Here is a 253,775-nt window from a genome sequence, read left to right as displayed (position 1 = left end):
AGTGGGGCACACAGGAAGTCCCTCTCCCACAGCTTTGGGAGCCTTCGGGGGCACCTTCTGTGATGGTAACTTCAGTAGCCAAGGAGATTTCTCCAAATAGCTTTGGGGCAGCGGAATGACTCATGGAAGGCAGAGGAAGCCAGGAAGGTGTAGGCAGATTAGTTACAGGGCATGATGGCTGGGAGAATGCACCTTGTCCAGGCTTCTAGGCAGCGAATGCAAATGGCTAAGGGCCCCAGCCACTGGCTTCGAGCTCTGTCCCCACAGGTGCACCAAAGCCACGCCTCCCAATGACGGTGTGGAGTGGGGAGATAAGACACCACAGCTGCTCCTGGGGGGAGCGTAGCTCCTCCACTGGCTGATGAGACCGTGGCTCAGGAACACTTTGAATCAAACAGGTATCTGCACCCCTGTGTCCACAGTGGTCTTGTTCACAATAGCCAGAACGTGGAAATGACCTGAGTGCCCACCGATGGATGAATGGATGAACCAAATGTGGCATATACACACAATGGAATAGTATTCAGCCACAAAAAGGAATGAAATTTTGGTATTTGCTGCAAAGTATATGAATCCTGGAAACATTATGCTAAGTGAAACAAGCCAGACACAGAAGGCAAATTTTGTATGGGAAAAGGCAAATTCATGGAGACAGAAAGTCGAATAAAGGTTACCAGGAGCAGAGAGGAGGGAGGAACAGGAGTTATTGTGTAATGGGCACACCGTGTATGCTGGGGATATGAAAAAGGTTTGGGTATAGATCGTGGTGATGACCTCACAACACCGTAAATGTATTTAATGCTACTGAATGCCACTTACAAATGGTCAAAATGAGTATTATATGTAGTTTACCACAATAAAAAATGGCAAAAATGGGACTATACGATTAAAAAAGCTTTTCTTCTGGGGGGTGGGTTGTTTTGGGTTTTAGGGTTTTTTTGTTTTTTTCCTTTCGCTCAAGCATTCCCTGACAAGCTCTGCTAGACTTGCCTGGACTACACAGCCATCTGGGGTGGGCCCCCTCCCGATTCCCTTCCACACAGGCCATTCCCCTGGAGCCATCTCTGCACGTCCCACCTCATCCTGGCATCAGCTTATCGAAGGTCCAGGATTCACACCCAGCGTGAGTGCAGCTCATCCACTGGTGCAAGGGCACAGGCAAGGCCCCTCCCTGGGCACTTCCAGAAGAATCACCAGGACAGACGGTGCTGCGGCAGGCTCACATACTTCCAAAAGCTTTTTATTGAATTCAATTTTCCAAAAGCACAGATAATTGAGACAATTTTCGCAAGGACCCTGAATTTTTACGTGGCTGTTTTTGGCTACAGTAAAAACACACTCACACACACCAGAGAGGCCCTGCTCGCTGTAAGGTCTCTGACGGATGGACTGTTAGGAAAGGCACTGAGCGGGGACAGGGGTGGGGTCTCTCCTTCAGGCTGCCAGTTCGGCCATGGCTCTGTCCAAGGGGTCCACAGACCAGTAGCTGTCATCCCAGCCGAGGAACCAGCCCACGAAGGAGGGAGGTTCAAAGCCTTGCTTCACGATGGTGATGGGGGTCCGCCGGTCGCGATTAGCTGGGTCCGTCTCGATATAACGCTTAGCTGTAGATACACACGTGCAGGAAAAGGAAACCCCAGAAATCCTTAGTGACTGCTTAACCAGGGAGAGGTGCTTCGGGGCAGGAGCTGCCTAGGCTTCTGGTCTTACTGTCTCCAATGCCCAGTCCCTGCACTAGACACCACCATCCCTGAAGGGCAATGACCCCACATGGCTCTTCCACCACCCTGCCCGCGAGCCCTGGAAGGGACAGGGGTCACAGTTCAACTTCCTGCTTCACAAAGTTTATATCATTTCTCACTCCTGCTCTCCCCTACTGGGAGTTAGTAAAGAACCAGCTTTAGAGTTCCAGCTCCCAAATCAGATCTGGTCAGCTACCATGGCTCTGGTCAGGAACTCCCCAGACCCATGCGGGAAGCTGCTCCCACCACACCACAGGACACAGACCCACAGGCACGCTCGGTCCTCACCAGAGCTCAACGCTTCTGTCTTCTCCTCTTCTTGAGAATCCTTTCCAACCCAGACAAAGACCTGGAGTGAGATGTGAAATGAGACGGGTAGGAAGGTCCCGGCCACAGGGAGGGTCCGGGTGCTGGATGTGGGACACAGCCCACAGCTGACAGAGCCCAGAGACCAGGACGGGAAGGATTTGGAACCAAGTCTACAAACTGGTGACCTACCAGCATTCTTTGTCGGTCCACCCGCCATCACATGTTGGTCTGCAATGTCTTTTTAGACAAGTTTCATTATCAGCTTACATTAACATCTAGAGTTCCCAGTTTTCTTGAAAACTTGGAGGATCTGGCAACCATGGGCCTTCACCTTTGTGTGGATGAAGCCGGGTGGCAGCAACGCCCCCCCCCCCACTTCAGACGAGCAGTGCCAGTTTGCCTCAAGCCCCAGCAGCTCGTGTCCGCCCCCCATCCCAGCCCCTCACTTACTAACATTGCTGACCAGGTGCATCAGGCACTGAGTTTGAGATCCCTCTCTAGAAGTGCATGAATGATCCCTCTATAGGGATCAGCAAGTGAGTGGCCAAACACATGCTCACAACAAATATGCCCTGAGCCTGCTACGTGCCATTTCTGTGTGTCTGGGCCGCATAAGTCTAAGGCTTGGAAAAAGTAGAAGTTTTGAGCTTGATGCAAGTTTTGTAATACAAACATTTTTATGCATCTCTAACATATTTTAAAAAGCACCTGTCACTGAACACTGATATTAGACAATAAAACACCAGACTTGACTTCTCTTATCTACAAATGTGTTCCCTGCTGAGCTAGAAGCCCCTTCGTGGCAGGTATTATGTCTATTTTGCTCATCATAGGACTCCAGCATGGTTCCTGATAGACAGTGGGGTATAGGAAATGCTGGCTGAGTGAATGAATAAGCAGATGAACGAACAGATTATGTAGCCAGGGGAGCAATTGGTGACGATAGCTGAAGGGCTCAAGCTGTGACCATTCTGGCACCGATCTTCCCACTGGGCATCCCAAGCAGAGATAGAGGGACTTATGCCTTTGGGGCTGCCATCTGTAACTGATAACTCTGATAAGAAGGGTTATTGACTGCCATCCCCATGAGAACGTAAGCCCCGCAAGGGCAGAGGAGTGTCTGCTCTATCCCCAGCATCTGGATCAGTGTCTGGCACGAAGCAGGTGCTCAGTTAATATTGGTCGACTGAATGGCTCCATCCCCATCCGGTCCTACACAATAGCCTTCCCTAGGAGAAGAAGCAGAGAGCTCAGAGCCCTCTAAAACAGAAGGAGATGCACTCCGAAACTTCCAGGTGTCACTCTGTGGACAGTTTATGCCTGCATATGACATGCTAAATTCAAGTTTCTTTATCAATAGATTTAAAGTAAGAGTTCACACCCCGCTAAGGCCTGGGAGAGAATGCTGGTCATCTGATTTGCATTTATATGGTACTTTGCAGTTTGTGATGTCATCTAATCTACATCTCATCTTAGTGAATGAGGCAAGGTAGGTACCATCGCTCCCATTTTGCAGAGGAGGAAATGGAGGCCCAGAAGGGGGAAGGGACTCAACTGCAGCACAGGGATCTTTCCAGTAACACCTGGCAACTGATCTTAGAGCTGGGTGTCTAGTTCCTCCCACTCCCTCAGCCCAGACAGCCTACACCTTCTGTCCTTCACCCACCTGGTCCCAGGTGTCCAGGAGCATGACGTCATCTGTGGCCAGGTCTTCCTGCATGAGCTCGCCAGGAACCTCTTCGATCTGGGAAGGAACAGAAGGGGTTAATGAAAGCTCACCAGCCCCCCCCCCCCCCTCCCAGGCTCCTTCCCCTGGCTGGGCTCACTGGGTTTACACCCAGGAAGGAGTTGCTCCAGCCGGCAGGGGATCCTTCCTCCTTCCTCCGTGCTGTCCGCCTCCCCGTGGGGGATCGGGGAGCAGAGGCAGAGGCCTCCGCGGGGGCTCACCACAAAACGTCCGATCTTATTGGAGCAGGCAAAGAGGCGAGGAGGGTGGGCGTCCATCTTCTTGTCCTTCAGCCGCGGGGACGTGCGGTAGGCAGCCTTGCCACCCAGGGCTTCCCAGAAGCTGTCTGTGAGGGGAGACCACAGCAGTTGGTCCCCTGACACCAACTCCCCCAGCACGCTCATCAGACCCCGTGGTAAAAACCCTGCCCTAGAACAACCCAATGCTCTCAAGCCCCCTCCACCCAGGGGACCAGAGAGGGACAGGGCCTGAGGGAATCTGAAGGTGATGAAACAGAGACCAGAGAGCCGACTTGGCAGTACGCACACAGGCAGGGCTACCTCTGGCTTCTGAATGACAGCACTGAGGGCTGGGGATGATTATCCCTGCTCAACAGACAGCGTGACGGAGGCTCAGAGATGGTAAGCAACTCACCCAACATCACACAGCTAGTAAGTGGGAAAGCCAGGGTACAAATCCTGTCTGACTCCAGCCCACCCCACCCCCACCCCCGATTCTTTCCACTACACCTGCTCTGTCCACATGTGCCTATTTAAGTTCATTAAAATTAAATACAATTAGACATTCAGTTCCTCATTCTTATTAATTCCCAGCAGCCATATTTCAAGTGCTCAGTAGCCACATGTGACTAGTGATCACCATATTGGACCTGGGCAGGTAGGAACATGTTCATCCTCTCAGAAAGTCCCCTGGACAGTGCAGCTGTAGACTGAGCTGCTCCTCCCCACGTCTACTGAGTGTCAGGCGGGAAGGAATGGGCTCATAGCAAGAGCAGAGAGACTGAGGGCTGGCAGGGAACAAAGAAGATGTTCCCACCTATGTTCGGGAAACAGAGCAGGCTTGTGGCAATTCTGTCCTTGGAGATTCTGAAGATTAGGAGAGACTGCTACTCCTGCCTGTCTTTCAAGGCTTCCTAGCAAGGGACCACCTCCTCCAGCAGCCCTCCTTGAATGCCCCAGCCCACACTGAACTCTCCTTTCTCTTAGCTCCTGAAGGCCTCCCTCTCACTGACCATAGCCCTCAACCTGCTTTTCTTGAACGCACCTTTGGGGACAGAGGATCCAGAGCCCCTCCCCCCCCAAGCAGAAAGAAGGGAGGGAACCTAAGAGCTGCAGTCCCGGGGGAGCAGCAGGCCCCTCTCCCCCCAGCTCCTACCTGGTTCGCTGCCTTCTGCCACCTGCACAGGTTGGGCCCGCAGGACCCTGAGCAGCTCCTGGGCCCCCGTCTTCTCTGCCTCACTGGCTCCGGCACCCACCCACAAGTAGGCGGCCGAGGGAGTTTTCAGGACAAAGGCATCATTGGAGTTCAGCGCACCAGCCTTAGGAATTATCTGGGAAGGCAGCGCTCAATTAATCAGAAACCAGACCAAAAGTCCTCAGCCCCCTCCTTACTGCCCAGGAGACCCTGCAGCAGGACCAGCTCTTGGATGGAGACTTGGAAGGGCACCCCCATCACAGCTGAGAGCACAGATTTTGGACAACGAGGGGCTTAGTTGATTCCCATGATTCACTAACGTGCTGTGGCTCAACATGGTCATTCTAGAATTCTGGGCTGCATTAACAGAAGTTGAGTGCCCAGAACAAAGGAGGTGGTAGTCCCATTCTCCTCTAGGCTGCTCTGAGCATCCTGTAGGATTATGTTCTAGTCTGCGCCTTCTGCCATAAAAGGGACAGAGACCACGTGGCATACAATCAGGAAGTGTCCAGATGGTGAAGAATGGACTACCTGTTAGGTAGTGAGCTCTCCATTATGGAAGGTATGCAAGAAGCCCCAGGCATCCTTGAGACAAGAGGAAGTCTAAGATGTACAATTCTGCTTGCCAGGCCAGGGAAGTTACAAAAAGCTCCTTCTTAACTCCTGACCCAACCGCCCCCTCCCCCAACCAGTCCTGTGCCCAGACATCTGCCCGTCGAGCATGGGAAGCTTCAAGTAGGCCAATCCCTCCTGGGGTCCAGGGCCTGGGCCTTACCTCAACGGCTCGGGTGGCTCCAGAGCTGCTGGCCCGGACCTGGAAGAGGCGGGTACTGGCAGGGGCCGTCTGCCCGCCCTCACGGGAGGTGCCACCCTTATAGATGATCATAGGTTTCCCGCCAAACAGGCTCATGAGGTGGGCTGGCTCCTTGCCTTGGACCACACGGCTCTGGCAGGGTGATAGGACAGCAAGTCAGGCAAGGAGAGTGGGGGCATTTGTCCTTCTGTGTGGCAGCAAGCTCATCCCCCCGCCCAGCCACAATGGCCTAGGCCCATCCTCCAAACAAGGCCAGCACGCCGGTGTCTGCACGCGGTGGGGCGCATGAGCCCACAGCACACGGGAGCTGGGCGGGGAAATGGGGAGTCCCCGGGAAGCTGGAGACAACGCCACTGCCTCACGTCCCCCGGGCACTGCCTCGGCTGCCCTCCCTTCCCATGAGGACCTGCCTTGCTGACCCTGAGTCTAGTCCAAGAACAAAGAGAACCCATGTTTGCAAATATTCCCTTAAATAGAAACACATGGGTTGTTCGTCGACATTCTTCCAGAATGGTGACGTCAGCTCAGGGCATGAAAGACGGCAGAGTGGTGAGAATAGAGCTTTCTAGACATGGAGAGACCCCTCTTGCACAGCCAGAGGAACCTCTTAAACCCATAAATCCCTTCACATCACATTTACCAGGGAGCAATATCCCCTTGTTCTCAGGGTTAAGGTCAATCCTCACCATGGCTTCTGGGTGGTCTGGTCCCTCTGCGCACATCTCGAGACTTTTCTCATGGCACTTGGTCCCTTGGTCTACTGCTCAATGCCCCCTCCCACCTCAGGGCCTTTGCATATACTCTTCCCTCTGCCTGAAATGTGCCTGCCCAACTCCTACTCCCCCATTAGGTCCCAGCAGAAAAGTATCTTCCTAAGGAGGTCCTTGTCTAATCCAGTTAGATCCTCCCTGGGATCTATATGTCCTTACTTAACACATATGTAACTGGGGACTATTATGGGCCAGGCATGGCTCTAAATGCTTTACTAATATTAACCCTTCATCTGCAAGGCAATGCTGGGGCAGAGAGAGGATTTGAGACTACACAGGCACAGAGCGGCTAAGTGACTCATTCGTGACGGCCCAGAGGTAAGACGGGATTCAACCTGCAGCAGGCGGCCTCCACATCCGCCCTCTGACTGAGCGGCCACACTGCCTCTCCTGAACATCTGAACATCTTTCTCCTCCCCACACTATAAACCGCATGAGCACAGGGACGCGACCTGTGCGTTCAGGGCTGCAGATGCTGTCGGGCACATGGGAGCCCTGCATAAATGTTTGTGGGGTGGGTGGACAGACAGTCAGCTAGAGGAGTGACCCGATGGATGAGGTGCAGGGTGGGGCCCAGCGGGGCACTGGGCTGGCCTCACCTGCACAGGGGACCCCCCGAGCTCCTCATCCAGCTGGGCGGTCAGGATGGCAGACGCAGCGACCTCATCTTGCGTGGACTGGGCACCCTGCCTGAGAGAGGAGGTGATACTCAGCACCGAGGTTTGCACAGAACCCAGAGTGTCTCCCTGGTTCCGGGCCTTGGGAAACCCGCACGCCACAATCCCAGCTCAGCCTTCTTCTGAGATCTGAGCAAAACCAGTCGTCTCTCTTATCCTAAATGCGCCCTGCGGGGGGCCGGCGAGCTCATCCCAGGCAGAGCAGCCACGAGGGAAGGTGCCCTGAGATGCCAAGACGAAGAAAGGCGGCCAGGACATTTCTCACGGGGGAGAGGCAGGTCAGAGAACAGCAAGTGGGGCATGAGCCCCTTTGCGGGGAAAAGACATCAGTACTTATAGCCTCATGTGAACCTGCTCCGAGAAGTCTGTGCAGATGTCCACCAAAAGGATCCAAGCTGCTCGCCCTGAGAGGGGAGACTGGGCAGGGGCTTTGCTTTCCACCCTACCTCTTCCTATACTGTGCAAATTTCCCATAACTAATGTGTGTTATCTATAGAAGCAAACAAAATCTGACAAATCGAGGTGAGGATGCAGCTACTGTTTTTTAAAAAAATGCCTTCTTCTGAATTTTGTACCATGTGTATGTATTACCTAGTCAAAAAAAAAAAAATTCTTTGAAGCTGCTTTTAAAAGTCTGACGTTGTCACATGGAGAGGCGTTCTACAAAATAACCCACCGGCACTCTTCCAGAGTACCAACGTCATGAGAGAAAAGACTGAGGAGCTGTCCCAGATTAGGACTCGGTGATAAATCACTGAGGAGGCATGATGACTAAGTGCCATGTGGGATCCTGGGTTAGATCCCAGGCCAGAAAGAGGACATGAGTGAGGCAACCGGTGAAATCCAAGGAAGGTCTACAGATTGGTAAACAGTATTGCGTCCAGTGTTAATTTCCTGGTTTTGATCATTGTACTTTGGTTAGGTAAGACACACACAGCGGGGGAGATGTGTAATGGGTACATGGAAACTGTACCATTTTTGCAACTTTTCAGGAAGCCTCAAGTTATGTCAAAACAAAAAATTTAAAGGGGAAGACATCCAACCAACATCAAAAAGTTCTGAGACGGTATAGTACGAGCAATACAAGTTAAAAATATACTGAGATACCGTCTTATCAGCGATAAGGTTGACAAACATCCAAAAGTTTGACAATATAGTCCACCAGAGAGGCCGTGGGGAAACAGACTCCCTCGTGCTGCTGGGAATGCAAAATGCTACAAAGCCCATCTAGGGAAACTGGGCACCGTCTATCAAAATGACAACTGCATTTAGTCTTTGACCCAGCAATCTCACTTCTGGGAATTTACCCTACAGACATTTCTCTACACATTCAAATGATATTTGTTTAAAGGTCACTAATCACAGCAATGCTTGTAATAGCAAAAGACTGGAATCAATCCAAGTATGCATTCACAGGGAATTTGTTAAACAAGCAACAGTGTAGCCCCACAGCAGAATATTATGGAGCTGTAAAAGGAAAAAAAAAAAAAAAAAAAAAAAGAACAAGGAAGTACCCTATGTACTGACATGGGTCCATCTCCAGGAAGTACTAAGTAAAAAAAGCAAAGTGCAGAACAATATACACAGTATGCTATCCTTTGAAAGATAGGGAAGGGAGGGAACTAGGAATATAGTCCTATTTGCAGGAAGACTTACTGGAAGAACATATATAAAAAACAAATGAAAGCCATTACAGAGGGGTGGGGATTGGAGAATGGGGTGAAAGTGGTTGGGATGGGAACAAGATTTCTCAACAGATACCTTTTTATTGTCTTGCCTTTTGAATTGTGTGACTGCATTGCCCATTTTAATGGAATTAAAAAAATTTTTTTAAAGAATTTTTTTAAATCATTATGTTATGTTAGTCACCATACCGTACATCATTAGTTTTTGACGTAGTGTTCCACGATTCATTGTTTGCGTTTAACACCCAGTGCTCCACGCAGAACGTGCCCTCCTCAATACCCATCACCGGGCTAACCCATCCCCCCACCCCCTCCCCTCTAGAACCCTCAGTTTGTGTCTCAGAGTCCATCGTCTCCCATGGTTCATCTCCCCCTTCATTTGGAATTAAAATTTTTAGATTAGAAAACACGTGGTAGAGTACAGTACTTGGTGTGGAATTGTGGGAGGGATCTTCTGTTTGCTTCTCCCTACTCACTGCATCTCCTACAACGGACATGTCATATTTTTGGAAGAACGGTTTGAACGTTGTTACGAGAAATAAGACAAGAGGCATTGCCCCGTGGATAGGAGCCCTCCCTCACAGTGTGGCCGTTCCACCGCAGGCCTCTCAGCCCCATGCCACGCTCAGGGCCCAGTCAGAGCCCCGCCCCCCCACATCCCATCCCCCAGTGCACGACCCCACAGCCTCACCAGTTGTAGATGATCTGTCCCTGACGGCCACCGTGACGGTAGTGGTACAGAATGATGTAACTGTCCCCACCGTAGAACTGCCCGTACGTGGAGGGGTCCACAGGCACTTTGTTGGAGCCTTCGATTCTCCAGATCTGCCAGGATAAGGCCAGGCTCAGACACGGTGCGGTTCCCCCCACCCAGACCCCCCCAACCCAGGCCACTGGGGAACCGCGGGGTGGTGGGTCAGGGTTACACAAAAGGACAAGCTCTTTATACATGGCTCCACTTGGGCTCAGGCTGAACCTAAAGAATTTGCCCCAATCGCTGAGCCACTAGGATTCAAACCCCGGATCCTTACATGACACCCCCACCCCACCCTGTAGTTCCTCCTCGGAGTGGTCAGCACAGGCATGGGGTGTTGCACGGTGGCATTTAGGACGTGCTTTCAGCGAGGGTAACACAGTGAGTGCCCACCTCCAAGTGTCGTGAGGATCAAGTGAGTTTACTCTCAAAAGTCCAGCACCGTGCCTGGCACAGGGAGATGACCGCCGTGTAGCTGGCAGCCACTCTCATTATTAGAATTATGATTGAGGTGATTATTAGCGATACGGTTATTGGCATCGTTAGGGAGTTATCTGGATTTTACAGATCACCTCCAGAAGCAGGGGCACCCCTAGGTGACCTCAGAATGACCCTGCTGGCACGTGTCTTCCCAGAGCTCCAGGGACAGTTTTCCAAGCGGTCATGAGGTCCTGCAGCGCCACCTGGTGGTACTTCGGAGACACTGCGCCCTCCAAGACCAAGAATCTCCAGACCTTGAAAATTCTAGGTGAGGGGTGGGATTAAACCCCATTTTATAGGTGAGAAGAGTGAGGGTCACTCAGCCAGGCTGCCAGAGCTCTTTCCACCTGTGCTACCCTGAACATTCTTACTGCATCCTTCCCTCCCACTGAAGTATGAATGTTAATTATACCAATGGCAAAAATAAGAATAAATAAAAACGAACGCTTTTGCTGTTTCTATCATGTAGAATAGAAACAAACAAGTAGACTCTACCTCACAAACATCTCTGAACCCCAGCCCTCACCTCTCCATCTTCACTGTGACCTTCCTGGGAGCCAGGCTGTTTTCTCTCACCTATAGTATTACAACCAACTCCTCACGGGCTCTCCACCTTCATTTTCCTGCCTCTAATCCATTTTCACAGCAAGTTTTGAAAGCAGAGAACTGAGCTTGTTGCGTGTCTGCTTTTAAAGCAAGAAAGAGAAAAAGCCCTCACTTGCACCCACTGGTTACGGGATCAAGTCCACGGCCCTGGACGCGGCATTCAAGGCCCTTCCTTGAGGATGCGGTCAGCCCTGGGCTCTTGGGACAGTTCCCTGCCTGGAATACCCACCATTCTTCCTCTCTGGCAGCAAACTTTGACTCACCCTCTGAGGCCCAACAGAAGGGTCCCCATCTCTGTGAAGACTGCTCCAACCACCCCACCCCTTTTGCCCTTCCTCTGTTCCCATAATCTGCGTGCTCGCCTCCAATCTTCCACTGACTGCACTCCTTGCGGGCAGGGTGAGGTCTGAGACACTTGGCCTGGGGCCTGGCAACCAGTAGGTGCTTGGGGTATATTGGCTGTAAAAATTAACTGAGGCAAAAGAATCCCAACCACCAAGACTGTGGTCAAAACCTCATAGACGAAGGGCCTCAGGGAAGCAGGAGGCAATGCGTGAGCCAGAGGTGCCTGGGGGGGAGCACGGGAGGAGCCTGGACACACCCACACAATCCCCCAGGCACCTGTTTCTGGCCCGAGCCGTTGTCATCCATGCCATGCTGGGCTGCCATGGCAGTGGACGTGTGCAGGGTGGCAGCGTCGAAGGGCACGCGCTCCACATTGGCGATGTGGCTGGAGAGGTAGGCCAAGCCTGGGCCGTCTGTCTGGTCTGGGTCCCGCCAGTTCTTGAAGAACTGCTTGAACAGCGGCGTCTCACCACCCTCAGGAAGGACGGAGACCTGGACAGGGGAGGGAAGAGCGGGATGGGGCCGGGCTCAGGTCCCCCTGAGGACAGGGTCTGCCAGGCAGAGGTCCTCGGGGGAGACTCAGACACCCAGTCCGCACGGAGCGGGGTTGGGGAGGCCCACCCCGTCCCAGCCCCACCCCACCCGCCCCGGACCTGTCCTCACTGTGTGGCTTGGCTCCAAGGCTCACCTGGGTCTGCCTGGGGTAGTCCATCTTGGAGATGAAGTCGGAGGCCGTTTTGAGGGCAGCCTTCCTTTCCTCCGTGTTGGCCTGCTTGCCTGTCGGCAGGTGGGGGGGTGAGGCACCCCAGGGTCAGTGCTATGTCCTAACGTCCAGTGGTCCAGGGGAAGCAGCAGCCGAACCTCCCTCCCTATTCTTCTGAGGCTGCAGACAGCCAAGACCAGACCCCTTCTCCCAGAGATGACTGCTCCTAGAGGCCCTGGAGGTCCAGCTGGGGGTCCTAACTGATGGTGGTAACCACAGGAACCATTGTGGTCCATTTACGGAGCATGTACTCTGTGCTCAGAACTGTCCATAGCTGATTTCATTTAATTCAAACAATGACCCTTTGTGATAAAGATCATTATTAACTTGTCCCACTGACATATAAGAAAACCAGGGTCTTAGAGAGGTTAGGTGACTTGTCCAAGGCCATACAGCAAGGGGGAAAGCTGTGACTTGACTCTGAAGCCCACACACCACACCCTCGGGCCCCCTTCCTGCTCCTAGGCCACCTGTCCACAGTGGAGGCCTCCTCCCACTCCCCAGTCTGAAGTTCACCCCAACCTGAGAGCCTCCCCGTGCCTGCACAGCTCCTGGCCAGCAGGTGCCAACCCGCAGTCCCCGACCTTCCTACTGCCAAGGCTGAGGGGTCCAAAGAATAATAATAATAATAATAATAATAATGGCCATAAGTGCTCAATCTCTCTCTTCCTCTCTGCCCTTCTCTGTGCACCCACTGCCTCCCTCCCCCTTCTGCCCTCGTCCCCGGGACTAATGGTAGAGCATCCAAGCAGGATGCCGATGGGTCCTCTCAGAAGCATCTGGGCCAACGCTTTCCAAGAGCCTTTCATAATCAATCCCACAGGACATTCCCCACAGATTCCATGGACCCCTAGCACAGCACTTCCCAAATAGAAACCAGATCACTTTCATGAAAAGCCCCAACATACATTAGCAAGTTAAAGGTTCTTAAAAGGCCTGCAGTAAACAAGCCTGTTAACAGTGTTGCCCATAAACTTATTTGACCACAGAAATATACACTTTTTTTTTTCCGTTACATGCTGCCAATTAGCCTCTGAGAGAACTGGTGTTACAACATACCTGGGAAACACTGGTTTTAGCCCAAATGGGAAATCTGAGGCCCAGAGAGGGTAAGTCAAGTGCCCAAGATCACATAGCGAGTCAATTGCAAAGACACTGGCTTCAGAACAAGACTCAATTTCTGTTCTGTAGCCTGCCGTGCCCCAGGGTGCCTGCAACACACACTCTACCCTCCCAGGGCTGTAGGAGCTCCCACGAGGGCCTGGGGGCTGTCAGAAACCATTCCCCTGCCCCCAGTACCTTTCCAGACAAAGATTTTCCCATCTCTGCCATGGTCCAGGATGAAGCAGTCCTCAGACCTCAAGGCCCCCTGGGCGAAGGGGTTCTCATCAGCCACGAGGGAGACCGACATGGTGCCCGCGCCATTGGAGACCTGAGGGAATGAGGGACAGGAGGTCCAGAACATGAGTGACCTCCACCACTTCGGCCTGCCCAGGTGGGACCCCCACGCTGACACAGGGGTTGGCCCATATCCCAGCTGCCACCCCAAAAACACGGAGAGTAACACCCAGACCCACGTCCCCAAGCTCTGAGGTACACTCAGGTTTTCTTTCCCCTTCTCTGCTTTGCCAAAACCACATCTGCAACCCACATACACGTGTAACGTGGAAACTGCACACAGAAAGGGAAGTAGGTGTGCAGGTGGCACAGGAGACTTGTACAGTTGGCCGAGGAGACAGTCAATGTCATTAGTTAGAAAAAACAAAAAAACAAAGGTAGAAAGACATAAATGCAGATGCAGTGTGGTATCCTGGATTGGAATCGGGAACGAGAAATTGGGAAAACCCGAATCAAGTCTGTTGTTTAGTTAACAGTGTTGAACCAGTGTCAGTTTCTCAGTGTTGACAAATGTCTCTGGTTATGGTAAGACGTTAAGGAAAAGCCAGATGAAGGATATGTGGAAACCTTCTGTCCGATCTTTGCAATTTTTCTGCAAACCTTCAAATTGTTCCAAAATGAAAAGCTTTCAGGAAATTAAAATGAAAGTGTGCCATGCTAGTCAAAATTCAAAACACTGACAGCCCCCAGTGTTGACAAGGTTCCAGATAATCTGGGAGCCCTTCCAGAGTGCAGTTTAATAATGTATCAGAACTTTAAGTAACAAACGCTCTACACTTACTGAGTACTTACTATGCACTGGGCACTGTTCTGAGCAATTTGTATAATTTAATAACTTACACCATTGTAGAACTCCTTTAATCCTTGCAGCAACCCTGCCATAGTCCTACTAGTATCCCCCATTTTATTCACAAGGAAACCAGGGCGCAGAGAGGTTTAAGTAACTGAACAGCTAGGAGGCCAGACCTGGGATTCGAAGCCAGGCAATCTGACTCCAAAACCGGTATTTTCAATCACTGACTTATTATTCAGGCTTTGACCCCAAAATCCACATCTGGGAACTTGCCCTAAGGCTTTACTCAGCACAAGTGCACAGAGAGGGACTATTTGCAATCAGAAAAGGTGGATAGATCCTAGTGTCCATCAATGTCTGTTGAGATTCTTACATTAATAAAGTAGAAAACAACAGAGCTACTACAAAGGGCCATCTAGATCGCTGTTGTAGAAAGATATTCCTGGCCACACTGAGAGGGAAAAAGAAGGTCACAGAAAAGCATGAATACTTTGGATCCATTTATACCAAACAGAGATGGAAAAGTATGTAATTAGATACAGAAAGATGTAATCTGGACCTTCTTTCACTAAAATGATAGCTGTGTAACCATGGTAACCCTTAAAAAGGGTACGGGAGAGGCTGGTTTTTTAAAAATTGAGTTTTGTTACTTTTATAATTAAAACATTTTAAATATGGTACTTGTTATCTTAAACTAGCGAAACTGCATTGACTTTAATTTTCTTTTTATGTTCTGGAGTATTGCTTACTATTTTCTTCAATGAACATACATTTCTTTATAATCAGAATAAAAATCAATGTGGTGTTTCTTTGGAAGTGATGGAAATCTGCACCCCATTTTGTTGTGATTTTACCACAAATAAGGCGAGAGCTCGACACGAGTATCATGGGCTAGGCCGGGCTTTCACCCAGAGCTCCTCAGCTCAAGCTCAGCCTGAGCTTTAAAAATCACAAGAAATAAATTATAAATAAAGTAACACACACACACACACATACACACGCGCCCATTTCTATAGTATTTCCCCAAGTATTTTCCTAAATATTTTCCCATGTTTTCTCTGTGGACTCCTAGAAATCCTGCAAAGTTGGCCTTACTGTCCTACCCCCCACCTACTTTACAGATGAGGAAACTGAGACCTAGAGAAAGACTACGTGCCGCCCAAGACCACACAGATGAGCATGATGTAAATGTGTCTACAGTCGATCAAATCCTCTTATTCCTGGTGCAGGAAGGCAAAGGAAGTAGCTGGATGTCCGCTGGAGACATGTGGGAGCCGAGCCCCCGCCCGACGGTGCTCTGCTCCGGGTCCCATGGCGGCAGAGATCGGGAAGACCAAGTCCCCCGCCTCCCTGTCCTGACCCCACACCCAGGGGACAGAGCAGCTGAGGCTCACCTTGTAGAGCTTGGCCAGCTTGCGGTTGGCGGCGTCCTCCTTGGCTGTGTCTTCTGCACCTGCAGGCAGAGCCGGCTTAGGGCCCAGCACCTGCAGGAAATGAGAGAGGGAAGAAAGTCTGGCCTTGACCGCAGGGAGGGGCCTGGACTCCTCAGAGAGCTCCCTCCCCAGGCAGGCAAGGACCCTCCGGGCATCCACCGTGACCCTCCACTAAGGGTAGGACCCCCTCCAGAGACATCCTGCATCTCTTCACATGCCTCCTGTGTGCGGGTCTCAACCAGAGCTGCCTGTCAAGTCCTTCCCTCCCTGTTGCCCTGTCCCCGGGAGCTCTGTGAGAACACCCAGCTCCTCCACTCCCAGCACAGGCCTTCAAATATTCACGCTCCCAGTTCCTCCCAGGCTTTCTCAGAATGATAAACACCTTCCCCCACAGGCCTTTAGGTGATCCTACTTAATGCTCACACCCACGAGGCACCGATGATCACTCTCATTTTAGAGGAGGAACCTGAAGTCCAGAGAGCTCAAGTAACTTGTACACACAGCTGTGAGGTAGCTAGGTCAGAATTTGAACCCAGATCCCTGTGATTTCACAGACTATTTTCAATCTTCCATTCTGGGCTACTCCAGAGTCAACAGCCCCCAGCTACTGCCCCTTCCAAGCCATGGTTGGTATCCAGGCTCCTCCCCATAATAACCTTCTGCTCTTCCTAAAAACTGGAACGCAACGCCCCCAGACAAGCAGGAGCCAAAGGGCACAGAGCAGAGCTTATGGTCTCCTCCTTTTCCTGGTGAATTCTGTCTCTATTGATATGTCCTCAAAGCACAACGGGGGGCAATGCCATCCTGCAGTTGCCTAAGTGGGCCATAAATCACTAGGAGTGATCAGAAGAGGAAAAGAGGGGCTCGGGTCAGTTGTCTCTTTCTGATCTGGCTCCAGTACCAGGATTGCTCTCAGAAGATGCCATAACCCTCCTCCTCAGCTCCTTGGGAGACCTGGCCCTCCCAGCTGGAGGGTGTGGCTCACAACCCCAGAAGGCACCAGGCCCTGGGATTCTAGCCCCACCTCTCAGCGGAGTCTGGGAATTGTCTGGGAAGTTGTTCTTCCCTACTCTCTGAGGAGTCCCAGCTTAGTGGAAAAATAACTTCGCCTCACGATTGCCCAACCGATGGAGGGACAAAATGGGCATCTGAGACCAATGCTTGGCCCCACCCTGCACCCCCGGGATGCGACCCTAGATACCTGGAGCATCGCCTCAGGCTCAGCGCCCTCCTCCGACACGTGCACCCGGGCCCGGCCACTCCGCTCATTGTCCCGGATGCCCTTGGACACCTGTGTGGCCTTCAGCCTCTCAAATCGGTTGCTTTTGGAGCCACACCACTGGTAGATGTCCTGTAAGACAGGGACCCTGTGTCAGGCAGCACCCCAGGCTTCCTATCAGCCCCGCCCAATGACACGGCCAGGAGGGGGTGTGTATGCCCACCTCATTCTCGGCCTGCCCACACGAGGCTGATGGAGCCCGCACATGCCCACACCCGAGCACAACGGGTGTGATCTGTGTGCGCCAGGGTGTGTGACTGTACAGCTTGGAATGTGCATAAAAATGTCTGCCGGCTGGTGGGAGCGGAAATGGGCACAACCGTTTTGGAAAACCATTTGGCTGTAGCTACTAGAGCTCCATGTACTGCTATCTTTGACAGCACCCCTCCCAGACACGCACTCCATGGAAGTGCACTTGCACATGCCCCGGAAGACCCATGCAAGAACATTCAGGGCGGCACGCCTGGAATCGCCTCGAACCAGAAACTCTTCTGAGTGCCCATGAACAATAAAAGCATAGATAAATAGGGGCACATCAGCCCAGTTCAGTGTGACATAGCAAGGAGAATGAACAATCTATAACTAAATGCCATATGGATAGATCTCAGAAACAGAATGTTGATCAAAAGTGGGCAGGCAGATCAGACAGAAGAATGATTCCATGTACATAAAGTTCAGAAATGGGTGGAACCCTGCTACGCTGCTCAGAGTTCAGGATGGTGGTTACCCATGGGCTTGAAGGGACTAGATGAGGACAGGAGAGGGCTTCTATGAGCTCATGACATCCTGTTTCTTGATCCGGGTGTTGGTTACACCAGTGTGTTCACTTTGAGAAATCCACTGAGCTATACACTCAGGATTCACACTCTCTTTTGTGTACCTATTATACTTTAACAAAAGGCTCACACTAAATATACTTGCCTGTGTTTGCATGGACATTACACCACATACATAGATGAGGTGGCGGTAGAATGTCTGGTCATGTCCATTTGCAGGGATGAGTGCACCTGGATGTCAGGAATGTGTACAAAGCATCACACATCTGTAAGCTGGGCCGGGGTAAGTGCATCCCACACACATTGCCATATACAAATGTGCATGCACAACTACATGCATGACACACACAGATGTGGGTCCTTGAACAGCACACCCAAGTCTATGGGTGTAGGCACTCATCATGGTATGCATGTCTGTGTCTCGTGGGCAAGAGCCGATAGTTTTCGCACATGCCTGCATTTGTGAGTGACTATATGCAAGGCACATGAGATGTGCATATGAACACAAGATGTCGGGGAATCTGTATGTCAGTCGACGTCTGAGTACACTGTGCACAAGGTCTCTGCACCTGTGTGTGATGGGCTTGAGTTTGCACACGTGGGAGTCTATGCACGCTGGGCACCTCTGTCCTCCAGTCTCTGCACGTGTGTCTGGCTCGTGCACAGAACACGTGTCTACACAGGGGCTGCTGTCCCTGGGGCTTGCCTGCCCACGTCTTTGCGTGTGTTCACATGGGTGTGTCCCCCTCCCCAGAGTCAGGCCCGGCCAGGCCAGAAGCACCTCAGGGGCCCCTGGGAAAAGGCAGGGAGGGACTCACGTTGCCCAGGTCCAAGATGAAGCAGTCACCATTGTTGAAGCTCTCCCAGGACACGGGCACCTCGGTGGCACGAACCACACGCCGCCCTTTGACCTGGAAGAGCCTCTGCACCACCACTTCATTGGGTACCACGTGCTTGAATCCTGATGCCACGCCTCCTTTCTGTTGGGTCAAGCAGACAGTGTCAGTCCAGGGCAAAGGGTCCAGGGAAGCAGATATGGGGGGAGAGGAGAGGGGAGAATTGAAGGAAATTCTGGCCTGTGGACCAGCGGCCTTCCAGCAGATTCCCTGGTCAGATTCTATCAGCTGCCACCCCTTTGAATCTCATACTCCACTAACAAAGACCCCTGGGGCCACTTGTCTGAAATGAAAAGCTACAGACATTCCTTTCTCAAAACCAGCATTTCCCAAGGAATGTTCTAAGGAACTCTGGTCCTCCAAGTTATTCTGCGAGGAAAGGGTTCCAGGCTCACAGAAGCATGGGGAATGCTTCTTACTGGCTCCCTGACCGTTACACAATGCATGTCAGCATAACACAGGCTCTGAGAAGTCCTGTGGCAAAGAAATGGTCTGTCTTTTGTTTTATACAGCATTTTCTGACCTTACTGAATCAAGAACTGCCTTCTCTACCACATCCTGCTTGCAGCTCAAGTGTTCTGCAAAGCCATTTTGAGACATGCTCATTCCAAGCTTTCCCATCCTTCCAGGCTCTCTAGGAAGATGGCTCCAACCCACAGCCCCCTTCTCCCTCCACCAAGCAAGTCCCATCCAAGTACAGAGCACCGACCTCAGGGTCAAGTCCCTGCCCTGCCACTACAGTGCTGGGTGACTCCGGGTAAGTCTCTTCCCCTCTCTGCGCCTCAGGCCTCTGTCTTCTGAAATGGGGACTGAAATCCCTGCTCTGCCATGCTCTGCAGTGGTCACCAAGTCCCAGGGAAGGGGCCTTCAGTAGGCCTACCCTGCAGTAGTCAAAACTGCGCTCGGCTCAGGAGAAGTCAAGTAAAGGGGGCTGGCTTTCTCCCCAGCAGTCCCCAGCCCCAGTATGACAAGTCAGAGATGACAAGGTCCTTACAGAGCTTCCCATTTTACTTGTGGTAAACTGAAGCCCAAAGATGTGAAGTGACTCGCTCAGCAAGTGTATGGCAAAGCTCAGGCTGGAAACTTCACCTCCTATTCCCAAGCTGGCTCCACGTGCCATCGGGGTGCAGGCAGAAGGGCTCCCACGAAGGCCAGAAGTGTGGCCACCCTGTCCAGGCCCCTCTTTGCCACCTCACTTTGCAGAGCAAAGCCAAGTCTGATTTGAGGAACAGATTCCATGAGAGCAAGGGGACCAAGGGAGCGAGTTTAAATTGGGCTCTTATTATGTCTACACACAGTAAGCAATATAAAAGCACTCGTGCAATGACAACGCCTACTGTGCTGGGCATGTTGCACGCAGCATCTATGAGGAAGGTGTCCTTATCTCCAACTTGGAGATGAGGAAAGTGGAGTCCAGAAACGAAGGGACTTACCCAAGAGCTCACAACTAGTCAATGATGGAGCTAGGATTCGAACCCAGGTGTGACTGAATCTATAAGGCTCACATTCTTCCCCCAACATCAGGTTTTCTTAGAGCAAAGGTAACTAGGGTCACCCAGGATGGAAGGCAGAAACAAGCCACTGCTCAGAGCAAAGTCGGTCCAATACAAGAGTGGTATCTCGGGTGCCTGGGTGGCTCAGATGGTTGGGCGTCTGCCTTTGGCTCAGGTCATGATCCCAGGGTCCTGGGATCGAGTCCCGCATTGGGCTCCCTGCTCAGCGGGGAGCCTGCTTCTCCCTCTGCCTCTCTCTCTCTCTCTTAATAAATAAAAATAAAATCTAAAAAAAAAAAAAAAAAAGAGTGGTTTCTCCTATTGTGAGTGAAGCGCCCCCTGGTGTCCTTTCTTGGTACCAGCATGAGGCCTTTCAAGAGCATCCCCTTAGGCTGAGCAGGGCTGCCCAAGGTGTTCACAGAGTCTTTCCTTCCACTCTACTTCAAGGGCCCTCCCACTGGGGAGCAGGTGAGGAAGGGCAGCTGAGGAAGAAGATGCAAAGCCCTGCGCTCACCTGGTAATGACCACAGAGGCTGCCACTTAGGGAGTCCATGCCTGGGAGCTGGGGCACCTGCTTTACAGACATGCAATCGGGTCCTCACAACAAGCCCCTAAGGGAAGGACTCTTGTTACCCCACTTCACAGACTAGAAAACTGAGGTCCAAAGAGGTTACACCCTAAGCCCAGGGTCCCAGCTAGTTGGTGGCAGTACTCCCAAGTTTGCCCTTCCAGGGATCTAGCCTTGCCCGTCTACCAGCCCGGGAACTCCTGAGTGTCCACAGACAGCCCTGATCCCAGCACTTCATTCTAAAAAGACAGTGGATCTGAAAAGCTTCTCCAAAAGGTGCTGGAATGACACACCAACCATTTCCATGGATTCCTCAGAGACGAGACAATGGGGCCATGGCGGAAAAGAAAGGCCCTTAACTCTTTTTTATGTTTCTGAACTATTTCACTTGTTCAAGCCTGCCTTTTATTTGTTATTTAAAAATAGAAACATTTTTTAAAAAGGAAAAGGGTTGTTTCATGTCATAAACCTCGGTTTCAATAAATTGTATGTGAATTTATAAAGTAAAAGGATGCTTGATATTTCATGATGGTGGACATGAATCTCCTGACTAATTAACTTACCAATCTAGGAAATTAGACTTGGAAACATGAACAGAAAGATAAAAGCAAGCTCTTGGAAGACATTAGTGGATCTAAAAGTGCAGGGGGTGGAAATTTTCACTGTAACCTTTAGAATTGGTTGTTGCTTTCTATGGTCTAATTATTAGGTCTAATTATTAGGCTGAGATTGGCATCACACTATTTGAACAAAATTCAATAGGATGGTTTTAAAAGTCACTTTCCAAATTAAAGTGATGATATATATATGATCAAATTGATTGATCATATCATATATATGATCAAATCCACAATGATCATATATATATGATATAGATAGATAGTTCCCTCTCTATACATGAATATACATAGCTATGTTTTCATAGAGAAACATTATCCATTTGATATATATAGACAGATCTATATATATAGATATAGATATATATAATTATGCATATATATATATCTGTAAAGTTGAATTTGGTGTCTATCTCTAAAAGTAGAATCATGGACAGCTTTCTAAAACCTGTATTTCTATAATGCTTGGCACTTTACTAAAAGCTTGTATTACTCTTGTAGTCGGAGAAAGAAAAAAAAGCTACAGAGATTTTTCATTTTTTAAAATGTTAAACTGTTTATAAAACAAAGAAAAATGTATTGACTGGGGCTGGTCCCCTCCAGCCCCCTGAACTCTGGGTTCCTTATCTCAGAAATGGGAGGGAGGCCCGGAAGGGCTCGGTGGGGCCAGGGGCTTCTCTGACTCAGCTCAGCCTGGATTCCGTTGGAACAAAGGGTTTCAAATAACCCAGCCACAAAGGGTCTCTAGGGTTCCGTCTGAGAGGTGGAGGAGGAGAGGGAAGAGGAGAGATGGACCGATTCTGGAAAGTGCAGTACTTTTAAGGATTGGGGGGCTGCAGAACAAGAGGGGCCGGGCCCTACGACAGCCCTTTCTAGTGGCTCCTGTCCCCTCCTTGCCCCTTCTCACACCCCGAGGACAGAATCGGTTCCAAGAAGCAGGCTTTCACGGCAACAAGTCTTGCGTAACAAGCTCTGCTCCTTGGGGATCTATAATTGATGAGGGCGCCAGGCCAACAACTTTAGGCCTGCCAAGTGCGGGGGCAGCTGGAGGACTTGCAGGAGGTGGAAAACAGGACCAGCTTTGGACCTCCCATTTCCACCAGAAGGAGCCTGGGCCTTTCAGGACTGAAGTCCCAAATCCAGTCCCAGATGCTCCCTGGAGCATTCCTCAGAGTATGGTCCAAGAACATCCTGGAAAAAGCGCCAAAGGGTAGAGGAGGCTTGCTACCCAAGCAGATTCTTGGGCCCCAGCTGCACGAAGATCAGAGACCAGGGAGGCTTGAAACATCCACTCTGAGCCAGCTCTGTGCTAGGCCCTTCACAATGAATCCCAGCTCCGTCATTTATCAGCTGTGTAAGCTGCTAACCTTGTCCAGAAGTGAAGTTGCTGTGTCTACACAGCAGCAACAATAAACAGGCACAGTTGTTACAGGGGCTCAATAAATATGTGAGAGCACACGGCCAGAGGCACCCGACTGGCTCAAAGCCTCAGAGCAGTTAGAGGGGGTAGCCTTGGGTGTTGAACCTCATTCTCCCTTAATCCTTATCAAGTGCTCTTTCCACTTCCTGCTCTAAGAACTGTAAAAAGGCCTGGTCCTTCTCCAGCTCTGGGGCCTGGTTCCCAACCACCTCACCTCTCCTTCTTAATACACCAAGGCCTCATAAAGGAAGAAGGTGGAGCTGGACAGCTCAGCAGGAGGAGCTGTGGGTATGGATAACCTGGCAGACAGGGGGCATTAGGTAGGCTCCAGGGCATCCAGCCCAGCCACCCAGCCCAGGCCTGAGTCCCTGTTCCCAGAACACACCCTACCCTTTGCTATCTGGATCCCAGAGTGTTTTCCCATTATCCAATCCCCTGTGCCTCACCTGAGCAGACTCCTGTTCAGACCCTGTTGGCACAGAGGACCATAAGGCCCAGAGAGGGACAATGACTTCTCTAAGGTCACACAGCACATCAACAGCACAGATGGGGCTTCACCCCTATATGAGAACCCCACTCATGAGAGGCATGTTGGTGTAGTGGAAAGAATGCTGGGAATCAGGAGATCTTGGTTCTAGTCCTGGCTCTGGGACCGACTTGCTGTGTGACCCTGTGCCAGTTGCTTAACCTCTCTGTGCCTCAGTTTCCCTCCCCACCTACAAATAAGATTTTTGGACTCTGACACTAAGGCCCATCTGGCTATCAAAGCTTGTGATCCCCTCCCTATCCTGACCAAAGAGAACTGCAGCTTTGTAAACCTCCAGCTTTCCCTGAGCCCTTCCAGGGTGCCAAGCCCTGGGCAAGGCATTTCCCAGCTACCCTTCATCAAACCCTCTCTCCAGGCCTGAAGGGAGGGTACAACAGGCTCTCATGTAACTAGAGAGGAAAGGGAGGCTCTCAGAGACACCAAGTGGCTGGCTTGTCATGCATATTAGGGCAGAGCCTCTCAGAGCTCCCAGCTTGGCTTTGCTCAGCCCCACCCGGCTGAGGGTTGCAGGGGAAGAGCTCTGTGTTGGCTCAGACTCCTCAGAGTTCACGTTCAAGGTGGATTCTGATGAACATAATGAGGAATGTGGTCAAGGGTACCCTTTCAAATACCTAACATGGGGCCTTCTGTTGGCAGGGCCTAAGCACCTGTGGGTGTAGGAACAGGACTATTGGGGAAGTGATAGGCTGGGTTCCCACCCCTCGCTGCTGGGGCTAGGAAGACAACCCTGTGAAGTGATGAATTTTCTTCTCTCCATTTTAAGATAAGAAATCTTATCTTAGGCTCAGGGGCGCCTGGGTGGCTCAGTAGGTTAAGCATCTGCCTTCCGCTCGGGTCATGATCCCAGGGTACTGGGATCGAGCCCTGCATCAGGCTCCCTGCTCCACGGGAAGCCTGCTTCTCCCTCTCCCACTCCCCTGCTTGTGTTCCTGCTCTTGCTGTCTCTCCCTCTGTCAAATAAATAAATAAAATCTTTAAAAAAAAGAAACCAGAAGCTCAGAGAGGCAGTGTGATTTGTCCAAGGTCACACAGCTAGGAAGGCCCAGGATTCAAACCCAGGGCTAGCCAGCTCCAAAAGCCGAGCTCTGACCCATCTGTCACATCACCCCACAAGGCTGAGAGATGGGTGGACCTGAGCGAGGCTCTGCCATTGGTGCCTCTGTCCCTGACACCTGGGACCTACCTTGTACTTGAGGCCAGACTTGAAGTAGCCCAGGAAGGTGGCCGACTCGAAGCCCTGGACCTCACGGTGCTGCACGGCCCGGCCATTCAGGTAGTCATCCAGCTGCACCGTGAAGATGGCGGCCGCCCCGCTCTCATCCTGGCTGCACTCATTGCCTAGGGGGCGTCGGAACAGCATGAGCCTGGCTTCCCGAAAGCGGTCCCAGCCTCCCATGGAAGAGGAGTCCAGAGCCCCCAGGGCTGCGCTGGCCTGGCTGTAGAAGCTGGGCAAGCCCCTGCCTTCTGTGGGCCTCAGTTGATCCATCTGTATAATGGGGCAGTAGGGGCTGGACTCCATGGTCTCTAAGAGTCCTCTCAGCTCTGACACGTCCCCCATACTCACCTCTCACTCGTTCCCCCCGCACTCACTCTCAGACCTCTAGACACGAAGTGGGGCCTAGGGGCAGTGGCTCAACTCACAGATTAGGAAAGGGAGGTGCAGAGAGCGGGCAGGATTTACGGAGTCACCCAGCAGAGCAGGGACTCCAGGCTCCTGACTCCGAAGGGCAAACTGGGGTGTGGCAGGAAGTGAGCCAGGGAAGTGTGGAGGGGGTCCAGGGGCCCCACGTCAGCCCAGCTCTGAGCACCATGGTAACCTCTCGAACCCTCAAACACTCCCGTGAGGTCGTATGGTGTCATCACCACGTCCCCTTTACAGAGGCACTGGGTGGCTTGCCAAAGGGCAGAGCCAGGGTCTGAACTGGGACAGGCTGGCTCTAAAGTCCCAGGACACCATTAGCCAAGGGGCTGGCACATATCTGACGCTCAACAGTCCCTTAGTTCCCGTGGGTGCTTCCTGGGGACCATGCCTCCAGGGGCCACGCTTTACAGGGGAGGGGGCGGCCTCACCGAGCCAGTAGTGGAGGTCATACTGCAGGTTCCCATTCCTCAACTGCACCGTCTTCAGGATGACATAGGCGTCGCCTGTGAAGAAGTCTCCATAGAGGTTGGGGGGCACAGGCACCAGGTCAAACTTCTCCACGCGCCAGATCTGCAGGCCAGGCTCCTTCCCTGCCTTGAGGAACTCGGGGTGTTCCACCACCATGCTGCTAGGCTGGAAGAGACAGGAGGAGCCTGAGCAGAGGCAGGAGCCTTGGTGAGAAGAGACCCCAGGACACGAGGGAGGGTGGTTTCCAGCCCCAAGAGCATCTCACTTGAGCCTCTGACTCTCCCCACCCCTGAGGCGAGTCTACCCCTATCTCTGGGAGCGAGCAAACAGGGCAGAGTTTAGGCTCCAAACCCTGTCCATGACCAGAGTCTGTCTTGCCTACTCAGCTCACTCATGATGGAGGGACAGAAGGCTCTACCTTCCTTCTCCCTCTCCTTCTTAGTGCCAATTGGATGGGGCAGCTGAGGCATGGAGAGGTGGAAGTGATTCTGCCAAGGACCCCCAGCTAGGAAGTGGCATAGCAGGCATTGCCTGCAAGCTCCAAGAGCAGAAGCTCTGGAACTATAGGGAGAACCCCTCACATGGCAAAGGTAAATCTGGGGCCTCCAGGGGTTCAGCGTGTTCCCTCCCAGCATCCTCAGCGACTCTTAGAACTAGAAGGGTCCTCAGAGAGCTCATTATCCAACCCCATTCTGCAGATAGGGAAATCGAGGCCCAAACAGGGGAGGAGACTGGCCCAAGGTCACACAGCCTGTTTGCTTTTGCTCTTTGGAAGATTTCCCATGTCCCATCCATATCCCCATCACACTCCCAAGAAGGACCTAGATGGCTGAGCCCAAGTGGCCTCCTGAGCTGTCTGCCTCCTCCCTCCTGCCCCCCGCACCAACATCCCACCCCCAGTTCCATTTCTTGGAAAAGGTGGAGAGGACGCAGCCAGAGTCTGTAGGAGCCTGTTGGAGATGAGGTGGTCAAGGATGCGGAAAAGGCCATCAGACATGCACAGGGTCTAGAGATGGAGCAGAGCAGGATGGTTAGCCTGGAGCCGGAGGGCAGAAATCAGCAGGCACGGGTCACCTCGGGCCGGAGGACGGATCTAAGGGAAACCAGGTGGGGAGAACCAGGCAGAGCGGTGGAGAAATACAAAAGGAAAACAGGAGAGAGAAGGAGAAACCAGACAGAGCAGACATATCAGGGAAGGGAGAATAAATAATAGTAATGAAGGTAAGCAGACAGAGGTGAGATCATACAAGAAAGAGGAGGGAAATACCAGAGAGGCAAAAGAGAAATCAGATAAGAAAGAAGAATCTGAAATGAAAGAAAAAAAATCAGAAGAGGGGTCCAAGGACAGCACACATCCCTGTAACTAAAACTCTCAGCTGACTGGGAGCGGGAGAGCTCCGGGTGACCTGAGGAGGCAGGGTAAGTGACCACCCAGCATGCTCCTGCTGAGGAGGATCCCGGCCCGTAGGCCTGACAAATTTATCATCGCTAACTGTGCAGTGGTCCCTGACTCTGCTATTCCTAATCTGCTGCCTACCTCAGCCCGCACAGGACTGACCCCAGGGCTGGGCCAACGCACGAGCTGGGAGTCTAAGCCCTGAGGCTTTGGAAATATCGAAGAACTATTTGAGGCCTTTGTCTCGGCTACTGGCTACTGCATGTAGTTTTGTCCGTTTCCTTGGGAAGGCAACTCAGTACATTCTCTGCCAGTTATTCACAGAATATCAGAGCTGGGAGGAATCTTAGAGCGAGACCCTCATGTCCCACACTGTTGGGGAAGGGAAGCGACTTATCCGTGGTCACTCTGCCGTCCAGTAACAGAGCAGGGCCCTGGCTTCTCATTCCCTGTTGCGTGCCGCCTCCCTCACGCGGCATCCTCAGGATCAGCAGTGACTGTCAAAGCCTCAACCCTCAGGCCCTTCAAGATCCTAAAGTGTCTCCTGAAACATCAGAGATTAAATGTGTTAAGACCAAAAAAAAAAAAAAAAAAAAAAAATCAGAAGAGGGGAGAGAAATCAGGCAGAGGGAAAAGGAGAAATCAGGAGGTGGAGATGGGTAAGAAATCAAAAGGCAGAGGCTAGGGAACAAGAAATCCGGCCAAGGTGAGGTTAGCCTCTAGGGAGGGAAACAGCCAGGCGCCCTGAGGCTCCCACCCTCAATCCACGGGAGCCCCGGAAGCAGCAAGAGATACTTACAAAGCAACAAAACAGTTTTTCCATTCTAGACCTGAATTACTCCCCTTTTCCTAGCGCTGTATCTGCAAGAACTTACAATAGAGAGTTACTCCGGAAGCCCCCGGGCCCCCCGGGCACTCACCCGCGCCTGGGACACCCGCCCCTGGGCCGCCCCCCGCGAAGCGGTGGCCGCGAGAGCCGGCGGCGACAACGCGCACAGCGCCAGGACCAGCGCGCTGAGCAGCGCGGGCGCAGAGTGGTGCAGAGCCATGGCAGACCCCATGGTAAATCTGGGGCCTCCAGGGGTTCAGCGAAGACCCCAGTCCGCAGCTTCGATCTCCGGGTCACCGAGCCTATATAGCTGCCGGCCCTTCCCACTCAAGCCGGGGACCGCCCCTCAGGGAGGGCGCGGGCCCGGGAGGGGCGGGGATCAGTCCTGGAGGTTGGAGACGTCGGGGATCCAGCCCGGACAGACCCGACTGGGCGTGGCTGTTCCTTCACCCCGGCTCTGGGGGCGAGACCAAGCAAAGGGCCTGACGGGCGTCAGGCGTCAACGCAGTGCACACTAAAGGGGTGCGTGCAGGTACGAAATGCAGAAAGCCCAGCTCAGTCTCCTGGTGTGCCCCAGCGAGCCCCCTCCCCTCTCTGCACCTAACGTCTCCAGCAAAAACATAAAAAAGTTTTTGAAGGCTTTCCACACATCATATAAAGGCTGGCATCTCCTAACATCCTTTACAGAGTAGGTACTATGGACAGCCCCATTTTACAAAGGGGAAAACTGAGTGCAGAATGGTCAAGCAACTTGCACACAACTAGGAAATGGTGCAGCCAAGATCTGAACTCAGGCAGTCTGGGTGGAAGGCCCACCTAGGCAGCATGCAGCTGCCCCCAGCTAGGGGCTGGCAAGGAGGGGGCTTGCCTTCATTGCTCCAGTGAGCAAGCAAGACTCCAGAGGGACAGGCCGACCTCTCAACTGAGATTGTAGGTTCTACTTTACTTGAGACCACCCTTCTTTCCTTCTTTTTAAAAAGTTTGTTTTTATTTTTTTAAGACCTTATTTATTTATTTATTTGAGAAAGAAAGAGAGAGGGAGGGAGCGTGCATGAATAGGGGGGCAGAGGGACAAGCAGACTCCCCACTGAGCCTGGACCCAACACAGGCAGGACCCTAAGATCAAGACTTGAGCTGAAGTCAGACGCTTAACTGATTGAGCCATCCAGGAGCCCCAACAGGTTTTGTTTTTAAAAAGTTTATTTTTATCACAACTTAAAGTCACCTATTTGTACAAAGTTGTTCCCTCTCAACCCCACTCAGTTTTCCCCAGGAGCAACCTATTCTATCTGCCTCCTTTAGTTGATGCTTCTGGGCTTGCCCTCATATCTGAAATAACAAGCCCTTGTTGGTTCTTGTAGTTGGTGGTGGTGGTTCTGTGGGTTTATTTTTTCTTTTTTCCAGAGGAGGGTTGGTTTTTTGTTTTGTTTTGTTTTGTTTTGTTTTTTTTCAGTTCCAGATCTTATCTATCGGCTCCCCCTGGGGAAGACAAGGATTTAAGTCTCTTCCCTATTCTAAGGCTCCCTTCCCACCCTCCCCACTGTCCCACTAGAGGCACCCAGTCATTGTGTTAGAACAAATAATATTCCGAGTCAAGGAGGCCTGCTTTCCACCTCCACCAACTCCTCCCTCATCCCTCCCACCACTCTGCGGGACCCACTTCTCTGTTTCCAAGTTCTCTTCCCATCCTCTCTCCCAACAAACAGCCTAGTGCAATGAGAGGAAGTGAACTGGGAGCTGGAGATCTGGTTTGACACCCGCCTCCACTGTGTGTAAAGTACTTTATGCCTCAGTCTCCTCATCTACTAAATGGGTAGAGTAGTGCTGAAGATTAAATCAGTCTGTATGTATGAAAATGGCCTGGCCTGCGACTAGGTAAATGGGTTCCTGTCCCCATTCCCCCCAAGCTATGGTCACCTAACCCAGCTCCCCTGGAGCCCAGCTTCTATCAAATCAGGCTGAAGTTTGCCTTGCACCACCCACAACTTCCTCCCACTTAAGGCGGTCTGTGGGTCAGATAAAGAGCTAAGGGAACACAGAGAGAAGGCGATTCAGACTGTAGGGATTACAAGAAGGCTTCGTGATAGAAAGGACTTGTGACCTAAGCCTCAAAGGACAAGGAAGAGGGAGATTGAGCAAAAAAGACATTCTAAGAGAGGGGGGACAGCATGGGCAAAGGGCAAGCAAACACAGGCCACATCCAGTGGATAAGGAGGGGTCCAGCCTAAAACACAGGGAGCAAGAAGAGATGAGATGGTGGCAGGAGTCACAGGGGCCCATGTGCCCCGCTGGAGTCTGAACTTTATCCTGGGGTCTGTGGGGAGTCCCAGGGAGGTGCCTGAGGCCTGGGCCTGCAGAGTCTGCATTCAGAGCTCTTCCCTCTCGCTGGGGATTTGGAGGATTATAAAAACCCCAGAGTTCCCATATGCTCTTGCTGTAAGCATAAACCGGTTTCACCTCTCTGGATAGCAATTTAGCTCCCCGAATTCTAGAAAGACATAAGGCAACAAAAGTTCTGCTTCCTTCAGTATTACTTACAGAGAAACACCAAAATATATGTGCAAGGATGTTCACTGAAGCATTGTTTGAAGAAAACTGGAAAGGACCCAAATGTCCTGATTCAATAAATTAGGGAGCCACCATACAATGGACTACTTTGCAGCTGTGAAGAAAGAATGAGCTAGATCTGATTGTGCCTGGCACATAGTAGGGACGCAGGAAGTAAAGAGAAACCTCTAAGTGCAAAAGGCAAATTGTACAAAGACTATAGTATGGCTCCTCTCCTCTTTTTTATAAGGGTTCCATTTCTGCACACATCCTTAAAAAAAGTCAAGGAGGGTAAACGCCAAACCGTCCAGGCAGTTTGCTTGAAAGGGACGAAGGGGGAGAGTTGTGGCTGCCCAAGGCTGGAGTAAGCGCCCAGATCACCATCATCAGCCTGCAAGGACACCCAAGGGTAATGAGAACATTCTAACAGTGGAAAATGGTGATGATTACACTCCCGAAAAATCTACCAAAAATCAGAGTACTGAACGCATACAGTGGGCAAATCGTTATGGTCGATAACTTACACCTCAACATAGTTGCCTGGAAATTAAATGAGCTGTAGGGTTTGAAACTATTTACAAGCATGCATCCATCCATTGTCGTTGGTTTTTTTTTTTTTTCCTTTTAAAAAGAAATAATACCATTAAAAATATACTTCAGATGATGCCTGCTCATTAGACAGTTCGGAAAATACAAACAAAGAAGGAAGAAGAAATTTCCTCATCATCCCAGCCCCCGGAGTGAAAGTGAGTTGGCAGCTGGCCTAGCTGAGCAGTCCCTTCTGGAGCAGTGTGGCCCTGACCTGGCCGGTTGGTAATTCACAGAAGACTGCTGCGGCTTTGGCCTTGGCCCCAAGGGTCACTGACCACCAGCCCAGGGTTCCCGGCCCCCAGGTTACTGATTACAAAGGCCCTGCAGCTTTGCCCATCACATAGCTCTGGAGCCTGGGTCCTCAGCCCTGGAGACCTGGTGAAGAGACCCCGGCTCCTTACCCACCCCCGCCCCCTGCTGCTGGGGGAGCCCACAGCCTGGAAATTCTTGCTACAGGGCAGTGACATGTGTGTGGGCTGCGATGGGGCAACGTAGCCTTATGCTGCTCCCTGCCTGGGGTAGGATGTGTGAGTTCAAGACAGCAGGGGGATTTGGGTGCAAAAGAAAGACCCCTAGGTAAAAAGGAAGAGGCTTAAGTGCTAGGCCTACCTCTGCCACTGACTTCTTCGTTGTCTTTGGACAAGTCCCTGTCCTCGTCTGAGCCTCAAGTCTCCATATGCCCCATGTATTGGGGCAGCATGCTCTGACTCTAAGATGCATTCCCAGACACTGGCTATGCAACCATATCTAGGACCTATGTATCTGTGAGTCTCAGGGTTCCCATCTGTAAAACAGGGGCACTGGAGTGGGTCACCTCTATAGAACCCTCTGATTCAGACAGTCCAGGGCCCTGACCTGTAGAAGGAGACACTACCATCACCAATGGCAGCATGCCACCTCACCTCCGGGCCCAGACATCTCTGGGAGAAGAAAGAGAGGAAAATGGGGGGGGGGGGTGTCCAATACCGAGTCTCCTCACAGTGACCAGGGGAAACAGGCATTCAAGTCCCCATGTTACAGATGGGGACCCAGACTCAGGGAGCTTCAGTCACTGGCTCAGGGCCACTCAGCTGGAAAGAGGCATTGCTTAGATTCAAACACAAGCCTGGCCACTTCTAGTCCCCAAGCACTGTCTGGGGAGATCAAGCAGGACCTCCTGCCACCATCCAGCCTGGGCAGGGAGCAACAGTGATGTTTCCAGATAAAGGGCTGCAGTCCCTAAACCAGTCAAGCCCAGGCCAAGCCTGGCAGCCAGGAGTCTCTGAGACAGCCAACACCCCCGCCCCGCCCCTCCACACATAAACCTCCCAGGCTAGGGCAGGAGATCACAGGAAGGCCCTCTGGACCTCCACATACCTGTGTGAGTACAAAGGCATGTCCTAGGAAGACCCCCAGGCTGTGGCCACTGAGCAGAAGAGAGACCGAGGCACCTGGACTCTGGGCCACTCATGGGCGCTCAGGCCAGGCACGGTTTCTTTGAGTCGGGGGGCCAGGCTGGCTCTGCCACCACCTGCCCTGGGAGCATATGCCTTAGTCCCTGTCCTCCTCTGGAACTCAGACATCCCCTTGAACCTCGATCCTGGCTGCTCCTGGCTCCTGCCCACTGCCTTGCACCTGCTAGGCAGCTTTTCAGTGTCTGCCACAGGTAGGGGCCCATGTCCCTCCCCTGCAGTTTGACCCCCTCAACCAGCTCTGCCCCTGCTCCCTCTCCCTCTGTGACCTTAGGCTTGTCTTCATGTCTCTCTGGGTGTCCCAGGGCAGCTACCAGAGACTGGAGGAGGCGGCCTCACCTTCCGCCCCCGGCCACTACGTACAAAAGGCCCTTGGCTGGGCCTGGAAGACACCACCCTGTTCTTTTCTCTTCACCCCGAACACTGCTGTTCATTTCTCAGGCAGCCGGCCACTCATGGGAAGCCCTCTCTCTCGGAGCTTGTTTGCTTTCTGGCTCACTGCTGTTCTCTGGGCCCTCCTGGGAACACCCGCCCCTCTTGCCCTGGATTGTGCTAACATAGTCAGTAAACAGAGAAGCCAGTTACGAAACCCAGCGAAACTGGACAGGGCCTCAGTGCGGTGTGGGGAGGCTGTGGAATGGAAAACACACGTGTTTCAGAACCTGGGAAACTCCACTCCTGGGATCAGGGCCTCAGTCTCCTTATCTCTAGAATGGGAGAATGATACCTATCTCACAGAGAAGGGAGGAGGGCCAAAGGCCCAACACACAGGAGGGGCTCTGCAAAAGTCAGCATCCTTCTTCCTGAAACTGCCTCGTTTCTTTGCACAGAGGCCTTTGCTCAGCACGTACACACCCCACGAGAGGAACGTGGCAGGGCAAGAGAAAGGTTACAGATTCCACAGTGAGATCCTTGAGTTGAGGTGGGAGCTGTGTGACCCGGAGCAAGTTACCCTCCCTCCGAGCCTCGGGTCAGCCAGCTGTAAGCAGGGATAGTGAGGCCCAGTCAAAGGAGAGTTGGGAGCTCTGGACTGTGGGTGGGAGTTACCCAGAGGAGGATTCGTTAGCCGCAATGTTCATTAGTCCATCCTCTTTGTAGACGATGACACCAAGAACAAGAGTGTCATTTCTCGGAGTCACACAGCAAGTACCTGGCAGGGTACCCTTAGAACCCAGGTCTCGGGCTCCCAGATCAGAGCTGAGGCCTGAGCCCGTGACAGGACAGGGTCCCCTGGAAAAGCCAGCTGGACCTCTGCCTTGGCCCCGTCTACCCTGGGTGTGGACAGCTGTTGGGGAGATGGCCAGTAGAGCTTGGCTGACGCCACATCCAAGAGGCCAACTATCCCAGGGACTGAAGCCACTGGCCCTTTCCCAGTTTCCAGAGGCAACCCCACCTAGCGCTGAGAGCCAGGACAGGGCATTGAGAGGGGGCCTGGCCCCACCACTTCCTGACCCCATGCCCTGGAAGCAGCCAGATTTGGCCATGGCTGCGAGCCCAGCACCCTTCCTGCCAGGGTCCACTTTGTAGTCTGTCTCCCCTTCTCTGGTTGGGAGGAGCTGGTCCTCGGAGGCTTGGCAGGTCAGCAGCTGGGGCTGTAAACAGCGACAAAAGCCGTGTCCTAGCCCCTCCAGCACCCCACAACCCAGCAACAGGGGACGCAGGGCACAAACACAAGTCAGCAGCAGGACAAAGAGGCCCAACTACAGGCATTGTAGCCGCGGGACCAGTAGAAGATGGGGACACAGTCTCCAGCTGCAAACACCTGGGGAGGCAGGGCCTCTGATGCCCAAACCAGAGCCAGAATGAGCAGAAGCCATGGGAGGCAGCTCTCTGCTCCACAGAGGAAAGGCTTTCCAAGAAGGAGAAAAACAACGGGCATGATTGTGGCAAGAGCTCCTGCCAGGAAAATCTGGGTGTAAAGCCCTGACCTAGCACTGCCGAGCTGTGTGGCTTTCAGTGAGTCGCTTCTGCTCTCTGGGCCTCAATCTCCTCATCTGTAAAATGGGGATTATAATACCTTCTTCCTAGGGTTGCTGTGAGAATTCAGTAAGGTAAAACACACGTGGGGCTTAGCAAAGTGTTTGGCATAGAGTATGCAACTATAAAGCAAGCTTTGGTTATTGTTTGCTGGGGGTTCAGTAAGTATCTCTGAGACTGAAGTTCCTTATGCATAAAACTGGGGAAAACTATCTTTCTTAAAGGCAAGTGGAGGGGACTGAATGAGACCATAAATGTGGAAGATCCTAGGACTATGGCTGGCATAAAATAAATGTTCAAAAATGCCACTTTCTTTCTCCCTCTTCTGGAGAGGTAATGAGCTGCCCAGTGGTGACCAGCCAAGAGGACTCAGGTGACGAGCAAACCAGCTCATCTCTAAGGACCCTTTGGGCCCTGGGGCTCTAGGATTCTGAAAGAAACAGGAAAGGCAAATAATGTTTGTGCATTTGGCCAAGGTCCCTCCTGCCTGTCTGGGGATCAAGTTTATCCTTCAGGATCTACCAGGCATGTTAGAAGCTCCCTAGGCCAACAGTCGTCATGGTGGGAACAATGACAACAGGACATCAGAAGACAGTGACATGTCCCTCCTGCCGGGGACCCTAAACGAAGCCCTTCTTGGTCCCTGAGCCTTGCACAGCCAACTATGGCCAACACCCCTGTGCTGAGCTCTGGCAAGAAGCTTGAGTCCATCCACCTGGGTATCAGTCTGCAACCTGCAGGCAGAACTCTGGAGAAACACAAAGGGGGCAGGTGTGGGACAGAGGAGAGATGACAGGGTCCATGAGCAGGGGCCAAGCCCCCACGAGCTCAGGATACCAAGAGTGACCAACGGTGAAGGATGCACAACCTTCTATCAAAGGGAACACAAGGTAATGTCCAGTGTGAGTTTGAACACAGCCTAAATCCCTACTGCAAGGGGACTTGGGCAAGGGGCCTTTCTGCAATGCTTCAATTTCCTCCTCTAGAAAATGGGGTGATGATTCCTACCCTGTAGGTGTCTTGGAGGATTGAAGGAGCCCCTGGCACTGTGCTCGGCATGCAGCAGGTACTCAATAGCCATAATATCCAAAGACAAACTCCCAGCACATATCTAGACCCTATACACATACAGCTCACTGGTGCCCATATCTACCCTTGACCTCTATCTCTTGACCTCTGAGGTCTCTTGACTTCTATCTTGCATGCAGAACGGTGAGGGCTGGGGGGCCCAGCCAAGGCCCAGAGACCCAGAACGGTTGCTGGTGCCAGAGATGGGGAGGCATCTCAGGAGAGCGCCTCCAGCCAGCACCTAAAGAGCTCGCCCTGCCTTCCAGCCCCTCACGAGTTTCTCCTCATGACACCCTGCTCTCTTCTCTGGTCTGCCCCCACCGCAAAGAACGAGGGCTCCGGAGTCACCATCTGATCCCAGTCCTATCACTCAGTACCCAGTGACCCTGAGAAAGTGACTCAACCTCTCTGAGCCTGCGTCCTTGGGTATAAAGTGGCCAGGTGATCTCATAGGCTTGCCAATACTCCATACTAGTAAAAGTCACTTAGGGAAAAACTCCAAAGCCTATGGCATGATTAGAGAGTCTTTGCAATGTATCTCAAACTTTTACCCACAATAGAACTACCAGAGATTCAAAGATATTTTTTATTGTTACTAATCCTTTTAATTTTAATAGTTTTTTTTTAAAAGTTCTTTTCCCTCTTAAACATAAACAGAGGTAGAATAGTGGAATGCTTTTGTTCCTTTCCCAGCTCAGAAAATAATCACAACCAGCTGGAAGAATGAAACAAGATCCAGCACACCATAAAACCCAGTGCCTGGCCCAAGGTCGGGCTCTGAAATGGGGACCATCTTCTCTCCCTGGGGGTGTTCCCAGCTTCACCTCTGCCCAGGCACCTGCCCTGTGACCAGCATCCTCCTGCAGGTGTCCGGCCCTCTGGGGGCTTCTGGAACCTTCTGTGACACTGAGCCTAACCAGAGTCATTCCACCAGGACATTTTACAGAAGGGCTGAGGCCAGAGCGGAAGTCTCAACGCCCCCCACTCCCCTCCTGCTTCACACTCACTTCCCATCCCCCACCTCCCCCCCCCAACACACACATCCCAGGACTGTCCTGGTTCAGGGTCTCCATCTTTCCCCTGCAACCACTGCAGCAGCTTTCCCACTGCCTTCAACTCTCCCATGATCCATAGAGATTGTATCATCGCTTACTCAAGACCCTTCCACAGCCCCCAGTGCAGAATGAAAGTCAGGACCCCCAATGTGGCATTCAAGGCCCTCCTTGCTCTTTCAGCCTCGTCACCCACTGACACCCCCAAAAACACTCTCTGGGCCACCTAACTTTGCCTCCTTATGTCACTCTTCTGCCTCCAGAAGAGCTGGGGGTCTAGCCTCAGCTTTGCCTCTGCCTCTGTGTGACCTTGGGCAAGCTCCTGCCTTTCTGAGCCTCAGTCTCCTCATCAGGCTATTGGGGCTCACGTGCAGACCAGACAAGATAAGGCCATGCGCACCAGGTGCCAGAGGGCTCAGGAAATGCTAGCCTGGAGCCGCTGACTCCTCCAGGCACCCCGCACCCCCCTCCATTCCTCCTGCAGCAGCTGGCGGCTATCTGCTTCTCAACCCCAGCAGCTGTGCGTGCTCTCTCCCCTAAGCCCCCCGGAATGCAGACGTGCTTGCAGCCAGCAGCGGCAGCCAGGGAAGGGAGCAGGAGAGAGGAAGGCTTAGAGGAAAATTACTCGGCTCTGGCCCAGCCAACGTTGGCGCTCACAGCTCCCTCCCAGAGAAGGGATCTGGGGGCCTGGCAGGCTCTTTCTGAGCCATGGTCTTGGCTCCAAGCCCTGACCCCCGTCTGAGCTCGTAGGGTGGTAGGGGGTACCCTGGGCCCCACTCGTCCAGGACACTCCCACTCTTTGGCATCAAAAGAGACAGGGAGGAGGAGGCAAAAAAAAAAAAAAAAAAAAAAAAACAGACAGGCCTTTGTGAGAGGAGAAAATTGGCACACTGATATGGAAAGGGTCCTTCTGTGGCCAGGGAGCCTGTCCCATTGCTGTATCTGAAGCCCTGTATCCTGGCTCCCATGTCCCAGCATCATATACACCATGTTCTCTATGCCCCATACCAGGCCCGTGTTCCTCATGCCTTGTCCTGCATGTGTACCCTGATGCGTGGTGCACGCACTGGGGCCCATATCACTTAGACCATACATCACGCCCCATGTACATCTGTGTTTGATGCACTCTCTTGTACATACCATCTTTTGAAATACCAGGTCCTGCCCCTTGAAAGTGTGTGCCACAAACTCTGCTAGACGAACAGGGTCCCTCACTCCCTGCTGTGATTCCAGTCTGTAGTGTAAGGATGGAGGACAGATTCCCAGCCCTTTCAACTGTTACCTATGCAACTGGAGAGAAGTTACCTCCACTCTTGGTGCCTCAGTATCTTTGGCTATGAAATAGAAATGATATTAACACTCACCGCATAAGAATTGTTATGGGCATTAAAGGAGATCACGCATTTAAAATGCTTAGCCCAGTGCATGGCACAGAGTCAATACAATGTTTGCTAACATTGTTACAAGCACACCCAGGTATCTGTACTACCTCCTATACTCCCTGCCAGTATCCCACATCCCTGGCTCCCACTAAGCATCAGACCTTCCACCACATTAGTGAAATTCAAACAATAAGCTACAAGAAGGATATGATTTTCCCCTCTGCTATGGAGGAGAAACCCAAGGCTCAGAGAGGGGCAATAATGTGCATGCAGTCACACAGTCAGAAGGAGTGAAGCTGGGAGGGGCACACAGGTCTGGGCACTTGAAGAGACAGAAAGTAGATTAGTGGTGGACCAGGGAGGGGTGGGCGTGGAGACTGCCAGCAAGCAGGCAAAGGCATCATTTAGGGAGGATTCGGGGTGATGGAAATATTCTCAAACTGGATTGTGGTAATGGTGGCATGATTCTGTAAATTTACTAAAAATCATTGAATTAATGAAAATAGGTGAATTATGTGTATGTAAATTATGTATAAATTTACTTTGACAACTTATGTACATTAGACTTCCAAAAAACTGTTTTTTCTTTGTTTGTTTGTTTTGTTTTGTTTTTAAAGCCCATGCCCTTCCCATGCACCATTCTGCCCAAGCATGCAGCGAGAAAAGTGACTCCCCGTGAGTTAGGAGCGATGGTCAAGCAGAGGCTTAGCAACCAACCGCTCCGAGGCCCAGCCAGGAAGAGCCTTGCACTGTGAGGTTCCCAAACACCTCTGCAGCCCAGGTGTGCAGCACAATCACCCAGGGAGCTCCAGAAAACCTGGGTTCCCAGGCCCCACGCCCAGCCTCTGAATCTATAGGTCAGGGTACGGCCCAGGCACCTGGGATTCTGAGGCTCAGCCTGGACTGGGAGCCCTCATCAAAGCTCAGCAACTCCTTTCACACTTGGGGAAACAGAGGCCAGGCAGGACTGGGGACTTATCAGACCTAGTGGATCAAGCAGTGGGAAAGCCCGGGCTGGAATTGGGGGCCCCCTTTCTTGTCCTTTCTCTCATTTCCCTCCTCCTCCCTGGCCCTCAGCCTCCTGGTGACTCAGGGCTCTGAGTCATCCCGTGGCACCACAGAGGAAACTTCTCAGGAAAAACAATCCCCAAACAAAGCCTCCCCTGATCTGGGGAACAGAATAGGCCCAGGAGGCTAAGAGAGGGAGGGGAGAAGAATATAGGCTGGAGGTGGAGGGCAGGACCCCAAGACCTGGTCTCTCCTATTGGCCACTGACTTGCGTGGGGCCCTAGAGACGGCATTTCCCTGCTCTGAGCCTCAGTTTCCCCATCTGTAAATAACACCTACTATTGCACAAAGAGGCTTGTTACGGACCACTCAACATGATAAGTACTTATAAGCTTTTTCTTGTTGATAATGCTTCCCCCAAACCCATGGCTAGCATCATGCCCATTTTATAGGCAGGGAAACTAAGGTTCAGAGGCGTTCACCCAAGGTAGCACAGTTAGGAAGTGCAGAGCAGGGTCTGAATCTAGGCCTATGTACGTCTGAGGTCTTCCTCTCGTGCCTATATACCTTTAAAACATACCTACTGCATGCATTGGCATGCAGGTCGTAGCTCATCAGACATACGGTGGATGGCCACAGTCGGTGCTCAACTACAGATGCCCCTCCCCTTCCGCCTTTCCTCCCAGGCCCGTAAGGGAGCACACATGAACTCAGGGTCATCACTCAGTGGGAGCACAAGGCAGGGAGCACCCAGGGCCTAAAGAGCCATAGAGGAGGAAGATCTGAGGCAGAGCCTGAAGAACGAAGAGAGGTTTTTCTCTGGGGAACGGGGAACCGGTCAAGTCAGGAGGAGGGAGCAGCAAAGGCAAAGGCTCAGAGGTGTGACCCACATAGAGCAATGCAAACACTGTAGAGGCATGGCTGGGGAAGGGGTCTGACTGCCAGGAGTGCTGGCCTGGTCCCGGGCAGTAGGGAGAACAGGATCAGAGCTGGTTTCTGCTCTGCAGAGGGCCTGGCTGGCAGCTGACCTGGGAGAGTTGGACTCCCCCTGGAGGCCCTCCTCTGAGCAGGCTTCAGGGACCACCGCAGATCCCTACTCACCCATGGGTCAGAATCTCCTCCAAGGGCCTCTTCCTCGGCCATAGCTGGGCTGGGCAGAGAGCAGGCGAGCCTCTCCTTCCCACATCAACCTAATCACACAGGCCTATAAATAGGACCCTGTGGCTTAGTCTGAAATAGCTTTGCCAGGCCCAACTCCGAAGCCATCACATGGGCACACATGGTTCCGGAAATGGTCCTTGACACATTGGCACATTAAAAACCAAAACTTCCTCAGGAAACTATTGTTCATGCTCTAATTCACTTTCTTAAACATGAAGCAGTAGGCTGGGGAGCAGAGCCCACCCAACTCCTGCTGATGACTGGAGACGGGCCTTGTGAGCCCTTCTCTGCTTCGTACTCTCTGGGGACCCCGAGCAAGCCAATACCTCTCTCTGGGCCTCAATTTCCCCAAATGTAATGACGGTGGTTGCATGATTTTCTCAGGGCCTGTCTAGCCAGGATACTCCCTGGAAATGTCCAGGAGAGCTTCTAGCCCCAAAATGCTCATTCCATTGTTACCCCTCCCCCCATCAACTTGGGAATTTTTTTTTTTTTTTTTAATTATCAGTGTTTGAAAAGTGAGAATTGCAAGTGGGAGAAATTAACAGGTCCGAGCCCTGCCACTGAAGGGCTGGGTGACCTTAGATGAGTCACTGTCTCTCTCTGGGCCCCAGATTCCTCAGCCAAAAGATAGAGGTTGGTGGGATGATTACAGATTTGAGGCCACAGAGGACTCCCCAAGGGGTAGGCTGGAACACAATGGGGCTGTTACCAACCGACAGGGAAATAAACATAATTGAGCTGTCTACACCAGGCCCATGCTTAGGACTTTATTTTCCCATTGGTGATCCTCAGCAATCCTCTATCACCCCCATTTTCACAGGTGAGTAAACTGAGGCTAAGGGATTAAGGGATGTGACAGGCAAGTCAGGGCCAGAGTGACGTTTCAGGCTCAGACCATTGCCTCTGGTGCCCAGGATGTAACCGCACTTGGTACTGCATTGAAATGGTGTTGGTGGCTCAGGAGTGCCGACCAACGGGGACATAACCCAATAAGGGCAGGGGACAGAAAGGGGAAGAGTATTTTACTGTGTGTGTGTGTGTGTGTGTGTGTGTGTGTGTGTGTGTGTGTGTGCGTGTGCAGGTGGGTGGGAGTGACCAGGCTTCACCCAGTGACACTCATTCTCTCCAACCAGTTGACCCTCCCACTTCTCTCCCCTCCGCCTCCCACCTGTTCTCAAATTGCATTGTGCAAATCACTCCTTAGCTCAAAGCCTGTCCATGGCTCCCTGGCACCCAGAGGATTGAGACCCAGCATCTCGGGCCACTCCCCACCTCGGCCCCACATTCCTGCTTTAGCCACACTGCTCACTAGTCCCTAAGCACAGCGGCTCTGGGTGGCCTTTGCACACGTGACTCCCTTGGCTGGAATGTCCCGGTGCCCCCTTAGCCCAGCGCTTGACGTAGAGTAGGAAATGCCCTCCTGGCTCCTGGAGACAGTGCACTCTGGGCCTCAGCCCCCACAAATCTGGATTTCCAAGGGCAGGGTGGGATCTAACTCACCTCCCCTCTGCAGTGCAGAAGCTCAGCAAGGGTTGGCCAGGTAAATGAAAAGATGCAAAGAGCAGAGAATGCTGGAAAGTGCACATTTCCCAGGACTGACCAACACCAAGCCCGGAAGCCTCTACTGAGGCATAGCGTCAGGACACCACGCTGTGGCAGAGCCAAAAATTACACCCTCAGAACGGGTCAGAGTCAGGGACCTGCGCTAGCTCTCTCAAGGGCTCCCCCTAATAAGGCAATCTGTGCAGGTCTCTCTCCTGCTTTAAAACTTCCAGTGGTGCCCCAGTGGTTTAGGATAAAAATCCAAACTCTGACCAACGCCCCCAAGGGCCTGCATGCCTTGGGTGCTGCCTGGTCTCCAGGGCCTTCCATGGTCATGATCATGCTCCTCTCTTCCAGTTCCTCCCATGGTCATGTTCCTCTCTTCCTCTTACTCAACGACTCCGCATGCAACATCCTGCCTCACAACCACATGTCCGTGCTGTTCCCCGAGCCTGGGGGCTCCCTTCCCTGCTCACACAGCCACCTGCCGTCCCCTCTCCAGGTCTGGGCTTTCTCAGGGAGGCCTCAGTCCTGTGTCGGGTCAATATGCCACCACACCCACCCACGTGCTCTTATAACCCTAGTCATCTCCTTCTCAGCTGGGTCTGTTATGTGTATCATGGCTGAGTGCTGTAAGCCCCAACACCGCACGGCCCATGAGGGATGGGAAAATCTTGTTCTTTGCTGATGCTCTAACACCGGTTCCGGGCCCAGGTATCTGGTGAGGCACACATGATTGAATGAATGAGCAAAGGAGCAAATGAACCTATATGTGTAATTCAAGACCAGAAGGTGGTGAGAATCCTGGTGAACATCGGAGGCAGGAAGACAAGGCCCTAAGAAGATCAGAGAAATGGCAGATCAACTGAGAGGGGGCAGCTTCCCAGGAGCAACAAGGAGAGCGCTTCCGGAAGGAAAGGTATCCAGTGCTGCAGCAGGTGGTACGTGGAGACCTGAGGAAGTGCCATCGGATTTTGACAAGTAGGAGGTCCCTGGGGCCCCCTGGTCGAACCCCAGTTCAGCAGAGGTAGGCTTGAGGCGGGGCGCACTGCAAGGGGGCAGCACTTGAAGGGGGTGGGGTAGCAAAGCTCTTATTAACAGGTACTCAGCTGGGCCTGAGCCAGCCTGGCCTGGCAGGGTCTGCAGAAGTGGTGAAGACAGAAGACAGGTCCCTGTGTCCTTGCTGTCAAAAGCATTGGCAGAGCGTAACACTCTTTGGTGACAGATCACTTTGAGGCAATTCAGCTCTGGGAACTGTCAGTGCTCAGGCCCCAAAGCAGGAGCATCAGAACAAAGACTGGCCCCAGCTCCCTCCCTTCTGGGCAGCCATCAAGGCTGGCCCTTTGGCTACAGAACCCTTAGGGCGCAGCTGAAGTGGGCCAAGTCACATCTCTATGCCTAGCCAGCCTTCTAGGAATCCCTGGGTTTGTTGACAAAGCATTCCGGAGACCATCAGAAGGCCCCTGCATCTAAGCTCTAGGAAAGAGGAACAGCTCCGAGGAGTGTCACCACCCGAAAGCCAGCCGGGCCACAGCAAATGAGTAAACCCTGGAGTCATTCGGCCCCCTTCTCCTTTTGGCCCCCAAGGGTGATGTCATGAGCTGGGGGGTGCTTTCCAGGCTCTCCGCACAGTTGCTATTAGAAATTCACTTCTGTTCCGGCACTGGAGGCTGGGTTTTTCCCCTGGTAGGGATCCTTCCCACTTTGCAGCTCACAAAGCTCTTGAGCATCTACAAGCTTGTACAGTCCTCACAACCTTGTTAGGTGGGTGAGTGGGAGACCAATACACCCATTTTACAGGCGGGGAAACTGAGGCCTAAACTGGGTCATGAAGTGGGTCCCTTGCTTCCAGCCCAGAGCGCTGCATGCCCACCCACTGCGCGTCAGCCTCCTACAGCAGGTCACCTGTGAATCGGATAGTCATGTTGGCCCTCTCCTGCCTCTTGTCCCAGGTGGGTATGACTCATCCACCTCCCTGTGACTCACACAGCTTGGGTACTCCTCCTACGGTCAACAAGCCTGGAGACTTGGCAGCCAGGGCCCAGCTTTTTCTCACCTCTCCAAAGCCTCGGGGGAGAATTCCTGGACCTCCAGGGAATTCACCCTCTTACAGAAGAGCTAACAGAGGCCTTGAGAGGGAAAGCAACTTTCCTACAGCCACACAGTGAGAACATGGCACAGCGAGGATAGGGGCCCAGGGCGCCCTGGCACCCAGCCCAGCCCTTGTGTCTTCCCCACACGATCACCCTTGCCCGGCCTCCCTCACAAGGGAGAGCAAGGAACAAATGAGGCAATGGGCAGGAACGCACTCTGGGCTTTACTAGAGAAACCTCAGGGACTCCCTTTGAATCCACGGCAGTGACCAGCAGCTGTTTCCACTGTCCCTTCCAGACTCCCCTGGGCAGCCAGAACTGGGTTTAGGAGGATGTAGGGGTGTCTGCTCTGCTCCACCTACCTTGCAGGGCTGTGAGGGGGAAGAGGACTGCTCCGTGCAGAGGTGCCGGGACCACGTCAGAGGCACGGTACAAGGGAGTTATCAGCACCACCTGTAAATAAAGGGCCAAGAATCTCAACATCAGGCACTCGAGATCATCTGGTCAAATCCCCGTTTGATACTTCCACTCGTCCCCAGCACCCACCACCACAGTCACACAGCCTCTACTTGCACACTTCAAGCAATGGAGCACTCACTTCCTGCCAGGGCTGTAAGACCTTCTGTTGAAGAGTTTAGCTGGTTGAAAGAACTGTCCTGAGGATGGGCTAAAATCTCTCCCCCTATGCTGGTTCTTGCTCTATCTGCTCAGATCACCCAGAATAGGTCTGTCACCCTATTTCCCAATGGCTCCTTAGAGAAAAAGACAGTGATCTTGGGCCCCTCAAGTCTTCTACAAGTTGTATGCCCTCTTTCCTCCAGCTTTTCCTGAGACCAGACCAGGTGTCTGGTTCCCTCCCTCACCCCCTTCCCTGATCAGCTCCAAATGAACCTTGTCCCTATTGACAGCACAAGACCCAAAATTTGACATTCAGGCGAGCTCTATCCAGGGCAGGGCAAGCAGAACTCTCACCTCCATCATTCTAGATATCATGCCTCTATTAATCCAACCTAAAATCCCATTTGCATGTAAGGCAACCCCAGGGCATGTCTGAATTCAGCTTATGGTCAACTTCAGAGCTATGGTTCAGGATTCTGGAGTTAGACAAAATGACGCCTCATTTAACTAACTGCATAACTTGATCAGGTTACTTCACCCTGAGTCTCAGATTCCTTCTCTGTAAAAGAAGGATTATGTCAGAACTTATTCCATAGGCTATTATAAGGATTAAATGAGATAAGATATGTCAAGGGTTTTGAACAGCATATGTTTACTCTGATTGTTAATTAAATCTCTAAACCTTTTTCTAAAAATTGTATTTTTCTCATTCTGTGCTTGTGCAGTCTGGGGACCCAAGCTGTTTACATGCTGTATCCCCACTTCTACACCTAAGCCTTGCTCTACCATTGTAAGACCCTGTGATCGTTATCTGGCAACAGGTCTTTCTCTCCCATCAGGCTGGGAGCCCTGCCAGTTTGCTTTGCCTCTGAAATTCTGGTCCTGGCCCATGAGCTGGCAAACAGCAGGACCAGTGGATTTATATGCTAAAGGAGTGAAAGAAGGAGCAGCCAACACTGGCCCCACAGTGACTTGTGCCTCCCAGCCCTTTGGCCCCCTGCCTTTCAGGGACAAACTAGATCTGCACCCTTCCTCATTCCCCAGAGCCCCAGTTATCCACATTCAGGGGGGCAGCTAAGCAAGCTGGCTCCTGCCTACATTGGAAAATTTCTCTGCCCAAACCAGCTTCTCCAAGCTGAGGAGAGAGTCCAAGATCCCAAATGCTGTGGGGCCCTGCAGGCTGCCGGGATTAAGACACCAGTGAGCCCTGTTCTCAGCTGACAGTCAATGGCCTAGGCATTCCCGGTGTATTTCTGCATTGTGAGTGGCGTACATAGCAAAGCAGGGGATCTGAAAAAGAGGCTGACTGCTTATCTGGCACTGGTGTCCATCCCAGCTCTGTGGGCCTTCCTCAGAGAGTTCCACCTGGAACTTCTTGGTTCCAAGGATAGATCAAAGCAGAGTTGGGTTGTATTGTGTTCCTGCAAGTGACTAAAGACCTCTCACTTTCTGTTAACTCTGTGTGAGGACAAGCCTTTGAAATCCAGCCCGCTTTTCCTCTACACACCTCCAAATCACCCTCTCATCCTCACTGGTGGTGCTACATTTCTTCCCAAATGTAATCTGTTCCTCCCCTGATGTTCCCCATCTCAGCAACAGCACCACCAGCCACCATCCACAGCCTGGGCCAGACTAGACACCAGGGCACCACCCTCCTCAACCTCCCCTGCTCTGTCACTCAGGCCTCCAACACCACCTCCCCCCGCCATGCCCTGCCCTGCCCTGCCCTGCCGTTCTGCTCAAACGCATCTTCTTGTCTCCACCCCCACTACCAACAGCCAGGTTCAGGTACCACCACCTGTCATCTGGGTGACTGCAGTGGTCCCCCCACCTCCTCTCTCCCCTATGGTGCAAGCCCAGACCATGTCACTCCTCTGCTCAGACTCCACCATGGTTCCCCTAGAGCCCCAGAGATAAAGTCCAAGACCCTCAGTGAACTTTTCAGTGTCCTTCATGATCTGCTGCTGCTGGTCCCATGAGCTTCAGCCTCTTCAGTTCCTGTCTTCCACCCACACCCCTCCAAGCTCCAGCCAGGCGAAGCTGCACTCTCTGCCCTCTGAGTCCGCATGTAATCTTCACAGAGTCTCCTGTCTTCCATCCCTGTTCTTCATTTCTCCTTCCACTCATGATCAAGCCCAGTTTCCTCCAGGAAGTTTGCTCTAACCTCTCCTCCTCCGTGAGGGTGAGCTCCTCTGGGCTCCCCCACGGCCTCTAGTCTTCCCTGTCACACTGGACTATGGTCCGTTTCCTGGTTAGCCTCCCCAGTTAGACTAAGATCTGTTCCCATGGATCCCAGCGCCAGCGCTGGGGTCACCACAGCTCAAGATTCACCAAAGGAAGAAGCTAGGAAATCACACGCATGCACACATGCATATACACATGCATATATGTATATGAGTAAACATACACTCATGCACATGTGCATTTACAGACAGCTAAGAGCACAGGTGCTGCCACCTATGGGCAAAATGAGCATTATACTCTTCCCCAGGCTCTGGACGGGAGAAGCCCCAGAGACGCCAATTCAGCTGTGTTTAGCATTAACTCCAGCTAACACCAAGTTGGTCTGTTTCCCATTCTGGACCTTAAGGCTGCAACAACTTAAAAACAAGATCCACAAACCACTCACTCTAGTCCACCACCCACATGCTCCAGAGGGAGTCATAAAGAGAGATGTTTCCTTCCAGGACTCACCATCCCAGTCTGGGGCCTGTGGGGGCGCCTGTTTACTGAATTATATCTTAGAAAGGGGGAGAAGGCACAGTCTGTTAGTGCTGCCCACCAGTGGAGGGGCTGGCCTTTGGGTGGAGAGCTCACTGTTAGTGACATTGTGCAAGTCACCAGGAACCCCATATGTCTAGCTGGCTGAAGAGGAGCTTCCTGCCCTGGGGGTGGGGTGGGGGGAGGCCCGAAGCCGGAGGTGTTTTTTCTAAAAGACTGCTCCCAGCATAATGGGAGGACTTTCAGATTTCGTGGGAGAAACATGATCTCTGCCTCGCAATCCCTGAAGGGTTCAAATAGCCACCACAATGACAACCCTGCTTTTCTGAGCACCTACCAAGTATTAAACTCTTGACATACATCATGTCTCATCGTCATGATACTCTGCCAAGCAGATATCATGGTTCCTGTTTTGTGAAGGAAGGGTACAAGCTCAGAGAGGTGAAGTAATGTGCTCAGTCACACAACTAAGATGTCTACACAGTTCCCACCAAGGCAGGCTGCCTCGCGGACTTCTTGGTCTCGCTAAGTTTCAGGCATTAAGGCTCGCTCTCTTGCACAGAGAAAAACACAAAGCTTTGGTTACTCTAGATCAGGGGTTAGCAAACTTTTCCTGTAAAGGGCCAGTTAGTAAATATGTTAGGCTTTACAGGCCCCATACCTTGTCTGTTGCATATTCTTTCTTGTTTGGTTTTAGGTTTGGGTTTTTTGGGTTTTGTTTGTTTGTTTTTACAGCCTTTTAAAACAATGTAAAAACCATTCTTAGCTCAAAGGCATACAATCACAGGCTGAGGCCTCCCCAGAGCTGTAGTTTGCAGCCTACAGACTCAAGAGAAGAATGTCTATAATCTTAAGTATACAACTTCTGGTGGAAATAGTTATAAGACGAATGCTAGGTCCTTCAGCTGTGTTTCTCCTGCTTCAGATGGTTTCCTGCTGAGTCGCACTCTCCTAAAAAAGGGCTCTACCTGGCTCTGCAATTAGCAACAAAATATTTCAAGGGCTGTTCAGATTCTAGAAACTCAGCTGTGGACTAAACAGTTTGACTCCACATAGAGAACAAAAGCGAGAGGCAAATTTGATGGGTAGAAAGAACCTCTACCGTAAGACACTAAGAGATCTAGGCTCTGGTCTGGGCCCTGAACAAGGGATTTAGAATCTTACTATGCAAAGTGTGGTCCCTGGACCAGCAACTTCTGCATTACCTGGGATCTCATTAGAAACGCAGAGCCTCAGGCCCCACCCCAGAGCTAGTGAACCAGAATCTGAGTTTTCACAAAATGCCCAAGTGATCCATGTTCACAATAAGTTTGAGATCTGCCAAAACATCTTTCATGTCCAACTTCAATATTGTTACCACAACCCTTTCCCTGAGGAAAGAGTTTAAAGACATCTTTCTTTATGTCATTCTATTTATTAAGTCTCTGACCTATCATCTGCACTAGGCACCCCATTTTGATGCACAATCAACAGACCAAGACCTGCTGTTGGATCTTGAAATCAAACCTTTGACTGGCAGAAAAGTAGAGGGAGGAGAACCAGAGAAGGTGCCACTCCCCATTTCACAGTTGGGGGGAAATCAGGCATGACTTTCCCAAGACTATGCTGCCAAGGAAAACGAGGGGCCTAACCATTGCTTCATCTTCCCAGGCCTTGGGTTTAATAATTGAACTCGTTTTGGTTTAGATGATAACTTACAAAATCTCACAAGTGGTGGAGTAGCAACCAAGGGGCTCGCTGTGTGCTTTACGATAATTAATTGCTGTCTCTGGGCCTAAGTATCCCTGGTCGTGAAGTAAGAGGCGGGGCCAGGCAAGTCCCAAGGTCTAACTGTAAAAGCTGGAATCTGAAAGAACGATTTCGAGGCAAAAAGGCAGTCAGGAGAGGAGCCTTCTGCTGGTGGTCACCACAGTCCCACCAAATTCTCAGGGCTGATAACACAAAGGCAAGCCCATCATCCTAAGCGTGGAGGCAGAGCAGTGACCTGGCTTAAGCTCAAGGTCTTACTGCAAATCCCAAGCAGAAACTGGAAATGAGAACAGGCTTCTCTCTCTGCTTCCTCAGCTTGGGACCATAATTGTTATCCTTACCGATGCTGAACTGTGCAAATGTATTTGCTAAATAAAAGAATGAAGTACGATGTTTTGGGGGAAATGGTCCCTGAGCCTTCTAGTAAGACAGCTAGAACTTTGATAACCAGCTTTTGACGTTCCACCAAGAAGGCTGCCACCCTCATAAATGGCTGCTGGGAATAAGAGCTGCTGGGGCCTTCTGGGCAGCAATTTGGTAAAATGCAGCAAAGGTTGTAAAATGCACCATTTTGACCCAGTAACTCCATTTCTTGGGCTCTCTTTTAGGAAATAATGAAAGAAGACTAACTTATACACTAGGATGTTCATTGCAGCATTGTTTATAAGCAGCCAAAATGCCTGATAATAGAGGAAAGTGAACCATGGTATAGTCCCACTTAGATACAACAAGAGAGGGATGAAAAAGCAGGTTGGCATATATCATTTTCATAATAAAAAAAATAAAACTTGGGGTTTTTTTTTTTACAAATAAAATGCATTATTTCATTTCTTTAATCCCCCAGACTATCAGAATGAAAGATTTTAAATAGAAATAGACATGCATTTATCTACTTAGGTAGAGAATACTTCTCAAATTCTTCTAAAAATTAAATTTACAGTCCATAACAACATGAGAAAATATTTATGTCATCATGTTGAAAAAAAAAGTCAGCATAGAAAAATTATAAATGTGGTATGACCATAATTATATAGGGGTAAAAAAAATGTGCTGCAAATATCAGGAAGGAAATGCCTCCAAATGTTAGCAGCGATTATCTCCCGTTGGCAGATTTATGGACAGTTCTTATTTTTTTATTTGCTAAATTTCCTTATCATAAGCATTCATTATAATTAGAAAAGGAAGGCAGGGGGGAAAGTCCTTGGAGGAAAGGAGGAAAAAGCACCCCATTTCTTTGGCTGGGTGATAGACGTTGGGGAGGGTATGTGCTATGGTGAGCGCTGTGAATTGTGCAAGACTGTTGAATCACAGATCTGTACCTCTGAAACAAATAATGCAATATATGTTAAGGAAAAAAAAAAGATAGCAGGAGGGGAAGAATGAAGGGGAGTAAATCGGAGGGGGAGACGAACCATGAGAGACGATGGACTCTGAAAAACAAACTGAGGGTTCTAGAGGGGAGAGGGGTGGGCAGATGGGTTAGCCTGGTGATGGGTATTAAAGAGGGCACATTCTGCGTGGAGCACTGGGTGTTATGCGCAAACAATGAATCATGGAACACTACATCAAAAACTAATGATGTAATGTATGGTGATTAACATAATAAAAAAATTTTAAAAAGCACCTCATTTCCCATGAGGATACCACCCATACCACTTTGCCACTCCCCAAAAATTAACTAGTATTTACTGTGTCCACTGAGGGCCCAGCCTCGCCACATCGCTTACACAAAGGAGGTTAAGGGCCAGGCCCCACCCTGAAGGCTCATATATACCATCTATCCTTTGCTTGGCAAATAAGCCAGACCCACATGATATCCTTGTTGAGGTTGGAACGTAATAACACTATTTGTTTAATCAGTTTAGCAAGATAAATGAAACTACTCCCACTGGTGTGGCTCCTTCACTGAGTTCCCTGAGATGCTATGGCTGAAACCATTTCTGGAGCCCCCTGGGGAAGAACAGGTTTCAGGGATCCTGTTATCCCTTAGTCTAAGCATTGAATGCAAGAGGTACAAGAGGCTCCCTCTGAGGCAGAACAAGCAAGGCCCCATTAGGGACCAGGATGGGGAGCCAGGCAGGAACCTAAATGGCCGTGAGGTTATTGGGAGCTCACATCTCCAAACTTGACCTTCCTCATCGACAAATTAGGGCCCATCATGACAACCTCAGGGCTATTGTGAGGCTCAAAGAAAAGAAGGTAAATCATTTCACCTCTCTAGGCTGAGCCTCAGTTTCCCTGTCTGTGAAATGGAGGCAATATCTCCTCCCTCACAGGGCTGTGAAAAGACCAGACAAGACGGAGAACACACACAGCAAGCATGCTCCCCATGGCGGCCATGATTCTTATTGCTTGCAGAACAGGGAATAAGATACATAAATGAATCTTGGGCCTCAACTTCCTTATCTGCACTATGGGGTAAACAATTAAAAAAATCCACAAAGACCAAAGTCATGAACAGCAGCTGCATCTCCAGCTGGTGCTGGTGCAGGTTAAACATAATGACTGCTGTGGGCTCACTTTGAGGTCCACGTTCATGCACTGAGCACAAAACCCTCTGACTCTGAGACCATCAGAGCCAGGAAAGCCTAATATTATCCTGCCCACCCCTCTAGTGCAGGGTGCGCCCTGAAGCCCAGAGAAAGACACACATTAGCACAAGTCACCCAGTACTTTGTCAGTGGCAAAACCAGGACCCAAGTCCAGGCCTTCTGCTGCCCAGCCTTGCCCACTGTGCCTACTGCTTTTCTCTGCTCTGCCCTCAAATTACTGATGTGGTCCCAGGCCAGGGCAGGGGAGAGCAAGCATATGATGGGGGAGTGCAGCGGGGAGCGGGGCAGGGAGGGCGAAGCCCGCGAGCAGCAGGAACCCAGCCTGCCTGTGGGCTACAAACTCACAAACCACATCAGGCTGAAATATGACACACGCTCACTCAGTTGAAAGGGAGGAGACAGTTTTATTTAACATACCCTGGCTGCCTAAACACTGCTCTCTCCCTTTCCCTCCCCAGAAAAATGCATACCTCCCAGGACCTGCTTTTCCCTGCTTCTGCCAAAGGGCAGGGAGATGGTCCTGGCTGGGACCCCAACTCACAGAGTGACCTAGGACAAGGGATCTTGTGTTCTCTCAGCCTTGATTCCCTGAAACAGAGGGGAGACTGACCTACACTTTGGAATCCTGTTGATAGTATAGGATGAGTTTCCCAACGGTGGTCCTGGGAGGCCCTTCAGACCTCTCTGCAGCAGAGCTGAGCTCCCCAAGCTGTGCACACAGCCACCGTGAAAACCCCAGCAGTTCTCATCATGTCAGGACTACAAGGAAACTTCAGGATAACATTTAGTGCAGGGATTAAGAGTCAGGGCTCTGTAGTCAGAATTCCAGAATCCGGGTGCCAGCATCTGGAAAAGGGGAAAGAGTAGTGCCGACAAAACCGGAGGCACATTATTTAGACTCAGGTACCTCATCTGGAAAAGGGGAAACAGTAGTGCCTACCTCAGAGGAACACTGGTGAGGAATCAAGGAAATAATTAACGTCCCTGTGGTTGATACACTAAAAGGCAGCTCTTTGTTATAATCATGCCAGCCAACATCACCCCCATTTCACAGATGAGGAAACTGAGGCCCAGAGAGCCAGGACTTGCCAAAGGTCACTCAGAAGAATGAAGGCTGCAGCTTCGCTCCCAAATCATTGCTTCTAATTCCTCTCAGTCCTGTGGTTTCTAATAAGTAAATATATACACTCAGAGGCTGTAGATACAGACTGTAAAGTTTGCTTGAAGAAAACCAGAGATCAATGCCTCAGCAAAGGACTACAGATCATGCAGAGATCATCTCAATGACCTACCCAGCAAATTCTTCTTTTTTTTTTTTTTAAGGAGTCCAACATGGGGCTTGAACTCATGACCCTGAGATCAAGACCTGAGCTGAGATCAAGACCTGAGCTGAGATGAAGAGTCAGACGCTTAACTGACTGAGCCACCCAGGCGTCCCTGCCTGGCAACTTCTCAAGAAAGACCCAAACTCCCCCTAGGAGTAGGAAGAAAGTGACCTATGGCACCGGATGGCTGAGAAGTGTAAGGCATCCAATCAACAGCTCTTGCCCATCATAGATTGGTAAAGTGCACACAAGGCTGCTAACCATAGCTACCTCTGGGGAAAGAAGGAGATCTGGAGGGATGAAGTTTACACTACACTCTTCTCTACGTTAGAATCTTTAGCAATATTTTTTCCCACTTTAAAAAAAAAAAAACCTGCAAAACTCGAAATAATTTAGCAGCCTTATCCAGTAGCTATCAGCCTGTTGTTTGCTTTTCAATGAAATTTAGAGCAGGTTCTAAGACCTTTGGCTGGGCTTCCTGAATCTGCAACTCTGATCCATCCTGGTGGCCACTGCTCTGGTTCAGACCTGCACTCTCTTTAACTTGGACCACGTAACACCCTCCTCCTGGTCCCCCTGCCTCCAGTTTGCCCCTTCTGATGCATGCCCTACATCAACCACCAGATTAGGGAAAGTTTTTATCGTCGTCTGCTCAAAACCTTTCTCAGCTTCTCATTGCCTTCAGGATAAAGTCCAAACCCTTAGTTTACAATCTTTATTTACGGTCTCAACTCTCACAACTGCACCGTTCCCTCATGGCCATTCTAGCCATGGACTGCTCAAGAAACCTCAGTACCTTTGTACAAACTGTTTCTGTTTCTTAGAATGTCTTTTCCCTCAACTCCTTTAACTTCTGGGAACCTAATACTTATTTTTGAGGCCTGGGTTGCCCTGACAGACTTAGTCACCCCTTTATGGGTTGAAATAACTCTCGGGATTGAATGAATGTTTCAATCACTATGGATGGGAAGTATCTTGAGGACAGAGAGCTTTGTCCTCCTGGAGGCTTTTGGGCCCTCACAGGGCAAGGCACAGAACACAGGCCCAGGCAAGTGTTGAATCGAGGAAGGAGGGAAGGAAGGAAATGTCATGAGAGGCAAACCCTACAGCCTCCCCACTCACCCCCAGCTGCCTGCTTTCCTAGGTTTATATTAGTCCATAATAAAAAAAGTCTATGGAAAATTCTGGAGTAAAGTTTCCTTCCCTGATTCACAAGGAAACCTTCTTTGCTGTTGTGTAACTCCCCCCCCCCCCCCGCCCCCCGTGCCAACACAAGCTCCCCGGCTGTTTACAATTTCCCTACATTTATAGATAGCAAGGCCTCAGAAAGGAAAATGGAATTTCAAAGGAGCTGGATGCTGCCCGACCTCCCATCCCATCCTTCCTCCTCTGCTCCAAGCCCCTTCCCATCCCCAAGAAACACCAAACAGCACCCCCAAGTGTGTGGGAGGGGAGGGGCAGGGATGTCTCAATGAATGGAACACTCAAGAAAGAGTAAAAAGCCCCACCAGCTAGAAGGACTCTGCCAACGGCCAACTGGAACTGGGTCCCAGCCCTGCCCCTTTGTCACAGTGTGACTGTGAGCCCATCGCAAGCTCTCGGGGCCCTGCAGTTCTCTCAGCTGCGGAATGGGGTTGCGGTGCGACTCCAGCAGGCCATGGTCACTGCAAGGTGCGGTGCAGCCAGCGGTCCCAGTGCGCTGGTCAGAAATGTCGTCCTGGGAGAACAGGCCATGCAGGATTTAGTCTGAAAAGTGTCTAGGAGCCGAACTAAAGCAGAGCCTCCTCCCAAGAGGCCCCGCCTTCCACAAAGCCCAGTTACCCGCCCCCCCCCCCCCCCCGGGAGATCCCTGAATGCCTTTCGCTCTTCAGAGTTCTGGGTGTTTTAAAGATACCCTCTCTGCTCTGTGGAAGGTGTAAGGGTGGGATAAAGGGTGTGTGTCTGGACAGATAAAGGGCTGCAAAAGAAGCCAATGTCCCCTGCCCACCCAAAGGCGCCCCCGCCTTCCAAAAACGTGGGCTTACCCTTGGCCACCGCCCAGAGTAGCCGGCCTGCACTGGAGCAGGGGGGACACGGCTGTGACCAGATCCGGGGGGTGATTAGCCCCCAGAAGAGATAGGGGCCCAAGGAGAATGGGAGACTCCAATCACTGTCGTCAACTCTGAGAGAAGTTTCCGTGTGAGTCAGAGAAAGGAACGTACACTGCAGGGCCGAGGAGGAGAAGGCACCTTCAGGTAACAAATGCAAGCAGATGTCAGACGAGTACAAGGAAGAAGTTTCTAACAGTCCTGGGCCCAAAAAGAGGAAGGAGGTGGAGGGTTCCTCATCGCCCGCGGAGAGCAGGCAAAGGCATTATTACCTTGGAGTCAAGGATCCGCTGAGGAGACTCCCCGGCGGAGCCACCGCCCAAACCGCGGACGCGCGGCTACCTGCAAGCCCGGGTGGGATACACCGAGTTGCCGTGGTGACTCCGAACCCAGTTCCCCAACCCGCGGGGGCGGGGTCAAGGTTAGCTCAGGTGCTTGCAGCCGAGCCCAGCGGGGCCTGTAGGTGGAGGCCCGGCCCCCTTCCTCCCCGGCCCTAGCCCCCCAGTCCAACCCTTCTTGGTCCCCTCAAAGACCAGCAAGGTGAGGGAGGAAGCCCCTCTCCAGCGATGCCCGGCGGCTGCCGGGACGAGCTCCAGACGCGGGCTAGCTCGGACCGGGAGGGGAGGGAGAAGAAGGACCCAGATGCCCGGGATCCCCAAGATGTCCGGGGCCGTGGCCGCCCCCCTCCCCTACCTGCTGCTGAGGCGCTGCGGACGGCTGCTGCGGGGTCCAGCTGCGCTCAGCTGGTTCCGGGCGGCGGGGCGGGGGCTTTGCGCTCGTTCGGCCGCGGTGGGCAGGGCGCGGGCGGGAGCCGCCCTCGGGGCGGGGCGGCCGGGCCGTGGGGCGGGGGAGGAGCGCCGGCCCCTGCCCGCAGGCAGCTGGGAGGGTGGCCACTCGGGCTCCAGGCTGGCGTGCGTCGAGTGCACTCTGTGTCACTTTAGCAGACCCCTCGCTACCTCCCCGCAAGGAAGGCATCCGGCCCCTCCTAGGAATAAACTGAGTCTCAGAGCACGGAGGGGTGATCTGCAGGAGGGAGGGGAGAGTGGGGGGAAGGAGACCCAGGGGAGCGGCCGGGCTGGCTGGGCTGGGGCCAAAGAGCTCAGTTGGGGTGGGCAGCGTGCCATGCTCCGCTGGGATCCACGGAGGCAGATTTCAGCTTTAGAGAGTTCCGACTTCAGGAGGCAAAGCCCTCCTCAGGAGAGGGCGAAATGGGCTACCAACAAAAGCAGGGGAGGTGTGCAAGCAGCAGCTAGGCCCACTGGACCAAATAAAGGAGAATGTTTCCCAACTTTATTCAGAATGAAAGAACAAGAAATGCCAAGTGCATCCCTGTCCTTAAAACAGAACCTTAAAAAAAGAATCTAAAGAGGCTTTGGAGTCAAACGGCCTTGGCTGGAACTCCTGATGCTTACCAGTCCAGTAACTTTGGGCAAGTGGCTTAACATTGGCAAAGTGTCATTTCCTCATTTGTAAAGTGGATATAATAATTGCCTCTTCATGGGGCTCTTGGGAAGAGGCAGAGAAAGACTCTCAGCACAGTGGCAGTGATTCTCCATAAATGGAAGTTCTTACCAGTGTGATGGCGGATATTTTAGGTGACAGAGAAAATCCACGTTGTCAAAAAGGTCACTTTTTGTGCAAGGTCACAAAAGAGTGCAAGGTCACTTTTAAACAAATGTGATATTTTCTTCATCTCAACAGCATCTCACATGCGTTGGAGAAACAGCCCCGTATGATGGCACAGGGCACAGGACGGCCTGCAGCAGTCCTGCTGCGAAGATGGGTTCCCAGGCCTCTTGCAGTGGCTCTGTGGCTCCCTCCACGTGAGGAGGACTCCCACAGCAGGAAACTGGACCAGACGACCACGGTGTCCATTCCCAGCCTGGGTGCGAGCAGCAACCCCATGTTCAGCTGGGTATATCTCCCTCTCACACAAGGTAAAATGTACCAAGTCAGTAATTGCCAGGTTCTGGGGATCCAAGCAGGAAAAGCTGGTGTTCAAGGAGCAGAGGAGCTAAGAGCACCATACTCACTTCCTGGTCTTTCCCTTGTTTGTTTGTTTGTTTGTTTTTCCATTGGGTAGCAGCCAGGGAAGCCACACAGCCTGGGGAATCCCAGCTCAGTTCTTCCACCTGCCCTCCCCCTCTCTTTCTGCAACTCAAGTAATTTCAGGAACCATTTCTTGAACACCTCATGCCATGCTCTGGGCTTCCCATGTGCTACGGACTTTCATCCACCCCTCCCCACCCAGGTAGGTGTTACCATGTACAATTTTCAGATGAGGAGGCCAAGGCACAGAGGTGGTTAAGTAGCTCTCCCAAGTTCACGCAGGTAACAACATACACACCTGAGTCGTTGGCCTCTCTCCTTTGCCCAGTGTCTGACGTCATACATCACTACCTTTCCTGGCTTGGGAAACTCTACTCAGTTCCACTTTCCCTAAGAACTGAAGCAGGGTGCTCACCCCAAAGAAAGGCTCATACCCTCCCTCTGCCACTCTCTGCTTTTTTCAGAGGCTGCTTGTGGCCCCCTGGGGGGCGGGTGGGGAGAAAGGCAAAAACACATGATTCGGCTCCGAGCTCTTTGATTATAAGACCTGGCATACACATGCCCCGGATTTGCCTAGCATATCATTTTCAAGGCCAGCAGCTTCTCTCCGGCAAAGAAAGGTAAACCTCTGAATCTCTGTCTCCCTAGAACTGGAGAATATCAGTTAGAGATGGAGGAAATTTTAGAGAGCATCTGGTCCAAGCCCTCACTATAGACATGGGGAAACTGAGGCCAGCGGAGCACAGGTTTGCCCATACAACCCTCTGATTGCTCCACTTGGTGCTGGAGAAGCACGTGAGCACCGGCTGCCCCCAGAAATAATGAAAAATTCCAATGAAGATAAGCAATACTTCTATTCAAGGGCCATGCAAATTCCTAGCCCTTTGCTTCGCAGACATTAACACATGTATTTCACGGCTGGCCAGGATGGATCTTGGCCTGACCTTTTAGTCAGGGCCAAGTCGGCCTTGCGTGGATGCTAAGAAGTCTCCTCTGCCTTGGTATCTTATTCTCATTTCTTTCTAGACTCCTACTTGTACCCCTGTCCCGGCTGGCCCTAGGCATCAGTAAGGCCTTTTTTGCTCTAGACCCTCACCTCCAGAGTGAATGTCTTCTTGTTCTTGATAATATGGATCCCCTCTCATGGAAGAACTTGGATGTATCCTTTTGCCAGAAGACCACCTCCAGACCACTCCCTCGTCCTCCAGGAGTGAGGATGGGGAAAACAAAGGCTACAACCCAGGCTACACAGCACATAACTTGGAGCTGTTGCTCCCCTTGTGAGAATGCCTCTCCCCACTCACAGGAGTGACCCTCACTTGGCACCTATGTCTCTACTACCCACCCCACCCCAAACACAGTTGACAGTAATAGGAGTAGACACCAAAACCAAGCAGGACTATCAGAATTTGGAAATAAAGTTTGGGGTACAGCAATTATGGTTAATTAAGTGGGCCTGTGAAGACTGGCCATCTCTGAAGGCTGAGGCCACCATTTTGAGGTGACCATCTTCCACAGAGAAAGCCAATGAGACCCCCATTAAATGGCGTGATGGATGTGGGTAAATCAGTGTGGGGAAACTCAGAGAGGAGAAGGCCGGGTTGGCCAGGGAAGAATTTGGGATCCATGAGCGCTCTTTTGGATGCAGAGCTCTCCTGATGCTAACCTCAGAAAAGTAAGTTATTAGGCAAGCATTTATTGAGCATTGAATGCCTTCTAGCGGGTTCCTGGAAGCAGAGCACAAGATCAGGATTCTGTGCAAGTGATTAATTGAAGAGGTGCTCTTTGGGGATCCTGCAGTAACCCAAGGAGCCCTTAGGGCAGGATGCAGCTGGGTCTCAGGGTCAGCCCGGATGCAGGCCTGAGCATACAGGGTACCTGGAAAGTGCTTTGACTCCATCGCCCGTCTCAGCTCATCTGCTTCCTTGTGCTGCCTCAAATCAGACAAGCATCTCTGCTTTCCACAAAACAGCTTTTACCAGCAGGGAGGTGGAATCTTTGTCTGTGGCCACAGGCTAACTTGGGTCAGATGCCTACCCTTTATCCAGTGACTCTAGCCAGAGAGGCAGGGTCATATTACACAAACCTGGCTGCTCCCACTGTAACCTGTAGATGGAGAGAAAGGGGGAGGGAGAGCCAAGCTGAGAAGACAGTGTCACTAGGCGAGAGGACTCAGCCGGGCTTGAAAGGCTGGAAAGAGTTAAGATTGGAGGTAAGGAATGGGACAGAATCTTCTGCTGGGGTACAGAATCAGCAAAGGTGTGGAGGTTGGAGGAAGACAAGCCTGGAAGAAGGGGAGGAGTCTGAGTCCCTTCAGTGATGTGCTAGAGCACCAGAGCTGGCTATTAAATCTCCAGGAATTTTGACAGCTGGTTGTTAAACGCAGCCTGTCCGCAGCTACACACAGCTGACCTGGTGACAGTGGCATAACAAGAATTAAAACTCAAATTATAGGGGTGCCTCCTGGTCACCTTATTATGCCAATTTATTATGTCAATTAAGCCTTATAACTACCTCCAAGTTAGGTATAATCTTCAGTTTTTCAAATACATTAAACAGGCTCAGAAAAGATAAGCAACCTGCTTACGTTTCCACAGCTGGGTAAGTAGAACTGGAATCTGAATCCGGGTGTGTCCCCAAAGCCCAGGTTCTTTCTACAGCCAAAGTGAAGAAAGTCAGGGGGAAGGTGAGGCTTCTTCCAGGCCTCCCATTCAGGATCAGGAATTATTGAATTTCGTCTTGATAATGTTAGGGCCCTTCCCTGCAACGCTTCATAAATGCTTTATGACAACTCACTATTTATTTATATGGAAGGTATCTGGAGTTGTTTAAGAAATGTAGATCTATTTTAAGAAAGATTATAAACTGCTGTGCTTGAGAAATAAGTAATTCATAAAACCCTTTACATACATACACACACGCACCCCCCCAAAAAATCTTTGAGGCAGAAGTTCATGTTCTGTGTTTTTTCCTTACTTATTATTTACTTACTGCTCTTCTGAGTGTGAGTTATGGGCCAAGCCTTGTGCTTACGGCTAAGGGCATAGAGATGAATCAGACATAGACTCAACCCTTGCAGGGCCTGTGGCCAAGGACACAGACAATTACAATAAGGTATTATAGGAACCATAACAGAGGAAGCTCGGGTGGGGTTGGAAGGAGGCTGGGGGACACAGACAGGGTCCAAGAAGACTACAAATAAGGAGATGAGCCAGGCCTTAAAGGACACCTCCCTGGGCCTCAGCTTCTTCATCTGATAACTGTGTCCACCTCCAAGAGTTGTGGAAAAATGGAAATGAAATTATCCATGTCCACCATTTGCTGCACTGAAAGGGCTCTGTAAACAGTAGCTGGTCTCATTAGGGGAACCCCATAGTCAAAAGGCACGGAGGTGCTCAAGATGAGTTAGCACGTGCTAGCATGTCTGGAATACACGGTACATGATCTGAGTTCTAGAAGATGAAACCAGGCAGCAAGAAGACAGCAGCATTCATAGGTGCCTGCTCCAGGCATTCCCTCCTTTGAAACTGATTGAAAATTCCTCAGATTGAAACTATGCTCCCTCCCAGTTCGGAGATGGGGAGATTGAGGCTCAGAGAGGTGAAGTTACTTGTTTACGTCGCACAGCTGAGAAATGGCAGAGGTAGGATGAGAACCGAGGTTTCACTTCAAAGCCAGTCTCCCGGGTGGGACTGACAGCAGGCCAGGCTGAAGGGATGGGGCACTGGGAAGCCGTCAGAGGCTCTCACGCAGGAGACTGACACTGTTGGAGCCAGCTCAAGAAGAAGTTTCCACGGAAGGGGACAGGGGCCCACTGGCCCCACAGCCTGGGCCTGCCAGGGATTTAGCAGAAGAGCTGGCTTTTGTTCTAGATGAATCAGCCCAGCTGTTTCTGAAAGCCCAGCCCCACTCTTCTGGGCTCAGCGGACCAGAAGGCATTCAGCTGTCCCCGCGGGTCACCAGTGGGGTGGGAGGGGGCAGCACTTTGTCCACTGGACTGCACCATTTACAGAGAGTTATATTATCACAACATGGAACAATGGGCTTCTTTTTTTTTTTTTAAATCTTGTGCTGCATCTCCGGCTGCAAGTTGTAGTAGAAACACAGTCAGGACAGCAAAGCATTACCTTCTTGTGGAGAAACTAAAAAAAATAAAATAAAATAAAAAATAAATAAAAACCACCCATAATAGCTGATTGGATTAAGTTTTAGTTGAAGTTTGGTCTGGGTCCTCCACTCTGCCCCTCCTCCTTTCTCTTCTCCCTATTTTGTTGTGCTTCTCTTTTTCTCCCCAGGGCCTGCTCTTCCTCCCTCTCTTCTCCTTTCTTACCACCACTACTGCACTAGCAGCCCTTTGCTGGAGTCCAGAGAGCCTTGCCTGGGGAATTCGGACACCTGAGTTCACTCCCTGTCCTGCCTCTTTCTTGCAGAATGATCCAGGGCAAGTCACTCACTCATCTGGGCCCCCATGATCCCATCTGCAAACTGGGAAGGTAGAAGCAACCACCCCCCAGGAGGGGTCAGACCTGGCTCACAAAACTGGGGATTTTTCAGCCCCTGCTTCTGCTGCACTGGCCCCAAGGAGAGCCAGGGGGCATTTGTCTCCTAAGATCTAGTAAACTGTCCATCACAACGTTAGACTTTAGGTCAAGTCACTCTAGCTTTTCTTTATCTCACATCTGCAATTTCTACGAATGCACAGCGCAAATGCAATCGTTTCACTTCTTTGTTTTTCAAATCAAAGGCACAGACTTGAGTAACCCAATGCCTGATTAACAAGAAGCTCAGTGTTTCCCCGGTGGAGTTTTTCTCTCTTCCCGAATGTTCCCAAACCCCAAGGCTGAAGCACCCCAGCAGGGAGAGGGTCAGCCCACACCCTCAGCAAGCAGCAATCTGGAGTTCTGCTTGCCCCCTGGTGCACAGTTTTGCCGTTTTACCGCAACCTCAGACAGATGACCTGGCAGATCCAGGTCCCTGGGCAGGTGCCAGGGGCCTCCGTGAGCTGCCTCACTGCTTAGCCTAGACGCACGCTCAAGCTTCTCCCACAGCCATCCTGCAAGGTCCTGGCCGGCCAGAGGCTCCATATCACAGTTTGTCTGCAGACCCGCCCTTAGGGACTACCAACTTTCCTCTTTTTGTGTCTCCAAATGCCCTACATGTCTCCCTTCAAGGATGAGGGAGCAACCTTCAGGCAGCTAAAGGTGAATTACCCCAAGAGGACTTTTAAATTCCTCTTTCTCTAGATATGAAAAAAGAAAAATAGGTAAATCTTCAGCAAGCAATTTATGACACCTCTTTTACAGTATACAACGGAATCATGGCATAAAATACAATTGGTTTGGTTTTATGGAACCCATGAAAAGCTACAGGAATCTTATGTGCCAAGGGCCATGGCTTGGTAAGCTTTACATTTTATCACCATCCAGACAAATACCCAGCTTCTTTAGCCCGGCAGTGGCGGCCACGCATGATCTGGCCTTACTTTGTCTCTCCAGCTTCATCTCGTCCCCTCCCACCTCTGCCACCTAATCACCTGCTGATCTCCCAGCGAGTGGATCCTACTTTCTGTCACCTTGACACCTCCAGGACTTTGTGTCCCAGTTCTTTCTTGGGACTGCCCATCTCGACATTCCCCACCGTTTAATTGTTCCCTACATGTGCAGACTCAGTTTGGGGGGAACCTCCTTGGCAAAGCCTTCCCTGACTGCTCTGGGCCATGTCATATTAGCTGACCCTCCCTGCTCCCACAGTACCCTGCGATGTGTCCCTCAGAGACTGGAAAAATCTGCCCTGCTATTCTACATCCCAGAACACTGCTTAATCTCCTTATAAATGATGGTTATTTTTAATGGTGTAATTACCAGTTAGTTTACTGTCTCCCCCACTAGATGGTGAGCTCCTTGAGCACAGGGCTAGATAGCTCATTTCTCTTCTTGCCTATGAAAGTACCCAGGACAGCAACCTGGACAGAGAGACCCTCAATACACACTTACTGGATTGAAGTGAAATGGCACTTATCACTGTGTTAGAATCATCTGTTTATGTTTCTAGCTCTACCAGCGAACCCCTCATGGGCAGGGACCAAGTCTTGTTGGCCATTTGCTCTTTGTGCCCAGCACAGAACTTGGCACATGACAGGTTAGTAAATGTGGAATGAATGAGTGAGTGAAATGAGTTAAACAGACTAACATGAAGGCAGGATGAACAAATGATCAAATAAAGGAATTCCAAATAACCTTTCTGAAACAACCAATTGAGAGCTGTTACTTTCACTGTTTGAAATAAATATAAGCCTCCTCTCTTGATTCTGTTCACTGGTACCGTTGGAAAAAAAATCATAATGGAGTCAGTCAAGGCTAACCTTTATAAAAACAATCACCACAGAAATCCAATGACTGGAGTAGCCTCTTAATGAATAGGTAAGACATTGATATCAATTTACATTAATTAGTTAGGCTAAGATACCCTCTTAAAATGTCTGCTTCCTTAACCCTCTGGATTTGTATCAAATATCACCCCTTAATTTTTCCAAGTTTCATATTTAAAAAAAAAATTTATTCCCGGTGTAACAACACTAATGTGTGTGTGTGTGAGAGAGAGAGAGAGAGAGAAAGGGGAAACTACTATTTCTTCTCTACTACTCACACAGACCTTCACTTCCTAAACCCAATCTGAGGGGTTTTCCCCACACTGACCAATTCTGCGTTGGATGTCCTACAATTCAGTTTAGTTCTGACACTGTCTATCTGGAGATAGGATCAGAGCCCACCCACAGGTTCGGGTGTGGTTCCACAAAACTGTCCCTACCCCACTTCGGATGCCAATTGCAAGCGTAGGCCTCTAGGCTATAAACCAAAGCTTCCTACCACCCCCTTCTCAAGTTCGATAACTTACTAGAAAGGCTCACAGAACTCAGGAAAACGGTTAACTTACGAGGTTACCAGTTTATTATAAAGGATACAACTCAGGGGCAGCCAGATAAAGGCATGCATAGAGCCAAGTGTGGAAGAAGGAGCAAGGAACATCCATGCCCTCCAGAGGCACTAACCTCTCAGCACCTCTGTATATTCAGCAAACTGTAAGCACCCCGAACCCCACAGTGCAGGGATTTTTATGGAGGCTTTATCATGTGGGCACGATCAATTATTAACTCAGTCTCTAGTCCTTCTCCCCCCCTTCAGGGGCTGGTGGAATGGGCCTGAAAGTTCCAAGTTTCTACTCATGGCTTGGTCTTTCTGGTGACCAGCCCCCACCTGAAGCTCTCCAGGAGCCCACCAAGAATCTCCTCATTAGAACAATAGATGCTCCTATTGACCGGGAAATTCCAAGGGATTTAGGAGCCCTGTGTCAGAAACTAGGGTCAAAGAACAAATATTAGAACAAAAGATGTTCTTAGCACTTAGCACCTTTATCACTTAGGAAATTACAAAGGTTTTCTGATCTCTGGCCAGAAGCCAGGAACAACGACCAAAATTTATATTACTTATTATGTCCCAATATCACACTGTTTGTTCCATAATATATGTATATTTAAATGCTCATGGTATTAAAAATACAGTAACTACTTAAAATGTCTTCAATATAGTCTTTAGTTTTGGGGCGCCTGGGTGGCTCAGTCGGTGAAGTGGCCAGCTCATGATTTCGGCTCAGGTCATGATCTCAGGGTGGTGGGATCAGGCTCTGTGCTCAGCACAGTGTCTGCTTGTCCCTCTCTCTCCCCCTTCCCCCTCCACGCCCCCCCCCCCGGCCCCGCATGCACACACTCTCTCTCTCCTTTCTAAAATGAATAAATAGGGGTGCCTGCGTGGCTCAGTTGGCTCAGTTGGTTAAGCATCTGCCTTGGGCTCAGGTCGTGATCCCGGGGTCCTGGAAGTGAGCCCTGTGTAGGGCTCCTTGATCAACAGGGAGCCAGCTCTCTCTCTCCCTCTGCCCCTCCCCTCCACTTGTTCTCTTTCTCTCTCTTTCAAATAAATAAAATCTTTTAAAAAATAAATAAAATCTTAAAAATATATACATAGTCTTTAGTTTCAAGTAAAGTAGCCATATTTCCCCAACTTTCCTAAAGTCAGAACACAGCAACCAATATAGGACTGACAACAATCAGAAACTTAAACTCAGGACATCCTAGAATTTTCTGGATGGGAAGTCAGCACACCCACAGTTATTTCTATTTTTACATAGCTCTGACCACCACATCTAAACGATCACACGCACAGCTTTTATCCCCTCATTAGATTATTTAGCAAACATTTTTCCCTGTTGTGATATATTCTTTACATCTCTTCTGAAAAAAATCATCTAACCTCCTCACCCTCACCTGTAATCAACTGTAATCACTTCCTCTCCCATGACACCTCCCCAGGGCTCTGGAGAGTTCAGCCAATGGGAGGAGCCTCTCTAGCAGGTGAGAGGGAACGCTCTGGAGTCACACACCTTCACTGAACCCTGGCTCTGCCACTTCCTTGTCATGCCACCTTTGGCAGGCTACTTGTCACCTTGGATCCTCAGTGTTTTCATCTGTAAATTGGAAATAATAGTGCCTTATGCAGAGAGGTGGTATAAGGATTCAATGGGTTTTTAAAAATGCATGTGCGATATGTAATCCAGTGCCTGGCACATAATGGCTCTTAATAAGCAAGAGCTGCTACTATTATTGTTATCATGATTCCTCTACTTTGCTTTTCCATGGAATTCATATACCATCATTACTGAACTCTCACCAAATGGTTTCCTGTTCTTTTCTCTTATAGGTAAGTCTACAAGGTACATCCTCAGGTAGACAACCTTTTTCTCCCCCACCCCCAAAATGATCTCTTTGGATTACAATGCCAGGAAGAGCCAGTGTGGCCCACCCAGGCTCTTCCTTGCTCTGCTTGGTGAGCTCCTGATTCTGTATGAGCCTCACCTTCACTAGGCCTTCTCTGACCCCCAGAGAGTGAATCTCCCCCCACCCCACTTTACCTAGAACATACCACCTCCCTCACAGGGCTTCTCCCTCCAAGCCAATTTCCACACGGCCCCAGAGGACTTTCCTAGGAAGACATGTCCAGCACTGCATAGGAAAAGAGTCTCTTACTGGCTAGTGAGAGTGTAAATTGGCACAAGCCCACAGATGGGCGATTGGAATATTTATCATTCTCTTTGAGCCGGTGGTTCTACCTCCAGGAATTTCTTTTAACAGGTGTGCTCCAAAAATGTGCGAAATGGCGTATGTACAAGGTTATCAGGGCAGTGTTGCCTATAGCAGCAAAAATATGGGAAATCAGCGACATGTCCATCAGTTGAGGATTATTTAAGTAAATTATGTAATATGCATTCACTGGAATATCATTCCCAAACTATATCTTTAAGTGAAAAAAAAAAACAAGGTACAAGTCAACATGTATGGAACGCCAGCATGTGTGTGAAGAATAATAAGGAAGAGAGAGAACAAATACATGTGTTTGCTTGCACTTGTATAAAATACTTTGTAATATACGTAAGAAACTGGTGACGTGGATCAACTCTGGGGAGAGTTCTGGTGGTTGATAGATGGGGCAGAGAGGAGATTTTTCTGCATATACCCTTTGTTCCCTTTCAATTTTTAAACCATGTAAATGTATCATCTATTCAAAATAGTAACAATAATAGAAAGAAAACACAGGTTGTGAGACACAAGAGTATTGCTATGTGTGCTTGTTACTAAAGATATAATAGAAGAATTCACCTCCTGCAGAAAATTGCTCTCAATGTTGGGGAACTTCTAAGGACCTTCTGGTTGTGCAAAGCCAAAGCCCAGAGCCCGGTCTGGAGGGGAAAGGTTAAAACCATCAGATAGTAAAGGATGACCTCTTCACCCGAAGTTCTGGTTCAAAGCAATTCTTTTTTTTTTTTTTAAAGATTTTATTTATTTATTTGACAGAGAGCGATAGCGAGAGCAGGAACACAAGCAGGGGGAGAGGGAAAGGGAGAAGCAGGCTCCCTGCTGAGCAGGGAGCCCGATGCCGGGCTCGATCCCAGCACCCTGGGATCTGACCTGAGCCGAAGGCAGACGCTTAACGACTAAGCCACCCAGGCACCCCTTGAAGCAATTCTTGACCTAAGAAAACTGGAATTTGGGGCACTGGGAACTGGGGGAGAGAAAAGGAAAGAAAAGGGTCTAAATAAGAATAAGAAATAAGAACAAACCCTCCAGGGCTGAGATGGCTCCCTGTAATGGTGTAAAGTTGAAAGCCTTTATTTAGGGCTAGTGACTTGTTTTAGGGGGAGCCAAATCCTGCTCTTGTGTGAGTGGCAGGATGTGAAAGCTCAGACTGGGTTAAAACCAAGACAGCGTGTAGCTGACTCCCTTTGTCTACAACTATTTTCTTTCACCTATTATGCAGCTTCTATGTTGAGTCCTCCCGAACCTTAAGAAGAGGGAAATCTTTTTCTTTTTTGGTCTGTTTGTATGAATTGCTGATGATCCAGGCTCTAGATTTAATAGATCATCAAGTCTTCTGTTAAAGAACTAGAGAACAGGAACTGGGATAGAGAAAGAAGGAAGTACTGTGGAGGAGACCAAAGGGAGAAAGAAAGATTTTTTCTCAAAACTAGGATATCAGAGGATTGGAGGAGGGGAAGAAAGTGATGGGGGAGTTTGCCACAAGTTCCCCACTGGCCTGGCTGCTGATCTGGGCCAGTTTACCAAAAAGGAGGAAGATCCAAAGCTCAGTTGAGGCAGGTGAATGGAACTAGCAAAGGAGGCTTCAAGGGACGTTGTCTGAACATCAAGGAGCAGGGCGAGAACGGAGGTGTTGTCACAAATCGCTCACCTATGACCAAAGAGAGAACCTCCTGTTGCCCACACCAACCTAGCCTACACACATTGTTCCCGTGTGGGCAGCCGCTGAATGGATCACTCCATTAGCACTGGTAACTCACTGGATGCTTGCCCACCCATACCATACGATTTCAGCATGAACCTGCTCCCTTACTCCAGGTGACAGATACCTACATCATGCTCCAGGACAAAATCTATAAGCCCAAAGCAAGGAATGAGACCCTGGACTCAGTGATGGGGTAATAAGAAAGCTCTGGTCATCTGTACTCAGTGGTAGAAGGAGAATAAGAAAAGTGGGAGCTGAACTGAACGAGCTCAAATCCTCCTGAGATGGGACAGTGGGTAACGACACTGTGGGTTGCGCATGGATGGGGCGATCTGGATAGCAGGGTCTGGCAGATCTGACAATGCCACTCACTAGCCTATAACCTTTTAAGGGCTACTCTCTCCCGCTAGGGTAAATTCCAAATTTCTCAGCCTGGTATATCAGGATAGGCTAACTTCTGCTGCAGTAACAAATGAACCCCCAAATCCTAATGGCTTCACACAACAAAAGTTGATTTCTTTGTCATGGTACATATCCCGTGAATGTGCTCCATATAGTCACTCAAGAACCTAGACTGATTGAGAAGCCACCATCCTGGACCGCACCACTTGGAACATGTGGCCTCCCCAGTTACTGTGGCAAGGCAGGAAGGCTAAGGGAGAACTTGCTTTTTGAAAAAATTTTTTAAAGATACTATTTATTTATTTGACAGAGAGAGAGCACAAGTAGGCAGAGCGGCAGGCAGAGGGAGAGGGAGAAGCAGGCTCCCCGCTGAGCAGGAAGCCCGATGTGGGGCTCCATCCCAGGACCCTGGGAATCATGACCCGAGCCGAAGGCAGTCGCTTAACCAACTGAGCCACCCAGGCACCCCAGAACTTGCTTTTTAAAAAATACTTTAGCCCAGAACTGCCATGTGTGACTTCCGTTTATAGCCCACTGGTAAACCTAGTCATGTGGTTCCCTCCAAGTGCAAGAAGACAGGGAGATGTTGGGGCACCTGGGTGGCTCAGTCAGTTAAGCGTCTGCCTTTGGCTCAGGTCATGATCCCAGGGTCCTGGGATGATGATCCCTGCTGAGCAGGGAGCCTGCTTCTCCCTCTTCCTCTGCCTGCCACTCCCCCTGCTTGTGCTCTCTCTCTCTCTGTCAAATAAATAAATAATGGAAAAAAAAAAGAAGACCGGGAGATGTGGGGAGGAAATGAATATGTGGTGAGTGATAAATATCTCTGTCATACATAGCATTCAAGACCCTTTGTGATCTATTCCCAGGACCCCCTCCAGGTCCCCTGCTATCTCTCTTCCCAACTCATAATCCACCTGTGGTCACAGAAATTTTCTCTCAGTTCCCCAGGCATGTCTTTGACCATGTACCCCCATACCTTTGCTTATTGTGCTGGTTCCTGAACATAAAATGCCCTTTCCTACCTTCCCCATCTGTCAATATTCTACTTCTCCTTTTCAGCCCAGTTCAAATGCTACCTTCTCCATTCCTGATCCCTCAAGAATACAGTTAATTGACCCTTTTCAGTTCTGCCGTATCTATTTTTATATACTTCCCTTAGCACTTAGGGTCTGTGGGACTGACTTCCTGGCATGTTTCACAGTGCCTGGTACATTATGGGTGCTAGAAAAATATTGATTGAATAAATGCTTTGTGTTTAGAATTTTTCAGACAACAATTTAATTGTATGTTTTTCTCCACACCCATCCACCCACTCACAATAGGTTGTGAACGCTGGTTGATACAGACTAAACTTTCTTATATATTTTTTAAAGATTTTATTTATTTCAGAGAGAGAGAGAGAGAGAGAGAGAGAGCGCGCGCACTAGAGAGAGAGAGCAAGCACGAGTGGCGCCCCACAGACTAAACTTAATTTATCTCCACTCCTCCATTACCTTCCAACACTGGGAAAATTTTCAGCAAATGTTTTGGAGAGAATTGACCAATTTGTCCTATACTTAATTTTGAATAATGAATTAAAAAATAATTGCAAATAGGTGTTTTAAAAATTAGCATCTACTATGCTATCCTTCAAATAAAAACTTTAGTCTAAAAACAAACAACAGGGGTGCCTGGGTGGCTCAGTCGGTTGAGGGTCTGACTCTTGGTTTTGGCTCAGGTCATGAAGGATCTCATGGTTGTGGGATGGAGCCCTGAGTCAGGCTCTGAGCTCCAGTGCGGAGTAGGCTTCAGATTCTTTCTGCCCCCACCCTCCCCCTCTGCCCCTCCCCGTGATCTCTCTCTCTAAAAGAAATAAATAAAATCTTTAAAAAATAAAAAACAACAGTGATGAGCAAAAAAAAAGGAAATATTTAGAGAGTAAATTGCACAAAAGCAAAGACACTTCCAGAAGTTTCAATCATTGTAATAGCATCTGTAGACAACAGTCCTGAAGTTCCTTTGGGGACAGTAACATTGCCTGGAGCTAGCTAAAGCAAAAGGGAACCCAAGGGTAGAAACATGCTGGCCTCAGGGTCAGGTGGAATTAGGTACCTTAGTACTGAGGGACCCCACACAGCCCTCTTTACTTCTTTCGTCTCTGCTTCTCTTTGAGCATATACTTCATTATTCTCACTCCCTAAAAATCAGCTTTTTCTCCTTCTCAGAACAGCCACTTGAACCATCAACCAACAGCTAGCTACCTAGTTGCCAACTCCTTTCCGGAACGCAGCTGCTAGCTTCTTTGGCCCAATTTCAAGACCCCGGAGAAGGGGTCTGATTGGCTTAGCGTGATCACGTGCCCACCTGGCCCAATAGCGCAGGGGATCAGGGTGGAAAGTTCCCCGGCATTCGCGGGGCTATTTCTCACCCTGACCTTCACTGAGGAACCAGGCACCGGAAGACAGGGCCTGGGAAGAAAAACCCACTGCTGCCTGCCTAAAACCAGGAAAAGGGAGAAGCATTCTTGAGAAATAACACAATAACATAATAAATATATAGTCTGAAAAGAGATAACATAATAAATATAAATATATAGTCTGAAAAGAACAAATGGGAAGGACACATGATTTCGGAAGGAACTAAAATGGCAGGAATCACAGACCTGTACCTCTGAAACAAATAATACATTACATGTTAAAAAAAAAAAAAAAAAGAAGAAGAAGATGGCAGGAAGGGAAGAATGACGGGGAGCGGAATCAGAGCGGGGAGACGAACCATGAGAGACTATGGACTCTGAGAAACAAACTGAGGGTTCTGGAGGGGAGGAGGTGGGGGGATGGGTTAGCCTGGTGATGGGTATTAAAGAGGGCACGTACTGAATGGAGCACTGGGTGTTATCCGCAAACAATGAATCATGGAACACTACATCAAAAACTAATGATGTAATGTACGGGGATTAACATAACATAATAAAAAAATAAAAAAAATAAAATGGCAGGAACCACTTATAGTTACTGTATCTCCCAAATCTCTTGTGAAATAGCTCTCCCTCCCACAGCTCCATTGCCTCGGGTCTTACCTTATCATCTTTGGTCTGAACTGTTGCAACAGTTCCTTAACTATTCTCAGCGCCTCCAGTCTCACTTCACCCTGATCATCCACCAGACCAGCGCTGCCAAATGATCTTTCTTTAAATGACAGGTGATCCTGTCATTTCCCTGCTTAAAACACTTCAGTGGCCCCCATCACCTTCCAAACCTCCTAGCACAGCCTTCAAGGCCCTCCTTGGTCTAGCTCCAGCTTCACCTGCTCTCCTTCTCTAGACACCAGGACTCCTCCCCACCCCTCCTCCCCAGCTCAGTGCTTTCCTACCTTCTCAAACATTTACTCTCTCTGTTCCCTCTGCCCAGGGTGCCCTTCCCATCTCCATTCCTTCTGCCTGCTGATGCAACTTACCATTAATGTCCAGTTAAATGTCTTCCCTCCCTCTGTGATGACTCCACATTGTGTCTATTTTTAGCTCTGGAGACATCTGTCTCCTCCACTCTGTTCTCTCAAAGCACTAACCATGTCTCATTTATCTTCAGATCCCCAGTTCCAAGCCTAGCGCCTGAGTCATAGTAGGAATTAACACATGCTCATAGAAAGATGTAAGGAGAGAGGGAGGGAGAAGGGAAGAGAAGGGCTGGAGGAAGGGAGGGGGGAAGGAAGGATGGATGGAAGGAAAGGAGGGAGGAAGGAGAGAAGGAGGAAGGAAGGATTAAGGAAAGACGAAGGACCTTGTTTTCTCCTCTATCAACCAACTTGGACAGGTTATGGCACTTCTCTGAGACTCCATTTCCTCCTTTATAAAATAACATCTATCCTACCTAACTCATGGGCTTATTGGAGATCAAATAAAGAAAAGAATGTGGAAGCACTTTAGATCTATGCAAACATTCATTATTATTAATTGGCTGTTGTATAGTATTTATCCTCCTAGCTACCTAAAGACCGCAGTCTTAGTGGACCACCTTTGTTGGTCAGGGTTCCCTTGCAGGGGTAGGAGTCAGGGGGCAGTGAGGTAGATTTGGTTTGTGTTTTCTCAGTGACTCATTGCCAGAAGTTTGTGAATCAAGTGGTGCTGACGCTGTGATTCGTTAGGATCACAGTGTAACAAGTGAGTTAATTTGATAACGTTATTCTATTTGGGGTCCCTTTTGTACTTATTAAGTCTTGGGTCCTGATTTTAATGAAAAACAAGGAATATCCACAAGCACCGACCATTATTAATGATTTGACTCAAATCAAAAAATCTCTACTTACTTCTCACTCCAGGTTCTGGATCAGTTTAATTGAAAAGTGGCTTGAGCTGGATGCTGCAATGGGAGATGAGGAGAAACTGCTTCAGTTTGCAACTACTTATCGATGGGAATCAGGATTTTCTCAATACTGTGCAACCAGAATAGAAGGCAGGAGGAAATTAGAAGCTGCACAGATGGAAGGCTCCAGCTGTCATGCTACAGTTGTCTAGTAGACCAGGTGGGGCCTGTTTAGGCCCGATGGTGTGGTAGGAAATAGAACAATGTGGGACAAATGTTGGGTGGTGGTGCGGCAAGGGTTCTCTTAGGTGGGACTAAATGGATACTTGAGTGCTGGCACAGCCACCCCCGCCCCCACTCAGGGTCATGGCCTGAGCACCTCTGGCCTGGCTGGTTCCTAACTTCTTGGGGACCATACTGACCACTGAACTTGAGCTTGCCTCTGTGAGGACCCAGGAGCAGCAGAGAGCCAAGTCTCCTCACTTGTATGTCAACCAAAGTAAGGCCTGTCCAAGTCATCCTTCTCACCAATCTCTGTACCCACGCTAAACCTCAGGATCTGGCCTGACTCAACTAGATATCTTTCGTCCGTCTGCCCAGTTGCTTCCCACCCCCGCATCTCTGGGAATTGTTCTTGCCACCCCCTCCATTCACACAAACACCACAGAAACCACAGGATCCGCCATTTTGCACACACCCTGGACCCTGGCCATGACTGACCTTGAATTAGGCTTGTCCTCTTGGATAGGACAAGCTCAGCTTCTGGACCAGTCAATCCCTTCCTCCAGAATTTTTGGAACAGGGTCCGGGGGGAGGGGGGAGAATCAGCCTCTGCCTGGGTAATTGAACTTGGATGTATAAAACCAGACACTACAAATGTGCATATGTTCTATGGTGTTGACTGGAAAATGAAGAAAGCTGGTCTGCAATGAGATAGAGCAGTGAGATTCGAGATGGAGAAAGAATACTGCCAGACTTTGCATTTTGAACTATGTTTCTCTGCGGCATTTCTGTACTAGAATTCCATGAGACTGCCCTGAATGCCCAAAATAAATCTCCAAATCTTGCCTAAGCTAAGCCAAGGTTTCTGTTAGTTGCAGACAAAGAAGTCTCATGTATATACATTGAGAAACTCCAATTTCAGTTTTTACCAGTCAAAAACTACTTCATTTTCTCACTAACTAGCTTTATAATTAGCCAGTTTAACAAATTTGAATTTACGCAAATGAAATATCTATCAATTTGGTTGCTTCTGACTTCAGGCTTGCACGCTTATGGTCACAAGGTGACCCTTTTTTAGTATGAAAAAAATTTTTTAAACCACTTAAAAATAGAAAGAGTAGTATAATGACTCCAACCTATTCATCACCCAGGTCTCACAGCTATCACTACACAGTCACCCTGAATCACCTACACATTCACATGCCTCTCCCCTCCCCTCAGATTACCTTGAGGCAAGTCCTAGACGTGGCATTATTTCTTCTGTAAATATTTCAGCATATATCTCTAAAAGATACAAATTCTTTTTTAAAACGTAGTCTCCACAATATCATGATCACAACCGAAAATATTGACAATCATTTCCTAGGGCCATCCAATCTGCAAAAGGGTCCCCTTTCCCTGATTGTCTTAAAAATGTGTTATTTTGCTAATTTACATTCATTTTAGTGATTATGGCAAGGAAATATATATTATTTTCTAAAGATAAAAGGTATAACATATTCATACTGATAGTTCCAATTGAAATGGAGAACTATGGTTTTCACTCAACCTCACCAATCCTAATCTGTATTTCTATGTCAAGCATCTCAGTTCTCAAGGACACCAACATAACTACTTATTTTTAATCCCATAACATGCATGTCTTTCCATCTTTGGATATATACCTTTAGGGATACAGAGTGAAATGATAGTGATTTAAAGTCACTCAAAGTCATTCTGTGTGGTTATGTCATCCACTGAATGCACAAGTAGGATCACTTTTATTTCATTTCACTTTCGATTTATAAGGATTTTTTAAATTTAATTTTGTTGTAATTATATAAAATACTTACATGGCTCCCAAGTTAGACCTACAAAACAAGATATATTTATTTTAAAGTCTGGATTCTACTTTATCCTTTCCTCTCTAATCACTCTCTCTGCTGTAATAGGTGTTGTATTAAATTTTTATAGCTTCTTCTTTTATTTGTGGTTAAATGACTACACACTCTATACATGATTTTCTTACATTTCTCTTTTTACTTAAAAATATATCCTGGACATCACATGGTAGTCGTAGAGAATTTTCTTATTCCTTGGTACAGCTCCATAATACTCCATTTGGGGGATTGTACCATAGTTTATTCAATTAGTCTTCTTTTCTTTCTTTTTAAGATTTTTTTTTTTAATTCTTAAGTAATCTCTACACCCAACATGGGGCTCAAACTAACAACCCTGACATCAAGAGTCGCATGTTCCTCCAACTGAGCCAGCTAGGTGCCCTCAATTAGTCTTCTATCGATGGGCATTTGGGTTGTTTCCAGTCTCTTGCAATTACAAACAGAGCTGCATGGATAGCCTTGTCTGAACATCTTTTTGCATTTTTGCCAGGGCATCTCTGTGATAGATTTCTAGAAGCGGGATTGCTATATCACTGCACACCTGTCAGAATGACTAAAATTAAGAGAGAGAAAATGCAATACTGAATACTGATGAGGATGTGAAGCAACTGGAACTTTCCTACATTACTAATAGGTAGTACAAAATGGTACAGCCACTCTGAAAAACAGTTTGGCAGTCCCTTATGAAGTTTAATATACATATAATATGACCTAGCAATTCCTTTCTTATATATTTACCCGAGAGAAATGAAAACTTATATTCACACAAAACTTGTCAGTACCTGAACATTGATAGAGGCTTTTTTCATAATTGCCAAAGACTGGAAACAACTCAAGTGTCTTTCACCTGATGGGTAAATTGGGATACATCTCTACATTCAAATGCCACCCAGCAATAAAAGGAACAGACTACCGGTACACCACAACGTTGATGAATTTCAAATGCATTATTTTAAGAGAAGGAAGCCAGATTTAAAAAGCTACAAATTCCATGATTCCATTTATATGACATTCTCTAAAAGGCAATACTAGAGGGACAGAATAAACCAATCACTGGCAAGAATGATCAAAGTTCCTCCTACCCCTTGACCTGAGGCTGCCGCGTTCTTTCTTGAGCCACACAGTTGCCTAATTCTGACCAATACCAGGGTTCTGCCCTCAAGGGAGGAGAGGGCTATAGCTTTGGGTTGGCCGCCAAAGGTACGTACCTCAAAAATTATTTGCAGAAGGGCACCTGGCTGGCTCAGTCAGTAGTGAATGCAACTCTTGATCTCAGGGTTGTGAGTTCCAGCTTAATGTTGGGTGTAGAGATTACTTAAAAATAAAATCTTAATTTTTTTTTTTTTTTGCAGAGAAAGAAAACCCCTCAGTTCAATATACATTTTACAAGAATTTATTTTTCTAAAGATTTTATTTATTTATTTATTTATTTATTTGAGAGAGAGTGTGGTCACACACAAGGTGGGTAGGGGCGGAGGGGAAGAGAGAGAGAATCTTGAGCAGAATCCACATGGAGCACGAGCCCAATGCAGGGCTTGATCCCATGACCCTGAGATCACAACCTGAGCTGAAACCAAAAGTCAGATGCTTAACCAACTGAGCCACCCAGGCACCCCCATTTTATAAGAATTTAAAAATCTAGTTGGGGTAGACTCTCTGAGGGGCCATTAACTGCACCTGATGCCCTGGCTCAACCAGGTTTTCCTCTGTCTGACTCCGTATGGCTTTGCCTTTTTTTCAGAGGAGGCAAGACCCAGCTGAACTCTGGTTGTGAGTCACCAAGGTTATATAAGGTCCTGTGAACACAGCCTGTCTTCCAGACAAATGTCCCACTTGCAATACTAACTCAAGTCCTATTAAGGGAATCTTCTGTTTTCTTCCTGTTTTAGCTTTTCTCTGACATAGTATCCTAGACTTTCAGAGCTGCAAATGCCCTTAGAGGTAGTAGTCGTAATAACTATAATAATAATTGTAATTACAACAGCTACCAGTTATCAGGCATTTATTATGTTTCAGGCACTTTGTATTTATTATCACATTTAATCATCAAGTCTTCTTGGTGAAATAGATATTATCCCCATCTGACAGATTTTGAAACCCAGGAAGAGAAAGAGTGAGTTATCCAAGGCTAATGCTGGCATCGTTCAAACTGAGATCTGTAAAGACTCCAAAGTTTTTCTCTTAAACTCACAAAGCCCAAAACCTTCCATTCTACAGATGGGAAATGAACACTCAGGGTGGAGGGGTGGAGAAGAAGGGGGCACTGGGAGGCACAAGCATCTTGTTCAGTTAACATGACCCAGGCTCACATTAACTTTTCTTGCCTGCCACAGGAACCAGTATTTACAAATCATCATGTAACTGAGTTTAATAAGAGAAAAGGTGTTTGGTTTTTTTTCTAAATGAGAGCAATTGTGATTATTGCATTTATCAAACATCATTAGGGGGTACGAAAATTAAAAAATCACAGTTACAACATGAAGAGTGCCTTACAGTTTATAAAACACTTTCAAATACTTTGTCTCACGTGATCCTTGCTACAGGTCTCTGGCGGAGGAAAATATGATTATTCCACTTCACAGATGAGGAAACTAAGACCCCCAAAAGGTTATATTACTTGCTTAAAGTCTCAGAGATCATTCAGTGGCAGAGCCAGAATAAAAATTTGGGGCCTGTTCCTCGGGGGGGAGCTTGTTGGCAATGAGGGTCTGACATTTTCCTATGAATTTTAGACTCTTACTTTCAAGTATAAAAAACTTAATTACGATTTTGATTGGCTGAGGTGATTTTTTTTTTTTTTAGCTGAGATTTTTACACTGCATAAATCAACTTGGTGAGAAATGACATCTTTAAAACCTCAAGTCTTCCCATCCTTCATTTTTTATGCCTCCAAGTAGAATCTAATGTTTGGGTTTGTTTTTTTTTCTTAATAGAGACCCTTCGCACTTTTGCTGAGTTTTTCCTTTATAAACTGCCTCCTTGGTAGCTAATTTGAATAAATCTTCAGTGCTGTTACGCTTTTTTTTCTAATTGATTTTTATTACATGATTTTTATTTCCATTTAGTAACTTGATACTTGGTTGAACATTCTTGTTTTTAAGAGCTTTTCTTGATCTTCAGTTCTGAGGATAGAATTATTCCATCTGCAAATTATTAAAAAAAAAAAACCAAAAAATCCAAAACCTGTTCTTCTGATTCCACCATGAGTGCTCCTTTTACCACATGAAACTGCATTTTTCCACAGCTCTGCATTTTCCAGATGACTAAATGGCTCCTTTAAGTGCCAAAATATTTAGAAATATAACTGCCTGAGCTGAAAAATCTTTCTCAAATGAATTACAATATGTAGCAAACAGCTGTGGTTTTGCCTGCACAATACATCCTTCCCATTTTTTAGAAGCTGCACCTCTCTTTCTTTTGGGGAATCGTCCCTCCTGCAATCCATGAGGTCCTGGCAAGACTGTCCATCGCTTGATCCGATTCACATGCCCCTAAAGAGGTCCTGTTTCCACCACAGGCTGACCCAACTGACTCATCTAAGAATTAGTATCTTGAGGGACACCTGGCCAGAAGGCCATTGGAGCAGAGTCATTGAGAAGGCAGGCCCTAAAGAGATGTCCATGAGTTTTTCCCTGGAGCTGCCCAGATTTCTCTCCTTCCCAAAGGCTGTTTGTTCAAGTTCTCCTTTGGTTCCAGGAGCTACCCAGTATCCTTCCAGTACATTCTCTTTGTTTGCTTAGGCTTGCTTCTGTTACAAATGATGCAGATATCGGTGCCCAAGAATTGGCTACAGACAATTCATCCTGTTGTGGGTTGAACTGTGTCCCCTACCCCATGCCCACCAAAAAAAAAAAGAAAGAAAGAAAGGAAGAAAGAAAGAAAGGAAGAAAGAAAGAAAGAAAGAAAGATAGAAAGAAAGAAAGAAAGAAACAAAGAAACAAAGAAACAAAGAAACAAAGAAACAAAAGAAAGAAAGAAAAAGAAAGAAAGAAAGAAAGAAAGAAAGAAAGAAAGAAAGAAAGAAAGAAAGAAAGAAAGAAAGAAAAGAGAAAGAAAAATGTTTAAGTCCTAACCCTAGTGTCTCCAAATGTGATCTTATTTGGAAATAGGGTCTCTACAGAGGCAATCAAGTTAAAATAAGGTCAGTGGGTAGGCCCTAATCCAAAACGGCTGGTGTTCCTAAAAAGAGATTAGGGCACAGAGACAGGCACATATAAAAGGAAGACACTATAGAGACACACAGGGAGCAGGCCACATCAAGACAAAGAATTGGAGTGATGTATCTATAAGGCAAAAAAACTCCTGGAAGCTAGGAAAGAGACATAAAGAATAGCTCTTTCCTAGCACCTTTAGAGGGAGTCCGTGGCCCTGCTGACAGGGTTGACTTCAGAGTTCTGGCCTCCAGAACTTGAGACAATACATTTCTCAAGTTTGTGGTACTTCGTCCTGGCAGGCCTAGAAAACTAATACTGACCCTCAAGGAAATATGGACTATTTTGAATGATGTATGGCAGATTGCTAGCTGTTCACCAAAACCTTTCTCCCCTTTTTTGCCTACAAGTAGCCTTGTAGCCAGGCACGTGACTGCCCCACTAGATCATCTTGGCCAGCTTCCCTTGTGGTCAGGGTGACCTTGTATCTGACTTCTCCCCAGTGGAACATAAGTGACAGTGACATGTGCCATTGCTGGGTCTGAGCTCCAAGATATCCAGCAAGATTCCTCCACTCTAGTTTTTTTTTTTTTTTAAGATTTTATTTATTTATTTATTTATTTATTTGAGAAAAAGAGCAGGAGCAGAGCAGGAGGAAAATGGAGGGGGAAAGAATCTCAGGCATACCCTTGAGCTGAGCTCAGAGCCTAACCTGGGGCTTCATCTCACGACCCTGAGAGCATGACCTGAGCTGAAACCAAGAGTTGGATGCTTAACCAATTGAGCCACCCAGGCGGCCCAAGAGTCTTCCACTCTTGTCTCCTTTCTTGTCAATTAGAACCCAGATGCAAGGGCTTCATCTGTGCAGAAGAAAACCCTGCCAATGCCATGGAAGAATACATGGCAAAGGAGGAAGACTCCCAGTTGTTCTGGACCACTCACTTCAAGGGGAAATAGGCCACTCTACTTTGTCTTTTTATTAGGAGCTTAGCTTTACCTCTAATGGACCCATGGTTATTGAGCTGAGACGAGATGCAAGGCAGTATTCCAGAACAGGAACTAGTAGTAGCTCATGGAACAGTGACCAAGAACATAATCTCCTTTGGTCTCTTGGGGCCTTTTTTTTTTTTTTTTTCCAAATGTGTGAGTCCATTTATATAATATATTCAGATATTTTTCTCTTGGGACTTTTTATAAGCTGAAGCCAAACTCTCAGCAACCTAAAAGGGAGATGCAAGATACTAAAACCAGCAGGGTGGCTGCTTCCAAAAGCATTCAGTATCTTCAACTGAGAGAATGACAAGCTCAAGTCTTGAGATGTATGCTACAAGGCACAGACTGACATTCGGAGCTTTTCTGCGGCCAAGTGAAAAATCTTTCATCGGAGCCATGGGCTTAAGACAGCTGGAAGCCAAACTCAGATTCAAGTTGCTGAATGTCAATGTCGGCTGACCACGTGGTTTTGCCAGGTTCCTTTTATGAAAAGATGCAGTTATCTGGAGGTCTCAGAGGACCTGGAGAATCTGAACCCACAAACTGTCTTCTGTCTGCAGTCGTTCCTATGTTCCCCCCTCTCCTGGAGAAGGAAGTTAACACTTTCCCTCATGCCTGATGTCTGCCTGTTGCTCAGCCGGTAACTAACTCCATCTGGAGCAAGTGAATTGTTCTCACAGGAATACTTTACATTTATTTTTTATTTGGATTTTCTTTCCGAGTACTTTTTGCCTCTGCCAGCGCCAGAGCCCATGGGCTTATGGAAAGCTTTTCATCCAGTCATGGTATGACACTGCCTCTTATTAAGGAATTCACTTCACAGCAAAAGTGGGAATGGCCTAATGCCCACAGGATTCACTGTCTGTCTAATGGATCCTGCCCATGACTCAGGCATAGCTGGCCTTAAACAACAGTAGGAGGGCTCACAGGATCCACTGGCAGATAACTGCTTGCTCTCCTGTGGAAGTTATCCATGTTCTGAGTCAGTATCCCATATGTGATGCTGTTTCCCTGTGTCTCTCTCTTTCCAGGACACAGAGGTGGGCAGGTACTGTTAATAGACTCCCAGTAGCCTTTCCTATCTAACATAGTAGAATTGATACCTGGCTGCATGACGACCCAGAGTTAAGATATCTGCCAGCCTTTTTGATCACTTTCTCTCCCCACTTTCCAGCTCTCAGCTGAATTGACTGGAAGTCTGACACCCACTGAAGTTACTGGGCTTGGGTTTTGGGTTTCCTCCTCCTCCTCCCTCTTAGAAATAGGGTCCTAAATACATATCAAAATAAAAATCTTCTGCATAGTGAAGGAAACAGTCAACACAACTAAAAGAATGGGAGAAGATATTTACAAATGACATATCCAATAAAGGATTAGTATCCATAATATATAAAGAATTTATACAACTCAGCATCAAAAAACCCAAATAATCCAATTAACAAATGGGCAGAAGACACGAACAGACACTTCTCCAAAGAAGACATACAGATGGCCAACAGATACATGAAAAGATGCTCAATAGCACTGATCATCAGGGAAATGCAAATTAAAACCACAATGAGATAACACCTCACACCTGTCAGAATGGCTAAAATCAAAAACACAAGAAACAACAAGTGTTGGTGAGGATGTAGAGAAAAAGGGACCCTCTTGCACTGTTGGTGGGAGTGCGAACTGGTGCAGCCACTCTGGAAAACAGTATGGAGGGTCCTTAAAAAATTAAAAATAGAACTACCCTACAATCCAGTAATTGCAGTACGGGTTATTTACCCAAAGAATACAAAAACACTAATTCAAAAGGATATATGCACCTCTATGTTTACTGCAGCATTATTTATAATAGCCAAACTATAGAAGCAGCCCAAGTGTCCATCAACAGATAAATGGATAAAGAAGATGTGGTGTGTGTGTGTGTGTGTGTGTGTGTGTGTGTGTGTATAAAATGGAATATTATTTGGCCATAAAAAAGAATGAAGTCTTGCCATTTGCAACAATATGGATGGAGCTAGAGAGTATAATGCTAAGTGAAATAAGTCAGTCAGAGAAAGACAAATACCATGATTTCACTCATGTGTGGAATTTAAGAAACTAAAAAAAGAAAGGGGAAAGAAGAGAGAGAGAGACAAACTGAGAAGCAGAGACTTAGCTATAGAGAACAAACTGATGGTTGCCAGAGGGAAGGTGGATGGGGGATGGGCAAAATATGGGAAGGGCATGAAGAGGACACTTCTCATGATGAGCACTGACTCATGTATAGAATTGTTGAATCACTACACTGGACACCTGAAATTAATATAACACTGTATGTTAACTACATTGGAATTAAAATTAAAAAAACTTAATAAAAATTTGAAAAATAATAAAAATAAAATAGACAAACAAAAAAGAAATAGTGTCCCAGGTAAACTACAGTTTCAAAGAGCTTTTCTTAGCAGCATTCTCAGTTGAGGTATTTGTTTCTGGGCTGGCTTGGATCTCGGCTACCTTCACCTAGTTATTATTTGAAGTGTAGGAGTTTTTGGTAGATAATGTCAACCTAAGACTCTCACAAATTATCTTGAGGATAGAAAAAAGGGGAAAAAAAATACCAAAAGCCTCCTGCTCTCCTCCCAATGACGTTCTCCGTGGAAGGAATGTTATTATGCTGCTGATCATATTCTTTTCCCTTTATAGGGTCCCGCAGCTTTGCAGAATACTGTCATATTCTCACTTGCTCTTCCAAAACCTATGACCTACAGGAAAGAGGGCAGGCCTGAAGGTCTGGGAGAGCTGGATGGAATCCCTGCTCTGCTGCTCAGTGGCTCTGAACTGCCAATTAATCATGTGTTAAAGGCGGGGTACAACAACATTTACCCTTTGCTTTTAATGTTGGGATTGTGATTACAAATGGTAAGTGCTCATGAAATCTGGTGAGTGATGCTGTGAAGTTTGCAGGGGAGGAATTATGAGCCCTGATTTACAAGTGAGGAAAATGAAATACATCAATGAGGACAAGAGTTGTCCAAGGTCACGGAGATGGAGTGGGATCTTCAAAATCCAAATCCAGATCCAAATCCATTGTTTTTTTCTATCACCTCAATCTACTGAATAACAGAATTTTCTCAGCTTTTAATAATAATAACAGCATTGTTGGTGAAGCTAGCTTTCATTTATTTAACATTTAAGATGTGTCAGACACTAGACTAAGTAGTTTATATGAATGAACCCATTTTACAGATGGAGCTGGCATTCAACAAGGTGAAGGAACTTGCCCAAAGACAAACACAAGGGCAGAATCTGCCTGGGTCTTAAAAGAAAACTTGGTTCTTTCTGACTCCAAAACCTATTCTCTTATCCCCCAAATTATAACTTTCTCAATAAATAAAATACCCTCGGAATGTGTTGCTAAGTGTCTAAGTTCAAAGGTATAATGCAAATGTTTTCATCTTATTAGGCAAGCTCTGTGTGTAGTCAGCTAAAGATTTAGCTGGCTTTGGGATCATCTACATGTCCTGATAAGGTCTTTTCTGCATTATAGGAATTGCTGGCCTATCAGGTTAATACTGTCCTAGGAATCTGGAATTGAAAGTTCTCAGCTTGATTAGGATCTCACATAAACTATGAGGTGGCAAGCCACCTCATCTCTCTGGGCCTCCTTTTTCTCCTATTTAAAATAAGGGTAAAATCAAACCTAGAATATCTTCTTGGGCCAGAAAGCAAAGAAGTGCTGAAAGTTACTGGAGACCCATCACAGCACACAGGAGCTGGCTCAAAGCAGTTCCCACTGGTCAGATCTGGGACAATTTTAACAACAAAATGAATAATGGTGATAAAGGATTGCTACACATTAAATAAAAAAGTAATCATGAGTGCATTACGACACTAATTAAAAAAAAAAGGAAAGACAAAAGAAGCTCTCTCCTTGTGAATGGAGAGAGCTCTACAATATCGAAGATCTAGTAAGTGTAAAAGAAATTAGAAAATCATCATTTTGCAATCACCATATCAATAATCAATTCAGGTAAGATCATTCATGGATGTGAAAACCATTGGTGAAAAATTTTGGGGGAACAGAATAGTCACATAGTCTTAAAGTATCTCCCCAGAAATCACTTATTAATTACAAAAAGAAAATGTACCTTTACAATGAAGACCATCTGGTGGACACCACCATAATCAAGTTGTGTAAGAAAAACTCAGCTCAGTCCTGTGTGTCCCCTTTATGACTCACACAGAACACTTCACTTCTTACATTTCTGGTCACCAAATGTGGGGGGGGGTGGGTTTCACACCAGAAATTCTCTGTACCACCAGTTGGATATCCTACAATTTAACTCAATTCTAACACTATCTACCTGGAGATAGCATCAGATCCCACAGGTTAAGGGCTCACTCCACAAGACTGCTCTCACCCTACTTCAGATGCCAATTGCAAGTAGTTGGTCCCTAGGCTACCCACCATTTCTGTGCAATTTGGCTACAAATTGGAGGTCCCCATGACCCCATCCTCAGGTTCAAATAATTTGCTAGAGTTCTTAAAGAAATCAAGGAAACATTGACACTGACCAGTTTATGAAAGGCTACGATAAAGGACACAGATGAACAGCCAGATGGAGATACATAGGGTGAACTCTGGGAGGGTCCTGAGCACAGGAGCTTCTGTTGCTGTGGAGTTGGGGTACGTCATCCTCCATGTGTGGATGTGTTTGCCAACCTGGAAGCACACAGAACCCAATACTTTGGGGATTTTTATGGAGGCTTCATTACACAGGCATGATTGAACCTTAACTTCATCTTCAACCCCTCTCTCTTCTGGAGAGGATGAGAGGCAGGGCTGAAAGCTCCACGCTTCTAGTCACGGCTTTGTCTTTCAGGTAACCAGCCCTCACCAAAGAGCCATCCAGGAGCCCACCCAAAGTTGCATCATTAGAACAAAAGACACTCCTATCACCCCAGGAAATCACAAGAGTTTCAGGAGCTCTGCGTCAGGGCCTGGGGTGAAAGACAAAATATTCGAACAAAAAATGATGCTAGTGGTCCTATCACTTAGGAAATTACAAAGGGTTCAGGTGCTCTGTGCCAGGAACAAAGGGCAGAGACCTGTTATCTCACATGAGTGACCAAATTTAGCATCACCCACAGTGGCACACACTGACAACACGTAACTTCTGAGGTGATGTGCTAGAAAAAACATGGCATCATCTGAATAGCATTTTTGCCCAAAGATGTATAACCTGATCAAATAACGAGGAGACACTAGAGAAGCCCAAATTGTTGGATGTTTTATAAAACAACTGTCCTAGACTCCAAAAATGCCAATCACATGAAGGACCAAAAAAAAAAAAAAAAAAAAAAAAGTGGGGAAAATTGTTCCAGGTTAATGGAAACTAAAGAGACATGACAATTTTATTTTTATTACTTTTTAAAGATTTTATTTATTTATTTGACAGAGAGAGACACAGTGAGAGAGGGAACACAAGCAGGGGGAGTGGGAGAGGGTGAAGCAGGCTTCTCGCGGAGCAGGGAGCCCAATGAGGGGCTCGATCCCAGGACCCCGGGATCATGACCTGAGCCGAAGGCAGACGCTTACAGAATGAGCCACCCAGGCGCCCCAAGACATGATAATTGTAAATGTTTTCTATGCTTCTGGAAGAAAACTAAGAAGCTACAAAGGACATAATCAGGCCAACTGGAGAAATTCAAACAAGGACCATTCTTAGGTATTATTTTATCAACCTTATATTTATTGAGTGTGATGATGACATCACAATTATGTAGAGAAGTGTTTTTATTTTTAGGAGACACATGCTAAAGATTTCAAGCGTGAAGAGTTATCACATCAGCAACTTTTAAATGGTTCAGAGGATAAATGTGTGTGTGTGTGTGTGTACGTGCATGCATGCATACAGAGTTACAACAACTATGGCAAAATTAGTGGACCTATATGAGAGGTGTGTGGTGTTTATTGTACAGTTCATCCAACTTTTCTGTTTATCTGACTTTCTTTTTTTAAATTTTATTTTATTATGTTATGTTAGTCACCAGACGATATATCACTGGTTTTTGATATAGTGATCCACGATTCATTGTTTTTGTATAACACCCAGTGTTCCATGCAGTATGTGCCCTCCTTAATACCCATCACCGGGCTAATTCATCCCCCCACCTTCTCCCCCCTAAAACCCTGTTTGTTTCTCAGAGTCCATCGTCTCTCATGGTTCGTCTCTCGCTCCGATTCCCCCCCGCCTTCATTTTTCCCTTCCTTCTCCTAATGTCCTCCATGTTATTCCTTGCGTTCCACAAACAAGTGAAACCATATGATAATTGACTTCCTCTGCTTGACTTATTTCGCTTAGCATAATCTCCTCCAGGCCCATCCATGTTGATGTAAAAGTTGGGTATTCATCTTTTCTGAAGGTTGAGTAATATTCCATTGTATATATGAACCACATCTTCTTTATCCATTCATCTGTTGAAGGGCATCTCAGCTCTTTCCACAGTTTGGCTATTGCGGACATTGCTGCTATGAACACTGGGGTGCATATGGCCCTTCTTTTCACTACATCTGTGTCTTCAATGCCATCCCGATCAAAATTGCAATGGCATTTTTCAAAGTGCTGGAACAAACAATCTTAAAATTTGTATGGAATCAGAAGAGACCCCAAATCACCAAGGAAATGTTGAAAAAGAAAAACAAAGCTGGGGGCATCACGTTGCCAGATTTCAGCTATATTACAAAGCAGTGATCACCAAGACAGCATGATACTGGCACAAAAACAGACATGGAGACCAATGGAACAGAATAGAGAGCCCAGAAATGGACCCTCAACTCTATGGTCAAATAATCTTAGACAAAGCAGGAAAAAATATGCAATGGAAAAAAAGACAGTCTCTTCAATAAATGGTGCTGGGAAAATTGGACAGCTATATACAGAAGAATGAAACTCGACCATTCTCTAATACCACACACAAAGATAAACTCAAAATGGATGAAAGACCTCAATGTGAGACAGGAATCCATCAAAATCCTAGAGGAGAACACAGGCAGTAACCTCTTTGACATTGGCCACAGCAACTTCTTTCAAGATACATCTCCAAAGGCTAGTGAAACAAAAGCAAAAATGAACTTTTGGGACTTCATCAAGATAAAAAGCTTCTGCACAGCAAAGGAAACAGTCAACAAAACAGGGAGGCAACCCACAGAATGGGAGAAGATATTTGCAAATGACACTACAGATAAAGGGCTGGTATCCAAGATCTATAAAGAACTTCTCAAACTCAACACCCAAAAAACAAATAATCAAGTCAAAAAGTGGGCAGAAGACATGAACAGACACTTCTCCAAAGAAAACATACAAATGGCTACAGACACATGAAAAAATGTTCATCATCAGTAGCCATCAGGGAAATTCAAATCAAAACCACATTGAGATACCACCTTACACCAGTTAGAATGGCAAAAAATGGACAAGGCAAGAAACAACAAGTGTTGGAGAGGTTGTGGAGAAAGGGGAACCCTTTTACACTGTTGGTGGGAATGCAAGTTGGTACAGCCACTTTAGAAAACAGCGTGGAGGTGCCTCAAAAAATTAAAAATAGAGCTACCCTATGACCCAGCAATTGCACTACTGGGTGTTTATCTGAATTTCTTAAAATATAAAGCTGAGGGGAAAATGGAGGCAAAATAATGACAGTCTCTAAAAAGCAATTTAATGAGGTAATATCAGTAATGAGTCTGGCACACAGTAGATGCTCAATAAAACACTAATATTTACCTAAGATCAAATGACTAAATCTTTGCAAAGCAACACTTATTATTCATTCAACAAACATAACACTCAACAGCACTTTATATGTGCAAGGACTGTGTTAGCAGCTGGGGACAGAGGGAAGAAAAAGACATTCTCTTCTGAGGAGGAGCTTAAAAGACAGTGGAGGAAGACATAAGAACAGGTGACTACAACACAGATCAATGCCACAGAGGAAAAGTGAGGCTTGGTAAAAGAGGACTGATGGCTTCAGGTTAAGACCAAGTACTTGGTACTAGCTGTCGACTTCCTGGTTGCAGTGGTACAGTAGCCAACAGGTTGCAACTGAATTTCTGGGTGCACCAACCATCCTCCAGATGGGCCAGCTTACCTAAGTACTGAGCTCCTGGCCATAGAATGTCCAGACCGACACTGGGATGAACTTCTGTCTGGGATGTGAGAATCGGAATTCTCAAGATGGGAATGCCCTGCCCAGGCTCTAGTCACACTGGCCTTCCTTTGGTTTCTCCAGGTAACCCTGGTCCACCTTCCACAGCTCCCACCAATCTGTCTCCCCCGTCCCTCAGATCCCTTCCTCAGAGGCCTTTCCTGAACATTCCCAAGGCTCCTGCTGCACTCTGGGTTTCTTTCCTTCAAAGCTCTGCTTCAGCCATAAAGAATTCATTTTTGCAAAATTATCTGGTCTGTGTCCAATGTCATCATTAAACTATAAACTCCAAGAGGACAGAAACTGCTTCTCTCACATTCACACTGGTCTCCCCAGCACCTGCATGGTGCCCTGCATGCACAGGGATGAAATAAACATTGCTGAATGAATGAAGAGTCCAGGAAATCTCTGAGGCTTCTCAGAGAAGTGAATGGGAAGGGAACACACATTTTTTAAAATTGTCTAATAAGTGCCAGGCTCTGTGCCAGGTAGTCCACATCCATCATCTCATTGATTCCTCAGAGACACTCTGAGATGTGGGTATCACTGGCCCCATTTTACACATGAAGAGATAAGGGACGGTATACATCTGGCTAACAGACCCGCAAATGCCAGCAGAGCCAGGATTCAAGTCTAGTGTGGTTATTTTCAAAGACACCCCCAAAGCCCCCTTCATACCTGCACCCTTGTCTGACGTTTTTCCAGGGATTTTGGCTGCATCAGTGGAAATGAGAGAGATCATGAAGGCGATCCTAACAACCATGCCTACATTGAGGAAAAATGCCTTTGTGTAAGCTACATTCACAGGCATTATCTTTTTCAGTCTTATAACCGGTCTAACAGTTGGTGAATGCCTAAGTGATTTTTTTAAAGATTTTATTTATTTATTTATTTGAGAGAGAGAATGAGAGAGAGAGAGCATGAGAGGGGGGAGGGTCAGAGGGAGAAGCAGACTCCCCGCTGAGCGGGGAGCCCGATGTGGGACTCGATCCCAGGACTCCAGGATCATGACCTGAGCCTAAGGCAGTCGCTTAACCAACTGAGCCACCCAGGCGCCCGCCTAAGTGATTTCTGACGTATGTTTTTGTTTGTTTAAAAAAGTGGGATCTTGTGTACATTCTCCTTTTGTCTTTCAAACTCATTCGTGGTGGTTTGTTGTTGATTTTTGCCACGTAGATGTTTTAAAGCATTTACTAGTCAAATTTGTTAAACCTTTCTTTAAGATTTGTTTTATAAATCATAGAACTAAAAATAAATAAATCATAGAACTAATTTACTCATATTTTTCTTATAGTCTACTTATTTATTGATTCTACCTTTTTCTTAAAAGATTTTGTTTATTTATTTGAGAGAGAGAGCACGCGAGCCAGGGGGAGGGGCAGAGGGAGAAACAGAAGCAGGGAGCTAGACTTGGGGTTTGATCCCAGGACCCTGGGATCATGGCTTGAGCCAAAGGCAGCTGCTTCACTGACTGAGCCACCCAGACACCCCAACTTTTTTTTTTTTTTTTTTTTTTTTTTTACATTTAAGTGTTCGGTCCATTTGTGGTGAGGTAGGAATCCAGGTTTTTGTTTTGTTTTATTTTTCAAATGGCCTACTAATTATATCATCTCCATTGATTGACTAACCCAAAGGACTTACTTCTCTGCTGGGTTCCCATCATTCCCACTGGTATTCAGACTAAAAACAACACTGGTGTCAGGGAAGCTCATAAGAAAGGCTGTATTTATTTCTGAAAGAAATCAGAAAATCCTGAGGAGAGTCCCAGGTCCACCCCTGACTTGCAGGATGGCCTTGGACAGGTCCTTTTCTCACTGGGCACCTCATTCTGAATTTAAAGTTCTATGCTGGTGTGGGGGTGGGGGGCAAAGAGAGTGCAAAGCGATTTCTGGCACTGATAATTATCCATCTAAGAGAGTCCTAAAGAATTCTTGCCTTAAAAAGAAATGTAAATTAAAATAACACCAAGAAACCTTTTTTTTTTTTTTTTTTACATCTATCATACAGGCAAATACTGAAAAGATTGATGTACTTACTCATTGTTGGCAAAGATGTAGGAAAATAAAGTCTCCTAAGCTGGCTGCTAATGGGAGTGTAAATTGATTCCGCTTTTTGGAGGGAAATTTGGCCACATTTATCAAATGTAAAATGCACATATTCTTGAACCCAGCTATTCCACTTGGAGGAATTCTGAAAAGTAGAGAATGAGATGAAGATATTCACTGAAATGTTCATTATTGAAAAAAAACTGGAAACAACCCAAATGTCTATCAATCAAAAGTTGGATAAATGATAATATACTGTAGTAGTTAGGGGTGTTAAAAAGAAAACCACACGCCCAAAATAGAGTCAGTTATGCTAGGCCATGTCACCAAACTGGGGCTTAGTAGCTAACCTCATTGCAGTCTTGACCTCCCTCACAGGTCGTCTTTTTTTTTTTTTTTAAGATTTTATTTATTTATTTGAGAGAGAGGGAGAGAGAATGAGAGACAGAGAGCACGAGAGGGAAGAGGATCAGAGGGAGAAGCAGACCCTCTGCTCAGCAGGGAGCCCGATGTGGGACTCGATCCCGGGACTCCAGGATCATGACCTGAGCCGAAGGCAGTCGCTTAACCAACTGAGCCACCCAGGCGCCCCCTCACAGGTAGTCTTAACTGGTCAGTCAGGAATCGTATGGTCAGCACCAGTAAGGTAATCTGTTACATGGGCCCTCTCCATCCCCCAAAACAAGATGAGGTAGTCCACCTAATAAGACCCTTTTGTCCCCAAAGGAAGGTGACCTCACCCAAAATAATCCTTTCTTCTGTTTATGATTTCCTTGCCCTGCCTTTAATAACCTTTCCCTTTCTGTAGCCCTTTGGAGCTCCCCTCTACTTGCTAGATGGGAAGCTGCCCGATTCATGAATTGATTCATAAAGCTAATTCGATCTTTAAAATTTACTTGGTTGAAATTTTGGTCTTTAACAGGGGTTTGAATTCTGGCTTCCCGACTTCCTAGCTGTGTGACATTGTGCAAATGACTTAACCTCTCTGTATCTGAGTTTTCTCATTAGTAAAAATGGAGTGACAATAGAGTCTACCTCATAGTCTTGTTGTGAGGGTTAAATGAGCTAATACTATAAAGTACTTACAGCAGTGTCTGGCACATAGTGAGTACCCCCAAAATATGAGTTATAACCATAACATATGTTTGGGTAGAAATTTTGAAAGTTTATTGAGTGTTGTTTCAGTGATATGTTGGGTGGTATCTTTGACTCTGACTCTGCAGGGGTCTGAGTCTTTCATTGTGTTTGACCAGACTATTTCACAACCCTGTAAGTTACAGAAAAGTGATGGTAATACAAATTATCCTTGCCCACAGAAACGCAAGCTGATCTTGCCCTATAAATGTACAATTTAAGAGATAATTCCAAATACCACTTTATTGCCCTAAAGACAATAACCAACTTTGCATCTATTAGCAAATTTATATATAGATCTAGATCTAGATATATCTGATTCTCCTTTGAACTGGTTTTAGTTTATGACTGTTTCTTTCATTAATTATTGAGTTACATACAATCTTTGACAAGTGTTCCTTTTATATTTGTATGAGAGTCACAATATTGCCTTTTAAAAATTTGTAACAGTATTTCTAGTTTGATCCTCTCCTCATTATGAAGATTCATGTCTCTACACTTTTAGAGAAAGCCTAGAAGGATGAACACAAAAAATGTTTATGAAGAATATCTCAGGGAGGGGGGCACCTGGCTGGCTCAGTAGGCGGAGTGTACAACTCTTGATCTCGGGGTTGTGAGTTTGAGCCCCACATTGGATGTACAGGTTACTTAAAAATAAAATCTTGAAAAAAAAATGTCTCGGGCAGGGGTAGGTAAATAATATTGCAGTTGAAAGAGTCTTCAAAGACTCTTTGAACCAGACTGGAGAAACCAAAGACTCCGGCTGGAGCTGGACTGGGGTGAGGGGCATCGCCTCACGGTCCCTGCCAGGAACTGGGGAGAGAGGCACCATCCCCCTCCCCCCGGGACCCAGGAGGCCAGGCCAGGCAGTGGATTCTGGCATCCAGTCTTAAGTTCCTCATTATTATGTGCAGTGTTCCCCAGCCTTGAGGCCCCGAATTGCACAATTTTGCCATTTCAGTGAACTACCTACACTACTATTTACTTAATATTTTTCTGTAAGTCTATTCACTTTTTTTTTTTTTTAAGATTTTATTTGTTTATTTGACAGAGACACAGCGAGAGCGGGAACACAAGCAGGGGAGTGGGAGAGGGAGAAGCAGGCTTCCCGCTGAGCAGGGAGCCCACGTGGGGCTCGATCCAGGACCCTGAGATCATGACCTGAGCCGAAGGCAGGCACTTAATGACTGAGCCACCCAGGTGTCCCAGTCTATTCACTTTTAATAACAAGGACATTTATATGGCAATGTAGATGGGAAATCAACATCATTTCCATAAAAATAAATACAAGGAAAACAGAACAGTGTGATTAAATTTTAGCTAGATACTGTTGCCTGCTTTCTCTTTGTTAAAAAGGGAGATGGGCACATGTTAGAGAAGTTTTACAAGGAAATCAGATACTAGGAGAGGCTTTCCTGAATTTAATCAGAAGGAATGGAAGATAATGGAAAATAGAGTAACTGCGTTACAATGTGATCATTACTTTTTTCCAAAGATTTACTTATTTATTTGAGAGAGAGAGAGAGAGAAAGAGACAGAGAGAGCACAGGGGGAGGGACAGAGAGAGAGGGAAAGAGAATCTCCTGCAGAGTCCCCCCTGAGCACAGAGCTCAATGTGGGGCTCAATCCCACCACCCTGAGATCATGTGCGGCTCAGTTACTTAATGCCTTTGTGTAAAACAGCTTCAATGAGGTGTGGTTCCTCCACTATACTGGCCATACTTTAGAAAATGCTGTGGACAGGACCCTGCTCTCCCACCAACTAGCTGAGTGACCTTGGGAAAGCTCCTCTACCTCTCTGAACCCCCGATTCCTCACCTGCAAAAGGGCTATGTATGCAGAAATGAATCCAGAGGCTTCTCTGAGAGAGAATAATGGTGATAATGATGAGGATGATAATGATGCTATCAGGGAGGCATTGGTAGAATTCCTTAAGCTAGTGTTCGGTGTGCTTTGGGGAAGTGAGTCACTAGTCTGGGTCTTGGCTTAAGCAAAGAAAAGCAGAGAGAAGAGCGCAGGGAGAGCAGAGAAAAGCCGCTGGGTCCGCAGAAATGAGCTATCCACCAGGATGGGTTTGTGCAAAATGGAAGTGCTCCCTGGATTCTCAGAAATGTCAAGGAAGTGAAACTGAATAAGGATATTGGACTTCTGGTGGTCATGTGGGATGGATGTTCGGACAGTACTGGTTGATTACTAACGCGAAGGATAACTGCTAAATGCCAAACAGTGAGGAGCTGAGTATTATGATTATTGTCCTCCGCTTTACATACAAAGAAAATGAGACTCTATAATACTAGGCGACTGGCAGAAAATTCACAGCAGACCTATGCTCCATGCCTTCATTCTTTTCAGTATTTCAACAAATGTTCTCAACATGCTTAAGCCCTGGGTCAGGGCAGCTCTGGGATAGATACACACATTAGAAAATAAGAAGAAGATGAGGATTTGTAAAACAAAGTGGACAACATGATCTTATTTACGTAAAAGAAAAAACAGTGAAGCTATGTCTTCATGTATGTGCACCCACATATACAAAGGCTTAGAAACAGATCTGTAGGGACACCTGGGTGGCTCAGTCGACTGAACATCTGCCTTTGGCTTGGGTCATGATCTGGGGGTCCTGGGATCAGGTCCTGGGATCGAGTTCCGCATTGGGCTCCTTGCTCAATGGGAAGTCTGCTTCTCCCTCTGCCTGTCTCTCTCTGTCTCTGACAAATAAATAAAATCTTTGGGAAAAAAAAAAGAAATAGATCTGGTAGCAATGTTAACCACTGGGTGGAGTCAGGTAGGGAAACAGGGACTTTAGCTTTACCTGTATTGTTTGAGATACTAGTAGTAGTAATAATAATAATAATAATAATAATAATGCATTTCTTTTTTTTGATGGGTATATAGGAATTTTTATTATACTATTTTCATGTGGTTCAAAAATTACATAAGAAAAGTTTTTTGAAATTGTATAGATAATAAAGGGGAACATACAGATAAATTTTAGCACATCCAGGGGCTTGAGGCTATTTTGTATCACTCACTCTATTGTCTGGTATAGAGAAGGTTGTCAGTTTAATAACATAAAACTTAAACAAAACAGAAAAAACCAGTCACCTTGAAGCCCCTCTTACTGGTCAAGGTATTGATTCCCACCACAGCTTCTTGCCCGATCACCTGGCTCTTTTACACATACGCAGTCTTACACTTTTCCAATGAGTATTTATTATTAGTTAAGCCATGATTCAGAATCCCAGGGTGGGGATCACCATGCACCCAGGTCCCCCTTCACCTCCCTGGGAGAAGGAGGGAGGACAGAGGAGAGGTGGGTGAAGCCAGTTCAGATCTTCCCAGGAAATGTGCCTTCTGCCCGCCGGTCGTCCCAGGCTGATACCCAGGATATGGGGCAGAGGGACTTGTACACACGACGGTACCATTCGCACACGGAGACATCACCCCCTTTAGCAGTCATTGCCTTCTCACAGCGGTGGAAGTCCAGGTAGTTCTGCCAGCAGTTCCTGGTCTGGTTCTGGTTGGGGAAGTGGCTGTCAAAAGGGGCAGTCTGGTAGTTCTTGATTTTGGTCTTGATGTCTTCTGCCACGGTACTGATTCTAAACACACCACAGCAGCACCTAGCAGCTCAATGTGACCCTCAGCAGAAACGCCAGAGCCGGACCCAATAATAATACATTTCTGTATTATTTGGGTTATTAAAAATTTTTTAAATGACGGTACGAGCTGAATTGTGTCCCAGCCTCAATTTATATGTTGAAAGTCCTAACCTCGGCACCTCAGAATGTGGCTGTATTTGGAGATAAGGTGTTTAAGAGGTAATTAAGCTAAAATGAGGTCATGGGGAAGGGCTCTAATCCAACATGACTAGTGTCCTTACAGGCAGAGGAAATCTGGGACACAGAGACACACACAGGGAAGAACATGTGAAGACACAGGGAGAAGTTGGCCATCTATGAGCCAAGGAGAGAGGGCTCAGAAGAAACCAACCCCCTGACACCTTGATCTTGGACTTCCAGCCCCCAGAATTGTGAGAAAATAAATTTCTGTGGTTTAAAAGCCACCCAGTCTATGATGTTTGTTATGGCCACTGCTAATGAAAAAAAATATTCAATAACCCTTGTTCATGATGGTAAGGCAGCCTTCATTCTGGACTATAGCGTTAGGTATAGGAGCTGTGATGGGATTTTACAGTGGGGAAGAGAGATGGGCTCAACTCCAAGCAGAGCATGGGCTACTAGGAATTTGTAGCCAGGGAGTAGCGTGGGGTCAGGGGAAGGAAAATTACTAAGAGGAAACATCAGGAGGTGTGTGTGGCGGGGTACTGGCTAAATTGACCTAACAGATTTTTATTGAAGACAGGCCCGGTGTTTGGAAGTCATCTGATGGATGGTGGAGGATGAGGAACCTGATCAGACAGTGAAGGTGATCAGGTATCAAGAGTTGGGGGTTCTTGCTAAAATGACTTAGCAGGGTTCTTGTTAAAACTGGATTTTATAAGGGAATGCACAGATGGGTCCAAGAGAAGGTTCAGGAGGCTGACTAAAGTTTACTCAAGCAAAGAATTTTTGTTACAGTCCCAGCAAATGAACACAATGACCAAGGTAAGTTCCTGACTTCCAGGAGCTTCTAGCCTCGTGGGAGAAGCAACTAATAGTACAACCCTACTACGATAACCAGAAAAACTGGGGAAGGTGCTACAAATGCAGAAGTAGGGTACCACAGAACCCCAGGGTGGGAGGACACTATTGTGTCTGCAGGTTTCATTGAGGAAGTGGCTTTTAAGCTGGGCCTTGAATGATGAGTAGCAGAGAGAACTCGGGGGTGGGTTGTTGGGGGTGGGGAGTGGGAAAGATAGGGACTCTTTCTGGAGGAAACACACAAGCAAAGACCTGGCCGTGAAGGTCTGTTCTGGGTCAGGTTAAGACAGAGGAGCTACACCTGAGCACAGGCTTCCCAAGAAGACCAGGGAGATGTAGCTGGAAGCATTCTTTGGAAGGTGCCATTTGTCGGCTATTGGCTAACATGGAGGGAGTAACATCGTCATATTTGCTTTGTAGGAAGACCACCCTGACAGTCCATGAGCCAGGGGTTGAAAAGTGATGGTCCGAGCACCTTCTGTGGAGCACCTCCAATCAGGTCCACAGAAATGTTTTGTTTGGCTCTTCTAGTTTTTTTTTTTTTAATTAACTGTTCTAACAGTCAACAAATTATGAATAATTAATTTGAATAAGTCAATTAATAATTTATTAATATAATTTGAATGTGCATATTTATAATAAATATTCCATTAATTTTATATGAACAAATGAAATAAAATCTCTTATAATCATGTTAATATATTTATATGTAAATTATAGAGATTAATAAGTTGGAAGAGCTCATAAAATTTCAAATTTTTTGAAAATCTTTTAATAAGGGTTGTGGGTTGAACCGTGTTTGCACACAAGGTATGTTGAAGTCCTAACCTTTGGTTACCTGTGAATTTGACCTAATTTGGAAATAGAGTCTTTGCAGATGCAATTAAGATGAGGTCATGCTGGAGCAGGAGAGGCCCTTAATCCAATATGAACTGTGTCCTTATAAGAAGAGAATAAGGGACAGAGATACACCAGAGGGAGAATGCCATGTGGCTGATGACAGAGGCAGAGACTGGAACAATGCAGCTTCAAGCCAAGGAACAGCAAGGATTGACGGTTACCACCAGAAGCTAGAAGAGGCAAGGAAGGATTCAGCCCGCTTTCAGAGGGTGCAGAGCCCTGCCAACGTCTTGATTTCAGATTCCTGACTCCCAGAACTGTGGGAGAACACATTTCTGTTGTTTTAAACTCCCCAGTCTGTGGTAGTTTGTGACTGCAGCTGTAGGAAGCATACAAGAAGGAACCTGTGTGCCCTCCTGGCAACAATTGGCTGGCATCCCCTCCCAGGTGGCATCCCTCATTCCTCCTAAGGTGCGGACTCAGCAGCAATAGTTCAGGAGAGAGATGAGGTCTCAACTAACGCACTAGCAATGGGTGAAAAGGTTTGTTCTTAGAAATAGCCATTCTTTACTTTGTGGAAAGGGATAGAGTAATATCTATTATTATTATGTATTATAGATTATATTTTATATCATTACCATGAGTCAGGTCCTATGCTCAGGGCTTTTTTTTTTTTAAGATTTGTTCATTTGAATGAGAGCGTGCGCAAGAGAGAGCACGAGCAGGGGGGTAAGGGCAGAGGCAGAGGGAGAAGCAGACTCCCCGTTGAGCAGGGAGCCCAATGTAGGGCTCCATCCTAGGACTCTGGGATCATGACCTGAGCCAAAGGCAGACGCTTAACTGACTGAGCCACCCAGGTGCCCTGGTGAGGTCTTTTATATGTTGTACCACTTAATCCTCCCCACAACGTTATATAAAATCCCCACTCTATAGATGAGAACACTGAGGCTTGGAAAGGTTACACTGCTTAGGTGATAAGAACTAACATTAAGTCATTGCCTACGAGGTGCCAGGCACTGAGCTGAGCCCTTTATGTTGAGCTCACTGAATCCTCACAATACCCTTCGAGGTAGGTACCATTAGTAACTCCAATTATTTCCCCTCTCCTCTGTTGAGATGAGGAAAGTGAGGCACCACAGGTCAAGTAACTTGCTCCAGTTAGTCACCACTGGAGCTGGATGATGGATGCAGCATTCTGTGTTCTCCGTGTTTCTGTCTGGATCCACAGCCCTTGCTCTATAAAGGCGTGGACTTGCTGGTTATCTTTCATTCATTTGTTCGCTGATGAATGCTTTTGTTTTATGCGTATTTGAAGGGGGCAGCTGGGTGTAGCAGAGAGAGTACAGGTTCAAGTGCTCAGAGACTTGGGTTCTGGTCTGGCCTGGGCTTCAGTTTCCCCATCTGTGAAATGTGCAGATTCTCCTGGCCAATCTTGAAGGTCCCTTCTTGCACCAAGAGTCTATATTTTTGTGATTCCCCAGCCTTGGGAAAAAGTTACCAATCATTAATACAACAGCTCAGGATGCTAACTCATTTGCCAACGCCTCAGCAAATAAATGACAGAGCCAGGAGTTGAATCCAAGTACACCAAGTACCAAAAGCCTCTCCACTTCCCCCTGAGTTCGGAAAAGAGAGGAACTAAAACAGAGACGGAGGACATACTACTGCCAAACCAGATCCGTGTGAGCAACACAACTGGGACCAACGTCCAAAGTCCAGGAGTTCTGACTGGGGAGCTGGCCTGGTGTGGGCCTGTTACACCCTCTTGTGGAGCTTGTCCACAATGCTCTGGTCAGCCAGCTTTTTCATTTTGATACCAGAATAGATGGAGGAATCAGGGAAGCAGGAAGTAGTTGTCCCAAGAGATTTGAAAACCAGTGACCCCAGCTATTGTCCTAAAACAGAGACTGTTTGAAGGCATCTGTCCCTTAGTGAAGCCCAGATGACCTGTGTTCATTTACTGATGAAGCAGATTGTTTATTGTTTCTGTTTTTACGTCTTGTACATACTTGTATCAGGTATAAACAGTAATCCAACAGAAATGGTACCCTTCTTCCTTAGCTCAGGGTGACGGAGGTCAGACATTAAACCTATAAAACCCAGAATACAATGAAGGCAAGAAAGAATTCTTCCTTCACACACCCTTTTCTCTGCTCTCTCTCCAATACCTGGATGGGAAAAGAATCTTAGGCAAGATCGAAGAATGAGAGATAAGGATTTTTAAGCATAATAATCCATTAAAATTATGTCCATCTGCTCTCAAAAGTTTCACTTGTGTCACAGATACTGTGTTCTGGGGATTCTAAAATAACTAAATCCTCACCTACACTGAGGTACTACGAGGAAGGGGTTAGCACCTCTCCCCACAGTGAAGCCAGAGGCAGTGCCCAGAATTAGGCTTGAAGTCTGCAGGGACGTCCTCCAGAAGCGACCTGACACCCTGGGCACCCAAGAGGGGTGGGAATGAGGGGGGTGGGTTATGGTGGAGAGGAATTTTAGACCTATTTCTAACCTTCACAACAATCCAATAAACTAGGGGCTACCATACCTATTTTACAGATGAGGAAACTAAGGCCCAGAGAGATTAAGAAGCTTGCCTAAGTCTGAGAGCTAATAGGCTGTGGAGTTGGGAATCTAAGTCTTGGCAAAGCAATAGATTAGCAATCCAAAGTCTGGTTTCTAGTCCCAGGTCTGAACCCGCTTGCTGAGTGACTGTTGAGCAAGTCATTTAACATCTCAGATCTCCGTTTTCTCTTCTGCATAATGGAGGCTTGGCTAAAAAGGTGTCCATAGACCCTTCCTGGTTTGCCAATATAAGAGTCTGAGCAGAAAAACAGGAAGGAGGCCCTGAGGGGTTCCAATGGACAGGAGGAGAGAGGAGCTCAAGTCCAAGTGCAATCATTAGTCACTGAAGAGTGAATCACTGGTGAGTGAATGCCTTGTTAACTGTGATGTGTGCTCACTCCCAAACGGATCTCACAGCTTTCTCAGTAAGAGAACACAGGACTTATGAGACCTCAGATTCCCTTATCCAGCAGATTAAAGTTTTAAACAGAAGTACATCCATAAAAACCTTCAAAATATTAACTGCTATGTGAGGTTTTTTGTGGGGAGTGGGTGCTTAAGGAGGGGATTGACAGGGGATAGAGCCCACCTATTTGGACCCCAGAGTATGCCAGGGAGGTTCAAATAGGTGGGCTCCATCCCTCCTCTGCCCCTTCCCAAAATGTTTGGGGTGGCACAGCAGGTATGGGAAAGGGAAGGCCCAACCCAGTTTGCCCTGGGTTCTACTCTGGCCAGTCTTTCTGACCAGCAGAGCCATCAGGTGCCTGGTTCCCATTCTTCCTCTCTTCCTTCTCTCTCCCAATTATTTTTATCATTCGGCAGAAACCCTTCTGATCTTGGTTGAATGCCATGACAGCAGATAAAGGTTTTTGTTTTTGTTTTTGTTTTCCTTTCCCAGTTTACATGGAGAAACTGCTCCAGGAACTATTCATTTTGGCCCTCAGAAATAATAATGGAGGCTACCGTTTCCCATGGGCTCATTCACTACCAGGCACTCGGCAAAGAGCTTTGCATGCTTTACCTCATTTTCTCTTCACGACTACCAGAGGAATTAGACACTCCTATTTCCTCCTTTTGGAGGCAAGGAAATGAAGAATTAGAGACTTTACGGAACCTATCCAAAGACACACAGCTCCTCAGAGGCCAGGCTGGGGCTCAAATCCAATTACAGTGTTGGATAATTTCCGACCTGTCAGTGTGGGTCCTTCTTGTATTAGAAATACAATGTGTTATGGCTCCTTCCTCCACTATTTCTAATCCTCGCTCTGTGTTCATCGTGGATGGTAGAGGGGAACCCCCTTTTCTCCAGTCTGGGTTTCAACGGGGAAGGGTTTTTTCTAAGCACATTTCCTGCTTTCTCTCCCTGCTTTATCCATTCCTGGGTAGATGAGGAACTGCTCCCTTTGGCAAATTTGAGAATACCTGGTTGTGCTCAACTCAGCATTGTCCTCCTTCTTAAGGGGAGGGAGCTGCTCCTGGGGCTCTGCCCCCTGTTAGCTGTGGAGGCTGTCCTGGTCTTGCAGCCAGGTTCTGGGGTTCACTGTTAGTGGTGCCCTTCAGCTACCAGCCCTGAAAACTTCTTCTCCAACCTGGTTTATTATCACTAGTAAAGGTGATTTTTACTGGCCCCCCCTCTGCTCCTTTTTGTTTTATGTCCCAGCTTATTCAGAATGCAGGCAAAGCAAATGGGATGCCATTTACTCAGAGTCCCTCAGAGAGCCCAAAAGGGGGCATCCTGGAGGAATTACACCGGTGGGAAAATTTCATGGTCTGCTGCTGGCTCCAATCCTTACCTTGGTGACTTCAGAGTGTAACTCCAACTTCCCCAGGCCTTTGAAGTCTAATGCCTGCCCCCTCTTAAGCAAAAGGTGGTGTGGCAGAAATGGCTAGTTGTTTCTCAGTGTCTGTTCTTTTCTCCCCTTATTAATAATAATCCTGCCCAGAATAAAGACTAAATCCCCCAGCATCCCTTGCAGCTAGGTGTGTGGCCACGTGACTCATCAATGGGATGTAAGGAGAGGTGAAGAGCACAACTTCTGGGTCATACATTAAAGGGAAGGCCCTTACTAACTGCTTCTTTTCCTCCCTTCTGCTGGCTGGAATGGGACATGATGGTGGCAGCTGAAGTAAGTTATTTTGAACCATGAGACGGAACCTATGTTTTTTGGGTAACAGTGCAACAACCAAGGACGATCTGAAAAATGGCCACCTTCGAGCTGCCATATCAGTCCTTGACTACCTATCCAGACTTCCTTGTGAGAGAGCAGTAAACCTCTAACTTGTGACAGCCTCTGTCATTTTTGGGTCCCTTAGTTACAGCATCTGAACCCCATGTATCCTAACTAACACAGGTAGGAACCCAAGAAGTTGCTTCCCAATTTCAGGGAGGGGTGGAAGGATCTGGCACCTGACTGACATGTATGAGGGAATCAGTGAAGGAGGGAAGGATAGAAGGATCAAGCATTCGTTGAATGCTTAGGGTATTCCTGACACTTTCAGCCATACTTTCTCAGTTGATCTGAACAACAATTCCATTGGGATGCATTTATTATTCCATTATGTAGTTGAAGCTCAGAGAAGTTAAGTAATTTGACTAAGATCACATAGCTGATAAAATGTTTGCTAGAAATAGGAGCTAAAGTCACTGTGGTCCTCAAAACCATCTTCTTTCATCTACGGCATACCCCTCACTAACTCACCAAATGTAGTACAACACAATGAAATCTTGCCCCTGTTGGAAGACAACCCTCCATGGGTCTCTTCTGTTTCTGCATATCTTGTGAGCAGAGGCACCGACTGTCGTTTAACCCAGACTATTTTTTCAGGGATGTTTGTTTAGCAAACAGCCTTCGAAGATAGAGATAGTTTCCCTCCAGAGCAAAGGGCAGAAATGCGTACTCTCCACTATGAAAGATTTGGTTTCCTTAAGCTCAGAGTTCCTTTACTGTAACACATTGTGTGTTCAGACAGCCAAGAACGGATGCAAAAGTGTTAACGTTCATGCTGCATGCTGTGTTGTGGAGAATATAGTCCTTTGTCTCTGACCCAGAAGTTTCATGTCTTCTGCTTCTGTCCATGAAACTGCATTAGGTTAAATTTTCAGCTTGCAACTAGGGTAAAATCCCAGTTCTTGACAGCACCTGCCAAATTTGTGTCATGGTGACAGTCACCATCAGTTTGATACACTTGTGTCACATCACGCATGCTTTTAACTTACATTATTTCAACTAAATGTAAAGGTCAACAGAGCAATAAAGAAAATTTAAATACTACTCTGTATGTGATAAAAGAGCTGAATCTGTTATTTTATTAGTAGATCTCAGTTTTCGTGTAGATCTCACGGCGTGCTCATTTGGCCATAGTGAGTGTGATTCTAAAGTTCAAAGATGCACATTTTTTTCATGTAACATGGCCTCTAAATCCAAACCACCCACTTCTTCAGGTGGTCAGCCAAAGAGATGGCTATCAGATCTGACACTAGAGGAAAAATAAGAGATGATAAATCAGTCTCTAGTGCGGAGCTTTCCTGAAAAATTTTAAGTACACTTTTCACCTTATATAATTTTATTGTTGTTGCTGTTGTTGTTAACTTTAGAAATTATGCCCTAATAAGCTATGATGCCAAAGGATTATGTTTTGGGGGGATTGGTATAGGTGGAGGGGTATGTCGGAGGGGGGACTATTTAAACGGTCACAATATTTCTTTTACAATTGAGTAGAATGCATACGTATCATTTATACGTATACATTTATGCATCATTCTTCTTTTGTATCATGAATTTGCATCTAATCTCTTCTCCTATCCAGAGACTAAAGAGTCTTATGCACTTGATTTTTACTTCTCTGTTAATCTGCTAAATTTTGAAGTTCATCAATTGCTCTTTTTTTCTTTTTGGTTGATGTAGTAGTTTTTTTTTTATTGTTTGTTTTTACTTAATTGAATTATGTATCACTGGAGAGTAACCAACTAAACTTAAAAATACATTAGGCATTTCAATTAGGTAGCACGTGTACACGGTAATAAAATTCAGAGTATAAATTGTATTGGTTTTGCTGTATCTTCAATATTATCCAGGAATTGGAATACCAATATTTTAATATCTGGTTCTGGGATGGTGGCAACTCCAAAACCACTAGACAAAAAGGGGGTAAGCGTAGAGAGAGAGACAGAGAGAAAGGGAAAAAAAAATCTATAATTCGAGATGCGACTATGAATGAAAAATCCAAAATAAATGAACAAAATTAACCAATGAAATGAAGCCTTTAAGGCGATTATTATTAAATAAGGAGATTATTATTAAACACAACAGATAGATCTGAAAGTAACTTCAAATGTTTAGCCTTTGGAAAAAGATAAAGAATAAGAAAACACCTATTTTTACAAAAGAAATTATAAATATATAAACGGGTAAAAATGTAACAAGAATGAGTAGATATGACAAAGCAGTAGTACCTGGAGTGATCCCATTCATCTCCCTAGGAAGGGGTGACACCTCATCAGTTTGCTTTATCTTCCAGCTGACTGCCAGCTTGTGTCATCTATGCCATATCACGATGATGAACATCTCTTTGCTGCACTCCAGTCTAGGACTGAGAGAGCAAGGTATGTATGGGTTGGTGAGGCAGTTTCAGTCCCTCCCCATCTAAAGCCCTCCACCATGCCATCCAAAGCCCCCTGCCATGTGGTCTCTCTCTTGTGTTTTCCTTTGCCAAGGATACAATGGGGCAGAGCTGATCAGTTAGTCCAATGCCCAAACAGATATCTGGGGGGTTGCCAGTCTCCTCTTTCTCTAGGCACTCCCAGGCTTCACTAGTGATTCTCCTGGAGCCTTCCTCCCTTGCCTCTAGGAAGTGATACAATCCCCCATGGAGGGAAAAGAAGGGATGAGTCTCTTTCTAGGACATTGTTCTTTCCTAAAGCCTGACTTCCCTCTCAACTCTTTATTCTTTCCACTGATTAGTGGTGATGGTTTGTCTGTGGAGGGAGGGCGTGGGAATGGAGAATGCGTGGGGAGTAGTAGAGTGGAGGCAGGGGTTGGTGGAAGGGCTGGTTTCTCGAACAATGGCTCCTCAAATGTTCTCCTGGAAGATAGCTAGTTCCAGTCACTGGTAGTGGGTTCCTTATGAACTTTTTGGTTTTCAGAGTTGGGCCTCAGCAGCAGTTTCAGGACAGTAGGAAAAATCCCTCTCAATGTCCATTTACACAAATACATATATTTCCCCCCCCACCTCCTTACATAGTTTAACAGATGTTGGCATACTATTTACTTTTCTCCTTGTTTTCACTTGAAGTATTTCCTAGAGATTGTTCCATATCAGGACACACTCATGTGCCTCAATCTTTAATTGCTGCACACATTCCACAGTATGGGTGTATTAAAATGTATTACAACAGTTCTCTAGTGATAGTTTGTCTCTAGTCTTTTACAAACGGTGCTGCACTCAATATTTTGTTTATACGTCTCTTTTCATATAAGCAGCCTTAAAAAAAAAGTTAACTAGAAACCCTGATAGGCATCCAATGAACAGTTCTAATTATGCTGCAATTGGTCACAATCCCTCCTTTGAAAATTCTGTGACTTATTACAAGAAATGACAATTTCTATAGTCTTCAACTGTATTGCTTGGCATGTAATAGGCACATTGCATTCACGTTTCTCTTCAGTGCTGCATCCAAGGTAATGTCTTCCACAGAGACTTAAGTAACAACCAGGGATCTACAACTAAGCTGCTACAAGTGGAAATAAGGGATGAAGTCTAGAATGGTGCTTAGGAATGGGTGTTCTGAAGTCACATGTGCCTGAATTCAAGTCCCAGCACTGCCAATTTTTATGTCTTTTATAAAGTCTTTGCCCTATATGACACTCAGTTTTCTCATTCATAAAATGGGCAAATATAGCACTGACTTCGTGGGGGTGTTGTAGGTATTAAATAAGAAAGTATACATGATTCTTAGGTCAGTTCCTGTTTCAGAGTAGGTGTTCAATAAGCATTAGCTAGGTTTCAATTCAGGTGACAATTGGACATACAGAAACTTTCTAGCCAGACCTAAGTTCACAGCTGGACAAGTAATGGCAATTGTTTCACAGCTTTCTTCTTTACTTGGCACCAGCAAATTTCTTGATTTCAGAGATGTTAAATTATGACCACAAACTATACTTATCGGAATTAAAGAATGTAGGAATAGAAGCATAGACCTATAGGCCTAGAAGGGATTTCAACATAACCTTATATTGGATTATCATGTAATAGCCATTCCCATGTATTAAAAACTTATATGTCAAGCATTTTGTATATATTATCTCATTTAATTTTCACAGGACCCATGTGAGATAGGTATCATTATCCTTATTTTGCAGAAATGACTGTGGATCTGAGGAATCAAGTGACATGCCCAATGGTGAATCATTAGTAAGTTGAAGATCAGGGATTCACACCCAGATCTTTCTGAAAATAAGAGATTTGTAAACTGCCATACACTTTTCGAGGAAATCTCACTTACCTAAGGCAAAGCTAGCTTATGAAGGCTCTTCAATGCCAAGAGAGAAAGAGCCTGAACTTCATTTTGGTGGCCTGAAGGAGGGCAGTCTTATCCATTAGGCGCAAGCACAGTGCCTGGAGCCCACAATACTTTTAGGGACCCACAAAAATGTTTTAAGTGCTTTTAAAGTCGGAAAAGAAAGACGAACTTTTAGGTTGAAGAAAATGTTTTGCTGTATAACATTAATATATTCATCTGTATACCAATTTAGTTGTAAAATATGAACTATATAAATATATTTATGTGTGTGTGTGCACGTGTGTGTATATCTCCACAAACACAAGGCCAAAGTGTCGAGGTTCCACGAAAGTCCAAGCGGCCTTGCGCTGAGGTGCGCTAAACTTTCTGGGAAGATGATAATAGCAGACCAAGTTGGAAGAGCGGAGGGGTGGTGGGAGGTGGTTAAATTGTGAAAAATCTGGTCACAATTTTTCTCCTCCCATCAAGGAGAGGTTATAAAGGACAGAGCTGAAACATTGAAAGTGCCACGTTCTAGCTGCATGATCTAGGACCAGTGACTTGATCAACATGAGCCTCAGTTTCGCCATTGGTAAAATGGGGATAAGTACCTCCTGGGGTTGTTAGACAGGGACCTCGTGTGCCTTGTTCACTGCTATGTACGAATCGCTCAATATATACTTGTTGAGTGAACGCAGTAAACGTGTTGCTTAGCATTGTGGCCAGTGTAGCACAAGCGTACAGTAAGTAGTACTTGCATTAAAAATAGTAAAAAGGCGAAAGATTTATACAATCTGAAGAGAAACCAGAGTAAAAAGGCCACAAAGTGACAAGCCTAGCCCTTCGAGACCCCGTCGTAGTTCCACGCGAACCTGCGCAGTAACTTACCTAAGACGCGAGCGCACTCGACTGCGCTTGCGCATAGGCGCTCTTCTCCGCCCCTTCAGGCTCCACGGCCAGTGGGGCGGGCCTCGGCGGCGGCGCGACTAGTCCACAAGGAAGGGCTGAGGAAGGGGCGTGGCTAGCAGGCCGGGGCCCGGCCACCCTCTTCCGGGCTCCGCTAGCTGCGCGCGCATTCTCCTCCCCCCGCTTCTTTTGTGGTCCGGCCCATTGCGAGGGTGACAGGAAACCCTGTGCAGGGAGCGCCGCCATCTTGGACCTGCCCGAGGAAGATCCTGAGGGAGCCGCGGGAGCAGTCGCCGCTGCCACCGCTACTACCGCCAGCGCGTCTGCCCCTCCTCGGCCAGCCCGCTACCTGCCGGGGCCTCGGCCGACCGCCCCCGCCCTTTTCCCGCTGCGCCCGCACTCCTCTTCCTCGTCCTGACGCCCCCCTCCCGCCCGGAAAGCTGCCCAGCCACCAGCAACCCCCCAGGTAAGCCGGGCCCTCCGCAGTGTCAGTCCGGCCGAGGCCTCCTCGCCCGGCTCTCCGAGGGCTGGGGCGCGGACGACGGCGAGCTGGGCGGCGGGCGGGTGGCGCCACAGGGCAGGCCCGGCCAGGCCGCGGCGAGCCCCGGGTCGGCTGTGGGCGCCGCGGCACCCGGCCTGACGGGACTCCCGTGCGGGGGCGGGGGTGTCCCCGCGCTGCGTCCGCCCAGCCGAGAGCTCTGCGGGGCGTGCGGGGAAGGGTGTGTTCGTGTCGCCTGCTCCGCCTGCTCGGCCGGACTGGGCAGACACGCACCTCCCGCAGGCCCCTCTCCTCGCTGCCGTTCTGGCGGCTGCAGACCACCCCCGCGGTATTTGGCCACGCGAGGCGCGCCTCCTCGCAGCCCACGAGCCCAGACGTGGCACTCCCCGTCCCGCAGGCCGCGTCTGCCCGGAGTACAAAAGGCGGCACCTCGCAGCCTCGCCGGCATCTTGGAGGAGCTCCGGTGTCCTTGTCGCTGTGGGCAGACGGTGGACTTGGGCTGGGGAAAGGGTCTGTGCTGGCGAGGTTCTGGTTTGCGTGAGGCCCTACGAGGCCTGTGACATCCCCTAAGGCGTCGAGCTTAGGTAGCACGTAGAAGCAGGGAAGAAGACAAAAAGTTTTTTGGCATTTCTAGAATTTAGGGAAAGAAGGCAAAACAAGCGTTTGTTTTGATGGTTTGCATCTTACTGTGAGCCAGGCGCAGATTTAGCTGTCCTCACACCGGTTTTTCTTGCTTCGCGTAGCCCTTGGGGATAAGTAAACTTATCTCCATTTTACAAGTGAGGAAACTGAGGCTTGAAGTTGTGATGGGCCTGGCTACTGATGGTACCGACATACTGGCTTCTCCCCACACTTGCCTGGTGTTTCTCTACTACACTCAAGTTAGGCTGGTGTTACAGGCGTGACCATTTAAAATGTACCTACGGCTTGATTCTTTTCCTGTGTTTGCATGGGATGACGACTGACGACTCCTTTATAACTGAAAGTCTGTAGTGTCAGCTGCCCCACTGCCCAGTCCTCCTCCGCACAACCCCGGAGGAGAGACGGCAAGATTTTCATTTTATATTGGAAGAAGAAACGGGGGTTCCCAGAAGGCAAGTGCTTTTCTGCTGGTCCCACACAAGTGTCAGAGCCCACTTGAACCCTTGTAAAGTTTACTGTCACAATTGTCTTTTATTTAGATGTGGTTATTGAAGACAGACTTGACCTTGCAGTAATCCAGCTCCCCCTCCCTCTTCCCTCAGCACTTTACTAAATTTTTCCTCAGAGTTCTGCTTGGGTCCTTTTATTCGTTCATGCCTTGAGGCATGTAGTGGTTAGAGTTTTGGAGGGTTCCTACTCCAATACTGCCACTTTCTAGTTGAGTGACCTTAAGCAAGTTACTTAGCCTCTCAGAGTCGGTGACCTGATCTATACAGGGAATAATTGTACCTACCTTTTAGAATTGTTTTCAGGATTAAATGGGATTAAAACACCCTTAACACGTTGCTTAGCATATAGTTAAGTGCCTCATTGTAACAGTGCCAGGCATATAGTGGATGTTTAATATTTGTTGAATAGAGAGAGGAGCATGGCTTCAGAGAGTTGTACAGTTAGACCTGGGCTTTATTAATCTTTTTCCCTTTGGTAGTGTATGACTGCGGATATATCAACTCTCTGAGTTGGTTTCCTTACCTGTAAAGTGAGTTTCTACGATTAGAGATTGTTTATAAAGTAGCTGGCATATATCAGGCACTCAGTAAATGTCAGTTATTGTCAAGATGTAAGACTCCTTTAGATTCTAATAACCTAAAAATTCCTTGAAATTAAAGCTACATTTTAAAAAGTTTTTGCTTTTTGTATTTCATGTTAAACTTTATTGTGGCATACTTCAACCGTGCAACAGAATTTGGAGTGTTCTTAAAACTAATCTTTATCAGTATTAAATATCTTTGCGTAATCTTAGTAAGATTTTGTGCTATTAGAGTAAGCTTTTGGTTAAGGCAAGTATGTTCAGATAGGACTACTGAGAGGTGTTTGTTTGTTTCTTTCTCTCTTTTAAAGCTTGAAACATTTTTGTGTGGTTAAAAATGCCAGGCATGGTTGGAGACAGCAGTGTACAAATAGAGGTATCAAAGATACTGTACTTTTAAAAAAATTTTATGTTCTAGATAGTTTTAAACATATACAAAATATGTGTGGTATAATGAGCCTTCACATACTCATCAGCCAGTGTCAGCAGTGATCAGTCTTGTTTATCTATATACACCTATACCCTCTCCACCAAATTATTTTAAAGCAAATTTCAGACATGATATTTCATCAGTAAAATTTTTGCTATTATTAATCCTTTTAATTCTTGGAGTAAGTACAGGGTTTTGGTGTTTTGTTTTTTTCCTTTAAGTATTTTCATTCTATGAACAGAGGTGAAGTATTGGAGTACTTCTTCATAGCATACTATCATAACTGGGAAATTTTGTGTTTTTTTGGACACAGGAAGGAATCCATTTCTTTTTTTATATTATTATGTAAAAATGTGACATTAAATGTCTTGTCAAAAGTGAGTTTTTTAAAGGGGGTGTCAGAAATGGTTGGGTCTTTTCAGAGGTTGCATTACTGCTGAGGAAAGGAAATTGACCACTCATTTGATTAGATTATATTATTAGAATAACTACCCAAGTTTTGTGTCCACTTGACTGACAAATCAAGTAGCAATCCACATTAGAGAGCTTGTAAGCAAATCAAACTGTTTCTGTTTTTAAGTTTCATGAAGACAGGAACAATGTTTTGTTTTGTTTTGTTTTGTTTTTTGATCATTACTATATTGTCAAAGCCTAGCCCAAGGCTTTGTGCTTAGTAAATGCTCAACAAATATTTTTGTATTGGAATCACAGAAGCAGTCTATCTTGATTGTGGTGTTTATAACAAAATGTCTTGTATGTAACAAAAACAAAACCAAGCTTACTAATTTTAACAATGAAGATCAGATTTTAAATCACCTGGAATATTTTGTGGGTTGTTTTTGTCTTGTGTTGTCTTGAATAAGTTACGTAAAAATTACATGGTAACATCATATATGCTAAGAAGTAGAGTAAAACAGCTGTAAAACAGTTGTGAAAGGATTAGTCAGACATAGTGCATAAATTAACACAGTAAAAAGCCAAGCTATTGAAAAAAGAAAAAAAATACTGTCAATTATTGGAGTGTTTTTTAAGGCTGATCATATGATTGACTTCCTATGATGTTCCCCATATTATTGTAAATGTGGAAGTAATGTTGGAAGTATTATGAATGGGAATTTTGGGGGTTTTTTTTATTCTTTTTTTTTGATATTTATTTATTGTAGAGAGAGAGAGAGCGCCCACACACGCAAGCTGGGGGAGGGCCAGAGGGAGAGGGAGAGAGAATCCTCAAGCAGATTCCCTATTGAGCGTGGAGCCCCACTTGGGGCTCCATCCCAGGACCCTGAGATCATGACCTGAGCCGAAATCCAGAGTCAACTACTTAACCGACTGAGCCACCCAGGCGCTGCTTGTTTTTGTTTTGTATTAGAATTATATATAAAAATGCTTTAAAGATATTTCAGAGTTCTTTATTTTCTACTTTGAATACTGTAGAAAATTAGCAGTGAATATAGTATATGCTTATACTGTTAGTGCAGGGTTATATAAAGAAAGTCAATAATTTTTTCCTATCCTTTTTCTGCTCTCAGTCCATGTATTCATTTTTCACAATTTGGTGTGTTTCCTTCCATATTATCTGTATACAGGATTGGGAGAGAGAGCGTGTATATGCGTGTATATATTTAAAAATGGGAGAAGCTATTGCATAAAATTCTGTCAGCTTTTTGTCACTTAAAATCATGCATATATTTTCAGGTTAATACATCTGTATCTAAAGGGTTTTAAACTAGATGCATATTATTTCATAATACAGATGTACTTTATTCAGTCATTTCCCTGTTGATAGTATAGATCAATTGTTTTCCAGTTTTGGTTTTTTGTTTTTTTGTGGGTTTTTTTTTTTTCTGTAAAAATGCTGTATTAGATGCACTTGGACCTGTAACGTTACGGATTAAAGATTTTGTATCTTTGGGCTACTTCTTGGTCAAAGGGTGATTTGGATTATCTTTAAGATTTTAAAATATATTGTTTACTTCTCAAAGATGTAGCAGTTCAGATTCCCATAAGCAGAGTGTATGAAAGTTCCTTAACCTTCACCTCTATCTGCACATTTCAAATGCAGTCATTTATATGTCTGTATAATTTTATTTGGAGAGGTGTCTGATTAACTATATGGAGACCATGCGATTTTATTTTTGGGGCAAAAATGATTCGTGTTTAATGTGCATTTAGTAACCACGTAGAGCTCTGTGTATGGGCCTGGAAATAGGTCCATCATTTTAAGTGAAAAACACACTGCAGAGTTTTATGTAGTAGCACACCCCATTTTTAAATATATTCCTTACCTTAATGGTGATGTGTTTCTTGTGCTTAAGAGTTACTGTTAATGTCGAAAAATCCTTTGTTAAAGCAATATTAGGTATAGTTAATATTTAAAGGGGTAATGCAACAATCATCCGTGTTCAGTGTGCATTTAGTAATCATTTCTCTTGACAGGAAATTTAGAGCTATGTTTTACATGCACTGATAGTAAAACTATGACCCTAAATATTTAGTGTAATTATTCTCCATTTTTCTTTGACTTTGATTTTTTTATTTTATTTTATCAGTCCACGTGTGTGTGTGTGTATGTGTGTGTGTGTGTGTGTGTGTATCACTCTACATATATATGCCTTTAATAAGCTACCTTAGAGAAAATCATGTTCTTTAGAATCAGGGTTCAAGACCAGCTCTGCCATTTACTATTTTGTAACACAGGCCAAATTAGCAAATTTCTCCAAACTTCAATTTCTTCAGTTTTTTGGGCTTTTAAAAAGATTTATTTATTTATTTATTTATTTATTTATTTATTTATTTATTTAAGAGAGCACAAGAGTGAGAGAGCACAAGCAGAGGGAGTAGGAGAGGGAGAAGCAGGCTTCCCACTGAGCAGGGAGTCCGATGTGGGGTTTGATTCCAGGATCCTGGGATCATGACCTGAGCCGAAGGCAAACGCTTCAGCGACTGAGCCACGCAGGTACCCCTATTTCTTCAGTTTTTACATGGACATAATGATAATAACTCCGCAAGGTTGTGAGAATTAAGTAAGAATTTTATGTAGGGAAAAGTAGTGCTGATCATGATACGGTTTACTCTCAAATGTTACCTTCAAAAACTTTTTTTTTGAATTAGTGTTATCATTTATCCATATCTATAAATCCTGAATACAGTACATTCTCTGAATATAATTTTTTAATACTACCTAGAGTATTAAATTAGAACCACGTGAGTGAACTGAGAAAGATTTGTGTCCCTAAGTACCACTAAAGGGTTTCATGGTACATCTCGTAACTGTGGAGGAGGCTGAATGGTGTAGTGGGTAAGAGGGGATTCTCTGCAGTTAAAACAGTCTTAGGTTCAGTATAGACTTGACCACTTAGCTGTGTGACCTGGGCATGTTACTTACCTGTTGAGTCTTCATCTGTAAAATGAGGATTATAGTCACTGTTTTATAAGGCTGTAGTAGTAAAAATTAATTGAGATTGCATGTAAAATGTTTAGCACATTGCCTGGAGTATATTAAGTGCCCAGTAAATGGGAACTGTAACAATTGTTTGTTAGTTTATAGGTTGTTGTTCATCTGTATTTAATGATGCTTATTGTCTGAAAGTAGTACTCTTAAGGAAATCAGAGGCAATGAAGGAGGTCTTATCTGCCTGTGAACTTTATTCTCATGCTTTTGTAACACATGGAGAACACATTTTAATCACATCAGTAGCTGTGCACAAGTTTTACAGAATATTACCAAGGTTTTTTAATTAGTGGAGATGGTGGTAGTGTTAGAATGGACTCGTGTTTTCAGAGTGAACTAGACCACCAGTTTTTACTCTCATTCCCCCTTTTTTAACTTTTGAGTAAAGCAAAAGCATCCTTAAGTAATAGGGGGAAAAGTTTTTCCCGTACATTCCTCACCTTAACAGTGGTATGTTTCATTCATGTTCAAGAAATGACGTTGAGAAATCCTTTTCTAGAACAATATTAAGCATGGTTAATATTTAAAAGGGCCCACTTAAATGTTTTACTGCAAATACATAATTTTGAGTGAATGTTACCAATAAACTTTGGGAGTATATTTAAACCTAGCTACTATCTAAGCTTATAATAAGAGAGGGAGGACCTGTTGTGTTAATGGCTACAGTGCTAGATACTTTCTGCCTTCACTATCTACTGAAATTAAGTTTGAATAGCTTTCCTTTTTTTTAATTTAAAGATTTTATTAGAGAGCACGAGCAGGGGGGAGGGGAGTGGGACTCAATCCCAGGACCCTGAGATCGTGACCCAAGCCAAAAGCAGCTGCTTAACTTAAGACTGAGCCACCCAGGCATCCCAGTAGCTTTTAAGGTTCGTTTTTAAAAGAAACTTGAACCAGAAAATTGTGTGGTGAGGTGAAGACTGGTTTTTATTCTGAAAAAGTGATCATTCTCTTTTATTTGGGAATAGTTTATGCTAATTAATGCTTGGTAATTTAAAAAAGTTTTAAAATTAGTCATCTTGCAGATATTTAATGAATGCCGTGTGATAATTTGCAATACACAAATTAATACAACTGGAATTGGCTTTTAATTTCATGATTAGCTTTTAGAGCATTTCAAGGAGAAGTTAGGATTGTTGAGGCCTTGGTTTTATTTTTTTAATTAATTTTTTAAATTAATTTTTAAAGATTTTATTTGAGAGCGAGATAGAGCAAGCCCGAGTATGGGGGAGGCTCAAAGGGAGAGGGAGAAGTAGGTTCCTCACTGAGCAGAGAGCCTGATGGGGGGCTCCATCCTAGGACCCTGGGATCAGTACCTGAGCCAAAGCAAAGGCTTAACCAACTGAGCCACCCAGGCACCCCGAGGCCTTGGTTTTAACATCATAAAATGGAAGGAAGCAAAGTGTATATAGCTGCAACTTTCAGTAAGAGAGAAAGGAAGGTGAAGAGCATGGAAGAAGCAGTAATTTCAAGGTGACTAAATGATTACTTTTCCCCAAGTTTGAATGGGAAAAGAAGAGTTTAAAAAAGGAGTTAAAAATTAATTACAGGGTTCTGGGAAGAATGCAGGTGAAGAATTTAATAACTTTTAAATATTTTTGTGAAAGATAATTCTGTTCCTTGTGTTTGGGATCTGGTTCAGAGATTTGGTGAATAATTCACACCAATTTTAGCTTCAGGAGCAAGTTCATTCTTAAAAGTTTTGAGTCCCCAGTGTCTGGAAAAAGGGAAACAAATTATGATGATGTTCAGAATCAGTTAACTAGAAAAATTCCCTTCCTGAGCGAACTGGTTAGGGGAGTTTTCAGTGATGTTGAAGACTGATTATGAAAGTGCTACAACATGTCAAGCTGGAATGGGTAGCAGGGCATCCACTTTTGTTAAATGTAATCCTGTGTGAAGTGATGTAATTAACAATTTTCTCTTCCCTGGTAACAACAATCCACTTACTTTAAATACATACGTTTTCTACAGGTTAAATCTTATTATACAATAATTTTGTCAGTTTTAGTAAATGAATTTCTGCAGTCATACTACATTTGGCTTGTATAATCTGACAATTGCCCATAACAGTAAAAATTATATTTTAAAAATTGGAAACCAAATTTTTAAAAATGGGGCCAAATCTTTGTGTGTGCATGCATACGTGTGCACGTGCATGATTTTTATCTTTCCTTAAGCTGAAAACTGGTTTGAGAATAAATGTTAATGGAAGTTATTGCCATTATTAGAATTTACCTCTTGTTTCCCTAGCACCTAGCGCAGTGTCTGACACATTCAAGGCATTCATTTGAATAAATTGGAGAGGTTTTTATTTTAAGTTATTAAAAGCAGAAAGAAATTAGCATTATTTAGCTTAAGTATACCTGAAGGCAGAGAATAGGCTGTGATCTTTCTAAATGTCTTCTAATACATAAACTTGCAGATTTTACAACCATAAGTAGTATTTTATGCCATTATTTCAGCTTTTAGAGCGCTATTATATAGTTAAGCATTTGTTACATGTTGATCTTCAAATCCTGAATTAGGTTGAACCATATGAAATTGCAAATAATTGACTTTTTAAAAAAAGTCTGTAAGAACAACAGTTTCATGTGGTTTTATCTAATTCTGGCAGTAATTTGGTTTGGAAATAGTTGGATTGGTCTTTTGGATGCTATGCTAACCATGATTTAAAGTAGAGTAAAAAAAGTTATTTTTTATAACTTTTATAAGTTTTATGTGTTTATAAGTTAGTAGTTACTTATTATAACATTCTCTTGTAAAATCTGAGTTCTGAATGAGTTGGCCATCAGTAATTCACTTGATCAGTTGACATGGGTGGGGACTTCAAAGGGGGAAGACTGTTTATAATGAAGTTTAACTCACATTTATAAAGATTTCCTTGTTTGAAATTTTCCACAGTAACTTTTCTTACTGGATATTCCCTAAAGTGAAATAATGGAATTGTCTGATATAATGGTCAGTTTGGAAAATGCAATTTTACTCTGGCTTATTGTAGCCAACATTTTGTTTATAATAAGTATGCTGTATTTTATATATCTTTAAAGGCTAGCAATGATCACCTGGATAACTTGTGTATATCCTTCTGAAGTAACACAGTTTTCTTTGTTTTTAGTGCCACCATGGCAACTGCACCATACAACTACTCTTACATCTTTAAATATATTATTATTGGTAAGTTTATTTAACTTATGCTCTTGTTCTACAAAGAAACTTAATATACAAAATATTTATATACTAATATTTAACATACCATTCCAGAAGAAGTGAGTGGTTTTTTTTTTTGTTTTTTGGGTTTTTTTACTGCAAAATTAAAGCCTCTTTAATTTATTTTTGTGATAACGATGTATGTTTTGCACTGTAGCCCTGGATACTTCTGTAGTACAATGGTGGGTACCTTTTGAAGTGGTATTGATTGTTCTTCAGGGCTACCTGAAAGCTTGTTAATCCTGGAAATGGTACTAATTTCCTAGGAGCACTGATAACATTCCAGAAATACCATGAAAGCCCATGGAGCCCCCTGGATTCCAAAAATTGATAGAGAACATTGTTGATTCAGAGTAATTATGTGATATACATAAAATATAATATTGGTGGTTCTTCTGTTAAGTTTCAATATGTTGCTCAAACTAAAAGACAGGGTTGTTTACCCAGGTATAGTTGTAAGAACTCAGTTGAAAGTACACATACTTTTCACTTAAGTCTTCATATTAGAACAGTTTGGTGTAATGGTGGGCTCAATACTTCCTTCACGAAGGGTTAAATTGCTGTAGTATAGTTAGGACATCTGTTACGGTTTTCATATAATGCACATGCTTTTCTTTTGTGGAATTCTGTAAGAAATACAAGGAATATAAGAAGAGATGGGATCTAGTCAGTCAGACTACCAAAACTTACCATTTTTGCTTGTTATATGCTGTCCTGTTTGTTATTCCCAGAAGTCTTTTGCTTTTATGAATGGATTAAGGGGGAAAAAATACAAAACTGTGAAACAGTTCAAAGTTAAAAAATGCTCCTTTTACAACAGTTTCTCTGTTGAAAAGCACTTCCCAGCTGATAGTTATTTACTAACATAATTAATAATTTAATTCTATCACTGCTAAAGGTTGGGAATAGTCAATTTATAGATCACAGTGAAAAGTGACCTGTAGGGTTTTTCAGACTCATCTTTTCAAGTGTCCCAGAAATTTGTGATGTAATATGGTAGGGGGTATAGCAATCATTGCATATAATTATGAGTATAAAATTGAGAAATGTAATTGCCACTTGAAACTTTTTTTTTTTTTAAACAGGGGACATGGGAGTAGGAAAATCTTGCTTACTTCATCAATTTACAGAAAAAAAATGTAAGTTCAATATATAAGGTAAAAAAATAAAATAAATTTATATTCACTTTCCTGTCTTTTAAAAAGTGTCATTTTCATTGTCCTCTCTGCATTTAAATACAACTTTTCCATATATATGTATACTTTCATCTTTAGGGAGGGAATTTTTTTTAAATAGGTGCATATAAAATGAAATACACCTGCATGTATAGAGTGTTAATTTATATACCATATATAATTTGAGTTACTTGTTTAGGTTTTTTTGGTGGTAGAAAATTTTTAAAAATGTATATTACAATGTCAAATTTAAATAATCTTTTCTCTGACTCTCCATTTTAGAAATTTGCTGCTTGTATCATTTGTTAACTAAATAATAATAGATTAGAAATATTTAAATGAAATTCTTTCTATATCCAGGACTGGTTGATTGATATTTGAAGTATAACTCTGTCTTGGGTGGTAGGGGAGGAGGCCTGTTATTTTATGTAACTAATAGGCTAAATACAGTTGAAATTATTTTTATGGCTTTTTTTCTTGCTTAATGTAAATTTTACGAAATCTCTAGCAGTCTGTGTGTACTTGTACCAGAGAATAGTGGGTTTAGGTTTTCGATGGCCTAATTATAAGGAAGAACTAATAAACTTGTCTTTTGGATTGGAAATATATAACTTGCCAATATGTAATTGTAGATATATATTATATGTGTTTTTCTTTGAGATATTGGTAGTATTTTGCAGGATAAAAACTTGACAACTCCTAGAGTCTTAAAACCATTGATTGTTTTGTTATATGTAATAATTGTCAGAAGTCTAAATAGCAAAAGGTTGGTGTTATGAAGAACTTAATAAAAATCTTTATTTTTAATTAGCAGATTATCCAGGGGTCAGCAAACAATAGCCCGTGGGTCAAATCCCGAAATTGCCTGTTTTTGTAAATAAAGTTTTATTAAAACAGAACCATGTTCATTTTACTTATTGTCTTTGGCTGCTTTTGTGCTTCAACAGCAGAGTTGAGTAGTTGTGGCAGACATTTTGGCCTACAAAACTTAAATATTTATTATTTGATCCTTTACAGAAGTGTGCTGACCCCTGTTTTAGTGCAGTCAAATTTCTTTGACTTCTGTGTTTTTGCTAATTTTTTTTCAGTGCTAGCTTAGTTCACTTACAGCCTACAAGCATTAATATGTTAATTAATTACCCAGTGGATTTTTTTCCCTGCTGGTCTTAATCTGAAGCTTTCTGGAAGTTAGAATATTATATTTCTTTTTTCTCTAACAGTTATGGCTGATTGTCCTCACACAATTGGTGTTGAATTTGGTACAAGAATAATTGAAGTTAGTGGCCAAAAAATCAAACTGCAGATTTGGGATACAGCGGGACAGGAGAGGTTTAGGGCTGTTACACGAAGCTACTACAGAGGAGCTGCAGGAGCGCTTATGGTGTATGATATCACTAGGTAAGAGATTAATACTTTTTCAGCCTTCGTACTTGAAAAAAGAAATCTCCTTTAGGCAGTGTGGCTTGTGTTTGTTTTTTTTTTAATTGACTTAGACATTCTTTAGTTTGTGATTGTGTGATTATAAATGAGCTTATTTGGATCTTACGGTTATTTCTCTACATTGTTGTATAAGACTTGATGTAACATGTTGATTTCCTTTTCTGAAAGTGGATATGACTGAAGAAAAACTTTAGGAGATGCTGGTGGAGCTAATAGAAGAATACTATTCTGAAAAGCAGCATCAGTTCAATTATTTGAGGTGAAATAATATTTTATACCAAACTTTGTTCTTTTCACTTCAGTAGAAAGCAAGTCTTGAGGAGTTACTCTGTTCAGTCTCTGGTGTTAAAGTTGACACCTTTTCAAAATAAGGTCAGGGAAGGAATTAAGTAGTTTTGTTAATCCAACATGGTAGATTATAAAAAGTTCTTAAGCTTGCATCTGAAGGTGTTTGTGAGGTATTTAATTGTTCATTTACTTAAATTCTTTTTTGTTCTAAAATGAAATGGTTTACAGTACTTCATGAAGCAAAATTAAATTTATTTCAACTTCGCTATTTCTGGAAACTGAAAGCACTTGATAGAAAGTAACAAAACTGGGCCATAAATATTTGGCTTCAGAAAACATGGAAGATTGCACCACTTTATTAAACTGTGCTAAGCTAGAAAATGAACTGGATCACCTTTCGTATTAATGCAGAGTGCCAGTTTAAAGCAGTGTGACTCTTGTCTTACTTTTTTGGGGGGAGGTAGGGATGGGTGAGTGGCACCAAATGGACTTTCAAGCATATTTCCTTTTGAGAAATGCTTTATACTGTTTCCTCTTGAAGAGTCACAATACAGTGCACATTAACGTATTAGCACCCTGAGAAGTTCTGCATTAAAGAAATTCTTTTTAAAGATTTTATTTATTTGACAGAGACAGGGTGAGAGAGGGAACACAGGCAGGGGGAGTGGGAGAGGGAGAAGCAGGCCTCCCGCTGAGCAGGGAGCCCGGTGCGGGGCTCAATCCCGGGACCTTGGGATCATGACCTGAGCCGAAGGCAGACGCTTACCAGACTGAGCCACCCAGGCACCCGCATTAAAGAAATTCTTACACGTAGCTTAGTTTGGTGTTTCCTGAGCTTATTTTATTGAGGAACACACTTTGGGAAATGTGGACTTGGAATAAAGACAGTGGCTGATTATAATTACAGTGGTTGAAGTTTATTGAGTTCCGGAATTGGGTAATCTCATGGCAGAAGAGAGCAAAATAGCCTTAATGCTCTTCTATGTAGCGGGGCAACTGGTAACATGATAAGTAAATGGTTTTGTGGGAAGAATATTAAAGACCTGGCCTTCTCTGCAGGACATCCTAATGAGGGATGCATTCCTGAAGACTTTGCATAATTAAAAACTCCATTATTAATAAATTTAAATGTGGTGATGTGTACTTAGAGTCTATCAATCTAAAGTGTTGTTTTGCTTTGTGTGAGTGTGCTTGTGTTCCCCTCCCCCACCATGTTTACTGATACTGTAATTGACATATAACATTGTGTAAGTTTAAGGTCTACAGGGTGATGATTTGATACATTTATATGGTTTGCTTTTAAACATAACCTTTTAGGCACAGGAAATACTTTTGGTAAAAAAAAAGTTGTGTCTATTTGAGTCATCAAAAGTACTTGTGCTGGAAACACCCCAAATGTCCATTAGATAGATAAACAAATGGGTGTATTCATACAATGAAATACAATTCGACTATTAAAAGGAAAGAAATTCTGATACATGCTATACAGTGGATGAATGTTGAAAACATTTTGCTAAGTGAAAGAAGCCAGACATAAAAGGCCAATGTTGTGTGATTCCATTTATATGAAATATCCAGAATAGGCCAGTTCATAGAGACAGAAAGTGGATTGCCAGGGTGTGGAGAGAGAGTGCTAATGGGTACAGCGTTTCTTTTGGGGTTGATAATGTTCTAGAATTAGATACTGGTGATCACTGCACAACTTTGGGATATATATTAAAAAACCACAACATTGTACACTTTAAAAGGATGAGCTTTATGGTAAGTTCATTATATCACAATAAAATTATTATTGAAAAAAAGTACGTCAGGCTTTAGACAGGTGCTTTGTTGATATTTCGTAGTGACATGTTGCATCCATGACACTGATTTTTTCCTTTTTTTTTTCTATTATTCCTTGACATTTTGCAAACTTGAAAGTTCTGCTTTAATAATACCTTTATTCTTGGCATTAACTGTAATTGTTACCAGATACGTCCTTAAATTGACAGCATAGTTGATCATGGCAGTTTGTTTGGCTTTATCAGTTGTTTGATATGTCATTTAACATCCTTGGCAAAGTTAGGGATTTTTTTTTTTTTTTAGCACTATTACCACTAATTAATGAATATTGGGATGCTGCTATAGTTATAGGTTTGAAATTATGAATTTTAAATTAGTAACAATTACCAGAATTATTAGCAGAGGTTATAGGCACATCTAAATAATAACAGTTTACATGATCTTGATACTTAAAAAGGATGTGTAGATTTTTCTGTTTACCAAAGTGGTGGCAGTTTGTAATTCACTCTTGCTGCCAGCTTTGACATTTTAAAATTTATCAAAATTGGTATTAATATTTTTGGATTTGTGCTATTTAAGTTTTTGTAAACAAAGTAGGGCAAATCTATTGTGTAAAGGCAAGGTATGCCAGGAACTACAAATATTGAACAATAAAGTGATACGGCTTATGCTTTTTAAAAATATTTGACCATTAGAAGATTTTACTTAGAAAATTTAAAAACATTGGGGAAATGTTGCTTTTATTTATTTGACCTTTTTTTTTTTTTTTTTACAGTTAGGTGGTGATTTGTATGTAACATAATTTAGCACAGTAAGAGAGAACCTTACAACTTCTTTTCAGTTTCCACTGGGAAAGGATTAAGTGTTTGGAATATCCAACTTTATATGGGTACTGGCAGCTGGAGTTCATGGAATATATTCACAAGGCTAAATTTGAAACACTTTTGAGGACACTATGTGCGTAGAGCGTTCAAGGCCCGGCTCTGAAATTCATTTAAATCTTTGTGAGCTTCTCTTTTCTCACCTGTTAAATGAATAAGATGGATTAATGTTCTGTGAATGTATATAAATCAAACATTTTTAACTTTCAAAATTTTATTTGACCCCTTTGGTGAAGTCTGATAAATATTAATATTCTACCTACTACACATAATATTGTAAATTATTTGGATTTGCTTGCCTTCTTTGGGCCTGTTTGGCTAGTGCAAATGAGCCTATGAGTTTCTAAACTCTTGCTTGGAGAAAGTGGACAAATAGGGCAGTCTGAATTGCAAAATGATTTAGCTACTGGTAAATAAGAATACAAAGTTAGAATAAACTCACTCTGATATCTGGGGGCTTGAATTTCCAGTGAAATACATTAAGTGCCATTTTAAAGCCAGTTTTTATGTTGTCATAGTTAACTTTCTCTTGAAAGAAAGGTGACTTTTATATCAGTCTGTAGTACTGTGACCATCTTGGTTTCTAATTTGAAACAGATGCAAACATGTTTGCCATTGAACATATCATTTGTTTGACATTTTGGTATTATTTCTCCCATTTTGTGATGGAAAATATAGATGATTTAACAGTAATCTTAGCTTTTACTTCAGATTAGAAATTCTGAGTTCAGAATTGTTTCCATTAATTTTCTGTGTTGTTCCTTGCTTGCTTATTGGTCTGTTTATGAATGTGCCTTTAAATGTAAACAATTTACTTCTATATGTAATTAGCAAAGTTGTTGGATATTGACTTATTTATTTAAAAATAGTAGGTTTGGCTAGATTTCTGGAAAGTATGTTCACATTACACAATTTTTGATGAAAGGGAATATTATTTATTTGAGATTTCTTTTTTAAAAAATTGAAATGGCAATTGTATGTGGTAGTCACAAATGTAAACTTTAATTTTTGCAGAAGAAGTACATATAATCACTTAAGCAGCTGGTTGACAGATGCAAGGAATCTCACCAATCCAAATACTGTAAGTTGAATAACATCTGTTACACAGAAAATTTAAGATGTATGCTAACCCCAAAAGGAGTCGTTTGCTAGTAGGGTTTTTGTATATGGGTACTAAGAATGAGAGAGTCTTTATTTTTAAATTAATTGAAGAGAAGTTAACATTTTTTTTTGAATACTAATTACCCTAGGTTTTACATCTTATACTTGGTTTTTGTTCATGTTTGTGGTTAAAAAAAAAAATGAAAGTTATGGATGGGGTGGTGATTTCATGTCAGATGGAGACGGTGAACTCTGAAACAATCACTTTAAAAAGGGATCTGCATTTGTTTTGTAAAATGTTGAAAGAATTCAACATTGGAAGAATGTTGGATTGGAACATTGGAAGAAACTGGGCAAAGTATAAGGGGATCTCTATTATTTCTTAACAACTGCTTGTGTATCTACAATTATCTCAGTAAAATTAGGGTTAAAAATAGAGTTCTGCATTTAAAAATTAGTTTAATTAAATATTTTTTCTTTTTACAAAAACATCTCTATACTTTAATAAATTAAAAAAAATTTAAAAAGTAGCCATTATTGTGCTATATTTTCAAATTGCAAATTTAAAAAAATTTTCTTTTTAAAATGAAAATAAAAATTAGCTTTTTCACCAGACTGAGAAGATATTTATTGAGATTTTATTTATTTATTTATTTAAAGATTTTATTTATTCGAGAGAGAGAGAATGAGAGATAGAGAGCACGAGAGGGAAGAGGGTCAGAGGGAGAAGCAGACTCCCTGCTGAGCAGGGAGCCCAATGTGGGACTCGATCCCGGGACTCCAGGATCATGACCTGAGCCAAAGGCAGTCGTTTAACCAACTGAGCCACCCAGGCGCCCTGTTTATTGAGATTTTAAAGGCCACCTCCCATGCCAGACTCTGCAGTATCCAAAGATAAATGTGGCCCTTGGCCCACAAAACGTTAATGGTCTAGTAAGGAGATAGCTGTGTGTATACAAATAACTATGCTGAAAAGCCGAGAGAGATATAAGTTAGAGCAACTGGTATGTGCACTGCGGGAAGTGCCCAGGATAAGCCATGCCATCTGGAGAAACCAGCTTTACAGAGAAAGGTATGTTTGAGCTGGGACTGTAGGATGAGTAAGGTTTTAGTAAATGCTAGAGGGGGCATTCCAGAAACAAGCGAGGAAAGGTACTGAGCTGTGACTGACTCTGAGCTTCTTCAGAGCAAGGCCTGTGTCTCATTTAGCTTTGTACTTAACCATCTATCAGAGGTCTGATTCAATAAATAGGTAGTAATCAGTGGTAAGATTGGCTTTTATCAGGGAACAGCAATAAATTATACTCAAAGTTAACATGATTTGCCTTTTTTTTTTTAAGATTTATTCATTTTAGAGCATGAGCAGGGGTGCGGGGAGAGGGAGAGAGAATCATTCCTCAAGCAGGCTCCCTGCTGAGTGCGGAGCCTGACTCAGGGCTTGATCCCATGACCCCGAGATCATGACCTGAGCCGAAATCCAGATTGAGCCACCCAGGTGCCCCATCGTGATTTGCCACTTAAGCTAGGGACTGTGCCTGGAACTTTCATATCCATAATGATCTTAAACCTACTGTAGGTATACGTGCAAACCTATAGTTGAATGTTCATAGTAGTTTTATTTACAATAGCCAAAAATTGGAAACAATCTAAATGGTCATCAGGAGGTGAATGGTTAAACAATCTGGTACATTTATACTATAAAATACTCCTCAGCTATACAAAGAAATGAACTATTGATACGGCAATTTAGATGGATCTCGGGGGCATTACCTGAGTGAAAAAAGTTAATCTCAAAAAATTACATACTGTATATATGTATCCATTTATAAAATATTCTCAAAAACAAAATTGTGGAGGAGAACAGATGCATTGTTGCCAGGGGTTAGCAAATGGGGGTGAAGGGTATGAGTGGTGTGCATAGGCTGTAAAGAGAGCAGCACAAAGCAGTTCCTTTCTAGTGATGGAACCATTCTGTATCCTGATTGTGGTGACACAGATCTATACCTGCAGTGAAATTGCATAGAACTGTATGCACACACAGGTGTGTACAACTGGTGAAATCTGAGTAAGGACATAGATTGCACCAAAGTCACTTCCCTGGTTTTGAGTCTGTAAGATGCTGCTATTGAGGATGGTTGGTGAAGGGTATATAGACATTCTACTCTTGTAAGCTTCTGTGGTTCTGTAGTTATTTCAAGAAAAATATTAAGCAAACAAAACTCATTGTAGAAGGTGCTTAGAGGAGTTTAATGACAAATGAGCCATGTCTTTCCTGCCTCATTTATGCTGCTTCAAATTTTACCACATCTTCAGAAGAAAGTGTTAGGGAGGAAGAATTTTACCTTTCAAGATTCTTAGGGCTTGTCTAAGAAATAAATTGATCGAATTGTTACAAGTTTCTAGAGATTGAGTCCACCCCCTCTTCCTGGTACTGAGAGGGAAACACCCTTAACGAAAATGGAGATTTTTCTTATAAATGTAAATGTCTCTTAAAGGATAACTTTTGGGTTTTCAGAGCTTCACCTGTGTCTGCTGTTTCTTAAAAATAAACCAGCTTAAAGTAAATATTCCAAAGAGGACTATCTTGGGATGGCAAAATTTTCCTCCCCTACAGAAGAAAATCTCTTAAGGTCCAGCTCAAATGTTATGTTTTCTATGATGCCTTCAATTTCTATGCAGAAATTACATACTTTCCCATTTCGTTGGTGGTATATTTTATACCTCGGTCTGGTTAGCATGCCACTTTTATGTGTCCTTTCAGGATGATGGGAAGCACAGCTGGGAAATTCTTAAGGAATTGGGAGAGGAGGCAGTGTTTCCATTCAGCAAATGTTTAAAATTTTTTTTAAAATTATCTTTTAAAAACCGCTTTATTGAGATATAATTAACATAATCTACCCATTTAAAGTGTGCAGTTCAATGTTAACTTTTTAGAAATTTATTATTGAAGTATAGTTGACATACAAGATGTTTCGAGTACCTGTCTTACAATGGCCCTGTGCTGGGCCATCGTGACTTTACCAGCCGTGATTTAAAAAAACAAAATTGATTTCCTTAAGTGTTCTTACCTTATTCTTTAAAAGACTAGTGGACTTCATGTGAAAATATCTTTCCCTCCTCATTGGGCCCTTGTCCACACTGGGAGAATGCTCACATTTGTTATACTGCTTAATCTTGTTCAAGGTTTACATTCAGATTACAATGGTTCTTCAGTTCATTGGACATCATTTTTAAGAAACAGGAGAGTCAGGGGCTGCAGTTTCACATGAGAAAAAGTTAACAGTGGAAATCACTTTTGGTTGAAACCATCCATTCCTAAGGTATCTGCATCTGGATTACCACATCTGTTTGGAAGGGAAAGGAGGGGGGATCACCAATTGGTATCAGATAAGCTTATATATATAGACAGAGACAGTTTATCCATAAATCCCCACCCCCCAGCCCCCAGAAACCACCATAAAGATCAAAAAGCTCTATTTCCCTAAGGCTGCAAACTTTTTTCTTAGAACTTTGTAGAGCTGCCTTTAACTTTGGCCTAACTTCACTTACATAAATGATTCCAAAGTGGGTGTAGGTGTGTGTGATATTTTGCCTTGGATTTGAACTCGCTTGCATATGTGTACCCCCACCCCCTCCTCCCACCAACACTGTTCCCCATGGAACACAGACATTTGTTTCCAGTTGCTACAAACTTAGGGCTGCCTCGGGCTAGCGTAGAGTAAGACAATATTTGAAGGTCACAGTTTGGGTTTTTTCCCTTGGTTCTAATGTCCTTCTACCAGTGGCTCACTGAGTGACCTTTGACAAGTCTCTTCGCCTAATTTGAGCACTAGTTTCCTTACCAATAGCCTGAACGAGTTGAACTAGTAGTTTAACTACTTGAGGGTCCCAGAGACTCTCAGAAATCTGATGAAAACCATGAGCCTTCTCTTGGCAATGAAATGTTCTTGTTTACAGCATTCTGTGCTTAATTTCAGTGTATTCACAGATCCCCTGGAGCTTGTGCATTGACCCTCAGTAATCTTACTCAGATAAATCATAACCTTTGGCCCAGACCAGGTGTTCCTCATGGGCTATATTGTTTTATAATGGCTTGCAAGCCTTTAAGAATGGATTTTACATTTTTAAAAGGTTATTTAAAAAAAAGAAGTATATGCAAAGAAACCATTTGGGCTCCAGAGACCTGAAATACATACTCTTTGCACTATACAGAAAGTTTGTTAGCCCATGGCCTAGATAATTGCTGACCTCCCTCCTAATAGTACTGACTTAATGATTCTCATATCTGTCTGCTGGATGATTGCTGGTACTTGGTTTCCTTTTTAGGCCCACATGTTTTTTTCTGTCAAAATTTTTGGATTTCAGAATTTTCATGGTTGATTTTAAATGGTTGCTTTTGTTTTAAGATGTCTTTCTTTTGGTTACAAATTAGGTAATAATTCTCATAGGAAATAAAGCAGATTTGGAGGCACAGAGAGATGTTACATATGAAGAAGCCAAACAGTTTGCTGAAGAAAATGGTGGGTTTAAGACTTTTAATGGCTTTTTTGGGGTCACACATAGAAAAGGTGGGATTTTGATACTGCAGATTATTTGACACTTTTCTTTTAATGCCAGCTGCTTAAATCTCAAGAATGAGGAAATGTGTTTCTATTTGACATTCATGTTGGGGGTAGTGCAAGTATTTAATGACAAATATAAAGACTCCCCCATCTCAAACTAACATACTGTTTCATAAAATACTATGGTAGGAGGACTGATAGCTGACGGGAAACTCTTAATCATATGTTACCGAAGAAAATGCCCTTGTGAGTTAATTTGAAATGTCTTAATCATAGTCTGAATTTTAATTTTTAGGCTTATTGTTCCTTGAAGCAAGTGCGAAAACGTAAGTATTGCTAAAATTCATCATTTTCAGTTACATTCAGACTTCTCAAAGTAGAACCATACATGTGAGAAATGTATAATGTATTTGCATACATATAATAATATGTATATGTGTAATGTTTATTGTGGGAAGAACAGTAAACAGGCATCCCTTTGCTTCCTGTTTCACATTTCAAAGGTAATTTTTTTTGTTACTGCACCTAAAAGATTGTACTTTGATTATGCCCCCTGGTAACCCAGGTTAATAAATGAAATTGTGTTAGCATTTCAAAAGTGTTTGACTTTCCCAATTGAGGTTGAGTTTGGTATCTTGGACTCAAGCTTGGGTAATCTGTTCGTTTAATACTTCTGATAAAAAAGCATGGCTTAAGGAAACAATGTCTAAGAATAATCAGAAGCATAATTAATGTTTTTTAATCGTTATTCCATGTCCATTATTGAACCCCCCCAGGACTCCCATCAGAGTTCTTCATTTATTAAGCCAGATATTCCTTGCTGTGGTGAGAAGCTAGCCCCCCCCCTTTTTTTTAGCTTCATCCATAGTACTAAGAGAACTGAAGTGAGAACATGGTCGAGCACGAATATGTCACCATCACATGAAAAAAAAGTATAGTTGATGATTGGCTAATCGGATCGTACAAATCCTGGAATCTCACTTCTGTTTAGAATATCTTCTTCTTAAGTGAAGATAGGCCATTTTTGTAATATCTTCACTTTCATTATATATTAATATATAACATTTTAATGAATAGAGCACATCCAGTTATCCAAATAGGGTTTGTAGAAACAGCTGTTACTACCGTGTTTATATGCTTTCCACAGAGAATGTTTCCCCAAGTTGTTCTCTTAGTTCAGTCATTACTGGTAATCACTTACTAGATGACAGTGGCTAAGTTGAAAGCATCATGGCAATTGACTAAAGGTTAGCAGAAGGTCAGTGTGTAATGTCTTATCTTTTGTAGAAAGCTGTGATTCTCCAATAAAGTTGTCATTTGCCTCTTAGGGGAGAGAATGTAGAAGATGCTTTCCTTGAGGCTGCCAAGAAAATCTATCAGAACATTCAGGATGGAAGCCTGGATCTGAATGCTGCCGAGTCTGGTGTACAACACAAACCTTCAGCTCCACAGGGAGGCCGGCTAACCAGCGAACCCCAACCCCAGAGAGAAGGCTGTGGCTGCTAGTGACCTCTTTGCCGTAGCTCCCATTTGACCTTTCACCTCTGTCTGTTGGAAGCAGTACTTTTTACTGCCTCATTGTCTTCTGTACATCTTACTGGGTTTAATTAAAAAAAAAAAAAAAGAAAAAACAACTCTGTTGTAAAAACAGTTTAACAAAATACTAAACTGCTAAACAACTAGATGTAATCAGGTTATCAAAAGGCAAGTAGAGTAATAAATCTCTCCTGCATGGTAAATCTAGACTTTTTTTTCCCCTTGATTGTCCTCGTGATAGGTATGTCACCAGTACATGATTTAAACTGAGCACTGATGCTGGACTTAAATGATTTTTATCCTTCCCTCTTTTTGGCAAGGCTTTGTCTTACTGTATGGTTTAATTTGAGGATATCTTAAGCCTTTCTCCCCATCTTTAACTGTTCAAGTATGTCTGTTGTAACCAATAAGTTTATTGCTGTGAAATGACTTCTGATAGAGAATGGGTTCTGTAACTGCTTTTGTTTTGTTTTCGTTGGATAAATTTCCTGTTGTGTGGGTGGCATTTTTCTTGTGGAGGTTTCCTTCTGTCCTAGCCTTGCACAGGGAAAATATCCACTTTTCTGTTGTGCTTAATTAATAGCTTTATCTTTCTTTTTTTTACACCATTTTATCCTTTTCTCTTTAGCAGAAAGTAAATATGTATAAAATTTGAAGGAACCGAACTAACAATACATTCTGTGTATATTATTTTAATGAAGAAAATAAATTGATTACTGGCATTGGAACAGTATAAAATACCAGTTTGTACAGTATGACCTATATGTGACCATGTTACTCCCTTGCATTTCACACAAGGAAATAGACACAACTGCAGTTCACAAGTAATACTGGCTCCAGCCTCTGGTGCTGGCAGTGTTTGGGGACATTATGCTGGAAAGAGCTCCTAGCGTGAGAGGATTGACACTAGCAGATGCTGTTCCATCTTTGCACTGTGGCTTCTTACCTGCTGATTTTCTTAACTGTTCTTGTGCAATCGACAATGTGCTAACCTGCTTTTCTCTTTGTAAACATTTTTGCATTACAGGCTGCATTTCTTGCCTTACTGTATAGAAAAAGAAAAAAGGCTGGGTTTATTATTGCACATTTTAAGCTTTTATACCTTTATCTTCTCGGAATGGTGAGATTGTGTACCGGACAGTCAGAACCGCAGGTCTGCTGTTAAGGGATTTTAAATTGTGCATTTTTAACACTACAGTGAAGTAATGTAAGATATCCCATGTGTTTGTAGTATGAGGGGCTATTTTATGTCATGTTGGCATAAGTTGTTTTGTAAAAGGGAAAGTGTTTCTGAGGTGTTTCAGTGTTTGTGCTGATACAAAGTAAGTTACTACTTTGCACTAGGTGGTTTGGCCACTGAAAGAATACTGTATTGCAAGGGAAACAATCTCTTTAGACAACAGACTTATGTTTTACCAAGTTCTTCATTTCTTTTGATTGATTTCTGATTGAGTTCCTGGTTAAGATGGAGAACTGAGGTTATTTGAAGTAGGATAGGTAAACCTTAGTATGTTCTATAAAATCACTCAGCTCAACTGCTGTGTTTAAAATACACATTTTAAATCCCTCTTTACAGACACTAAAGTAAAAATAAAAAATACGGCTTTCTGGGTTGTAAACGTGGTAGTACTGGAGTATTGTATAGTCAATGTTAAATAAAAGCCAAAACTGGAATGTGCAGAAAATAGGATTTGGTTAATTTGTGGACTCATCTTTATTTTTGTCTTTAACTTTTTTAAAAAGAAGATTCTTGGAGTAGATTGGTATATTCTGTTAAAGACTTTCAGTGACCCATTTTGCTTACCCTGTTGCTTCACAAGGGACTCACCCAGGGACCATGACCTGCTGGTGTGTGTATATATTTACAAAAAACCAACCACCCATTGGGATATAAGGTAGCAATCACAGACTAAAAACTGCGGCTTGTTTAGGTGCAATACCCCGATTCCCAAAGTTAGTTACAGTGGGTCTTAATTGTTTTTGTGACAGGATTTATTCAGACTGCTGTACTCTTCATTTGATGTAACGAAATGCTATTAATCTAAATATTTGTAAATAAAGTACCTGTATCTAGATTAAATTAAAATGGTTTGCATTATTTTCTGAACTACAATAGGATTTCATATTTTCTTCAGGCAAACAATTATTTGGCAGAAGTTGTCAGTTTTTATTGGAGAATTGTCCTTATTGTATAAAGAGAAGTCTACGTATATAGCATATACCTCCACATCACTCAGTAATTGACTTAGTTTTGTCCTTGTGTTTGGATCACACTTGCAGTGTTTTCAGTAGACCTTTTTCAGTGTGAGATCAGCACACTTGGTGCCTGATAATGTTCTCCCTTGACTGTACTTGGGGCCAAATTCTGTTGTTTGCATGTGTAATCCCCTGTAATAAACTTGGGTGCTCAAAAATAGCAAGTTGTCATATTGTAACATACCTGTGCCAGACACTGGGCAAGTACACTTTGGAGAGAATGTGAAGTTCTTTTATTAATCTTTAATCCATGAGAGTTTACTACTACTTGTGGGGCCACCTGCTTCTCTGGGTTACTTGTTAACCTTGCACCTCTGAGGAGGCCCTCTTGATTAGTAAATTGGTGCTCAGTACTCTTTATGGGTTAGATATTCCAGTGCAATGTTCAAGTGTTTTTCATGGATAATAAAGTGTTTGATGCAGTAACCTTGATTAAAAAAATTTTTTTTGGTGGTGATGTTCACATAATACTAGAGGTAGTAAAAGTTTCTTCGGAAAGATGTCTTTTTTGGAACCAGGTGTTTGGCTTCACATATTAGTTACCTCCCCTAATTCCAGACTATAGTTTTGTTTTGTTTTTTTAGAGAACTTTTTTGCTCACATATCCGTTGTTTCAGGTGTTATCTTTCTGTATAGATGTCTGGTTCAAGTCACTCCCCCTTACACCGAATGATTACCTTCCATTCCTGTCCACGGGAATAGAGAGGGTTCATGTGGCAGTTTAGAAAGAAGATATTTTACCCTCAGTCAGCACAGGGACAGAATGGGTGGGAAAAAGTGTCCCTGAGTGATTTCAGTAATTGTGCAGAGGCCTGACTTTTCAGCATTTTGCTAAGGCCTGTGAAAATGAAAGGAGAATGTGAAGTACAAAAGATACACAACAAATCAATTTTTATTTTGGAAGTAGATGTTTTCTAGAATTTGCTGTGTTCTACCACTTCCATTGCCTTTACTGTAATTCTGTTTATCCCATACCTTAATTAATGGTCCAGGTCTGGCCAAACAACTTCTTGGGAATGCAAACGTCCGTGGGTGGAGAGGGATGACTGCACTGCACCATTCTTTCTTTATGGTTATGGTTCAGAAGCTATCTACGGGCCTAGAGAACAGGCCTTGGGAGTATTTTAAAACCTAATCTAGAACATGTAGTTTCATACTTCCTCTTACCCATGAGAAGTCTATTGCCACATGGTCTTTTGTGACAGTAGTTGCTATTCTTGTTTTTAGAGAAATAATGTATTTGTAGATCATGGAGCGGAGCCATTAATTACAGTAGCTCAAAGATTTAAAGTCGAACACAATTTGAATTTACCACCGGGTCAGATTCTGCTAATTTTCCACCAAAGAATATTTTTGGTTGAGGAAAAGCACCTCAAGTGTAGTAGTTTTTATAAAAGCTATTTCCATGTGGTATAGGTTCATTGACAGGTACAACATACTTCAATCTCCAGGCCAAAGATGGAGAGCCATTTGGAAATTGCCGTTTTCTTGGAACGAAGGTAAATGTTTGATGGCTTTACTGTAGATCTATGAAATGTAAAGTCAGATGACAGACTATTTTATCTTTTATTTTCATATGAAAATAGAGATTTTAAATAAAATTCAAAAATAAAATTTGACACTATAAATGAAGGGCTTGAGTACATTTTTTTTTCTTTGTAGCTATAGATTTTACCAATTTATAGCCTCAAATTTGCAATTACAATCACTGGTTTTATGGCAACACATTTCAAAAGTAAAAAAACAACCCTCCCAGCCATCCAGGTTTAAACTGTATACAACTCTTCCCATATGTACATGTGATTTACAGAAACCCCGGCATTCAGCACAGTGAGCTGAGCTACAGCGGAGGTGCAGCATTGGAGTTCACCGCATCTGGAGCGAAACTGAGTGGCCTTCCAGTCCTGCAGGGAGGTAGTAGAGAAGGGGTTTCCTCAGAGATTTCCTCATCTGGCTGAGCAGTTCTTTTCCTGCAGGAACACAAAGAGGATGCATTCTTGCAACAGTAAAAACAAGCGTTCAGTGAACAGAACTAAGGGGGACAGCACGATGGCTAACAGGTAAAATAGGTATTTACCTCTTTGGAAAAATATTTTGAGATGAACCACTGTACAAAATTATCCAAGAGTAAAGTTAAAGGGTTACTTGACTGTAGGATAAACGAGAATTCAGCATGTTCCAATTGAAAGTGGTAGTTAAAAGAACTCTGTAACATGTACCCCACGAGCAGGATTAGGGATGGCGTCAGTGTCGGTCACTGTCTAGTAATGGTGACGGACACTGTAGTACTTGGAAGGAGCTCTGAAAAGAAGGAAGATGAAAACACAGCTCAGAAGCCAGCCCCTAACTCCAACCTAGTTTAGGCTTTCATCCCATATATCTGGATTATGACCCCAGACTCCAAAAGAATTCTAGCCATCTCCCCCCCATACCCATTGCACCTCTAACACCTGTTACTCTCCTGCATCTGGAGCACCTGAACTCTTTGGGCTGCCACCCCGAGCTGATAATTGAACCTGGCACCTAAACCCCCATGTACCCACTACTCTAGGCTGTCTTACCTCTAAACCCACCTTCCTTCCAATACTCGGTGCCTCCTGACTCTCTTTAAGACCTGCCCTGAGGCCCATGGTAGTTTTGGCCTGTGCCTGACTTGGTCCCACGATAGAAGGTTTTAAGGTAATCATATTCTGCTGCTGCTGAGCTGTGTGCCTACAAGAGAGGCAGCTGTTTCTGAATATTCCTTGTGGCTCAGCCATATACTGCTCTGTGGTGGTGACAGATGAGCCCCAAAGTCCTGGTTTCATCTTTTGCTATGACATTTTTCATTTTACACAATTTCTTCATCTATTAAAGGCATACTTCCTACCTCCTACAATACAAAGACTACATGAGATAATATTGTAAAGTGCTTAGTACACGCACACAGTAGGCACTCAAAAGTGGTAGCTATCTCTGGGTCCCTATTGACCGATTCCATGAGTCTAGTTCATGTTCCTCCTAAATGATCATTAACCTTGTCGAGGTCTCACACAGAAAGCCTTTGTGAACCTCGGGTTGTAGAGACCCTGGGCTAAGTAAGAGGTCTGGGTTCAAACTTGTACTGAGGAGCAACAGTAGGCACAGCCAGTTGTCCTTCCCCAAGACGCAGGGAGATGGACGGGCTGAACCAGGCTCGCACTGGCTGCACAGCCTAAATGCCCTTCACACACAGAGTAGAGAACAAGGAAATCCACCAGTGCAGAACATCAGGAGAATTCACCACGTCCCTGACAGGTCATCTAGTCTCCAATTTCTGGCCACTCCCTAAGCCATCACCTTGTCCTCTTTCTAGGTCTACCAACCAACCCATTCCAGTTTTCCCAGGGACCATTTCTGAAAAAGCAAATCTGTCTTAGGCCAAGTTTTCCGGAGACCTAAAGGTGGCATTTGTGGCCTTCTGAGTCTCCTCTATCTAGATTAGGGACCCGAAAGCTTTCAGGGACTTTCCATGTCTACAACAGAGCTTCCTCTTACTTGGCTTGGTCCAGGCTGAGCATCCTCGGCCACGGAAAACTCTGTCTGAGACAGACCGGGTGACGATGTGGAGTCTCCAGAAGTGCTGGTGACCAGTTCCCCTAAAGCATCCACTTGTCTTCTCAAGCTGTGTAACGTGCCCTCTGTCTGCCGCTTCCCCTTAATTAGCACTTCTGCTTGCTTGGACATACAGTGTCGAAGCTGGGCCTGAAAACATTAGAGTAAAATTTCGGGTTTTACACAGAAGAAATGTACTTAGTAGCTTCCTCATGCTTAACACTTGATGGGCAAATCTGATTATCATAAAGTAGGAATGGCTGCTAAAAATGCTCTTGTCCTAAAAAAAAAGGCAATGTAGGAGGTACTGATGGCTACTCTGTGCGTAGAACTTGTACCATGCTGTGCTGTCATTAACTGGGCCTTCTGCTCAGCCTCCTCTCCACTTAACAATGCTTTGGATTTCTGCATCCCTGGCCTCCCCATTAAATTACGACCCTGTCTCTCCCTTCTCTGCCCAGACTTAGCAGAAGACTGGTTTATACTTGCTATCTTCGGTGCCTCTCACAATATATTCATTCCTCAACCCCATGCTACTTTCCAGCTTGTCCCCTTGCTGTTTCTTTGAAAGGATTCTCTCCAAGTCTACAGCAGTTCTGTCCAACAGAACTTTTCTGTGATGATGGGAATATTCTGTATCTGTGCTGTCCAATATAGCAGCCACTAGTCACAGGTGGCTACTCAGTCACTAAAACTGTGGCAACTGAAGAACTGAATTGTTAACCTGATGTAATTATAATTCATTTACATTTAAGTAGCCACATGTGGCTGGAGGCTACTGGCCTTCAAGGACCTCCACTCCCTCAACACGGCACATGGCTCCCTCTCAGCTCATGCTGGATATGGAGGCTTTCTCCAAACACATTCTGCCCTCTCATTTTCCAACTCCCCCACCTACTCTTAACCCCCAAATCTTCAGGTCAATGCTGATCGCTAAATCCTAGGCTCTTTGAAAGCTGCCTATGGAGAAACGGGCCCTGGATGTCTCACAGGCCTCGAGACTCCACGTGTTCTGAGCCAAACAACTTCCTGTCTGACACCTAAGCCTACTTTTCCAGTATTCCCAGTCTTTCTCCCAACCACTGGCCTATGAGTCCCCTTTTGTTTATCACTGTATCTCTATTTTCTGTCCCAAGTCCTTAGGTTCTGTCAGTTTTAGCTGAGGCAAAGCAGCATTACCCAGAACACTGGGCCTAACTCCAGAATTCATGGTTTGAATGCTAACCCCTGCCACTTACTGTGTGATGCCAACTTCTCTGAGCTTCTGCCACATAATCTAGAAAGCTGCTCATGCCGTAACAGAGGGAATGACAGCAGTACGTGGAGGTAAGCAATCTCCCCCCGTCCTCAACACGCCAAGCATCTCATACTATACTGTTTTAAAGGGCAACCTTGAGTCGATCTTCACGGTGACGCAGTCTCTCTCGGAGTGCTTCTCCACGCCAGTGTTCATCCTTTTTCAGAGGGAGAGGGAAACATCAGAGTCCCCAAACGTTGTTAGCCTTTCCCCCCTCATGCCCTCCCCCAGTCCCACGTCTGTTTTTCCAGCTTATCTCGGGGGAGGTGGGAACAAATTATCTTCTAACCAAGTCCAGAGAGCAGCAGGATACACCCTTACCATTATGTGAGTCTGGGAAAAGTTCAGTTTTTCTTCAAAAGGTGATGGTCTCTCACTCATGGTGAATGGGAAGTTCTCTTTCAAGCTTTCCAACCCTCCTTCTACGTTTTCATTCCTTTCCAAAATAGCCTCCAGATCTGCTGGTAGTTCTGGAAGAAACTGGTTGAGATTCTTCAGGCTGGTTCTGATTTCATCTTTCACCTCAGATTTAAGTGTTCGCATCGCGTCACTGATTTCCATCTGTCTTCTCTCCAGATCTTTTTGGTTTGTCATCTGAAGAGTGAGAGTCAAATACCAGTGGGTAAGTTTTGGCACCTACTTGGAACTGAACTGTTTAATGTGTCATGTACTTATGGAGCTTTCCATGTAGGATTAGACTCTCCCAGTCTAAGTGTCAACTGCTCTCAGCCTGGTTACATTACAGGGTATCAGAGCTTTCTCCTGGGGTCATTTCTTCCTTCCTAGGGATTTGGGTCTTCTAGACTTGTTTCTGGCATAAAATCTAACATTTCAACACAGTTCTTTGGGACATGATAAAATTTCATGAAGAACTGCCATTTTTCTTTTAAAAACATAAGATGCTTGCTGAACTTAAGGGGATTTTAAAAGTACATTTTAAACAAATGCTTTTTTCTTGTAGAGGTGCATTTCTATTTTTTTTTTAAGATTTTATTTATTTATTTGAGAGAGAGAATGAGATAGAGAGCATGAGAGGGGGGAGGGTCAGAGGGAGAAGCAGACTCCCTGCTGAGCAGGGAGCCCAATGCAGGACTCGATTCCGGGACTCCAGGATCATGACCTGAGCCGAAGGCAGTCGCTTAACCAACTGAGCCACCCAGGCGCCCTAGAGGTGCATTTCTAAATTTTAAGACTAGAAAAACAGATTTGATTTAAAGGACATTCTTATAATCAGCTTTCACAGTTTCCACAAAGAAATACTCCTATGAAAAGAGCTATTTAAGAAACAAAATCTGTCTGAGCCCAGCAGGCAGTGAGCATGCCTTTCGAGCCTTCTCTGCCCCGGGCGGCCATTGGGGGCTCCTGGGCACGCACCTGTTTCTTGAGCTCCGTGTACTCATGCTGCATCTGGTTGAGCTCCTTCATTAGGCGCCTGGCCCGCTCATGGTTGTCCTGGGCCACCTGTTCGATCGTTGCCATCTCCTTCTGCATGCAGCTGTTCTCCTGCCTTTGCTCCTAGCGCAGGAGGAGGGACGTGACTGGGCTCTGGCACATGGGGCTGTGCCCTGCTGGCTTACACACTCACTAGCTCTGTAACTCCATTTCCCACTGGGGCTCTAGCTGTAACATGGGGATAACACTACCGTCCTTCTTTAGTGGCTGTGGTGGAGCTGGAGTACATATGTGGTCAGAGTCTGTTAGCCCAAAGTCTGAATCCTAGCTCTGCAACATTACCTTTGATAATATGTTACTTTCCTTTCTTGAGCCTCCATTACTGGTCCACAACAGGAACAACAATATGCATCATCAGAGTTACTGGGAGGATGAAAACCTAGACACCTCCATGCTATCCTTACAATCACATGCTGCCAATCACTAGTGGTACGTGTATCACCCTCTGGGAAACACACACCCATTCACACAACAGGGCTACATAATTCCCCCAGAGGGTGTTAGAAAAATCCATTCCTGTGACAGTCTCTACCACTGCCTATCTGCCTCCACCCACCATAGACTGTTGTGGACTTAGAGTATCCCCTCCCCAAATTTTTATCCCAATTGTATTTTAGGGATAAAAGCATGGTAGACTGAGCTCCTTGGTTTTAGGATAATGATTAATTAAAGCTAATTTGACTAAAAAGGGCAGGATGAGAAAAATCTGAGCAGTGACTACAGCTGGGCAAACACGTTAAGGCATCTTCCCCCCAAACCGCTGCAGCCCCTGCCAGTGGAGGTGTGAACAGAGGCTCCTTGCTGAGAGTGCTCTCTGCTTCGTGCTGACACCGTCTGTGCACGTGACCATCTCTCCAGCCAGCCGGGCTCCTCTAGGGCTACAGCCCAGACTCAGGCAAAACCCACCATCAGCTTCAAGATCACACTGTACATCATCAATACACCAAAAACAACAGCTGAGTTAGGGACTGGGCTGCCAGGTAACTTGTTTTCTCCACACTGAAGCAACGTTTTAGTTTAAAAATGTAAATGCGTTATTTCCTCATGAGCTGCCAGGGCAACAGGTACTCACCAGAAGGTTCTTCTCCAGCTGGCTCCGCTGGATCTTTAGTGTTTCCTTCAGGCTGGCAACTTGCTTCTCAGCTTTCTTTCTTTCTGTCAAGAACTGGTTCCGTAAGAGGCTAAAGTCTGCCCTCATAGAGTCTGTCTCTTTCTGGAGAGCCTGCAGCTCACCTGACTTTTCCAATAACTGCTGTTCCCGTTCTGAAAGCTGTCGTTCTGAAATGAGCATTTTTAGTAGTTTAGCCAGAGGCCCTGGGCCGGCTGTGGGCAGGTTGCTTAACGACATGCCATTCACTTAGGCATCACTGGGTCTTCCAAGTCCCCACCCCCCCCCAACCCACATCAGAGGCCCAGAAAAAGGCCCTAATGAAGGTGCCTCCTGACAAAACTGGGTCCTAGAGGGCCGGATTCCAAAGTGACAGACAGCTATTGTCTTCCCTTTGAGTGTCAGAGACCAGTGAGAATAAACAGCAATCCTGAGGTGCAGGAGACATGGAACAGATGGCTGAAATGCTTTTTATAAACCTGGATTTTAATAAAGGGAGGTGCATCCATACTTTTCCTTCACGTGAGGCAGCGCGGTGAAAAGAACACGGGACCTGGAGCAGGCATGAGCCTTATTTTATACAGGAGGTGCCTACTTCCTGGTGTTCAATGGGAATCTTGTATGCAAACTCATAGTACACAGCTAGTACTCAATAAAATAATATTTATAAAGAACAGTGACAGTTAAAATAGATTTTTCTAACCACACTCTCAGGAATAACACCCTGTCCAGATTTCACTTTCACATGTCTGGTGTGGTCAAACTCAGCACATCTGGTAAGTTTCATTTTCACAATGAAATGGCTGGTCTGGATGTATCAAAAGTTGGGGGGGGTGCGGAAGGAGTAATAACTGTTTCACCAAGTTCACCTGAGGGAGAACAACATTTTCTGAGCATTATTAAACCCTGAAGCCTAAGAAAGGAAAAAAAGAAATCATTTATTGATGTGGGAACAATCATTTATCCTGGATTTCCATGTCAATGTCATTGATAATGGCTCAAGAGAGAGTGAACAAACCCAAAAGCAAATACCTGTCTTTTGGCACCATTCATTATGTCAAATTTGGACACAAGTAGAATTGTTAATATTGTTTTTTGACTGGGTGAGATGAAATGGATTGTTTCCAAAGCTCAAAATAGTGTACTTCATAGAAGGCCTTTAGAGTGCCTTCTGGAATTTCTTTGCCTTAATGTCTCTCTTCCTGAGGCAGCATTCTCGAAGAAGGCAATATGGTTAAGTAAAAAGACCTCACAGTCTCAGGACCAAATCCCTTCTCTGTACAGACAAATGCCCTGTGTCTCTGAGCCTGTTGTCACCTCTCCCGGGGCTAGCAGGTTCCAGCGGGGCATCCCCTCCCTGCCGCATGCCTCCCGACCCCCTTCTGGGTGGTGGCCGGGCTCTGGAGACACCTGGCAAGACAGCCAGCGCCCCCCGCCGCCCCCCCCCAGCAGCGCCATGTTCAGCAGCACGTACTGGTCTGGGAGAGCGTTTTCTCCAGGGTGTCACTCCACCTCTCCTCTTCCTGCAAGGTCCTGACGCGCTCCTGCGCCGCCAACAGCTTGGCGAGCACCTGGTCCAGCCTGCCTTTCTGCTCGCCTATCTCCCCTTCGAGCTGCTGCTGCTGCTCCATCAGAGCCACTTTCCTGGCTTCTAACGTCTTTTCTTCACGTTCTCGCTCTTTCTGCAGTCTCTGAAACATCTTAAGAGAGAAAAACTACAGTCATCAAATAACAGATACAGTGTGTCCCACATGAGGGAACCTTTGTGGACACTAGCCGGGTTCCGGTTCCAGAGAAAGTAGGAAACAGCCCACGGTGCGAGACAGTGGGTTCCCTTCACAGAGGTCAGCGTGCTGGGCCTGGAAAGCTACATGGCCAGCATGTGAGGAGGGGATTCGCGCAGCCAGCGGCACGGGACCAGCGAGATTCTTTACAGGACCCACGTTCTGTGGTCTTAATGGTCCGCAAACATCAACACCGACAGAGTCAAAGCGTTGCTGTAAAATCCTCCCGGTTACACAGGGCGGTTATGGGGGACCCTTCCGAGCAGCTTCTGGCTGGGAAAAGCTCACCCGAGTGACAAGTGTTTCCTTTTCTGTAAAATCATAAATGTGTAGTACCATTTCTTGTTGGGCTAGCTTAGTCTTGTTTCCTTCAATCTCATTCTGAAGCGCTTGAAGGTGTTGCTGCTTTGTCTCCCCTTCTTTCTGGCAGTCTTCAAGCCTCTTCATCCATTCACTGATGTCCTTCTCGAGCCTGGTCTGTTCACTAAGCAGCACGTCCTTATGCTTGGTGGTGTGAAGCACGTCCTTTATGTGAAAGAACACATGGAAACTACTAACAAAGCCATCTGCTCTGGGGCTGGTGAGTGCCCTTCCTGAGATCCAGCAAGTCTGACAAAATAAACGTGCAAGTCCTGCATCCTTTATTATCTCAACAAACTTACTGAAGGCATCCGGAAAGCAATTTAATCATCAGCCTTCCTCTTTTTTTTTTTTTTTAAAGATTTTATTTATTTGAGAGAGAGAGAGAATGAGAGATAGAAAGCATGAGAGGGAAGAGGGTCAGAGGGAGAAGCAGACTCCCCGCTGAGCAGGAAGCCCGATGCGGGACTCGATCCCGGGACTCCAGGATCATGACCTGAGCTGAAGGCAGTCGCTTAACCAACTGAGCCACCCAGGCGCCCAGCCTTCCTCTTTTTAGTGTCTAACAAGATGACAGAAGATGTCACAACCTAAGAGACCCAGTTCTTCTAAACTTTAGTTGCTCCGTCACTGAGGTGGGAATAAACAAGACTGCTAAGAAGATTAAGGAGAGCTGTGAGTAAGGCCTAGTTCTCACTGAAAATGGACCTAAAGTCATGGTTTTGTTTCTATTTGAAATATTTATGTAGGTTGAAAAACTCAGAAAATAATAAATTCTTCTTTCTACAAGGAATCCAAATTAAACCTTTTCGAAAAAGTTACTCTAACAACACAGAAAATATTCATTAGAGCCCGTGTAAGAATTTTTTAAAGATGGAATATTTTAAGTTTTATACATCTTAGGAACACATATTCCTAAAGACCTTTTGGAAGAATTCAGATGTCTAATCTAAGCCCTAGTTTACATAGTGGAAACTGAGGCCCAGAACTTGCTTGAGGTTCTTTGAAACTCAAATTACAGCACTCTTCTCACTGGACAACACTCAATTGTCTTTAAGAAGACTATCCGAAGTCTAAGGGTCCAGAATCAGCTTTACTGAACATCTGACAAGATGGAGGCCCGGTTGCTCTGAAATTGGCAGTTACTCTGCCGCTCAATGAGTGACCAAATCTGAGCCCAGCCTGTGGGGGCCTTGTCTGTGCCATGGATAAGAGACGGTCCATCCGGTGCCTGAAGCCCCCAGAGGGGCTGGCTGAGGGTTTAGGCTCTGGTCTAGCCACCACCTTACTTATTATCTTCGAGTAAAACTTTGAATCAAGAGTTCTAGGGCTAACATAAATGAGAAAATCACTGCTCTGCACCAAAAGTTTTGTGTATATATATTTATGTCTTATAAATGGCCCTATGGGACCTGCTGGTATGAAAAGGAACCAACCTACTTGATTTGTTTTTTATTTTAACCAATTGTCTGCATGCCTTCAGGTTACTACCAGAAGATTACATTTGTTAAACTTACCTGTCTCGCTAGGTTCAAATGGTCTTGGACATCAGCTAGTTCCTTCTGTAGTGACTTTATTGCTTCTCGTTTTTCTACAGAAATAACATTTACATAACATAAATACACTTGTATGCATTTTCCAAATTCCCATCAGCCCCCCAAAGAAGTAGAGTGGAAGTGAATATAAACTTATTTCTGTTAAATGTATGGCTATGCATTTATTTATTAAAAGGTCAAAAGAGTGAGTTAACACGCACAACCTATGTCTGGGCTTGGACCTCAGGTTTTTAGATTTACATTGTTCAAAACCTCACAATAAAAAAAAAAAAAGTATAGATAATACCTAGTGTTGACGATGTGCATGGTTTAAAAACGAATACCTTCTACATTGCTGGGAGAAAAGTAAATTTGGTACAACCTTAAATTAAAGGGAGACAATTTGGAAACAGATTTTATATGTGTGCTCGCTTTGTCACTTAGTAGCTGTATGACCTTGAGGAAGTTACTTCTCACTTGAGTTAAGTCACAAGGAAACTAAGCTTAAGCTTCCTCATCTGTAAATGGGTGAAACAGTTTCTACCATAAAAATGTTACAAGGATTAAATGAAGAAATGCATATAAAATAGTTGCATCGTGTCTGAGACACAGTAAGTGCTCGACAAGTACGAGTACCTTGTTAGCTAGAATTATTTAGTAATTTCTAATCATGGATGCTTACAAAGTTTTGGTACTGAAGGTGTTATCTGCATCTTTGTTTTTTGTTTTAAAACTAACACACACACACACACACACACACACACACACACACACACACACACACACACATTCCAAGGAAAAGTCTGGAAGAATATTCACCACACTGTTAATAGGAATTACCTCTGAGGGGTGAGGTCAATAGTAATTTTTATTTCATCTTTTCGCTTTTCTTTAAATTGTTCTTTAAGGAACATGAACTAATTTTTTTTAAACAGCATTACTGAGATATAATTCACATACCAAGCATTTTACCCATTTTAAAATATGCAATTCACTGGCTTTAAGTATATTCGCAGTCATGCAAACATCACCACAATCTAATTTTAGAACATTTCTGTCACTTCTAAAATAAATCCCATGCCCATTAGCATGAATTATTTCTATAATAAGAAATGCAAACAATTAAAAGAAGAACCCGGGAGGCAAGACCAAGGGGCAAAGATGGTTTACATTCCGAATGGACAAGTGTTGGACAGCCAGGGTCAGTCCCCATGGAGATGATCTTTGGTAAGAGATTCCTTCTGAGGAATAGCTGCGTTCTGATTTTGTTTTCCAAGACTCTGCTGCAGCAAGATGTGAAAAGAGAAGAGGCTATGGAAACTCCTCTGATTCCAGATATGCTGATGCTGATGGAAGAGAGCCACCAGGAAACCCTCCCGGAAGAACAGCCCTCATCCTCCCCCGATGGCTGGGGGATGCAGAAGGTAAATGTCTGCTCTAAGCAGCAGACAACTGGACAGGCACATTCATAGCAGAGGGCTGACCATGCTGGACTGAATGTGTACGCCTCAACACGGACAGCTCTGTGTCCTCCCAGATGAGCGAGGGCGTGCTGGGAATTCCCTCCCCAGGGATCTGGCATGACTGACCTGCAGCTCTCTTAAGTACACAGGTGTGTCTCCCTATCTTTTCTGTATAGTTTACCAAAGTAGTAATATAGTTTTAATAAGGAAACATTTTTAGGTCACAAAACCTGACTTCTCATCTTTGTATAATTTAACTCCAAATTTAAGGAAGAGGAAAGGTTGTATATTCAGTAGAAAGAAAAGGAAAGAAGAACCTACCCGAAGGAAGGCGCATCCCCCCAAGGGGCAGCCTCGTACCTTGCAGCTGCTGCTGAGCTGCTCTCAGGTCTTCCTGCAGTGAGAGCTTCTCTCTGTTGAGTCCATCTAGCTCCTGCTGCAGCTTTCTGACATCCGATTCCAACTTTTCCAAGTTTGCTTGCTCCATTTTGCTATTCTCTTCTGCCGCTGCTAAAACCCTACCGCGCAAGCAGAGTTAAGTCAGACTATCGAACATGAAACGTCCAAGCATGCACAAGACACAGCCGAGGAACAGTGTTCTGCTTTCACCGGACGGTTATGGACTATGAATGATTATAAACCTCAACAAAACTTAAGGCTCTTCAACTCATTTTCAAAAGACATCTTATTTTCAGCTTTCCAAACAGGAGATTTTTTGAAAAGTGACTCAATAAAGTGAAGTTTTATAAAAATCAGGGATAAAAACATGGATAGCACTCAGAATTCCCCCAATTTGGCAATTAAAATAGATGGCTAGCTTCTGATAAATGAGAAAGCAGGAAACACAACTGTGTAATAGGATTTGTCCAAAAAACAGACATGCACGAGCCCGCTTTCTTTTACATGACCAGAGTCCTATAGTATGGGCTCGTTTCTGTCTGGCTTCTCTCACTGAGCATAGTTGCTCTGAGATTCATCCATGTGGTTGTGTGTATCAATACTGCATTCCCTTCTTACTGATGAATAGTGTTCCATGGTATGGATATACTATCATTTGTCTATCCATTCACACGGATGTTTCCACGTTTTGGCTGTTTCAAATAAAACTGCTATGAACATTAAAGAACATCATTCTTTGTATGAACATATGCTTTCACTTCTCATGAATAAATATCTCGGAGTGGAATGGCTAGCTCTTCTGGTCAATGTGTGTGAGAGTTTTTAAATAACTGCCAAATTATTCTCCAAAGCAGTCTAACATTTTATACTCCCACCAATTGTGTATGAAAGTTCCATGCCGACATTTGGTATCGTCAGACTTTAATTTTAGCCCTTTTAATAGGTATGTAGTGTTACCTCATTGTGGTTTTAATTTGCATTTTCCTAATGGTTAATGATGAGGAGCACCTTTTTATGTATTTATTTGCCATTCATTCATCTTCTTAAGTGAAATGTCTGCTCAAATCTTTTGCCCATTTGAAAAACTGGGTTGTTCGTTATTTTTTCATTATTGAGTCATGAGAGTTCTTTGTATATATCTGCTCTGGGCACAAGCCCTTTACTGAAAATACATGGTTGCAAAGATTCTTCTCCCAGTCATGACATGTCTTTTCATTATCTTAACAGTGTCTCTTGAGGAGAAGTTTTGAATTTTGATGAAGTTCAATTTTACCAATTTATTCTTTTATGGACCATGCTTTGGGTATCATATCTAGGAAATTCTGCCTAACCCAAGGTCACAAAGGTTTTTTTCCTATGTTTTCTCCTAGAAGTTTTAATATTTAGGTTTTACCTTTTTGTTTATGGTCCATTTTGAGGTAATTTTTATTAATAGTGTGGGTGTGGGCTGAAGTTAACTTTTGGGGTTTTGGATATGCAATCATTTCAGCAATATTTTTTGAAATGACCGTCTTTTCTCTACTGAAAAAGATGCCTTTGCATCTTTGTCAAAATCAGTTGTCCACACATTTGTGCATTTACTCTTGGACTTTCTATTCTGTTCCACTGATTGATTTTTCTATCTTTATACCAGTACCACAGTGTTTTGATTACCATAGCTGTATACTGAGTTTTGAAATCAGGTAGTGTTAGCCCTAAACTTTTGTTCTTTTTCAGGGTTGTTTTGGTGTCATATAAAAAGTTTTAGATTCTATTCTATGTCCATCTTTTGCATTTCCACATGAATTTCAGAACCTGATTGCCAATTTCTATTTGGAAAGCCTGTTGGGATTTTGATTGGGATTGTTTGGAATCTACAGATCAATTTAAGGAGAACTGAATCTTAACAATATTGCCTTTCTACCCACAAACAGGTATCTCTCCACTTAGCTCTATCTTCTAGCATTTGTTATTTTACCTAAAAAAATCCACAACAGGTTATTTTAAAAAGTGCTTTGGAAAAAGAAAAGCCTAAAGGAAATGCACCCAGAAATGCTACTGATGAGCTGTTCTGTGATACTGAGTCCGTGGAGTAGTTTTCTTTTCTTTATTTTCCACTCCTTTTCCACTGTGTATATTATTATGCTTTAGTCTTCAGGAAGGGATCTTGTAAGCTTATTGGTTTTTGCTCTCACCGTTTGGTCTGTGCCAACTTCTTTTCCCAGCTGTCCTGTTTTCCTTCGAGATCTTTCTTTTCTTTGCACAAAGACTCAATAGACGACTGTAACGCTCGGGTCTCAGCAGTCATCTGCTCTACTTCCCGTTTGTCCCTCTCGAGGAGCTGCTTCTGCCACTCTATCTCCCCTCTCTGTCGCAGGGCCGTCTGCTGCAGGCTCTCTAACTCCAGTCTCTCCTAAATCAGATAGAAGGGGACTCACACGTGCCCAAAGAGAAAGACTGCAGTTGGCTAAGGGTAGAACGGCTTCATTTATTACCTCCAGCACTTCAACCTGAGTCTTCTCTAATTCAGACACCTTTTGATCATGCTGTAGCTTCAAACCTTGCAGCTCATTGTTTTCAAGTTGCAACATGTCCAGAATATTCTTTAGTTCTAAGAGAAACAGAGCACGATCCATGCTATTAAATGTAGTTGAAAACATTTACAGAATGAAACAGAAAATAATGCTGTTGATACAAGAAACAATAGGTCATCAAAACATATCTATTGTGCTGAATTAATGGAGCTAATTGTATTTTTAAAAATATTTTATTTGTCTGAGAGAGCGAGAGAAGCATGCACACAAACAGGGGTAGGAGCAGAGGGAGAAGCAGACTCCCCACTGAGCAGGGAGTCCGAAGCAGGGCTCGATCCCAAGACCCTGAGACTATGACATGAGCCAAAGCCAGAGGCTTAACCAACTGAGCCACCCAGGCACCATGGAGCTAATTGTATTTTAATGAAAAAAAAAAATCCTTTAAAATATTGCTAAACATTAACTTGTTAAATTTTAATTTGTTAAAAACATTTGAATAAAAACATTAACAAAGATCTAGTTTTAAGAGCAATTACTCCATCTAAATGGATTTTAAGCAAAATAAATAGGAAAAATGTTAAAATCTGAGATTCAGATAACAATTTTTTATCTTTTAAAATACAGATTTTCAAGAATTAACTCTTTCTGATTATACAAATATTTGCTCACTATAGAAAATTTCAAGAAAAAAATGAAAACCCATTATTATCCCACCATCCAAAGATGATCACTACAGCAATAGCATTTTGATGTACTTCCTTCCAGGAGCGTGCTGCAGACGTGCGTGTGCGCACACACATGCACAGACTTTCAAAATAAATTGGGACTATGCTCTATATTCAGTTTTGTATCTATTTTTTCAGTCTTCCCATCAGCATCTTTTGCATGCCATTAAATGTTTAAAATGTGGCTTTTAAATTGGCCAAGTTTCCAAATTCTATTAGAAATTTTGCTGCAAGTAACCAACTTAGCCAGCTTAATTTGTGAAACAAAGAAATAAAGACTTACTTACTAAATAAATAAAATATTGCTAAAATGTATATGAATGCTTCCTTTCTCTCAGTAACTAGAAATGGGCTAAATGGTTCAATAGGTGTGAATTTTCAGACTTGAAACACTGGGGGATTGGTCCAATTTATTTTTCTATCAAATAGCCTGTTAAGTGTTCTTCCTTCTCCACACCCTGGTCAGCAATTATTATGACTATTATGCTCTTAAATAAACTTTATCACTTTGAATGGCAGAAAATACTAAAATATTTATTATAAAATACTTTTATAATACTGCTTTTCTTTGCTCATCTATAACAAAGTTGAACTTTAAAAGAAGTTTATTCCACCATTTGTATTTTTTCTGTGATCTGGAATAGAGATATTTCCAAACTCTGACTTTATATGATTCCTTTCCTTTAAACTTACCAGTTTTATGTTTAGACATTTGTCCTAAAACTACCTGAAGATTTTCTTCCTCTTTCTCAATTTCCTGCTTTATGAGTGCGAGTTGAGTTTTTTTTTCACTAATCTGGACATTCAGTTCTCCTTTCTGAAAACTGAGTTCTTCCAGAAGAGATTTTACTTCCTGTGCACCCCCGCCAAAAAAAAAAAAGAAAAAAAAAAGTCAACTCTGCTTTACAAAATTATGAATAGAAATTACACTGGAATCACTTTTGTTATTAACTATCTCATTTCACAAAAATTCTAATCTGGAAACGAGTTCAATTTTGCCTTTTATGTCACGAACAGCAGTGTATATAATTTATACTAACATATTTCTGTATAATAGAAGTAAGAAAGCCACACATTACCTTCATTTAAAATGCATAAGCAGTATTTACTCTATGCAAGGCAATTTGTCATAGAAAGAAAAGGCTGACTCTGATACATCTCCTGCCTTTAAGAGGCTGAGCACCTTGGGGGAAATTAGGCAAGGGGCATAAACATGATCATGAAAGGCTATGATGCCCTAGGAAATGTGCAGAGTGCCTTCAGACTCAGGAGAGAGAGAAACTCCTTCCAATGTAAAGGAAAAGTCAGGGAAGTCTTGGAGGCATCAAGCTGAACCATGAAAAATGGGTAGGATCTGGACATTCCCAGAAAGGAAATTCCTGGAGAAGAAATGGTATGAGAAAAGGCATAGAGGCAGAGAACCTCTATGGGAGAGCTACCCAAGCAGCTACAGCCTGGATACGTAACACCACATCAAACTGATGTTCCAGAGGGGTCAAGATTCAGGAATTTGTATTTGCATTTGGAGGGGAAACCAATTAAAATATCTCAAAATAAATCAACATCATTCTAGGACTTTTAAGAAAACCTAGTGAAAAACGCACCCGAATGTGATTGCACTTCTCAATTACTTCGGTTTCTCCCAGTCTCAGCGCTTCCTGGAGGTCAGCTTTGGCCTGGACCATGCTTTCCTGGAGGAGATGCAGTTCTTCCTTTTTACGCCCTAACTGCCTGTCCAAGACGGCCGTCTCCTGCTGCTGACCTGACACCTGCATTAAAGAAAAGGGAAGAATGCAAAGCTTGCCAAAGGCCATGCAACTTTCAGTGCTTGCTGTGATGGAGAATACCCCGTCCAGCTAACGGTAGTGGGGCAATCAGGAACTAGCCTACGTGTAATTATCCCAGCTGCATGAGTCAGGAGGACCGGGCTGGGGGTGCAGGCATAAAATGCCTGATAAAGATCCTGAGCTCCTGAGTGCTTTTATGTATAAAAGCACTCAAAGCATAGCAAAAACAATATGATAATGATGATTATGCCTCAGGTTATGGTTTTCAAAATACTTACATATCTATATCTTATTCCATTTAACCACTACCTTGGCAATGGAAGTCAGGCAGGGATTTAAAAAATTGATTCATTTTGTAAAATTAAAAATTACTAACAATTTTAAGGATGGTACACACTTGTTTATATAAAAAAACAGAAAATGCAGACATGCAAAAGGAAGAAAACAGAAGATATTCATAATGTCCCCTTATCAGATGACTGCTTTTGTACTTTGATATAAATATACCAGCACAAGTGTTCATAAACACATTTAGCATAAGTGATCTCAGGGTGCATCCCGTTTTGAGACTTGCTTCTTTCACTCAATAACATATTCTATTGAGTCAGGATTCAAATTTGGGTTGGACTCTACTCTTTTTTTTTTTTTTTTAAAGATTTTTATTTATTTATTTGACAGAGAGAGACACAGCGAGAGAGGAAACACAAGCAGGGGGCGTGGGAGAGGGAGAAGCAGGCTTCCCACTGAGCAGGGAGCCCGATGTGGGGCTCGATCCCAGGACCCTGGGATCATGACCTGAGCCGAAGGCAGACGCTTAACGACTGAGCCACCCGGGCGCCCCTGGACTCTACTTTTAATCACTAGGAGATACAGCCACATTTATGCTTTAGATCTTCTTTTGTATTTTCCAGTCTTTTCTACACTTGAACATGCATTACTTTTTGTAATCATACATTATGATTATAAATGATGTAGGTTTCAAAGCAGCACGAGCTGTTGCCCTACCTGCCTTTTCAGCTTTTCCAGCTCAGCTTTCTTGGCCTGCAGGAGGTTCTCTGACTCTCTGAGGACCTGCAGATGGTAACCCTCACTGTGCTGTGCGGTCTCGATGTCCTTCTGCAGTTGCTGCAGCCTGCGAAGAGCAGCAGCACTAGAGCAGGGCCAAAGCGAGGCTGGACCCTGAGCGCCGTCGCCCAGCCCGAGCCCCTGACACCCGACACACTGTACTTACTCTCCCGTCAGGACCTCCTTCTTCATGTTTAGACACTGGAAGTCTGAGTCTTTTGCCGCCACAACTTCGTTTATTTCTTTCAAGATTTCCTCTTGCTCCATTTTGTGCTGCTCCAAATCCTTTGTGTCAGCCTGGAGCAACCTAAAACACATCGCTTTATTCTCCAAGGCCCCTTAGATTCGACCTGCATTATTTATCGTAAGGCGTTTATTATCCTGTTAGAACCAAACTCCTCCCTCATCTTACTGAGTAGCTGAGGGACTCCACCTACCTGAGCTGCTGGTCGGCTTTGACAAGGTTAACAGCAGTTTCCTGGGCTCTCTTTTCTAACTCCTCAGCATCTTTCTCGGTTTGCAATAAATTTCTCTTGGCATTAGCGAACTTCTCAACAGCATTTTTGGTCTAAAAAAGACACTATCATTAAAAGCAACCCAGTTACCATACTCCCTCACAGCTACTGTGGTGTAAATTGGTACAACTCTTTCGGAAAACAACAAGGCAAGACAAAAAGACTGGTAAAGATGTTCATTCACTTTGACTCTCCAATTGTCAGAAAAGAATTCAGGAGTAAAAAACTATTGCACAAAAATGCTCATTGTGGATTGATATAAGACTTGACAAATAATAGATTCAGTAAGTGATAACGCATCAACACAATGGAATACTGTGTAGCCTTTAAAATGACAACATAGCAACATGGAAGAATGTTGTTGATATTATGTTGGCTGAAAAAAATTTATTTATTTAAGATTTATTTATTTATTTGACAGGGAGAGACACAGCGAGAGAGGGAACACAAGCAGGGGGAGTGGGAGAGGGAGAAGCAGGCTTCCCGCTGAGCAGGGAGCCCGATGCGGGGCTCGATTCTAGGACTCCAGGATCATGACCTGAGCCGAAGGCAGACGCTTACGACTGAGCCACCCAGGCGCCCCTGAAAAAAAAAATTTTAAATGGTACAAGTACTCTAAGCGCAACTATGTAAAACTGTATCTGTGCCCACAGAGACAGAAAGGCTGCCCAAAAAAGAAACAGTCCCTTGAGGGTAGTGAATCTGTGAATCTTTTTACTCAAAAATAATCTGTATAGGGGCGCCTGGTTGGCTCAGTTGGTTGAGCGTCTGCCTTCGGCTCAGGTCATGATCCAGGGTCCTGGGATCGAGCCCCGCATTGGGCTCCCTGCTCAGCGGGGAGCCTGCTTCTCCCTCTGCCTGCTGCTCTCCCCGTGCTTGTGCTCTTTCTCTCTCTGACAAATAAAATCTTAAAAAAAAAATAACCTGTATATTATTACGCTATTTTTTAAATTAAAAATATCTCCCCACTTAAGTGACAACAAACTGATTTTACCAATATTCCCTCCCCATAGAGATCATTGCCGTACTGTATTATCATGCTAAATAAAACCTTACTGATTGAAAGATGATTTAATTATGGCTGAGAAACACAAATACTAAATATTTTTGTTGAAGTATTTAAAAATTTTCCTATACAAGATTTGGCAATAACAGATTTTTTTTTATCAACTTGGTTTCCTTTTTCTGTCTAAAATAAGAGGCTTAAAACAATGTCATCAAAGGTCCAAAAATAGTGTTTGGTTTGCACTTGGTTGAGCAGTGACTCACCTTCAGGCAAAAAGCTCCCATTCTGCAGTTGCACTAAACTCACAGGCGTATGTTAAACTAGACTACTAAATATCCCGTGTGGATGCAAAAGGGTTGGCAAGCTCCCAAACAGCTAGATATATATTTTTTAAAATTTAAAACCAATTAACATAGAGTGTATTATTAGTTTCAGAGGTAGAACTCAGGGATTCATCAGTTGCATGCAACACCCAGTGCTCATTACATCACGTGCCCTCCTTAATGCCCATCACCTAGTTACCCCATCCTCCCCCACCTCCCCTACAGGAACCCTCAGTTTGTTTCCTATGATCACGGTTTATCTTCCTCTCTGATTTCGTCTTATTTTATTTTTCCCTCCCTTTGCCTATGTTCATCTGTTTTGGTTCTTAAATTCCACATATGAGTGAAATCATATATCTTTCTCTTATTTCGCTTAGCCTAATATCCTCTAGTTCCATCCACATCGTTGCAAATGGTTAAGATTTCATTTTTTTGATGGCTGAGTAATATTCCATTGAATACAGACAGCACATCTTCTTTATCCATTCATAACAGCTAGATATTTCACCATACTTCTTTCCATGTCAGAGAGCTGGTTCCTGTCAGTTTCATCAGCAAAGCACCAGATAAAATGCACTACATGCTCCAAAAAGTCACATTTCTAAGTAGTTTTTGGTCCCTTTCTATGTGAGGTTATAACACATCTGGCATCTCTACAAAACACACCACCTTCTCCCTCTCTCCTCCCCCTTAGCAAGCTGCCTCCCCGAGTCATTTTGGGAGGCTGAAGGGGAAAGAGCTTACTAGCCTTGGTTCACTTACTATCTCCGCCAACTAACAATATCTTTAATTTTTGTTTATATACCAGTGATACATTCTTCTCTAGTCCTGCTCACACCCATGTTCTCTCACAATCATTTAACATGTGACAGAAGAAGGAACTGATCATCTGAAAAGACACCAGGATGTTTTTCCATTTGTTAAAGCCATCACTCACAGAATTTCTTTAATAAAGCCTTTGTTTCAGTCCCTGGGTAATAGATTTCTATTCATTTAAATCCATCCGTGTTGAAATAACAACATACAAATAGTAGTTCCTGAAATGCTCCATGTGGGTCTGGGACTTCTTCACTCTGGAATTCTCTTGGTGAAGCAGAACTTTAGCTGCGCAACCCTGGCCTAGCTACCAGCCTCCCTATGCCGCATCGTCACCAGGCTAACAACCATCTTACAGGATGCCAGGAAAGTTAAATGAAGGGGTATTCATAAAACAGACAATGTGTGGCCAGAGTAGAGGCCCAATGACAGGTAGCTCCTTTTCCTCCTTGATTTCCTTCTGTGTTGTAGTCTCAAGAACAGTACCTCAGACCAAAAAATATTTGATTTCATAACATCCACTTGGAGAACAAAGTAATACTAGGAAGAAGTCTTCTGAGATCCACTGCTGTTCTAAAATATAAGACTGACCTATTTAATACACAGAGCTATCAGAGCCCAAATAATTTAAAAAAGACAAACACAGGATAAGGAAGTGGGGTGAATTAGGAACTAAATGACTTTAGCAGCTTTCAATATGCTACTTCATTTAGGGGCGCCTGGGTGGCTCAGTCAGTTAAGCATCTGCCTTTGGCTCAGGTCATAATTCCAGGATCCTGGGATCAAGCCCCACATCGGGCTCCCTGCTCAGCAGGGAACCTGCTTCTCCCTCTGCTTCTGTCCCCTCCACCCACTCTTGCACGCGCTCTCTCTCTCTCTCAAATAAATAAAATCTTAAAATACACTACTTCATTTAACCCTTACTGAACAGCCTTGGTATTCCTGGCCTGAACTGACAGATGAGGAGAGCAAAGCTGGGGACCGAGGGGGCTCGCCCAAATTCTCGCAGCTCTTTAACTACCAGAGCGCAGCCTGAAACCCAACTGTCTGCCTTGGATGACTGTGTTCTTGTCATGTTTTCTTTCTAGTCCTTCATGCTGCCAACAGTAAACTGCCTCACCCCAAACCACAACAGAACATACTTTCTCTTTCGTGCATGAAAGCTCCCTTTCGGCCTCTGCCAGCAGGCGGTCGGCTTCCCTGAGCTCTGCGCGACGCTTCAGAAGGGTCCTCTCGAGGCACTCAATTTCATCAACAATATCTTCATGGTGTTCGAGTGACTTCTCTATTTCTAGTTCATTCACAAGACTTTCAACATTTCCATCTATGAAGTCTCTAAAAAAATCATATACACACACATCAAGACATTTTAAATGCAGACGACATAGACACTTGTAGCTTGATAAGATGTAGGATGATTTTCTAATTTCATATGAGAAGCAGTGGGAGACCGGCTACATTTGATTATGTTCAAGGCTACGTTTACCCTTTTATTCAACACAGTATACTGCTGGGGGCACCTGGGTGGCCCAGTCGGGTAAGCGTCCGACTCCTGATTTTGGCTCAGATCATAATCTCAGGGTCGTGAGATCGAGCCCTGCGTCGGGCTCTGAACTCAGCGTGGAGTCTGCTTGAGATTCTTTCTCCCTCATCCTCTCTCCCTCCCCCTGCTCTCACATGCATGCACAATCTTTTAAAAAAAACAAATATGGTATACTGTTGACAGTAAGTACACAATATATATAAAGTATGATGTAGTTGTTTTATCTTTTTTGATTCTTTTTTTTGGGTCAGCACTTGTCAAGAGAATGTTGATATTTCTATTCTTCTGTGGTATAAAAAATAAAACAAACTACTACCATAATCATCATCCATTCCCTTAAAACTCTCTCTCAACTTGCAGCTCACTAGCTGCCTCAAAGACTAATTTTGTGATTTACCCTGTTCTACTAGAGTAAAATTATAGTAAAGATATTTGACAAACAGAAAGCCAGACAAAGGATTCACTAACTCAAGGTTAACATGCCAAAATTTGAAAATGAAACTGTGACAGTAAAACATGAAAATAAATTCATCAACATATTAACAGATTCTTTCTCTTTAAATGAAGGCATACAGATGATCTTTATTGTCTTCTTTGGACATTTTTGTGTTATCCAGATTCTTTAAAATGATCATATACTTATGATATAGTTATACCTTTATAACTAGGAAAAGAAGTGGTTATCCCACTGCCTTACGATCTTCCCTCAAAAAACCTCACAATAAAAACCCTCTTCCCCATCACATACCTACAAAAGTAATAGCATAATCATCTGCGAAACCCTCAAACATCTAGTCCCCATCTTCTGGTGTGACCCTTGCTTTTCCCTGCCAGGTCTCCTGACTAGTCACATGTGAGCTCCTAGGAGGCAGAGACCATAGCTCACTCACCTCTGTGACCTCCACAGATCTCCTCCCAACCTCGGTGCCTGGGCCAGTCTGGCTTACACGACAAAAAACTGGGGAGAACCATCAGAACTCATGGGCTACTGCAGAAGATGGGCTTCTACCCATCTGACGCACTCAGCAGATAATGCATTTGTTAACAGACCCTATGCCAGATGCCGGGGCACAAAGAGGGAGGCCCAGCTACTGCCCTCCTGGGCTCCTTACAACATGGCGTGAACAGTATTATGCCCAAGGTTGCCAGCCCTGAACCGTGAGAGCCTGAGATGAGAAAGGTTTTGTGTGAGAGATGGGATCCCTGATCTTCACCTGGAAAGACAAGGTGGAGTAGGCAGGGGGTAGGGAAACCATTTTAGGCAAGGACAGTATGTGCAAAGGTGGGGAGGCAGGAGAAAACGTGGTGTTTGGGGAAACCAAAGAAAAGTAGGTAGGGCGTGAACAAACACTGTGTGTGGGAGAGAAGGGTAAGGCAGACGGGCAGGGTTCAGATCTGGAGGGCGGGTGTGTATTGTGATGGGACCGCATCACATGGCAGAGTGGCACGCTCAGGTCCTGGCTATGTGCAGGGTAGAATGGAGAGGCTGGACAGGGAGCCTGATGCGGAAGCTAGTCCAACAAACAAGGATGACATGATTAAAGGCCAGGGCAGCAGTGACGAAAGAAGGGGACCAGCTTGACAGCTCTTTGTGTATATTTGTAGGAACTGGACACCAGCTGGAGGCTTGGGAGAGTGGGGAAAGAGGAGCTGAGGACACCTGACATGTTTTTAGCCAGAGTAACTGGGGAGGGCAGATGGCTGTGCCATTCTCCAAGAGGACCTACAAGAAGAGCTGATTTGGATTACTGGCCAAGAGTACTCAGACTTGCACTGCACAGCCTGGGAGTCACCCCGTGGCTAATATTTTAAATTCAACTCTATTCCTCACTCCATTAGCCACATTTCAAGGGCTCAAAGGCACATGTGGCTAGTGACCACTGTTCTGGACAGCACAGATCTGCAGCATTTTCAAGAACACAGAACGTTCTACCGGACAACACTGATTTAGGTTACCTTAATGAGCCAATATCCTATTTATCAGAATTATAAAAATAAAATGGCTAATAATAATTACTTTCGCTGTTGATGTTTCTGGATGGTTCTATGTAATTCTTCTACTTCATACTCTAAGTCTTTCTTCTCTTGCAAAAGACCATCAATATTATGATGCAGTTCTTCCAGTTCTTTCTCCGACTGCCGCTTAGATGCTCTCATGCACGGTTCCTGTTTCTCAGATTTTAAATGCTGCATTATGTCTTCTAATCTAGAAACTTCATTCTCCTGAACAAAGAAAAAAACGCAGTACTGAGAACATCTCTTGATATCTCTCTTCTTTCCTGCCAAGAGCTGCAATTAACTCGAAGTGCTATCTACAATGTGAAAATGGTGGTAGCTTCTAAGACTTCAGTGTGAAAAGAAAAATTAAGTCAAGCCAATTTTTCACATACCACAGATGAAACTGATGAATAGAGCTTTTAACTTTTCTATCAGCCCAACTATGGTTGATACACATTCACCAAACACCTCGTATGGATCATCTCTACCTCCAGAGGTCAGCAAGTAGCAGAAGAGACAGACACAGGTCTCTCCCTCCTCCAGGCACAGGGGAGGGGAGTTGTCTGGAAGGCTGCCCAGAGGGAGAGGTGTTTTGCCCGGGTTTTGAAGAATAAAGGACATGGGGAAGACCTAAGCTGAAGAAAGAACCTGTGCAAATGCACGGAGGTCTAGGAGGGCATGTGAGAAACTGCAGGACAGCTGGGTACCGCTGGCGGGTAACAACCAGCTCTTACTGAGAGGGGCTCACGTGCCGAGCCGACAGCACTGCTGTAAACACACGCGTGCTGAGACTGCTGGGCGACGTGAGTGACTACCGACCGCTTCAACCACATGAGCACACGCAGGCCCTCGAAAAGCAGCCTGACCCACGGTGTGTTCCAGTCCTGGTCTCCCTCTCAATCTCCCGGGGAAAAGGAAGTACAAAACGCTCTAGGTTCCTTAGCTTTGAAGGAGGAGTTTGTGGTGCATTTTAGTTCTTTACCACAGAGTTAAAAAGCAAGCTAGTGATTAGGAAGTAATCATTTTTTGAAATCTAGCCTTAGGTAAGAATACGAAATACACTAAAAATTTACACGGTTAAGTCAACTATACGGCCTTTAAATGAAGAGAGCTTTCAACTTTTCCATCAGCCCAACTATGGTTGATACACATTCACCAAGCACCTCTTATGGATCATCTCTCCAGAGGTCAGCAAGGAGCAGAAGAGACAGACAAAGGTCTCTTCCTCCTCTGGGCACAGGGGAGGGGAGTTAAAATACTACTTAAAGTCATTAAAATACTACTTAAAAACATTTGTAAAACCATGGGGAAATGCCTGTAATGTTAAGTGGGAAAAACAGAATATGAAATCTGTGTAAGAATTATGAAAAGAAAAAAATAATCACCTATCTCAGATAATCCCCACCACAACCCTGCTGCTCATGTATACACAAGCACATACATGTGTATGCGTGTGCACACACAGGTACATGTGTGCACAAGTACAGGAACCACTACGTGAGTACCCCTGCACGTACCCATCAGTACTTGTCAACAACGCACACGGTACATGTGTGCGCGAGTACAGGAACCACTACGTGAGTACCCTTATACGTACACATCAGTACTTGTCAACAACAGACATGGGTACATGTGTGCACAAGTAGAGGAACTACTACGTGAGTACCCCTATACGTACACATCAGTACTTGTCAATAGAAAAATACACTGTAAGCTCTCCAAAAATAGTTAATTTCTAGACTGAAAGCATTTTTGTTAGAAGATGGTTAAACAAAGTTTGCAGACTGGCCTGGTATCCTAACTCTTGTCCAGAAGAGTATTTTAATAAAAGAATGCTTACTCCACTCTAAACACCAACCTTATAAACACACTTGGGACATAATCCGTTCATAAATAGGTTGAATCATTACATATATACCCTTATTCAGTCTCCCGTGGGCGCAGTGTGGACAGGGAGTCTTAAGTCTTTCCACTTACCAAGTTATGGTGTTCTGGGACGTTGCAATGCAGCACCCCCACAGGGATGTGGGGTACAGACAAATTGGCAGGTAGAGGACCATACACGATGGGAGCCCCAACAGGAGGTGGGCCATAAACAACAGCCCCAGGGTTGAGAGGTTGGCTATTGTTGGGCAAGGGAGGAGGGGGTGCATACAGGGCCATGCCCTGGGGTACAGGAGAACCATCAGGAAACACAGGGTATATCATGTATCCGGGGGGAGGTACAAATGACTGGACCTCTTGGTCATCCATTTGGCTCTCTTCCTGGCTATCTCCTCCGCTGTCTGCATCTTGAAAGAAACAGAAGAGTGTTTTACCCCCATGGCTTATTAGGTAAACAAATTTATAGAGAACGGCAGCACTGAGGCCCAAATCCTGAGACGTGAGAATGAAATTTCGCCAAAAAGGTCAAAAGCAGTTTTGAAAAGCTAATCAAAACAGGGATTCATATATTTTCAGTGGCTGATACTTGAGTTTTTCTTACGCCTATCTGTTGATTTGCCCTTTTTTTTGGTCTTCATTCATTTATTCAGCAACCACTTGGGTGCCTGCTTCAGGCTAGAGAAGACCAACAGAGATGTAGAGCGGAGCAGTGAGACCCACAGCCCTCAGCACTGACCACGGCTCTCTAAGCTGCTGGCCTTCCTGCTTATCTCCCCGACCAGCAGGATCTACATTTATCACTGATGACAGCCTAGCACACAGCAGGCACTCAATAAATAGCTCCTGAAGGAACACAATCTCCAAAGGTGATATTCCTACTTTACACTTAACAGTCTCAGAGGAGCTAAATAATTTGCCTCGGACCATGCAGCTACCTACTGCAAGAGCCATGATTAACTCCCAAGTCTGACTCTTCCTCTCGGAGCTTTAGAAGATGGACCTATAACACTTCACTTTAGGGGCGCCTGGGTGACTCAGTCGTTAAGCGTCTGCCTTAGGCTCAGGTCATGATCCCAGGGTCCTGGAACCGAGCCCCACGTCTGGCTCCCTGCTCGGCGGGAAGCCTGCTTCTCCCTCTCCCACTCCCCCTGCTTGTGTTCCCTCTCTTGATGTCTCTCTCTCTGTCAAAAAATAAATAAAATCATAACAAAAAAACAAAAAAACCCACTTCATTTCAGTCAAGCTAATCAATGCCATGACACAAGGATGTAAGCACCTGCCATGCTCCAAGAGCGCAGGTGAAGAAGCCGCTCAGTCAGCCTGGGTGAGGCAGGGTGGAGCAAGGCTCCATAAAGGAGTGTTGTTTGAGGGCCTGGGTCTTGTTGAAGGATCAACAGGAATGGATTTAGGAGAGGAAGGAAGAAGGACATTCTAAACAAAGGGTTAAAACAGGGAGGTTAGAGGAACATGGCATGCTTTGGGTATCTTAGGCAGCTGGGACGGCTGACTGTGGCACAGTAATGGAAGGGGAGACAGGAGGTCACTGGCCAAGGCCGCAGCACAGAGGGCCTTGCAGAACAAGCCAAGGAGTCTGGATTGTGTCTTATGGATTTCAGGGAACCAATAAAAGAGAAATGCAACTTCCCTTCTGTAATTTAACTTACCTCTATTTGAAAACGATTTACGTAACCCACTTCTGATGGGAGAATACACCCAGTATCCTGAGACAGGTGGAGGCCCACTGTCGTGCTTTCCATCCTGCTGTCCATGACGTGGTTGTCTAACAGGAGTTGAGGCCGTGTACTTTAGGCCAACGCCAGAGTCCTTGGTGGCCTGGGAGCTGTGGCTGGAAACCTAAAAGAAATGATAGAAGAGCCCACTATTTATTAGAAATGAAAAGGCTGAGTTCGAGAAATGCCAAAGTCTAGAACAAAGATGAGATGTAGCAAAGTTAAGAAAGAACTGGTTTCTTTTCATAGATTCTAATTCTCATTTTTCACAAAGAAGTGAGACATGATTACACAGTCAAGTCAGGTAAATGGCCTGAGTGTCGGCCTCTCTTCTCCAGTGCTCATCTTTCCTGGTGGCTTCTCCCCTTTTGCCTTGTCCTTGATGGCACACCAGTGAAGGCTGGGGAAACCAGTGAATTTTCAAGGCCATATGGGATATTAGTCTCCTGCCATCCTGGGAGCCTGGTGTGGCTGGGAAGCTCTACTCTGCTACCCTCCCTCCTTCCCAGTCATAAATAGGTGTACTTCCCAAACCCTCGCCCAGCTCAGCCTTACAATGTTACCTCTAACCCACACAGCTTCCACCTTCAGCCCTGGTTGTCAAGGCTGTCTGGATTCCTGTTAAGTCTGCACAGCCCTGGGATGCCCGTGTGTCAGCCGCTTCTTCCGTTTCCTGCCTGCTGATTCTAGCAGGAGGTCACCCAGCCCCGCTGCTCTGGATGCGGGCCGCTTACTGTCCTCTCCTCACTTCCCACCTTCAAGCCCCAAGCCGTGTCTGCTGGACATCCCTCGGTGCCATCTCTTCTCCTCCAGCTCCAATGCTCTAGCTCTGGCTTCTGTCCCTCACGGAACGAGTTCACACGGCGCCCCCCCACCCCAGGTTCACCACCCCCGCAAGCCGGGCCCCCACACTCAGCTCGATTACTCCTCCTAAACTACGGCTCTGATCACATTACACACAGCCTTGGTCCTCAAGGCCTCCCCGGAGTCAGTGCAAGAGATTTTGAGGCCCTTTCCAAAAGCATGAGCCCCATCTACTTTTCCAGCCTCACCTTTCACTGTTCCCATCCAACCATCCAACCCCATAAGGCGACTCACCACAGCTAAACCAACTCTCCCCTTCCACACATTTCCTCCCTCCTAAAAGCCCACCCCTTGAAGGCTAAGTGCTGACTTCATGACTGTGTGTGAAGCCTTCTTTCCCGAACTTCCCCATGCGAGAAAGCCCTAACATTCTCTACAACAGAGCCCACAGGTCAAGTCTGTTGTCACGTGCATGCCACTGTTGTAATTACACTGGTGTATGGGTCTCCTGACCAGTGCATGAGCTCTTTGAGATCATTCCTCATGGTACCCCATCCCACCTAGCACCTGACCTAGATTTCAGTGAACACAGAATGAAATGTTGGCTAAAATCAAATGAAATCCAGGTGCCCAGTTTTCTGTCAGCCTCTGCACAATTTTCTACCCATTTCCAACAGGCCCTCTGGGCTCGTCACCTTATCCCCTTGCAGAATCTTCTTTCAGGGACCCACAACATACCACCTGAGCATGAACGGGCAACAGCAATATTCCTAGGAAGGCCCTATTTTCATCTCAAATATTAAAAACACTTAAGAACCTCAATGCATGGCTTAGCCTAGACATATTGTTCTTGAGACCCTCTTCACAAATTGGGAGAAGAGAACATTGCCACATTTCCTTCAAGAAAATTCAGTATACACTCCCAGCATCACAGATTTCCTACTTTTGATGATGTCGGTGGTGACATAAAGTACCAATAGCCTCGTCTTTTGAAAGGATCGGTCATGCTGCTGATGTAATCATTCTGATGAGAAACTTCACGTCGAAGTTCGGCAATTTCTTCCAAAATATTTTCAAAGCTTCCTTTGTTAACATCTGCAAAAGAAAGCCATCCTGTGAAACTGGGCATGAAATCCTCTACTTCCCTCCTCTCTCAACATACGAAAAGTGTTGCTACGGCAGCCAATGACTTTGATCAGCTCCTCAAAGCTGACTTTTCAGCCTGTCCCGTGGTAACAAGTTTTTGCTAACACTTAAAGAGGATAGACATACCCCTCTCTTGTTCACTTATAAAGTGAGCCAGGGAAAGAGAACAGATTTGTAAACATTATTCCTTTTGAAAATTCAAAAATCTCTTCTCTCATTGTAATCAAGTTCCTTAATACTTCACTTACATAAATGTTTTTTAAATTCTTCGTTTTTATTCATTAAGCTAATTATCACAGCTCTGTAAATCAAGCATGGAATTGATCTATCACAATTAAATAAATTCGCTACAGCAAAAAACAAACAGGATGATCTTTTTTCCACGTGATTTGATTTTAGAACAACTGTTTTTAAAACTACGACCCAAATCAAAGCGCAATACTTCACCAGCCCCGGTGAGGTCCAGTAAATTCCGCAGCCTTGCGATCTCTGTCCTTTGTCTCTCCATTGTCTCATTTAGTGCCTCCAACTCCAGCACCTGTGAATTCACTCCTCCAGTGCCAACTTTCTCCATCTCATTTTGAAACTATTAAAAAATCACATACACAAAGTTGCCCACGAATACTCTTTCCTAGGGGCACTTATCCTTGCAGCTTGATTTAGTACTTCTAGAACTTTTACCCATGCTTTACTCATGAGGATGCCGGGTCACTCCTTGTACTGAAATCGCACTCCGCCCAGCACGCAGTAGGGGACCAAGTGCTGACGAACCACTGATTACACTTCCAAATTCTCTGAGTGGCCACCTCCACTACTTTTGTCTTTGAGCAACTGATACGGGCCCAATAAGGAGGAGACCCCAGCACTGACCTGCTCCTCTTTATCTCTAAGAAGGTTCTGCAGGAGTTCAATCTCCGCTTCGGCTCGGGTCAGATCCCTGGCCGCTTGCGCTGCCTTTCTGCTGAACCTCTGCGTCTCCTGCAGCTCCTACTGGGACAGAGGTAGGGGAGAGGCAGCACTGCCATCATTCGCTGTCTCCTTCATTTCTTTCTTCCTCTCAGACTCCTCTGTGTTAGTCCGATCGCCAGCCTCGCATGCGTTGAGTGCATGTGTGCATGTGCGGTGCCAGGTCCCACCCTGTCCCGTGCTGTTCCCATCACTTGGCAGCCTGCTCCACCTCTCCATGGGGCCAGGTGGGCAGGGGGCTGCATCAGTAAGAGCCAGAGCTAACTTTTTCTTCACTATTCTCCAGTCTTCCCGACTGGTGTCTCTCTGGACTCCCATCATTAGATTGTCTCTCCTACGATCTACTGTCTTAATCTCATGAGCATCTGCCCCCTTTCAAACTGTTACAAACAGCATTTCAGTCAGAAGGCAGAACAGCCCGAGAGATCACATGTTATCTGACTGCACAAGATGAAAAGTCTGGGGTTTGGAAGGATGAGATGGCCAGCCTTTAAAACCTTGGTTCCGGTGTGTATGCACAGCCATCTCCCTAGGCAAAGTGCTACACTTTGAGGTGGGGAGAGTATGTTTCATTTGATGGTTCCTGTCAGGGCTCAGGAGAGGGCAGGACCCACCGCGGGGCTGTGACAGGAGAAATACAATCCTTAGGTCTGAAAGGAGATGGCAACTTTACCATGGTTTCTAAGATGACCAAAGTCTATAACAAAATAATAATAAAAGCAATAATACAAGTGGCTATGTTTTGGGGCAGCAGGGCTGGTGGAAGCTTGTTCTAGACACGTGGACTCACCTCTGCTCGCTCCTGGTTAATTTTCATCACAGTTCCATGAAGGGACTTGAGCTGGTCTTTGGCAATGGTGAGCTCAGCCGTGGCTAGCTTATCAGAGGCGGCCACGGCTTTCTTTAGTTTCTTCAATTCTCTATCTAAACCAAGAAATTGTTCCTGAGACTTGGCATCTTCAAGTTTCTTCTAAAATAAAAGAAACATTAATTGAACAGATGAATCACTTGGCAGCAATGAATTAAGACACAAGCTCCATGAGGGCAGGGACTCTGTTCACTGCTACCCAGCCCGTGCCTAGAATAATACCTGGTACAAAGTAGGTGCTCCATAAATATTCACTGAGTGAATGAATAAATAAAAATCAACTCAAAATTATATGGTAAACTTAGAATGAAATCAGTCTTCTTAGTCAAGAACCTTAGTGATCACAGATTCATTCATTCATTGGAAAACCATTTCCCAGCACCATCACCAAGTGATGGACCAGCCCCTTGTGACTGCTGAGTTAGGCACTGGGATATGGTGGCAAATAAAGCAGACTGGGCTATTGCCTTCAAGGAGCTTATGAGAGACAGATAATAAACAAACACTCAGACAAATACATACCCAAAATGGTGGTTAGTAGCTATCAAGTGACAGAACAGGGTACTATTTGAGAGAACAGCAGGACAGATGGAGATTGGTGGGGAGGGGGCAGTCAGAGAGAAGGATGGAGGAACATGGTCCAGGAGAGGGAATGGCATGTGGGAAAGCCAGGAGAACTTGGCATTTTTGAGGAACTGAAAGAAGGAGCCTGGTGAGAACAGGAGGGAAGCAAATCATGCTGGGCCCCCTCGTAGGCTTAAGAATTTAGGTCTTTTTCATAAAAACAAAAGAAGTTCCTAGAGAGGGGGAAATGGCTGGGGGTGGAGGGAGGGGGCGTTGGGACTAACAGGAGTCAATGCCTGTTTTTGAAAGAGCATGGTGGCGGCTCCGGGAAGCAGGGTCATCTGCCAGGTGGCCACACCAGTGGTTCAGAAGGGAGATGATGGCTGGATGGGGGTGCTGGCATCAGAGAAGAAAAAAGGAACTATATTCCAGATATATTTTGGGGGCGGACATGACAGGACTTGGGAACTGAAAGGTTCTCGGTCAAGTCTGAAGCAAGTCATTCACTGAGGCTGGGAGAAGGGAGAAGGCACGTGTGCGGAGCGACAAGGAACGAAACAGCGGAGCATGGGAGAGTGAACTGATCAGAGAGAAGGGTGATGCTGCCCATCTGAGGTTGAGGACGAAAAGACTGTAACGATACCACTGTGCCTGGGTGGGTGATATTTTTCCGCAGGAATACTCAGGATGGGTATCAGCCCAAAGCACACAGCTGCAGTTCTGTCGGGCAAGTGAGACAGGAGAAAAGGACAAGGGACTTGAGGACATTTGCAAAAATGGGTATCGAGGGGACCGTGGAATTTAGGTCGGGCGATGATGAGGAAGGTAGACAGGAAACCTGAACGGACAGAAAAGGTGGGATTCATGCCCTGGAGTTGTCAATGAGGTTGAAAACTTGTCAGCGTGGGGTGCAGTGGACAGCGTTATGATCGCTGTGGGCTGCTTAGCTCAGGATTTCCGAGGTGGTGGGCACAATTTCTGAGCCGCACAAGGTTGAGGATGTGACAATGGGAGGAGACGGTTGAGGTGGGATCGAGAAGCAAAGAGAGAGGCCGGCATGTTAGAAAGGAAGATGAGGAGTTAAACAGTAACTGCCCATGGATGTGTCCAACTGGACAAGGGGTTTCGGAGGAGGCCATCAGCACTGAAGCTCTAAGGTCCCTCCTCACACGCCATTTCTCTCGTTTTCATCTACCGTGGCACCTGTCTCGGGCCCTTGATTCGACCACATGCCTCCCGGCCTCCCTTGGGTCCAGTCCACCTCTGGACCAGCAACGCTGCCAGAGGCGACCGTGGATCAGGCTCCGCACCGAGGGCCTGCTCGCGGGGGGGCAGGACCCAGGTGTGAGGACACAGGTGTCACGCTTTCCGAGTCTTCCCCACCTTTTCCTCTAACTCCCGGAGTTGGGCCAGAATTCTCTCCTTCTCTTCATCAGCTTCCTGAAGTTGGAGATCTGTAAGGCCTTGGATTTCCTCCATACTTTTTAGATTTTCTTGCAAATAGTGAATTTCATTCTCCAACTGCTGGATTCTTGCTTCGTGCTGCCTCTTATCAAAACTAATCTGTGAGGAAATCAAGTTTCAAAGAGGATTTTTAGGCAAAATAAAAACTTTTTAGGGAATCACATTTCATTTTACTAAAGAAGGTAATGAAATTTTGTACTAATGAGTTACAGGGCATGGTTTTATCTTGAATGTTCTCTAGGACCTAAAATCTAAGATTTTAATGTTTGCATCATCATTAAAAGAATTGCATCCAAAAAATCAGATTCTGGCACAACACTACACCCTAGCAATGTAGTATTGTTTACCTGCATGCCCACTTTCTTCCAAAACAAGGAAAACAGAGCCCCCAAAGAAGCCTGATTGACATCAGGGTTGAATTTCAGTCACAGACAATTTGACTCATGAAGAGTGAAAATAACAGTAGGTGTACTGTATTTACATGAGAAGGAAACACTGCAATTTGTTGGAAAAACAGGAGTATTGGCCAAACACACCCTCCAGCTGCCTCTCGCCCTTTCCTTACCCGTGCTTCCAGGGCCCTCTCGCAGGCGTGCCTGAACTCTGCTTGTCCGCTTGCCAGTTTCTCTTGCTGCAGGGCCATTTCTTCCTGGAGCTTTCTCTCTCTCACTTGGGCTTCCTGTTTCTCCCACTGGGAGCGTGCAAGGATTTCACTGAATTGTTTCTGCAAATCAGCAAGACTTTTCCCTAAGACATCTGAAGAAGTATGGATTCTGGTGAGGGGGAAAAAAGATGGCATAAAGGTGACCTTTCAGCTGTCAGGCCGGATGCCGGGTGCAAACATGCTGGTAGCCGTGCAGGAGCAGAGAGAGTTGCCTGGAACGGGACCCGCGTCAGGACACGGCAACTCAGCATCCCTGAAGTGCAAGTCACTGTTTTATCCAGTGACTGCTGTCACTCTGAAAACACAGGCTCCTAGTAGGCTAACAGTGTTTGCTCAAAGAATAAATGTCCATTTCATGTATTTAAATCAGCCTTGGTTTTGATACTTACTTTCTATTTAAAATGCATAATATGGCTCTACTTTCTGACCACATGCAATGAATTTTCAAGACAAGAGTTACTCTTAAAATTTCTGCTTTTTAAATTAAATAATACCAAAAAGTATGAAAGATTTAAAATGTAAAAAAATCAGTGATAGGCAGTTTGAATGAAGCAATCTTGTGTCTCAATCACGGAAAATATGACACAGGAACGCTTACAAAAAAAATCAGCCATTAACAGAACTTGGGAAGGTGAATCTATATGCACCTTATGTTCATAACTCAGCAATCTCAATACCTGGAGGTCCTGATTTTTCATTACCTCATCTCCCCAGCTCCTGACTTCAGTTTTTTCCTTAGCTCATCCACACGAGCTGCCACTTCTTCTGGACGAATCAAACCATCAACCACATGGTTAAGGTGACTCTGGAAATCTTTAAGTTGCTGTTTTAATAGGTCATTGTCATCCTATGGATGGTGGTGAAATGGGGAGGTAAGAGTTACCAAAACAAAATTTAAAATACACACACATACCAATACACAGACTATAGTACTTATCATATGATAGTTCTATTCAACTTCCTTTACCAGGTCTTTAAAAATGCTTTCTAGGGCGCCTGAGTGGCTCAGTCAGTTAAGCGTCTGCCTTCGGCTCAGGTCATGATCCCAGGGTCCTGGGATCAAGCCCCGCAAGGGGCTCCCTGCTCAGCGGGGAGTCTGCTTCTCCTTCTGCCTGCCGCTCCCCCTGCTTGTGCGTGCTCTCTCTTTCTGACAAAATAAATAAATACAAAAAAAATGCTTTCTATTTGGGCTGACAATATCTGAATCTACTGATCAATCTAAAGTCACAAAAGACAAAACCAGGCATTACAGTATTTCCTGATGTGATACAAAAGTAAGTACCCATGAACACTACCTATGAACGTCTTCTTGCTGAGAAGTAACTAACTTGAATCTAAATAAGCCTCAATATGCAACATAAGAACATATTAATCAGTACCAGAAGAGATGCAACCAGCAAAATCTAGAATACAGGAAACTATACAGGACAAAGACCTGGTTTTCTCTAAAATACTACAAAGGGGGAAAGAAGGAAGAAGCCTATAGACTAGAACAGACTTAAGAATCAAGTCAACAGAATGCAATGTGTGCACTTTATTTGGATCCTGATTCCAACCAACACTTGTCAAAACTGTGAGAGGTACGGGTCATGGGATTGGGTCCCACACTGGACTCCACACTGAGTGTGGAACCTGCTTAAGTTTCTCTCTCTCCCTCTCCCCCAATACCTCTCTCTCTCTCTCTGAAATGAAACAAAACCAAACTGTATGAGATAATTTGAAAATTTGCATATGAGAAGGCATTTGGTATTAGGGAATTACTATAATTTTAAGATATAAAGTGGTATCTATTCATGCTTTTTAAAAAAGCCTTTGTATAGTATTTACAGATAAAATAAGATTTTCAGATTTTATTTATTAGAGAGAGAGAGAGAGCGCGCGCGTGCATGAGTGGGGGGGAGGGGCAGAGGGAGAAGGAGAAACGGATGCAATGCAGGGCTCAATCCCAGGACCCCAGGATCATGACCCGAGCCATTTAGGCACCCCAAGATTTTCAGATTTATTTCACAATAATTCAGTGTGTGAACAGGTGTGAGGGGTGTGTTATGGCAGGCATGACAGATGAGGTAAGGCTGGCCATGCACTAATAACTGGTGAAGACATGAGGATTCATTTCCGTATCCTACTTTTGTACATGTTTGAAATGTCCATAATTCAAAGTTAAAAAAAACAAAACCAAAAAACACTTTGCCATGAGACTCCGCCTGCCAAGCAACTAAAAATGAAACCTCTTAATACTGAAACTTCTCTAAGAGCTTATAATTCTCTGTGGGAGTATTTGTTATATGCCAGCATATTTTTATTATTAACAAACACAAATATCCCAAGAATTAAATTCACACAATGCCTCTTTCAAGTAAAAAGAAACTGCTAAAATCACCTTAAATTGTAAAGAAAAATAGTTCTGCATCCTAAGGTGTTGACTGTATTCACCTGAATACCTATATTCCACCTGAGTGATTAATTTAAACTTCAAACTCAGCGAAATACTCTTAACTAAAATGGAGAATTCAGAATTGCAATGAACATGTTAACTGCCTGTCCCATCTGGAGCCTGTTATCTGTAAACTGTCCTGCCCACTGCCCTGAGGTGCCCAGATTTGTACCACTGTCTAATCCTGGCCACAGCCAGAAAACAAGTTCTCACTCTCTCCAAAGTTTGGACCAAGATCCAGGACATCAAGACCATAACAGCAGGCCTTGTAAAGATATGTCAGCTCAGGGCTGGAGTCCATGGTGGGCAAATACAACGCCCACAGAGACAGAGAAGGAGAAATGAGAGAGCCCTGTAGCTCCTGAAAGACTGACTGACACAGCAGCTCTGTCTCCCTTCTGGAGCTCATGTTAGTAGGTTTTGGTTCATTACAGCTAAATGATTTTCTGACAAAGACAAATGCAGAGTGAGTTTAACCTGAACTCTGTATCAGGAGGTTATTAGGCCAAGGACCTAGTTCCAAGTAAGGTAGTCTCACAGCATGGGCTAAGCATTCTGGAAAGCTGACTTCAGTTTCTAACTTGGAGAAGGCCCCAAAAGAAGACATTTTAGTCTCTTTCTTTAAGAGATGTATACTGAAGTATTTATGGGTGAAATAAAGATGTATGAGATTTTCTTTCGAAGTATTCCAGCAAAACAAACATGTGGACTGACTGAACCTAGAATGGCAGAATGCTGCTTGTTTAAGCAGGGTAAACAAAAGGACCTAAGACTATTCTGTTTTTGTGATTATTTGAAAATTTCCATAGTAAAAGTAAAAAATAGTAATCTATTGAACACCTGACACACAAGTCAAACAAGAAAGGAAAATCTGTACATCTTTTATGATACTTGCTTCAGAAATTAAGCTGATAGCATTAAAAATTAAATTCTAGGTTATTACATTTCTTTAAACTTTGAGGAAAAAATATTCAAGGCATTGGAAGAAGAGAGAGAATTTGGGTGAGCTTATTAGTCTTATTACAACCCCCAACACGGAAGCCATCCCTAAAACCATAGCCACTCTGCCCCTTTATTTCTGGTGAAGTATAACACATGCCACCTCAGTCAGCCAAGTGGCCCTTGGCCTCACAGATTGAGACCTGAGTGTTGATCCAGGTACCTGTTTGTTCAGCCATCTGTGCTCTCTGAGAGTTTAATTATCTGGAAAATCCTGTCCACCTGCTTCTCTGGCAGTTTGTTAGGCAAATTATCGTGACAGTGGCAGTAAAAATACTCTGCCAGAGCAAACCCCCCCAGATGTAAAATGAATGCATTTTTTTTAAGACTTAGTTATTTTATTTGAGAGAGAGAGAGCATGCATGTGCACGCACACACAAGCAGAGGAGGGGGCAGAGGGAGAGGGGAAGCAGACGTCCCACTAAGCGGGGAGCCCGACATGACATGGGGCTTGATCCCATAACCCCAGGGCTCAATCCCATGACCCTAAGATCATGACCTGAGCCGAAACCAAGAGCTGGATGCTCAACCGACTAAGCCCCTCAGGCGCCCCATGACTGCATTTTTAATAGCATCCTTTCTGAGGAGGGGATTATGAAAATTGTTTACAGTTACGAAGTTCTGCAATCCACTCTAGTTAAATTCCTGGATAATTACAAAGGTATTTCAGTGGAAGAAGAATGCGTCAATCTGATCCTTTTAGCTCAGTATGGTGACAAATCCACTTCTCGGAGAAATGTCAGGTATTGCTTTCACCTGTGAGTTCACACAGTCCTTGCTGTGTACTCCCGACCCTGGCCCCACCTCTTCACACCACCAGAACACCACAAAGGATGTGTGTGTTAATAATCTTACAGCGATGGGCTCACTAGGGAACAGAGGCTATGGTACCATCCCATCCAGAATCTTTCTTTTCTAATAATTCAAGTTGCTTACTACAGGTTGGAGCAGGTTAAGTGTCTGACTAAAGACACTGAGGGCGTCCTATGTAAGACTATATCCTGAACAGACATGTCTCTACCTGCAGCTGTCTGAGCTGTGTGCGGAGCTCACTATTTTCTTGGTCCTTTCCTTCTGAGAGCTGGGCTTTTCTGACCGCATTCTTGAGGGCTTGCTTTTCCTTCTCAAGTTCCTCTTGAAGGGCCGATTGTTCTAACTATTGCCATGGGAAGCAACAATATGAAAACATAAATAGCAACACTTTTTTTAATCTACAAAGGCATAAATACATTTATATACACACACAATCCCTTGATAGCTATGGTTTTATAATAACTCGGTTTTATGTTTATATGTTCAAATTTCAAAGCCCAAGTTCATCTTTTTCACATGCCTCCTTCAACCATTAATACTTAAGAAAGAGTAGACATCAGAATCAGCTCAGCTCAGATATATCAAATAGAACCTCAGGGATGGGCCCAAGTACCTACCTTCAAAAGTTCTGTGAGTGATTCAACAGTTACTGCTCTTCCTTCCCTTAGACTAATATTTCTCAAACTGTGGTCCTCAAATACCTATATCAAAATCACTTGGTGTGCTTGTTAATAATGCAGATGCCCAGATTACATCTCAGCTTCAATGGGCCAGAAGCATCGGGGGGTGGGGGGGGTGGGAAGGAATCTGCATTTAATAAGCTTCACAAGAGATTTCATACAGCTAAAGTATACCAATTAGAGATCTATAGATCAGAGAGAGATCTGTTATGCTCCATACTCTCAATATATGGCTTGAAGACCAATTCTGGTAGTGTTCCTCCCAAGAAGGGGAATATCCCTCTTTTTTTTTTTTTTTAAAGATTTTATTTATTTATTTGAGAGAGAATGAGATAGAGAGAGAGCATGAGAGGGGAGAGGGTCAGAGGGAGAAGCAGACTCCCCGCCAAGCAGGGAGCCCGATGCGGGACCCGATCCCGGGACTCCAGGATCATGACCTGAGCCGAAGGCAGTCGCTTAACCAACTGAGCCACCCAGGCGCCCAGAATATCCCTCTTAATATCAAGTAGATCTGTGAAAAGGCTAGGCTGTTATAATATTTTTGTCAAGACTTATGAAGAAAACAAGGACAATGGAAATACAAAGGACAATAGATTTCAAGCTAGTAAAGGCTGGCTTGAAAACTTAAGAGAATTTATTGGAAATGAGATGCCATCTAGAATTTATTATTATTTAGAAATCTGTATTTACTGTTATTTTAATTGTTTCCCCCCAACTTCCCATTTTTTTTTGTACTCTGATCTTATCAACTATAGTTTTATAAAACTTGATACTCTGGAGAAATATAATCCTGACAATTGTCAGGTGGTCATTTGGTATCTGATAAGGGATACAAATTACCATAATTACTATAATAAGCATGACCTATTTTTAATTTCCTTTTCTAATCACATGAATTCTATTTTACATACATTCCTGGGATGCAAACTATTTTATTCTATTTCACTTTCATCCAATAAGTGCATCTTGACCCCTTTTATGTGCCAGGGACCGAGAGAACAGAAACAGGCATATACAATCTGGGTAGTCACTGTGCTCCGAGTCTAGCGGGAGAGATGGACAATCTAAGCTGATCTAAAAATTTTGGATCTAAAAATCTAAAATGCTTTGACTGAGCACAGGCTACAGGAAAACTAAAGTAGGATCCTGAACCCAGATTTCCAGCAGCCATAAGAGGAAGGTCACAGTGGGCTTCCTGGAGAAAGATGCAGCCTGTGTGAATAATAGCTAAACAAAATTACATTTTTAATTTGATAAAGAATATGCAATAACTGGCCCCTGTCTGCCTCTCTGTCTTTCCCTCTCTCCCTCTTCCCTACTCTTGCTCCTAGCATCCAAGAGGCATACTTTCTGCACTTCAAATGCACTATGCTCCCTCTCCTTGCGTCAGCCTAGAACACTCGTTCCTTACCCCTACCCTTTTCACCCCCGATCCTTCTGCACACCAAAATCCAACTCATCCTTTGAGTCTCGGCTGAGACATTTCTCTACGGCAGTCTTCCCTAACCCACCCCTCTCCTGCTACCGAATGCTATCCCCTTCTTTCTCCCACACCTGTTTCACTGCTAGACTGTCAGCTCCACAAGGCCAGTGACCGTGTCTGTGCTGCTCATTGCAGCATCCACAGCACCTGCCCTCAATGGCCAGTTGGTAAGTGGCTTTGGATGAATAATTATTTCTCTAATTTGCCAGTACAATTTATTTATTTTTTATTTTTTTAAAGATTTTATTTATTTATTTGACAGAGAGGGACAGCGAGAGAGGGAACACAAGCAGGGGGAGTGGGAGAGGGAGAAGCAGGCTTCCCACGGAGCAGGAAGCCCAATGTGGGGCTCGATCCCAGGACCCTGGGATCATGACCTGAGCCGAAGGCAGACGCTTAACGACTGAGCCACCCAGGCGCCCCTGCCAGTACAATTTAAACGAGTGGATACTTCATCCAACCAAACAGAAAGTAGCAAAATAAAATATAACACTAACACTAACTTAAAAGAGGTCTCTTAACCTTGTTCTGAGAAAGAAAAACTAGAATTTATTGAACACCAGCTGCTAGGTGCTTTCATGCCCGATATTTACCTTATCCTCACGATAACCCATTTTATAGACAAGGAGGCATTTTTCAGAGGCTCAAGAGCTATGAAGTGATTTGCATGCTCACACAGGGGCTCACAGGGGTCATATATGAACTCAAAACATCTGACTCGAAAAATGTACTCTTCCCATCATTCCACATACATTATATTAAAAACTGTTTCATCTTACATTAAATTAAAGAAAGGCTGATATGTTAATTGGATTCTAGATGGCTTTATGCCCCTACTTACCTGGCTGAGCCTTCTAAGTTCTTCCAACTCCTCCTTGAGCTGGCTGGCTTCAGCATCCCGTATTTTCAGCTGAGCCTCTAGCTCAGCCTCATAGGCACTGAGATCTCCCTGGGTCTGCTGCAGGGACACATTCACCTCATGCTGCTCCTGGAGGGCACTCTCTAGTTCTGCGAGCTCCTATAAGGATTCGGTATGTTTATGAAACCCTTCCTGTTCTGCATAAGCATCTGCAAGTCATTATAAGTAACTGGAGCACTGTGAACCAAACGGCCAGCAGCTGGCCGGCCTGGCACAGAAAGTTTTCATTAGCAATACAATGAAGCTGCAGGCTGTGCATATCCAGGTTGGAAAACAAAATCCTGACTAAATGTAATCAGAAAAATCAGTAAGCCACCAACATGTTTTCCAAAGTAATCAGCTGTGTGATACTTCAAATGTGTCTGAATACATAAGAAGAAAAGGCCTATTTTCCATCAGACACTGGAATAAATGTCTTCACATATATTCTTTCATCATATCTTCACAGCAACTGTGTAAGGCACAGTATTATCCCCATTCTACAGAAGACAAACTGGAGAATAAATATCTAAGTAAATTGCACAGGGCTGTGTAGCTTAAAAAAGATAGGATACGAACGCAGATCTCTGGCTCCAAAACCCACACTCTTTCTATTAAACCACAGCATGTTCATTTATTAGAAGAACAAAATCGGATTAGCACTCTCTAATTAAGGATGATAGAGTAACTTGAATGGGTGCTGACAAGAATATAAGTACATAGTGATTAGCATACCACAGTTCTGATTCATTTTAGTCCGTCTGCTTTTTATGATTATTTCAGCTTTTATCTATTTATTTGGGATCTTGAAGAACTAGACTGAACTATTCTAAATTAAAAAGGAGGGTCTTGTGACGAGAACTTCTATAGAAGGATTTCTGAGGGGTGGTCCAAAAACCACTTGGCATCTGAATTATTGGGGTTGCTTGTGCAAAATGCAAATTCCACATATAACCAACAAAGGTCCAGAATATATAAAGAATTCCTACAAATCATTAAGAGAAAGACAGACAATCCAATAGAAAAATGGACACAAAATATGAATAGGGAATTCACTGAAGAGGAAGCCTGAATAGCAAATAAACAAAGGGAAGGGGCCCAATCTCTTCAGTAATCAAGGGAAAATGCAGTTTATAACAAGATATGAGTTTACATGGGGCAGGGAGGAACAAGTTAAACCATGAGAAAACAACAGACAAATTCAGAATGTGGAACACTCTACAGGACCGTTAGCCTGGTTTCTACACATACATCTACATGCACAGCTACAAAAGACATTCTTGGCCCAACTGGGAAAACCTGAATACAGTTCAGATATTAGATGACATTAGGGAATTATTAATTTTTCTAGGTATAATAATGGCATTGTAGTGATGTAGGAAAATGTCCTAATTTTTAAGAGATGTGTACTTAAGGGATGTTTGCAACTTTCAAATAACTCAAGGGGAAAAAAACAAATACAGCAAGATATTTTTTGAATCTAGGAGAACACACAGATATTCACTGAACTATTCTTTTAACGTTCCTTGTAAATGTAAAATTTTCATAATAAAAAAAGATACCATTTCAAACTCAGCAGAATGGCAAACACTAAGACTGACAAAATGTTAAATTTCCTGAATGTGACAATTATTCTGTGTTAGATACTCTATGTTAGAAAATGTCCCTATTCCTAGGAAACACATGATGAAATATTTAGGAGCTAAGGAGGGTGATGTCCACAACTAATTCTCAAACGGTTAGAAAAAATTTTATGTAAAAATTATATATGAAAGAGAAAACAAATGTAGCAAAATATTAATTGATGACTCTGAATGCATGGTACAGTGTTATTTGTATTATTCTTGCAACTCTCCTGTAAATTTAAGATTATTTCAAAATAAAAGCTTAAAAAATAAAAGTCAGATAACACTAAGGTGTTGGCAAGGATGGTGGTGCTCACATTGCTGGTTGGAGTAGAAACTGACTGAATCCCTATGGATGGTAATTTGACAATGTCTAGTGAAGTTGAGGGGGGCACATACCCTCTGACTTATGTTCCAATCTTGAATATAGTCCCCATGCTCAAGATGTATGCAAGGATGTTACACTCAACATCGTAATAGCAAAAGACAGGAAACCACCTAAATGTCCTCCAAGAGGAGAATGAATAAGCAATAAATCTGTGGTAGTACCTATAATGGAATGCTATATACACTAATAAAAATAAGCAAACTAGAGCTATATGTATCAATGTGTATAATTCCCCAAAACAGAAATAGGAAGAAAAAAAGTGGTCAAAGGATATGCACACAATGATAGCTTTTATATAAATCTTAAAATTATGCAAAACAATGCTACATATTGCTTATGGATAGCCACATATATAATAAAAGAGATATAGGGAATTAAGTATATTCAAGATTCTTTACCTCTGTATGGAGGTACACAGAGGGTTTCAAATATATCTGCAGTGTTTTATTTCTTAAGCTGAGTTTAGAGTACATGGTGTTAAATATAATTTTTGTCATTTTTATCTGCCTGAGAATTTTCATAATATTAAATATATGAATTCAAACTTCCATAGTAAGTCCTACTGGGGATGAAATTTGGGAATCTGGGTTCTCATGCATGACAGAGTTTGTCAAACAACTAAAACAGATCAAGTGAAATCTCCAAATGAATGGCAACAAACCAGGTATGGAAGGTATAATTTAGAACACTGTGTCTTTTTTTGTAAAACAAAGTTAAAATTACGAATAACAAGAATAAGAAAATTATGTTGTGCTTAATTTTGCTACACAAATAACAAAATATGAACACTTAATATACCAACTGTAATAGCTACAATTTCCTATTTTTTAGAGTTCTTTGATAACACCTTTCAGGGATAAAAACTCAGCTAGAATAATCTTCCTCTTCTTAGTAAAAGAAAAATAATGATTCCAAGTGTTTCACTACTAAAGGGAAAAACTCCATTAAGTAGCCATTAATACTTTTTGTCACTTCAAATTACAGGGTTGCTAACTTCCTTAGCTAACTTAATTTGGACATCACCTACTTCTGAGGCTGAGGAAACAGGCAAGAAGAAATAAATCATACCTTCCTCATATTTTCTGCATCTATGGCCACTATTTCCAGTTGGTCCCTCTCCTGCTCGACCTCACTCAATCTCTGCAGCAATGTCTCTTTCTCATCCTGTAGCTTTCTGCACTCATTCTGGGCCTGAGCGGCCTGGCCTTTGACAGTCTCCAGGTATTCTTGCAACCCACTGATGACACTTTCTAAATCCTTCTTCAGTGCTTCGTTTGCTGCTATTTGTCCTACGCAAAATGGAAAAAGGCAAGGTGATAATGTATGTGAGAAAATGTTTTCAAGATATAGAATTACTGCATTTAGTCTCCTTAGTTATTTGTTACTGGCTAAGAAAGACATTCCAAGCTTTCAATGATTTGTACCATCTTGTTTTTCTTTTTCAAGATATAATGATTTTTTCCCTCTATTATCCATAGTACAGTAGTATTAACTAGCTATACAATAAAAACAGTTTATTCAGTGGGCACTGCTTATAAAATGCTCAATTTGGGCTGTAAGAAGTTTAAAATAAAATAATGAAAATAAACTTTTCCAAATAAATTTCCAAATAAAATGAAAAATGTTCAATAAAACTGTGAGTCCTTGCTGCTAGATACACAAAACAAAACCATTCAACATACAAGACTAATCCAAAACTGGCAGCAAAAACATGTAACTTGAAGACTTACAAAAAACCCCAAACCATATATTGGGTACCTACTATGTGCCAGGCACTTTATGAACACCACCTCATTTAATCTTCCCAACAACTAATGACTGAGATAGAAATAACCTGTCACACAGCTGATAATAGCAAAACGGTAATGGGCTCTTTTTACCTCATCCTAGGCCCTCACCACTACAACCTCTATTATCTTCCTCTTCCACTAGTAGGGCAATGTCACAGTCTAAATCTGCATTGCAAATGTAGATCATAAAATTCTTTCCACACTCCCCTTAGAACTAGACACTGAACGCCCTGGTGTCAATGAGCTCTTTGTTCCTGAAAGGATCATAGGCTTTGGAAGAAGACAATGACATGCCAGAGCTTATCATGATCATGTACTGACTTCTTGCCTACCAAATGCAATGACCTGACTCACTAGGAAATCAATGCAACAAAACTAAAACTGAAAAAATGTTTACTTCTAGTAAACATTTTTGGGTACTCTGCAAAGATTTCCCTATCAAACACTAATATGAACAGCTGAAGCATATTCAGCTAATATCTGGATTAATGCCTGACAGGGTGTCAGTTGTCTTTTGTTAATACTGAAACATCTTAAATGTTTAAATTTAAATACTGATTTACCTTAAATCATTCTTAAATTCTCACCTTCAGTAAGCTGTTGTTCAAGGTCCTTAATCTCTTCAGTTTCTTTGGCAATTCTAGAAAGTATCTCATCCAAATGGCTTTCAAGTTGTTTGTACTGCTTGTTCATAATGTCAAGTTGTTGTTCTTTACCTCTTTTCTGAGCCTTCATATGGCACTGAATTGAAAAGAAAAAGAAATCAACAAAATCCTAAGTTCTTTAAACTCTTTTAAAAATAATAATAATGCGGGGCGCCTGGGTGGCTCAGTCAGTTAAGCGTCTGCCTTCGGTTCAGGTCATGGTCCCAGGGTCCTGGGATCGAGCCCCACATCGGGCTCCCTGCTCAGCAGGAAGCCTGCTTCTCCCTCTCCCACTCCCCTGGCTTGTGTTCCCTCTCTTGCTGTCTCTTTCTCTGTCAAAAAATAAATTTAAAAATCTTTAAAAAAAAAAATAATGCTTAACATTTCTAAAGGAAGAATGGAAAATAAAATGTAACAATTTGAGTCTGTGTCAGGCCCTGTGTTGTTTTCACACAGGTGGTTTTCATTTAAATCTCATGGTAACTTGATCTGGAAATCATCTCTACTTCCTAGATCTGAAAACTGAAAATCAAGGAGGTTAAATTTAAATGATTTTTCCAAGGGTACACCTACGAGGTAATGTAGCCAAGTTCAGTGGTCCTGGCGCTGCATGTGTCTTCTAACAAGGTCTCAAAAAGGTTAATTATATATACACATATCCATAGAAAATGACTATATTCCAAGATGTTAACAAGAGTTATATCTGGGGGGCTCCTGGGTGGCTCAGTGGGTTAAACGTCTGCCTTGGGCCCAGGCCATGATCCCAGGGTCCTGGGATGGAGCCCACTTCTCCCTCTCCCTCTGCCTGCCGCTCCCCCTGCTTGTGCTTTCTCTCTGTCAAATAAATAAATAAAATCTTTAAAAAAAATTTTTTAAAGAAATTATATCTGGGTAGAAGGATTATTTTTTTCTTTTTTATGAATATGTTTAATATTTAAAAAATTTTATAATAGTCATACCTTTTTAATCAAAAAAGCACGTAGTTTAAAAAAAGGTTTCTTAGGGATAAATGGACATGGAAGAAATACTTACTTGGAATTGAGGTTTATTTTCAATTCCTTATACAAAGAAACATTTTATTTTTCAGTTCGATAAACTGGGGGCTGAGAGAAACCTCCAAAACCATTCAGCCCAGTGATTCTCAAGATGGAGGGCCCTCTGGAGGCACACTCCTCTATTAGGACATACGCCCCTGGTAGAAAACAGAGCTTTTCCATACTCACATACCCACTCACACCCTGACAGCCACGCATTTGGGAGCTACTGTAAACTGAAAAGACTAGATTATATTTTCAGGTGTGCTCAGGGGAAAAAACCTGAGAACCAACGGTCTAGTTTAACCCTTCCTTTTACATGTGAGGAAACTGAATCCCAGATCTACCAATGACCTGCCCAGGTCTTCTCAGAGGCAACTGTTCCTGTGGAGACAATTCCCTCTCACTCACACCCTCATGGCTCAAGTTTGCCCCCACAAGATCAGAGGAACAGAACAATAAACCAAGAGAGAATTATCAGGAGAAACAACTCCATCACAGTCAGAACCAACTCCAAGCTCTCAAGTCTAATACTCATTTTATTATAAAAGAATATTTTAGATGTTCTGCTGCCTCCAAAGACAAGAAAGAAAAGTCCCTTCATTTTTAAGGAACAAGTAAATAGCAGCCTGCTCAGAACGTTTTTGTTTTACTATTGTAAAACTTAATGGGGTTTTCAAAATTCTTCTTTCCCTGCCCTCCCCAAATACCCATCTGAAATCTTTCTGGGAAGGTAACTGCAGATAACAGCTTAAATTCTAAGTAAATTTAGGATTTTTATGGCTCACGAAAGAAAAAAAAAAAGGCTGCCTTCATGTCTCTATTATCAAACCTTTAAAATTCACCATTAAAAATTCCACTGAAATCTCTTTCCACGCAGAACCAAAAAAAGGCTCAATATGCCAATGATTTGCATTAAGCACATGGGAACAAAAGTACATTCTGCGATTTTCACGACCATGGAGCTCACAAACGAGTTATAAAAACAGGAACTTACATCTCTGACTCCTCCTCCTTTCAAGTCTTTTGCACAAAGAGAGAGAAAATCATCATACCTTAACTTAAAATTTGTCCTGTTAAAACTGAGCCGTTGAGACAGGGAAATTGTGGGCGGGAGGGCTTTCTAAAGCTGTTTTCAAATTCACGTGCACTTCCCTCTCTGACAGCCACATTTTTGTAAGCGCCTCCGAGCCTCAGTAACTTCCCTGAGCTTCAAACCACATTCCTGGCAGAGAGTGAGCGGCAGCCCAGCTCGTCCAATCACAGGCAAGCTTTGAGGCAGGCCCCACCCCCCGTGCTTTAAATCACAACACAGGAAGCTCTCAAGGGCCAATCACGCACAACCTTTGCAACAGATTACTACAGGCTGATTGCCCACAGAGAACAGTTAGTTGCCTTTCGCTTCCACAGGGCATTGCCAGGTAGGGAAGAACAACAGAAATCTTCCTTTATTATGTGTGCTGCTGTGGTGTTTGTGCCTCTAGCTATGTACATTTTGTATAGGTAAAATGGGATTTGATTTTTAAATAGTACTTTTTCCTTTTGAAACCTTGTTAAATGCTTCTGTTTGTTGAAAACTTGACTGGTTTGGCTCTGAGCTAATTTTAAAAATAATTAATCTCTGTAGACCTTGAATTCTCTTGTGGGTAAAGGGTCACTGCCGTAGCACAGCGTGGGCTCAGCCTCTTCCTAAAAGGGTGAATTTAGGAAATCAGTCTTTTAAAATCACATTTTCATCTTCTGCAAATTAAAAAAAAAAATCACCAATCCTATGGATGCTGTGATGAAGTTCCTCACCAGTATATGCAAAAACCCCAACATGGAAGACTTCATTGGCACTTAATGTGTTTGTTCTCATCATATCTCAGAGTCACAATGTTTTCTAATCTCTCAAGCTTTTACTTTTAAATTCTATTTGCTATTCAGAAAGGCACTTTATCTGATTAGATAATAAAAGTTAACTGGATAAAATCTGTCTCCATCTATAGAAAAATATGCAGGATACCACACTTGATTCTTTCCCTTTTGCTAAAATGTTCACATGTTGTAGAATATGATGCCTAACAGGAGCCTAACATTAGCCAATAAGGTGATTTTGTGCAAACTAGAAAAAAATGCTCCCTCTGGGTGAACAAATTAAAGAGACACCCTCTGGTGCTTTGACTAAAGCTATAACCTTAAAAATGAACCATTAGTTGTTTTAACAATACCAAAAAGGAACCTTAAGTCGGGTTTGTATGTTTCATCCCCACTAACAGAGACTGCCTTTCAAAATGTGGATGCCATTCCTGCTTCTCATTTAACTCCTTTCTGTGTGTAATTCTTTATAGAAATCCATGAGGATTAGGCTCCCTTTCTACCAAGAATATCAAACTCATTTGTAAAAAGCAAACATACAATCTATGTTCTAATTAGACTCAGAGATCACAGTACTGGAGGGAGCAGCAAAGGAGCTTTGGGTTGTGCCTATACACTGGGTTCCTTCCTACCTTCCCAGATGCAAACGCTCATAAACATAGGGCTGGCCCCGGGGAATACAGATAGCAGTAGGATATAGTTCTTGTCCTTAGGAGCCCTACCTACATAGGGTGGCAGACTTCCAAACAACTTAGTGCAATAAGGCAAGATATTACTGACCATATTACACATTACTTAAAATCTAATTTTTCATGTAACGAAAATTCTTTAAAGTAATCAAGTCCTCTTTTAGTTTCAATTTTAATACTTAGACTTAAGCTTTTGTTAGAAAAGACCTTATTTCTGTGAATGATAAGGTTACCTTCTGTCAAAATTAGCTGGCCTGCAAAAAAAAAATTTACCCATGATACATTATTGAAATGTTTAAAGGGATAACCAAGTAACTTGACCAGTATTTAAAGTAATGATAGTGCATTGTCCTTACCATGTTAAATTCTATGATTTCTCTTAAATCAGAGATTTTAAAGTTCTTTTAAAAAATAACAATATTCAAAGTATAGCAGTGAAATATGCAGGAAATATTTTTACTAATATTTTTACAAATATTGGGTAAAATGTAAGCCATTAGTAAGACTTCTCAGAGACAGAGACAAGAACCTAACTCCATCCTGCAGCCACCAGACCCCCTCTGGCCACATATTAGGAGGACACGCTCTAGAGAAATGTTTCCTTTTTAAGGACAAAACAAAACAATATGAAACAACAAATAACTTTAATGTAATATTTGCATAAAGGATTAAAGAAGAGGAAGAGAAAGGACTCTAAACCCCTTTCAGCTCTCTCATCTCACCACCTTGCTCTTAAGAAAACAAAGCAAGAAAAGAGAAAGGGTAAGAGGTTTGGACAGCACCATGGAGCAGGTTTCTTTTGATTTGAAATATAATGATATTCAACAGCCACTTAAAAAAAGTTAAGTGTACCATGCATCTATCATTCTACTGAAAGCTATCTCCTTCAAGCCTTAGGTTTTGTTTTCAACACAGAGATATATATACTTCTATATATAAGTATATATGTACATATGTTATGTATATACAGACATGTATATATAATACACATACAGATACATATGACATACACGCATACATAAACATATGTACTATTCAAATTTGTGCATCAAACTAAAAGACTTTCAGAAAGAACTCTGAGGCTAAAAATGAGGAGACATAATTTCTAGATGGAATGATATTCTAGTCCCTATAGAACAAGCCAAAATCTCTTCATTTACTTACATGTTTTGGGTCTCTGGAATCCGGGCTATCGATGGCTATTTGCAGGTCCTTGATTTCATTCTGCTTTTCAGCAATTTCTTGGCTTTGCTTTTCCATCTGCGTTTCTAGATCCACAGCTTCTTGGCGTAATTTATTGAGAAGCTGTATCCTACCACTCAACTGCTTGAAAAGAAGGTCTTTCTCCGATTCTGAAACCTAATCACCCCCCATACCCCAACACACAATTAACAGAGGATAGCAACAGTGATTTACAATTTTAAAGAAAACTTCTAAAATTTAAAAAGGTATTCGGTGCTCTACCAGTTTTTTTAATAAAAGTAAAACGTTAAAGTCATCTAGGCATTCCATTAATATTTTATACTTTTATGCTTATTACATGTAGAAAATCTTACTTTATAAAAGTTTATGAAAACTCATAAAAGCAGGTAAAAATGAAGTTGTCATTCCAGTATAAGCAACTTGTAAATTATTAACAATAACCATAATATTAATAGTCAACTTTATATAGCACTTACCCTTGTTATGAGCATGTCAAGCAAATTAATAGTGTAATGAAAATTTAGGCTTATATGTACTCATAAAATAACTTTTCAAGCACATTTTGTAAACATCCATTTATTTAAAAATTAGGTACATTATTTACATCTATCGATCTACCTATATAAGCTTTGGTCGACATTATTATAAAACACTTTTTTTAATTATTAAAATCATTCTTGATGGCTCCCTCTACCTCATCTCCCACTTTCAATCCATTTTTTTTAAGTTTTTATTTATTTAAGTAATCTTTACACCCCATGTGGGGCTTGAACTCATGACCCCAACATCAAGAGTCGAATGCTCCTCCAACTAAACCAGCCAGGCACCCCTCAATTCATTTTTTAAGTCTGATCAGTTCACCTGCCAAATTTTGCTGACAATCAGTTTATTTCCCTCCACATCCACCGTCGCCCCCCTAGTTCAGGCCATTACCATCTCTTGCCTGTACTGAACAATAGCCCCATAGGAGATTCACCCATCTCCATTCTTTCTGTCTCCCTCACCCTATTTCACTCTCAGGCAGTAGCCAGAGTGACCTTATAAAAATACAAACAGGATCAGTCATTCTACTACCTAGTGTCCTTCAAAAGCTTCCCATTACCTTCAGACTAAAATTCAAATGCCTTACTCTCTACCATAGGACAGCCCATGAAGCCTGGCATAATCTTTGACTTCATCTTCCACACACTCTCCCTCCCTCGGCAGAGAAATCTTTAGTGTGTTTGCACCCACTGCCTGGAATACTCGATCACTGGCTCCTTCACATCCTTTGGGTTTCAGCCCAAATGTCACCGCCTCAGAGAGGCCTTTATGGATCCACAATCTAAATTATATCCTTTTTATTGCCTTCCTATTTTTTTCCTACAACACACATGTTGTTTAACTATATTTCCTTTTTACTTTTTTAATGCTTGTTCATTGCCTATTTCCTGTCCATGTGGGAGGGAAATATACCTGTTTTATTCATCACTCAGGGTCCAGCCCAGTCAGGGACTAGCATATAGTAAGCTTCCAATAAACTTGAATCAATTTCTAGTTACTATATAATTTTAAAATCATAATATAGTGTATCTTTTGAAAGAATCTATAATTTGGACTTCACATTCTTGTTTTACCTACTATGGTATGAATGCAGTTACCAACATAATTTTGAAATACTGATTTTTAAAAGTTGCAAATAACTAAAACCTTTTACACACTTAAAAACTATCAAGATACTTCCTTTTTAAATACTCCCTATGCAATTACATCATGGGTTTGAGCTGTTTATTTCTTCATGACATCCTTCGGTAATTTCTGAGAGTGTAACACCTCCATCTTTTTGTTCACCATATTTTATATCATTTACATTTTTGCTGCTTGTGTTTGATAATGTGCATGTATAGTAAAGATGTCTTCTGACTCTTAATCTAGGTCCCAGGATCTTAAAGGTGGGTAGTGCTTAAGTAAATTAGAACCAATATAACAGGAAGCATCAACCTCCCTGGGTAAAGTAGACACTTTCATAATAGAGTAGACAGAACACCTCTTTTTACATAAACTATAAGTAATTTATTTCTATATGCTTTATAAAATGTTAATAGAATATCATCATGAATGGAAGGAAAGTGTAACTGGAAAATACTGGAGCCACAACTGATGCTGAAAACTGTTACTCCGTAATTAATTAGGCAGCACTGATTTAAAATTTGTTTAACATGGTTATGAAGGAAGAAAACACATTTCATTTTTTTCATTTCCTCCTGCATTGCTACTTGGCTTTTACGTACTTTTTTAAGTTGTATAGCTTCTTCCAGCTGTTTAAATTCTTCAGTAGCTTTTAAAATTTGTTGTTCTGCCTTTTCTATTTCATCATGTAGTTCTGATAGTCGAGTTTGTGCTGCAGATTTAAAAACCATGAACACAGACACACACAAGAAAAATCTTGAATTCTCAAATTTCTACCAGATTTTCACAATAACCTCCTCCTCCCAATTAAATTGTTGGTACAGATCACAGAAATTAAAAAAAAAGAAAAGTAATTTATGACAGTTTTCCACTCAGTTAATCTCTAGAATACTTTTTTGATATGCTATAGAACTATAATTGATCATTTTATTCATAAAATTCTTAACATAAAAGGGGCTTTACTTGATACATCCAACACTAAAGAACTCTTCTGAGAGAATAAGAATTTATTGGTAAATATGCATTTAGGTGTCACTAAGTTATAATTAGGTTCAAGCTATTACAAAAACTCTGTGTTAGAGGTTATTACTTTATGATAGGGCTTGGTATCAAGAAATTCACCACTGAACATTGTCTTCCAGCTGGGGGTGATCTCAAATCAATTACTCTCTATCTCAAATTTCCAATTTCTCTCCTTCCCTCCCTCCCTGCCTCCTATAAAACTATGAGACCCTTGAAGCTAGTCTACACATATATCTGATTTATTTCTGCTTTCCTCTTCCAGAACTTTGTATAGGGTGTATGAGATAGACAACTCAGTCTCTTTTCTCAACTCCTCTCCAAGCCAACCTTTCTACTGGCCTTCCATGTTTTCCATTTAGCTACCAACCAAGGGAAGATGAGCTGCTTCACTGGATTGGTGAAAGCCCCACAATGGGCCACAATTACTAGGGGGATACATAAACTCAGATCTGCTTTCTTCTTCCATATCCATGGAGCTCACTGGGTAAGCAGATTTAGAGTATGCCATTGGCAGGGTCTCTAAGAGCCCTCTTGGATTGACTTCTTCTTCTTTATGACTTGCCAGGAAGTGGTAAGATCCTTTCCATTAGATGTTTTGGGACAGGTTGGTAAGAGTCAGAAGCTGGTCTTAGGCCCAAGCCTAAGGAGGGTGCACTGATCCAGCTTATCCAAAGCACTGCTTTAGGTTTTGGCTACATGCATAATAATCAGTAAAGTGGTACTTGCTACAATTATGACCAATTATATCTTTGAATGTGCAGCTCCAACAGTGAGAAAGACCTGTGGGCACGTCAAGATTTAAGAATTCTTGGATCCTCTGGACATGCTGCCACCAAATTATTATCAAGAACCCCATTTTCAACCATAACAGGAATCATTAAAAAACGATTTGCTCAATGAATCACTACTTCTTTTTTAGGCTTTTCATGTAAATAACAAAATAAATACCTTCGGCATGTTTAATGAAAAGAATTATAAAACAAAATTTGCCTATATATTCAATCTTTTTATATTTTTAAAAGAATTTAAAATAACTTTTGTTAACCTGCACTTATTTTTTTTTCTTTGTCTTCCAGTTGTATGTCCAGTGATGTATGGGCTCCCAAGTTCACATGCTCATTTCTGAGTTGTTCCCCTTCGTCTGGCTCCATCTTCTTGATCTTTACTGTCTGGGCATTTGCAATGATATAACTCTCTGTAGTGAACATATTTCTCTTGTATCTGGATTTGCCAATGTAAGGGCTTTCATCTGGGGTTTTATCAATTTCAACATACTAAAAGCAAAATAAGTAAATATTTATGGTTCAATAAGTAACTTCTAAGCAGCCAAGTGATATTATTCATTTTATTAGTGAAGAACGTATCACAGAATTGCCTAAATATTAATCCTACATGCCTAGAAGTTGAAGAATATATACCATTTTTTATCTTACTCTTAATATACCAAAAAAGAACTAAAACAAAAAGTGGTCTCTAAGAATTCCTATCCCCAAAAAGTGGGGTTAGATTGGTTGATTAAAGAACTGCCTACAGTTTTGTGATTAATAGCACTGCTTAATCTCTCAAATCAGAAATTTAGGTGTTTTATTTTGGTTTCTTAGCTGATATGTAAGGAAAATCTCAGTCTAATAAATTTTAGTAATTGATTTTTTTTATGAACTATTGGTTGGAATCACACAGATTCTCTTGGGGTTTTTTACCTCTTTTGGATGCTGCTCTAACATACTGAACCAAAAAATTCACTGATTCAACCACAATGTTTACTCTGCTGATGCCCTCATAACAAGAAAGTGGAATGGTTACTGATAAAGTCTCTTAAACATTTTTATCATCCACCTTACCCCACTCCACTCTCTGTTGGCTTTAACTTTGGATTACTAAAATGTTAAACTCTAAGTAAATAAATAAATAAAAGTTAGGGGCGCCTGGGTGGCTCAGTTGGTTAAACCACTGCCTTCAGCTCAGGTCATGATCCCAGGGTCCTGGGATCGAGCCCCACATCGGGCTCCCTGCTCATGCAGGAAGCCTGCTTCTCCCTCTGCCTGCCACTCCCCCGCTTGTGCTCTCTCCCTCTCTCTCTCTCGCTCTCTCTCTCTGTATGTCAAATAAATTAAAAAAATCTTAAAATAAATAAATAAATAAATAAATAAATAAAAGTTAAACTCACCTCTGATGGGTAATAATTTAGTGGCTCAAATTTGGCATCAATTTTATAAAAGGCCAATTCCTGTTCCATCTCATACTGTTTCTGACATGCTCGCATTAGTTCCATGGTCTTCTGTTTTAGCTACAGCCCCAAGTTGATATGAAACACATATAGTGTCAGTAAGTTAGTATAAAGGTACAATGGCACGGCAAGTTCCCATCATAACTAATAATTAGATTGTTTTAAACCCCACAGCAAATAGCAGAACATTCACAGTATTTTACCTTCATTCTAAAGTATTATAAAGAATGCAATATAAAATTATCACTTCATAAAAGATCACATAAAAGACCTTTGAAGTTTATATGCTATTTCAGGATACAAGGAATAAAGATTTAAAAAATCATTTAAATTTGCTTTATCCAAACATGAAAGTAATTCTGTATCCATTATTTTTAAGTATACTATTAAGTATCTGCTTCCTGATTTTTCAATAATTAACACTAATTTACTTAACTTACTCTGCAATGTTAATGATAGCTTCAAATTATGGATAGAGATGATATTTGGGATTAATTACAAAGGAATCACAAGAAGGAGTGAGAAGGATGAAAATAAGAGGTTGGTTTTAACTGTACTTGTTGCTGTAGTATCCCAGTGTTCTGAACAGTATTTTTGTAATAGAGGATAAAGGATATGAATAAGGTCAATCAGATCCCAATATATAATATTAAATTTTTAATAAATTAATTCTACTATAATTACAACTTTTTACTTATTCTTAAAAATTTTTGGAGCTAGAAGAAAAGAGATCATCCAATTTAATTATTTGAATTACAAATAAAGAAATTAAGTCCTAGATCGGTGAACTGTCTTGTCAAAAGTTACATATTAGATTAGTGGCAGAAGCTAAATATTTTATTAACTACCACTATCAGCCACCTTCCTACTGAACCAATCCTGTGAGTTCATTTCAAAGGTCCACTAAGTGATTTTCACCTTTTTTTTTTGACAGCGTCAGATAGTAGATACCAGACAAAAAACATGCAGAAAATTTTCATTAATATGAAAATGCAAGCTGAAGAGAATAAAACATAAACAAACATGAACATTTTACAAGGCCCAGAAACTCAAAGTCGTGCACAGTTTAGCTTACAGTCATCTCCTGATTATCCGTCCAAGTGGAAGTAATGCTAACCTGAATGACAGGTAATCTTGATCAAGTACTCACATATGCCAGAACGTGTGCTATCTCATTGACTCCTAACAGCTATCCTATGAAATGGTAAAAGCTGCACCAGGAGGTTAAATAACTTGCCCAGTTACAGAGCTCATAGTGAAAAGGCAGAGTTCAATTACAAGTCTCCTGATTTCAAATCTAACACTTCATCTATTATACGATGCTGCCTTTGATGTCCTGCTGCAGGGTGTCCAGCACACTACCCACACTGATGCTTTCACTGAATGCTCTTAAGTCCCTGAATCTCAAGAAAGCAACTCATAATCAACAGCATCAACTAATCTCAGGTTTCTCTCCCCAAAGATCATTGGCAGTAGGGCCAAACAAAGGCAAATGCAACTGGAACCATGGACAACGTATGGCTTGGTCTCTGCAGGCAAATAATATATACTCTGTGCATTTTTATATTACCTTTGTGTCTTTTTAGTACTAGCCTTAGCATTTAGTAAGCATTCAATAAATGTCTGCTGAAGAAATGCAAAAATGAGAGCTAATTAGGAGTCAAAGGACCTGGAAAGCAGGCTACTTACAGTATTAGCTGTGGATAATCAAGAGTTGACTGCAGTTAACATATTTACCGGTAAGAAACATGATACAAATTCTTTCCCTCACATTCAAATACACTGTCCTATGTACACAACCATTAAAAAAATTACACATACACACACAAGCACATTTCTTGAGAAGGCAAGCCAGTTTCAAAACTTAAGATGTACATAGCATATTAATACAAGTTATCATGCAAACCATGAAAAACATAGTGTGCAATTCAGCCCTGAAGGAACTACCTTTAAGGAAGAATAAAGAATCGGCAGAAAATGATCTGCAAGAAACCAAGACAAGGGCTAAAAGGAGAAAAAAGCAAACAGAGGCCATCACCTGGAGAACTTTGGAGAGTTAAGCTGTAGTAATAGAAGGTGCTCTTTACTGACAACTTACCTTAGGAAGATAATGTTACTAGAACCTGCACCATTCTTATATGGACACACATTTTATCATCATTCTATGTTATAGATTTACCACCTTCCATTACTTAGCTTAATTCAATTCAAATTGTTTTCATATTCATGACCTTATTTAGTCCTCACAACTCTGTGAGGCTGGCAGGACAGGTAATTCATCCTCATATTAAAAATGAGGACACTGAAGAACAGGAGTTCAATAACTTGCAAAAAGACAAGAGTAATATTAACATTAAAGTTAATTAAATTAATATCTGTTGGTGGGAGAAGAGGGGGACTATTATAGTTAAATGGCACCAGAAGTTTTACTTTAATGTTACTACGTTTCTTTTATAGGTTAAATGACCTACTATGTGAAGAGTTACTTTATGAAACTGGAAAGCATTATATAACTGTAGATGATATTATCACCAGATATTCTGCAGAAGATAATGGAAAATATTTTTCATTTGTAGGCTCTTAGAATAAGATCCAGAATTCTTTTTGAAACACAGAATAGTCTTTTGGAGTACTGAAAAAACAGGTGAAACAACATGAATTTAAAAAATGAGGGGTGCTGGAGGGGAGGGGGTTGGGAGGATGGGGTAACTGGGTGATGGACCTTAAGGAGGGCACAGGGATGTAATGAGCACTGGGTGTTATCCAAGACTGATGAATCATTGAACTCTACCTCTGAAACTAATAATATATGTTAATTAATTGAATTTAAATAAAAAATAGCCTGTTGATTTAAAAAAAGAAATTTAAAGACTATAAAATAGCTAATAAATACATATGCAATACTAACTCTCCAACAAGTAAAAAGAAGTGAAATTAAAGCAATGAGAGTCCACTTTTTTCCTATTTATAAGTTCAGGATAATAATTTCAAGTGGGGAATTGGGTTCTTTCACACACTGCTGTAGAAGCATAAAGCAGGTATATGCTTTTAGTATCTACCAAAATTTAAAATGCAAATTACACAGTAATTCACTTGTAGTGATTTCTTAAAATTATTATTTTTTTTAGTAACCTCTACCCCCAATGTGGGGCTTGAACTCATGAACCTGAGACTGAGAGTCACATGCTCTACTGACTGAGCCAGACAGGCACCCCAACCTGTAGTGATTTATACCAAGGAATTACTATTATGAATGTATAAGTACATATTTACAAAGATTTTCTCTGTAGTATTGTTTCTAATAAAAAAATGGAAGCAACCTAAATATTCATCAATAAGAGTAGGTTAAATAAATTATTGTGTATCCATATAATGCAACACAATATAGACTTTGAAAAAAATAAAAAAGACTTATATGTGTGTATATGTGTGTGTGCAGTGTGTGGGTATGTTTTTTAACTTGGAGAGCTATGATATATACACTGCTTTGTAAAAAAATAAGATGCAGAATTAAAAAATATAGTAAGGTTCTTTTTTATCGCAAAATATTTGAAGGTACATATATTTAATTACATATATATTATATAACTATATGCGTACATTTAAGCATAGAAAACTTTTAAAAAGGATTATATACACCCAGAGAATAGGGAAGGGAAAGAGTGAGACCTTCATTTTCTACTGTATACATTTGTATTGTCTAAATTTGTTATGATAAATATATACTAACTTCATATGTCAATGTTTTTAAATGGTTAATGATAAAAATAACAATGACATAAAGAAGAGCAATGTCTTCTAACCAAAAATAGTTACTGAAAATAAACCCAGCAAAAACTGTTGACAATTTATAAAACATTTATTCACAGCACAAACATATCAACATTGTAAGTAGAAAAAAGAATATTAGCAACTATAATAATGCATAAATTTGGGATAGTGCAAAGTCAAAAGATGCAACATTTTGCCCAGGTTTTCTTTTTCCTTTTTTAAGATTTTATTTATTTATTCGACAGAGAGAGAGCACAAGCAGGGGGAGCAGGAGAGGGAGAAGCAGGCTCCCCGCTGAGCAGGGAGCCCCATGCAGGGCTCGATTCCAGGGTCCTGGGATCACGACCTGAGCTAAAGGCAGACGCTCAACGGACTGAGCCATCCAGGCACCCCTTGCCCAGGATTTCAATGAGCTAACTAACATGTACCAGGGAGTCCGCATATAGAAATTATGTTTTTTTATCTTAGTAATAAAAGATGGATTCTATGTTATAAAAAAGATCAGTAACTCAGGAAAATTTATTAAATGTTCACAAATAACAATACCATAGTAAGTACTGTTTTTTATATTTGTATTTTCTTTTACTTTAAGTTTTACTTATTTTTTTAAGTAGGCAGACACCCAACATGGGGCTTGAACTCAAGATCAAGAGTTGTACACTCCACCAACTGAGCCAGCCAGGTGCCTCTATACTTGTATTTTACAAACAAATGTTAAGTGGTGGCTGCTAAAATAAAACTGATTGTCACGTAAGTTTCCAATGATTTAATTAATCATCATTATGGAATTATGGAATAGAGAGCAACAGATGTATAATATAAAACTACTGATAATTATCAGATTATTAACATCATATATAATATGCCTTCAGAATAAGGCTGACATATTTGAAAACTACCTGCAAGTAAGAGGCATATGAAGAAACCCAAAAATGCTCTGAATAGTTAACTGACAGAGCTGGGGAAGATGCCCTGTCTTTCATCATGTACCCCAGGTATAAATCATCTTTTTCCTCAGGCAAAGAAGAGCTCAAGAAAGAGGTAGTCAAGTATTCAGATTTCAAGTAACAATTTCCATCTCTACACAGAGAAGGAAACACTTTTTCCTTGCTAAAAAACAAAAGTGCTTAAGCAGAATTCTTGTCAACAAAGCAAGTCATTCAAGCCAGAATGCCCATCTTGAAAGGGAGGTGCAAAAAGAAAGAGAACTATCTAGGATATCATTAGTTATATGAGAAATCAAATTCTCTTAAGTTATGCACAGATCAGAAAAAGAATTGTCAAAAGAAAAAAAAAAAAGAAGAGAGTAGCAATAGCTACTTTTTCCTTCAAGGAAAGTAACCTAATTATTTTACAGAATCAGATTCTCTGGGTTGAAAAGGCCTTTCAAGGTCATTTAGTCCATCTCCCTAGCTAATGTCTTTTATCTTTTCTCTAAGCCCTGAGCATATATGCCTGTTTCAGTGACAGCAACTCCATTCCAGAGTTACCACATTTTGTCTTAGGACAGTTATTAGAAAGTTCTTCTTTTTTTTTTCTTCTGGAGAGAAAGCAAGAGAGCACATGCACATGCACAAGCCGGAGGTGGGAGAGGGTGGTGGGTTAAGGGAGGAGGGGTCAGAGAGAGAATCCTAAGCAGGCTCCATGCTGGGCGTGGAGCTCCATCTCATGATCTTGAGATCATGACCTGAGCCGAAATCAAGAGTAAGATGCTCAACTGACAGAACCACCCAGGTGCCCCTAGAAATTTCTTCGTTATTACTAAATGAAAAATTTTGTTATAATTCTATTTGCCATTTCTTAATTTTATCTCATGGGATACTGGTCAGTAACTTTGGTCCCTCTCCATGAAACAGTCCTTTGACTCTCTGAAGATAATCGTCATAGCTCACTAGATCTCTCTTCTCCAGCTTGGACACCCCTGTTGCTTTGGCCACTCCTCACAGGGCGTGGTCTTGAGGCCTCTGAAGTCTCTGGGTCTGGCACCTTCTGATTATAAGCTATCTAATCTGTCTAAATCTCTTTTAAAATATCTTTTCTTCCTACTTCAACCATAACGCCAAATTATATAAAATTTAAACATTACAGATATGCATAAATGGCAATTTGAAAGTGCTTTCTAATTCCACTCCCCAGAAATAACTACTGTCAAGAGTTTGGTGCATATCTACTATTTTCCCCTACATATACTTATACTATTATATATACTACCTATATAGCATCATACTTGATATACGGTTTCATAGCTTGCTTTTTTCATTAGCAATATGGATTAGACATAGCTCCATATCAGGACATACAGCTCCACCTCATTTTAATAGTAACACAATTATTCTACCAGATGGATATCCACCAAGGGACATTTCAGCTATTTTCAATATTTTACTAATATAAACAATATTGTAGTGAATGTCCATGTATGTATGTGTATATGGGTAGATACATAATATCTTTATACATCATTGCTACAATTTCCACAAAATGTATTAGAAATGTATATCATATATAACTATTATATATTAAATAAGTATATATAATAATTCTAATATATAGAACATAAAATATGTCCCTTTAAATTTGGATAATTTTGCCAATTTGCCGTCTAAAAGTTTTTGCCCAATATACAGTCTCATCAACAATGTTGTTGTTAAAAATAAAATACAAACATCTAGGGGCAGTCTGACCAACTCCTCAGTGTGGGGCTCCACTGTCCTCCTTTATTTTGGATACCATACTTCACATAATGCAGTGAAGATAGTATTCGTCCTTTGGGGACCCATGTCATGCAGTGCACGGTCAACTACAATTTGTAGAAACTTCTGCACAAATTTCTGTTAAACCACATCTTCCCCATTCTATGGTCAAAAAGTTTTGTTTTTAGACCCAAGGATAAAGAATTCTCTATTTCAAGAGAATATAGTCAGAGCAATGTAAAACACAGGCTTACCAATTCATTTTTTGTGTTCAGGTTACTCTCCATCTCTTCATAGCTCTGTTTTTGTAACCTGGCCTCCTCTTTCAGTGATTTGTTCAATTTATCTTGACTTTTAATTTCCTCAAGGAACCTTGTCTGCTCACTCCTAAGCTCTTCAGTTTCCATTATCTTCTTCTCCAGATCCCTTTCCAGTCTTTCTACCTCGTCTGCCAACACAAATTGAATAGTTTATTAATAGTTATATTTTCTACTTAAAGAAAGGTAAGAATATTTCTCAGATAATAGCAAAAGAAGTCTTAGAATAATATAAATACAATTCTACTTTGAAAACTATTCACTATGGTTTTGGGGGAAAAAAAGACAATCTTGAGCGAGCAAGTGACTTATATCAAAAAGTGAGAACGCATTATCATTTGGATAGCAATTTTAAAAGTTAACAAATTACAGGGCAACTGGGTGGCTCAGTCTATTAAGCATCTGACTCTTGGTTTCAGCTCAGGTCGTGATCTCAGGGTTGTGAGATCTGGCCTGGTATCAGGCTCCACATACAGTGGGGAGTCTGCTTGAAGATTCTCTCCCTCTGCATCTACCCCCCCGCCCACCGCTCTCTAGCACTCTCTCTCTCTCAAGTAAATAAATAAATCTTAAAAAGAAAAAAGATAATACTTTACTTCCAAGTATTTCATTCAATTAGCATGTTGGTAAATGAGGTTTTTTCCAGGTCTCCTATTAAAAAACATGTACTATTAGGCGCCCGGGTGGCTCAGTTGGTTAAGCGACTGCCTTTGGCTCAGGTCATGGTCCTGGAGTCCCTGGATCGAGTCCCGCATCGGGCTCCCTGCTTAGCAGGGAGTCTGCTTCTCCCTCTGACCCTCCCCCCTCTCGTGTGCTCTCTCTCTCTCTCATTCTCTCTCTCTCAAATAAATAAAATCTTTAAAAAAAATGTACTATTTTATCTGATATTAGTAACTACACTTTCAAGGATGCTGCAAGTAGGCTTGCAAAATATTCTGTGATCTTAAAAATCCTTCAAAGGCTTCCTACTATGGATAGGATAGCATCCAAAACTTATATGAAGAACTCACACAGATCTTCATGATTTGGTCCCAAACTCCCTCTCCAGCCTTATTTTCAAGTACACCCACTGCAGCCTTTCTGAAGTGACTCCATTTCTTGAGATTTGTGATGCTTCTTCTTACCTGCAAGCTTTTTTTTTTTTTTAAGATTTTATTTGTTTTAGAGAGAGAGAGAGAGAGGGAAGGGCAGAGGGGTAGGGAGAAGGATTAGCAGACTCCCTGTTGAGCACAGAGCCACACATGGGGCTCGGTCTCACAATCCTGAGATCACTACCTGAGCCAAAGCCAAGAGTCAGATGCTTAACCATCTGAGCCACCCAGGTACCCCATCCTACAGGCTTTTATTCACACCTCTGTCTGGAACTTTCTTCCTCTATCTCCTACTGGCCTATTTTGTACCCTCCACATCTTAGTTTTGAAAAATATTTTGAGAAGCCTGCCCTGACTCTATCCTCTCCCCAGGTGAGATGCTTCCCAGGGATGCTCTCAGGTCACCCTGTACCTCTGCTGTGTCCTTCATTGCACAACGAGTTATAAAATGTGATCAAATGTCTATGCATCTGCCTTTCCCACTAAAGCTTTGTAAAAGCAGAAACTGCATCTGTCTGGCTCACCACTGGATCCCAAGGGCCTTAAAGGCTCCGAGTTAATATTCAGAGTCATAAATAAGCCTAGGTAATTTATTTTTTTTTAAAGATTTTATTTATTTATTTATTTGAGAGAGAGAATGAGAGAGAGAGAGCATGAGAGGGGGGAGGGTCAGAGGGAGAAGCAGACTCCCTGCTGAGCAGGGAGCCCGATGTGGGACTCGATCCCGGGACTCTGGGATCATGACCTGAGCCGAAGGCAGTCGCTTAACCAACTGAGCCACCAGGTGCCCATAAGCCTAGGTAATTTAAACATTTCCCCCAAAAGTGTATTTGTATGAGGACTTTCCTATGCACTATTTATATTTTTAAAGATTCCAAAACATAAACTCAGGGTAACAAATACTGAGTTAGGGGATCCAAACTAATAAAAATTTACCCTATTTCTCAAGGATTGTATCAAACCATATGAAACTGCTGTTTTTGTAAGCCAAAATGGACTAACATCAATTTCAAATGGTTGAACCTACAGACTCATTTCCTAATGCTCTAAAATAGTTAATTCATACCTTCCTCTTTCTCTTCAAACCTCCCATACTCCTTCCATTTTCTTTCTCAGCTGATGATCTCCTATTTCACTGAGAAAAGAGACACCACCCAAGGGAACTTCCTCATTTTCTCACCACCAAAGCCACAAAACTACCCACATCTGCACACACCTTTGCTCCCTTCTGATAAAGTATCCCTCATATCAAGAGACAATCTTTCCTCTTTTTCTCTGATCTCATCTTGTCTTTTCAAGGACCATAAGAATTGAGCCATGATGGTCTCTCCACTCCACCCTCAAATACACTCTTCCTTTCTTCAGTTACTAGCTTTGAGGTTTATTGCATTTGCTTCTGTCCATTTCCTGGTCTGGAAGCTACTGGTGAATTTTTTAACTTAAACTCTACTCTTTTTAAAAATCCCTTTATTAGATACTAGGAGAGAGAAATTGTGGGAGGAAATTTCAAACCTTCACCCAAATGTGTCCCTTCCATTCGCTCTGGATCTATAATCTAGCATTTGTTCCAACCACTCCTTAACCATGCCGGTCAAGACCATCATGTACAGTCAGTCTAAAGCACTTCTCTGTGCTCATCTTACTTTTTCTTTATGTCTGCAACATTCAACCTAGCTGACCACTTCCTCTCGTGAAATCTTCTTGGGGCTTTTGCAACCCACTATTTCCTGGGTTTCCCCTTACATGGCCTCTCTTTCTCGGTCTCCTTAGATGGCTCACCTTGCTCTTCTCGACCCCTGCCTGAGTGAGTCAATCAATTCCAGTGGGATTAAGCATAATTGTTATGCTGACAACCCCCACATTTATATCTCTTTGAACTCCAGATTCACATTTCTAACCCTCTTCTTGGTTATCTCACAGACATTCAAACTCAGTATTCTAAAGTCTCCCTTGTGTATACATTATATCACCAATCCAACCACTTACTCAAGCCAGAAGCCTGGGAATTACCCCATTCATTAGAAAGTATTGCTGATTCTACCTCCCAAACTGATCTATTCCACATGCACCACCTAAATACAGGCCACCAACACTTCTAGCCTGGCTTACCGCGACAGCCTCTGGACATGTCCCTTTATCTCCATTTGCCCTGCTCCAAATCATTCTCCATCCTGCATTAAAAATAATCTTTAAAAAATTTTTTAAAAATATTTATTTATTTATTTGAGAGAGAGAATGGGAGAGAGAGCAGGAGATGGGGGAAGATCAGAGGGAGAAGCAGACTCCCTGCTGAGCAGGGAGCCCAGTGCGGGACTCGATCCTGGGACTCCAGGATCATGACCTGAGCCAAAGGCAGTCGCTTAACAAACTGAGCCACCCAGGCGCCCCTCTTTTAAAAAAAAAATTAATTCCAGTATACTTAACATACAGTGTTATATTAGTTTCAGGGATACAATTCAATACAGTGATTGAATTCTATGCATTACTCAGTGTTCATCAGGATAAGTGTACTCTAAAAATAATCTTCTTAATATAAAGTGGATCATGTCCCACTGCTGCCTAAAACTTCTCATATGCTTCTTACTGCACCTGAAATAAAATCCAAACCCCAAGGCCCTGTGTCATCTCGCCCCTCCCCCAGCTCTCCCAACTTTTTCTTGAGCTATCCTCCAGTCATACTGAACCTTTAGTTCTTTAATTTACCAGCGGCTTTCCAGCCTGAAAGTACAAGCTGTTCCTCTCTCTGAACATCTTTCTTCACATGGCTAATCCTCTCCTGCCTATGCCATCAGCTTATATGTCACTTCTCAGAGAGCCATTCCTTTACACCACATTTGCCAAAAGGGGGTTTTCTCCTCTGTTACTTTATCTGGGTTTGCTTGCTTTTTGTCTTTCTTTTCCACTAAAATACAAGCTGCATGAAGTCCAGTACCATATGTCTTGTTCACCATTGTATCCTTAGTGCCAGATCCAGTGCCTGGTTCACAGTACATGCTCAATAAACACTTGTTGATTCTTAATGACATTAATGTATAATTGTTGTATAATGACACTGATGTTAATTGGTTTATGGGGGTATTTTTCAAAAAAAATTTTAATAGCATTATAAAGCTCATACTTCAATATATTTTTCTGGATAACTTCTGAAAATAAATTCCTCCCCCACCCAAATTTAGTTTTTTTTTAAATGTCACCTTACCTAAGCTGAATCTCTCAAAAGCTTCTTGTCTGTCCTGGGTAGATACTGGCTGACCTTCCAAACTTTCCAATGAGCGAAGATGAAAAATGGTAAACTGGATGTAATGAGGAAGGGTCACAATTGGATTTTCAAGTAGGATCAGAGAAGTCAAATCTTGAAGTGGTTTCAACTTGCTTACATCTTGGAGCTGAAATGATATATAACATTAGTATCTCTATAATTTAGTTTTAAAATAACAAAAACATACCTAAAGAAAGTAATAAATAAAGAAAATTGCTATCAATATGGCAAGGAACCTCTTCATGGAACCCATTATCCAAAATTAGTGGTGTGAGGGGAGGAACAGACAGTGAGTATCTGAGTATCTATAGTGTATCAGGGCAGTATTAGGCATTTTCCATATGCCATTTCATTTACGACTCCTCACAACAACCTATGATAGAAACAACATCTTAATTTTGTAGATGAAGAAACTGAAGTTCGAAGAAATTAAATAACTTGCCCAAAGCTCAGAGCTTACAAATGAACAAAACAGGATTTGAATTCATCTGTGTAACTTTAAACTATTTTTTCATTATACTGATTGAACACATCACAAATATAAATGGCTATAAAAAAGATTTTGGTAAATCTTTAGATAACAGTTATAATTGATAGTTAAAAGAAATAAGCAAGGATACAGAGAGATACTCACATTCTTAAAGACTTTTATGTTTATCCAAAGAGAGATTTTAAAAGGTTGAGAAATGCTACTCCTAATACCTAGTATAAATAAATCTCCTCTCACAAGTGAATGTGTATCACTCTTACTGATGACAATGTCAAATATAAACTGGGATGAGAAAGTCATAAAAAATTAGAAATGATAATAAATATTTATTGAATAATTTTCCTGTTAACATCAGTTGACACTGAGTACTATCTAACAATCGACTAATTGGAGGAATATTTATAGCAAATTTTAGATTCATGGCTACCTCTTTCCATCATAGCATAAGCCCCAAGAGCTCCAAGGTGATGCTGTGCAACATGGTATAGGGTTTGGGCTCTGAGGCTTTTGGGCTGTTGCAGTGAAATGGTACAGAGTCACCTTACCAGACCTTTAGAAAGATGAAATAAGAAAGCATGGACATTGTGAACTGCACAGTAATTAAACAAATGTTGTTTATCATTCTTGGCTTCCACTGGTGAAGGTTTAAGGAGTTATTTAGTGTTTTAAAGTTTTTAAAACATTTTCATATCTATCATATTATCTGAGCCCAGTAACACCCCTGTAAAGAAGGCATGGTAGGGTTTGTTTTCTCCAATTTAAACAATGAGTTTTAGAGAGATATAGGGATTCTCCAAGGTCACAGAAGGCAGGTCTGGACCCATATTAGGAAGCACATCTTTTATTGTCTATTCTATGACTGATGTTCTTTGAGCATGGTTGTTCCAATTTTAATGTAGATTTAAGTAAATCAATGTTTTTACTTAACAAATACTTATTTTTTTTAAAGATTTTATTTATTTATTTGTCAGAGCGAGAGAGCACAAACGGGGGAGTAGCAGGCAGAGGGAGAAGCAGGCTCTCTGCTGAGCAGGGAGCCTGACACGGGACTCGATCCCAGGACCCTGGGATCAGGACCTGAGCCAAAGGCAGACACTTAACTGACTGAGCCACCCAGGCATCCCTTAACAAATACTTTTTAAACACCTAACTGTATAAATGTTAGAAAAAAATCATAAATTATACTCCAAAGGAAAGCATACACGACTATCAGATTATGTGAGCCATGAAGCCATGAAGTATCAGATTATGTGAAGCCAACGAAGTTGCTCTACTATAAGAGCTAGTGATTAACCTCCTATAACACCTGACACTATAATCAAGCTTAATTCATAAGTGTGAAAAAAACAAAACAAAAGAAAGAACTCAGTTCCTGGCATTCAGTGACCTGGATTCTGGCACAAGCTGCGTGACTGTGAGTAAGAGACTTAACCTGAAAATGGGAAAAAGACGATACACTACCTGATAGTATTCAAAAAATAATCCCTTTACTGCCTCCTCAAGAAAAGTTTTCTAAGGCTCAAATGAAATGACAGATGCAAAAATCCTAAGAGGTCAACTCTCAGTTACCATGGAACCATGCAAAACCAGAAATGCCGATATTTAAATATCCTAGAGAGTCCTAGGTTATGCCTAAATTTGATCTCTGGTCAAAGGACCAAGAACCTTAAACGAAGAAATCTCATTTCTTTTTTTTTAAGATTTTATTGATTTATTTGACAGAGAGAGAGAGAGAGAGCACAAGCAGGGGGAGCAGTAGAGGGAGAGGGAGAAGCAGGCTCCCCGCTGAGCTGAGAGCCTGATGCGGGGCTCAATCCCAGGACCCTGGGATCATGACTTGAGCCGAAGACAGACGCTTAACCGACTGAGCCACCCAGACCCCCCAAGAAATCTCACTTTTTAAAAACTTAGATTTAATATTTTTTTCAACAAGTCTAAAAATTTGAAAAAAATTTTTTTACTACTTTGAATAACTTACCGATGATATCTTGTTGCCTTTCAGATTGAGGACTCGCAAAGATTTTAACTTCTTCCCTAACCATACTGGGATATGTTCAATTTCATTTCCTGCAAGGTTTAGCTTTTGCAGATTATACATATTTTCTATGCCTTCAATTTTGCTGGAAAGCAAAGGATAAAATCAAATTTAGTAAATACAATGATAGAGTTCCTCCAATGTATGTTTAAGAATAAACAACCTTGGTTTTATGTGGGGTTACTTTCCATAATTATAATTTGTTAACACTTTTATAAACGAGAACCAAACAAAAGTGGCTAAAAAGAAATTGACCAGAACAGCTAAGCGGCCAACTCTTCGTTACTGGGTCCAGGAATCCTACCTATCCTACTATCAGACTTTAGGATCCCACAACACAGAAAAGGAGAGTCTATCCATGGTATTATCACTACCCACTGGGAGCAGTACTAGTGGACAGCCATGGGAGAGCTGAAAAACTCAACAGCACACATTCCTATGTTCCATACAGTCCTGCACAAGAGATATCCTTAATTATTACCCTAAGTCATCACCAAAAGATTAGCTATGACAGCAGGATATGGCTGCCATTTTGAACTGATGGACTCTCTGTGTTTATGGACACTATATTTATGAACATAAATATTTTAATCAGAATATTTAGAACAATAAAACATTTATCATTCATTTTGATGAATTTTCATTGATGAAATATTTTCCTAATTTGTCAATTTATTGATTACAATTTAATTGTCATTTTAATTCCTTGGTAAATTTTCTATGGGCAAATATTTCCAAGCTTCTTTATTTTCATGTTTATTTTATTAAAATTATTTTTACCAGGATCAATTATTTTTTATACAAACTTTATATTAGGGATTTGATTCAATTTTTTTTCCCCTATCATTTTTTGCCATATTAGAGCTTCTGCCACTGTTAGTGGTTTTGTTTTGTTGGCCACTATATTTTCCAAGTCTAAAGTGGAGGGAAGTATACAGATATAAAGATTTTCAAGATTTGATATGTGCATCATTTTGTTTATAACAAGTTTTCTATGTGTGGTTTTTGCCACTGTCAGTTTTATTATGTTTATTTCTCACAGTAATATATATAATGAAGTGGAAGCATGACTGAGTGTATTACAGCAATGAACAAAGAACATCAGGATAAACACATAGGATCAAAATACATTGAAATATCGTTAAGATCAAAATGACAGGGTTAAAACACACTGCTTTGTGTCAACTTTCTTAATGTAATAAGGCAGTGGATCAAAGACTATCTGTGAAAACTTCCTGTCAAAAATGGAATTAAAATAAAATTTGGTATTCATGTATCTCCTGTGATAATGCTAGAAAGATATTATTCTGTACTTTAGTAATGCCAAAACGAGAAACCAGTTATCATATGTGAAGGGTTAGACTAGCAATGAATGAGGATCCAAGCACCTGCTGTTTCCAAGGACTCTCAATTCAGTGATGTGGGCAAAATTAATCTACCTCTTTAGCAAAGACAACCCTGCAGTGCTACTTAAAGAAGTATTTACTTACCAGATTTTGTTATATGATAAGTTGAGTTCACGTAATTTTGACAGCTTGTCCAATTTCTCAATCTTCCCTATTAGATTATAGCTGAGATTCAGTACTTCAAGTTTAACGCATTTTTCCAAATTTTCGATATACTAATTGGAAATAAATGAGTAAATACTTTATATGACAGATGCCTTGACATAAAGTACAACATGTATGTATGTGCATCAGGGGCTGTTTTGATCAGTCACCAGAGAATAATAAACCCTTTCTGCTCTCCTGGACAATCCCTTGGTACAGCTTCCTTCAACCAGAAATAGCAGCTCTCTTCGCCCCTCAGTGGACAACACGTCCTATGTATCAAGGAAATCAAGACTATCCAACAAGAATTCCACCTCACCTTTTCCTCCACTTCAACTTTTCCATGCCCCTCCTTCCTCTCCTTCTTCGAAGTTCAGCTAGGTACTTATGCTCTTGCATAACTTCATCTACCTCCTCCCACCACGGTCTTGCATTTTAGTCTCTTTCACTCCTGCATCTTCCCCTTCACTATTCAATAGATACCCATTATGTACTTACTACATACCAGATGCACACCAGGCAATGGATACCAGTGAACTAGACAACTCCCCTGCTACAGGAGCCTTTGTTCGACAGGCTCAACCTCTTTCTTACAAAACAAATCACCGCACAATAAATTTGTTTTCCTATCAAGTTATCATTTTAGCTCCTTTATTGGTGACCACGTTCTCACAGGAGTTGTGTACATTTGCTCATTCTGCCTTCCATTTATTCTATTGGTAGGGCAAAATATCTTCTGCTTTTACTATGTATTCAAATAGTTCTCTCCAAGATTGCCATTCATCCATCCATCCACTCCACAAATATTTATCAAACATGGATTATGTGCCAGGGGCTGTTCTAGATACTAGAAATACATTGGTGAATAAGGAAACCAAGATTCTTGCTTTCATTCACAGAGAAAGCCAATAAATAACATTTTCAGACACTGAAGTGTACTAACAAGAAAATAAAGATAACATGATGTGACAGCCTACAAGGCACCAACGGGACAGATTTGTCTGCTGTGTTCACTGCGTAAGCATAAATGCCTGGCACAGAGTGGGCACTGAATAAATATTTGTTGGCAGAAAGAATGAGAGTCACGGAGAAGGTAGCTAAGGGCAACTGGGTGGTAAGGGAAGGCCTCACAGAGGAAGGACACTGAACTGAGACCTTAATAACAAGAAACCAGCTGTGTGAACATCTCAGGGCAGAGAATAACAGGCAGAGTAGACAAATACAAAGGCCCAGTTGGTTTGAGAAATAGAAGGGCTTTTTAACTGCCAAATCCAAATGACTTCTAAGTTTTCATCCTATTTAATGATTCTGTGACATTTTATACCATCCATTCCTGCTGGAAGTTCTCCCTCCTTTGGCCTCCATTCATCAAACACTTAGATCTTCTGTTCTAATAGTCCCTTTAGACTTCTTCATTGGCTATACCTCTCCTGTGTGTGCTTTCTCTCTCTCTGATTCCCCTTCACTATTTCTCCTCTTAATCCCAAGCATTCTAGGAAGCTCTAAGTTCCCAGAGATCAGAAACTAAACTTATTTACCTGTGTACCTTTTCCCACAGCCTAACATAATGCCTGGCATATCATAACCATACAGTAAATATTTAGTACTTTGATTTCATTTTTGCAACTTGTAAACTCCAGAATGTCTCCTTTTTCCTTTTTAAGTACACAAGACATAAATATATTCTAATAAAAATTTCAAATGAAACATAAGAAGCTCTCTTCATCAAGTCCCCAGGCCCCTGTAAAAAAAAATCCCACCGATCAAAGGTAACCATTGTTAAGAGACTGACATATAAACATCTGTATCTTTCTATTCATTTACATCCATATATACGCAAATAGAAAAACAGAATTTTTAGACCTTACTATACAAAATGTTTTAGAATTTTTTTTTCATTAAATGCACTGTGGACATTGTCCCACATTAATACACAGAGCTCTAACTTATTTTTTTAAGAAACTTGATAGTATGTCATGGTCTACAGGACCATAATTTATTTAACTGATTCCCTATTGATAGAAATTTGGTTATTTCCAATTTTTCTATTTTAAATAATGCTTAATAAACATGACTATATAGATACTTCTGGATACATGTGCATGTAATATCAGTAGAACAGACACCAAGGAGTAGAACTGCTGGGTTGGTAAGTATAAATTCAGGAAGTATAAACTCAATTGCTGGATCAAATAACTACACTTGAAATTTGGATAAATGCTATCAAACTGTCTTTCTAAAATGCAGGAGCAATGTATATGTCCCACTAAGAAATATGATAATACCCATTTCCCACACCTTTCTGAACACTGAAATAATCCTTTTAATTCTTGTCCATTAGACATACAAGAATGAAAACGGTATCAAACTACTGTTTTCATATTTTTTAATAAAGTTGAACATATTTTCATGTTATGATTAGCCATTTATAATACTTTTGTGAATGCCTTGTTCATATCCTTTGCACATTTTCCATTGAGTTGTCTCTTACTGAATTGTGGAACCTCTTTATATTATATGGGTAATGTTATATATGTTGAAAACACTCCCTGACAGTTTAACTTTTAAAGATATCTTTCATTAAACACTCTAAACTTTATGTACACTAAGTCTGTCAATATTTTTCTTTGTGGCATTAGGGTTAGTGCTTGCCTAAAGGGCTTTCCCAACTCTAAGATTCTAAAATATACTCCCCTATATTCTTTCCTAATAATTCTATAGCATTTTTATGGGTTTTGTTCTGGTTTCATTAAATCTTCAACCATCTGGAATTAATTTTTGTGACTAATGTATTAGGCTTTTAAGTTTATATTTTTTCCAATTAAAAAGTTTAAGTTGTCTTTTACAATGTGTTCATGTTGTATAGTGTACGAAAGTAATAAACACTCCAGAGCAGGGATCAGCAAACTTTTTCTCTAAAAAGCCACATAGTAAATATTTTTGGCTTTATGGGCCATATAGTCTCTGTGACAACTATTTACCCCTGCTACTATACTGCAAAAACAGCCACAGACAATATGTATACAGATGAGTATGGCTGTGTTCCAATAAAATTTTATTTACAAAAATAGGCAGCAGGCCCGATTTGGCATACAAGCTATAGTTTGCCAACCCCATCTCTAGAAAGAATCCAATAATGTATAAAATAATAGGAGCTTATGAATGTGAAGATGTCATGCTTCCGATATAGAACTTTCACTGGAAACAATACAAGGTCTGCTACAAATTAGGTGACATTAGGATGAGATGTTACTGTAAATCTAATATAATCTTTTAATTTTCAGTTTTAAAACACAGAAAAATTAAAAAACAATGCTGGTAACCTACCCTAAATTTCTTGCCACCATCTTTAGCAAGTGAAAGGTTCAGCGACTTTACCAAGGCCAAATTGTCCTGTTTAGTAAGTTTTTTAACAAGGGCCTCTGTAATATATCGGATTCCTGCATGTGCATCAGCTTCTGAAATTACAAAAACAGATCATCGTCATCAGTAGAAGAGGACATCTCTGAAAAGCAAATTATTTTGATGTTATATAACAAAAAAAATTTTTTTAAGCCATGCAAATACAAAAACAGCTGGTTAGTTCCAATTGCAATGTTTTAATAATATTTTACTTTATATAGCATTATAATAATTGCATACATATATAGTAATGTAAGTTATACTTTATAAATATTAGCTCTGTGCCAAGCTTGTGCTATATGCTTTACACTTAAAATTTAATTTGTACAACATTTAAAATAGAAATTACTATTCCCATTTATTTAAAAAAATTATAGGGGCGCCTGAGTGGCTCAGTCGATTAAGCATCTGCCTTCGGCTCAGGTCATGATCCCAGGGTACTGGGATCGAGCCCCGTGTCGGGCTGCCTGCTCCGCGGGAAGCCTGCTTCTCCTTCTCCCACTCCCCCTGCTTGTGTTCCCTCTCTTGCTCTCTCTCTGTCAAATAAATACATAAAATCTTAAAAAAAAATGATAATAGTTTGCTCAAGATCTTGTGGCTAATGATGTGGAAATCCAGGACTTGAGCCCAGGCAAAAGAACCCAAAACTTAATACTTTTAATCACATGCATCATTGAAATTTTAGCAATGTTTTTTATATTACTTTTTTTTCCTTAGAGAAGGAGAGAGAGAGAAACAGAGAGAGAGGGAAGGGGAAAGAGCGTGCAGAAGGAAAGGGAGAGAGAGAATCTTAAGCAGGCTCCACACCTAGAGCAGAGCCCAAAGCAGGGCTAGATCTCATAGCCCTGAGATCATGACCTGAGCCAAAAATCAAGAGTGGGAGACAACTGACTAAGCCACCCAGGCACCCCCTAGTTTTTTGTTTTTTTTTTTATGGTTATCCATTTATTACAGTGCTAAATTACCTAGTTTTTTGTTTTGTTTTGTTTTAAATAAGCTGTCACTAATCTGGTTGTTCGTTTTTTTTTTTTTAATTCCAATCTAAACTTCAGAAACACTGGAATTCTTAAAAATCCTTTTTTTTTAATGGCAAGAAACTCAAAGTTGTTGCTCTTTTAAACAGAGAATAACACAACATATTTTACAAAGTTCTAACTTGATGGACAGCACACCCTGTCCTAAGGTTAGGAAAGGTAAAGCCATCTTACATTTTACAAAGGCAGCTGTAAAAAGAAAATTCTTTCTTTAGGAGTCAGAAAAAATTAATCCTGGGTTCAGATCCAGGCTGTACGACAAAGTGTCCCTATGATTATTTACAATAAGTTAATATTACATTTATTTTGGTTCAAAATAAAATGATTTTTTCCTTTAATTTGGGCTATTCTAGGAAAGAAAATGACTAATACTCTAAAATATTAATCAAATTAGAGTCAACAGTGTACAACTGACAGCAAGAGCGTAGTCTAAACTCAATCGCTGATAAGGTTTAGTAATCAAAACTGAGCAGATAGGTAGCTTTGATTTCATGACTTAGCAAAGAAATCACATAGTTTTCATTCACATTCAGTTACATTAAATCGTCTCTTGGAAAAAAAGAATGTATTTCTGAAAACAGATCTCCACATGAACAGACTGCTTTTAAGAAAAAAAATAAAAACAAAACCTTGGAGGAACATATACACGTCCCTTAGGGGGACACAATAAGCAGTTTGCCAATAAGCAGACTGGACTAGCCCAAGGGTAGATTACATTTTTGTACTGAATTAAGGCACTCCACTCTGAAGTGAACAGATAGGCTTTTCCTCTAGCCAAGGACGATGGTAAATTTGGCACATGAGCTTTAAGGTACTCTTCCACCACAGGAAATAAAGCTTCCTCTTTCTGGAAACTCCCTTCTCCAAGCCCTTTCAGGCGGCTTCACCCTCACCCAGAAGCTTTCATCCTCCACTGTCCTTACATACTTTCTGTTGGTATAAACAATAGGTCATGTTAGTACAAAGATATATATTTCTCCTGGACAAAAAGTGTAAGTTTGGTAATTTTCCATCTCTACTCTAGAGTATGTGCTCAAATTCTTAGATTAAAAAGCATTACCTTTATGGTCTTGGTAGTCCAAAAGCACCATGTTTCCATCTGTAATCTCAACTTGCTCATTCCATTGTCCTCCAAAACGAAGAGTCTCAGATCCACTTAGAGGTGAAAGTGACCTAGATCTCATACTGGACACAAGGGATGGTAGACTAGGAGAGTGAGGTGATGGGGGCATCTTTGCACTGGAAAATTTTTGTTGAGAACTTTTCTTCATGGCAAGAATAAAGCCGGGTGTCCATCAAAACCTGTAAGAGTTTTCAGCATATTTAACAAGGTTAATTTTTTAGACCTCTCAAAACTATTAATCTACTTTTAGAATTTTTTTAAGTTCTCCGCCCAAAGTGGGGCTTGAACTCATTACCTCAAGATCAAGAGTCACACATTCTACCAACTGAGCCAGCTAAGCGCCCTTATTTCTAGAGTTCTGAGGATGACTCAGAGGCTATAGATGCTAGGACCCATACTACTCCAAGCAGATGGGAGCAGACACTGCTTCAAACACTGCTGATCACCTTGCCAGAGGGAAAAGAGACCTCCAGAGGCTCTTGTATTGACACATGCTCCAACCAGAAGTCTTACCTGTCATTTCTCTTCTCTGTTGGACCAAAATAGTCACAATACCCCTCATACCCACAAAGGGTCCTAGAATGTAGGAAGCTGGAAATGTCTGGCAACCAGCAGTATTTAATACTGACAACTACTCTCTCCTTCCTGATAAAGTTTCTTCTTTCACTTCTGGGACACCACATTCTCCTGGTATCCTCCTGCCTTTGTGGCTACTCCTTGGCTTCCTTTGTTGGTTCACAGTCCTCTATTCAATCTTCAAATGTCAGAGCTCCTCAAGTCTCTTCTATTCTCTCTCCAATCTTACTTTAGACAACCTAACGCACACCCATGGCTCCCAGTGTCACCTGTATATTGATGTTTATATCTTCAATCCAACCTCTCTCTGAGTTCCAGACTCCTGTTTCCAACTGTCTACTTGATATTTCATTGCCATCCTAAACTCAATATGTCCAAACTGAATTTATCACTTCCCCCATTCCTCCCATATAGAATAACACATGGATCATAAGTGTACAGCTCCATGAATTTTTATACAGTGAATACAACCAACATCCAGATCAAGAAATGGAATATTACCAGACCCCCCCCCAGAAGCCACCTTATACCCCCTTTCCAGTCATTAGCCCACATACATGGGTAATCATTACACTGATTTCCAATACCAGAGATTTTTTTTAACTATTTAAGATTTTTATTTTTAAGTATTTCTACATCCAACATGGGGCTCGAACTCACAACCCTGAGATCAAGAGTCGCATGCTCTTCCAACTGAGCCAGGCAGGCACTGGATAAACTATTTTTGAACTATATGTAAATGAAATCATAGAATAGTTTTTATATCTGCCTTCTTCGTTAAACATTATGCTTCTGGTATGCATTCAGATTTGTCTAATGCTATTTGAAAAACATCTGATTGCTTCAGACTCGCATGTCTACTATTGCTTGTCCACAAAATCAATTTTGTTGAAGTTTAGGTGTTCCAGAAGGAATGAAAGCACTTATTGATGAAAGGGATCTTAGTCAAATCCCTTTACTTTTCAGAAAAGAAAATTAAAGCCCAGAATGGTAAATGACTAGGTCAGACACAATGCTAGCTATAGTAATGATGAAAATCAGTTCTCCTCTCAAACTAATTTGTAAGTCAAATCACATAACTATTCTAGTAGAATGTAAGTTCCATGAAAGTAGGGATATTGTTCACTGATTTATTCCAGGCCTAGGGCAGAACTTAGCAGAAAGCAGATAATTAATTTTATCTCATGAATTACTCATGAAGAACTGATAAAATACATTTATTTAGTACCACAACAAAAGGATATCTTCTTGTGCAATGTTAATCCTCTACACCAAGAGTCCTAATGTGCAAGGTTAGGCTTATACAAAAAAGATTTTCATAATATACAATTACTTTTATAAGTACAACCATTGCAAAAATCATAAGTTTGACAAACTTTCAGATAGAAAAAAATCTTATAAAATGGATAGGCCTTCAGCAAGGCAATGATCCTATTTTTGCTCAGTATCCATAATCTCCCCTATTCTCCCTTCTTAAAATGTGAAGACAAAACACAAATTAATTTTTAGAAAAGTTGGGGCACCTGGATGGCTCAGTTAGTTGAGTGTCTACCTTCGGCTCAGGTCATGATCCCAGGGTCCTGGGATTGAATCCCGCACTGGGCTCCCTGCTCAGCGGGGGAGTCTGCTTCTCCCCTTCCCTCTGCCTCTTACCCTGGGTCGTGCTCTCCCTCTTGCTCACTCTCTCTCAAGTAAATAAAATCTTTAATTTTTAGAAGAGTTTTCAATGCAAAGATTTTGGGCAGCTCCAATGTCAATGCTATACAAATTGGTACTGGAACAAGATATTATAACGGTTTGATGTGTGAACACCTTCACGAGTATATAGGTATTATTATACAGGCTGGGATTATGAAGAAACTTATTTGTTAAATGGTTGGAACATATTTAATACATGGAAAAGAGAGGCGCCATTAATATAGTCAATCAATTAACCAACAAATAAGAGATGTAATATCTTTCCATGATGAATACAGTCAATCTAGGAATGCTGATCTTACCCAAAACATGTCTGGAATTCCTCTTTGGGTCCTGCTTTCAGAATTATTTATACATCTCACCAGAAAATCAGACCCATCACTTCAGCTAGTATTTTCCCAGGTTGAACATTAACTTTACCATCTGTCAAATATTGTGATAAGCTCTTACCTGTATCATTACATTAGAAGGATCCAATATAACAATTCCACAAATAGGTGTTATCATCTCCCCCTTTAAAGATTAAAAGGTCAAGTAATTTGTTTAAAGTCCCATAACTAATTGGTTAATCCAAGGCTTGAATCGTGATCTGATTTCAAAGCCCATGTCTTCATTACTGTGTCATATTGCTGACTGAGTTTTCTGGAGTCCAGATCATGTTTGATTTGCTCTCTAGAGCCTAGCATGGTGCCTCACACAAAGAGACCAGAATAAATGACACTAAATGACCTTGATCAACAGAATAGCATATACTATAAGACAATTCCTGAAGGAAAACGAGAAAATTTAATATAATAACATCACTGAACTCATGATCTATCTTCTTAAGGTGACTAGTTTGAAGAGAACAAAGACCTGCTACATTTGTTTTTAAAAAGTGATTATTGAGATACCACCTTACACCAGTTAGAATTGCAAAAATGGACAAGGCAAGAAACAACAAATGTTGGAGAGGCTGTGGAGAAAGGGGAACCCTCTTACACTGCTGGTGGGAATGCAAGTTGGTAGAGCCACTTTGGAAAACAGTGTGGAGGTGCCTCAAAAAATTAAAAATAGGGCTACCCTATGACCCAGCAATGGCACTACTAGGTCTTTACCCCCAAAGACACAGATGTAGTGAAAAGAAGGGCCATATGCACCCCAGTGTTCATAGCAGCAATGTCTGCAATAGCCAAACTGTGGAAAGAGCTGAGATGCCCTTCAACAGATGAATGGAAAAAGAAGATGTGGTCCATATATACAATGGAATATTACTCAGCCATCAGAAAGGATGAATACCCAACTTTTACATCAGCATGGATGGGACCGGAGGAGATTATGCTAAATGAAATAAGTCAAGCAGAGAAAGTCAATTATCATATGGTTTCACTTATTTGTGGAACATAAGGAATAGCAGGGAGGACATTAGGAGAAGGAAGGGGAAAGTGAAGGGGGGGAAATCAGAGGGAGAGATGAACCATGAGAGACTATGGACTCTGAGAAACAAACTGAGGGTGTTAGAGGGGAGGGGGGTGGGGGATGGGTTAGCCCGGTGATGGGTATTAAGGAGGGCACGTACTGCATGGAGCACTGCAGGTTGTATGAAAACAATGAAGCGTGGATCACCACATCAAAAACTAATGATGTACTGTATGGTGACTAACATAATTAAATAAAATTTTTTAAAAAGTGATTATTATCTCACAGTTCTACATTACAATATGGCCAACTGCCTGTGCCAGCAGTCCAGTTCACTTTAAACTGAAAACTTCTGGGCGCCTGGGTGGCTCAGTCGTTAAGCGTCTGCCTTCGGCTCAGGTCGTGATCCCAGGGTCCTGGGATCGAGTCTCACATCGGGCTCCCTGCTCCGTGGGAAAGCCTGCTTCCCCCTCTGCCTCTGCCTATAGCTCTGCCTACTTGTGCTCTCTCTCTCTGTCAAATAAATAAAATCTTTAAAAAAAATTAAAAAATAAACTGCAAACTTCTATGTGTCTTTACTTTCTCTTTCATTTTTTTCATGTTAAACTACCCATATAGATCAGAAAAGCCTCCTCCAATTCACATAACTGCTCTTTATGCCAGTGACAATGCTTTTGGTCCTAATTTCCCAAGTGTGGCAAAAACTTCTATCTCTACTATCACACCACTCTGCCATGGAAACAAATCTCTTAGTAATACTGATTCTGTACTGACCTATAAGGGTGTCTCTTTCTAAATAAGAATAATATACTCAAACTTGAGGATAGCTAAGAGGCATGTGCTTTAAAAATAAAATTATAAAAATAATAAATAAAATTAAATATATTTATTCATGAATTATATGTAGTTTTCATAAAGGCAAGAGATTAAAAAAATAAAAAGAGGGGAGGGACAGGGACCACCTCTCAATTCTACATATCTTTCCCTACCCTGTAACAGGATAGAAAATTATATAATTAGAATGATAGGATGTTGCCATATGCTACAGAGATATGCTTTATATATATTTTTTAGTTTCTTGGCTAAAAAAAGAAGCACATCTTATATTTTTATGCAATGCAATTATTCTGTGTCCCACATCTTAGTCTTCTCTCTAAATTGTTACAGTACTAAACCATCATGAATTCTCCTCATAATATCCTAATGATTAAGACCTTTCAAGCTTCACTAGACTATTATGAGGTCCTCTGTTACCACTCTTGATCAGAAAAACTCCGCTTTACTCATTTATAGATTTTAAAAAACATTTTAGAATGGATTTCTGAAATCTAGATCAATTCCTTTCCTTTCTTTTTTTTTTTTTTTAAAGATTTTATTTATTTGACAGAGAGAGACACAGCGAGAGCAGGAACACAAGCAGGGGGTGTGGGAGAGGGAGAAGCAGGCTTCCCACCTAGCAGGCAGCCCGACACGGGGCTCAATCCCAGGACCATGACCTGAGCTGAAGGCAGATGCTCAACAACTGAGCCACCCAGGTGCCCCAGATCAATTCCTTTCTTTTATAAATTGTAACAAAGACTAAGTGATAGTTCCAAAGGCACAATGCATTCCCAGATCCCCCACCCCACCCCCCAACCCCGCTGGCCCCAGGTTGCCATAGCTCCTGTAAGGCTTGGTCACTGAAACAACAGATATATATTACAATCTCATAAAATAGCCAACTCAATAATAGTGAACTGGGCTGTGTTTGAGAATGGCTAACATTATTTCAGAGACCAGCACCGAGATGTAGTAAATGGTCAACTACAATTTTAAGGGAGAGATGGGGATATTGTCTGACCCGAGATGTAGTTTGTAATCACATAAAGACCAAGCAATAAAAAAGAGAAGACAGCTGAGGGGTAGGGCTAGAGTGTATGAAGAGGTAGCATAAAGAGAAAACAAAATAAGCAAAAAAGTCCAGAGCTGGAGACGTATTTTGAAGGCCCAGAAGGGGGTTTGCAGTGCAAGAGAAAGTTACTGGAATGATGGTATTATCAGAGTCATATGAATCTGATGGGTCAGAAAACACCATCCATCTTGTCACTCCCTTGCCCTGACACATAGCTTGCTAGAGACCATACCTCCGCCTCTATTCAGCCTTTCCTCACACTTCTAATTTTCCATCTTCTTTGATCTTCTCCAAATAAGACAGCCTCCATTATCCCCAAACCCTCCCTCTCTCTTCCCAGTCCACTCCAATATGCAAATATCCATCCCCATTTCTTGACCTCCATATCCCTCTCCATCCCGTAGCCTTTTCATCACATCTCAGTACTTTCCCTACAATTCTACTTCATCCCATACAAATGACACACTTAAATACCTTACGCTTTAACTTTTTCTAGTCCTTTCAAATATGCTGATTCCCACTCCTCACCAAAGGCAATCCTCCCATCCTGTGCTTGTCAAGCTCTGCCTCCTATCCTTCATCCCATTCTCACTGCCAAGTTTCCCCACAAATTCTGTCCAAATTCCCTAACACGGTATTAGTCTCCATATATCTGTAGTTCTTTCCAGTATCCTACCTCAACACTTCTATATCCGTCCTGATTCCCCAAACTCCTCATCTCAGCAAATATCCTGACATCCTAACCCATTCCAATATTCTGACTTCAAATTATTCTCCTCCTCCAACAAAAGAGCCAAACCTCTACACATTCCTCTTCATCCCAATGTGATTGCTTGACTACTAACCTTTCCCTTCTAACACCCTGACCCCCCGTGTCCGTCTTCATCCTATTACTATCCTGGGTTCTCCTCTCATATCTCTCTCCATTCTACTCAGGTATCCTAAAAGCCCCATGCCGCCCATCTCTTCCCATTAATTTATTTATTCAGTAATTCGATTTTATTGAGTAACTTTTAGGCACTAAGAACTGTGAGGCTTTAAAAATAGAACTGGGAAAGCAGTGTTTCTACACTCAAGATGCACAAAAGGATTACATCTCCCTATTATAAACGGTCTTTGCACCAAGTAGTCTCCTTTAATAACATCTTACAATTAGAATTAATCATTTGTACAACAACTTGATTATTGCTTGCTTCTCTAAGCTACAATACAGCAGAGATTCTATTGTTTGATGTACAATAAATATTTGTTAAATGAATGAAAAGAGGAATGTACTAAGCACTCTAAAGACATTACCAAATTTAAATTCTTACAGATGATGTATAAGGTCAAAATCATTAACCTCATTTACTAGTGGCAGTGTTTCACTGAGAATTAAGAGCTTGGATTCTGGGACTACACAGCCCCAGTTCAAATCCTGCTTCTCCACTTACTGTGTGACATTAGGCAAATTACTTAACCTTTCTGATCCTCAGTTTCATCACTTTTAAACTGAAGATGGCTACCTCATGCAAGTTATTTTAACTTCTGAATTAGTTAATACATGCAAAGGACTTAGAACTGAATTTGACACATAGTGTAGACTCAAAGGTAATCAGCAGTTATTTTTACAAACGAGAAAACATGCTCAGGAAGATTGAGGAAGATGCCCAAAGTCACAGAGCGGGTTAAGTAACGCTCAAAAGGTGGCAGAATCAAGACTTGAACCCAAGTTTCGACATGAAAATTCACCCATCCTTTAACCATTATACAACAAAATATTTGCTCTTCCATTTAACATTTCTTCCCCATATCCTAACTTTCATCATTGTCCATGTACTGTATGCCGTCCAATACCATGGACACTCGTGAGGACACCCAAACCTTCTTTAGCCCTTTCATTCCCCACAGACACCTGGCACACCCCGGTCCCTCCCTCCGCCTCTGGGTGGCGGGACCCACATCCTTCTCGGCGCCGCACCCCCAACGTCCACACCTCCCCACATTCCGGTTCTCTATCCCCAAGCGCCACCCCCCATCCCCACCCGTAACCTTTGCAATACTCATCATCCAAACCTCCCTCTTTCATCCTCCTCTCCACGCCCGTTCCGGGCCCTCCCCTCCTTCTCATCCAATCCCAATTCCCAGGAACACGCCCCCGTCCCCGAATCCATCCCCAGCCGGCCCACCCCACGCTCGGTCCAGGCCTTCGCGCCTTCGCCACCGGCCCCCACGGCTCCGCCCAAGGCCCGAGAACGGCCTCGATCAGGCCTGGCACTCACCGCCAGGGAGCCGAGCAGAACAGGCCCGTGGGACGAGGCGGGCTGGAGACGCGCAGCTTCTTCCTTTCAGGCGTCCAGCGACGCAGCGGCCATTTTGTTGTGTTGTGCCGGTTGCCCGGGGGCCGCGCGCGCGGCGTGGGCGGGGCCTGCTGCGGCCACGCCCCTCCCGGGGCCGTTGAGGAGGCAGGGCCCGGCTTCCCGCCGCCTTTGCCGCCTCTGCCTCGGTTACTCAGGGACCCGAGGCTTCCTGATGGTGTGGAGCCTGTGGGGGGCGAGGTTTCCTGCTGCAGCCGCCGACTAGCCCATCTCGCTTCCCTGAGGCGAAGCCGCAGCGGCCTCACGCCGAGGCTCCGACACGTTCTTGCGGGGGGCGGACTGGGCCAGCCGCCGACCTGAGGGGACAGACTTGGTGCTGCCGCCAAGCTCCCGCCCTTCCGACACTGGCAGCAGCTTCTCCTTGCGCGGCCTATTTTCGGAGACGAATTCTCCCCTTCAGGGACCAGTGAGGCCAGACGTGGATGAAGCGCTGGGCTTGGACTCAGCTGCCACCTGAGGTTAAGGGAGCGAGACCAGCTGGGAATCCGGGCAGCGAATGTTCCCGTGGGCTGTGGAGAATAGTCCTCTGCTTTGGGGACAGAAGCAAAAGCAAGAAGCATCTGAGGAAACTTGAGTTAGGGCTTGCCTGAAAGTGTTGCATTTCACCGCATCCATCCAGCAGTTATTTGAGAATTTAGCAGATACTGTGCATTAAAAACAAAAACATCGGGCGCCTGGGTGGCTCAGATGGTTAAGCGTCTGCCTTCAGCTCAGGTCATGATCCCAGGGTCCTGGGATCGAGTCCCACATCGGGCTCCCTGCTCCTTGGGAGCCTGCTTCTCCCTCTGCTTCTCTCTCTCTCTCTCTGTCTCTCATGAATAAATAAATAAAATCTTTAAAAAAAAAAAAAAAAAAACATCGTCAGGGCACCTGAGTGGCTCTGTCGGTTGAGCTCAAACTCTTGATTTCTGCTGAGGTCATGATCACAGGGTGGTGAGATCGAGCCCCAAGTGGGGCTCCATGCTCAGCGGGGAGTCTGCTTGGGATCCTCTCTCTTCCTTTTCCTCTGCCTCCCACACTTGCTCTCTAAATAAACAAACATAACATCTTTAAGAAAAACGAAAAACATCGTCAAGGACACCTTCCTCCACCCCAGCCTCCCATTTCCCAGCTTGTAGCTTGAACCGTGCCACCATCAGAGGCTTCACCATCTCCAGAAATCTCCAATGCAGTCACTACCTCTCTTTTACCATAATCTTCAAATCTTAACAACCCATTTGCTCAAAAGACCCCCATCCCAGCACAATGCTTAACTTCATTATGATATCCAGTCCCTCATTCTTAACCGTTTGCTCACAATCCCTTTCTAACTTCATCAGAGAGTTCATGGTCCCATCTTTGTAACAATGTTTTAGAAATTCCTTCTATCCGTGCCTCAGTTTCCTCATCCATGAAATGGGATAATCATACCTACTTCCTACAGTTTTCCTAATAATTATAAAAGTTAATGCCTGTGAAAGAACTTAGAGATGTGCCTGCCCCATAGTAAATTCTCAATATGTTTTAGTTATTTTATTATTAGGCAAAGGTTTTCCAGAAGTGATATTTCATCTTAGGCCTGAAAGAGGAAAAGAATTTAGTCAAGGTGTAGGACAGTGGGGGAAGAATTTGCTTGGCAAAGGGAACAACTTGTGCAAACCCCAGGAAAGGGGGAAGAAAGAGCCTGACAATCAGCTGGTTGTTAAGTAGATCATTATAGTTGGTGCAAAAATTTGGAGTGAAGAAGCTAAAAAGAAGAAGGTGGAAGAGAGGCCATATTATAGCCACATTGGGCACTTCTAGTTTTTCCTCAGAAGTGGATTCACCTCAATAGGAAGTTAGGGTGACTTCCAACAGGGGGCACAATTCACATTCACATGAATGATGCTCCCCACCTGTCTCCCACTATTTATGCAACACAGAAGGAAGCCCTTGGAGTTGTAGAACAAGCCTAAATTCCTGAAAAGCTCCAGATTTTAAGTTTAAAAGGAAGATGTATCCATTTTTTATTGAAGTTAGATGATATTTGTTAGTTTGGAATGTGTACGTTACTGAAGTTCAGTTCTATCATTTTTTGTTTGTTTTGACATTCATTTCTTTTTCTCTTTTCCACCAAAGAATTGGATTTATTGTGTAACCTCAGTGCTATGCTTCACCGTCTATAATGATATTCAGGTGGGTTCCATTATCAAATCATGGTGTGCTGGTGTAGTTCATTATCAATGCTGCCAAACATAGACACAAAATATACAAAAATAATTCCAGCAAAAATATACACAAAATCCAGAGGATAATGCAAAACACTTTTCCTATGGGTAGTCCATATCCAGTTAACCTTGATGGGTACTCTCCAGTCCCTTATTGCCAAATTTTCCTCCTTCATCCAGATACAGTACCCTCTACTAGTGTCTAGCATGAGGGTGTTAGACCTCAGGCCTTAGAGGTGTCAGAGAAGAAACCTTTCTCTAGGTAATTAGAATATTAACTGCGTCTCTTTGCATGCTAAAAGAACGTCCCTCCCCAAAGCAAGAGTGAGACTAGGAAAGGAGCGAGGGTACCTCGTTCATTCCACACTAATTTGTCTTTAATTCAAAATATGAAGAAGTTGTTTCTCTTCTGTTGCATTTACAATACAAATATTAGCCATGGTAGAGTGGCTTAGCTGTCCCTCAGTTCTTTCCTAATGATAACAAAGTTATTTTGTTTGTTTGAACTTGCCTTGTTTTGAAACCCAGTTTAATGATTTTGCAAATTTGCTTTAGAGGAGAATCAGACTAGCTGGTCAGGCAGGGATGAAGCTTCTGCTACTGCCATTTCTTTCTGTGTCTTTAAAAGTTAACTAAATTACAGATGTCTTTTAACATAAATGCTATTATGTGCCAGGTTTGTGGGGGTGCAGTGGTGAATGAATAGACACAGTTTTTACCCTGAAAGAGTTTGCAATCTAGTGGGAAATACAGAAAAGTAAGACACTCTGATAATGGAATAGAATTAGAGACTCGGTGGTGTTCCATGTGAATCCATGTATGGGTTGGGTCCAGATGGGAAGGACCTACAATATCCAGTGATTTATAACAACCCTATCCAGGTGAACCTTGGGCTGTTTCCAGTGCCAATGTTTGAAATGACACCAAGACTTGAAGAATTTGAGGCCTGCCCTGTGAGTTCAGATCTCAAGGCCAGGACAGGCCTTTTGTGCTCAGGCAAACCTTGAACCCCTCTGTCTCTGAACCATACCACCTGAATCGAGACTGTTAGTTATCTTTCACCTCTTTAGGGTTGGAGTGCCTCTCCCATGTGACCAGAGAATATGTAAGACCAGTCAGTACAGCCTCCAAATGCTATTGGCTTGTATCTAGCTTTGAAATATTTTAAGCTCTAAATTCCTGTAAGTTCCTTCCTAATTTTAAATATTTTGTAAGTTAATATTTTGAATTTCTACAAAAGGGAAACCCTTTCTTTCAGAAGCATTCCAGCTAATAAATACAGATGAAATGCCCAAGCTAGGAAATTGCCATTTTGCAACCCGTAACATATTTGATTCAGACACAGATCATCAAGAGATGTTGAAACCATTACATGAAATGGAGTTGGGGAATAAGATATTCACTTGGTCTCAAAATATCACCCTACAGATATCATCAAAAGGGAATAAATTCAGGATAACATCAGAAAGGGAAGTGAACTAGCGACAAATTTCTAGAAGAATGAAAATACCATTATTTATATTGACCGGTGAATCAGAGATGAGGAAGATTGACAGTCCGTATAAAACTTTACCAGATTCTTGGGGCACCTGGGTGGCTCAGTTGTTAAGCATCTGCCTTCGACTCAGGTCATGATCCCAGAGTCCTGGGATCAGGCCTGTATCGGGCTCCCTGCTCCACGGGAAGCCTGCTTCTCCCTCCCCCACTGCCCCTGCTTGTTTTCCCTCTCTCGCTCTCTGTCAAATAAATAAATAAAATCTTAAAAAAAAGAAAAAAAACTTTACTAGATTCTTTTTGACAGATTTATGGAATGTAAGAACTAGAGAGAATTTCAGGGTTTAGTCATATCATCTAGTTTACCTCCTTCAATTTACATTTAACATTATCATCATCTTTCAGTCTTAAAAGATAAAGTTATTTTCTTACATAGAAATGGCCAGGCTCTAGTGTTAAGTCATTGGCTCGGGGCTGCCTGGGAAGGGCACAGCCTCAGCTTGAAAGCTAATGTGGGTCTTGAAAGCATTAACAACTGGAAGCTATTAACTAATACACTCCTTGCAGCTGGATGGCAAGTTCTTTCTATAAGTGAAATCCAAGCAGCCCACTCTGTTGCCAAAGTGCAAAAAGTATGTGCTGAGGGTGTTGGTGTCTGATATTAAGGGTGCTTTGTATTGAGGGAGGAGTCTCCTGAACCAGAAGGTCCTGGCCTCTTGTCATTCTTTCTTTTTTAAAGATTTTATTTATTTATTTGAGAGAAAGAGAATGAGAGAGAGAGAGCACAAGAGGGGGAGGGTCAGAGGGAGAAACAGACTCCCCGCTCAGCAGGGAGCCCAAGGCGGTCTCGATCCCGGGACTCCAGGATCATGACCTGAGCCGAAGGCAGTCACTTAACCAACTGAGCCACCCAGGCACCCTCTTTTTTTTCCTTTTATGTCCTGTCCAGATATAATTAACTCTTTGTTATTATTATTAATGCTAATCACCACTATAACCAATCAAAACCATACTACTGAGTTCTTGTCTTTTCAATGCCCCGTGGAGACTTAAGCATTTTTAGCCATCCCGTTATTGGGGTTTCCTGGAGGCTCAAGCATAGCCTATTGAGGCTGAACCCAAGAAAAGTCAGAATGGCAATGTCTATTGTCAGAATTATCTTCCCATCTCCATGTAGCTTGATGCAGGAACTTGAACTCCTCTTAACTACCTCTTGTAATAATTTCTGAGGACCTCCCTAGTAATTATGCCTTAGGTGGCCTTCATTTGGGTAATGCTTAGGTTCCAGCTGGTACTCTAAAAAGGTGAAAGAAAAGAGATCAAACTGATCCTAGGAGATAGTGACATAGAAGAGAATCTACTTCTAGTACAGTGGTTTAGCCTTGGTTGTATATTTAATTATGAGAGGGGCTTAAAAAGACTCATGCCTGCCCACTCCACCCCATTCAGACCTTGATTTAATCAGTCCAAAGCATGGCCTAGGACTCAAGATTTTTTAAAGTTCCCCAGATAACTTTAATGTGCAGACAAGACTCAGAACCACTACTCTAGTTGGTGGTGGAAACTAAAGAAAGAAGCATCATTTGACAAAATCAGCACGTGAGTTCTTTGATTTGTTCAGTTCCGTTGTTCAGTAAGTACAGCAAATTTGCCTCAGCCCTGCCTACCAGACATGACTACATTTCATTTCTGGAATCCAGACAAGTAGAATATAAAAAGAGATTGGTGGAATTGTATAGGAAGTATAAGTATTCAGTAAGAATAGGGTCTTCAAGGCACACACAGAAGGAGGCATTATTCTCTTCAGAGTCGATCAAGGAAGATACCTTATAAAAAAGCATTTGTAGGCTGAGACCTGAAGACAACCAATGGAAATTTCTCACATGAGGAAGGTGGGAAGAGCATCTAAGGCAAAGGGAATAGGTAGCCTGTCAAACACCAAAGATACTTGAGAGAGCAACTTCAGGAAACCAGAAATTCATCAGCAGGGCTAGAGTACAGTTGGAACAATAAAAACCGTAAATTAGGTGCCACAGCTGAAGGGGCTAGATGGTGTTAAATCTGTAGATCAGTTTGGGGCATATTGCAATATTAACAATATTAAGTCTTCTGACTCATAAACATGGGATGTCTTACTATTTAAGTTTTCTTTAATTTCTTTCTACATGTTCTGTAGTTTTCAAAATACAACTTTTATACTTCGAGTTTTTTCCAAAGTACTTTATTTTCTTTGATGCTATTATGAATGGAAGTGTTTTCTTAATTTCATTTCAGTTTAATCATTGCTGCTGTATGGAAATACAATTGACTTTTGTATATAGATCCAGTATCCTGCAAGCTGGCTGAACTTATTTCTTAAATTTAATTTTTTTTAGTGGATTACTTTGGATTTTCTATATACCAGATCATGTCATTTGCAAATAGAGATAGTGTCACTTCTTCCTTTCCTTCCTTTTATTTATTTTTCTCACCTAACTGTCCTGGTTAGACCTTCCAGTATAATGTTGAATGGAAGTGGGAAGAGTAGGCATCCTTGTTTTTTTTTTTTCTGATCTTGGAAGAAAGCATTCAATCTAAATGTATGATGTTGACTGTGGATTTTTCTTAGGTGCTGTTATCAGCATGTTGAGTGTTTGTTGTTTTGTTTTGTTTTAAATCATAAAAGAATCTTGAATTTTGTAAAATGCTTTTTCTGCAACTATTGAGATGACCATGTGGGTTTTGTTCTTCATTCTGTTGTTATGGTGTTTTACATTAATTAATTTTGGGATGTTAAACCAACCTTACATTCCCTGGATAAATCCCACTTCCTCGTGGTGTATAATCTTTTTATATGCTGGATTTGTTTTGCTATATTTTTGCAAATATAGAATTTTTGCATATATTCATAAGTGATATCGGTTTCTAATTTTCTTATGATGTCTTTGGTTTGGGTATCAGGGTAATACTGGTCTGATAGAATGAATTGGGAAGTGTTCCCTCCTCTTCTATTTTTTGAGAAGAATTGGCATTAATTCTTTATATGTTTGATTGAAATGCACCAGTGAAGCCTTTGGACTTGGGCTTCTTTTTGTGGGTAGTTTTTAAATTGCTAATTGAATTTCTTTACTTATTTGAGGTCTTTTCTGATTGTCTATCTCTTCTTTGGTCAATTTTAGTAGTTTATGTATTTCTAGGAACTTTTCTATTTCATCTGTTTTTTTAATTTCATCCGTTGGCATACAGTTGTTCATAGCATTCCCTTATAGTCCTTTCGAATATTGAGAATAATGTCTTCTCTTTCATTCATTATTTTAGTAATTTGAGTCTTTTTTCTTAGAGAGCTTAGCTAAAGATTTGCTAATTTTGTCGATCTTTTTAAAGAAACAACTTTTGGTTAAGTTGATTTTCTCTATTGTTTCTCTATTCTCTAATTCCCACTCTAATCCTTATTATTTCCTTTCTTCTACTTGCTTTGCATTTAGTTTCCTCTTCTCTTCCTACTGTCTTAAGGTGGAGGTTAGGTTGTGATTTGAGATCTTTTTTTTTTTTTAAGACTTATTTGAGAGAGAGAGAGACAGCGCCTTCACAAGCAGGGGGAAGGGCAGAGGGAGAAGCAGGTTCCCTGCTGAGCAGGGAGCCTTACACGGTACTAGATCACAGAACCCTGGGATCATGACCTGAGCCCAAGGTAGACGCTTAACCGACCGAGCCAGGCGCCCCAAGATCTTTCTTCTTTTTTAATGTAGGTGTTTATAGCTACAGAATTTCCTCTAAGCACTGCTTTCATTGCATCCTATATATTTTGGTATGTTGTGTCTTCATTTTTATTGATCTCAAAGTATTTTCCAATTTCCTTTGTGATTTTTTTTTCTTTGACCCATTGGTTATGTATTAAGTTTAAGATCCCAATTAGATATCCAAGTGGAGATATGAGTAAGGCAATTAGATACACAACTCTAGGGCTTAGAAAAGTGGTCCACCTGATGGGTGGACCATGGGACTGAGTACAAAACAAGTAACACAGATTGTTCTTTTGTGGTCTAAATATTGAAGCCCATGTGAAAAGAAGACATATGTTAAATATACCCTTGAAATAAAGTGTTGGGTTTTTTTTGTTTTTTGGATGGCTTCAGTTACTGAGACAGTTGGCCAAAAATAAAAACAGAGCTAAAATCATTCTCATCTCTGATGAGAGTGTTTCTAACACTGTTGGTCTGAAAATGTTCTGGACTGGATCAATGCAGCTGCAACCTTAAGGTCCTTTTACATTAAATCATTCTTTTCAGTACATTGTTGCTTCCTAATTTTCCTATCATTGCTCCTCCTTGACATGGTTCAAAATTCAGTCAATGGTTTAAATATTAGCTTACAGGTGACTGTTCAGAAGAATATGTTGCAATAGCACATATGTCAGCAACATTACTTCCATGAGAATGTTAACTACTCACACAAGTCCATCAGTCCCAACAGAATTATAAAGTCAAACATTGCCATTATAAAGTTCCTGCTTGACACACTATCAAAATCTAAAGCTTTTGTGGTATATCAGTTTTTAAAGTTGCTGTTGTGAATGAATGTTTGACATTTCAGGATTTCATGAATTTCTGCTTGCATTTTACCTGAGAGAACAATTTCTCTAATGCTTTGCATAAAGTGAACTACCTATCTATTCTTTTCACAGAAGAAAGAACATTAGTAGGTCATAAAGAGATGGCCAACATCCCCAGGGTCAGAGCAGCAAGGTCAAAATATCCTTGTTTGTTTCCCATTGCATACAAAAGGAAGTCCAGACTCAATAACATGGCATTCGGGGCCATATACAATCTGCCCTCAACTTACCTTTCAATATTATTTGTTAGACCCACTACCTGTCCTCATGGAACTTATAGCCTAGACAGAAGAACAGTGAAGTGAAGAGGCAATTACAAAACCCAATTACCTAACCCCTAGCCATCCCAACTATACCTAGAGACTTGCAGTTCAGGATAGGACCATGCATGCAACTGAATGCAGATTTGAGAAAGCCTAAGTTAACAACAGCTTCATAGCTCCCTTGGCCATGTCCTAGTCATCGACACTGATGGATCATTTCTAGCCCTAGAGTTCCTGGGAACGTAGCATTTGGGAAGCTGCCTTGGGATTTCAGGCCTGCTCTAAAGTGGATCAGTACAGGCCTCATGGGCCCCAGTTCAAACCAGACCCATTCCAGGGAAGCTTCAGAACCACTTCCATATCTGAGACATTCTACATGAGGTCGAGGATGATAGTCCTTTCCCATGCTCCGTAAATTTAGAACATAGAGCCTGAGACAGGGAGGCAGTCTCATGCAAGTAGGTTTATTGCAAGACTTCTCTAGAAAGAAACCTGTAATCTGTGAGGGAAACTGCATGGGGCAAGGCAGGATCTAAGCAAAGACGTGGTGTCAACTGAGGTCTAGCTTTAGCTTGATTCCAGGGCGGGGGGGCTCTCTAGCGTGCATGGTACCACAAAGTTGTCCCACCTTTAAGCAAGGGAGCTAGGCAGTTGTGCCCCCAGAATCAGTTATTGACTGTGGACCAATCCTAGAGAGAGGACGTAACTTCCCAAGCATTTCTGGGTAAGCTGTCTGACATGGCTGAGGCAAATTACCTGGAGAAGGGGGAAACTTTAGCAGCCAACACTCACAGTATCTATAGTGTGGGTGCACCAAGTCCAGGAAAGAGGATCTTGTCACGGCATCAACTGCATCTACTACACCCAGAAAATGTGCCAGAGCAGCTTCCAAGTGTTTGTCTGTGTCCAGGTTTGAAACACTCCCATTTGGGTGTCTTTTCTGCTTTATTCAATCAAAATCTGCTTTATACTTCAAATTCCAAAATTACCTATGCACATTAAAACGTTGTGATTTAGATTCTTAGGTTTCCTTCTTAGTGATCCCACTATCTAATGTTAATGATTAACCTGAAGACTAATTTAACCAAATTCTTCAAGCTGAGTTTACAAAAAGGAGGTCAGTTTCAAGAAAGTTTCTGTCAACTGTTTAATGCTACCCCAGCCGTGAACATTTTTAGTCTATATTTGTTTCTACTTGGGAAAAAGTTGGGTACAGGAGCAAACGTAAGTGAAAGATCCCATTTTCATTTGCAATGTATTTTGGTTATAATTTTATAGAAAACAGAGCTCAATCACTGCCACATGACATTTTCTACTTCTGAAAACTGAAATTTAATTTTCTTCTTTTATCTATTATGCTACGCGTTTACTGTTTTCTACACGAGTACTTTGTGAGCAATGTATGACCTGTATTCTCAAACTTTGTGTTTTTCCCAAGCTGTTACCCTTGCCCCAGGGAAGAGTAACTTACTGATTGATATTTTGGTTAAAAATGGATTCTTTGAAAGACTGACGCATAATCCCTATTTGCATTTCTTATGGAGGACTCTATTAAACATACCCAGGCTGCAACTGATCAAAACCACCTCCATGTGCCCCCTTGAAATCTCATCCTTGGGATGGTTTGAGGAAGCTATCCTGGCTTTATCACAGATAATAAAATTTTGAGAAATAAAAAATATGTTGTTAGGTGTAAGAAACAGTGCTGATTTCAATTGATTCTCCTAAGTGAAAAATGTTTTAAAATATGTTTTATTAACAGATTGACTATATTTTATTGTTTCAACGGGTATGTTGTCTCAGCTCCTATTGTATTCCATGTTTGGAACCTCTGAAAATGTAGTAATTCAAGTTCGTGGATACACAGACTCATTTGTTGTGACCACTGCTATTAAAAGTTATCCTGATAATAGTTTTACATATTCTTTTGGCCAAGGTAATTTATCTCCAGAAAATAAACTCCAAAGTTCTGCAAACTTAACTATATGTATTCTTATAATAGTTTCTTTTATATGCCAAATGTTTCTTTATAAAACACACATTGATCATTTTTACATATGTGGGTGTAAAAATGTGTTACATCATACTATTAAGTGAATCTACTAGTTAATAAGAAATAAATGCCATATGTTTATAAGGGTAAGTAAGTGGGAAATGTTAAATAGAGAATCCACTTTTGATTTGGGGGCAATGTCAAGAAATGTATGAAGCAGATAAAGGTTCTTAAGGTGAAAAGATCTGATGACATGAGTTGAAAGTGAAGTCAACCAACACATAGACCTGTTTAAAAATTGCAAGATGAATACAGTAGTCTCTTCTTATCAGCTATTTCACTTTCCATGGTTTCAGTTAACCGTGGTCAACTGTGGTCCAGAAGCAGATGATCCTCCTCCTGATGTGTCATCAGAAGGTCAATCATAGCCTCACACTACGTCCCATGCCTGTATCATTCACCTCACTTCCTCTCATCACACAGGCATTTTACCATCTCACATCATCACAAGAAGAGTAAATACAGTTAAAGTAAGATATTTTGAGAGAGAAAAATAGACCACATGCACCTAACTTTTATTATGGCATATTGTTATAATTGTTCTATTTTATTATTAGTTACTGTTAATCTCTTGCTGTGCCTAATTTATAAATTAAACTTTATCATAGATATTATGTATAGAAAAAAACCTGTATTTATATATAGGGTTAGGTACTATCCACGGTTTCAGGCATCCACTGGGGGTCTTGGAATGTATCCCTCATGGATAAAGGGGGACTACTGTACTAGAAAGAGATAATTTATATACTTAAATTTTATATATTCAGAGGAAAAACAGAGGAAGAGAAAGACATAGACATAGGTTTGGTTTTTTTGTAAAGATTTTATTTATTTATTTGACAGAGAGAGACACAGCGAGAGAGGGAACGCAAGCAGGGGGAGTGGGAGAGGGAGAAGCAGGCTTCCTGCACAGCAGGGAGCCCGATGTGGGGCTCGATACCAGGACGCTGGGATCATGACCTGAGCCGAAGGCAGATGCTTAACAACTGAGCCACCCAGGTGCCCCTAGACAGAACTTTGACTTTGTTGATCTAAAAAATTCAAAGAGGTAAATGGAGAAAATTTTGAACATTTGTTTTCCTAAATTATGTACAACATTCTAACCTCTTTGTTTTCTACAAAAATTAGTTTTTTCCTAAAGTAGGTACCTTTTATAGGCTTTTAGTACTTTCTCTTTGGACTTGAATCAAACAAATTTTCCTTCAAATGAATTTGTGAACAATATTCAAGGAAAATCAGAGACGTGTCTGCAATTACTATAAAACTTACTGACCATACGCAAAACATTTGAAGAGGGCTACATACTAAATATATAATGAACAATGGACATGAAAAACATTAGCAAAAGAAAGGTTTCAAAGTATAAGTCCATATAGAACTATAAATATAAGAGATATTTGTTCATTTATACTACCATGTGGTAAGTCATTTAATCCCCCCCAATCTCCCACCCCTCCATTGCTGATAAATTTTTGATCTTTTTAATGACTTGGTTATTTTGTCTATTAAAAATTGAATTTTTTCAGTGATTGTCATTTTTAATAGACATTAAATCCAGATCAGTTTTTTGAAGTAATTATTTCAAACTAAATTTGATAAGAAACCAAAATCTAGAGGTGTTCCTGGAAAGATATATTTACTGTTTTACTTTACAAACTTTTCATGTTTGTTGCATATAAACAATTCAAGTCACTTTCATAGCTAACTTAAAGACAATGCTTTTGCTATTTTAAGATTATTATATAATATTTCCTCCATTAACTTTTTTTTTTAACAGATACAACCAAAAGATTTATCTGGAACACCAAATGCAGTTTCATACGTATATTTAGAAGTTGTATCTGATCATTTTTCAAAAGCAACAAAAATTCCACCATGCTATGACAATGGATTTCTCTTCATTCAGACAGACAGATGTGTTTACAATTCAGGTATAATGAAAACGGAATTTTAATTTCTGGAAAAAAAGTAGGATGACCGATTAATGGTATTGAAACCAGTGGCTTATCTTTGAGGGGAAAAATGATACTATTAAGTGAATCGACTAGTTAATAAGAAATAAATGCCATATGTTTATAAAGGTAAGTAAGTGGGAAATGTTAAATAGAGAATTCTCAGCTTTATACCATACACAAAAATAAAAGAGTTGACAAACTAAAGGTTAAATTGTACATTATAAAAACAAAGAATCAGCAAAATATGAGCATAATTTGGAGGTAGGAGGGAACTTTCTTAGAATGATGCCAAGTCTCCTTTCAAAATGTTCTTTAAAAAAAGTGAGGTGAGCTGAAAGTTAATACAAGAAAATGAATTTTAACTTGAAAAAAAATCTCATGTTTATTCTCAATGTCATCTTTTACAAATAATATTTCAATTTAATATTAACATAGAAAATTGTGAACCAGACTGCAAAATTCACCTAGCAATGTTTGTCTCCCTTGTTTCCATTGGGAATGGTTTCAGTCTTCTTCTAGTAAATTTCCTCTTACAAATTATCTCAAGGGAGGGAAGGCAGGTCAGGCTAATGGGTATACTGAATGCAGCAGCACTTTATGAATTGCCATTAAAGATGAGGGCAATGGTGATGATGCTAATCAGGTGACCAAAGATAGAGGTCACCTCCATAATTTTAGCAACAGGACAAACTCCCTGCCAGTATACATTAGCTGCTCCTTAGACACTCAGAACTCTTTGTGGATGCCTGATCAGAAAATCACTAGGTATCTAAGGAGAGATGTCCTGCCTGTGAGACTCTCACCCTTCTATGCACTCAAGTACTTAATATTTTGAGATATACAGATTCTTGCCTGCATCTTATGTGTTAGAGAATGCTTCATTGGGTCTGTTGACACAATGTACTGCTTACATTCCTCTCACTCTACTCTATAATAATTTCAGGTACCAGGGAGCTGCAGTCTTTCTTATCTATCAGTGGTTTGAAAATATAAAATGTTTACTGGAGTTGAATCATATTTTAAATGCATAAAGGGAAATATTTAAAAGAACCCATTCAGGAAATTTTTGGTGAAAAGAACATTTTTTTCACTTTAATATAAAGTTCACATCTAATATTCTAATTCACCTTCTCCTTTTTTTTTTTTTTTTTCTTTTTTAAAAGTAAGCTTTACTAGGGGATGGCCTGGGTGGCTCAGTAGGTTAAGTGGCTGCCTTTGGCTCAGGTCATGATCCCAGTGTCTGGGATCGAGCCCCACGTTGGGCTCCTTCCTCAACAGGGAGCCTGCTTCTCCCTCTTCCTCTGCCTGCCACTGCACCTGCTTGTGCTCCCCCTCTCTCTATCTCTATCAAATGAATAAATAAAATCTTAAAAAAAAAAGGTAAGCTTTACTATATTCAATGTGGGGCTTGAACTCATGAGCGTGCGATCAAGAGCCACATGTTCTAATAACTGAGCGAGCCAGGAGCCCCTAATTCATCTTTTCCTTTAAACTTGGATTTTATGTTTGGACTTTTAAATTTTTACTTTAAATTTCATGACCCTCATGTTATAGGGTTATTAATAATATTGTCAGATCATTTAGAGTTGAACAGAGTTTCTAATAATGACAATTTTTTTTCTTATAGTAAAAGTTAGAATTTATTCATTGGATGAAGACCTAAAACCATCACAAAGGGAAGTTACCTAAACTTTTATAGTGAGTATGCCTTTAATTTAAATCAAAATTTAACCTTGCATTTTCATTATATGAATAGTTTTCATCAATATAGCACAAGTCAAATGTGGCATTAATTTATTCAATATTAAATAGCAGCAGACATTTTTTGAGCACTTATTGTGGGAACAACCTGGTAATTTTATACTTCTTTTATCCCAATTGATAATTTTTGTGTGTAAATTAAATGTTAGTTGAAATACATTTTATATCGCTCCATTAAAGAACACCCTTTATTTTTTTAAATCAATATAAATCATTTATTTTTTATCAGTAATTATTTTTTTATTATTAACATATAATGTATTATTTGTTTCAGGGATACAGGTCTGTGATTCATCAGTCTTACACAATACACAGTGCTCCCCACAACACATACCCTCCCCAATGTCCATCACCCAGCCATCCCATCCCCCCACCTCGCTCCCCTCCAGCAATTTTTGTTTGTTTGTTTCCTGAGATTAAGAGTCTCTTATGGTTTGTCTCCCTCTCTGGTTTCATCTTGTTTCATTTTTTCCTCTCTTCCCCTATGATCCTCTGCCTTGTTTTTCAAATTCCACATATCAGTGAGATCATATGATAATTGTCTTTCTCTGATTGACTTATTTCACTTAGCATAATACCCTCTAGTTCCATTCATGTTGTTGCAAATGGCAAGATTTCATTTTTTGATGGCTGCATAAATATTCCATTGTATATATATACCACATCTTCTTTATCCATTCATCTGTCGATGGACATCTGGGCTCTTTCCATAGTTTGGCTATTATAGACATTGCTGCTATAAACTCTGTGATGTAGGTGCCCCTTCAGATCACTACATTTGTATCTTTGGGGTAAATACCCAGTAGTGCAATTGCTGGGTGGTAGGGTAGCTCTATTTCCAACTTTTAGAGGAACTTCCATACTGTTTTCCAGAGTGGCTGCCCCAGCTTACATTCCCACCAAGAGTGTAGGAGGGTTCCCCTTTCTCCACATCCTCACCAACATCTGTCGTTTCCTGACTTGTTAATTTTAGCCATTCTGACTGGTGTGAGGTGGTATCTCATTTTGGTTTTAAGTTGTATTTCCCTGATGCCGAGTGATGTTGAGCACCTTTTCATGTGTCTGTTGGCCATTTGGATGTCTTCTTTGCAGAAACGTCTGTTCATATCTTCTGCCCATTTCTTGATTGGATTATTTCCTTGGGTGTTGAATTTAATAAGTTCTTTATAGATCTTGAATACTAGCCCTTTATCTGATATGTCATTTGCAAATATCTTCTCCCATTCTGTCGGTTGTCTTTTGGGTTTGTTTACTGTTTCCTTTGCTGTGCAAAAGCTTTTTATCTTGATGAAGTCCCAATAGTTCAGTTTTGCCCTTGCTTCCTTGCCTTTGGCAAAGTGTCTAGGAAGAATTTGCTGTGGCTGAGGTCGAAGAGGTTGCTGCTTGTGTTCTCCTCAAGGATTTTGATGGATTCCTGTCTCACATTTAGGTCTTTTGTCCATTTTGAGTCTATTTTTGTGTATGGTATAAGGAAATGGTCCAGTTTCATTCTTCTGCATGTGGCTGTCCCATTTTCCCAACACCATTTGTTGAAGAGACTGTCTTTTATCCATTGGATATTCTTTCCTGCTTTGTCAAAGATTAGTTGATCATAGAGTTGAGAATCCATTTCAGAGTTCTCTATTCTGTTCTATTGATCTATATGTCTGTTTTTGTGCCACTACCATACTGTCTTGATGATTACAGCTTTGTAATAGAGCTTGACGTCCGGAATTGTGATGCCACCAGCTTTGCTTTGCTTTTTCAACATTCCTCTGGCTATTCAGGGTCTTTTCCAGTTCCATACAAATTTTAGGATGATTTGTTCCATTTCTTTGAAAAAAAAGTGGATGGTATTTTGATAGGGATTGCATTGAATGTGTAGATTGCTCTAGGTAGCATAGACATTTTCACAATATTTGTTCTTCCAATCTGTGAGCATGGAACATTTTTCCATTTCTTTGTGTCTTCCTCAGTTTCTTTCATGAGTATTCTATAGTTTTCTGAGTACAGATCCTTTGCCTCTTTGGTTAGATTTATTCCTAGGTATCATGGTTTTGGGTGCAATTGTAAGTGGGATTGACTCCTTAATTTCCCTTTCGTTGTTGGGGTATAGAAATGCAACTGATTTCTGTTCATTGATTTTATATCCTGCCACTTGACTGAATTCCTATATGAGTTCTAGCAGTTTTGGGGTGGAGTCTTTTGGGTTTTCCACATAAAGTATCATATCATCTGCAAAGAGTGAGAGTTTGACTTCTTCTTTGCCAATTTGGATGCCTTTTATTTCTTCTTATTGTCTGATTGCTGAAGCTAGGACTTCTAGTACTATGTTGAACTGCAGTGGTGATAGTGGACATCCCTGCCATGTTCCTGACCTTTGGGGGAAAGCTCTCAGTTTTTCCCCATTGAGGATGATATTCGCTGTGGGTTTTTCCTAGATGGCTTTTATGATACTGAGGTATGTACCCTCTATGCCTATACTCTGAAGAGTTTTGATCAAGAAAGGATGCTGTACTTTGTCAAATGTATTTTCTGCATCTATATTGAGAGGATCATATGGTTCTTGTTCTTTCTTTTATTAATGTATTGTATCACATTGCTTGATTTGCAGATGTTGAACCAATCTTGCAGCCCAGGAATAAATCCCACTTGGTCATGGTGAATAATCCTTTTAATCTACAGTTGCATCCTATTGGCTAGTATTTTGGTGAGAATTTTGCATCCATGTTCATCATGGATATTGGTCTGTAATTGTCCTTTTTGGTGGGGTCTTTGTCTGGTTTTGGGATCAAGGTAATGCTGGCCTCATAAAATGAGTTTGGAAGTTTTCCTTCCATTTCTATTTTTTGGAACAGTTTCAGAAGAATAGGTATTAATTCTTCTTTAAATGTTTGGTAGAATTCCTCTGGGAAGCCATCTGGCCCTGGGCTCTTGTTTGTTGGGAGATTTTTGATTACTGCTTCTATTTCCTTACTGGTAATGGGTCTGTTCAGGTTTTCTATTTCTTCCTGGTTTAGTTTTGGTAGTTGATACATCTCTAGGAATGCATCCATTTCTTCCAGATTGTCTAATTTGTTGGCATATAGTTGCTCATAATATGTTCTTATAATTATTTGTATTTCTTTGGTGTTGGTTGTAATCTCTCCTCGTTCATTCATGACTTTATTTATTTGGGCCCTTTCTCTTTTCTTTTCGATAAGTCTGGCCAGGGGTTTATCAATCTTATTAATCCTTTCAAAGAACCAGCTCCTAGTTTTGTTGGTCTGTTCTACTGTTCTTTTGGTTTCTATTTCATTGGTTTCTGCTCTGATCTTTATTATTTCTCTTCTCCTGCTCGATTTAGGCTTTATTTGCTGTTCTTTCTCCAGCTCCTTTAGTGTAGGGTTAGGTTGTGTATTTATGACTTTTCTTGTTTCTTGAGAAAGGCTTGTATTGCTATATACTTCCCTCTTAGCACCCTCTTTGCTGCATCCCAAAGATTTTGACAGTTGTGTTTTCATTTTTATTTGTTTCCATGAATTTTTTTAATTCTTCTTTAATTTCCTCATTGACCCATTCATTCTTTTTTTTAATTTAATTTAATTTTATTATGTTAGTCACCATACATCATTAGTTTTTGATGTAGTGATCCACGATTCATTGTTTTCATATAACACCCAGTGCTCCATGCAGTACATGCCCTCCTTAATACCCATCACTGGGCTAACCCATCCCCCCACTCTGCTCCCCTCTAAAACCCTCGGTTTATTTCTCAGAGTCCATAGTCTCTCATGGTTCATCTCTCCCTCCAATTTTTCCCTTCCTTCTCCTAATGTCCTCCCTGCTATTCCTTATGTTCCACAAATAAGTGAAACCATATGATAATTGACTTTCTCTGCTTGACTTATTTCACTTAGCATCATCTCCTCCAGTCCCATCCATGTTGATGTAAAAGTTGGGTATTCATCCTTTTTGCTGGCTGAGTAATATTCCATTGTATATATGGACCACATCTTCTCTATTCTATTCATTCTTTAGTAGGATGTTCTTTAGCTTCCATGTATTTGAGTTCTTTCCAACTTTCCTCTTGTGACTGAGTTTGAGTTTCAAAGCATTGTGGTCCAAAAATATGCAGGGAATAAACCTGATCTTTTGGTAACAGCTAAGACCTGATTTGTGACCCAGGATGTGATCTATTCTGGAGAATGTTCCATGTGCACTAGAGAAGAATGTGTATTCTGTAGCTTTGGTATGGAATGCTCTGAATACATCTGTGAAGTCCATCTGTCCAGTGTGTCATTTAAAGCCCTTATTTCCTTGTTGATCTTTTGCTTAGATGATCTGTCCATTTCAGTGAGGGGGGTGTTAAAGTCCCTTACTATTATTGTATTGTTGTAGATGTGTTTCTTTGCTTTGGTTATTAATTGGCTTATATAATTGGCTGCTCCCATGTTAGGGTCATAAATATTTACAATTGTTAGATCTTCTTATTGGATAGACCCTTTACGTAGGATATAGTGTCCTTCCTCATCTCTTATTATGGTCTTTGGTTTAAAATCTGATTTGTCTGATATAAGAATTGCCACCCCAGCTTTCTTTTGATGTCCATTAGCATGATAAATGGTTTTCCAACCCCTCACTTTAAATCTGGATGTGTTTTCATGTCTAAAATGTGTCTCTTGCAGACAGCATATCAACAGGTCTTTTTTTTTTTCCAGGTCTTGTTTTTTATCCAATCTGATACCCTGTGTCTTCTGATTGGGGCATTTAGCCCATTTACATTCAGGGTAACTATTGAAAGGTATGAATTTAGTGCCATTGTATTTCCTGTAAAGTGACTATTACTGTATATTATCTTTGTTCCTTTCTGGTCTATGTTAGTTTTAGGCTCTCTCTTTGCTTAGAAGACCCCTTTCAATATTTTTTGTAGGGCTGATTTGGTGATCACAAATACTTTTAGTTTCTGTTTGTTCTGGAAGCTTTTTATCACTCCTTCTATTTTTAATGACAGCCTAGCTGGATAAAGTATTCTTGGCTGCATATTGACCCTGCATTTTACCCTTGAGAAGAGATCTTGTTTACTCTCCTAAGTCCTTTTCCCTGTCACTCTCTTAAGAAGTGACATTATTCACCACCATATCCATTCACAACCAGTATCTCTTATTAGCTTTTAAGAATTATTGCCACATCCCTCCCCACATTTTTCCTCTCCCCAAATTCCTAGTTCCTGCCAACCTGTAGCAGAAGGAAATGAATCAATAAGTTGGCATGTCATTTAAGAAAGAAAGCCAACATTTGATCCAAGATCTTTTCTTTTCTTTGACTTCACTGGACTCTTCTATAGTAGCCTAGATTTTTATAGTTAACTTTATTATTTTTTAAACTAATAGGCTTTCTGTTGTCACTTGATAATATCGCTTACCATGATGTTAAGGCAGTAGAATACTAATTTGCCTTTTCATAAGATGTCGTGAAGCTTGAGAGATGTATAAGGTAAATGGATACATTCACACATGTCAAACACTAGAGGCCAGACCTGGCACTAAGTGGGTACTAGAAAGGTGTTAACATTTACCAGCATCACCATTATCATCATTGTTGCAGGGTTAAGCATCAGTGTTTTACATTTTTTGACACTATCTTTTCTAGGTCAGAACTGATGACTCAGACCTTCCAAAAGAATATCAGGCCAGCAGTGGTGGCCTACTCATCACATAGCCAAAGTTTCCTTTCCCTTAGCTGGGCAGGCAGTTACAAGAGTTTGCTTGTGGGAGAACATCTGAGCATAACTGTTACTCCTCAAAGACCATACATTGACAAGATTATACCCTACAATTACTTGGTAAGCTCAATAATATCTTACTTGCATCTAGACCCTGCTTGCAACATTTTCTTTACTTATGCAAATAATCCTTCAAATTATTCCTTATGTGACACAAAGTGGTGCTCAATTGATATTTAGTGAATGAATGGATGAATTTACGAAGCACTTTATAATCTGTAAAGTACATTCACAAACATCCTCATAAGAGAGCCTCACAACACCTCTTTGAGCTCCACAGACAATGGAACCAGTTAGAGAGGTTGAATAACCTGCCATGTTCACATAGTTAGTGGTAGGTTTATTATTTTGTTTAAGGTATTCTGAATCTTACACTGATATTCTTTCCACAGCATGATGGCAAGTGTTGGGTCAGAGCCTTCATTCAGTTCCCAGACTAGTCAGTGACCTCAGCAACATTCCTTGGCCAATCAGAGCACTACCATGTTTTAGACCGCTAGTCCTTGCTAACAGTCCTTAAGCTGATGCCTTATTTACAAAGGGAAGAATTTAAGTCCTGTGCTCCAGAATAGATACAATGATTCCAGGCACTGTTCATTGCTGTTTAAAATACAAACTAGCTAGGAGGGCAGCATGATATATTAGAAAAGACATGGGTTTTGAGTCAGGAAGATCAGGGTTCACTTCCTGGATAAATCCATGTTCAAAACAAACCTTTGGATGCTAACAATTCCAATCTTCCTTTCAGCTGATAACATCATCTTGTTTACTAAGGTTTTGTTGGAATAAGCAATAACTTTATCAGTTCTGAGAGCGGAACCTTTTAAGCTAATGGTACAGTTTACATCTATAAGCTTCAATTTCTACAACTAAATGGACTTAAAACCACAATATACAATTGTAAGGATTGAATATGTTCATCTATATATGCCTAATGCATAGTAGATGCCCAGTGGATATTAATTCTCTTTTTCTTTATCACTGCCTAATTATTCCACTCCCAAGCTGGCTTTGGAGATCTGACCTTTCAATGTAGAAAAGATGAAGTATAAACTCTTGCAATTTGACTTGAAAAAAACAGAGTGGGCAGTGGTGCTAATACTAACTTGGATACCACTAGTCCCACTAAGCAGCTTCTCACTAACTCACTGTGTAGCACCTGCAGGTCATTATTTACCCTCCAGGAGCTAGTTTGTGAAATGAAAATATTTGACTGAATGATTCTATGATATTCATTTTGTGCATACGTCATTGACCACACATGATACCTAAGATCCTGCATAAAGATAATAGTATACTTTGAAGAATCAAAATATCATTTTTGATTCTGCCACAAAGATAGTCAACAAGAAATACTAGAAGTAGAAGGAATCCCAATAAGCTCATACAGAAAAGAATTTCCTTTAGTTCAGTTTCACATGGTTTCATGGAAAATACTGATGAGTACAATTTGTTAAAATTTTGTTTAATTTTACTGACCTACTTTTCAACCTATTTTCCTTGGTTTCATCTAAATTCTACTTAACTACATTATTATGGAGATATGCAAGTTAAGGCAGAGAATAATTAAGAAAAATATTGCAGTGTTAGTTTAATCTGGTACTTTAAAAAGTCAGTAACTTTTAAATTTTATTGTTTAAAAAAATCTTGAGGCACCTGCGTGGCTAAGATAGTTAAGCCTCTGCCTTGGGCTCAGGTCATGATCTCTGGGTCCTGGGATGGAGCCCTGCAGGGAGTCTGCTTCTCCCCCTCCTCCTCGTCCTCCCCCACCCTCTGCCCATGCTCTCTCTCTCTCTCAAATGAATAAATAAAATCTTTTTAAAAAATCTTTTATTTTTAGTTTTTTTCCAGTTTTATTAAGACTTACGGGCATATAACATTGTGTAAGTTTAAGGTGTACAACATAATAACTTGAATTATGTATATATTGTGAAATGATTACCACAGTAAGTTTAGTTAACATCTATTACCTCTCATAGTTAGTTTTTTTCCTTGTTAAATAACTTTTTTTAAAAAGGATTTAATAACTTCCTTGTGCCTTTCCATGAACCTATAAAAATATACAAACAAGCTCTGAAAAATATTTTAAAATATAAAACTTACCTTACATCTTCAATAATAGTGATATTGTTGGGAAATCCTCCTAAACTTATAAATGCATATGATGTATATATTTTCATTATTTAAAAAATATGAAAGTAATATAACCTACAGGCTTAAAAAAAAGCCAAAGAATAAAATTTAGAGGAAAATCAATAAAAAAAATTTAAGAATAACCGTTTAAAAACCTCGGGGTTTTTAACCAGAGATCATGACCTGAGCCCAGGGTTAGTTTCCTTACACTTCCGTGGCCCTTTAGTGTTAACTACTATGAACAGATTTCTGTATAAATGGGGTCATGCTACATAAATGGATCACATATTTCTACCATGCTTTTTAAAAATGTTAGCAAAATACCATAATATTATTTCCACATCAGTACAGAGAAAGCTGACTCATTCTTTTTTATTCTGCCTCATTCTTTTTAGTGATTATACAGTATTTGATAATACTGATATGCCTTAATTTATTTAAGTACTCACACATTAAAGAGTATATTAGTTTCTTAGGGCTGCTTGTAACAAATTGCCATGAACTTGGTAGCTTAAAACAACAAAAATTTATTCTCTCACAGTTCTGGAGGTCAGAATTCCTGAATCAAGGTGTCAGCAGGCCATGATCCCTCCATAGGCTTTAGGGAAGAATACTTCCTTGCTTCTTTGAACTTCTCTCAGCCCCTGGTGTTCCTTGGCGTTCCTTAGCTTATTATAGGTGAATCACTCCAATCTCTGCCTCTGTCTACACATAGCTGTCTCTCCTGTGCCTTTTTTTTTTAAGATTTTATTTATTTATTTATTTATTTATTTATTTATTTAATTTATTTGAGAGAGTGAGAGCACAAGCCCAAGTGGGGGCGAAGCATAGGGAGAGAAAGAAACAGGCTCCCCACTGAGCAGGGAGCCCTATGCGGGGCTGGATTCCAGGACGCTGAGATCATGACCTGAGATAGAGGCAGACTCTTAACCGACTGAGCCACCCAAGCGCCCCTCTTCTGTGCTTCTGTGTCTTCTACTTCTCTTTTGCTTGTAGGGACACCATATACCTTACATGTAATGAGGACACATTATAGGGATTTAGGGCTCACCCTAATCTAGGATGATCTCATTTCTTGATCCTTAATTACATCTGCAAAGATCCTATTCCCAAAATAAGGTCATATTCACAGGTACCAAGAGCTATGGTTTTGTGGGCATATCTTTTTGGGGCCCCTATTCAACCAATTACAAAGGGTATCTAAATTGTTCTTGGATTTTCAGTCTTAGAAACAACCATGCAAAGGAAAACATCATTTTGCATCTCTCTTTGTGCATATGCATATTTTTTTCCTGTAAGATAGATGTCATTATTATAGACAGGATTGCTGAATCAAAGAATAGGCATATCTACAATTTGACATCTATTTAAAAATTGCCTTCTGAAAAGATGGTACTGATTTGCACTCCCACCAACTGTGTTAAAGACTACTGTTCAACCCCTTTGCCAAGATGGGTTATTATCCATCTATAATTTTTGCCAATCTGATGAGTTGAAAGTGTTATTTTATTTAGCAAGTTGATTCCATGTAAAGTAACAGTTATTACATGTGCTTACGTATGTTTGTTGGCCAGTAATAATTCTTCCTATGATTAACCTTTTATACCTTTGTCAATTTTTGCATTGGCTTCTGTCTTTTGCTTATCATTTTATAGACATTGTTATACATCATAGAAACCAATTCTTGTCTATTACATGTAAGTTGCAAAAAAAAGTATATGTTATATATACATACACATACACACACAAATAAAATATGATAAATATGCTGCAGCTAATTTTGCCTAATCCATTGGTCTTGTAACCTTTGTTTGTGGCATCAGGAGTATTTAATATTGAGGAGGTTAAAACTGCCTAGAGTTTCTGGGGTTGGTATTTTGATTGGAAAAGCTTTCCTCACTCCAAGGGTTACAGAAGTATTTCTCTCTATATATATTTTTTCTCTTTAAAACATTATTAATTGCCTATAATATAGCATAAATAAATATATAAGTATTTCTAATAATAGATATTATTATTGATATTTTAATTATGGTGGAAAAAATTAATTTTCTCACTATATATTGTATACATTGAGGGCAGAATCATTCTTTTTGTTTTAATTTGAGTATTAGTTAACATACAATGTTACATTAGTTTCCAGTGCACAACTTACTGATTTGACAAGTTTGTATATTCTGATATGTTCATCACAAATGTAGCTACCGTCTGTCCTGTTACATCGCTATTATAATATCCTTGACTGTATTCCTTATGCTCTGCCTTTTATTCCTGTGAATTATTAATTCCACATCTGCAGGCCCGTACCTGTCTCTCCCCTTCACCCATTTTCCCCAGCTTCCTACCTTCATCCCTCCGGCAACCATCAGTTTGTTCTCTCTATTTATAGGTCTGATTCTGCTTTTTGTTTATTCTTTTTTTTTTTAAGATTCCATTTGAGTGGTATCATATGGAATTTTCTTTCTCAGCCTAACTTATTTTTTCTTTTTTTTAAATTTTTTATTGTTATGTTAATCACCATATATTACATCATTTGTTTTGGTGTACTGTTCCATGATTCATTGTTTGTTCATAACACCCAGTGCTCCACGCAGAATGTGCCCTCTTTAATACCCATCACCAGGCTAACCCATCCCCCTACCCCCCTCCCCTCTAGAACCCTCAGTTTGTTTTTCAGAGTCCATCATCTCTCCTGGTTCGTCTCCCCCTCTGACTTACTCCCCTTCATTCTTCCTCTCCTGCTATCTTCTTCTTTTTCTTTTTTCTTAAAATATGTTGCGTTATTTGTTTCAGAAGTACAGATCGGTGATTCAACAGTCTTGCACAATTCACAGCGCTCACCGTAGCACATACCCTCCCCAATGTCTATCACCCAGCCACCCCATCCCTCCCACCCCCAACCACTCCAGTAACACTCAGTTTGTTCCTGAGATTAAGAATTTCTCATATCAGTGAGGTCATATGATACATGTCTTTCTCTGATTGACTTATTTCACTCAGCATAACACCCTCCAGTTCCATCCACGTCATTGCAAATGGCAAGATCTCATTCCTTTTGATGTCAGCCTAACTTATTTTGCTTAACATAATACCTTCCATGGTGTTAATTCGTGTCCTCTTTTCTTCTTGTTTAGATTTGCCAGAGCTTACTCTATTATATTGGTCTTTTCAAAAAAACGACTTTTAGTTTTGTTGATTACATCTATAATTGTTTTGTTTTATTGCTTTCTCCCTATATAGTCCATTAATCTCCTCCTTTAAATTTCTTTGTTTTATTGTTCTTTTTCTAGCTTTTTTAAGTTAATTACATTTCTTTTCAATATAAATTAAGATTTCTCCTTGTATTTCTTACAGTTTTGCTATATTTCAAAGCTATGTTCTTAAATACATAAAGGTTATGACTGTTTCTTCTTTTCGTAAACTTTATCCACATAAAATATTCCTTTTTACCCCATTTAAATGTTTTGAATTCTATTTTATCAGAAGTTATTATTTAACTACTAGCTTATCTTTTGTCAGTATTTGACTGGTATATGATTTTCCATTCCTTTAATTTCAACTTTTCTATCTCAGTGCTGGAGTATAACTTTTAAATCTATCTCTAGATAAGTTTTTTTGGTTCTTTACCTGTTTTGAGAATGTCTAACTTTTAATGAGATATTTTAAACCCATTCAAGTTTATTGAGTTTATACTTACTCATGTTCTCTTATATTTTCTATTGAATATACTTTCTTATTGTTTCTTTATAGCCTTTCTTGCCTTTTGCTGATTTGCTTTGGTACATCTTTCTTTACCCTTTTATTTAAGATTCACACTAGTTTTCATAATAAAAATAATACTGTATGGAAGAATGTGAAGTACAAGGTAAAGGAGGGCACATGTGGTGATGAGCACTGGGTGTTATATGCAACTAATGAATCGTTGAACACTGCATCAAAAACTAATGATGTACTATATCCTGGCTAATTGAACATAATAATAAAGAAATTATTTATTTTTAAAAAGATTTTTATCTATTTATTTGACAAAGAGAGACACAGGGAGAGAGGGAACACAAGCAGAGGGAGTGGGAGAGGGAGAAGCAGGCTTCCCCCTGAGCAGGGAGTTCAATGCGGGGCTCAATCCCAGAACCCTGGGATCATGACCTCAGCCAAAGGCAGATGCTTAACGACTGAGCCACCCAGGCCCCCCAAGAAATTATTTAAAAAAATAAAATGTGGACAAGACATTAATAAAAAAAAATTCCTGACCCCACTACCTACCTGCTTTCTAAGACATTGCCATTGTTTATAATTTTTTATATACTTCCATAAATTTTCTCTACCTATATAAACATTTGTATCTACATCTGTATCTGTATCTCTATATATTTTGTTTTATACCTGTGGGATATTACTATTCTGTACTGTACTTTTTGCATATAATACATATTAGACACCGTAAATCAAGGATTTTATTTTCCTATTTTGATATCACAAATATTAAATGTTTGATCAAATTCCTTAAAATATTTAAAGGTTAACCATCATGATTTAACATGTAACTCTATTGTATGTATGCTACGTTTACCCTGTGTTTTTATATTTTTAATGTAGGTGTATTGAACATGAACACAATAGAAGTTGTAAGAAGCATTTATGGTTATGGAAATTATATTATGTTCCTAAAAGGTATTCTAAAATTTTATTTTTCTTTTCCTTAGGAGTTTTTAAGAATATCCAGATATGATAAATAAGTGGTCTGTCACTCTTCCAAGGGTTTCTTTGATAATTAAAGATAGCACTGACATTTGATGAAGGTTAATTTTGTTGGTTGTTGGGTTGGTTTTTCCCTCAGTGGCAGGATTAACTGCAGCACTGATGATCTTTGTAGAAGAACACCATTTCACTTACCTTGGACTTATAATGAGCGTGTAGTTTGGGGTGATATCTGGGCTTTATGCTTCTATATAATTATTTCAGTCTTTCTAAATAACTGCTTTGTAACAAACACACCAATGATGTACATCATCCATGTACATATGTATTTCCAATGCTATTTATCTATATGACAAAAGTTGGCAATATTTTCTTCATATAATAAACACACAGTGCAAATAACTGATTATCCATAAGGTTTGAGAAATGATCAGTTTTTGTTCCATTATCATGACCTGCCTGATGCCCAACAGCCTCCTTTATTCTCCCTGACCCCAGCCTTATCCACTTCTCTAATTCACTCTCCAAGCTCAGCTGCTCATATGATTATGTTAAAATCCAAATCTGATCATGCTACTTCACCACCTAAAACCACTTCTCTATGACCTATCAGGCAAAATCTATGTAGATTAAGACACTCTCATCCACTGCTCTTGCTAACAGCTCCAGCTCATCTCCCAGCAACCCTCACCACTACCCATTATTGTGTCCCCTTGGCTCCAGCACTACCTGTTCTTTGCAGTTTTCTTTACCTTTTCCTGGAAATGCTCTTCTTTGAAATTTTTTTATTTGAATTCAATTTAGTCAACATATACTGTATTATTAGTTTCAGAGGTAGAATTTAGTGATTCATCAGTTGCATACAACACTCAGTGCTCACTACATCAAGTGCCTTCCTTAATGCTCATCACCCTTTCTTAACTCCCCACTCCTGACAAAAGGCATTTCACATTTGGCAACCCAACTCGGACCTTGGATTCTTCAAAAAGTGGTCTCCAAAGAATTAAATATTTACTTCTTTGCATTCTTACTGTAGTTTGTACATGCTTTTATTGAAGCACTTATTACCTTCTGTGATCATGTATTTATTTACATATTTCTCTCCTCTTCTAGAATGAATTCTTTGAAGGCAGACAATTTGTTATTTATCCCCATCTTTATTCTAGGACTGTGCGATGCACATGATAGACACTTAGGAAATAGACTGTTTGGACTCATGATCTTTAGTATTCTGAAAATTCCTTTTGTTTGAACTGTTTTTGATTACATAGTAGAGTTCACTGAGCATAATTTAATTTTAATTTGACAACTTATAACAGCCCTTTCAGTTTATGAAAGTAGGGCAATGAAAACAAAACATGGGAGTGTATATTAGATTGAACCATGTCCTAGTCTGTTCAGGCTGCTAAAACCGAATACCACAGACTGGGTGGCTCATAAACAACAGACATTTATTTCCCACAGTTCTGGAGGCTGAGAAGTCCAAGATCAAGGCACTGGCAGATTTAGTGTTTGGTGAGAGCTCATTTTCTGGTTCACAGATAGCTCTTTTACTGTAATCCCTCATGGCAGAAGGGATGAGGGAATTCCCTGGGGCCTCTTTGGTAAGGACACTAATTCCATTCATGAGGGCTTCACCCTATGACCTAAGCACCTCCCAAAGATCTCACCTCTAAATGCCATCGCATTGGGGATTAGATTTCAATGTATGAATTGTGGCAGGGGGGAGGGACACAAACATTCAATCTATAACAAACCGTACGGATATGCCTATATCCAAATATTCTTGACCTACACAAACAGCTATTTCATATTGTTCAACTTTATCGATGTTTAGCCAATTGTTCTGAGAATGTAGGAGTCCCTTGTTATCCTTTGCTCTTTTCTTAACCTTCTTCCCACCCAAGGCCACTGATTTAATTTTGTTTTCTTGCAATTTGCTTCAAGAGCGTATATGGGAAAACCATAAACACTTCTGATTAATAGATCATGTTAAATTGGTTCCAGGTTAATTAAGGCTCACCTGTGTGTGATAGCTATGAAATATTTTATTTTATTTTCCAGGTATCAGCTGGAGTTGATGCTAACTAAGTAACTACCTGGGAAATTCAAGGTGTTGGCATTTCAAATAAAGGTAAACAGCTAGTATGATACACTGAATTAGGGAACAGTTTGTTCATTGTAATATGTTTATCATTTTATTGACAGTTTACCCAGAACTTTGGCAATAGCGTATTTTAGACTCGAATTGCAACCTAGTATAAAAAAGAAACATCTATATCTTTGAATATATTTTGTTCACTTAATGTTTTTATAAGCCATCATTTTGTGAGGAACAATTTCATGTTCCTACTTTCCTAAAACCTTTCTGATTTGCTCGGAGGTTGAAGTGGGGGATAAAAACAGGATTCCTTACTGAGTTTTCCCTCAAATTATGGGTAACAGTGCAAATCAGTACCATTTGTAAATTATTTTTAAGACTATTTGATTTTTTACAGCTCAACATTTCATCCATTAAGTGGTTTCCATGATTAATGACCTTTCAGCTATACTGAAAAATAAGAGGGAGACAGACTGCTAAAAAAAATCTATGCAACGTTGTAACCAGAGCACTAACAACAGCAAGGAAAGAACAACAATCCGATGAAGTTACAAAGAGAGTAAGTTCTAACAAAAACCATCATAGTACACATAATACTTTATCTTAAAAATAACAACTTTGGGAGCGCCTGGGTGGCTCAGTTGGTTAAGCAACTGCCTTGCGCTCAGGTCATGATCCTAGAGTCCCGGGATCGAGTCCCTCATCGGGTTCCCTGCTCGGCGGGGAGTCTGCTTCTCCCTCTGACCCTCTTCCCTCTCGTGCTCTCTGTCTCTCTCTCTCTCTCAAATAAATAAATAAAATCTTTTTTAAAAAAAAGATTTTTATTAATTTATTTGAGAGAGAGTGAGAGCACATGAGAGCGGGGAGGGTCAGAGGGAGAAGCAGACTCCCCGCCGAGCAGGGAGCCCGATGTGGGACTCGATCCCGGGACTCCAGGATCATGACCCGAGCCGAAGGCAGTCGCTTAACCAACTGAGCCACCCAGGCGCCCAATTAATAAAAATCTTTAAAAAAAAATAACAACTTTGGCAGAAAGTCGTGTGAGGGAGGGCTGTGGCAGCTGAGTTATGGAGACAGTGAAATGTGTAGACATCTGGGGAGGCTGATGGCCACATGGAGCCAAGATGTAAATAAGTGGGGTGAATGGACATTATGTCATAGTATTCTGTTTCTCATTTGCTGGCTACATTCAGCTGAGTAATGTACTTTGTGTTCAGCTCTTATTACATGGTGGCAAAAAATATTAAAGTGCTAGGGGAAAAAGAAGTATATATGAATCAATGGGATGTGTTGCTATTGTTCCCTTACTTAATAGTTATTATGAGTTAAGGGGCACCTGGGTGGCTCAGTCAGTTAAGTGGCTGACTTTGGCTCAGGTCATGATCCCAGGGTCCTGGGATCGAGCCCCGCATTGGGCTCCCTGCTCAGTGGGAAGCCTGCTTCTCCCTCTCCCACTCCCCGTGCTTGTGTTCCCTCTCTCACTGTCTCTCTCTCTCTGTCAAATAAATAAATAAAATCTTTAAAAAATAGTTATTATGAGCTAAGTAACATGCAGGCCTATAACTGTAGCAGAACAGGCGATAGCTAAAAAAAAGTTGTGTGTATGTCCTTAATACTTTTACCCAGTGCCCTAAATGGAATGATTCCAGGGCTAATGGAAGTTATTGATGTTTTGTGGTGGTGGTGGTGGTGGTGGTGGTGGTTGAAGTTCATGAATTGCTGGCAGTAATGTGAACACTGACTGGATAGTTGATGATGTTTATAAATTACTGTTTTTGAGGGTGAGGTTTAAAAAAAGGAAGTTACTGTCTTTGGGAGATACATACTGAAATGTTTACAGATAAAATAAAGATGCTGGGATTCGCATCAAAATATTCCAGGGAGTGCAGGAGAGATGGGCACAGAGGAAACAGACCTGGCCAGAAGCAGACCCTTCCCACTGCAGTAAGCCGATGGTGGACCTACAACTAGGACCTTGGCTTTTTGATTTCTAGGCCTGTGTTCTTTTCATTCTAGAAAAAACTGGTTCCATGTGTTTCAGATCAATAAAATTGGTCTTACGTAAATTGTGCTAAGAGTTGCAGTCCATTAAAAATGAGTATGTAATCCAGGAATTAAAACCCCAAATCCCAGTCTAGAGTGCCCAGATAGCTAATACCATTTTATCTTTTGGAGTTCTGGTTAGAGCAATTTTCTTGAGGAAACTTCCATTAGCCCCAAGCCCAAGCTCTGATAGAACTGTTACTTTCCTTTCTATTATTTACCTCAAGTCTATCGTTACACACTCATAAGCATGCTTATGTAGTTAATGTCTGTCTCTCCTACTAAAAATATCTAACATTTACTGAGGACTTACTCAAGGTCAGATTCTGTCCTAAGCTTTTTACAAGAATCAATGTGCCTAATTCTCACCACAACCCTACTGAAGTATGTATTTTACTTGTTCTCCTTTTACAAATAGGGAAACTGAGGTACTGAGGGATTAAGTAATATGCATAAGGTCCAACAGTGAGGAGCAGAGGCAGGACCCAAGCCCAGCAGTCTGATTCATGAGTCCACACACTGAAGCTCCCTGAGAGCAGCGACTGTCTCTGTTTGCGTCCTCAGTACTCATCTGCCAAGAGTGTGTGCACACTAAATAACTGTGAAATAAATGCACCATCTGAATGCCAGCTCAGGAATGGCTCATACTTGGCTGTGCAGCCCTGAGCATGTTACTTGACCTCTTTGAATTCAACATTTACCCTCACCGCCATGCTTAGAGTTGTAAAACCCAAACGAGATCATGGAGGTGAAAACCACTTGGACAAGCATGAATGGTTAAACAAATATACAAGTAAGAGATGACATAGTAAGGATGCTTCATAATTTGTTTTCTTCTAAGTACTTTAATTATATGAGAGAATCGTGGATTTGGATTCAGTTTTGATCAAAAAGCATTTTAAGGAAAGTTAAGACAGTTAGAGGTCTTTTTCCACGGCGCCTCAGTGGGGCACATTATTTGGTAACCATTCTCACTGGCTTGAGGAACTTGCCAGTGAGGATAGCTAGCTGCTTTTAGAGGCTTCACATAGATCTTAAATTCTTCCTTAATCTTTTAGAATATGCTCTAATTCATTTCCTTCAGGGTGCAGCTTTCACAAGATTTATGTATATTATTTATGCTTTTAATTAAGGCCTCAAGTAGAATAGAAGCACACTTAACATTACTTGGGAATTGATTTCCATTTTAAAAACAGTAGAGGGGTCACTCACTTTTGATTGGCTGTCCTAATTATAAACCCATTAAATAAATGGTTACCTAAAAAAAGAGTTTATGAAACAATCAGAAACAGTGAATTGCTCTTACTTCTGGTGCCCACGTGCTTTCATTAGAAGAGGGCCCTGGAGTAGATAGAGGTCCAGTCCTAGGCATCAGCCCCAAATTCTGCCATCGTAGCCAAACTTTCAGGTTTTTAATAAGCTCCTTGACTCCTCTGAAATACTACAGCAACTTGAAGTTATAGATTCCAAGTCATTCTATATTAAAAGCAAGTAAAAAGAGGAAATCTTTGAGAGACAAGTTCAATGGGGATGTTCGCTCTACCCACATTTATAAGCATTGACTCAGGTGACAGGCACTGAGATGGGGATATTCAGAAGTGACTCCTGAGGCATAAAAGCTACAGAAGAATTCCCAAACACCCTTTAACATTGTTATCAATATATAAATTTCCTTTTTGCTACAACTGGGATCATTTTGTAATAGCAAGATCTCTTGACCAAACTTGGCCTGATGCCCTGATTTGTGTTGGCTGGCTCCTGGTCCTTGCTCTTTTCTTGACTATCTTCATGGTGGTCTGTTCAGTCCTGGCTACTGATGGCCAGAGAGAAGTTCTCCTTAGTTGAACACATGGTGGCAGAAAAATTCACCTTTCCCCCCTCTAAGATCAAAGTCTTAAAATGAAATATTTAAATATATTTCCTTATGAATTCTGCTTTCTATTACAAGAGAATACTCTGTATTGCCAAAAACAATAATCTTTGGTAGTTCTACTAGAATTCAACATCATGTTTCAGTATTCATGAATATGGAACGCAAAAGATGAAACACTTGTGTCAGAGACTGCTAACTAACCCAGAATTAGTTCTTTCTTTCCTCTTTATTATCAAAACCTGAATTTTAGCTGGTCACATTGCTGCTCAATTTCCCTTAAAGTTGGGTACAGCCTATTCCCAAGTCTCCTGATGAAATGTACTTATGGGACTTCGAGGAAGGCTGCTCAAAGAAAGTTGATTCAATAGGGAGGGGTCTCTTTTCTGCCTTCCTTTTTAAAAAATTTTTATTGTTATGTTAATCACCATACATTACATCATTAGTTTTTGATGTAGTGTTCCATGATTCATTGTTTGTGCATAACACCCAGTGCTCCATGCAGAACGTGCCCTCTTTAATACCCATCACCAGGCTAACCCAACCTCCCGGCCCCCTCCCCTCTAGAACCCTCAGTTTGTTTTTCAGAGTCCATCATCTCTCATGGTTCGTCTCCCCCTCCGATTTCCCCCCCTTCATTCTTCCCCTCCTGTTATCTTCTTTTTTTTTTCTTAATATATATTGCATTATTTGTTTCAGAGGTACAGATCTGTGATTCAACAGTCTTGCACAATTCACAGCGCTCACCATAGCACATACCCTCCCCAGTGTCTATCACCCAGCCACCCCATCCCTCCCACCCCCGACCACTCCAGCAACCCTCAGTTTGTTTCCTGAGATTAGGAATTCCTCATATCAGTGAGGTCATATGATACATGTCTTTCCCTGATTGACTTATTTCACTCATCTGCCTTCTTTTGGTAGCCCTCAACTCAGAAACAATGGTTGGAGCTCCAGCAGCCATCTCGGACCATAAGGTAACACTAAAGATGAAAGCTGGATGATAGCATGGTGGAACAAAAAGATAATGGCCCTTGCCTCTCATGACATTTAGAAATGCCATCGCAGCCTTGGACTTCTTTTATGCGAGAAAGAAATAAACATCTATCTCATTTAGCCAACAGTGATTTTGGTTGTCTGCTATATGCAGCCAGAACATAAGTCTAATTATTGTAAACTCATTTTGTTTCCCTGGCCCTATGTAGTTCCCCCATCATAATGCTCATCACAGTTTGGTTTAACTGTTTGTTTGGTAGTCTGTTTTCAACACTAGACCCCAAGCTCCTTGAGCATCCTGTCTAGTTCCCTGTTGCTGCCCCAGCCACTAGCTCAGTGTCTGGCACATTTTAGATGCCCAGTAAACATTTGTTGAATGAATGACTGCAGGTACACCTAAATCTCAATTCTCTCTCCTCTTTTCCTCTTCTCTATCCTTTATATATTATCCCAACTGTCCAACTTCTCCATCTGATTGCCATCCTTCATGTCTCTCCATCACTAATGACAACCCGGCCATCTCTCTATCTCATCCCAGCACCTCACACCCCCTCCCTCATCATTCCCAGCTCTCTCTACCACATCCTTCATTCCCAAGTCAGGGATGCCTGGGATGCACACCACCAATTTCACAAGGGTCAGGACCTGAGTCTTAAAAGGGGGAGCTAGGTTGCTAATATCGGCCTTCTCTCCAAGTTCACTTGAAGCTGGATCCCATGTGGCACCTGGGTCTGGGGTTCCAAGGACTCTGAGGGAATTCTGAGAGGCAATTCCAAACCGAAACCACGGTCTTAACAGTTCTCAAGGTTTCCCTTCGCCATGGCCTGGACCAGGGCTTGGTGCAAGCCTCCCCCCTTATGCGACAGAATTAGCGCTCCCCCTTTCCCAAATCCCTGTGGTCTCAGGCCCAGGTTCTGTCCCCAAGACCTGGTACAGTAGCTGCTCAGATGAGGAAACCTGCCCATGCAAGTGAAAGGCTGCCAGGGATGTCCCCATGGAGCTGCTTTGTTCACTCCCCTGACAGAGGAGGAGAAAAGCCTTTAAGAGACCCCACCCTCAGCCCAGCCAGATTGAATCCATCATCCCCCAAGATTTTATTTTCCTAAGGGAAAAATGCAGAACTCCCAGAAGTGATTCTATGTGGTCTAGAGGCAGTATGTTATTAAGATGCTAGGTACATGTGGTATGGGATTTAGCATCTATTTCTTCCTAATATCATATATGCCTTACTTCTAATCTTTGAATCTCTGCCTCCTCCCTAGTCCAGTAAACCTAATACCTAGTCTATTTCTTTCTTTCTTTTTTCTTTACAGCTTTAAAAAGATTATAGTAAGATATATGTAACATAATGTTTATTATTTTAACCATTCATAAGTGTACAACTCAGTGGCATTAAATACATTCCCAATGTCATGTAACCATCAACATCATTTATAGCCAAAACCTTTTCATCATCTGCAACAAAAACTCTGTACCCATTAAATGATGACTGCCCCTCCTGGTCTGTTTCTTGATCAGGGACCCTGCCTCCATCTCGGCCATCCCCTGGCCTCAGCCATATAGTTAGGTAGGTATTACCCTTTTGCCAACAATCCTCCTTAATGTGATATTCTGCCTGGCCTCTTGAGGAATACACCAGGATGACCTACTTGTTATGACATCTCTTTGCTGGACCGTGATACTGGCTGTCTCTCTGATCTTGTCCCATTTTGAAAGTGCCCTATAGTTGCTGGTTGCCAAAATGAATGCTCTCTAAGCATCTACAGGCTAAGACGCAGTCTGTCCCACCGTTGAGAACTGGCTTACTTTTAGGTCATAACTCCTAATTCATGCCAGTCTGTAAGTCTGCTGAAAGTAACTGGGCTGTTGTGTCCTTCTGACAACCGTCTCCTTCCGAAGCACTTCAACCTCCTTGTCATTCTCCTCCCAGACTGCAATCCCTTTGCCACTTCTCATTTTCCTAGTCCTCAGTCCTTCTATAGCTTCAGTAACTTCTGGAAGTATCCCAGAGCCAAGGCGAGCAATTTGATGTTGTCTATTATAGTCTCTTACAAGTTTCTCAACTCCTTGACATTCTTTGATCACTCTGACAATGTCTTGCACTGAGTTATTTGAAGAGACTCCATGAGATGTGTTAAGAGACTTATCTTTGGAGTGAGACGTGGGTCCACTCCTGGCTTAGCTACTCCAGAGCTGGCTTCATGGGCGTGCAACTTGTGCAGTCACATGGGGCCCAGCACTCAGAAGGGCCCTACTTGCTTTTGAAATTATTATTTTTTAAAAGATTTTATTTATTCATTTGAGACACAGAGATACAGAGAGAGAGAGAGCTTGAATAGGGAGAGAGGCAGAGGGAGAGGGAGAACCAGGCTCCCCGCTGAGCCAGGAGCCCGGTGTGGGGCTCGATCCGAGGACCCTGGGATCACGACCTGAGCCGAAGGCAAACACTTAACCATCTGAGCCACCCAGCCACCCCTGCTTTTGAAATTATTAATAACTTTATCTTTGAACTTGTGTCTTGTATGTCTGACAGGGAAATGGAGCAGGCATGTGAACAGAGGACATAGGTATGATACATGTGCCCAACATTCCTTGCTGCCCCATTCACACCAAGCATTCACGATACCCCACGAACACAGAATTCCAGTGGACCCACAGTGTGCAGAAGTTTAGTGAGACTCAAAGTGAGTACAAAATACGCATGTCACGTCTATGACTGAGCAAGCAGGGGTGCTGAAAGCCCCTGGAGGCCACATATTCCTTTGGGACCAGAACTTGGTTTGAATGCAGAAAAAAAGCAGTGGCATTCTGAGAAACACGAATGATGGGAACCTCATCCTATTCTTTCTTGTTCATGTTAATAGCCAACAACTTACCCTAAATAGATGACACAGAAGGAAGGAGAAGGACAGTGTAACCCATAGCTCCTTTTCCTTTCAGGCCTTCCCTAGTCTTCAATAAGCAAAGGTAGAGTGTGTTGGTAGAATACACACATGTAAAAAAATAAAACAACAGTTGAGTTTGTTTTGTGCTACATTTCCAATGTTGTGGTAAGAGGAAAGGATATATGCATGTATGAGCTATGAAAAACAAACTGTCTAATTTTGATGATTCTACATATGAATTAAGTGCATTTTAAGCTGGCATTGCACAAAATAAATATGAATGGTAAAATTCATGCCATTAATTTAAACCTCTAATTTTCCTTGACTTAGAATAAAATCAAATAGCAAATAAAAAAAAAACGCCATGGCAACTTGAGGGAGAGACCACAGAAGAAAGGAAAAGACTTTTTATGTTTTAATACCTTTAACAGCACTTTTTCTTACTTTTTGAACAAGCAGGTTCACATTTTCATCTTGCAGTGGGACCCTCACATTGTACAGGTGGCCTTGACTACCTCTTTCTATGTGATTCTGGGCTTCCTTCCTTCCTTCCTTTAAGCCCTTTCTGATCATCAGTTTCTTTGTCTATAAAATGGGAATGATGCCAAATCATGCCAACCAACATCAAGCGGTCTCTGCTTCTAGGCAATCACTTTATTCATTTCCTATTTTTTTTTCTATCTAACTTCCATGAAGATATCTATGAGGCATTCTGGTGAGGGGGAATTTATGGATAAATGGAGGAAAAGAAAATTATATAAAAGAGGGGGCAGACTAAGCCTTTAAGAGGGTTAGCAGTGATTTTTAGAGAAAAATCCATTGAAGGGGTCTGTGATACTCGGCTTCCCCCCCCCCCCAGTTAATGGAGACTTTTGCATGTTTGCAGGCAGAAAGAAAGGAATTGATAAAGCAGGAGACATAAGATGCTTAAAAAATAATCGTAAGAACTCCTT

The 253,775-nt window shown here is 42.7% G+C and overlaps 3 protein-coding genes and 1 pseudogene across 12 annotated transcripts; 1 reads left to right on the top strand and 3 right to left on the bottom strand.

Annotated features, from left to right (window-relative positions):
- Window positions 1–1,224: 1,224 nt before the first annotated feature.
- On the bottom strand, window positions 1,225–55,381 carry GSN (gelsolin). Of its 4 annotated transcripts, XM_028107605.2 has the most exons (20): window positions 55,281–55,376; window positions 54,525–54,728; window positions 54,009–54,217; window positions 43,898–43,988; window positions 25,396–25,600; window positions 24,509–24,663; window positions 18,603–18,764; window positions 16,931–17,080; window positions 15,691–15,780; window positions 13,405–13,537; window positions 12,031–12,119; window positions 11,619–11,834; window positions 9,849–9,982; window positions 7,395–7,485; window positions 5,987–6,157; window positions 5,173–5,347; window positions 3,999–4,123; window positions 3,718–3,795; window positions 2,031–2,091; window positions 1,225–1,604 (listed from the first exon to the last, which is right to left on the bottom strand). In XM_028107605.2, exons 5-20 carry the CDS (start codon window positions 25,589–25,591, stop codon window positions 1,435–1,437), a joined length of 2,196 nt encoding a protein of 731 aa, XP_027963406.1. In that variant the 5' UTR covers window positions 25,592–25,600; window positions 43,898–43,988; window positions 54,009–54,217; window positions 54,525–54,728; window positions 55,281–55,376; the 3' UTR covers window positions 1,225–1,434. The 4 variants fall into 4 exon arrangements, with proteins under 4 accessions (XP_027963406.1, XP_027963407.1, XP_027963405.1 ...); XM_028107606.2 differs by lacking the exon at window positions 54,009–54,217; XM_028107604.1 differs by lacking the exons at window positions 54,009–54,217; window positions 54,525–54,728 and having other exon boundaries at window positions 55,281–55,381.
- A 38,339-nt stretch (window positions 55,382–93,720) lies between these two features.
- On the bottom strand, window positions 93,721–100,085 carry LOC114212897 (cytochrome c oxidase subunit 6B1 pseudogene; annotated as a pseudogene).
- Window positions 100,086–106,417: 6,332 nt separating this feature from the next.
- On the top strand, window positions 106,418–130,718 carry RAB14 (RAB14, member RAS oncogene family). The gene is made up of 8 exons (XM_028107738.2): window positions 106,418–106,681; window positions 115,446–115,504; window positions 116,623–116,676; window positions 117,933–118,110; window positions 122,118–122,184; window positions 126,637–126,724; window positions 127,062–127,092; window positions 128,095–130,718. Exons 2-8 carry the CDS (start codon window positions 115,453–115,455, stop codon window positions 128,270–128,272), a joined length of 648 nt encoding a protein of 215 aa, XP_027963539.1. The 5' UTR covers window positions 106,418–106,681; window positions 115,446–115,452; the 3' UTR covers window positions 128,273–130,718.
- Window positions 130,719–132,105: 1,387 nt separating this feature from the next.
- Window positions 132,106–216,067, bottom strand: CNTRL (centriolin). 7 transcript variants are annotated; one of them, XM_088019224.1, is made up of 44 exons: window positions 215,955–216,067; window positions 208,068–208,309; window positions 205,899–206,029; window positions 202,512–202,642; window positions 200,965–201,106; window positions 198,437–198,623; window positions 194,084–194,277; window positions 187,306–187,425; window positions 186,184–186,412; window positions 184,718–184,827; window positions 182,409–182,603; window positions 177,608–177,761; window positions 176,299–176,519; window positions 173,161–173,337; window positions 170,365–170,499; window positions 166,612–166,757; window positions 165,812–166,019; window positions 165,166–165,345; window positions 163,141–163,320; window positions 162,255–162,371; window positions 161,832–161,970; window positions 161,182–161,333; window positions 159,369–159,558; window positions 157,798–158,111; window positions 155,840–156,045; window positions 153,422–153,614; window positions 150,057–150,187; window positions 149,786–149,926; window positions 149,560–149,704; window positions 148,372–148,536; window positions 147,461–147,620; window positions 146,004–146,119; window positions 145,704–145,921; window positions 143,491–143,648; window positions 141,650–141,723; window positions 140,109–140,297; window positions 139,463–139,688; window positions 137,953–138,158; window positions 136,803–136,943; window positions 135,750–136,022; window positions 135,523–135,585; window positions 134,075–134,281; window positions 132,636–132,859; window positions 132,106–132,528 (listed from the first exon to the last, which is right to left on the bottom strand). In XM_088019224.1, exons 2-43 carry the CDS (start codon window positions 208,276–208,278, stop codon window positions 132,803–132,805), a joined length of 7,032 nt encoding a protein of 2,343 aa, XP_087875350.1. In that variant the 5' UTR covers window positions 208,279–208,309; window positions 215,955–216,067; the 3' UTR covers window positions 132,106–132,528; window positions 132,636–132,802. The 7 variants fall into 7 exon arrangements, with proteins under 7 accessions (XP_087875350.1, XP_087875351.1, XP_087875352.1 ...); XM_088019225.1 differs by having other exon boundaries at window positions 149,560–149,686; XM_088019226.1 differs by lacking the exon at window positions 132,636–132,859.
- Window positions 216,068–253,775: the final 37,708 nt, after the last annotated feature.

The sequence above is a fragment of the Eumetopias jubatus genome, unplaced genomic scaffold (genome assembly GCF_037043125.1).
Source record: "Eumetopias jubatus isolate StellerSeaLion01/CBP00866 unplaced genomic scaffold, mEumJub1_p1.0 scaffold_15, whole genome shotgun sequence".
Lineage (NCBI taxonomy): Eukaryota > Metazoa > Chordata > Mammalia > Carnivora > Otariidae > Eumetopias > Eumetopias jubatus.
The sequence above is the reverse complement of the archived record's forward strand: the minus strand, read 5'-3'. Positions and strand labels throughout refer to the sequence as shown.

What these genes read in the sequence shown, in the direction of transcription:
- GSN (XM_028107603.2), bottom strand. Translation starts at nt 39,879, where the DNA reads ATGGCCGAGGAAGAGGCCCTTGGAGGAGATTCTGACCCATGG. An exon ending in AGTCTGGCCTCAAGTACAAG is followed by an intron (nt 18,765 to 24,508) that starts GTAGGTCCCAGG and finishes TTGACCCAACAG; the next exon opens with AAAGGAGGCGTGGCATCAGG. An exon ending in AGCTGGCCAAGCTCTACAAG is followed by an intron (nt 13,538 to 15,690) that starts GTGAGCCTCAGC and finishes TCATTCCCTCAG; the next exon opens with GTCTCCAATGGCGCGGGCAC.
- RAB14 (XM_028107738.2), top strand. Translation starts at nt 115,453, where the DNA reads ATGGCAACTGCACCATACAACTACTCTTACATCTTTAAATATATTATT. An exon ending in TCAATTTACAGAAAAAAAAT is followed by an intron (nt 116,677 to 117,932) that starts GTAAGTTCAATA and finishes TTTCTCTAACAG; the next exon opens with TTATGGCTGATTGTCCTCAC. An exon ending in ATCTCACCAATCCAAATACT is followed by an intron (nt 122,185 to 126,636) that starts GTAAGTTGAATA and finishes GTTACAAATTAG; the next exon opens with GTAATAATTCTCATAGGAAA.
- CNTRL (XM_088019224.1), bottom strand. Translation starts at nt 208,278, where the DNA reads ATGAAGAAAAGTTCTCAACAAAAATTTTCCAGTGCAAAGATGCCCCCA. An exon ending in CACAGCTCAGACAGCTGCAG is followed by an intron (nt 166,758 to 170,364) that starts GTAGAGACATGT and finishes CACCATCCATAG; the next exon opens with GATGACAATGACCTATTAAA. An exon ending in TTTCATGCACGAAAGAGAAA is followed by an intron (nt 150,188 to 153,421) that starts GTATGTTCTGTT and finishes TGTCTTTTTTAG; the next exon opens with ACCAAAAATGCTGTTGAGAA.